Source organism: Enoplosus armatus, chromosome 9 (genome assembly GCF_043641665.1).
Source record: "Enoplosus armatus isolate fEnoArm2 chromosome 9, fEnoArm2.hap1, whole genome shotgun sequence".
In the NCBI taxonomy this organism is placed as follows: Eukaryota; Metazoa; Chordata; class Actinopteri; order Centrarchiformes; family Enoplosidae; genus Enoplosus; species Enoplosus armatus.
The window spans coordinates 25,615,435-25,870,028 of NC_092188.1; the positions used below are offsets into that span (position 1 = coordinate 25,615,435).

Consider the following 254,594-nt stretch of genomic DNA (forward strand, 5'->3'; position numbering starts at 1 on the left):
TTGTATCGTTCTATTGTGACATACTACAACAAACCACATATTTGGCCCGTAAACTTTTAAAAAATTTATGGCAAATTTATGTTCACATCAAAAAGAAACAAATACACAAATCATAGATGCATGACTTACACGTGTGTCCTATGTAATGTCTTAGCGTACGGCATAGGGTTGGGTGACTGAATACTGGCTATCTGCGATTGGCTGAGTCTGTTGGTTTCTTTGGCCGATTTTTGTCATTTTATTTAGCCAAAAGGTCTGCCTCCTTGTGAATTCAACTCAGTAAATAATTAGCACGAATAGGAACTGGCAGTTGGAGTTGGGCCATATTAAGCACATTCTAATATCCTAAATATTGAGGAAAAAAAACAAAAAACAAAACTCCATCTCCTTCTGTGTGAATATTTCGGCAGTCGCCGGTTGGACATTTTTAACATATCACCCAACATTAATGCGGGGGAGATATATATACACTATTACAAAGCTTATACTCTGATACAGGTACAGATCAGACTATTGAACACTAAATGTTGATGTTCACATCAAAAAGTATCAATGCATGTATCAAATACATGACTTACACGCTCTTATCTATATGCATTACATGCAAAAAAAAGCATCATTTTGATTACCTTAAGCTCATTACTCTTTATGCAGCACAGCTTACAAACAAAGTAAATCTGACCCACCTTGTTCCATGTTGTTCAAGTCCTTTCTTTCATGGAGAGGAAGTACCCATGTCGTTCCACTGCATTTGTTGCTGTGATGGTCATTTTGTTTGTCTGAGGCAGAACTCCATCGCTGCTAACTTCTCATACGAAATCACTGGAGTAAGAACAAGCTAACTCTCCCGGTTGCTTTCTTTACATGATGTTGTGAGGACTTCAGGGTTGTGAGGACTTCAGAGTTGTGAGGACTTCCGAGTTTCTTTTCTAGAGACTCACAGCCCATTCACAGATACACAGTGACATGACACCGCTTCGGACCGTTCCTTTACTATTCTATAATCAAAGGATGGCAACTGGTAAAATAAAAGTGCATTTTATCACTGCTTTTTAGGGGAGCCACAAGGGGGTCCATGCCTGTTGCTACGGGGGCACTACTTTTTTAAGTTTTTTTTTTTTTATCCCGGCTGTGGTCCCGGTTGCATTTTTTGATGAATAATTAATCTAAAACAAAGTGCATGAAATACAAAAAGCTACACTGCACGTGTCTCTTTTTTTTGCGTAATATGTGAGAATTAAGGGTTAGACAAAGCCTCTTAAAGCCTCCAGGTCCACGTAATTTCCCTCCTGACAGATGTGCAGTCTTTCAGCATTCCATCCTGTCACAGTCATTCACAGGCAAAGACGCGTGAGCGTGATGTCCAGCCATGTAATTACAGCGTCAGTATGTCTTCAAAGATATAATCCTCACACATTTCACAATAAATAGCCCAACTGTTAACATTGACAACACAAGTACATTTTTAGAAATAATTGTAGATATTGTAGTTTTTATACAACTGGGGAAAAAAACATGATATAAATAGGAAACGAGAGAGGTGAGTGGTACACTAACTATACTTAATCAGTTTAAGAAATGTGACATCCTTGACTTAGCCCCAGATCTTTTTATTTCATCTTTGAAGCATCTCTTTGTACAGTCTCTCCGATGGTTTCACACCACTGTTGGTGGCTGTAAAAGCTCCAACAAACATAGCCATGCGCAAGCAAAAAGGCACAGAAAAGAGGACTGTTAACTAGCAAACGAGGACGTCAATGCAGGTTTAAAGAAGTATTCCAAAATACTTTCTTGGCAAGAGTTTTATGGGGAAGGAAGGGAAGGTTTGTTAAGCCTCAGGATATACATGTTTTGGTGAGAAGCATTTAAACATGAGTTACACCTTTTTAAACAAGGAAATCTACACAGGGAGCTTTAACAGTTATAACCTTAAGGCCTAACGGCATTTCCTGCCTCATGAAACATTTCTAGAGCTCTTTTTTTTTATGTTTTACAACCTGCATTGTTTACCTGCACATGAAGTCCATGGTAGTCTATAGCACAGGCATGAACAGCAGTCCACTGAACCCTTCAGCTATGACAACGTGTCAGTTTGAGATTGTGCTTCCAATTTCATCTTTAGGTACAAATGCTCAATCTGTATTTTCAAGTGAACGGATGAGGACTACTTCAGGCCACTGAAGTCTTTTTTTCAATTGTGATGATTCATAGACGAGTTGAAACTTGAACCTAATTCTGCATGGCACTCAGCTGAAGGAAGCAACATCCCACTCGTGCAGCCACTTGGTATACAGGTGTTTTCAATCTCTTTCTTGAGCTTCTCACAGAGTTGGGGGTGTTTCATTTTGTTTCATACTGTAAAGGAATGAAGCTGTGGGCAGACATTTGCCGGCAGAGGTTACTGACTCACTCAGGTGGACGTACAATTTTGAGAAAATTGTCCCATAAAAAGGCCCATAACCCCCAACTTCTAAGGTTTCATCACATCACACTGCGTTTGTACTGTGCTAGGTGAAGTTGTTTACCTTGATGACGTATAGGAGGTGTGCTGGTCACAAACAGTTTACTGTGGCTGTTGCTGTTTGTACTACTCCTCCCTGCAATATTTCAAACTGATCTGCTGACCAAATAATGCAGAATGTCCCCATAGCTGGCTGATTAAACCTGTTTTTTATTGAAGAATAGTACCACTAATGAAGTTCGCCAGCAGAAAGCTTTTAATGTGAAGCAAGCAACAGCAGTAAAGGTTCAGTTTCCTTCCACAGTTACTTACTACATCTCTGATATGGCAAACACAGAGATCAAGTATGAGCTACAAAAGTACTGAAAGCTAAACACTTTTAGAGAAAGACTTTAGGCTGGTTTTGACCTGGCAACCCTGCCGTAGACAACCACCGATAGGTACAATGTCAAGTGTAATATGTTCAGTTAGAGGGTGCCACAATAATTGCAGCCATTGCCAATGTTTTTTCATATTTAATCGTCAATTCAATTCAATTCAATTCAATTTTATTTATATAGCGCCAAATCCAAAAGTCATCTCATGACACTTTACAAATAAAGCAGGTCTAGACTGACTCTTTATAATGTTATTACAGAGACCCAACAGTTCCCACCATGAGCAGGCATGGCAGGCCTGAGCCAGGCCTAACTATAAGTGTTATCAAAAAGCAAAGTTTTAAGCCTATTCTTAAAAGTAGAGAGTGTGTCTGCCTCCCGGACCCAAACTGGGAGCCGATTCCACAGGAGAGGAGCTTGATAGCTGAAGGCTCTGGCTCCTGTTCTGCTTTTGGAGACTCTAGGAACCACAAGCAACCCTGCATTCTGGGAGTGCAGTGCTCTAGTGGAGAACGTCAGTATTTCACATTTGTGTTCACTTTCTCCTATGCATATATATATATTATATATATATCTTTTATGCTTATTGAGTATCAGCATGTAGAATCAATGTATAGCCTCTATAGTTGCAACATACAGCTATGACAGTATAAAAAAATAAATTAAAAACAATAAAGATGATTAACAACTGACGCGTTTCACAGTGACTCCCAGAAGTTGGGAGCACTGTTTGACGCCCTGCATTCATGGATGTGATATTTCCCAGACAGACAAAGATGTCTTAAAAAAGCCATCAACTGTTCTGCTGTTAGTGTGAGCAGATAAAAATCGGGTGCAGTCATCACCTGGAGCCATAACCTTAGCATGGCTCAGACCAGCATTTCTTCTATTATTTAATTGCGATGGCATTCTCTACTTGAACTACTCTGTATTTCTCTCCAGACATAATAATAACTTCTGGGGAATTCCCAATCGGCTTTGGTGCCATCTGGTCCCATCACCTTCACCACCATTCCTGCAGAATTTCAATAACGATATTGATGTGATGTTTCCTCTCTGCGAACTGAGGCCTGAAACGGGTTCTCGTTTATTTTAGATAGGACATGCTCATACACTTCGGAAAGACGTTATATACCTGGTTAAAAATATTATGCAAAGGTTCTCCCTAGCCTTCAGTTCCTCTCTATGTCACTTGGGGGCGCTGTTGCTTTGTTTATGAATTGCTCTTGAATTCTTCAATAAAGTTGGTGGAGGGGAGAAAAAAAAATCCACGGCTTTCTTCCGTGCGCTTGCAGACCTAAAACATGGATGTCAGATGAGTGACACGGTCCCCGTCACACTGCAGTTGGTTATTCAGAAGTGAGAAACTGCCGGATAAAGCAGAAACACCTTGCTCCAGTTGCAGTGCCCACATGTATAGTGGCCTCATGTTCAAACAGTAGAAATGAAAATGCACATGGCTAGATAGCTATACTGGTGTCAGACCAAAAAGGCAGAATCACGATGTCATCGATCATCATTGGGCAAGTGGCACACGCAGCACACCAAGTGTGTTAGCTTGAACATAGCGGTGATGAGTTTTCTAACCTCCAGATAAACTGCAGCCACACGAAAATGACAGACTACGCCGAAGAGCAAAGGAATGAGCTCGAAGCTATAGAATCCATCTACCCGGACTCCTATACAGGTTTGAATTTCATCAGTGTTGACAGGAAAGTGAAGGACAGCTAGCTCGCAAGCTAGCATAAAAACGGCAGTTAGCTGTAGCTTGTCGCTTAAGGATAAATCCAACAAACGTAGCTAGCTAACCGTTTCCCTCTGGCTTCCAGACTTAGAGATATGTTGTCGTTGCATCGTTATTCGAGCTAAATGTCAGACATGCAGCTGTGCTGTTACAGTAGGCCCTCACTGACTCCTGTATGGACAGAAAAGTGACGTTACGCTAAACCCTGTCTATATGGAAGACCATACAATGTGCATAACGTAAATGTTGGGGCTGTAACGTTATGTACCTAACGACAATCTGTACGCCATTAACCGCAAATGCTTCGTGATGCCTGGTGTAACTTAGAGCAAGCCATCCGATCTGTTTATTGTCATACGGTAAATTAAAGTAAACCCTGTTTATCGATACGTTGTCGAATGCTGTTACTAATTCACGTGTGTTTTGTAGTGCTTTCAGACGATCCCACCAGTTTCACCATCACCGTGACATCAGATGCAGGGGAAAATGGTGAAAGTGAGTACACTGATGTGTGTGTGTGTGTGTGTGTGTGTGTGTGTGTGTCTTTGCAAACTGCCATCCATTGCATGAGTCAGTAAAACCTTGTTATGAAATATCACCTGGTTCATATTGGAATTAGTCAGTGATATTAAATGAGGCTTGTTTAGAATGGCAGTAATGGTGAGAGAAATAGCGAGCGTGAATGAAGTAGCACGACCGAGTTGATGTGTGTGGTTAAGCTGCACTGCACTGCTGAGAACACCCGGCAAAGACTAAGATTGCAAGTTGAAATGTAGCAGACGGTGATGGGATGTTCTGTTCTTGCAGCTGTGGAAGCAACATTCAAGTTCACATATGTAGAGAAATACCCAGATGAGCCTCCGCTGTGGGAGATCCACTCCCAGGAGAACCTGGAGGACGGGGACGTGGAGGACATCCTCACCTTACTTCAGCAACAGGTCTGTCCGTCTGAACTGAATGAGATCTGCTTAATTTTTATCGGCCCCTGGTCCGTATGCGCTGTCCATTGCCAGCCTGTGAGCCTGTGATCTGTCTAGGATTTATTCAGTGTCTAACTTAAAGTCCAACTGAAATTAAATATCATGTGTTTTTTGTTTAGTTTATTTTGTTTTAGTTTATATGTTTTTGGTTTCATCGTGGCGGCCCCTATCTTTACACTGGCCAGCAGATCAGCTTCCAGGTGTGAATGTGTCACTGTGTGAATGTGATCAGGGTGATCCTGAAAAAGAGAGCACCAGTGAAACTCCCCCTGAATAAATAGATAAAGGTAAAAAAAAAAAAAAAAAGTAGTAGTCTTGTTCCCCTACCTGGCCTCAGCCTGTCAATCAAACACAGACACGCCAATCCAGCTGCTGAGAAGAAAAAAAGCTTCTTTTTTTTTTTGACAGAAGGGTAATACTTGCTTTTGTTGAATCCAATCAAAATATCTCTCAAGGACCAATTGAGTTGTTACACTCCCCATAAACAGCCTTCACTCTACAATAAGTAAACCGTTACAGCAGGTGTATCAGAAGGTGAGAACCCTAAATAGCTATCTGATGATGATGATAATCATAAAAAGGTAATAATGCATATGTTACCATACAGTCAGTTACCAGTGTAATCAATATCAACTATATGTATGTGCAGGCACAGGAAAATCTGGGCATGGTGATGATTTTCACCCTGGTGACGGCCGTTCAGGAGAAACTCAACGAAATTGTGGACGTGATGAAAAACAGACGGGAAGAGGAGAGACAGCAGAAAGAGAGAGAGGCAGAGGAAGCAGAGAAGGTAGGAACAGAAAAAAAAAAATTATTTCCATATTGTGATAAATCAGTATCATATTTCTCAGCTCTCTCTGTCTCTCAGGACATAATGCTACTTGTATATTACAGGCAGATATTTACTAAACCAGGAACAGAGGTTTTCCTGTGAGCTCTGAGTTGAAGTTTGACTTAACAGATCTGGTTAACTTGCTCATCCTGCTATCCGTTAAGGAATGACCATGCTCACTGATAATAACGGTAATATAATGGTGTGTGTGTTTTGACAGGTAGCGTTCCAGGGCACAGTGGTGACCATTGAAAACTTTCTGGCGTGGAAAGCCAAGTTTGAGGTGGAGGTGGCCGAGCTGAGGAGGAAAAAACAGAAAGAGGAGGAGCAGGCGGGAAAACCCAAGCTCACTGGTAAACACTGACGCTGTTAACTTAAAGACACTTCTCTGTCAAGGCTCACAAAGTTGTTTACATAAATATACAACTTAAAATGTCAATCTTTTCCTCACCAGGTAAACAGCTGTTTGAGAGAGACCACAACCTGGACACCTCTGACATTCAGTTCCTTGAAGACGGTAATGAGTGTTTCTGATGCTGTTAATGTTATTAAGGCTTCTTTTTGGTACTAAGAGTGAAAACGTGTTTTTTTTTGTAATATTTGAATGGACAACAGCATTAGCACATTTAATTCAATAACTGAAATAGGAACATTTCTGTGGTCCATATATTGATCAAAACATGTGGTCGGGTCAGTTTCCCATCCATCCCAGAGGAAGTCTGTTTTTAAAATGAGTCAGATCGAAACTTTTTTGGTACAAACATGTTTGAGACAGCGGTGAACTGGGAAGAAATTTGGAGATTTGAGCATTTGTAAAAATATCACAAATAAAGGATCTATAGGAGAAAGATTTTATTCTGCTGACATGCACCTGCTTTCTTCCCCTGCAGCTGGAAACAATGTTGAAGTGGACGAGTCACTGTTCCAGGACATTGAGGATTTGGACTTGGATGAGGACGACCAAGACTTTGATCCTTTAGAGATGGGCAGTGATGAGGACTAAAGCAGTAGCAGGACAGAGGACTAACAGGACCGTACCTGCTCCTCTCTGGAATATGATCATATGACCAGACACAACAAGAAGATCCTACAGCTGCATTTATTTTTTTTTTAAAAGACTCTCACAGCAGTTGGAGAGGGAATCTTCATAAATACAACGTATACACCCACGAGTGTTCATTTCTATGCCTGAACAATTAAATTTACCAGATAAATGTCTGACTTGGCTCTGGTGTTGTTTGATAAGCAGGGCATCTCAGCGACAGACCCATTCTTTGGCCAGAAGATGGCAGTAAAATCTCAAGTATGGCCAGTATTCTGATGCTTGACCGAAGTACAAGTGGCAATACCCCAATATATACATATACTCCATTACCATTACATTACTGTAAAGAAGTATTGAAGCAAAATTTACTATCAACTATGACAAGAAAAGCACTCATTATGGAGTTTAGGAGGTTAGATTGTCATTCTGATTCTGTGGTTTTATTACTCGTGTTCAGGGGAAGTTTATACAGTGGTGCCCGAAAGTTAAGAAAAAATACTAAAATAAATGTATTATTAAAGTTTAATCTACACCCCAATTCATAATAGGCTACTGACATTCCAAATAATGGACTCAAACAAAAGAAAAATGATAAATTGTTATTGTTTATTTGAAAACCTCCTTTCGCAGCAATAACCTCAACTGAACGTTTTCTGTAGCGACTCATCAGTCTCTCCCATCTGTTTTTGGGAGATTTCTGCCCTCTCCTCCTTGTGGAACACGGCCTGTTGAGTGAGGTTGGATGGGTGTCTGGCGTGAACTGCGCGCTTCAGGTCCCGCCACAGCATCTCAATTGGATTCAGGTCCGGACTTTGACTGGGCCAATCCAGACCAAAAATCTGCTTCTTCCTCAGCCATTCCGTGGTTGTATTGCTGGAAGGCTTTGGATCATTATCGTGTTGCATGATCCATTTTTGGCCATTTCACAACTGATGGCTTGAGGTTATGTTCCAGGGTTTTACAGTATTACAGAGTTCTTGTTTCTCTGGACTATGTGGAGTTGTCCAGGTCCTGAGGACAAAAAAGCAGGCCTAGACCTTAACGTTTCTCACCACCAGAAGGTTCTTTTGGTGGTATGCAGTGTTGACTTTAACACTTTTTGGAGTTAATAATTAGCATAAAAATACTGGTTCTGATTAAATCAAGAAATAATGGTAAAATAATGGAAAATTCCAAAATGCTCAAGAGGTTCACATATTTTCAAGCAGCGCTGTATACTGTCGCGTTGTCTCATAATCGTACAATCACATTCTATAAATGTGATTTGTGTGTAAAATCTTCCTCTGAAGTGTAGGGGAGTAGAAGTAGCAAAACACTGAAATACTCAAAAACTACCTCAACACAGCCCTCAAAGCTGCATTCATATTTTCTTTGGGCCACTAAGAACAAGCCGAAAAACATTCACACTGCCCCATAAAGTTTTCACAGCAAACTAATAATTGATCCATTGTAACGAAAAATGTATAAAGTTACTATTAAGTATTAAGTTGTATATTACATGCCCACAGCAGCAATTCCCGATCCGGCCCAGGCCCAGTCCACATCACTTCGTCTGCCGCCCTCTCTACCGTATTGACACCATTTCGAGTGTCAGAGATCTCAATTCAAAACTGGAACAAAAAAATGTGGTGTCCATAGTATGTACACTATGCTTTGCTGAAAATCCCACAATCGAACAACTACACCAGTCAGCCACAGAACAAGATGATGAGGATTCGCAAGTGTCTGTTAACTGCTCACAACAGTGCAAACAGCGTAGAGGGTTTATTACAGGGAAAAAGCCAACACGCGTGAGATTGAGCAACATCTAAAAATGCACCGGCGTTTAATGTCTTAAGGCAAACAGTCATACACGAACTTTTCCTGAATCAAATACAGTATAATATTAAAAAAATATAGTGTACATCTGGCAATATACAATCGTAGAAGAACAGGACTAAGAATCTGACCCAGAATTTCAGTCCTTGACAGTTTCAGACTTATTTCAGTAGCAGTCCTTCCATCTTACTGCACTTGCGCATGGTAAGATCAGTTACTGGAGAAGAAAAAAAAAAAAAAAAAAAAGACATGATCATTCCAATATTACACTGTTACACCGAAAGCATTCCAGATAGATTTGTACAAACAGTTTAATGCACTGTACACGAATATATCAAAGCAATCATTACTATTGTTCAATATACAGGAATATACAGTGTTAATAAATGTTTCCCCAAGAGTTATAAAGTTAAAAAAAAACCACAACACTCAGTTGCAGAGGTGGAACAAAGTCACCAATCCTAAACAAGTCATTACGCACCCTTCACTACATTGCATATCGATGATGTCATGCTTTAAAACAACAATATAGTATGTTTACAGAAATAAATGAATGCTTTTGCAATCTGAATTCACAGTATTAGTTTGGGTAATGCTTTACATCACGGCCCCGCAACATACAGTGTAATTCTTACACTGGGTAACTACTGGGTACCCATTTTAATATTATGGGATACAGTATGACCATTTCTGAGCAGAAAAGTACAGTATAAGAGTAAATTACGGAGTAGGTTCTCACATCGTTACCTTGTTCCCTAACTTCACATCTTGTTCCCTTGTGCCTACATGTATGTATCAGCAAGAACTGTACTGGTATAAATGATTACACTGTAAATCGGGAAGAACTACACCGCAGGTTGTGGGCGGCAATCTAAAGCATTAAACCTTACTTTCATACAAACCTTCTAGCATTTAAAATCAAAGTGGTCAGGTGTGTGTTGGTATGTTACTCCTGTGGCACAGGTACAATCAACTGTCATTTCTGAGCTATGTGTTTTTCACGTTGCACTAAGGTTTTATCTGTTGTCTGTCTGCTGCTCCGCACCGGCAAACACTCCAGCCTAGCTGACTGATTCAAAGTATGTCATGTATATGAAGATATAAATGACGGCTGAAGTCCAAGTGAAGCCACGAGTCACTGGTGTTGAAGTCAAGTTGCTTTTTGACTTTCTTGGGTCCAAAGTCATCAGGTTCCTGATTCAGATCTGAGTCACGTGACCATGGAGTCCACTCCTTTGCAGACAGGTCACATTTGTATGGGATTTTACATAGTGTGTAGAGTGAGTGTGGTCCCCTGCACCGGATGAGGCAACATGCTTTCACAATGATTTCATGTTATGTGACCATCAATATAGACGGTTAGCAGTTTAGCAGCCATAGAAGTTCATAGAATATACCAATGTTTTTTTTTGCATGTTTTAAATCATTTACTACAATTCAGAAAAAGTATACTAAGCCTTTCTTTTCACTACAGTGTGAAACGAAACATGCATAGACTTTTAAACTGCTTGACGGAATGCACCACAGTGAACAGAAATCTTGCTTTTAGTATTGTCCAGGTCATTGCTCCATGGTAATATAGTTGTAAGTGAAGATCGATTTAAAGGGTGTGCATGGCATTACCAAACAACAGTAATGTCACTGTGGCAACAGTAAAACCAAGACATGATCCCTGTGGGGGGATTACTTGACTCAAGAGGCTGTAAATTCTCTGCAGACTGATGCTAACAGTGAGGCAATGGTTGAAGTTACGCTTTTACGTGACCACAAGAAAACAAGGCCAGCCACGTTGAGATTAAGTCTACTATGTCAAAAGTACTGCATATTTCATCCTCAATACAGCTTTGCATAGATTTTCAAAGCATACTAAAATGAATGGAAACCAATGGCTGTCAGGAAGGAAGGACATATGGGGGTATGCTTTGGAAAATAGCAGTAAAGTGTAGCCTCATAGGCTAAAATGTACAAAGGATATGGCAGAAGAAAAGAGAAGTTGACATGAATAATGTTTTTCTTTCTGTATAGCATAATGTTCATGAAGCTGTAACGTTGTCTACCTTCTTCTTTGTGTTGCCATGAGACCAACAACTGATCACTCAATGTCCCTGATGTCCCAGATAAAAGACAGAGGAAAGTCCCCCATCTCCCTGTGGAAGACCTTGTCAAAGCTCTCATTCTGGGCCACAGTGAAGTGATTCTTCCAGTCACCGATGGTGCCTAAGGTTCACAATTCATGAAAAGGAGAAGGAAAAGGTTGCAGTCATCCATCCTTACTCTGCCATGTATCATCTTTCTGGATATTCAATGCACTCCAGCAGTGTTCTGGAATTAAGCACTACCCTCTTCACTTCATCCTTCAACTAGGGGGGGCTTGAACCAAAGCTCCAGCTCATCACCGGCAGAGAAATATAAAAAATGGATGCTGAGATTTCTTCTCTTATGGATTCCCCTGCTTACCCACGTGCACCCAAATCATCTCTAACCTTACAGCAGATCAAGATCTGTATATTAACAATGGACCGCACTTCTACTCGCATGTGAAAAGGTGTCTCTCATAGAGATGAACCCACAGAGAATTATCACCAACTCAGCAGGGGCTTTCTAGCACCTTTCAGCTTATTGTTTTGGTTCGGTCTCATGGCTCTCATCAACCTGGTTTCCAGCAGCAGCAGCAGCAGCAGGCGCCTGGTCACAGTGACAAAGCTCTAAAAACCCACTGCGCATTAGACAGACGATATTGTGAAAGCTCTGTAACTGACAGTTGAATGCTTCTTGGTTATAATTATTATCAAGGAGAGATTGAGCAGAAGTGAGCCAGTCTTGCGTTACTCTATGCAACTGAAGCAGTGAACCCTCTTACCTTTCCTCATGAATCTTCCCTGGTGGTGGTTGAGCAGGTCACCTGGCACCTGCTCGTAGTTTGCCTGAGGGATCTTCTTCATGTTGTTGAAGGTGCTGTGTTTCACCACATCGCCCAGCTGCTCATCAGTCAGCTCTTTTCCCAGGAACAAGGAGATCCTCTCCACTGCTGACTGCAGGTCCTGAACAAAACACAGAAGCGTAAATGGAATGAATTAAAACCATTTTTACAGACGGATACTTCTTAACACAGACCTACAACGCGATATGACAGCTTATGGATGCAGAGACTTCAATGATTTGAACTCCTACTTGAATCATATCTTCATAAGTGATGAACAGCATGTTCATATCATTCTTGTGTGAGTACCAAGTCTTAACGTGCTCGAACCAGCTGCTCCCAAACACTGCAAAGAATAATGCACAATGTCACCGCCACACTGCAGACACTCATCACGAGCGGCACTGCCGAGAAAAGCAACGTCCTCTGTGCAAACATTGTGAACTCCTACCGTCTCCTCTCATGAATTTCTCAAAGAAGTCATCGAAATCCTTCGGAGTTTCCAACATGTTTGCAAGCTTGTGGAAGTAGAAGTAAGACACAAGGACATCTTTGGGATTTCTTGCCACGTATATCACCTAAAGACACATAATAGAGGTATGGGTATCGGCATCAATAATTTACGACTATCTTGTTAATTGGGGAGCTGACTGACTTTTAATTGCCTTGTTGGATTTGAAAGCAGTAACAGCATATTACCAAATACATAGGATAGATTCTACATTATCAGTGTGTAGCTGTACTGTATGGCCATGCCAAACCCCTTCTGGGGCCTGAAATTGGCCTCTCAGTGTCTCAGCATGAGTTGGGTATCATTTGAAATTTCTCAAGGCTGATAAAATACATTTTGGCACCAATATCAAAACTATTTCCCCCAGTTTTTTTACACCCTATTTTCATTGACATGTTGAATGACACAAGCAGTAGTACAAGAACTTTGACCAACAAAAAAAATAGATACAGTCTAAAACTAAAATATCAGGAACTATCTGGTCAAAGAAGAACAAGAGTTTGAATCTGACCAGACATTTCATGTCAGCTTTCAGTACTCTGTGCCCTGGACATCAAGTATTTTCAGTCTCTATATTCAGCCCTAAAATCTAATAGACAGATTGCTATGAAATTTACTGAGCAGTTTCGAGCAGTTTCAAGTATATAAAATCCTGTAGCACCACCCTTCACAAGTTGTCAGGCAACAGGCAAACTGCCATGCATTTTGCACAGAACATTAAAACACCCAAGAGGCTGAATCCCTAGTGACAAACCATTTTAGCATTTTTGCTCCGCTACTGGCAAGGCTGTAAGATTAACACCATCAGTGTAGCTGTGTTCCAATTCCATACATGTTCAAACTAAGCAGGTATTTAGGGTGTTTAAGTAAGAAAATGAAGGGTACTCAAACAGCGCTTCTCAAGGCTGCACAAACTTGCAGCAATTTCAATGTAAGTGAAATCATTGTTCTGTGCAAAAATGTATTCCAAAGTTCAGCTAACTAAACTAATTTGAGGCTTCAGCTGTTTGAAGCAGGTATCTTCCAAAGTTCCACAGCGTTTTTTTTTTACTGTCACTCCACCACAGCTCAGCAAGGAAACACAAAGCACAAAACAAGATGCAGATTTGATTTAACTAATTCAGACTGCCAAAGCCTCGTAGTAGCTTCAACTGAACTTAAGAATGCATTTTTACACAAGGACTGTGGATTCTGACCCCCATCACTTTCATTCAAATTGCTTTAGAAAGGGTGTCTTTGTGGCCAGTATGAACAACCAATGATGTTCTCACTGTACATATGAGCATGTGAGTATTTTACTACGCTTCGCTCATATTGACAAGACAGGAAGTGGACCAACTGGTGGAGGGGAGGTTGGGACTAACAATACACAGTCTGCCTCAAAGAGAAAAGTCTATTTCAACTTGAATTGACGAATGCCATAGTGATGCAGCTCAACGTGATCTTCTGGTAACACTTGGCTTAAGTCCCCCTATTTAGTATTCATAAGCAGTATTATAAACAGTTAATAAATGTTTATAACCGACTATAATGTAGTTGTAAGCAGATACAAGGGTTGATTCGCGTATTTGTTAACAACTATAAGGGCAGATAATAAATGACAATACAGTAAAAACACAATTTTAATAATAAAAATTGGGAGGAGTTAGAATTGTGGACAAAGCACTTAAAATGTCCTTATAGCTGTTTACAACTACATTGCAGTGTGCATTTAGTAAATGTTTGTATACTGCTTGTAAATGCTAAATAGGTGGACCTGGCACAGTACAGTCTTACCAATTTTCAAAGCGTAGGTGAAATACACCCGGTTAGAGAGCTGACCTTGCCCTTCTTCTGGCTCAGAGCAGGAGGCATGAACTGGTACTGCAGATGCGTGACCCTCAGCCTGGGTGATGGGGCCGTGATGAACGCCTGCCTGTTGCCATTCACCTCAATCCAGGGGATGAGATCAGCGTTGGAGTAGTTGGTAGTGATGGCCGTCACATCTCCCTTTGACTCAAGGAGCAGCAGGATCTGCTGCATCCAGATGGTCCCTGCCGAAAAGAGTAGACAGGCCTCATTTCCATCTCCTAGACTGTGTGTACAATATCAGCAATTAGGTCAGCCTTGTGTATGAGTACACCTCTCCTCTTCTCTCTGTGGACCTTTGTCCTGGTTTTTCTTTGAGTGTTTTCACAATACACACTTAGCTAGCGGATCATTTGATACCCTGCTCTCTGCTGAAATCAATTTGCGACAAACAAAAGAGCGGGACATTCATCTGGAAATGCTGTACATACTAATCAGCCTTGTTCCTTCCTCTATGCTGAGAGCTCCAAGAATCACACTGACCTTAAGTGCACTTCCACACTGGACACAACAGTGTATCTGATGGAGAAGCCTGTACTGGAGCCTGGTGCCTCCCGCTGTGTGTGTACAACAGGACTCTTCCATCTTTACTTTCCTCTCACCTGATTTTGGGTATGTGACGACAAACACATCAGAGTCTCTAATCTCCAGGTTGTAAATCTGGTCCACATCATCTGGATCATGAGTCCCGTTGATCAACTTGAAGCCTTTGTGTGGCACCAGTTCATGGTTTAAATCCATGATAGCTAAGGCAAAATAAAAAGGGAGGCGTGTTTTTTTAACCACTGTTGCTTGTAAAGCGATACAAAAACAGCAGTAGTTGGTTTTCTTTTACAGAAGAGGATTAGGACCACATGAGAAACATATATTTGAGTCAGAAGTCTGAGTTTATTCTCAGAATACTGACTTTATTCTCACAATTCTAACTTTAAACTCAGAATTCTGAGACATCCTCAGGCTGGATGTTTTGTTCCTGGGTGTCTTTTGGTTGTTGGTTTAGTGGTTTAGAGTTCACACAAATGTGGATGGTTTCGTGAAGCTTCCAGATCAAGATATTGTACACCTTGGGTAAGGTGGCACATGACAGGGCTGATCAGTGCCCTCAGGTGGTTGTAGTCCACATAGTCAGCATTCATTACCATGCCAACACAACTGATGTACACTATATTGCCAAAAGTATTCACTCACCCATCCAAATAATTGAAATCAGGTGTTCCAATCACTTCCATGACCACAGGTGTATAAAATCATGCACCAAGGCATGCAGACTGTTTCTACAAACATTTGTGAAAGAATGGGTCGCTCTCAGGAGCTCAGTGAATTCCAGCGTGGTACTGTGATAGGATGCCACCTGTGCAACAAGTCCAGTCGTGAAATTTCCTCGCTCCTAAATATTCCACAGTCAACTGTCAGTGGTATTATAACAAAGTGGAAGCGATTGGGCAACTCAGCCACGAAGTGGTAGGCCACGTAAAATGACGGAGCGGGGTCAGCGGATGCTGAGGCGCATAGTGCGCAGAGGTCGCCAATTTTCTGCAGAGTCAATCGCTACAGACCTCCAAACTTCATGTGGCCTTCAGATTAGCTCAAGAACAGTGCGTAGAGAGCTTCATGGAATGGGTTTCCATGGCCGAGCAGCTGCATCCAAGCCATATGCAGTGGTGTAAAGCACGCCGCCACTGGACTCTAGAGCAGTGGAGACGCGTTCTCTGGAGTGACGAATCGCGCTTCACCATCTGGCGATCTGATGGATGAGTCTGGGTTTGGCGGTTGCCAGGAGAACGGTACTTGTCTGACTGCATTGTGCCAAGTGTAAAGTTTGGTGGAGGGGGGATTATGGTGTGGGGTTGTTTTTCAGGAGCTGGGCTTGGCCCCTTAGTTCCAGTGAAAGGAATTCTGAATGCTTCAGCATACCAAGAGATTTTGGACAATTCCATGCTCCCAACTTTGTGGGGACAGTTTGGGGATGGCCCCTTCCTGTTCCAACATGACTGTGCACCAGTGCACAAAGCAAGGTCCATAAAGACATGGATGAGAGAGTTTGGTGTGGATGAACTTGACTGGCCTGCACAGAGTCCTGACCTCAACCCGATAGAACACCTTTGGGATGAATTAGAGCGGAGACTGAGAGCCAGGCCTTCTCGTCCAACATCAGTGTGTGACCTCACAAATGCGCTTCTGGAAGAATGGACAAAAATTCCCATAAACACACTCCTAAACCTTGTGGAAAGCCTTCCCAGAAGAGTTGAAGCTGTTATAGCTGCAAAGGGTGGACCGACGTCATATTAAACCCTATGGATTAAGAATGGGATGTCACTTAAGCAGTCCTTGGTTGCCAGGTCTTTGCAAAGCCTCACCAGGAAACTGGCACCCAGCCTACTAGGCGGTGAGTTGGAGCAGAGAGCAAAAATGGGGATTTCGGTGTTCTTCGGGTACAGATCCCCTAGCACCACTCTGACCAGTGCTGCAGCAGTCACTGGTGGACTGGAAAAGAGGGAAAAATCTGCTCTATGTGCAGCTTCTGGAGGTCATCTGTGGTCCAGTGAAGGAGTGGGGAGGTGTTTTGTCACAAGTAGCACTTGAATGAGGTGCGAGGCCAAGGAACCCTCTGTGGTTAGTGAGGCTTATGCCACTCACTGTTCTTGTTCCTAACCTTGCACTTGAAAGTCCAGTGGTGACAGATGGCAGCCATAGAACAGCTCCTCAAGCGCTAGTTCACACTGGAATGCCTTCCATGTGGCATCATATCGTGCCACTCCTTGACTGGACCTGTACATCTCTGTTAGGTCCACCAAGAAGCTTAGCATGCTGCAGAAGGTTGAGAGCAGACCCTCAACAGAAATAGTGTCCTTGAATGAAACAAAGACAGCTAAAACAGGAGGTGGTGTAGGGCCTCCAGATCAGAGTGGATTGAAGGGTCATACCAATGTGGGATTTTGTCATCAAGCTTCACGACCTGCTCAATGAGGCATCCCAACACCAGTCGGTCCTTGAGGTCCCTCATGTGCCTCAAATAGTTCACTGCCCTGGAAAGGAGGAGGGCAGGAACTTTGGATGTGACAACCCACATGTCACAATGGCACCAGTAATGGGATGCTTGAACAGCATTTGAAAGTAAGCATGCAGGAAGTCAAGATACAGCTGCAGGAAGGTCAGCTTGCTTTCCTTTTCAAGGACACCCAACAAGACTCTGCTGACATCCATTCCAGTGTTATGGAAATGTGCGGCCTCATGGATGTTCCCCTGACGCCCACCAGGTCTTCCAACCCACCCCTTAGAAAAGGATTCTGAGTTTACTGACTTATTCTCAGAATGCTGGCTGTAAACTCAGAATTCTGACTTTAAAGCAACATTTTGTAACTATTTTACCTTAAAAGAACAGCTTCAATACCATTTAGATGGTACACTGACGGAGAGTGGTGTCTCTCTCATTCCCACTCTGCGCCCTGAACGCCTGTTCGTGCCCTTTGTAACTTTGTTGAACAGGTATGATCTCCCACGAGAAATGCGTAACACTTTACGACATCATGTCACGCATGGGTCTAGCTTGGTATTCTCAGTACGGACATCATGGCAGAGGCGAAGAGACCGAAGAGGACGTTGACGAAGGAAACTAGGAAGAGAAAAACAGGGAGTGACCTAGCAAGAGGTCGGTCGTTGGCGAGAGTAGTAAAACGCTGCAAGACAGATGGTGGGCTGGCCTTCCTGCTGTAGGACTAGTAAGTAATATTATCTGGCTTGCTAGGTCTTGTGTTGTTCCACTTGCCTGATGTTTGGCTGTGTTAGCAAAGTTGTCGACGAGCTAGTTTCTGATCATAAGCCAACTCAGGCCAACAAATCCTAATCCTTCAGTTTGTCAACAAACAATCGTGTACAGACGTCCATGAGGGTGAACTGCACTCCGAAAACTGCGCCAAGTTGCATAAAATACCAATTCTTGCTTAATGTTGCTTTAAACTCAGAATTCTGATTTTAACGCAGAATTATGACTTTATTCTCAGAATTCTGACTTTAAACGTTGCATTCTGACTTATACTCAGAATTCAGATTTTAACTCTGAATTCTGATTTTAACGCAGAATTATGACTTTATTCTCAGAATTATTACTTTAAACTTTGAATTGCGACTTTGCTTAGAATTCTGACTTTAAACTCAGAATCCTGACTTATACTCAGAATTCAGATTTTAATATTATTACTTATTATTACTTTAAACTTTGAATTCTGACTTTAAACTCAGACCTCAAAAACATTTTTCACGCGTGGCCTCGATCCTCTTCCATAAAACCTTGACAGATAGCCTACATATGAAAACAATTGAACTCAACACATTTACATATCAATTCATCTACCCCTCATTTACCAGCGGAAACTGCGCAAACGTGGAAAAAATGGGCATCTGAATTGCAGGCTATAACCTAATGGCTAAATAGAATCAATTTAAAATACAAAAAGCAAAGTTATGCTTGTATCCGCGTCCTGTTACCAACATGTTGCATACCTGCTCTGTTCTCTCCTCGGTGCGACGCTGAAGAAACGACGTCCACAGTTCGTTCAATGTGATCCCCCTCACTCCAACGGCCAGGAAATACCTCACATGAACCCAGTTTATTGCTGTAAATACGACTCGGAGGTCCCACCTCTTTCACGTTTGCTGAGAACTGGAGATGCGCACCGACCGCGCGTTGTTAGGCGCTGAGAAAACGGCAGGGCTGTTGTCACCGCACCTCAGCTCACCTCAAGCAAGAAAGTGATGACAGAGGAGAGGAGGGGAGGGGAGGGAGGGGAGGGAGGAAGGCAGGCACTCCCAGGAGGTCACTCGGTCAGCGGCGCGGTGTGTCAACTGATAAGCGCCGTGAAATGCACTTAACTGCAGAGCTGTCCCCGCTGAAACCACCACAGGAGACTGATACAGCAAAAAAAAACAAAAAAAACCCCTCAAACTGCTTATGCAACATCAAAACCAAAACAAGGTTCTGATGTTGCATAAGAAGCCACTGTTAGTGCTCCAAGTGAGGCTGCATATTTTCCAAAGTATGCAGAACATACACAAACTCAGCAGAACAAACAGTATAGAGGCTAAACCTCTGACTACAAAGTTGGATGGATTGTGTCTCACCTTACACGAACCAGAGTTTCTCAAACTTCCTGCCAAGAAAAGCATTCACCCCCCCCCAAGACTCTTTCATGTTTAGATTTTTTGGCAACACTTAAAAGACAACTCCAGTGATTTAGTATCACAGTCAAGAAAGAATGTCAAAAGAATGATCACATTGATGCAGCAGAGGCCGAGATAGCCTGAGTTTTAGACCCTAATGTTCAAACTCAAGTAACACTGGATCCTACATTTCCCATCATGCCATATCTAGGCTCACCCCCCAGACTTTCTGTTCATAAACTTGCACTCTTCAGGTCCAAGCTGAAATAGCCTGATGACATCACAACGACATCATCAGGGGTGTTTTCTCCGACTTGACAAAGCTCCTCCGGAGCCACAGAAGACTTTATACAACTGTCTTCACGGGCTGAGAAGGACTGCGCTGGAAGGTTGTGTCCATGGTGTGATGGGTCTGCAGTTTCCTGACTCTGGACCTGTATAAGTCCTGAATGGAGGGCAGGTTGGCACCGGTGATTCTTTCTGCAGTCCTGACAGTCCGCTGTAGTCCGTTCCTCTCCTGTTTGGTGGCTGATCCAAACCAGACAAACGATGGATGTGCAGAGAACAGAGTTGGATTATTGCAGCGCAGAGCTGGATCAGCAGCAGGTTGAACTTCCTGAGTTGGCGCTGGAAGTACATCCTCTGCTGGGCCTTTTTGGAGATGGAGTCAATTGTGACAGTTTGGGTCTATGTTTTATGGTTGATGAAGACAATGAGCCACGCTAGTACTGGGGTTTCCACAATGCTCGCTGTTTATTACTACCATACACATCAACCTTAACAAGCCTGGTTGTACGGCTACTATTTTACCACACGTGAACAGGACAGAGGCTAACCCAAACTTTACACTTGTGTTGAGAGGCAAGTAGACAGGAGCTCATCAATATCCGCCTGTAGCAGGAGGGCCGCCCCAACTAAAAACGAAAAATATGAGGCGCTGTCCGATGACGTTGCTTCTCTCGTATCTAGGCAACACAGTATGTCTTACATTTCACAGTTTCAACTGTTACACTGCGTTGGGCACCCACACCAGTTGATTGTGGATCCTAGAAACCTGAAGGTTTCCACAGCAGACACAGCGCTGTTGAGTATAGCGGTGAGGGGGGGCTCAGTTTTGAGCAGTCGGTCAGGAAGTTTGTGATCTGCTGACAGGTGGGGGCTGGCACAGTGAGCTGGGTGAGCAGGGTTTTTTGGCCTCTGATCTCCGTCGTGAGTGTGTTTCTGGCCTAGTGCAGGATTCTGTACCCACTTCTGTGGGTGTCCTCCTTGGGCTGACGAAGCTGCCTGAGTTTTTCTGGAAAACCAGGGTTCATTGTTGGATGTGCGGAAGGTTTTGGTCGGCACGCACACATCCTCACAGAAAACTGATGTAAGATGTCACAGTGCCAGAGAGGTCATCCAGGTGTGTAGCTGTAGCCTCAAAAACACTCCCATCAGTGCAGTTGAAGCAGGCCTGTAATTCCAGCTTTGCTTCGTTGGTCCACCTCCTCACAGTTTTGACCGCAGGCCTTGACCTGTAAGTCAGAAGAAGAAGAAGAACCAGATGGTGATCAGAGCGTCCTTTAATATGGTGCTGCAATGGTCCAGTGTGTTTTTATCCCTGGTGGGACACTCAATGCCCTGTCTGTATTTAGGCAGTTCGTTGCTGAGGTTTGCTCAGCACCCAAGAGCAATGAGCAGGGAGTCTGGGTGTTTGTGCTCCATGTTAGCTATCTGGTCACTAACACAGGCCTGAGGTGGGATGTAAACAGCGACCAGAATAAAGGAGTAAACCCCCGTGGTGAATGCATGTCCACAAACCTCACACGGGTGTCCCTGTGAGCTGACAGTAGTGGTCCACTCAGACCCCTCGCTCTATTCGGGTTTACAGCTGTGACCTTTAGCCCATTTTCAACGACTGACCCTAACTCTGTGGGACATTTCCTGTATCGCTCTCTTGATTAGTAGTTTTCAGTAAACGTGTCATAGAATGTTCTTTGTCTTCAGTGCTGAAATCATGAAGTCAATCCACAGAAAAATAATTATCAGCTATTCTGATAATGGATTAATCATTTCAAGTAATTTATCAATTAAAAGCTCCAAACTTGTGTAAGGGTCTGCTGCTTTTCTATCTTTTATGACTGTGAACGGATTATTTTGGGGGGTTTTGGACAGTTGGTTGAACAAAACCAGACCTTTGAACAAGGTACCTTGGTGTGTTGTGATGGCTTTTTTTTTTTTAAAGACTACAAGATTGACCAACTAATCTGGAGAGTAATCAGATAATAATAATAATGATAATTACATGCAGTACATCTTCATGATGTAGGTTTTTGTCTCCCACAGGAAATTGTTCATCAGAGGCAGTCAGGGAATCTCAGTTTACTTGACCCTGAAGAATCGGCACACTCATCACACACGGGACATTTGCTCCTTTCCCCCCCCCCGATAGTTAAAGTTTTATTCTAGAAGATTTGTAAAAAAAAAAAGAAAAAAGAATGATGTTAGTGGGGGTGTTTTTTGTTTCAGACGAGGCGGCTGGCCTCCTCCTACAAGACACTGCAGGAGGATACCCTCACCAGCTGCTGGACCTAAGATCAGTCATCACACGCCGTCGACCCTCCGTTCGACTTCTCGTGTGACTTCTAAAAACAGATGGCTGCTAAGTGATGATTTGGATGTGTCACAGCAAATATTTGATGTTTTAATTGTACTTTTTTTTTTTTTTTAAGCTCAAACTGTAGAAATTTGGTTCCATGTGACATCATAGTGTATTTTCAGTCAAACAGCGTGATTCTCGGACAGCCAGATGGATGCATACTTTCTGGGTGTATACGTGTATAGGTATATATGTATATAAGTAACTGTATATAATGTTTTTCTCTATTCAAATGTAAATATTTGTATATATGTTGTGTGTGTGAAGCATTAAGGGGCAAGTTATATTTCTGTGTTGTAAAAAAAAAAAAAAATGAACCTTGACACCTGTCAGGTTCGTCTGCTCTATTTCCTCTCCCACACATTAACCATTAACTGCTAACTGTAAATAACTTGACAGCATGGAAAACAGAGTTTATTTTAAAAATGTGTGTAAACTTTATTAGCAAATGACCACATTACATAGCTTCTGAAAATCAATAAATATTCACAGTAAAAAGATAGAAGGGATGAAGACGTCGGTTGTTCTTCATGGGATCCTTTCAGCGTGTAAAGTCCTGGAGTTCAAGATGCTAATCTGTAAAAAAACAAATAACACAGTGCGCTGATATACAGACAAAGAGCAATTTATTGAACACTTAGACGTAGTCTGCACCTAAAGACCCTCAAAGTCTTTGGACAATAAGCAGCCCGGTCTTAGTTTGGTTAATGACTCGGGATGACGTCACAGTGAAGGAACTTCAGCTGGAGTACCTCACATTTCACTATAGACCTCAGCAGGGCACTCCGCTAATCTGTGTCCTATGTTCCGTGACAGCTCACCTGTTTCTCCTCAGCAGACAACACGCCCTGCGCTGCCAGCACCTGGTACTGCTTGTGCTTCAGGCTGCCGGGGAACTTCCTGACATGGCGGACGGCTGTGGAGACGGTGTCCCTGCTCAGCAGCTTCCTGGCGTCTGATGCTGAGGAGCCGGGATCCAGGAGCAGGAGGCACAAGCTCCCATTCTTCTTTTGCTCCAGGCCCACTATAGAGCGGCTGTGACCTGCCGAAGGACACAGGGTGAAGGAGGGAGACCTGGAAGTGGTGGACTATAATGCTCCAAAAGAAGGCAAAAGGGTTTATAGCTGTTCCAACATCCACACTTGAAGGTGGGGTGAACAGCACACATTTTCATCTTCAGTCTCTCCTGGAAGACATTCATAGTGTTGCACTTGGTTGTTCACACGAAAAGTGACAGAAGATTGTTGGGAAACAAATAGAAAAATGGAGTTCAAGCCCTCCTTTCTCACCTCCACACAGCTAGACCAATCACGGTGTGAAGTGAGTGCGAACGTCGGCTTGGAGACAAGGATAAGTCTGTTGATATTCTATACTTTTCTCATTGTCCACAAATCTCATGTTCAGACTCAGAGCAGCAGTGAATGGATCTACAAACAAGTACTGTCTTTTTCCTCTGTGCCATAAAAAAAAAAAGGCCAACCCGGAAGTTAGCATCGCCCTGGTTCCATCGACTAAAAGCCAATGGGAATTGTTCCATGGGATTTTGGATTATTGCAGAAAATAAGCTCTGTGGCAAAACAAAAGTTTATGATACTTACACGTTTTGTTCAGCAAGATAATCTTCACTAATGAACACCACTTTTATGAGTTTTGGAGCGCAAATGGAATCGCCAGAAGTAAAAAGCTAACATTAGGCTATAAAGGAACTACACCACTATATATATATATATATATATATATATATATATTCCTATAATTTAACTTCTGCACTATTTTGCACTTGCCTGGTTTTCTTTTCATACATATTGTCTCAGCATTGTTGGAGCGATCCTGAGAATTAAGAATTTCATTGCCAATGACTGCTTCACTGTAATTGTTGTGCATAGGAAAATACAGACCTCAAAACTAGACTTCAAGAAAAGTTGGACTGCTATTCCAAAGCCTCTCCAAATATGACAACAAAAACTACAACAACAGGACCAAGGTTGTAAAACAACTGTTCTTTCAAGCTGCAGATCTGTTCCACGTACTCAGAACATCAACCAGTTAAAGAAGTGCACAAAGGCCCCATTTATCCTGCACAACGCGTGATGAAGCAACGCGGCAGGTGGTGTTGCTGTGTACCTTGGTGCTGCAGGTAAAGTGGGGGCAGGGAGGTGTGGATGACTCTGGGGGACAGTCTGCTGCTCCTGCTGGACTGACAGAAGTACTGCTTCACCCAGTCAAACAACCTGGGGTGGGTGTCACCTGGGCCCGTCGGCTGGTGGAAGTCGAGGATGCGGGCACTGAAAAAACACATGTTTACAGGGTCCAGCTTCATGAAGACTTAAAGTCACAACAAAAATGCAACCTGAATGAGATTCTGAAGCGGTTATTGAATGTCCGTAAAGAAAAAAAAAACAATTTTAATTCCTCAAATTTTCTTAGTTTTGACCAACATTTCACTGCAGCAAAACTGGTAGCTGTTCAGAGTTCAGAAGGACAAGCCCCCATCAGATGAGCCGTTAGCAAACCTGTAGTTTAACCATATTATCCGTGCCTTTTATTTGGAACTTTCACCTTTTGGGTGCATTCGTTCATGCTTTTGCTCAGGAATAGTTCAGGGTACATAACAGATCAACCCGTCTTCTCATTTGATGCGGATATCATGCTGCTTGCACTCCTGGGGTGTAGAGGTTTGGAACGCTATAGCAGACTGGCACTGAAGCCTTGTTTATGCTCGCGCGAGCAGGCCCGCCGTGGATGTTGCATCACCTTTGAGACTGCACAGAGGCGTTCATGCTTAACGGCGACCATAAATCCAGCTTAATGCTACGTGTGCTGCTCCATTGGTCTTTCATTTACCTCTAGAGCCCAGATATCATCAGCGTCAGGGAGGGTTAACTTCATGATTTTGCTATGTTCTAATATGTATATTGAAATAGAATTTGTATACTTATTATGTTTTGTATTTTTCGCATTTACAAGTGAACCCTGCTAATATCTAGCTCTTAATATTGAAGTCTATCCCACAATATGCTTCTGTACATTAGATCCTGTGAGATCCTCTGTATGCCTACTAGTAGTAGTGGGGGAAGAATGTATATGAATTGTTTTATCTGACGTGTTTATTCTATATGAATTATTGTGCACATCTGATTGTCCCCAGAAGCAATAAATAAAATGTAATAAAATGCTTCTCCTTTAGGCTTTAGGATTAACCATTTAGTGTATGACCAATGTCAAAAAGAGCCCGAGGTGAAGTGTTCAAATGTTTTGCCTTGTGTGACCAACGGTCCAAAACCCAAAAGATATTCCGTTTGCTGTGATAGAAAACATAGAAATGCAGCAAATGCTCGCATTTGAGAGGATGTAAATACCAAATGTTTGGCTATTTTTTGCTTGAAAAATGACTGCAACAAATTGGGGTTTATTTGGCTGTAAAAAGCTCTAATTATGACTTATGGTGTACATTTGTCATAAATGACAAATCAATTCATTCAACCAAAACGTTTATAGGTAACCTGTGGAGTTTTTGACCACTATGGTGCAATACTTTCCCCTTTTTGTTTTGCATACCCGACGGCGGATGATGCGACGCATTCTCGCAGACGGTTTCACACAATTCCACTGGTCCACAATTGGTAGAGGCAGGGCAGCGAGAAATGTAGCGATGTGCCCGAGAAAAAGGTAGGCATGTCGGTGACTCTTATGATGACAAGATGCAGCCTGAGGTTGCGAATTAGAGAGTGTAGTGCTCACCTGATTCCCATAGAGGTGAGGAGGGCGAAGATCTCTGTGGCTCCGATCCAGGCTCGAGTTCCCTGCAGCCGCTGGTTGAAGTGGGACGCACCTTGTGGATCCAGTCCTTCTTTCCAAGCCTCCTCGATCATACTCTGCACCTGAGGGATACTAGGCACGGTCTTCTCTGGGGGAGAAGGTACATGGAGAGAACTGAAGTGTGCACAGGTGCAGACCTGGAGGCAATCATTCTCAGTTTTTTTTTTATCTGTCATCTTAGCTCTCAGAGTATCAAGCAATCAGTCTGTTCTAAAGGAGAAATCCACCCTAAATATTTTGACATTTTCTTAGACTTTGATGTGCCACGCTTTTCTGGTGGTGAATTTCTTCTATTTCTATTATCAGACGTGGCTAACTGAACCAACTGTGGGGGATGTGATGTCACATTGAAATAGTTCCAGTACAGCTACATGGGCGCTTGGCAGCAGGAAGTGCTTCCTTTTGCACCCACTCTCAACAACAGGAGGTAAACTATTGAAGAACAGGTCCTGATCTCCGCAACAACAGTGTCACCAGACCAGAACGCAGAACAAGGACAAGACACGATGTGCTTTGAGCAAACAACAGGGTTGTCATCATAGATACTACCTGACAGTTGACTCACAAGCTATATTTAGACTGTATAGTTTACCAAAACCAAAGTCACTGCTCTCTCTACTCGTTTTCTGTTGACAGAACTACACCTATTAACTAAGGTTCAGACACTGAGGCAAAAAATGATTTGTAGAAATAACATCAGCTGTTATTGAGCCAGCATCTGAAACGCATGATGGAAAGTGGAGGACAGCTCAGTGTGTAATATCATGCTTTTCACCATGGCCACCTACCAAAGGAAAAATAATAAGGAGTTTGTGTTTTTTAAACAGTGAGAACTGATGCTGCTCTGCTCTGTTCTCCGTGAACATGAAAACAAAAGTCAAACATTATGCTTAAACCCCCCCCCCCAAAAAAACTTGATGATTCACTTTTGGATGAATTCTGCAACTGCGGCGCAGTGTTTGGTTCCTGGCCGCAACGACAACAAAGCATTCTGAATTATCTACAGCTCTGATTCAAGTGCTGACTGCTTTCTTCTCCATAGCAACAGTGACCAAGGCTCATGGGTAACATAGTACTTAGAGCCATCCCCCAAACTGATGGAAAAAAAGGCATGCTTTCAAAGAAATTGAGCTGAATAATAATATATAATAATCCAATAATTCGTACATACAGTCATTAATATAAACCTATAGTATAGTTACATTACCCAGGACATTCCTGTACTTCATCATTAGATGATAAAATTGGAAATGTACAGTGGGTAAAAATAAACAGCTCCTTCTGTGTCCCAACTGTATATACTGCTCCTTGCACAGTGTAGTTTAACTATTTAAAATATCGTGGGGCAAAACCACAATCAATTCTCAGATATTTACCTCAACTGCACAGGAACCAGCCATTTAGACCTCCACTCCTAGTGCATTTCAGCATATCTTTAAAAGAAGCCTCCCTGTTCTTCGCTCCGCTCCGGTTTGAATTTGCGGTCGATGCAAACTCAACACTTCCTCCATGTTTGCCTGTTGTCCATTTCCACAGCGCTAATTCCATCAATGCAACGGTAGTCGTATCACACTCGCCACTCTTCTGAGAACGCACTGTATATCATTCTCATTCACTGATTCTTTCTTCCTCATCGGCAACCAGCCTTTATTAGTTTTGTGTTTGGACTAGTATCAGATTGCTGGCTTTTATTTGGAGAATCTTAAGTATGTTGAGACGTATTTGTGACCCATTGAGAGTGCCTTCCATGATCATGATATAAACAATGTGCAATCACAAATACTGATAGATAATAATAATATATAATTAAATACACATCAGTATATATCATAATATATAATAATGTATCATTCCCCCCCGGGGATCAATAAAGTATTTCTGATTCTGATTTCTGATTCTAATGTTGGCAAGAAAGAGAAAGCGAAAGTGCTGATCTCAGTTCATTTGCAGTGTGATTGTGCACCTTGTAGGAGGGGAGCATATGAGTCTATGCCATGCAGGGAGGAGAGGAGCATCTGGAAGTTTCTGTATCCACAGCCCCAGCCGTTATCCCCCGCTGAGGAGCAGTAGTGGTCGGTGTCAGCACTCAGCCACACGTGGACACAGTCTCTGCATTCATTCTGGTAGTATTCACGTAAGGCTCTGACCACACCTACATAAGAGAGGTGAACAGAGTGCATGTGAAACATTCCTTGCGGCAGCTCAGCAGTGTTACTGACACACAGCTGAACCAGAAGCCATTGGATCTGACTCCGATCAATATTCCTAAAAGGTGATGGCAGCTGAATGTTTAAATATCAATAAATCATTGTGGAGGATGCGACTATACTGTCCTATACCGCAGTGTCTCCAATAGTGCACTTGCTTATTTGATTTTATTGGAATATTTGATTATTTTATGAGATCCATGTCTCATAATCATAAGATGCTAAGCCATAATTACAAGATACAGGAGTCATAATTAGCGGGTTATGTGCTTCGGTACAGTACTGCGCACACAGAGAAGACATGGAGTTTCAAGAGCGCGGAGTAGAACACCACCAGCTCAACAGCATGGCTGATATTTTTGCAACATTGAAAGCCGTCATTGAAATCACTTTCACAAGCACTCATTCTGGATGACTTTTAATATGGATCTCCACTATAAAACTAAAGGAAATCTCCTACATTTTGACTAAATGTGTATTTATCTGCCAGTCAATATAAGCTACAGTTTAAGCTGTTTTTGACAGTTAATGAAAACACCAGATGTAGCTGTCAAAAAAGAAATCCTGTGCAGCGAGATGATAGAGATGATGGGGTTAAGGGAACGTGGTGTGACCGGATAACAAATTAGTGTGAGTGCTGAGGTCACAAATGGGCTAGTAAGTGGCCTCCTTTTCAAGTTTCGTGCACGTTTAGTCATCTATCCTGCCTTTACACAACTATTACCACAGCAGCACAACATAAATTGACACTGTGCCCACACTGACCTATATTTGTCTCTCTGCATGCTTTACTCATTGAGCTGTTACATCACCGTTCATTTGACTTGCACAGCTGACTTTAGTTTGTATAAGCAGCTGAATAAAGCACAAGTGATTAGGTGAATTAACACACACACACACACGCGGCTTGTATTTCAGCGGCCTATCCCCAGACAATGACAGAGATTAACTAAAAGAACATTTTGTGAAAGTTGAGGGAATGTTGAAGAACAGGTTCAGGATAAAGACGAAGACTGAAACAGGGAGTTGACAAATGCTGAGAATGTGAAAGATGGGCAGGAAAGTAATCTCAACAGGCTTGATTTATTGTAATATTGACGTATGTCATCCTTTTTCAGGGACCTAAGTGGCAGCCTGATCATTGGAAATATGTCAAGGATAATAATGACAAAAGAAGCCACAAACCACTGTAAGGTGATGTTAAAAAAATACTTTGAGCTACATAAATCAGATTATGACCTCATTATGAGCTCAATATTTGTGTAATCCCCCCTCCGGGGATCAATAAAGTATTTCTGATTAAGTGCTTCTAACGTGCCTTTTATGCTTTATTCATTTATTTTACATATAGTTCTGCTGGGGGACTTCAACTCTCACATGGGCAACGATGGAGAAACCTGGAGAGGGGTGATTGGGAGGAACGGCCTGCCTTATCTAAACCTGAGTGGTGCTTTGTTATTGGACTTATGTTCTAGTCGTGGATAACAAACACCATGTTTGAGAATAAGGTGATTCACAAGTACCAACACCCTAGGCCAAAGATCGATGATCGACTTTGTGATTGTATCATCATGTCTGCAGCCGTATGTCTTGGACACTCTGGTGAGGAGAGGAGCTGAGCTGTCAACTGATCACCACCTGGTGGTTGGCTGCCAGACAGACCTGGTAAACCCAAACATGTAGTGAGGGTTAACTGGGAACGTCTGGTTCAGGCCCCTGTCCGCGAGGTCTTCAATTCCCACCTTTGGAAGAATTGAATCTTTGAATCTCTTTCACCTTGGGAGAATCTTGTGCATACTGGGGGAGGTTAGGGATGTGGAATCCGAGTGGGCCATGTTCAGAGCCTCCGTTGTGGAGGCGGCTCCCAACTTGGCTGCTTAAAGAAGTTTAGTTTGACTCTAGTCAGCACTTCTTTACCAGATATGATCAATCTGTCTTTATTAACAGGCTACGTACCACAGTCCTTTAAAGTAGCTGCAAGTAAACCACTTCTTAAAAAGCCCACTCTTGATCCAGAGGTTTTAGCCAACTATAGACCTATATCTAACCTTCCCTTTCTCTCCAAGATTCTTGAGAAAGCAGTCGCCCATCAGCTGTGTGACTTTCTACATGACAATAAGTTGCTTGAGGACTTTCAGTCAGGTTTCAGAGCTCATCATAGCACAGAGACAGCACTGGTGAAAGTTACAAATGACCTTCTAACTGCATCAGACAAAGGACTTGTCTCTATACTTGTTTTGTTAGACCTTAGTGCTGCATTCGACACCATTGACCATCATATCCTCTTACAGAGACTGGAACATTTAATTGGCATTACTCTATTTGTAAAGTGTCATGAGATGACTTTTGTTGTGGTTTGGCGCTATATAAATAAAATTGAAAAAACTGCCCAAAAGGACACTTATACTTTTATTCAATTCTAATTTTAAATATTTGCATATATGTTCTGTGTGTGTAACTTTAATTTCATTGTGCAGCCCTATGTTGTAGAAACCTTGAAATGAACTGTAAACCCCTACATCCTGTTTCCATGCACATCCCGGATGCACTGCGCACCTGCAACCACGGAAAAAAAGTGCACCACCTCCAGCAATTTGGTATGGGAAATGTATAACATCAAACAAAAAATGTAAATGTGCTGTTTTCAATTGGCAGAGACTACTTTTCTTACTTCCACTGTCAGAGAGATTGATTGAAAATGGGAGAAGTAAAATATTACAGCAGCAGATTTATAGATTCATACTTCAAATATGTAGCCGCGGCAGTAAACTTTTACCACTGAATTAATTGCATTTCATTTTTTAAAGGCTAAGTAAGGAAATATATGCTATTTTTGTAACATTAGACTATAAACAAACAACAAACAACTCCTTTCATTCAATATGGAGTTAGGGCATAACACCAAACAGAGCACTCATTGTATTCCTTCAAACCAGCAGCGTTTATATGTGTTGTTTTTGCAGAGTTGTGGCTGCAGGACGTGCACAAACATACCCTGAGTTCTGGTTCTGCCATCGTCAACCCCTGAGGCCAGGGACTCCATCATCTCAGCCCTTTTACAGTGAAACTCTGCGGGGGCCATGAGACCCCTGGCCACAGCTCTCTCCATGGTCCTCTCCATCTGTCTGGAGTAGCCTCCCCTGCCATCCAGCCCAAACTGCCTCTGCAAAGACGACATACCACACAGGTCAGGACAGAGAGAGAAACCACAAGCGTCAGACAGTAAACACACGACAGTGGAAAAATCACGGGAATGTATGGTTCAATGACTACATCAACTTTTATTTTGAAATGTATAACTCTCCAGAATATCACACCCTGTGGTGTATATGGATTCATTTAACCATGTTTCATGTAGTTAATTTGGTGAGGTCCTTATAGTCCTTATATACATAGTGCCCAAAATGTTTGAACAGGGCAGCAGGATTATGATAGTGCTACAATATTACACTGATTACCCAATATCAATGTAAATCCTCAAATTAATGCTGGAAGTTGGCACCCTTATAGTCACTAACTGAATTGAAATCCGACAAAAAAATGTATCTCTATCTAAACACTTATGGTCTGCGCGGTAGGTGTTCTGCAGTGTCGAATCCAGACCTGCAGCTTCTTGAACTCCTCTCTCTCCTGCTGGGCCTCCTCCTGCCTCCTCTTGTGCTCCTCCTCCTCCTGAAGCTGTCTGGCCAGCTTAAGGTCTGATCCAGGGCTCCCTGCAGCAACAGCAGGTAAACCAAAGGCTTAGGAAGAAGAAAGAAAAAAAAACAACCCTAAAGGGAATTATGTAGCAGGGAGATATGAATATATGCCCACCTGCAGAGTTCACAGCTGCTCTGTGGTCTAAATGCAGTTCCACGTGTTCCTGCAGAGCGAAGCTGTCATTGCAGACCAGAGAGCACATAGGGCACTCAAATCTCTTCTCTCCTACAAAACAGATTGGAAACCTTGTGTAAATCCAGTTATTGCAAACTTATTTCATATGAGGGTTGATAACTGAGACAGATAGGGAACAGTCCTTTCTCTGGTCCAGTCTCCGTCACCCACTAATAATCTATTACTCTAATTATCTTAACCTACAATATTTTATCCTTGGAAACCTCCATGATACTGTGTCTGTGTTAAAACACATTACAAGAGACAAAAATACTTTAGTTTATTTCCTGTAATTCCATGAATGATAAAGGTGCTAAAACACTTTCTCAGAATCTGACTCCGACCTGAATTATCTGTTCACTCTATCATCAATTTCATTCATACCACTCATTTTCTTTTCTCTCTAATTCATGTTGTTTCTGGCTAGGCGGAGATGAATACAAAGTGTGAAAATGCGTGCAATAATGGAAGTGGTGTAGGTCCGCCAGAGAAATGTGACTGACACAAAGGCAGAGAGACTGTCTTGTTTAACTCACAGTAACTCACTCAGTAAACGATAGTGTTGCCTGCTGTTTGTTTGTGTCACTGAGTGTTTCTAATAGCACAGCCAACAAGTCCATGCAGGCCTCAAATGGGTTATAATTTGGATTAGTGGGTACCAAGTGGGTAAAGACTTACAAAGAGCAATGTACTATAAGTGGGACTCATTTGGGTTGAAGATGTAGGTCACATATACTGTGCGGGATTCAGATAGTTCAAAACAGGTATTTTACCCACTCCCCATTTGTGGAAGTGTGCATTCGGACTTCTGTGGGTAACTTTCTGCTAAAACTGCAAAAATTAGGCTTTTTTGGCCTAAATTGTGTACCGTTTGTGGCGTCAGTTGACTATAATCTAGTTTAGTCTCCTGCTCTGGCTTTTTTCTGTTATGTTGAATTTCAACCATTGGTAAAATTCAAAAACATTGTGTTGTGTCAGATAAATATAGTTTGTAAATTCTTAGAGTATATTATATATATATAGTGAGACCATTTAATTCTACACTGGTTTTAGATTAGTTCGCCACAACCCTAGGTGGATGTAACCCTAGCTTGCAGAAAACCCTAGACCAAAACGGTCTATATATGTATGTATATATATATATATATATCTAAAACCAGTGTAGAATTAAATGGTCTCACTCATATAGCGCTTTTTAACCTTCACGGTTCCCAAAGTGCTTTACAGCTAAGTCTCATTCACCCCTTCACTCACACATTCACACACCAATGGCGACTGAGCTGCCATGCAAGGTGCTGGTCAGGAGCAACTTAGGGTTCAGTGTCTTGCTCAAGGACACTCCGACATGACGGGGTGGAGCCGGGGATCGAACCCTGCCCCACCTCCCTTGTGACAGTGCTAACCCCTGCACCACCATGACACATTTGTATTTTCCTTTCCACTCTTCTAGACCACACACCCGCTCATGACATTAGCGTAACCTCTCTAATCTTATCAACCCCACCCTCTCTGGTGTGATTCAAGTCTCAGCTTCCCGCAAGACTGAGTTCATCTCTCACTTCTCCATATCTTACTCGCTCCTCATTTCTCCACCCACCGGCTGACACCACCTGTCATATATCCACCTCTTCATCCCTTATTCTAACTCCCTTTTCACCACTCTCCCAACAAAGTACTACTATTCCTCCTGACCTCCTTTCTTTCCTCACCCACCTCGTCAATACATCTTTGACAACTGGTTGTCTGTTTCCTAACACACTACAAGCAGCTAGAGTGAACCCTCTTTTAAAGAAACCCACACTCAAGCATTCTGATGTAAAGAATTGCAGACCTGTCTCTCTTCTTCCATTTTTTTTCTAAAAGACAATTTTAACTTGTGTCTGTTTGGGTTATCTATAGGGGGTCATGCATGAGTGTGTGTGCACATATGTGGTGGATGAGTAATATGAGCGCAACAGCTACCTAAAATGATGATAATGGCCAAGTTTGGCCACTGGAGTGCCTTGTTGGCAATTAATGCTGAGATCCCATGTCATCAAAAAACAAAAATGCTCCTGGGTTATGCAGCTTTGTTGGGACATGTAGAACCTCCAATTTGAAAGATATAGATATAGATATATAGAAGGTAACCTGACCTCTAAACGGTACAAAGTTAAACATGGTACATCTCTTCAAATTTTAAAGCAAGTTTAGTTTTTATTTATCAATTTTTTACAGTTTCAAAAAAAATAAAAAAAATGGAAAGGGCCCTGTGCAAAAGTTTGGGAAACCTGTCAGTTAGTACTTTGTAACTCCTCCTGTGGAAGCTATAACAGCTTGCAAACTCTTCCTGTAGACAGCTAAGAGTCTTTCAATTCTTGCCATTCTTCCTACTAGAACACGTCTAGCTCAGAAAGATTCTTCGGCCTCCTTGCATGCACGGCAAGTTTGAGATCTCTCCACAGATTTTCAATAATATTCATGTCTGGGAACTGCGGTGGCCATTCCAAAACCTTCATCCGTCTTTCCTGGAGGTACTTAATGGTTGGTTGAGGTAGGCTTTGGATCATTGTCTTGCTGATATACCCAACCTCTTTTCAACTTCAGCCTCTAGAATTTATTGATATTTGATGGAATCCATTCTTCCTTCCACCCGCACAATATTTCCTGTTCCACAACCCCAAAGCATAATGGATCCACCTCCATGCAGTTGGCAAGGTGTTCTTCTCTACAAATGCTTCGCCCCAAACATACCGTCTTTGTTTGTGACCAAAAAGTTCCATTTTGGTGAAGTCCAAAGCACATTGTTCCAAAAGGCTTCAGACTTCTGAAGGTTTTCTTTTGCATACTTTAGACACTTCATTTTGTGTTTTTCTTGCCACTCTGCCATGTAGGTCTTTGTTGTTTAAAGTGTGTTGTACTGTTGTCCTGTGAACAACTACACCTGCATCTGCTACTCTTTTTCGCCGCTCTTTTGCAGTGATGTGTGGGTTTTTCTGAGCATTTCTCACCAGGTCTCATGCCATTCTATCTGATACAACTGTTCCAGTAATCTTCCATTTTCTGATAATGTTCCTGACAGTGGAAATAGGGAGTTTGAAACGCTGAGGGAGTTTTCTGTAGCCTTCTCCTTGCTGGTGGAAGTGAACTATCTTGATTCTGACATCCTTGGACAACTGGTTAGAGGAACCCATGGTTGCCAACACCAGACAAGAACAGCCACTGCAGCCAGATACTTTAGAGGGCATGGCGTTGCTTCAGAATATATAGTTCAGCTCTGGAATTAAATTCACCTGGCTCATTAAAGGCCTAACAAGTAAATCACCAGGGTCTGGGCCTTGGTAAATATTGTTTTCAAAAGTAACAAAGAATTATCCAAAAGGTTTCCCAAACTTTTGCACAGGGCCTTTTTCTTTTTTCTATTATTTTTGTAAATGTAAAAAATTGAAATAAAAAGTAATCTTGTTTGAAAACTTGAAGAGATGTGTAATGTTTAACTTTGTACCGTTTAGAGGTCAGGTTAGCTTGTTCACTTAGATATTCATTGTAAAAGGCGTTTTGATTAGAGTTGCCCAAATTTTTGCACCCTCCTGTATGTTTTTATTCTCTGTGGTTAGGAGATGTGTCTTTTTCGACTGTAATGAGTCTACAGCCATGCTAGCGGCTCTGTGAGGCTGTAATTAGGCATATCAGCGCTACTAAATGCTGATATCAACATGCTAACATGCTAACATGCTAACGATGACAATCCTACCATGCTGATGTTTGGCAGGTATAATGTTTACCTTTGTCACCATCTTAATATAGCATGTTAATATTCACGCAAACACATGGCACAGCTGATGCTGATAAGAATGCCATTAGTTTTGCAAAAATGTGGTCATAAAACAAAGTATTGGACAAACTAAAATTCTTACTAAATGATGGCGCTAGATGAGAAGTAAGAGGATTACCAAGGTTATTACAATTCATCCTGAGGGGAACATGTCTGAACTATACAACAACTAGTTGCTGAGATATTTCACTAAAAAACACAAGTGGGAACCTCATGGTGGTGCTAGATGAAAAGTCAGGGGAGTCAGTAGGTTTCATCCTCTGGGGACCATGAATGTCTGTACAAAATGTGATGGAAATCCATCAAATAGTTGTTGCGATACCAAAAATGTGACCAACACACCAGCAGACAGACCAACATTGACATCCTTGGAGCCACACTGCTAGCATGGCTAAAAATGTGTCACTCTGTACAGAAAAACCACTGCATCATCAGCAGCTTGCTGATGAGTTAGTTATGTTGTGTTTTCTTAGATGAATACACCTTGGTTGGGTGTCATATTGTTGTTCTACATACTACCCAGCTGCCATAACAAAAATATTGTGCAATGTGAGCTAAAAAAAAACCCCTGCTAGCTGGTGCACACGCCTCGAGTGCTGACCCAGAACAAACAGTTGTGAATAGAGACGTACAGTACATCATGTACATACATGTGGCTTTGGGTGTCTTGATTTTAAGAAACAATGCACTATTTTATCTCCTCTAATCTCTGCTGACTGGGTTGGTACTTGAGGAACGTGTTTGTGCCAGCTGAGAAAGTTGACTAGATCCTACAGATTAACTGTGCGCTGAGTGATGCGTGAGTGATAGAACACAGTGGTCTGTACATGGCAGCAGAGACGCAAATCTCAAAGGCAGAAAAGTTACCTTCAGCCGAGTGCTGTTCCTGCATATGCAACTCAACATGCTCCTGCAGGATGAGACAGCTGCTGCAGACCACTGCACACATGGGGCAGGAGAACAGCTTCTCTGTAACAAATACAGGACGATTCAAGTCAACGGTGACTTTAAAGTTTGAAAACAGTTTGAAAAAGTTTAGAATTACCTTTTCTTGGTGAAGACAGCCGCTTCTGTTTGGCTTTGCTGTACTCAGATTGAATTCCATTATTGTCCTCATTATGATGCCTGACAGACTCCTGTCTTGTTTTAGGGCTCTGTGTTGTTGAAGTGATCGGTGCAGTCTCTCCAGGTGATGAACCCCTGCTTTCTGGTGTACCATTCTGTCTAGGTTGCACTGAGTCTGTGGTGACACTAGAGGCACCGGTGGGTGTTGCTGCACCGGCTGTATCGCGGCTGTCCCCAGCCGAGCAGGATTGAGAAAATAATAACTTTGGGGCTGTTTGGGGTGTCTCGCTCTCAGTTACACCAGTGTTTGTTCCAGCAGAGCAGCCTGAAGTGGGCGTGACGTGAGCTGGATCCTGCGCTCTGTGCTGCTTCTCTGGGTGTGCAGAGCTGATGTGGAAGCAGAGTTCATCGTAGGACACTCCAGACAGGGAACAGAGGGGGCAGTGCATGTCATTTTCCAGGTGGCTGAGAAGGAGATGTGTCTTCATGTCCTCTTCAAACATTATCTCCTCGCCACAGATTTCACAGGTCAGCATGGCAGCAGGCTACAAACACAGACAGAGTTACTTTCACTTGCCTATGTAATGGCTTGTCATCACAGTATCAGCAGAATTGTGTCAGATGCACTACGTATGGAAAAGTGCCAGGTACTGAAGGTTGGCACCAAATGCTTCTTCAGTCTTTGCCTAATTAAAATTTGCGACAAATTACCTGATTTAAATCATTAATAAGGTTTGTTGTGCAGTGAACTTCATTAGGGCAAAGTTTCTGTATTGTTTGTTAGGAAAGCATGAAGCACTAGTGCAGTAACTCCAGCTGCACAAGTGGAAATAATATTAGCATAGAAGAATAGGGGAAGCTGGCGAGGCTTCTTGTCCTTGTCAGTAGTGAAGCTTACTGGTTGGTCTTTGGGCCTGCACACTGTGGTTGGAACTGGTACCTGAACCTGCTGGTGAAGCTCCTGCTTGTGTCACACAGGTGGCATGTCTGTCTGCAGCTCTCCATGGCAACAATGAAGCAATGACGGGGAAACAAAAAAACCCACGATAACATAGCCATTTAAGGTGCTGAAAATCGTATGGTTTTTGGTGATATTTTCTGTACCAAAACTCAGACATCATAATCAGTCATACCTAATTACAGGATGTCTTGCACCCACACATACATAGCAGTACTAGACTTATAAGGCCAGGGTAGTATACAAAAACAGAACACATGAATTATCATCAAATATAAGAGTTGACAAAACATTTGCTTGATGATGTCTTCCAGAAGGGTGGCCGTTTTTAGTGTTTTATTCAATTACGGAGATTGTTAAGTCTGAAATTGGGAACATAGTTTCTTCTTCATGTATGTAAACATTTCCTTAGCAGGCAAAGATATGTTACAGTCATCAACCATTCTGTTATCGTTATGAATAGATACCACCATGTATTAGAAAATATTAATTGATTTGCTAAAGAAGATAAACATTAACGAAGACACATCTGACAAAATGTAGCCGTTTAAGAACATTCTATTCTATTTTTTTTACAAAATGAGCATGAAGGATAAAGATCTTTATACGTACTGATCAATTGGTTACATGGATAAAAGTAAGGCAATATTTTAAAGTGAAATATTAAAAGGTCCCATATCATGCTCATTTAAGCTCTATATTTTTATTCCAGGACTCCACTAGAGTAGCTTTGCATGATTCACAGTTGAAAGAAGTCCTTATGTATCTTGTCCTGGCCCTTCCTGCAGCCCCTCAGTTCCCCCCTCTGTCTGAAACAAGCCGTTTGAGACAAACTGAACAACCTCCAAAAACTTGAAGAGCAGTCCTGAGCAGAGCGCTCCAATAACTTAGACAGACTGAGCGGGTGGATGAGCGTCCCTGTACTTGGTGGGTGGCGCTGTGTCTGGAGCAGATGACCTGCTGGGGGGAGTGGCTGAGGGCAGTGACTGTATAGTTGTGACATCACAACCTCACGGAAGTCCTGACAGCTGGTTTAAAGGCACAGTGTCTGAATACGGGCTGTGTGCATTTCTCTGTTTTAATACTTTCACAGTATTTATACAGCACCTAGACCTAGACCCTAGACCTTATAATCAAACAAGACATGGAAACCTCACTTTTATAATATGGGACCTTTAAAGTTGAATGTGTCTTTGACTCTGCTGAATGGAATCACCACGTATGCGGTCTACAAGATTTTTTTTTGCTGTTTGGTGTTCTGTGTATATGACGAAATAACTTCAAGGTTTGTATCAAGAGCTAAAGAAATGTTTACATAGAGTGTAACGTTGCCACGGTCAAAACTATCTTAAATATGCAGATTTTTTTTTAACGGAACTTGGCATTTGAGGCACATTATTAGCGCTGCTGAACACCTACGGACGCTTTGAAATGTGTAATTGGAATAACGGTGTCACAACGACTCATATAACATTACATGACCACATGAATGTCGCACAGTGCAGACACTAACAGCTCCACACTCCCTGTCTTTGTCTTAACAAGCAGAACATCTACTCACGGGTAATGCAATGAACCCAGTGTTCAAATGGAGGATAGAGGTATGTTTCGCTTTCCTTTTTGCAGCTTCGAAACCTTACTTACTGGTTTTGATCAATTCAGGCTCATGGCGCCACCATAAAACTGTGACTTCCGGTTCAAACTTTCACAATAAAATAATTTCAATGCATAATTTATAGTGTAAATGGAAAATTTTGTTGGTTTATTTGTTTTGGTTTTTGGAGGGTCTTTTTTTGTTTCGAGGACCTATTTTTTATTTTATTTAAAACTATGTTAGATGGAATATGGCTGACATTACAAAACCATAATGTCAATTAAATATCAAAGGATTTGGTGCTATTTACACACCGAAAGATTCAAAGGTTTTAGCTTAAATCTTTTTGTTTGTTAAACATGTAGTAAAAATGCAAAATAAGAGCTGACCGAAATACGTAACATAAACATGCTGGGCAAGTGTATGTTGTGGAAATGTGGTAAACGTCTGCCCCACAGAGGATGAGACTGTCCCTCCTCAACGTGTAATTTTTTGAAGAATAAAAATGCACAATTTCCGGTTTAACTTTGGCTGACTGACCGGCCGACAGCTGACGGAAGTGGCGTGAGGTGCAGTAGTGTTGTTGACGCGAGGGGTTTGTTGGGAAAGTTTTAATAGGACGCCATTTTGCTCTTAGAAACAGATTGAGAGGAGCAAAGGTTGCAGCTATTAAACACTCGCACGCATTTTCAGGTACATTTTCTTCAGCGGGTAAGAACCTGTATTATGGCAGTGTGGCGTGGGAACTGATGTTGCTGTCATTCCAATAAAATACATCTGAAATATCTGACACAACGCAGCATTAGCTAAGGAGCTAGCCGTGAAGCTAGTTTTAGTTACTGACCAGGAATAGCCCATATACTTGTTGTGTTGTACGGCGGGATGTTAAGTTAACGTTATTAAAACCCAGTAAGGCAAAGTGTTACTGGATGGATTAACGGCAGCTGTGTGCATTGAGTTTTCATTTAAACAGGTTCAATTCAGGTCATGCTCGCATTCGATGTGTGCCTCGGCTGTTTGTACAGCTAGCTAGTTTTTGGATAGGAGTTTGGCATGACCTTCTTCCTGTACAGGAGAACGGCTGGTATCCAGCTGCTTAAATACAGCGTACACCTGAAAAATCTCCCTAGCTGTCTGTCATAATGCACAATGATATATCAACAGATGACTAACGTTAGAGAAGGCGATTACAGTGACTTTAATAAGTATTGTCCAAATGTCCAAAGTTGTGTTGCTTGTCAGAAACCCTGGATTTGTAGTAAATAATCATCACAAGGTCAGTCTGGATGTAGAGGCAAACATTGCACCACCTCAGCTCTTAGCTGTGTATTAAATTATGTTATTGCCGGTTTAGACAATGTAAAATGTCCATATCTCAGAGATTTATCAAAAACCAGTTAATCCTTCTTTGTTTCTATATTATACTCAATCAGCTTGAATTGGTTTCAGAGCTGTTTGTCAGACAGAAATGGGTGTGAGGTTCGGGTTTCCCAACCTCAACAACTGTCAGGTGCCGGTCCTGTTGACCATTTATAGGAACGATATATGCAGTATATTGTATCTCTGTCTAGAACCAAATGTTGTTGCTGAGTCATAGATCCCCAACATTTGATGATGTTTGTATTTGATAAGCAAACGCACCCCGATCTTCACTGCCCGTCCTTCAACCCTGACCTTTCAGACAGGATGGCGAGTCCGGGGAAAGACAACTACAGGATGAAGAGCTATAAGAACAAAGCGTTGAATCCTCAGGAGATGCGTCGAAGGAGAGAGGAGGAAGGAATCCAGCTACGCAAACAGAAGCGAGAGGAGCAGGTAAACACTCTCCCCTCAAACCACTTGATTAAAACCCTTTTTACATTCGATTGAATGAAATGAAACAGTGTTTAGCATTAAAGATGGACTTTGTCCAGCTCGCTGTAGGTGTTTTGAAACTCTAGGCTTGTCACAGTTATGTCTCAAAACAATAACAGAAGGAAATGTCAGATTTGGGGCATTTGGGTCCCTACAATACTGAGGAGTATATCTATTTGTGTGCTTGATAAGTATTAACGATAGTATATTAGATAGAGTACTGCTGTCCCCAGTTTTCAGAAGTGACATCAGTGGATTTGATTATTATGCCTGGTGTATTTATTTGAATGAAACCACTTGTAGTAAGTGTCTGGAAGTCTGTAATAAGTCTTAAAATGCTTGACAATGTGTTTTCATAATTACATGGTTACAGTGGAACCTCTTTGCATTTTTTACATACAGTGGCATGCAAAAGTAAACCTTATGTTACTGTGAATAGCTAAGTGAGTAAAAGATGACCTGATATCCAAAAGGCGTAAAGTTAAAGATGACACGTTTCTTTTAATATTGTAAGCAAGATTACTTTTTTGTTTCCATCTTTTATAGTGTCAAAATAACCAAAAAGGATAAGGGTCCGAAGCAAAAGTCTGGGCACCCTGCATGGTCAGGGCTTAGTAACACAACCTTTGGCAAGTATCACAGCTTGTAATCACTTTGTGCCCAGCTAAGAGTCTTTCAATTCTTGTTTGGTGGATTTTCGCCCATTCTTCCTTGCTAAAAGGCTTCTAGTTCTGTGAGATTCTTGGGCTGTCTCGCATGCTCTGCTCTTTTGAGGTGTATCCACAAATTTTCAATGATGTTTATGCAGAGCTTTTCCATAAGCGACAGCTGCCAGCCAAACAGGCGACTGCTCATTGAAGTCCAGCTACTTTATGATATTCATTTTTGATTGTCATAAAATAGTTTTACCCAGTTGCGAGTCGCTATGCATGTACATTTTTACAACCACTAGCCTCCGCTTCAAAACAATGGGATCATGATGATGGAGAAACGTGCCCATCTGTCTGCATCAGTCCCTCCCCCACATGCCCCGGGACCCCCATAGCCGGCTACCTTTTCCCCACTCGCTGGCTACTCCATATCCTTGTGGAAATCCCTGTTTTTAGGTCGGGGACTATGAGGGCCATGGCAAAACCTTCAGCTTGCACCTCTTGAGGTGGTCCATTGTGTGTGTTTAGGATCATTATCCTGCTATCCAGGAGCCATCCTCTTATTTAAGTTATTGTGTGTGTGTGTGTGTGTGTGTATATATATATATATATATATATATACACACACACCCTGTGCTCCAGATTGCCAGTTCGGCATGGTGGAGCAGTGGTTAGCACTGTCGCATGGGAGGTAGAGCGGGTTGGGGGTTCGATCCCCGGCTCCCACCCGCAATGTCGAAGTAGCATATAAGTGAGTCATATTTGTGCAGGTACAGGAATAGTGCACCTCCACTCCACAGTCTGCTAAATCTTCCTGAAGGTCTTTTAGCAGTTATGATTTGCCTTTCTAGCAATCCTACGAGCAGTTCTCTCGGAACTTTTTCTTTTCTCAACTTCCTGTTAACTGACGTTTCTTAATTACATTGTGAACGGGGGAAACGGCTACCTGAAAACACTCTGCTACCTTCTTATAGCCTTCTCCTGCTGTGTGAGCATCAATTATTGTAGTTTTCAGAGTGCAAGGCAGCTGCTTAAAGGAGCCCATGGCTGCTGATTGTTGTGACAAGGTTTGAGGGGAGTAAATTTGCGTCTGGCCTTTTCCTACGATGATTGTGAACAAGCCTTAGTCCTAACATCTGAGAAGGGGTGCCCCGGGAGCTCACCTGGTAGAGCATGTACCATCAAAGCTGAGTCCTTACTGCAGCAGCCCGGGCCCTTTGCTGCTTTTCATCCCCTCTGTCTCACTCGCCTTTCCTGTCTCCCTCTGCAGCTGTCACTATCCAGTGAAAAAAGAATCTAAAAAATGGCTTGTCTTTTTTCACTCTAAAATTGTACAATTGTACTGATGTTGCTTAGTTTTGTAAAGAATGTTTCATCTTTAACTTTATGCCTTTTTGGTGATCCATTCATCTTCTACTCACTGAACTATTCACAGTAACAGACGTTTTGACCAGGGGTGCCCAAACCTTTGTGTGGTGTGTTTGGTGTCACGATCCGTTTATCAAGCCAAGGTGGTCTGTACAGCAGATTAATCATGTGACTCCGTGCCCACAGCTGTTCAAGAGGAGAAATGTGTGTGTACCTTCAAGTGATGAATCAATGCTGGAATGTCCAATCCAGGATCCAGACATCAGCTCCACAGTGCCTGTTGCAGGTGTAAGTGTTGGTTTACTGTTGTGTTCTTTCTTTAAATGTACTTATCTGGCCCCAGTATCAAACTTATCTGTCTAAGCTCACATTTGTTTTCTATAACTGTGATTGGCTGCGATCTGAACATGATTTATGAATATTTGTCTAATGTTGACATTTGTGCAGGATGGAGTTATAACTCCAGATATGATTCAGATGATCTTCTCTGAAGACCCAGACCAGCAGCTTATTGCTACACAGAAATTTAGGAAATTACTCTCCAAAGGTTTGTGTTGCATCCAAGAATTCCAATATATGCATAATTTTATTGGATCTGAAGTTTATGTAATAATCGCTCACAGCTTTTTTTTTAGATATCTGTTGTACCACTCTCTCACTGATAAACATAATGAAGATTAAACTGAAAGAAAAGTGTGCGAACTTTTGAAACTCACACTATTCACACACACATTCAATGAGAGATGAGTTGTGCTCTGTTCTTCCGTGCAGAGCCCAACCCGCCCATAGATGAGGTCATTTCCACTCCTGGTGTTGTAAATCGTTTTGTGGAGTTCCTGAAGAGGAGTGAAAACTGCACACTGCAGGTGAGAGCTTCACAACACAGCCCAGGGCCTGAACGTGCAAAGCTATGATTAGCAACACAAGGCATTGTAGGATTCCAGGCAAGATGGGACTGACCAGTGATGCGAAAAAAACTTAATTTGCATAAAGTTGAAGCTATTTACTTGCAGTGGAGGGGAAGGTTTGTTGTACTTCCTGGGATCCCTCTTTTCTACATCCCTGGCCTCCAGTGTGCTGCGGCACAACGTCACGTCAGTTGGAGAAAGTGCAGGTTTCGTATCTATGCTATGTTTGCTAATGAGCGAGCTACTCGCTAGCATGGAAATGTGACAGGCACAGTGACAAGCCAGAGATTCCCACATGTTGAGCATTTACTTGTGGTGTGACGGCCGGGTTCAAACAAAGGCTTATGAATAACTCAGACCGACCTAACGTTTTTCTGTTATGTTGGCTAACTAACTTATCAATATCACTTTGCACTGTGTGCGTGGTCAGTTTGGTTTTTAGGCGTCCAACTAGGGCTGGTTTTGGGGTCAAGGTTCACTATGTCTTGAGAACAGCAGGGAAAACATTTTTGAAATTTATTTTGAAAAATGTCAACAGTGGCTCATTGGCCATAATTCTTACTGTAACACTTAATGCACTCAAATACTGACATATTGTCAAGTAAAACCTACATACTGTATGTCAATAATGCTCCACCCCAGACTCTGACCTGTTGATAATCCCTGATTAACTAACAAAGCAGGCACAGTGGAATGACTAACATGCACACCGAAGGCACATTGTGGTGGGGCTCAAGCACGTTGACCAGAAACTTAAATTGCTCCCATACAGTGGATAAAAATGTCTGAGCCGACTAGCATGTGACAGCTGATAGACAACAACTGGTGCGCTGCCAAAACGTTCCCGGTAAAACTTGCGCTCTAGAATTTCTCTGTGCCAGCAGTGGAGATAAATCCTTCAAGTATCGATAAAATGCCCCGGGTTACAAATGTAGGTTTCTTGGGAACACAAGAGTCATTCGCACCAATGCACCCAAAACAATTTTCACATTCGCTTCATTTTTTAGTAGTCGAGATAAATAAACTATTTTGACAGAAGTTCTGCTGGTCTGTGTGCATTATGAAATGACAGTTACGTGTCCTGATTGAAAAAAATAGTATTCAGATTTTATTTACCTGGGCGGGTCGGCGATGTTACGCAATTAGTTTGCTTCCAGTGGGTCTTAGTACGAACGACTCTCGAGTTCCCCCTAAATTTGTAACCCGGAGCATTTTATCTGTACTTGAAGGGACCAGAGAATGAGACTTGTGGATTGGAAAATATGGTTATTGTTGCAAATGCTATGAACAAGCTAAAAAAAAAAAGCTAAAGCTGACTCTGCGTAACTGAGGCACATACAGTATCTCTAGAATTGAGCAAATTCTTGTAGACCTACTGGCTGAGACAGCAAGTACATCTTATGTTTCAAAATTCCTTAGTAATCTCCAAGCGAAGTCAATTTGCCCCTGCGCCTTGAAAATGAAAAGTGTGCCCCTTAATAGTTGTCTGTGACCCTAAAGGTTTTCATTTAGGTGCACCAGTACCCCTAACAATAAATGTGAGCGTAGCGCCCTGGTTACTAAACAAATAGCTTATGTTCACCTTGTGATGAACATATGTGTCCAGAATTCAATTTCTGGCTCTCAAAGACGTGGTACATCTCAAAAGAATAACTTGCACCAGTCAAAGGAGTTCATCTCTGAAGTGTCACTTCAGCAGTAGAGAACATAATAAGTTGTAATTTGGGGCAGCATGGTGGATTGCACTGCTGGACTGGAGGTATGAGACCAAGCCATTAAGGTTGAAAAGTGCTATATAATTGAAGTCCATCCCCCATATTGCTTGATCCATTTGTAATTTATCATGAAGTAGAAAGAAGAAAGATGGTCACGTTTTTAACTTGGCAGGTTGACATTTTTGTGTGTATTATGTTTGTTTCCAAAAGTTTGAGGCAGCCTGGGCACTAACCAACATCGCCTCAGGTACCTTCCTGCACACCAAGGTGGTGATTGAAACAGGAGCCGTTCCCATTTTCATTGAGCTGCTGAATTCCGAGTACGAGGACGTCCAGGAACAGGTGAGAGCCTCCAAGATTATATTTTAAATATGGGCTCCAAGTGTCATCATAGACCATAAAACAGTTCTCATTTGAAAGTTACTTTCTGCTTGCAGTGTTGAAGTTCTGCAAGATTTCTGTTTTTTGTTTGTATTGTGTGATAGTAGTCTGGTAAGGCCCAAAAAGGAATAACAATATTAGCTGTTTTCCACGAAATCACACTTCCTCGCAGTGTTTATCTAAACACATGTCCTGCGTTATCAATTGCTGCAAACGAGCTGTTGCATTTCTTTCCCCTGAGTGCCCCTGAACTTGGATTTAGTATCGTCTCCTAAGCAGTGCTGAAATTCAGGTTTAAGAACTCGGCAGTACAGCGCAAAAACAGAATCTGTGACAATGGATACACTTTAAGTTATAGGTCCTTAAGTTCCTGTAGTGGAAAAGGCATATACATTGATTGATATCCCAATATAAAATTGCATATACCTTGATAGAGGCGTTTATCCATATCACTCACTCCTAGCACCACTCACTGGGCTGTTGTTTATCGTTTATTCAAATTCCGGAGTTGAAAACAGTGCTTCCTAAATTATTCACAAAAATCAGTTTCAGAGGTCATACAGCTGCAGAAATGCACACAATTTTATATCTACAGTGTCTAGTTTTAGTAGTCTTCATGTCAAGGTCAGGGGTTTTTGAGAGGCAGCGAGTCACATCACAACCTTTTAACAGTTCACCGATTGGTGCAGCACATTGTCAGTCAGACGCTGAGGCATGTTGACTGTGTTTTCAGGCGGTGTGGGCGTTGGGAAACATAGCAGGAGATAATGCTGAGTGCAGAGACTACGTGCTGAACTGTGGCATCCTGCCATCTCTTCAACAGTAAGTGTCCTTCCTCTCCTCTGTCTGAATGCGTCAAATATTATGTGAAAATATATATGAGATATATATATATATATATACACAATATATATGTGATTACATCTGGACCCTGTGTTGTCATTTGTAGGCTACTCGCTAAATCCAACCGTCTCACAACAACCCGCAATGCAGTGTGGGCTCTGTCCAACCTGTGCAGAGGGAAGAACCCCCCACCGGATTTTGCCAAGGTGAGTCCACGTGTCATAGCTTTGCATAGCAAATGGAATACTGGAGCCCATTTACCTAATTTCTGCTTGCAGCGTTAATAGAATGCTGCAGGAATGAGTCCTAAAACCCAGAAATGAGTTTGGGATTCCCTCGTCTCTAAGTCAGTGGGTTTTGAAGCTTTTTACGTGGCTTAAAAAAGGGGGCTGCTAACAAGTGGCTAAATGAGACTACAGAGGTTGTCGCGGACATTAAACGTCTTCATGCCGAACACGGAAAGTCATCTACTCACTAGTCCTGCCTTTACAGCCTCGTTGTGTTTATACTCTATATCTATCTGTCTATATATCTATATCTATCTATATTCTCTTTAAAGTGAAGCTTAGCGGTGGTGATGTTGAAGTAATGCGACCGTGGCGGAGTTCCTTTATAGCCTAACGTTAGCTTTTTACTTCTGGTGAGTCCATTTACGCGTCAAAAATCATAAAAGTGATGTTCATTAGTGAAGATTATCTTGCTGAACAAAACATTTAAGTATCATAAACTTTTGTTTTGCCACAGAGCTTATTTTCTGCAATAATCCCAAATCCCATGGAACAATCCCATTGGCTTGTAGTCGAGGGAACCAGGAGATGCTAACTTCAGGGTTGGCCTACAGAAATACGTCATACCTGCAACACTCAGTTATTGAATTGTTCATCCAGCTCTGTCTCGGTGTCTTTGTTGTCCCTGTCTCTGGTGTGTGTCAGGTGTCTCCTTGTCTCAGCGTGCTGTCCAGGCTTCTATTCAGCAGTGATCCAGATGTGCTGGCTGATGCTTGCTGGGCTCTGTCCTACCTGTCTGACGGCCCCAATGAAAAGATCCAGACGGTCATTGACTCCGGGGTCTGCCGCAGACTGGTGGAGCTGCTCATGTAAGTACTAACTAACAAGTCCACATAGGACAATAGTCATTTCCTGATTCACTAGAGGAAGAACAGGCAAAATATCAGGCTGACATGTGACAAAGCATGGCCAGGTGTCCCGTTACAGTAAAGAGTCTATTATTTTCTAATAGGACATTATCACAGCTGCATTATCATGTTCATACAGAAAAGTCAGTAGTCAGTGTAACACATGGTTGGATTCCTTTCAGTGGTGAGATATCTAGTATTGTAGTGTGAAGCTGTTGATGCTGTAGTTGCCTGCAGTTTATTGTACCTTGCACACTGATCGGACCAGAGGAACTTTTTCATAGTTCTAAGAACAGTTGGAGGTCCCCTTCCCTTTTTATTGTGTTCGCACTGCAAGAACTAGGAATGATTGTAGTTCTTAGAACACAGTTTTGAGGGACTTTTTTAGCTCCCACTTCAGAGTAGGTACTCTACCAGCACAAGATGAACCTTGTGTGGCGTAAGTGTACGGTGATTGGTTGAACACGAACCAATGCAGCACCGGCAACCGCCATGTTTAGGTGACTTAAGCGTTCCTGTTGGAGGTGCGAATGCAAACAGGAAAAAACGGTCAAGCTCCCCCAGAATGGTTTGGCCCTTAAACACCTATAGGCCGGTGATTTAACGATGTGATTGTGACTCTGTGGGTCATGCTGACTCTGCACTTGCCATCTCCAGTGTAGAGATGTAAGGGGGGGTGGGTTCGCAAAACAACACAACACGTAAACGCAAAATGTAGCCGCGTGGAAAAGCCACTAAGGCTAACTGCACAGGAATATGCATCATCTCTCAGCTAACTTTATGATTGTAATGTGGGCTCATAGTGGGTCAAGGAAAATGTCTAACCAGATGTTCGTGTTTATATGCAATCCCTCATAAAATAGTGTTGAACATGTTGTTTTGTATGAAGAGCAGGCCCTTTTGGTCCAGCCACCCTCACCACCTCCGTCTTTCTGCCTCTGCCTCCATTGTTTGCCATAATGGCCATTACAGGGATCTACTCTCTGTGTTTACGATGAGTCTGACTCATAGACAAGTGTTTTGAGCGATTCATGTAAAAATCATGATTATTTGGAAAGCTGTAGGAGGTTTGCATGTCCTGAAGTGATCTATGTTGCCTTGCACAAGTCCTCGTTTTCCCTGAATCTCTACAACGGAGCTGGCGAGCGCAAAGTTAGCACGACCCATAGAACCGCAATAGCCACAATTATGGGAAATGCACCTGGTAGACATGTACTGGAAATGTTCCTCTAATCAGAAACAAGTAATGTTTGTGATTACAGTGCAGTGGTCTTGAACTGAAATTGTTGGTGTCAATGGGTTTCTACTGTTCTTGTCAGTGGAAAGCTTCTAACCTGAATTAATTTAGGCGTGAACATCTTTTAATTGAATAGTTTCAATTTCTCAATGTTTTTGGCATGAAAACTCTTCAACCTCACCGTCAGTGCCTTTCGCTATAATCTCAGCACTGTACGCTGTGTGAATGTTTTCGTGTGTTTTTTCTAGGCACAGTGACTATAAGGTTGTTTCTCCTGCTTTACGTGCAGTGGGCAACATTGTAACAGGAGATGACATCCAGACTCAGGTAGAGGCCAAGCTACTCACTTTATTTCTTCATTGATTTATTTGGAAGGGATCATGTACAGTATGAAGTGTATTGCTATCTGATGTTTGTTTGTATGCTTGTCATCTCAGGTGATCTTGAACTGTTCAGCACTACCATGTTTACTCCACCTCCTCAGCAGTCCCAAGGAGTCCATCAAGAAGGAGGCGTGCTGGACTGTGTCCAACATCACAGCAGGAAACAGAGCTCAGATTCAGGTAAAGGCCGCTCCACCTGGGTTTAGTGCGTCGTCTGAAGAAGGGCTGCTGCTCTGTGTCTGTGTGGCTGACAGCATTCCTTCTCTTGTCAGAATGTGATTGATGCCAACATCTTCCCAGTACTGATTGAGATTCTTCAGAAGGCGGAGTTCCGCACGAGGAAGGAGGCAGCGTGGGCTATTACTAACGCCACCTCTGGGGGCACTCCTGCACAGATAAGGTAAAACCCATCAGTGTGTGTGGTGTTCAAAACTTTTTGGTAGAATTGGGATCACTTTGATTAATACAAAATGCAGGATTATTCTGATCCCAGCTGAAGGGTAGATTTCAAGGTGGTTTTCAGGATCAAAATGTCATAAAAACTTCAAAATGAATCAAAAATACACTTGAATCATGTAGTTTAAATACATTTATTTACATTTTGCACTTGATTTGTTTAACCATTACTGTGATAAAGTGAAAATTTAATTGAATGTAACGATCAATTATTACTGTAAATGATTTACAGTGAAACAATCGTCAGAGATGAAAAGCAGTCAAAAGTAGTTTTGAACACTTGCATCCCTCATCCCACAACTGGTCGGTGGACATTCAGTTTCGTCAATTTGTGTTAAAGATGTGTATTTGTGTTCAGTTCATACGTTTGTCCTCATTTACTTATTGTGGGTTCAGCTGAAAAGTCTTACAGTTTTAAAAGGTATTAAAGATGGAAGAGCATGGTGGTATTCTGTTGGTCTGTCTCTTCAATTAGAAACACTCAACGTGGCCCCCTGCTGGCTGTTACCTGTTGTTACCATTCAGAGCACTGCTAATGCGGATTTGGTCATCCTAAAAAGTTGGATTCTGGATCCGAGTGATCCCAATCTTTTTCTTTGAAAAACAGGTACACAAGCAGGATGGATTAGCTGATCCTGGCCTGGCCCCTGGTTCTAACCTGGGAACCAGACGAACCTGCAAGCTCATGTTTTATTTGCCCCCCCCCCCTTCCATTCAGACAGATTTCCATCCGACCTGATTCAGGTCGGGCCAATCACAACGGTTTATCTATTATGGGGAGGGTTTAAGTACCATTTAGTCATTTTTCCCCAACTCCCACACATCATAGCACTACATCATTTTCAGCTGCTGAAGCTGCAGCGGGAGCCAGACCAAAATCAACACTAACAGTCCAGACATAGTTTGATCTGCCCCTCGATAATGTTTTGAAATAAAACGGGCTTGTATTTACAGTGAGGGGAAAAAAAACTATCTATTAAAATCAATTTAAATATTTCATGTGATTGTCGTTTCTCTTTGTGTGAACAGATATCTGGTGTCTCTGAATGCCATCAAACCCATGTGTGACCTGCTGACAGTGATGGACTCAAAGATCGTGCAGGTGTCTCTGAATGGTCTGGAGAACATCCTCAGATTAGGAGAACAGGAGGCGAAACAGAACGGAACAGGCATCAACCCGTACTGTGCCCTCATTGAGGAGGCTTACGGTAAATCGCTCACTTTTTTGCTGTTTCCGCACCAGAACTGTATCTGTGAGCAGAGGTCTTAGAATCCGATTAATTTATAGTTTTCTTGTCACAATACATTTATCATCTAAATGAAGTCCAGTCCAGAAAAGGATAAAAAAGAGTAGTTTTTACTGTTTGACACATAACACATTCACATTCATCATCAACTGCTGAATGTCCACTAAATGTTGTGTTTTTTTCTAACTTCTTTTTATCATTAAGAAAAATGTTATCTTTTTTTAAGAAATATATCTAAAAGGACTACTGATCATTTATCATAATATAAAGTTTTCAATCAGAACCAAAAAGAAAATGTGAAAAAAAGCTCCCAGGACATAAATGTCTGAAGTTTGATGCCTTCAAATGAGTTCCACTCCCACTTTATATTGTGATTGAAGCATTAACTGCAAAAGACAGTCATATAGAATCATTTGTAATTGCTTTCACCTCTTCAGCATTAGTATCATTGAACCATTCTGACCCTCCAAAGTGCAAAAACAGTATTATTATTATTATTAATATTATTAAACATTATGATGGATCACCTGCTGAAACGTGATGCTGCAGTTGACTTCCTTGTTTACACTGTCAACTGCTGTTTGATTCGAAGCTGCCACAGGTGTTACTAATTCTTACCATACACTAGAAGACTTTGGAAAGACTTTGATTTTGCAGAGGATTTTGCAAAGTCTGGGGATCTTGCAGGGTCACTATTTACAAGACTACAACTAGATTCCTACAAATGCATATATATAGTACAATTACTGTGATCGGCCACCGTCAGTAATGAATACACACATTATTAAACCATTAATAAAACCAATAACGAACAGCAGTAAAAGTCAGACAACCTTATCATACTTGTCACTAGTGGTGACAAAACATTAAACAACTATACATATTAGCAGTTTGAATTAAACTAAAGCTCCCTGCGCTCTGGGGAAGATTTTACACCAAACTCACTTTTAAGAAACATAGCATATTAAAGATTCCTTAAGTTTTCTCTGAAAACATATCACTCTAGAAATACAAGATAAAGTGCTTTCCATTTCCACAGTCTTCTTGTCAATTCGGCGTCAATATAATTCATAAAGACGAACTGTATTTCCGTACAAACTTTGCGTCTTGAATTTTGTCACCTCGACTTGCTTCCGGGCCATTTTTGCGGGACAAGATCGTGGGAGTGAGAGGCGAACCATTTCAAAAAGTAAAGTTTAGTTAACATCACTTACATTTGACTGGTGAGCCCAATTTACTAACTCACTACACTACAAACAGCTGGTGCAGCTGGTCATTTACAAGTGCTCAGTTTAAAAACAATTGGCTAACAGTGCATGTTCTGCTCCACCAGCCTTTTAATGCTGTTGTTGTTTTTGTTGTGATTTGGCGCTATATAAATAAAACTGAATCGAAATACAGTTTTAGAAAGGTGGTGCTAAAAACACAGTTGTGGCATTACTCATGCTACAGCTTAGTTGCTCCTGTCCTGTCCTATACTATATGTATATATATTTGTGTGAAGTATGCTATAGAAATAGAATGAGCTGTGTATATGTGGATGCGCACTCCTTCAGGCCTGGACAAGATCGAGTTCCTGCAGAGCCACGAGAACCAGGAGATCTACCAGAAGGCCTTTGACCTGATCGAGCACTATTTTGGCGTGGAGGAGGAGGATGCCAGCCTAGCTCCTCAAGTGGACCAGAGTCAAGGCCAGTTCGTCTTCCAGCAACAGGAAGGACCCATGGAGGGTTTCCAGCTCTAACGCCGCCTCACCTCCACGGCCCCTTCGTTTTCTTCCTGTTCTCTAAACCTCTCCTCCACCGGAGACGGCGGCCTATACTGGCCTACAAACTTTCCTGGGACAACACCTTGTCTTTGCTGGGCCAGCTCCACCAGACCTTCACCTCTACTATGTACTCACAACGACACCTACTCTGGAGAGACAGAGAAAGATTTGTGAATATGGAGCTGTTTGTGACTGTGGGAGCCTGTTTGGAGGTCTCAGTTTTGCTGGTTTGTATCCCTCTGATGAGATGTCCATACTATGGAAAGCCAGCAGCTCATCTTAGAGAAAGAATTCTCTTCTTCTTTTTTTTTTTTCCTTCTGTAACGCTACACAGTATGATGTTCCTTTTGACTTCCTGTGATATTATTTTCATCATTCTAAATGATGTTGATGATATTTGTGTCACAATTAGTCTCCAAAAATCAGCATCCAGATCCCTTTTTTTCCAATGTGAAACTACCTCTTAAGTCTTCAGAAAGAAAGAAACCGAAAGGAAGGAAGGAAAGAAAAAGCCCCCAATGAACAGATAAAGCATTAGACTGATTTTTATTATGGCTGAAATCCAATCTTTAAATCCTTGGTGTTCAGATTCGGGGTCTAGTGGCTGACCTGTCAGAAGTCTGTAGGCAGGTAGTGGATGTAAACGCAGTGCTACTGTACGTCCTGGTGTTGCCATACTCTGAAGTCTGCACGTGCTTTCTGGGCTCTTTCTCCCCTCCTGTCGAAAATGGACTTGACGAGCACCTGGAGACTCTGGGTCTTTTTTATTTATTGGTCTTCTGAGAGCAGTGGAGGAGAGAGGAGCTTGCTGTTTCACTTCTCCACCCTCAACTCGGACTGAAAGCAACTGATTCCTGGATTATGTGTTGGCTGTCCACTAGTGTGTTTTTCTGCTTATTTGAAATGTTCTTTATTTCAGAAAGTATCAGGGCAAGACACGTGCTCTGTGTTACATGATGGACATGATGCAGTGCGTGCAGAGTTTGCCACTCGGAACTAGCAAGGTAATATATCTTAAATTATTTTTTTCTGCCTGCAGTCATCGTTTCCTTGATGTGATGGATTAGTCGACTGACTTGGAGGGTTTGTATATTATATATACATGTAAGGAAGTATTAAAGAGTCTATAGGAAGGTGTGATATGCAATTATGTTTTCTGGCTGATATGCAGTTGTAGTGTTTCCAGTCCATCACTGCTTTATGCACCCTTGACAGTTTTCGTTTTTATCTTGAGGAGGTTTGTCTCCTGCGCTTTGATTTTAATTTTTTTTTCAAGTTCTGATTTTCTGATCGAAGTGTTGAGATGGAAGCACAGTGCCCCCCCCCTCCCCCCCCTTGCTTTTGGCTCTGCCCCTGACCCATGATTTGACATTTTTTTCCAACATGTGTACATTTGAGTACAGCAACATTAATCGGTGGAGAACCAAACATGAAATCAATCTATATTTACATGAAATGGAAAATATTTGTAATGCAGAAATTACATCAAGCACATTCAATCGTGTATAGTTTTCTAATATTTCTGGTTTGTATGATTGTATATCATATTTTTTAGGTTTTGGTAGTGTTTTTTTTTTTTTTTTTTTTCCTGTTTAGGAATTAATTTGCTGTGTACTTGTGGCTCTCTGTAGAAGTTGCGTGTAAGAAGTCCAGCAGTGTGTGTACAGGAGTGAATTACTGTATGCAGCCATAGGTCCTAACACTGACTGGATCACGGAGGTCTGACAGTGAAACTGGGTCAGGATGTCTGTAATGATGCCTGGCTCTTCTGTGTTGGGATGCACACTTATATTGTGTAACAAGAATTAATAAATTGATCTGTTGGATACAAACCATACACAGAATTACTGCTTTTTTGTCTTTTCTTTAGGAAAGTTCTCATACTGATTGACTGTCACATTTACTAGTGAATTGAATTGAGTGAAAGTGCTCTGCTTTTGCCAGAGTAAAGTACATTAACTCAAAAATCCTACTTGAGTACAATTTGAGGTACTTGTATATCCATATCATACTACTTTCAGAGGGGAATATTGTACGTTTTACTCGCCTAGCTTTATTACAAGCACTGTCTGGTGATTGTAGATATGTGTTCAAAGGGGATGGAGTGTTTTCCTTGCAGACATGCTACTGCAGTTTCAGTAGCAAAGGCTGACCTGTCAGCCCGAGATGAGAGTCTTGCCACAATTATGTTTCTATTAGCATTAACAGAGTAGGGGTTTCTGGCACAACTTTACAAACTTCCAAGGTGCATGGAGAAGGGGAAAAGGTCTGAAGAGGGCAAAACTCCAGCGACACTTGTATTATATCTTGTGGTCCACCTCTGCCAGGACGGTGATCATGGCTGAACCCACTGTGCTGTGGGAGGAAGGTCAGAGGTCAGCCCTCGGGAGGAAGAGGGCGAAATACAGCAAACTGTCTGCCGCGTGCACAGAAACAGGATTGAAGGCATCCACCTACCGGGTGGAAGTTGGCTGCAGAGGCTTCATTGGAAAATCCACCCAACGATTCCTGAAGGCTCTCTCTCGGAATTACCGAGTCCAGTCAGGCAGAAGAAGGCACTTGGGGAACTGGCTGAGAAGGCAGAACAAGGGAGTTTCTGGCTTTGGCTCAGAGGGAGAGACGCAAACAGACTTGACAGTTTGGAAGATTGTGTCCAAAAAGATTTGCAAATAAATATGTTTAGCTGATGTCGAACTACTGTCTGTACTGTGTTCCCACTAATATTTCTGACGGGTATATATTCATCCCAATGCAGATGTTAAATCTGCTGCTTCTGCTCAGTATCGCAACAACTCGAGGCAACAGAGCGTCTGCTATGACTCCATTAAGGAGGCCTACAGATCTGTTGTTGACCCCAACATTGTGCATCTGCTCCCCACTTACAGAACTGTGCCATGAACAAACATGTTTTTCATATATTTTATGTAAATCAGTTTTCACAGCGCTTTAGATCTATTGATCTGCGTTGTATAAGATGAAACTCACAATTTCCATCAAGAATATGGTTTCATGAGGAGTTTCAAGGTAATTTCTTCTTGTCCATGGACATCTTATCTCTGCCCTGCAATTAAAGTAACCAATGACGTTTAGCCTCTCTTGCTGATATAAATTGTTACTGCTACAGGCACAAAGTTGGGAAACGATCTATATTCTCTATGGAGGTGTAATTTCTTTCCCCTTGAAGCTTCAATAAAGTAATAGTTTCATTGCAGTACACAGACATTAACTGAAAACTACAAGCGCTGCAGTATGGGTACTACATCATTGTCCACATCCATAAAATTCACCAAAGTTCTCATCTAATCATTTTATCCATTTTACGGCGTGCATTGAGTCCATGCAATAGCAACATAAAAACAAAGAAAACAAAGGTTAGGGCTCATGATGTGAGATGTGTGTATTAGAGAAGTCTGCGTGTAAAAGCTCAGTGTATAATTATACATATAAAAATGTAAATAAATATAAATATATTAATAGGGAGGGAAGGGGAACCAAGAGAGAGGAAAAGAAGAAAAAAAATGTTTTGTTCTGATTAGAGATGATCCTACTGACCCTACATCCAGGAAACGGTCAAACCATACACCCACTACGCTCTGCTACTCCAGTGTGTTATTTCCTCACTACGAGGGGGGGCCTAGCCACCGCTCAACAAACAGGTGGTGGAATGTGGACTGAAAACTCATCTGTTCAGACTGCATCTAGTTGTGCCTGTTTTACACTCTTTCTTCGCAGAGCAGAAGTTGCATCTCTTTCTCTTTTTGTCCCCTTGTGTTTGCTTCTTGTGGGACTTCCTGTTGGTCAGGACCAGGTTCAGATCGCTGCTCTGCCCTTACCAGTGCTGCTGCGGCTGCTGTGTGGGAAAGGCCGTGTCGCATGGGCCTTTCCAAGCTCCTCCAAAAAGAACCTCCTCCAGTTTGTCTTTCTTGCCCTCAGGGTAGGGTTCAGCTCAGTCCATATGACAAAGGCATTGTAGGTCAATGACGTTATGGAATATGACAAGACGCCAGCGGGCTGTTCTCCTCTTGCAGCTGTATGTGCTGACCCCTGCAGACTTATGTAATGTGCTCGAAAGGATGACATCTTGTCCTTCTACAAAACAAGTGTGGTGTCATGGGTGAAAGCGAACTTAGAAGACAAGATGTCTCTCTCCCTGGTTGCAATCAGTACATTATATACTTGCATAGTCCAAGCATAACTGGAATGTGCATCACAGGCTGCCCATAACTTTTATTCCACATTTTCCTGGCTTGCTAGGCATGTACTGGTGGCAAGGAAAGGATAGTGGTCCTTTTATGCTCTGTTCTTTTTAAACCCTGTAAATAGTTAATAAATATCCACCTGCGGGTTTGCATCATCTCCTGCCTCTGCATAACAGGGAAGTACCCGGTCTTGTGGGGTCCTGGAGTCATTCAAATGACATTTTCCATTGCCATCCTGCCATGGAAGTGAGGACGAACCAATTGTGTTTTTCTTGGACATGAATGTCTCCCTTGCTGTCTGCTCCTCTCCCTCAGACTCGCCATCATCTGAGGGGCTGTAATCAGAGACTTCCTCCATGTTGTCCACCTGCTCTGACACTTCCTCCTCCAAATTACTGTCTGCTCGTCATTGATATTGGAAGACCAGATCAATGACCTCTTGGACAGTAAGTCTTGCTGCCATAACCTCAGTCAGTCAGGTGCAGATCTCCCAACAGTGTCAAGGCTACCTATGACCTCTGTTCCTTATGCGCACAATATTTGACAATGCCTATGCTGGTTTTACTCTTTCACTGTTTCAAGAAGAATATGCCGACATGGCATGTACACATTCACAGTTTCAAGATTCCCGAAAACCACCATTTGATTTGACCCACTTTGGTGGATCTAAAATCCATTTCAGTAGATGCCGTCTCAAATTTGACCTGGAACAGCATGCAGTAGCGCAAGAAGAACTCAAGGAAACGTTGCAGAGTGCATTATAGTGGTTATGTACTGCTAATTAAACTACCCAAACTGACGCAGAACTTTAATAAATTACAATCATGAACATGGGCTGCCATCAGGGACATTGCTGAAAGTAAATACTATAGTTTCTTTTTTCCTAGAAGAAGGACTTTTGAAGGAAATTTGAGTGTAACACCATTTTACTTGTTTTCCAAATGTACTCCCCTTCTTTGGGTTTGTGCTCCAGTCTGCCCCCCCCCCATTAGAACATTTCTAGACCCGCCTCTGCCCACATACACATCACATGGTTAAAACGCACAACACAAGGCCCATGATAATCAAGGCAAAGACCTAGTATAGATGTCGGAAAATGGACAACTCGCTAACTGTAACCTGAGCTAGTAACTTGCAAATGGTAAGCTTGTAAGCGTGATTGTGTCACGGAGCCAATGGTCCAAATAAAATATACGAACATTACAGGTAGTAACACTTTTCTAAATATGGTTGTAAATCACAGTAAATCAGTCAAATCAGAGTGAGGGCACGAGCAACAGGACGCTGACTGCCGTTTACTTAACAGCCACCAGTGTCATTAAAAACAACAACTTTCTGAAAACTCCGTATTGAACCTTTAAGACAAAATCTGCCACTTCAATGTTTGGGAAATTTAAGTTCAAGCAGTAGGTGTACCACACACTGAATAAAAATACTTAATTACAAGTAAAAGTCCTGCATTGAAAATGTTGCTTCGTAAACATGTAAGTATAATCGGGAAAATGTCAGACAAAAGAACTCAAATTTGTACTTAAGTACGGTACTTGAGTAAATGTTTATTTATTTTAAGTACATTTTCATAACCCCATAGGTCATGAGAAAAACAGGAAAAGACAGGCAGATAAATACAAATGTGTATTATAACAAATTGAAATAAACTGAAGGGTAACTGCAGATATAAGGTGTGTTCGTCAATGACATCAGGAGTGTTTCTGTGGATGTGTGAGAATAATGTCGGATGTGGTGTTGTGGAGTAAAAATAAAATAATGCTAAACAATTCAATTCAATTCATTTCTATTCAATTTTATTTCTATGGCTCCAAATCACAACTAAAGTCATCTCATGACACTTTACTCATAGAGCAGGTCTAGACCGACTCTTTATAATGTTATTACAGAGACCCAACAGTTCCCACCATGAGCAAGCACTTTGGCAACAGTGGCAAGGAAAAACTTCCTTTTAAGAGGCAGAACCAGTCTGTAGGTGGGGGGGGGGGGTCATCTGCTTTGACCGGTTGGGTTGGAGAGAGAGAGAGAGAGAGAGAGAGAGAGAGAGAGAGAGAGAGAGAAACATAGAGAGGGAGGGAGAAAGAGGGAGGGGGAGAGACAGATAGACAGACAGAAAGAGACAGAGAGACAGGCAGAGATGTGTGGCAGCACTAGCAGTAGCAATAGCAGCTATAATTATAATAATAATGGAAATATGACTGATAATAGCAGTTACATTTGTAATAATAGCTGAGATTAATAATAGCAATGACAGCTTTAATAGTAACAGAACTATGACTTAACATAGTAACTGTAGTGATAAGAGTCAAGCAGGCCATGGTTGCAGCACCCATGGCGGCAGCAGCCAGGCGTACCAGGACCATGATCCACAGGAACCTGCGAGACGACAAAGCACAAAGAAACTCCGGGGAAGATATAAAGTTAGTAACATGCATTGGAGGGACATGAATGTGTAAAGATGGAGAGGGAGAGGAGGAAAGCTCAGTGCATCATGGGAAGTCCCCCAGCAGTCTAGGCCTATAGCAACATAACTAGGGGCTGGTCTAGGCAGGCCTAAGCCAGTCCTAACTATAAGCGTTATCAAAAAGCAAAGTTTTAAGCCTACTCTTAAAAGCAGAGAGTGTATCTGGACCCAAACTGGGAGCCGATTCCACAGGAGAGGAGCTTGATAGCTGAAGGCTCTGGCTCCTGTTCTGCTTTTGGAGACTCTAGGAACCACAAGCAACCCTGCATTCTGGGAGTGCAGTGCTCTAGTGGGGTAATAGGGTACTTTGAGCTCTTTAAGATATGATGGGGCTTGACCAGTAAGAGCTTTCTAAGTCAGGAGAAGGATTTTAAACTCTATTCTAGATTTTACAGGGAGCCAGTGCAGTGAAGCTAACACAGGAGAAATATGATCTCTTTTCCTGGTTCCTGACACTACACGTGCCGCAGCATTCTGGACCAGCTGGAGAGTCCTCAGGGACTTATTGGGACAGCCTGATAATAAGGAATTGCAATAATCCAGCCTAGACGTGACAAATGCATGGACTAATTTTTCTGCATCTGTTTGAGACAGGATCTTCCTGATTTTTGCAATGTTACGGAGGTGAAAGAAGGCAGTTCTTGAAGTTTGTTTTACGTGGGAGTTAAAGGACATCCTGATCATAGGTCCTGATCAAAGACAACTCCGAGATTCCTCACGGTGACGCTGGAGGCCAGGGCAATGCCTAGGGTAACAATATCCTTAGATACTGTGTTTCTGAGGTGTTCAGGGTCAAGAACAATAATTTCTGTCTTGTCCAAGTTCAACATCAGATGATTGCAGGTCATCCAGGTCTTTATGTCCTTAAGGCATGCTTGTAGCTTGGCTAACTGATGAGGTTCTTCTGGCTTGATCGATAAATGTAGCTGGGTATCATCCACATAGCAATGAACATGTATGGAGTGTTTTCTAATGGTATCTCCTAAAGGAAGCATATATAAGGTGAATAGTATTGGTCCAAGCACAGAACCTTGTGGAACTCCATGACTGACTTTGGCGTACATGGAGTATTCATCGTTAACGTACAAACTGAGATCGATCTGATAAATATGACTTAAACCAGCTTAGTGCAGTTCCTTTGATGCCAATTAAATGTTCCAGTCTCTGTAATAGGATATGATGGTCAATGGTGTGGAATGTAGCACTAAGGTCTAACAAAACAAGTACAGAGACAAGTCCTTTGTCTGATGCAGTTAGAAGGTCATTTGTAACTTTCACCAGTGCTGTCTCTGTGCTATGATGAGCTCTGAAACCTGACTGAAAGTCCTCAAGCAACTTATTGTCATGTAGAAAGTCACACAGCTGGTTGGCGACTGCTTTCTCAAGAATCTTGGAGAGAAAGGGAAGGTTAGATATACAGTTGTGTTCAAAATAATAGCAGTCCCACATCACTAGCAAGATAAATCACTGTTTTTGTTAAAATTTCAACTTCTACACTGCAAGTAAGTTTGTAGAAGGTTTAGTAAAGGTATAGAAAACCAACAGACCCAACAGGCATGGCGTGCATGCTGCTGATTCTGTGAAACTGAATCATTAACTGAAAGGGGCGTGTTCAAAAAAATAGCAGTGCTGAGTTCAATAAGTGAGGTCATTGATAATGTGAAAAAAACAGGTGTTAAACAGGTGGCCCTCATTTAAGGATCAAGGCAACTGACACTGCATATGCTGGCTGTGCATTTGTCCTTGAAAAACAGAGTAAAATGGGTCGTTCAAGACACTGTTCAGAAGAAGAGCGTTCTTTGATTAATCAATTAATCAAAAACCTATAAAGAAGTGCAGAAAATGATAGGCTGTTCAGCTAAAATGATATCAAATGCTTTAAAATGGCAGCCAAAACCAAAAAGGCGAGGAAGAAAAAGAAAAACGACTATTCAAATGGATCGGAGAATAACCAGAATGGCAAAGGCTCAGCCAATGATCAGCTCCAGGAGGATCAAAGAAGATCTAAGGTTGCCTGTGAGTACTGTAACAATCAGACGACGTCTATGTGAAGCCAAGCTACCAGCAAGAAGCCCCCGCAAAGTCCCATTGTTAAAAAAAAGACGTGCTGAAGCGGTTACAATTTGCCAAAGAACACATTGACTGGCCTAAAAAGAAATGGCGTAATATTTTGTGGACTGATGAGAGTAAGATTGTTCTTTTTGGGTCTAAGGGCCACAGACAGTTTGTCAGACGTCCTGCAAACACTGAATTCAAGCCACAGTACACAGTGAAGACGGTGAAGCATGGTGGTGCAAGCATCATGATATGGGGATGTTTCTCGTACTATGGTGTTGGTCCTATTTATCGCATACCAGGGATCATGGATCAGTTTGAGTACATCAGAATACTGGAAGAAGTCATGTTGCCGTATGCTGAAGAGGAAATGCCCTTGAAATGGGTGTTTCAACAAGACAATGACCCCAAACACACCAGCAAGCGAGCAAAATCATGGTTCTACACAAACCGCATTCAAGTAATGGAGTGGCCAGCACAATCCCCGGACCTTAATCCCATAGAAAACTTGTGGGCTGACATGAAAAATGCTGTTCATGAGGCAAAACCAAGAAATTCAGAGGAATTGTGGAACGTAGTACAATTGTCCTGGGCTGCAATACCTGTTGACCGGTGCCAGAAGTTGGTCGACTCCATGCACCACAGATGTGAAGCAGTTATCAGAAACCGTGGTTATGCAACTAAATATTAGTTTATGATTCTCAGGAAAGTTGAATCTTCAAGCATTTCTTAGTTTATACAGTACATTTGAGTTTGTAAAGACAGATGTCAACACTGCTATTTTTTTGAACATTATATTTCTTGACTTTCTGTAAAATATCAAATTCAATTACTTTTTCCAATTTTCTTGCTTTGAAATAGAAAGTGCTGTGTCCCCAATGCATTTGTGTTCATTAAAATACAATTTATTTGAGGGATTTTGACGTTTACTCACCTTTTTAATCACACTGCTATTATTTTGGACACAACTGTAGGTCTTTAGTTGGCTAAAACCTCTGGATCAAGAGTGGGCTTTTTAAGAAGAGGTTTAATTACAGCTACTTTAAAGGACTGTGGTACGTAGCCTGTTAATAAAGACAGTTTGATCATGTCTAGTAAAGAAGTGCTGACTAAAGGTAAAACCTCTTTAAGCAGCCTAGTTGGGATGGGGTCTAAGAGACAAGTTGATGGCTTAGATGAGGAGATGGTTTTAGTAATTTGGTGAAGGTCGATGGGAGAAAAGCAATCTAAATATACATCAGGTTTTTCAGCTGTTTCTGAGGTTCCTGTGTTTGGAGGTAAAGTACCACCTGAAGACAGGAGGTGGTCAATTCTGTCTCTAATAGTTAGAATTTTATCATTAAAGAAGCTCATGAAATCATTACTGCTGAGGGTTATAGGAATACATGGCTCAATAGAGTTGTGACTCTCTGTCAGCCTGGCTACAGTGCTGAAGAGAAACCTGGGGTTGTTCTTGTTCTCTTCTATTAATGATGAGTAATAGCCTGCTCTGGCTTTACAGAGGGCCTTCCTATAAGTTTTAAGACTATCTTGCCAAATTAAATGTGATTCCTCCAGTTTGGTGGAGCGCCATTTCCTTTCAAGTTTCTGCACTGTTTGCTTTAATTTGCAGGTTTGGGTGTTATACCATGGAGCTGACTTTCTTTGTTTTATTATCTTCTTTTTAAGAGGGGCAATAGAGTCAAGTGTCGATCGCATTGAGCCTGCTAGAAGCTGGAACTTTTATATCAGGTGGAGCACTGGGCCCAGTCTGGTAGGACACTGCAATCAACTCCTCCGGCACCTCAAAAGACAACAGACTGACACACAAACAGACTAAGAAGGGGCCATCACATAATGTAGTTACATTCCACCGCTGGTTGTTATTGTATGGTAAAAGCACAATACCAAGGCTGTTTAGCATCCAGTTATATTGGACAACTGTCGAGTGCCAGAACTGCTGAATATGTGGCATGAGTTGATCAATGTCAAACGGACCACTGTCAATTTTAAACTGAAACAAAAATAACACTTTGGAATGTTGTTTGTTGTTGATGAATTAGGCATTCTTACATTTGCATCAGACACAATCGATCCTATTCACACGGCGGCCATTTGCCTCTGACGTCTTGCTCAGGGTGGGAAGCTCAAACGCTGTCATCAGGTGGTACTGCTGTGTTCCAGGTTGCAAGTCATATAAACTGTAAATTTCCCCGCTGTGGTGTAAATTTCCCCCATGTGGGATTAATAAAAGTCTAAATCTAACTGGGGAATCCGACAAATCGTTATGTTTCACCGCTTTCCCATTGATCGGCGACTGAAAAGACAATAGATAGTGAAAATCTGGAGGGACGTCGGGCCAAGGTAAAACTACATTTGATAACCCATTAGCTACCGTTTGACAACAGCTAATGTTAGCATTCGACCACTTCCTAGTTGTCATTACCGTTTGATATGATGGGGGAGGCGTAAACCGTCCTGCCGTTAACTGTCCTGCTGTCTCTTCACCCGACCTCAGAAATGTTCTGGTTAAGTCAGTGACGTTATGTTACTGGAACACATATTTCTGTGCAATATTCATACAGATTACATCAAGACAGTTAACGTTACAAGCCTGATTACATCCAGCGCACGATTAAACGGTAATGTGAACGTTAGCTAGGAAGTGGTTGGATGCTAATGGTAGCTAATGGTTTATGTGACGTGTTATCATTTAGAGCCTCTGCTGTTGGCTTATGACAGGATATAAATCCTGTGACTCTTTATTAAAGACATTATTGCTCATTAGACTCATGAACCTTTATTAATATAACATGTTTAATTACATACATATTGGCTTATTAGAAAGTACTAAATTATTAATGCTTAACCAACATTTATAACGTTACTACCAAGCAGAAACCCAAAACCAAGTTATTAACAGAATATTAAATATATAAATACCACTAATAGTAAACAACATTAGTAACAATTTATAAATGGCTTTTATAGCTATTATGGAAAGTGATACCGAAGCAACTGAAACCTAATAGGAATACAGTGCATCCGGAAAGTATTCACGGCGCTTCACTTTTTCCACATTTTGTTATGTTACACCCTTATTCCAAAATGGATTAAATTAATTTTTTTCCTCAAAATTCTACACACAACACCCCATAATGACAATGTGAAAAAAGGTTTTTTGAAATTTTTGCAAATTTATTAAAAATAAAAAACTAAGAAATCACATGTACATAAGTATTCACAGCCTTTGCCATGAAGCTCAAAATTGAGCTCAGGTGCATCCTGTTTCCACTGATCATCCTTGAGATGTTTCTGCAGCTTAATTGGAGTCCACCTGTGGTAAATTCAGTTGATTGGACATGATTTGGAAAGGCACACACCTGTCTATATAAGGTCCCACAGTTGACAGTGCATGTCAGAGCACAAACCAAGCATGAAGTCAAAGGAATTGTCTGTAGACCTCCGAGACAGGATTGTCTCGAGGCACAAATCTGGGGATGGTTACAGAAAAATTTCTGCTGCTTTGAAGGTCCCAATGAGCACAGTGGCCTCCATCATCCGTAAGTGGAAGAAGTTCGGAACCACCAGGACTCTTCCTAGAGCTGGCCGGCCATCTAAACTGAGTAATCGGGGGAGAAGGGCCTTAGTCAGGGAGGTGACCAAGAACCCGATGGTCACTCTGTCAGAGCTCCAGAGTTCCTCTGTGGAGAGAGGAGAACCTTCCAGAAGGACAACCATCTCTGCAGCAATCCACCAATCAGGCCTGTATGGTAGAGTGGCCAGACGGAAGCCACTCCTTAGTAAAAGGCACATAGCAGCCCGCCTGGAGTTTGCCAAAAGGCACCTGAAGGACTCTCAGACCATGAGAAACAAAATTCTCTGGTCTGATGAGACAAAGATTGAACTCTTTGGTGTGAATGCCAGGCGTCACGTTTGGAGGAAACCAGGCACCGCTCATCACCGGGCCAATACCATCCCTACAGTGAAGCATGGTGGTGGCAGCATCATGCTGTGGGGATGTTTTTCAGCGGCAGGAACTGGGAGACTAGTCAGGATAGAGGGAAAGATGAATGCAGCAAAGTACAGAGACATCCTGGATGAAAACCTGCTCCAGAGCGCTCTTGACCTCAGACTGGGGCGACGGTTTATCTTTCAGCAGGACAACGACCCTAAGCACACAGCCAAGATATCAAAGGAGTGGCTTCAGGACAACTCTGTGAATGTCCTTGAGTGGCCCAGCCAGAGCCCAGACTTGAATCCGATCGAACATCTCTGGAGAGATCTGAAAATGGCTGTGCACCGACGCTTCCCATCCAACCTGATGGAGCTTGAGAGGTGCTGCAAAGAGGAATGGGTGAAACTGCCCAAAGATAGGTGTGCCAAGCTTGTGGCATCATATTCAAAAAGACTTGAGGCTGTAATTGCTGCCAAAGGTGCATCAACAAAGTATTGAGCAAAGGCTGTGAATACTTATGTACATGTGATTTCTCAGGTTTTTTATTTTTAATAAATTTGCAAAAATCTCAAAAAAACTTTTTTCACGTTGTCATTATGGGGTGTTGTGTGTAGAATTTTGAGGAAAAAAATGAATTTAATCCATTTTGGTATAAGGCTGCAACATAACAAAATGTGGAAAAAGTGAAGCGCTGTGAATACTTTCCGGATGCACTGTATATACAGTCATGGAAAAAATTATTAGACCACCCTTGTTTTCTTCAATTTCTTGTTCATTTTAATGCCTGGTACCACTAAAGGTACATTTGTTTGGACAAATATAATGATAACAACAAAAATAGCTCATAAGAGTTTAATTTAAGAGCTAATATCTAGCCATTTTCCATGGTTTTCTTGATAATAACCAAAATCACTTAAGTTCTTACATCAATAGCTATGGCATTGTACTGCCAAAAACAGTGCTTTTAGGCATTCCATGTTTTCTTTTCTGTCTGTTTTAGTCACATGATACACACAGGAGTTAGTACTTGATTGCATAACCATTGTTTTTGATGACTGCAGCCATGCGTCTTGGCATGCTCTCCACCAGCTTCTGACATTGTTCTGCTGTCACAGCAGCCCATTCCTGTTGCACAAATTCAAACAAATTTGCTTTGTTTTTGGGCTTGTGGTTCTCCATTTTGAGTTTGATGATTTTCCACAGGTTTTCCATTGGATTTAGATGTGGTGATTGAGCAGGCCAAGGCATGGTTCGAATGTTCTGGTTCTCCATCCAGGCTTTAACTGACCTTGCCGTGTGGCAAGGGGCATTGTCTTGTTGGAAAATCCAGTCATTCGAGGCAGGAAAGAGTTTTCCAGCTGATGGAAGAAGACTGTTTTCAAGAGTAGCCCTGTACATGGCCTGGTTCATTCGCCCTTCACACAATTGCATTTGCCCTGTTCCACCCATACTGAAACAACCCCAGATCATCACTGATCCACCCCCATGTTTTACTGTAGGGGCAAGACAGTCTGGTTTGTAGGCTTCTCCAGGCTTCCTCCTAACCAGTAAGTTGGCTGGAGTGGGCATAAACTCAAAATTGGATTCATCACTGAAGAGAACCTTAGCCCAATCATCAACAGTCCAATCCTTGTGATCCCTAGCAAAGAGTAACCGGGCCTTCCTCTGTCTTTCGTTGATGAAGGGCTTCTTCCGTGCCCTGTGTGACTTCAGACCAGCTTCAAGAAGTCGGTTTCGAACTGTCCTTGCCGAACAAGTCACATTTCTCGACAGTGCCCACTCATTTTTAAGCTCCTTGGAGGTCTGACGATGATTCCTGACACAGGAACGGATGAGTGCACGGTCATCTCGTGGGGTAGAAAGACGTTTCCTGCCTCGACCAGCTAGCAATTTGATGGTACCATGTTCGGCTTGTTTTTTCTTGGTGTAATGAACGGCTGTCTTGGAGATCTTCAGTTTTTTGGCTACCTGTCTCTCACTCATGCCAATTTCCAGCAGTGCCAAGATGGCTGCCTTTGTGGCTTCACATAATTCTTTTGTTTTAGGCATTATGTGAGAGCTGACAACTTCTGAGTTGTGCTACGGCTTGAATGTTAGCAGGAAACCACTCCAGGCCTTTGCATGTGCAGTGCTGCTTATGACATGAAATGGCCTCTTATATGCCCTGGGAATACAATTAAGCTTAAGCATGTCAAATAGGACATAAAGTATTATGTAATCAGCTGCATTTTTTGTCGTGTTCATTGTATTCTTCAGGTAATATACCTTTAGTGGTACCAGGCATTAAAATGAACAAGTAATTGAAGAAAACAAGGGTGGTCTAATAATTTTTTCCATGACTGTATATATATATATATATATGTATATATATATAAATATATGGGAAACCCTGTCAGGCTGTTTATTGTTGAACCTGGTTATATCCTTGAGGTGGAATCTCTGGTCACTTATATCCCATTACAGCGTGGCATTCATTCCTAGGAGTAGGCCGGAGTTTACATTCCTCACAGCTGTGGGAGAACTTCAGGTTTCTGTTGAAGCTCCAATTCTCCCTGCAGCCATTCAAAATAGTATTCCAATAATAGTGGGGGGCGTTTCTTTTGTCCAACAAATGGACACCCAGTGTCGTTTCTGCTGTCCACTTCCCATAATCCTGCTCTCTCTTTTTCATAAACACACACACCGGCTGAAAGAACAAGGACACTGACTCACTGGAAAGGATTTAAGGGAAGCTGGAGATGCCATCTAATGTTTATAGTTCTCTTGTCCCTTCTCATCTTCTTATTTTTTGTTGCACAACCAGACTGACAAGTTCAGAGCCGGGGATTTTCAGTGTGGGTGAAACTCGATGACAAGCAGCACCTGAGGCTGTTTACCCTCTCATCTTATCATGCCCGACCACAGTCATTTTCATGCAATGGATTCATGGTCTTGAATGTCATTTTAAGATGTGTAGTGTGTGAACCACCTTATTAAATATTGGCTTTGTTTGGTCTCTGCCAGCATGACATGACACGTGATGACCCGTATGTACAGAAATGTGGCAGCAGATTAAATAATCTTCACAAACAGATAGGCAGATAAAACAAATGTAGCAGAGAAAACAAATTTACAGCAGTCTGCAGAGCTGTCGAAACAGAGATATCAATGAATTCATGTTATTTAATAATTCATGTTTTTTTTTTAAGTCTTAAGTGACCTAAAGTTAAAGCCCTGTAGAGTTCACCTGCTCTCTGCCTCTGATAGCAGACCTTGCTGTTTTTAAAGATGAGACATGTACAAATCCAAAATTCTGAACTGTTTTGCAGAAGGTTGCTTTCCCAACAGGAGGAAGCCAACCTATATTCACCACTGACTGAACAGCACCTATTAGTATGTGGGGTGTCATTGCGTGAGCATGTATCATTCGCAATTCGGACATGAGATAAGGATATGTGTTATATCAACAGCCGATTTCCATAAAACATATTTGCATTGCATCTGCAGACTGTGAAACTTAGTATAGTCTATTCTTGGCTTGAACAGCTATCAAAACATCTTTACCTCCTCACCAGTTCGCACACATGCAGCTTTCTCATATTCACAACCTGGAGGAGGGTGTGGCCGCAGAAAGGCCTGCTGTCACCTTCTCCTGACTTGTTTTGCAGGGTTTTTTGTCTTCAGGCCGGTACAACACATGATCAGATGGATGGAGGTCAGGTTTTGGGGTTTACTCAATATGGATGTAAATATTCTCTGACACCCTTAAAGAAATTAAAGCATTTTAAAGCGAGTCTATGTAACCTTGACAGTGCAACAGCCTTAGTGGCATTAAGTTCATGCTAAGTCTAACAGTCGCACAAGTAGAGAGGGGTCATAAAACAGAATTTAAAGTTACATTTAAAATCCAATTTCCATGTTCATGTTTGAAAATCGATAATTACTACAATCTAAAGTCCATTGACAATTTATTTTCAGTGTTTTTCCCACGTGGCCATAATAATTATGACGTAAAATATAAAGTGGACTGGATTTTCAAATTAGCAGATAATGTACAACCTAGGATATGCTACAGCTGTGTTTTCGCATACTATTCTCCTTGTACACACATAAATTTATGATTTGAGAGACACTTTTCTGTTTCATTATGCAGATGACATGGCGTCAGTTGGCCTTCTTCAGAAAACAATCCCCACACCAAGTGTAGCTGCATGCTTGGAGTAAATGTAGCTCCTATAGATTAATGTTAAAAAAGACATTTTAAGAAGAATTTCATCTCAAGGCCACTTGTACTTGACTGCTAACCAGTCCCATCGCCAGAGGAAACTTTTTGGACGGGCATCTGATTTCCCTGGGTAGGCCCTTTGTGTGTGTGTGTGTGTGTGTGTGTGTGTGTGTGTGTGTGTGTGTGTTATTAAAAGCAATAATGGAAATATTAAAAATTGAACATTAGCAGAAAGTACTTCTGACTTCTTAATTCTGATATAGAGACTCAGATCTTCTCAGAAAATGTACAATTCAATATAAATCATTTCTGACAGCCCATTTTAAACAATGACAATTTATACGCTGGTGCTCCTTCTGAGGCAGTGTCGTGTGATTGAACTTCTGTGAAAACGTATGCAGCTAATCCCGTCTCTGCAGTTTGTCATCACAGCAGGTTTGAGAGGATTGGCTGCAGGTACAGAGAGGGATGAAGCACTGACCATGATGTGATGACCGCTGGACTGTTGCTCTGACACTGAACTCCCAGACGCAGACACAGAGCCTGTGGTTTTGCTGGAGTATTCATATAGATCCTTCCTGAAAGCACTCTTGGTGTTTTGTTCTTTCTTAAAAAGAATTATATAGCACTTTGGAAAGAAGTGGCAGCTGAGGATGCCGTAATTGGAAATGAGAATGACCACCATCTCCACAGCCGGCAGGTACTCCCCTGCAGTGGTGACGTAGACAGGAATGAAGAGCAGCCAGGAGATGAGGTAGAGCAGCATGCTGAAGGTGATGAACTTTCCCTCGTTGTACTGCTGTGGCAGTTTGCGTCCTTTGAAAGCACAGATGAAACACACAAAAGCAAGGACAGCTATGTAGCCCAACATCACCCCAAAGGCCAAATATGAGCCCTCATGACAGTACTCCAGCAGACTGGTTGAATACCTGAGGGTGTAATTAAATGGGCTTTTGAGGACCAGCCAGCAGATGCAGGTAGCTGCCTGTAAGGCCACACAGATGCTGATGATGATGTAAGGCTGGTAGAGCCTTTGCAGAACCTCCTGCAGCTCAGGGTTGAACTGGAAGGCTAGCAGGATCTGCAGGGTCTTGACCAGGATGCAGGAGACACACAGAGTGAAGCTGATGCCATAGAGCACCTGTCGCGCCTTACACTGAAAACTGTTGGGCCGGCCAACAAACAGCATGGCACTGATGTAACTGATGACCAGAGAGAACAGGATTGCCTGGCTCAGTGGCCCTCCGGCAGCCTTCACTACAGGAGTGTCACGCTGATGTAGAAACAGAGCTGATACCAGCAGAACCAGGAGGATGCCCAGGGCAGAAAAGGTCAGGAGCACCACAGCGAAGCTGTTGTTCCAGGAGAAGAAGACCAGGTCTTTGAGGTTGCAGCTGGAGCTGCCCTTAAGAGACCACTCTGTATCTGTGTCACAGCTCAAGCACTGGTCCATATCTGCAAGGAGCACAAACCCAGGTACAAAATAAAACAATCGAAGCGAAGGCTCACAAAGATTTAACTGTGCACAGAGAATTCTGGTTGTTCAAAACCTCATTTTGAGTCAACATGAGAATCATAACTAGACGAGAATAACCAGGGAAGCTAGAGGTGAAAGGCAACTCGAGTTACTGTTTTAGTTTTGAAGATGTTTCTTCTCTCAACAAGAGGCTTCATCAGTTCTACTGACTAGTGGGGGTTCTCAGGCTTTCAGACCTTCTTGGGTCACTCACATGTTAATGTCAGTTGAGGATTGTGAGGTCATATTTGAGTTGTTAGGGTCACTTGAAGTGTGAACTGCCAGGGTAGGGACATCAGTAGTAAAGGTAACCTGGATGGCTGACAGTCTTCACAACAAACTACAGTAAGACAGGCTGATACTGATTGACCTCCATATTAAATAGCTTAAATATCTGGGATATTTAGTATGGGGGAGGTAGAGACGAGTTGACATTTAGCACAGGAGCTTGCACATGTTCGGCATGAAGACATTAATGTCCCCGATAACGTCTGTAGTCTCATTTAGCCTTTTTTACGACACGTAAAAGCTTCAAAATTCACAAGTGGGGGTACCTACTGACGCATTTTATGTCGTTCAACAAAACGTTCCACAGACCTTATTTCAGGCATCTGACCAAAAACCCATTCAAAAAAACCCATTGACTTCCAGACGAGGGAACCGGAAGTGTAAAAATGCTGACTCATATCCGGGTTTCAGCACTTATATATAGTAGACTACATAGAACAGCACTGTGATCATCACAGTCCTTCCTGATGGCACCTCGAGTGTGATCACACCTGGGTTGGAGTTAGTTATATGATCACCTAAAACGCATCTTAATGTGAAAATGGGGTTCATATTAACAAATGAATCTCACTCAGACTCTTAACCAGAGCACGGCTGTTAGTCGTGTGGCAGTGACACCCAGTGTGTGTATGGAGTGGAGTGTCTTGCCTGTGTCATTAGAGTAGTAGTTCTCAGTACAGTTGATGCACTCATAACAACAAGTGTGTTGACCCTCAGCTGTTTTCTTGAACTCTCCAGGGTCGCAGCTATTGGAGCATTTTGAGATGATGTGCTGAGGAAAGCAAGGAGAGACCATGATTATAGACCATTCATTCAATTTGAGTGTTTTTGGCTTATTTTTCTTGTATTTCAGTTTTTACTGAATGTGTTGTATTTTTACTGTATTCTACACAACATATTCTTTTTTTAGAGGACTCTTACTTGAGACTTACTTATTCTGTATATTGAAACTGAGATCCTATTTTTTCATATTGCTTAAGTCAGCTTTAATGGTCTGAATGCTTTCAGTAAACACACTGCAGTATGTGTGTGTGGGTATCTGTGTGTGTCTATACAAAATGACATAAGGGCAGCAGAATGAGGGCCTACCTTTAGGTCCTGGAAATGTTTGGTGGTGCTGCAGTTGGTGTAGATGAAGTTGTTGTTGGGCAAGTGGTACTCTGCCACAACATCATGGATGTAGATGTTCCTTCCATCTGACTCCCACATTGTCACATCGTAGCCCAGGTTAAGGTCTCCGCTGCCGTCAAACCTATAGCTCTTTTCTCTGAGTTTAAACTCCTGCCCCCTCAGAGCTTTCAGCACCTACACGAGAGACATTCCATTTATCAAATGGTAAATGATCTCACTTATATAGCGCTTTTCAACCTTGATGATGAAAATTATGGCTCAATTCCATTTAGCTGCTTCAGTTTCAGGGTCTGCAACTGCAACACGTCATGGCTTTCTGGGACAGGTTGATAAAACAGAGCCATTGCTAATGTTATTAGTAACAGCTGTGCTTTTCCTATTATGACGTCAAATAAATCAAAATGTTTCCTGGGACAAAAAAGGACTTTCATCACAAGAGAAGAAGTTTGTTTCTTTGTTTGGGTCTGTTCAGGTCCACTGCCTTTTGGATCAGGTCTACTTAACCTTTTGATGGAAACATTTGGACCAGTGAAGATCTTTAGCTGAAACCAGTGTGGAAGTGCCTTAAGCTGCATTTCCTCAAAATGTATTATATCTGTTTTTTTATATTTGTTTTTTGGCAGTTGGAAGCACTGTAGAAGCAGAAAAGTGGAAATCAAATACACGTGAACATCACTGCAGCAAGCTGAGAAGTTTAACCAATGGAGGTCAGCAAAAAACAAAATTTCGAGGGGGATAAGTTTGTATAAGTACATGTTTTCCACAAAAAGTAAGGGTCTCAATAGCTATTTTGATTCATTCATTCGTTCATTTTGTTTGTGTCTTTGTGTAGATTTTGTGAATCCCTTCAGGAACCTCTGGGTGACTCTACAGCCATGTCTTTCTACAATATGCACACTTTGGACTTGTGGACTGAGCCCTCATAGACTTCATAGACGAGATGGGTCTTAAGACCGAACCCATTTCCATGGATATGAATTCAAGCTCCAGAGTTTTGAAAATAGGTAATGAATGCAAGATATGTGCATGGTAGTGGGACTGTATCATACTGGACGTCCACAATAAGCGGCTGTCCAAATCCACAGTTGCTCACATCCGGGAAGCCTGCAAGTCTGCAAGCCGAGGGAAGTCTGGATATTTGGATTCGAGCCTTCATCCTCTTTAGTCAAAGACACTAGGCATTGGAGATAGTTGTTTCAACAGTTCCACAGGTGTGAGAAAGAGGCTGCCAATTTTCTCAACCGTGTGTTTATGGTAAGTATACCAAGGTATCATATTTAATGTGACAGTGATCTGTCTCAACAGCCAAAACCTAACCCTCAGCTTTATCTGAACCGCTAATCTTAGCTGCGTGTAAACCTAAACCTTAATCCATGCCCTAAAATGACCCCATGTGGACCTCAATAAAATACAACACACAGAAACACACAATGATGTATGTGAGTACCTCCCAGGGTTGCACTGCGCCTGCTGTTTTGCAGACTCTGCTCCTGCAGACAGACGCCACGGCCTGAGCAATGGCGCTCACAGCCATCTCAACACTGAAAATAGTGTCGCCGTGACTGTGTTCTCTGAGGGCAGTCGCAGCTTTAGACACCAGCTCAGCGTCTCCAGAACCTTGACTAGCATTTAGCTGCATGTAGAACTCCTGCAGGAAAGAGTTATTCCCTGTGTAGTTGTGTCCAGCTGCCTTCAGCCTGCTCAGGTACTCCATGAATGATGACAGATTTCCACTTTTGAAATTGAGGCCCAACACCCATCCTATGTCCTGCAGAGTTAAGTTTCCTGTCACAGAGTTGGAGGAGGACCAGCTGTCACTGGCCACCCAGACTCTTTTCATTGACTCCATATCCTGTCCTGCTAACAGCGTCTGACTCTTAAGCTCCCGGTAAAGGTACTTCATGTGAGTTGGCTTGGCAAATGACACGATCACCCGTACCTTGGGATTCTTGTGGATGGTTTTGGCAGACTGCGTGATAGCAGAGACGGCATCCTGAGTGGTTACGGATTGAGGTAGGATTGATTTGAAGGCCACACAGATTCCCTTTTCAGAAGCCTGGGACACAAAGTGTTGAAGAGCTGATTGGCCATAATCTCCATCCGTGGTAACTATTCCCACCCAGTTCCAGCCGAAGGTGCTGAGCAGATTGACCATGGCAGCGGTTTGATGCTTGTCATTAGGGATGGTCCTCATAAAGGCAGGGAAGCGGCTCTTATCGCTCAGAATGACTGCGGTTGATGAATAACTGATCTGGAGAAAAGGGAAGCAATGGTGTTATTTTCGGAGTGTGTCATTTCCAGTTGAACGGAAAAACACATAAAAATCATGCGCACATGGGTAACTGACCGTGGATCTGCAATAAATGATCCAATCACATCTCTGCTGTGCTGAGTTGCATCTTACAACCTCTAATAAACTCTTTGTGACTGTGTACGTATGTGTACCTGTGTCACCAGGTTTGTTTGGTATTTTTATGGCACAAAGCTGCTCCAACTGCAACCTTCTGCACATGTTAGGAGGCATGGTGGGCCTTGTAGCCTGATTGGTGGTGTGCCCATTGCAGTCAACTAGACAAACCCATGGATGTACACTTAACGAGTCATGCTGGTACATTTTTCTCTTCAAATACAAAGCAGCAATATATATATAAATATATATAGCAACCCTAAGTTACTCCTGATGCACCTTGCATGGCAGATCGGTCGCCATGGAATGGGAATGAGACCTGATCTGTAAAGCGCTTTGGGAGCCGTTAAGGTTGAAAATCGCTATATAAGTGAAGGTTTATTAGAGAGTTTGTCTTATGGTCTTATTGTGGCTCTAATAAAGGGGAAGGACCAAGGAGAACATCTTTGAACAGAGACACATAAATGGCCACTTGTTATCACATGACCAAAGTTGCATGGTGACTCTTGAGACTCTTGAGACCCTCGCTGAATGTGTTTACAATCTGGCAGTGGACCTTTGAGCTTGGATGTTTTTGTTATGCATACTGCTCCTGAAGGTCAAGAATGAAGTTCCATGCTCAAATGGAGGTTCTCGCTCTATTGACCATGAACATGCACACTAATGTAAATTTGGCCTGTGGTTGTTGATGTTGCCCTTTCATTTATGATCATAAAAGGTCCAGCTGATGTGTATCAGCTGCCTATGTCATTTGCAATGCAAACCGCTTCTGCTGCTTCGTTTCCCTGTAACACGCTGTGTCTGTCAGTCACACCACGGATGCTGGACTCCACCTGCTTCCTCACTGAGTCTACAGCATTTTCCTGTTTCTCACTACTTACTTGAGGAATCATCTTGAGAGTCAGTTGCCTGGCGATGGAGATGGATGTTTCAGAGTAAGAGGCCCCTATAACAGCCATGACTGGCTGGCCACAGGTGAAGCTGTTGCTTCCCGTGTGGCAGTTGGCCTGCTGGGTGAAGTCTGCTGTGGCTCTCAGAGCTGTGCTGACATCAGAGCAGGAGTCCAGGATCCGGTAGCCCAGAGTGATGTTAACATCAGCCAGCCAAGGGGATTTATTCATGGTCTCGATGGCATTGATCATAGCCAGAGCCTTCACTAGGCCTGTGTTCTCAAACCTGCGTGAATTGTGTAATGTCATCATCAAATGATAAAAACAGTGCAGATTTGTAACACTTTAGATTACGTGCAGTGTAATCCTTCCCAGTTTTCCCCTTGTTCCCTAACCTCCCTTGTACCTACATGTTTATATCAGTAAGAACTCTACTGTACGTTGTGGGCTGTATGTATCATGTTATTTTGCCTCCTGGTTACTCTCGGGACTAATTGTTGATGCTTAAAGGAGAAGTTTTGGGAGTCTGGGTAATTGCACCAAAAGAGTCATGGTCAAAAAGGACAAATACAGACTTGAAGTGAAAAGGTCCCAAACTTGATCTCACCTGACACATGGCTGCGCATTGGGTTCAAAGGTTTTGTTGTCTTTGTCAACATCTTCATGAATGGGAAAGATTCCTCCGATGATGATGTCACCTGGAGCTGTAGCTTCCGACACTATGGTACCATTTTCAGTGGCATGTCCTTTTGCCAGAATGATATGGAAAAGTGCCATGATTACAGGAGCAACCCAGGCCATACTACTGTCTCGTCTGTTGCCCCTCTGTGTTTGCTTTGCAAGCTCTCTTTACCTCTGTGTCCCCTGTCTCGCTGGCCTCTCTGCGCCTCCTCACCTCCAGCAGAGTGATACTCTCCTTTTTAAGCATCTCCACTGGGCTAGAATAAAATTCCCTCTTGCTTCCTCCTTCACAGTTTACTGTTCTCATGTTCTCCCCTGCAGCCCTGCCCATTTCTTCATGAGTGACAGGAGGGTGAGTCACAGTTCTGCAGAAGCAGCTTTCATCCCATTTGTTGTTTTTGTGCTTATGGGACCACGCCAACACACACATACTGTCATCACTTTAGTACATGAACAGTATCTCTGTGTACTGGGTGACACGTTACTGTGTAGTATTTGTATTAAAGAGGTAATGATGAGGTTCATTTTTCTATATTAGATAATGGGTTAATGGGGATGCTTACTACCTCATATTTAGTAGATCATTATTATCATACAGTAGGTCACACATTAATGTTTGATACAACAGAACTAATGAGCAGTAGTACTAAAGAGTATTAACAAGCATTTAGTGAACATTCAGTAACTGTTTGTACAATAAAGTGATTTCAGAAAAGTGGGAGGAGGATATCCTCACACTGAAACTGAGCTCAGATTCAGTTTTAAAAACAACTTATTCATCCCATTGGTGGTTTGCCAACACAAAAACATAAACAAACAATTGTGTGTGTGTGTGTGTGTGTGTGTGTGTGTGTGTGTGTGTGTGGCCTGTATCTCTAGGCCACTGGTAGTACAGTAACTAACACAACTTTTTTTTTTCATGATGAATTAATATGTGGATTTATTTAGCCATTTAATGGATTAATCATTTAGTCCAAACTGTCGCTGTCACAGTTTCTCAGAGCCCACGTTGGTGTCTTCTTTGCCCAGACAACTAAAATACTCAGTTCATAATCAGTGATATAACACGTTAGAGAAGCTCCCACCAGACAATTGTCGGTGATTTTGATAAATAAACGACTTAAACGATGAGTCGATCATCAAAACGATTGGCAATTCATGTTCTGCTGATTGATTAAAGAGCTAATAATTCAGTGATAGGATGTAGACAGCGTTTCTGTTACTGTTCGGGACAGTATCACTGTCAGTGCCTTTCTACCCCGCCGACTGCCTGGTGGCAGGCAAGCTGAAACAGAAACGCATCGTTACAGAAGCAAGCGCAGTCTGCACATAACCAAAGCACTGGGTAGGTCCGACTTCACCTTCAGTGGACATGGAGACAACTGCTACAGGCGATGAAGCATATCCCATCTGAAGAGAATTTCTGTGTAAACTTGCAAGAATTATGCAAATACATCAGCGTCATCAAACATGCTGAACTGCTTCAGTGCTGCAGGACGACGACGGAGGAGAGGGAGGCTCAGGTGAGTGGCCGCCTGCCTTGAAACCAGACTGCTGTGGGTCAAGAAGGTAGTTCTAGTGGAGATATGTACAGTTAGTTTAAAAAAAATAACTTTTAGAAATGATAAATGAACCCTTTAGTGCCCCTGCACCTGCCAACAGCCGAAAGTTGAATTTGACAGTTCCGTCTTGACAGCAGTGTCCAACTAAACGCTAAAACAGAACTAAAAGTTGTACACAAATTATTATTTGTCTTATAGACATATATGATGCCCCCCACCCCAATCTGAATCACTATAGTTTAAGTTATACATATCTTTTGTCTTTATGAGACGTGTGATTTATTCTGTGCTCGCATCAGCTTTACTCCAGTCCGCTAGGTGGCAACACTGCGATACAATGACTGTCATTACACACGCGCGCGCGCACACACACAGACACACACACAGACACACACACACACACACACACACACACGCGCGCGCGCGCGCGCGATAGCGAACTGGCCGGAAATGAAGACAAATCACTGACGGAAGAAGAAAAATGGAGGCGGCAGTGTTCATCTTGTCTCTTGTAGACTGCTGTGCGCTGATTTTCCTCTCGGTCTACTTTGTATCCTTTCGGCTGTGTGTTTTCTGGTGGCTCTCTGGTTTATTCATCAACTCCGGCGTGCGGACCGGAAGCCCTGATGAATCCCCTTTCTTTATATTAGCGCACTAACGCCACGTAGCTAACCGGTTAGCCGCCTTGTTACATTAGTGTCAGTGACGGGCTTGCTAGCTATGTTCACTTTTGGTGGACTTGTTTGACAGCAGAGTGACCATGTTAACTGGCGACCTTCAGCCGAATTCGTCTGTTGTCGTAGTTACGACAGCTGTTGAACACGTAACGTTAGCTGTCCTCGTAAACGCCTCTTTGTTTAGTTTTTCATCAAAACACACCTGGTCTTGTTTGAGGAAACGTATCACACACTAACACTCTGTTGCATTTTGAACGTTGCTTGTTGTTACGGAATTTGTTGAAAACAGGTTGCTGTCGTAACTACGACAACAACAATAGCCGCTTTCGGCTGAAAGTCGCCAGTTAACAGGGTCGCTTGTTAAACCGAAACAGCGGGACGACAACATGGACCGTTTTAAATGAACATCTGCCTTTTACAACGCTACTGATGACCTTGTAAAGTTATTTGTACAATACTAACTCCAACTACTGTCTCTAACCAACATGCTGCTATCTGATAATAACCAGGTCAGCTCTTCTGGCAAAGTTTTGAGTGATGGTTCCCTTTGTGTGCTTGTGACTCTGTGTGCAGCAAGCCGTCTGATGTGTGTATAGTCGTCTACCTGTATCTTTTGATAGATTTTTGTGGACCTTGACTTGAAGTTCAGATTATCACGCTGTCCGATCTAGAATGTGACTACATTAACGCTCGAGCCTGCTGTTCCAAACTGAACAAAGTGAGTCGTGTCAGTGTGGATTGTTATTGTCGGAGGACATTACATACATACCTCACAGATTTTTTTTTACTCTTTATTTGTTTCTTGTTTTAATATATTAAATGATGATGGCTGACGCTGATTTTATGTCTGTTAAAGAGGTAATTAGTATTCTGATTTATGATATCTGACTTTGACGTTTTGTGTTTTTCCAGTGGGTCATCCCAGAGATGGTTGGCCAGTGTCTCTCCACTATGCTGATGCTGGTGTCCATGCACTGGTTCATCTTCCTCCTCAACCTGCCTGTAGCAGCCTGGAACATTTACAGGTACCTCATACTGCCGCTGGTTCCTGCAGTGCTCTTCTGTGTGGTTGGGTAATATGACAAAATATACTTTTTATAGTGCAATAGGTATTAGGCATTATATAGGTAACTCTGGGTGAATTAGTCCGTTGAAATCAATGCTGCAGGACTGCCTTATATTATGCCCGACGTTACATGTCTCAGGTATTTAATTCACCGGATTAGTCAAAAGACAGACATCCTCGTATGGTCTTGCACTTGAGATATCAGGAAATATATGGCCTCATATTATATATTGATACTACGATTTAAAATATCAGGTGGGAAGATGTTACCCATATCACACCCCAATACTGTAGTTAAGATGTCTTACTGTCCACGGTGCACTGAGCCTCCTGGGTTTACTCTCCTGTCGTCCCTGCAGGCATGTGAAGGTTCCGATGGGAAACATGGGGGTTTTTGACCCCACTGAGATCCACAACCGAGGGCAGCTCAAGTCCCACATGAAGGAGGCTATGATTAAACTGGGTTACCACCTGCTCTGCTTCTTCATTTATTTGTACAGGTGAGGGCAACGGCATCTACAGACTGACACTGACATTTAGTGACATGTTCAAGGCATTTCTGCTTGCAGTCTTGTATAATGCGGTGGTCACTTCTGCATTAACGTGTGTCTTTCCCCTGTTTTTTCAAGCATGATCCTGGCTCTGATCAACGACTGAAGAGGGTTACCTGCTCCCCCCCTCACACCCTGCGTCCTGCTTCCTGTCCTGTATGCATAAAACCTTTTAGAACAGCAGAGACGAGTCATGTTGTCAGAATCCCAGAGTAACAATACTAAGGTTAATATTTAACCATTTAACACTTCGGCACCACCAACTTCTCCTACAACGGCCGCTGTGTATTATTGTGAAGGGGACATAACTCTATCTGCAACAGGAGTAATTACATCATCAACAGCAGTTACACAGCTTCTAGTGAGTAAGAAGGCTTCCCAGAGCAGATAGAAAGAGATGGAGCCATGATATGACTGAGTATCATTATAAGTGGAACACTGGGGGTGGGGTTTTTCTTTACCGCCAAATCCAAATTGCGGGGGAAAAAATGCCATTATTGCCTCAAACCTCACAACACATTCGGATTTGTTGCCATTTGTCAAAGTCTTAAAGGCTTTTGGTTTCAGCACTCTGAAGTCTTTCTCACAGCAGCAGCCTCCACAGTGGAAGCCAGTAAAACAGTGAGGAGGACGCAGGCAGGAAGGTCTTGGACACACTGGAGTGAATCAACAAACTAGTTAAACCCTGCAGGTACACTCGGCGACCACTTTATGTGGTCCATGTTTCTAGTTCTGGTAAGGGCCCCTGTCGAATAGCCCGAGTTCTTCCTTCTGTTTCATGTTGTCACGATGCCTCATGCACTTTCTGCAGACTGTGTGGCTTCACATTCATATAATACTAAAGAGGGCGGTGTTTAAACAACGCACAGTTAGTATAACGAGACGTTTGGCCCACAGAGCTGCCGCTCACTGGATGTTTATTTTTTGTTTGTGGCACCAGTCTCCACACTCCAAACTCCACAGACTGCTGTGGAGATCAGATACTCGGACCACCCCCGTCTGGCACCCACAATCATTCCACGCTCACTTAGATCACATTTCCTCCCCACTCTGAAGGTTGGTCTGAACAGCAACTGAACCTCTTCACCATGTCTGTGCGCTTTTATGCATTGGCTTGCTGCCACGCGATTGACTGATTGGACATTTGAATTAAGGAGCAGGTGTACCTAATAAAGTGGCCACAGAGTGTTCATTCTGGTCTTTTTTTGTGTGCAGTGGCACAGTACAGAGCTTAGCTGCTGGCCCTTTGTCAGCTTGTTACCACCGATGCAGTGCTTCCCACTCTGGGCTGCAGAGCTCTGTAATCCACATGCGGCTCCACAATCGGCCTGTCGGTGTTTAGTGCTCTGCAGAGAGTCTGACACCATCGCCGACTTGGCACGTTGAGAGGCAGTCGGAGCTCTCCGATTGGCCGTTCAGTCATCAGTTGTCCTTTTTTCCCCCACTTGTGCCTTTTCTTGTTTCTTCCACAAGTAAAGTAACAGGTTATATGACATCTTTTCATTCAGAGTCCATACGATGAGGCCGTTGAATCAGATTGGCCGTGGTGTGAAAGTGGTTGGATTTAGTTTGTTTTGATTGTCACTCCTCAAGGACACATCTACTGACACACAGGCGGAGAGCGTGCAGATAGGAGACAAATGAGTAAAACTCAACATAGACATTATTTATATGGTGAGGTTTATATGATACGGTGCTATATAAATAAAGCACCTTTTTAAATAAAAATAAATAAATAAATAAAGGTAAATAAATGCTCCCTTGGTGGGTAAGGGCCTCACCTTCAGTCCAGACCAACGCTGCTGCTTTCGCTCCTGAACCCCTCCAGTTGTCATGTTCTCTCATTTTACATGTAACAAAATAAGATTTTAAGCTCACATCAATGTTGAAATCCCTTGGCCTGTGGTGGTGCCGAAGTGTAGCGAAGTACTCTGTCATTGTGACAACAGCAGTGATCATCACACGGCGGATCACTAATCCTGCTCTGAGACCTTTTCTGCATACAGGGACCTGCCAGACCTCCAGTCACACTCCCATCACTGATCCCCAACCACAGCTCAGCCGACACACACACACACAAGTTGATTGATATACAGTCATATTTGCCTCAGTATGTACAGTATGTGTGTGTGTTCATCACACACACATCACTACATGTGATAGTCTGATTGGTCAGTCGCAGTGATGCAGTGCTGCACAGAGTGAACGACAATCACATTAAACTACACACACACACAGACACACAGACACACAGACACACACACACACCAGCTGGATGCTGTATGTGTACTGTATGTAAGTAAAGGCTGTTGTATTATCACTGTGTGAGTGGCAGTTTGAACTCATGGACTTGGCCTCAGTCGTGCACTGATGTTGTTTACTGAATGACTTTTACACACCGTATGTTTTCTTGTTTCAGCTTCTCGCTGGGATGACGTGTGTGTGTGTGTGTGTGTGTGTGTGTGTGTGTGTGTGTGTGTGTGTGTGTGTGTGTGTGTGTGTGTGTGTGTGTGTGTGTGTGTGTGTGTGTGTGTGTGTGTGTGTGCGTGCGTGTGCGTGCTCCTCTTTATTTGGTAAATGTATAGACAAAGCAATCATCCACAGCTGCTCTGTGGGATGATATGATGGAGCCGTTTCTCTCTTCATGTCTGATTCACATTAAACTGTCTTACATTTTCTTTCATTTTCTTTTTTTCTTTTTTTTTTGAGGGAAATGTGCTGTTTCATAAATAAAAATGAAAGACAAGTTGTTTTGTCTTTAGTTTATTTGGCTTTGACCCCTGACTCCTTGCCAGTTTTTTATTCTTATTGTTCTCCAGTGCAGCATTGAGTTTAAATCATGTTAACTACTGGAGAACTTTGCATCCTCCTCAGCCCCCACATCTCTGCAAGCTCTGTATGAGAACAAAAAGCTCAAGAAATTAGCTAGCTTTATATTGTACAAGTGAAATACTACAAATGCAAACACGTTTTAGGTTTACTTTTGTGATAACTTCATACACCAGAATAATATTGTCATTGGGGTTAAAAGTCTTCAAATGAATATTTATACTGAAGAATTTGGCATTTTGTTATTGCACACCATTGAGGAAAGTGAGGTGAACATTTAAAAAGGGTTTCTGATAATAATTGTAGCAGTGGAAGTCAAGCAAGCCCATCGCTGCAGGCATGCAAACCGCAGCCATCAATTCATTTTAGTTGGATTTGAGCAATACATTATAAGAACTGAATTGGATGGAGTACTGTTGATTAGGACGCTGTGCTTTACAAGATTTTAATAGTATTATAGCTTACTCAACTGTAATTCAACTGCTGTAGAGTTGCAGTCACCTGTAGCCAAAGAGCCCCCGATCATGTGAACTGCTCTCAGTTATATTAGTGCTGCTGGTCATGGGTCAGACTTTCTGCTCTTTCTGTGAACTCAACTTTAACATATTACCAGCTTCAAGTTGACGTGTTGGAACTTTATGATCAAACAGCTGCTTATTTCCTCATCCAGCAGTTACAGAGCAACATGACCCTTCATGTGGAGTGGTGTTTGTGTCACCTGATGGATGGAAGTCCAACATGCCCTCTCTTTTAGCTCTGTTTTTGGTCTCTACCGACTCCTGAGGGAAACATCTGGCTCTTTAGCTGCTAAATGCTCCACTGTGTTCACCAGCTAGTCTCTAACTGAGTCTGCTGTCTGCTGAGCAGGTAGTCTACAGTGGCGTGTGGGCCAGTTAAGGGCCAATTGTGAAATACATATTTTAATGAAAAATCGTTTTTGGTTATTGTGTTTTTGTCAATATTGATATTATTTTTTGGCTAACAATCACGTTTTTGAACGAACTTGGCAACACTGCCCAAGTAGCTGGAAGAAGTACTGAAACAGACAGACAGAACATGTCACTTAATTTGGTTTCTTAGCCTGCTTGCTTTTCGTGGTTGTAAATAGTGTGTGTGTGTGTCTCAAACTCCGACACAGACAACAGCGCACTTGACAGTATGGCAAGATTTAGTAGCCCCACCTAGTGGAAAATTCACACGTCACTGTAGTGTACAATGGCTTTTTACAGCTTTGTCTAAGAGCACAACGCGGTGAGAGGGTCGAGCATGAACCAGAGCAGATAAACAATGAGCTGGAAGTCACTATAAAGCTTATATGAAATATTATATCGCTGTTTGTATTGAACGTTTTTGAGGTTTTGTCTGTCTAACATGCTCGTGTTACACAACTTACCTTAAATGGTCAGTTTGAGTCTGAAGTAAAAAAAACAAAAAAAAACCCAGCATGCAACGTTCATGGACGCAGGGTCTGAAGGGTTCTGGTCAAACTAGAAAGGTTTCTGCTCATGTGTCGGTCAGTGCATCAAGACACCAAGCAGACAGCAAAGAAACAGAGTGTACTAAGATCAAGCGAAGGACACTTCACGGTGAATTACATTTTAAAACCCTGAATGCTTTATTTAAAATATGCATACATAACACCTCCTACAGAACAATACAGAACAGTACAATCACCTTTTTGTAATAACACATTTAAAATGTAAAATGGTTTCTGGCAGAAACTGCCTGCAAGCAAAGTTCCTACTTTTGGCTTCTTAAGCGAAAAGAGAAAAGAAGAGAAGCCTGAAATACTCAAAATAAACAAACCAAACAAAGTCACAGAAGCAGAAACTAGAACACCACATCTGTGACTGAATCAAGTGTGTGTGTGTGTGTGTGTGACATCTATTGTTGTGTACCACTAGTGTGTGTGTGTGTGTGTGTGTGTGTGTTTGTGGTCTGTGATGGCAGAGTTGAAGCTGGTGATGGCTGTGATGGTGTCCGGGTAGATAAACAGGGTTCCCACTGTCCCGACAGTCCTGCAGTTATCGTCCAGGAATGGGAAGCTTTTGGAAAAATAATTCCAATTCGAATAAACTTGTAAATGTAAATCAGTTTGGAAAAATGTTCCAAAAGAAGCAGTTTGGCTGCACTGTAGCTGGCGAATCTCAAAAAGAATTTCGTGTGGTAGCAGTTGTCAAAGTAAACTTTATATTATGAAGCTCTGAGAGAGCAGCTGGAACCGTTTCGGATTGTGACAGTACAAAACAGGCGTGGGAACCCTGAACACACGTCATCCTGTCTGCCATTTGTGCACAGCCTCATAATACATGCCATAACATACAAATATACAGCACATATTACACAGAATATCATATCAGGCAAGATTGTTCTGTTGACTCTCTGAAAGGAAACACTTTGTTCATAATGACTTTATGTTACACTTGTATACAAATGTGTTACAGACGTTGTTAGAGATACACTCCATCATTTTGTTAGTGTGTGTCCTGTGTGATGGGTTGAATTTAAAGGATAAGGCTTTCTTTTTTCTTTTTTTTAATATATCATGAACAAATCTCAATTACGGACCAAAAAACAGTGAATGCATCTGCTAACAAGTAACAATATTTGTGTGTATCACCAGCCTGATATATCTTCTTCCTCTGTGCCATAAAAAAAAACTGTTAAAAACACATCAATGAGCCACACTGTTGCACTGGGTGACATGTTCCTTCATTACCATGATGTGAACATTACCATACAAAAGTAAATTAATCCGCCGCTGAAAATAGTCCCCAACAAATGTACTGTTTCCTCCTGTTTGATTAAAAACTACTGTGAGCAACTGTTTTAGGAAATGACTGAACCTTTTTAAAAAAATGAACCTTTTTTTTTTAAAGATGTACACCTTCAATAGTAGGAAGGAATGGGCTTGGAGCTGAGAGCCGCAGACAGGGTAGGGAGGTCGGAAAAGAAAGAAACTAGCACATTGTTGGTTCTGGTGTTTTTATGGGATTAGTCGACGATATCACCAACCTTATCTTTTAAAACAGTTCACAGTTGAGCTGGGATTTTTGGGGGCTCTACTGGGTGCAGTAAGAAATCAGGGAGTGCCTCTTCAAAATGTTACAGCTCCACTTAGTAGTAAATAAAAAACAAACAAGGATAAATGAAACTTAGAACATGTAACAACTAAACCAAACCAAAAAGAAATTCATATGAAGACTGCTGTTTGTATGCAGGGAGAGATGGCAACAGGCTGCCATGGAAACAGAAATTAAGAGCAAAGATGTAACAGCAAAATAAAGAGGAAATCCACATGCAGAGGTTCCACACATCAGGTGCTGTATACTCTCAGAAGGCAGCCAACCCACTCAGCGTGCTTTAACAGATGTAGCTGGACGTACTTCGAGTGCAAAGCACGAGTTAGCCATCAAATACATCGTTCTGTGCAATCCTATGCAACATGCTCATCAAATACTATTCTTTCTCTGGCTATAAGCAGGAAAGATGAAGAAGAAAACTCAAATGTATTCTGCATTAAAAAAAAAAGAGACAAGATAACATATCATTTTGCATTTAAAGATACTCTTCAAGTGGGTGTTACATCCATCAAATGTTCCTGTAGGTAAAATCTCTTAAAGGTTCAGAAGGTGAAAGAGGAACAAAGTTGAAGCTTCCTCATGTGAGCAGCTCAGACACACGACTGAAGAAAACTAAGAACACACACCCTCCACAGGTGCTGCTACGTCACAGCCTAGCACAAGTCAGTGAACTACCCATGAATAAATAATGTAGTTGATAATAAATAAGAGGAGATGAGTGGTCCTGGATGACGCTGAGGGAACGGGTCCGGACAGGAGGAGGAGGTGGCTCGGACACTAAAGGTCGTGGAGCTTCACCTGGCCAGAGTCTGACATCTCTGTGTTGTGAAACCCTGACACGCATCACTGCTGGCCCCGCCTCCAGGAAGCAGCTGTCCAATCACCAAAGCTTTCCTCGCTTCATCCATTCAAGTGTCTACAGAGTCCTAAAGCTCCTCAGGTTCACAGCAGCAGCAGATCATCAGCTGTCCATGCTGCAACATTCTGACAGGACAAAGACAGAGGTCACGTCGTCATCATCATCATCATCATCATCATCATCATCATCATCTGCTGATATCAGCTGTCCATGCTGCAACATTCTGACAGGACAAAGACAGGGGTCCCGTCATCATCATCATCATCATCATCATCATCATCCTTATCATCATCATCATCTGCTGATATCAGCTGTCCATGCTGCAACATACTGACAGAGCAAAGATAGAGGTCACGTCATCAGCATCATCATCATCATCATCACCACCTGTTGATATCATCTTCTTCATCATCATCATCATCATCACTCCACCTGCCGATATCATCACCATCATCATCACTACATGCTGATATCATCATCATCATCATCATCATCATCAGCTGCTGATATCATCATCACCATCAGCTGCTGATATCATCATCACCACCTGCCGATATCATCATCATCCTCACCTGCTGATATCATCATCACCCCCTGAGATCATCATCATCATCATCGTCATCATTTGCTGATATCATCAGCACCATCATCACCTGCTCAAGCACAAGGCAATTGGAAGACTAAAACTTTTCACTCAACTGAGTGAGGACTGTCTGGACCATGCCCCATCCACTAAGATGGAGGGGACGGGGTTTAAGACCTATACTGCACCAGGGGGCGATCAAGATGTTTTGGCTTCACTTTTGGGGCGCTGTCATGTCGTCCATCTTTATATATATATAGTCTATGGACTGTACTTACAAACTATAGCTGGCTAGATCCACTGGACAAACTATGTGATGACACAATATATAAGTTACCCCAAACATCTTTCTCAGCATTAAATTCTGTAATTAGTAAAGTTTTCATATCGGCACATATTGGACAACACATCCGCCGATACCGATATATCTGTGATAGGCCAATATCAGCCGATAAATCAGTCTCTACTGCAAAGTATTCAGATCACAACTCTAGATGTCTCTGTGACATTATTAGCACACCACAAACCCTCCTCCACATATCACTGAGCTCTCGGTTGATCTTCTTTCTCTTATCAGGTCCAGGTTGTTAGGAACTCCACCCTCCCAGACTCTCCCTGACTAAAATGAAATTATCTTCCTGTTCCCTGGATATTTCAGTAAACCTGTCCATTTATTCTAGCCATCAATTCTTCGCTTACTTCTGGTCAATTGCCTTAATATTTTAAATGAGCCATGGGTCAACCACAAAAATCCACCTCTTGACCCATCCATTTTAAATAACTTCTGTCTAATATCCAACCTTCCCTTCTTGGCTAAGGTCTTGAAAAAATAGCTGAACTTGGCAGCACTTGGTGTGCAATTGGCCATCTTTCTGAAAGGATTTTCTGTGTGGCCATTGGCAACTGTAAATCCTCCACTACCCAGTTCACTGATGGAGTGCCTCAGGGTTCAGTCCTTGGTACGTCAGTTATTCTCCATTTATATACTACCTCTAGGTCAAATCTTTCAAAAGCACCATATGAGTTTCCATTTCTATGCAGATGACTCCCAGATCTATTTGTCTTTTGATTCCAATAACACAACAGAATTGTAACAATCCTGCCTCACAGACCGGAAAAAAAACTGGTAACGAAACTTTCTTCAGCTAAACGCAAGTAAATCAGAAGACACTATCATAGGTCCAGACTCTTCCATTGATCACATGTCCCCGCACTTCGGTTCTCTGTCTCTCTAGGTGTTGACAACAAGCTTAGTTTTGACCACCATGTCTGTTGCTGGCTATATTCCTGCCTGAGTCAATAAATGGTAAATGCAAAAACCTTTTTGCGCAACTGAGGTTTTATCAAATTTTGCCATTTCCATAGAGCTTTTCTAATGCGATACTTAGAAATAGACATTAAAAATACCTCTAGGAAACATGGCTAGTGTATGTATGTGAATGAGAAGCAAACTCTAAAGCGCTTTGTCCATTAAGGTAGAAAAGTAGGAAGAAACTGGATTCTCACCCTACTTATATGTATATAAACTGTTGAGGGGCCTCATGAAAGCAGTGGCTGAAAGATAATCCACCAAAAATAGTGACAGGCTGATGACCTGTACGGCCTTTCAAATTTGTCCCCAACAACTACACATGCTAGTTTTCATGTTCATACCATTGAGCCCTTCTGCATCCTGGACATCCAGAAAGGGGGCCGGTCCCCAGATTCGGACGGTCCCATCGTCGGAGGCGCTGGCCAGCAGTCCAGGCAGGACGGGGTTCCAGCTCACACAGTTGACTGTGCGGGTGTGACCAGTCAGCTCTGCGATGGGCAGCTCACTGCGCCGGTGCCAGATGTAAACTTTGTGGTCTGACAGGAGACAGGACACTCCATCAGCTGGTACCAGTTTATTGGATTAGACTTAAATGGCAGCTTCACCAATTTTACAAAGGAAAATCTGTTTACTTTTCATGTGGAGTACTACTGCACATAGGCACATGTGCACATGATGATTGCATGGCCATTTATTTTATACTTGTGTCGTACATACCATTTGTATGGCGCATATTTTTTCAACTTTTACTTTTAACTTGCTTGACATGCATATCTGCAGGACATTTTGTTGAGATTTAGGAGATGTGCACATTGGATCCTCTGCGAGCCTCTGCTACCTAAAGTTACCCATAACACCCACACAACAGAAAGCAGCTGAACTGAGCTGAGCTTTTTACTAAAAATGATGTCGTCTTACCTTCACTGCCACTTGCGATGAAGTCTTCATTGTGCCCTCCGAAGCAGGAGTGGATGGTGTAGAAGCCCTGCGTCACCCCTTGGTACTTCCTCACCAGCACCCGGTCATGCAGGTCCCATAGGTGCACTCCCTACAAATGCACAGCATTTACTGAGATGTACATTTCAAAATCAGCATTGAACTGAACTGCCACTGTAGCAACTCGCTGAAGTTCAAATGAAACTAAAGTATATTGTGGTGTTAAATTATGGGAAGCAACAAGCTGCTCACCTGAGTAGCAACATTGAGCAGAGCTAACCTTCCACTTTTGGAAACAGTGAAAGACATGATGGGGTGGTCCTCCTGCACTCTGGAATGATACAACACACAACATCATCCACAGGCAGAGCAAAAAAAAAATGTCACAAAACAATGTTTTGATGTTGCTTGTGTAAGCAGCATGTTAAACATACACCCACATGTGTATTGCGACCCATTCAATTAAACAGGCATAATACAAAGAATACCGTATCTACCTCCTTGGAAAGCTCAGTGTCTCATATTTATTGTTTTTTTAAAATACTTTGGGAGGAGGTTTGTTGGGTTGCCATAGCAGCTCTAAACGGCATGGTGGTTAGCAGCAGGGTAGAGCGGGTTGGGAGTTCGATCCCCCCTGTCATGCTGACGCATCCTTGAGCAAGACACTGAACCCTTAGTTGCTCCCGATGGAGACCAGCACCTTGCATGGCAGCTCGGTCGCCAATGGTGTGTGAATGTGTGAGTGAATGGGTGAATGAGACTCAACTGTAAAGTGCTTTAGGAACCGTGAAGGTTGAAAAGCGCTATATATAGAAAGATAGGTTGGATAAACACCTCATGGAGCCCTGTATACATCTGTACGTGGTGCCTGCCCCTATTCAGAAGCTGCTGCAACACAGAATCCCCCAACTCAAGTATGTTCCTGATCACACGGACCAGTGTTTCCCAAACTTTTCACAGTCCTGTACCCCTTCAGTTATTCAACCTCCAGCTATGGCAAACTTTTTTATGCCTTTACTACTACGTAAACAGCAGAGAAACGACAGGAAGAGAGAGAGAGAGAGAGAGAGAGAGAGAGAGAGAGAGAGAGAGAGAGAGATGGGGAATGACATTCAACAAAGGTCATAGTCGTCACCTTAATCCCTAGACTGGCAGGGCTTCTTCTGTACTGGGTGTCTTTTGTTGAATTATAAATACGACGGAGGTCTATGAGAATGAATGCAGTGGAGAGTTTAAATATTCACCATGATGTTTTGCCATACATTTGGCTCAGTTAGGACCTGTTTGTACAGTACATATTATGGCCAAGACATGTACTGTCACAGTGTCCTAAATATTTAAAAAAATGGGGATAAATGGGGAAACTGACCCGACACATGACACATGACCAACCAGTGTCACTCACTGATTTGATTTCTGTGATGAAATCACAGAAAAGAGGTTGGAAACCACTGTTTTATAACTTCATCCCTGAGGCTGGAGTGGGTACAGGCAAAGTAAAATTCAGAATCTCTGTCTGGTTATATTTTGTGCTAACAAGAGGGTCTTACATGTTTCTGTCCGTCAGGTCTTCAAAGTTGTATCCGCGGATGCGTTGGTGGGTGTCCGATGCGAGGACGGTCCGGCCGTCACTGAGACACCACAGGCACTGCACCCGAACTCCTTCCCATGAGTCCAGCAGGTTTCCATCCAAGTCCTGGGAGTCAGGAGGAGACAAAATGCATTGAGGAACACCATCAACGCCAGACTGCAGCAGGGAAATCCCAGAGCATCCCACATTTGATTTGGGGTCAATATCTTCTTTTTTTTTTATATACTGAACAACAAACATAACAATGTGGCAGAGAGCCACGCACACTGCTATCCCTCCCCCTCACTGATCCGACCTGGGGACACAATGGAATGTCTCATTTTTCTAAAACAAAAACTTGAGCCATTAAATTAATTTTAAAGATCCTAAAATGACATTACAACTCTACTCCCAGGGGCTTTAAGAGAAAGCTTTCATGTTTAGGTCGTAGCCCTGTGTTCTCGGTTCTGGAAATACCTAACTTTGGCAGGACCATCACCTACAATTATCTATCCCTGGTCACTTGATGAGAATTTTTAATTAATTCATATCTCATATCTCAGCAAAGGATAATCTCTCGAGGGCTGCAACAATTATTTTCATTATTATCCAATTCTTTTCTCAATCATTGGGTCTATAAAAAGTCAGAAAGTAGCAACAAATTTCTTACATGACGTCTTGTTTTGTCTGACCCGCAGTCCGGAACTCAAAGATATATTGATAGACGTCTAAGATAACCAATGAATATTCTTATTAGACAGCTTGAAGAAGGGGATGTTTGGCAGTTTGAATAATTATAAGAATTACTTAAATTATAGTATATTGAAGTGTAATGTTGAAACAATGAGACGCAGGGTTATATTTGGGCAGAACATAAAGAAGCCCGTTTTTTCAAAAGACTCAGATAGAGAAGATATGTAGACCTGCTTAACATGGAGCAGAACAGGAGCTGAGACTTTCACAGGACTGACGATCAACACTGGGACATAATTAATAAGCTCCTCTCTGCGTGCTGAATATTAAATATCAGGGGTGATTAATTAGGCGCCCCAAGGTGTTTGTGACTGTAGACAGGGTAACGATGGCAAGAGAATAAAGATAATGACTACTGTTTGTGGTGAACTGGGACAATACACTGTACAAACATATTGTGCTCAGTGGACTCATAGGTGCACTTTAACCCTGGCATTGTTTGTTGGAGTTGTGTGATTCTAGAAATTTGTAATGTCCTTTATGTTTTGTTCTATACTGGGGGAAAAAAAAAGAACAAAAACTCTGAACACAGTGAGTGATGATGAGGCTTTCAGAGGGATTCATCATGGTGAGGGGTGCATGAAACCATGATAATTCCTGCTACTCCACACTTACTTTCATCACACTTACTTTCATTTTCTCCATACAAAGGTCCTCCTTTCCTTAGAATTATTTGAACTCATGAGTGAAAGCTTGGACAGTTTTTCTACATTCCAGCCCAGATGAAACTGGTCTACCAGAGCTTCTATTAAATGTGTTTGATGTAAGTGAGTGTGATGTAAATGCACTGTATGACAGAGTGTGTGCTGTGAAAGATACTCACACACTGGTAGAACTGGCCTCTCTGGCCGCCGGTGACGAAGCGTTTGCCATCTGGATTCCAGGCCACGCTGGTCAGGCTATCCTCATGAGACTGACTCATCTTTGTACGTAACTCCCCCGTCTGTAGACAGAGGAGAGGAGAGAGAAACGTGACACCACACACTCTACAACACACCGATTTGGAGCTTTCCGTCATGTGAACCTCTAATTACCTGAAAACACAATCTGTTATTGGCTAATACTGTTGTCCCTTCAGGTTTGAATGTGTTTGGAAAAGACTAAATGAGAACGAGAATACAGTATGTCTGCTTTCACAAGGTCCAGGTGACTGAGTGGAGCAGCAGCAACATGGCTGCTTTGGTGAGATTAAAGCTGCACTAATCACTATTCTTACTGAGTGGAGCAGCTTTAAGGTTGAAGAATAATGTGAAAGGAGTCATACGTATTTACAAACCACAGAGAATTATCACAGACTCTGTTTGATCCAGCTCTACAGAGCTTATTAGCCTCTATATTTGGGCTCATTACAACTTTTTTCAAGTCTGTAGTAATACAATACTCACATATCTTTATGTACACTGAGGGAGTTACGGCTCTGCAGCTCGACAAGGAAACGCTGTCTGTGGAAATACACTTTTGTACTAAAAAATGATATCCACTTGATTTATGTAACTCAAAACCTCAAATTAACTTCAGCTGAAGTTTAGGATGCATTTTTAAACAGAAAGAGGACTGTGGATTTTGTCCTCCGTCTCTTATATTGGAGTCACACTCAGTAGGGATCTTTTCACAGCCAGTATGAAGAGGAGGGTGACCAAAAACTGAATGTGCGTAAGACTTTGAACCTATCCTTTTACAATGGTCTAAAGAAGCTGAGAAAGGTTCAACTTGTCAGTAGAATGAGGATGACTTGTGTGGGGGTCAACCAATTAACAACGGAAACACATAGACGGTCAGCAATTCTACAAAGACTGGTAGGACATGTTCCTTTGAACACGAAGAATCAGTTTTGAATACAGTTTGTGGGACAGATGGACAGGCTGTGACAGCTGGTTGTCATGGAGAAGTCGGTTGGCTGATTGTTGCACAACCCACTGCTTCTAATTATGAGCAAAAACACATTTGCGCTAGAGCTGCATAGTTAATTGCAGATAATCAAATAATCATTTGCATAAGCATTTGGCAATACTAACGTATTTGTAATATTAAGGTCAACACAAACCTACAATCTTCACTCGGTTCTTTTTTTTTGTTAATCTGCTGCAGGGGATGAATGACATACAATGACAGAGCTCAGAGGATGGAGCGGTGCTATACACTGCAGGCTGAAAAGATCTGATCTCCAACATTATCTTATAGTCAAAAACCTTTAAAGGGGTACTATATGTAACAAAGTGCAACAATTTACTTGTATTAATCGCTTTTTATTTATCACTTAAAAACCAACTTTCTCGGTTATAGGCATCTTTCTCGGTTATAGGCAACCTTCTCGGTTGCCTATAACAGCCTGTGGACTGGTTTCTATGTAAAAGGACTCGGGGCGAATTTTCCGTGAAAATCCAAAGGATGTGACGCTACGTGTGCCTACCCTCTCTTCCGCTCCATGTTCAGCTCCCCGACAGCCAACGTTAGCTTAGAAATGGAGTCCGCTAACATCAACAAACGACCGGCACCCACCAAAACACAGAGTCCAACGTAGCTTGCTTGCTAACGTGGACGAATTACTAGTTAGCTAACGTAACAAAACACTCAGCTAATTCATCCAGACTCCCGGGCTAATCTGTGAGTTTGCAAATCACTTCATCAGCTAACAACATGAAGCAACCAACGCCAGATCTGCTGCTCAGCAATGGGCTCTCGTTCACAAGCTAACCCAGGGAGGCCAGCGGTGACAGCGAGAGGCAGCGGCGAGAGGCAGCGTGTAACGTTGCATCCAGAATATTTTCACATCTAACTCGGTGGATTAAGGGTTTATTTTGACTAAAATGGAGTTGGTGATGGTTGGAACAGTGGAAATACAACCGTAGTGTAATACGAGCTGTTGCTTTCTACTAGCCAAAAGCGATGCAAGACAGGGGTGGACAACTCGCTAACTGTAACCTGAGCTAAGGTAACTTTATGTTTAGCCAGCTAGCTGTAACGTAGCAGTTACCGAACGGTAAGCTAGTGTGTATCACAGAGCCAATGGGCCAAATAAAATATAGGAACGTTATTCTAAATATGATTGTAAATCACAGTAAATCAGTCTGGTGTATGTCACCGGTGTCATTAATAACAAGGACTTTCTGAAAACTCCATATAGAACCTTTAAATCAATTCAATTTAAAGTAAACAATTAAATAGTGAAAAACAAACAACGTCACAGGCAATAAAATCTGTACACTGATGTACACTTTTTCCCTATTATTACATAACTGATGTCTATGATAACATGCTGCCTTTTCTCTTGCAGGGGCCCTGTAAGCCTGCACTCAGAAAGTCAGAGTCTGGGAGAAAAAAAAAATACATAAAGAAAATCATGCAGAATGATCCGAGCTGCTGATTTATGTTCACCACACAGCTGATAGCAGATGTCATTCATGTCATTTTTGTTGTTTTACTTTTTTTGGGGGATTTTTCTGAGTGTGGATCACAATTTAGTCAGACAGAAAAGAAGCCAATGACCGGCTGACCTGCTGTGTGAGAGATGTACCTGCACATTCCACAGCCACAGCTCAGAGCAGTCATCAGGACCACAGGCTATCAGATAGGCATCATCGGGGCTCCATGCCAGGTATGAAACACCATAAGCATGACCCTCCAGAGTCTTCATCAACTTCAACTGCTGGGTTTCCTGTCGACCAACAGACAATATAGTCAATAACCCAGTTATTTCAACTCTCACGCGTTTCCCTGCTCCTACGTGAAATTGATGATAAATAAATGAGATTGCTTACTGTGTCGACGTGCCACACAATGACTGTGGTGTCTTTGGATCCAGTTGCCAGTTTTGTGCCGTCGTTGGAGAACTTGCAGAACCAGACTTCATTGCAGTGTTCAGTGAGAATCTGCTGAGTGTAGCAGGGGAACTGTTTCCTAAAAAAAAGTGGACACGCACACATAAGGCAGATATCAAGCTTCATGATGCAAATAAAACAGCTTTTATGGTTAGATATTATGACTGGCTATGATGTCGTTTGAAGGATTACATATTTATTGGAGACTTGATCAATACAACACTTCTTGGCAACGGGTAAACCCTAATCTGAACTGATTCTAGTTCTACATATGTAAACATCTTCATGGAGATAAATATAGACCCTACCCCCCAGATATGAATGCAATTCTATGGGCCACATTGCATATAGTAGTAGTGTCCCACAGTGACAATCAAACAACACAACTTGATTTTCCCATCAGCCTGGGTGGAGCCCTGGTGCGGTACAGTATGTGTGGGTTCTTACCGGCTGCAGGCATGGTCTAGCAGCAGGGACACAGAGTCCAGTCCGCTGTCCAGCTTGGTGTTGTGGTAGAGGCAGCGTTCCCTCTGCAGCTCCACCGCCTGCTTCAGCAGTGTCTGCAGGCGGCGAGGAGGAAGCATCACCGACGGAGGCAGGTACGCTGCGCACACAAAGAACGATTCAAAGTTCAGAACATATGGTGACCAACTACAGTAACAAACATCGTAGTATGGAATAAAACAGAGAGCCACTTTGACAGATGTTGAGCAGCTTTGATAATTACTTGCTGGAATCCTGCCTCTCTGGGCTGAACATAGGCAAACATGCAGTGGGGTGCTCAGAGATGTCTGCGTGGCTGATTCTTTTACACTTGTTTGTAGTATGTTTACATTTGTTCTGGTCTCCTTTTTGAACCTGCCTCCCAACAGGAGCTGACTCAAACTGTTAGGGACACGGTGTATGTGCTGCAGCTAGATATGCCTGTCCTCTGTTAGAAGGCGTGGGTGGCCGACTATGATGAATAAATTACTTTATTCCTCTTTAATCAGAACACTTGGAGTGGTATCTGGAAATATACAACCAAAATAGAAAAAGGATTACTAAACCAGTAAGGTTCTGGCCTCTCCACGTCTCCATGAGTGGGTAGAGTGGTGAATAAATGTACCGCTAGCTGGCTTACCGTATGCTGTCCTCTATTGGCTAAACATTGATGCAGGATAAACATGGAAAAAATGCTGATGTAATAATCACAATTTGGTGCTAAAGGCGACCTTGAACAAATAATAACCTCGATGTGATCTACAAAAAACACTGAATATGTACATCACAAATTGGTCCATTACTTAAAAGTACATTACGCGACTACACCCAGAGTGCCTTGTGCTGCCTCGTTATCTCCAGTGCTAGCATGAAATATTGCTTACTGTTAGCCTCATGTTTTCGCAATATATTGGGACATAACCATACAACCTTTTAACCACAACAGTTCAGTGTGGATTCCGACCGGACCGATCCTGCCCATACAGACCACCTGCAGGATGGTTCAGTCCATTACTGTCACTGCTAGGGGTGATGTGGTGTAGTCCAAGTCGCAGCAGAAACAGGGAGTTTATACATAACCAATCAACTTGCTCAACGCACAGATGCTCACAACGCCTTGTTGTGATTTGGGAGGTGTGTCTGCGCTACCCATAAAACTCTGACCTATAGTTACCCATAACACCCTGACCTACAATGACCCATAACACCCTGTACTACAGTTCCCCATAACACCCTGACCTACAATGACCCATAACACCCTGACCTACAGTTACCCATAATAACATAAAAAAAAGCGTGCATGTAATCCAAATGATTCATATCTACATATAATCTAGACAGGAAACAAATGCTAATGTCATGTAGGAAGCAGCTGCAGGACTTTAGAGTGGACAAACAGATACTATACATGAGAACTGCCCACTGCTGTCGGTGCTGCTGCTGCAGCGCTAATGTACGGACATCATATATGAAAGGAAAGGAAGTGTTAACTGTACAGTAGAATAACTATGGGGTGTGAGCCAGACTGCACTCACTCTGGAGCTTGTCCAGCAGCTTTGTTCGGGATGCCGTGCCTTTGCCTTCCCACTCTGCTTTGGCTCGCAGGTCCTCTGCATGACTGCACATCAGGTACCTTCAAAAACACATGATGACACTTTCTCAGCTACTGTCACACATGCTGTCACACCTGCTTTTAAAAGTGAGCTTACACAAATGTATCTCTTTGATCTGGGCCTGTCCTGTCATGCATCTCATTAAAAAAAAACAAAAAAGGCTCCTCCTGCACAATTTCTATATTAACTACAAGCAGGAAAATGACATTGAGTTTTCAACAGTAGACCAACATCAGTGTCACTTTGTTTTCCTACTTATTGTTACCATTACTGCGCATGAAAAGCATAAAGCCAAGTATATATCTGGCCAACTTTGAAAATTAGGACATTTTCAGTTGTGTCATCTTTACAGCGTTAAGAGTGAGGAAAATATAAGAAAAGGTACACACACAATATTACACATGAAGCCCTACTGGCTTTTGGAGATGTCGGTCAATTTGGTCCAGAGCTCGATATCTCAGCCCCTGCAGGCCAGATTCAGAGTACCGTCTAGACCTGCTCTATATGCAAAGTGCCCTGAGATAAGGTCTGTTAAGATTTGGCACTATATAAATAAATCTGAATTGAATTTCAATTGAATCTGCAAGATGCTAAATTTGCTGTGGATGTTCATGGTCCCCAGAAGAAGACATCTTGTGTCTTCATTGTTTATGGTGACTGAGACATTTCCTCTCGCTTCACCCTCGGGCCAAACACAAGAAACTGATCCTCAATCCGGAAATTTTGTGCTTGCTCAAACACCTTCACATTGTGGAGGGTGTGATGTGATGAACATTGCAGCCCCTAATGTTACCCTGTGCTGCAGCAAAAGTTGAGTCAGGATCAATCTTTTTACAGACTACTGCTACTGTGGGAGCCTTCTGTGGATGCACCGCCACTGCACCAACACAGCGTACCACTGAAATGCATGAGGAGCCTACGGTTTTCAGGGTTGTCGGTCTTGCTGGGAATTCAATCACCAAAAAGCAAGACATTGGCAATGTGAAACGTTAATTCGTTCAATCCACACTGACTCAGACCTCCCTTCAGCCATCTCTGTCCTCAGAAGCAACTCTCCTGTCAGCAGTAGAGCTCCCGAGGGCCAGAGAGGACAGCAGGAGGACAAACTGTCTTCACCCGACTGAGGAACATCAGAAATGTACTGGATGAAAGTAGTTTTACAGTGAGAAAACTGCATAGTTCTCATTTATTGAGTCATAGAATTTACCTCCCACCTTAGTAGGCAGGGAATCCAGAGTGTTAATTGATCATTATGATAACATTAATAAGTGAATTTGAAAGGCTTCCTGTGCAGATTATGCTTCAACAAACATGCCCAAAAAAAACAAAGCATCCTGCAGCTTGAAAAAAATGTAGGGAGTCCCGTAGTGTCTCGGAGTCGGTGTTGACAGATCCATGAGATGGAAAAGTGGTGGACATCAGAAACGCTGTCTGTGTGTATTGCCTTTCAGTGGTCTCTGATGTTTCAGAGGGTTCTCCATCCTGACAAGCATGGAATTCTTGAGGGACAATTGTATCATGGTAATTCTTTCACAAAAGGTTATTGACAGCTTCAGTACTGTACCTTCAAAAGGCCCTGTCAATCAAAATGCACATTATAAATCACTGCGTTTAACTCAGACACAGCAAAGCCAATAGAGGCTGGCAAAATCATTTCCTACCATACCCCAGGGGGGATTTGACTCATTCTACTGCAATATGGGAAAAGCTAAACAACAAACATTGTAAGTGTAAATGACAACTCTGCTTCTATCGACATTCCAGAGTATGTCTCAGCTTCCCTGTCCGCTAATGAACTGACCCACTCAGGATGTGGATACGCTCCGTGTTGTACTTCAGAGGAGTGAGTTCGGCCCTGAGGACCTGCAGGGCCTCCAGAACCTTCCCATCCTCCAGATACTCCAGATACTTCTGCTGCAGTAGCAGGAACTTCATCCGCTGCACGAGGAAGACGAGGACAAACATGGACAAAGAAGAACAAAGAGGGACATTAGTCATCAAAGGCTGTTCGTTCTGCCACAGTTACCCACATGACATCAAGGCAGAACATCCACTACTTCATTACCAACACACATGATTGAACTGAGGCTTTATTTCTTGATTTATTTGAAACATTCAGGGGAATCAGTCAATACAAACCTGCTCAGTCCATCAATGTCTACAGTACATCTTAATTCTTTCGATGTGGCTGTTGAAATGATTGGCCGATCACATCAGATTCAGAATCAGAATCAGAAATACTGTATTGATTGAAATTCCATGGTTACATGTGCTCCCATTCAAGAAAAGAGTAGAAAAGTAGCATAAATAGATATAAAAAAATAATAAAATAAAAGATATACACATCAACTTGGTTTGCCCTGTTGGTCTCGACTGTTTGGAATAAAAACTGGCGTTATGAAACAAAAAACTTTCCTTGGGGGAAATGGTGTGAAATAAAAAAGACTTTGGAAAAAAGGACAGTTTGAAATAAAAAATAACCTGCTGCAAACATTTCAGAATATTGAGCTGAGCTAGAAATGTATTTGATTACTACACAAATTCCGTGCTTATATTTTATTTTCATTTATGTTATTATTCATTTTACAATGTCTTATTTCTCACAGTACAGTACATTCTTCTTGACAATCTGCACAACACCTGGACTCTGACCATGTTAACCTAACACCGAGGCTGGATTACCAACCAGGCAATGCAGACTACTACCCTGGGCCGGGTATTCCAGCATAGAAAATCTGTGAATACTGCACAGAGACAGTGAAGAATGGAGGTTTAATGGGGACCAGCGGCTCGTTTTCCCCTGTAATATGCTGACACGCTGGGTGAAGCCTCTCTATCCTGGTGGAGGCTCTTACTTTGGGTTTTACTGTGGAGACAGAACTGTGTGTCAGTGGTCTGAGGATTGCTGGGGTTGCCACTTACCACTATAGCACTTGGAGAATGCATCAGTGCCTTCAGCTCATTCAGGTCACTCTCAGCCTGAATAAAGAGGAGGAAAAAGCATAAATAACACAAACTAATGTAGGTTTCACTATTGATGAACCCATTACTAGACAAACACTGAATAACAGAGATTTCAAGCACAGAAACATTTTTTTTGGCAAATGAAATCTTCCTAAATACAGTGCACAGGCCACTGTTCTAAAGGACTCCAAAGAGTATGGATTTGCATTTCAGATAACGTGGTTCCACCTTGTCCCACTCTCCTTCCATGACATGATTGCGGAACTTAGTGGCAGAGGGGTGCTCCAGTCTGCAGCCAGACTCCTGCATCAGGAGGTCCACCGTCTGACTGTAAACAATGTACACAGCAGAGCCAAAATCAATTCACATCATAATCAATGACCTGGGAATGCCTCAGCACATGATCAATGTTATAATACAATGAACTAGAACATGTATAGTCTTGCCATGTAAACAACTTTTTAAACACAGAGCCACAGAGAAGACTTTGAGGAAAACAGGTGGGCTGGGCAAAAACCATAATGCTTTTTATGAATTAATGTTCGGCCATTTAACAAAACAAAAGCGCCAATCATGCTGTGGTTGCAGCTTCTTCAATGTGAGGATTAGCTGCTTTTATATCTTTGTATTTTTAGGTTTTGGACTGTTGGTTTGACAAAACAAGACTTTTTGAAGAAGTCACTGGTGATGTGCATATATACTAAACAATGAATAGCTTAATCTGAAAAAAGAAAATAACAAATCAAGAGAATAACCAATAATTAAAATAGTCTGCGTTTTGTTCTGTTTTCAGATTTCCTCTTGGACATCTCACTCCTGTGGTGGTTTATTCTGTCACATTTAAACTACATCAGTATATAATAACATGCATTTGGGTCCTGACGTCAGTTTAGTTGGGGTTACCCTTCACTTAATCCATACCTTTAAAAAACGTGACCCAGAACTAACCAAAGACAAGTGATCTGAACCGTGGCAGAGAACCCATGCCAAATCCGTTCAAAAATCTAGCAATTTTGAGCCGAATGACTTTTTGTCTAAACTTGAGAATCGCTTATTGTTACCGTCCTCCAGAAACCTCTGTTGAATAAAGAGCGACAGGAGGAAGAAGGAAAAAAAATTCAACTCCGTCCGGGACCTCATCCACTGCGGACCAGGGTCCCAAACAGAGCTAGGAAAACTTCTTACACCAGTGAGGCCTACATGTATTCAGTGATGTTGCTGATATAATAGAAGACGGCATCAAACTGCTTGGGTTTTCCTCCCTACACTCGAGAGAAGACAACATGTCCACACACGGGTCCTGACAGATGGCAGATGACACAGTAGCTCAACTGTCTCACTTACTTGAGACCCAAGTCGTGTAAGTGTTGTCCTATCAGCCTGATGACATCCTCCTCAGACTGAGACAGACGCTTCTTCTTCTTGACGCCATCCGACGCGCTGTTGCTGTTGTTGGACGCAGGTTGGGCTGACACTCCGTTGTTGTTGTTGCTGACAGTGTTTCCATTGTTGACTGTCAGAACTCCGTTGGAGTGAGCTTCCCCGGTGGAGGACGACTCGCCGTTCTGCTCGCCGTTTCGGCAGGACAGTTCTGAATCTGGGTCCTGTCCTGTCCCGTTAGCCTGCATGTTCCCAGTTTCTGCAGGCGACACGACGCGTATAGAAACGAATGACAGGCGCAACGGGACACTGCGGGGATAACAAAACCACCGTTACAGCCGCCGACAGGCCCACTGACCCAGATGCAGCCCCGAACTGCCCTGTTCCCCCTGCGGCCGAGGCTCGGTGCTTGTTACGCGGCGGCGGCCGCGACGATAACCCGGTTTTCGACTCGGGCGACGAAGAAACGTTATTTCGACAGCCGCATTTTGTGGAATCCGGCGGTGTTTGGAGCTGTCAGGAGCCGTTACGGCCGCGGTGAAGTTGCTGGTAGAGGTTGTTATTGTTGCTCTCAGACAGCTGCAGCCCTGATACGGACATACGCAGTGACGTCAGCGGAAATTCCTTCACGTCGCTTTGCGTGGGCTGCGTCGCCGTTAGGGGGCGCTGCCGCTTCTCTTTTTTTCACCTTCACAACATACATTCAGGTCCTCAATAGCAAGTTTTGAATTCCACAGCATCTTTTTCACATTACATATATTTCAGTCTCACTCCTGAAACCACTGCACATTTATTATCATCCACTAGCAACTGCTGTTTGTTTATGTTGTCCTGAGCAGTTGTCTCAAAGGTCCAGTCCATTGTGTCCTTTTGTTTTTGCTGGTGTCTCACCGTACCTGCCAGTGTTGAGGGCCACAGGTATGTGATCATGTGAATATTTCATACAATAAAAGTTCAAAACTAGTGAGGATGAGGTCTGTGCAGTGACATTCAGATACTTTTATACTTTTGCGTTATATAATTATTTTTGTTCATGGTAGCTTTTTAACTCCTGGGTTATCAGGATGCCCCTTTACTGCAGTATTTTTTTTGCAGAAAATGTTAGCTTTAACTATAAATAGATCAATACTTTGAAAATACACGCAACGAGGACAAACACTTCATTACATGTCTTGCACCACCTATCTTCAGTTCATCTAGTTACTTTTACTGCACTTTCAGATTTATACCTACAACTGTAAATGTTTATTTATTTATTTATTTACTTCTATCTGATGGTAGTATTAGGGTACCTCATATTCCTGTAGTGTTACATTGTGTTGTGTGTGTAGCTTCATTATATAGTGAGGTATATAGTAATTTTAAGCATAGTATAAGGTACTGTCGCCACAGTTTTAGATTTTAGTTGAGTTGTTTTGCTATTTTTTTAATATTTGTGTGCTTGTGTTGTTTACTATGTGATTTATGTGACTTGTGACCTGTGATGATACAATTTACCACTGACCTCAATAAAGTATTCTCTCTCTTGAAGGGGGCCCCCTGTTTTTCTTCAAGGCACCAAGCTAAATGCATTCCACATATAAGCATGTGCAAACGCATGACAGAGCTGTGGTGTCACAGCTTCGGCATTAACACTTTATTATAGCGGCAACATTTGACCAATTCATCAGCCAAACTCGGTCAACCTGCAGAGATGTTGAGATGTTGTAGAGCTGATGAGCTCTTCCAGAGTCACCGCGCTTGTGTCTCCACTGACTGTGCGGTAATGATGACACCGAGACTTGTCTTTATTACATTTTTTTTTTTTTTTTATCAACTCACGTTATGATGACAAACAACTGAAATGAAAGAGGGTACACTGACTGAGACGTTCTTCAACTTAAAAACCAGGATAAGGATCAAGTGCTCAGAACAGGCTAGGTAGACCTACAGTGTGTCTAATTAAATCCACAAAAACCGAGAAGATCAAATTCTGACAAAAGCTGAACGGTAACAACAACCAGAACCACAGGACTGAATCATTTTGTTGCCTTTTGATGCCATCAGCTGGCCCTGCTGGCGTGGGCTCTCCAGATGGCATTTCAGTGTTGTGTTGGTGCTTAGCTCAAAAGAATTCAGTTGTGACCAAAACCTGGAATCATGACACATTATTCAAAGTGCTATTTTGTTCCCAAGCCTGAGATCATTTGAAAATACAAATCAGGAAACAGCCATGGTCCACGTTTTGGCTTTTACATCTAAAGCCATTCCTTTATCATTGGCACTTTCACATCATTGTAAGAAAAAAAACACATGTCCCTGTCATTTTCAATAAATAAATCTGACCAAAAAACACTGTCTAAACTCTATGTACAACGAGGACACCTTCAGTCCTCTTTCCCTCTCTTTAAATAGAACAAAACGTGTACATTACATTATAAAAATATGAATTAAAGGGGAATGATTGAACCTTTCCTTAAGAGAGGAGAGCATCAGGTTTGTAGAAGAAGAAACTATTGCACTTTCATCCCATTCTACAGAGACACTGTGGGCTTTACAATCAGCAGAACAAATAGCAATGGCTCCCCAAATACTTTGCCCCAAAACACACATACAGTACAGCTGCTTCCTGCATGTCATGGCTGTCCTGTCAAAGCCTCGTACATCCCAAATACAAACTTTAGGGGGAATAATGTCAGAGGTTCCCCAAATGCAATCAAATTTGGCGTTGTCACAAGCATTTAGTTTGTGACTAAAAACAGGCACAGTGATGGGCTTCAGTCCCTGCATGTGAGCAGGCTGGCAGTCAGACCTGTTGATAGATTTTGCGCGGCCTTATTCACCATCTCCCAATACACTGTTTGCCAGCAATGGTTCCAAAATGTCACGTAACTAAGTCTACTTTTTATTTTAGTTTTCTAAGCTTCAAATGATACACTTTTCCAGTGTACCTGTTGATTTAGGCATCAAGCCTTTCCACTTTACTTCCACCTTGGGTAAAGGGACCAAGATAACTCAGTTGGAAGTCAGACCTGCTGAAGCTGAGAGGACACGTCCTCTTAAGAGTAAGTTAGCCTGTCCGTGTCCACATAGCCACACAGGCTCTAGTTTTTCCACCTGCCCCTGCACCCAAAATCACACAGACCATGTCCCCCAAATGTGCAAACACATTAGCACATGCAGAAACCTGTGTGTAAACATCTGTGTCCATTTTGGAATATGCAGCCCTTTACACGACCAAGCAAGCAGAGAACTAGAAAGACACACATATGATAGCCTACTTCAGGCCAGAAAATACCAGAAAAGTGAGGCCCCCATTTCCACCTGGTATTAACACCAGATCTGTATTTGGATTCCTTATCTATATCAGGGAAAACATGTTAATGCAGGCGTAAAGAGGTGGTCATGCTCACATTGTGATCTGTATAGTCTGACCACATTCTGAAGAAAAAAGTCGAAAGGTCACCTAACTCTGCCTCCTCCTCCTTTCCCAAGCCACCCATCATAAAGCTACAGTTAGTTATCTAGCACATCTTCCATTGCAAGACGTTAATGGATGACACTTGTCCATGAGGCAAGGAGGAAAGCATTGCTTAACAGCACTGTGGCTGGACAGCACGGTCATAGCAAAAACTGGAAACTTGCTACAGAAAGTCAGCTGGCTCACCCACCTACATTATGGGTTGAGATCCGACCACTGTACAGGCAGAGTTGAGGTAATGGGAAAGTTTATTAATTCCAGGTGTAAATGCCTCATAATCAGATATCATTAGCCAGATACAGATCGGATGTTAATACCAGGTGGAAATGGGGTTGATCCAAATCTTGTGCAAACAACACGGAAAAGGCTGCAACAAGTTCATCTTCATGTATTTATACTTTCTGTTGCTGTTGTCATACATCATTAAATATACCACTTATTCAGTGTAATAAATTATTTTGTTACAGCCTTCTTTTTCCCTCGACCACCATGCAGTTAAAGGAAAATTCCACTTTATTACAGCTTGCGTCGAACATTGTACTCACCAAGTAAACAGCTGACACTGTATGTCTAAAATAAAACTAAAAACTAAAACATAGGTCTAATGGGTCAAGATACACAAGCAGTCAGACAGGTTGGATACTAACAAACACTTTAAATCAGATCATATAAACAAAAATACAACCCAAGCTGTAATGAACTGGTATTATCCTCTCAGCATAGGGGAAGGACTTGTAGAGTTGTCCCTGCCTGTAGGGGGGGGCTGGGAATCCTTCATCTTAATTAACACACGGTGATCACAGCTGCGATAGGCACTTTCATCAATCCAAAAATCAGTGTGAAAAATATCTCGGCCATGTGTGCTAACCTGTGGACCCCGTCACCTGTCACCTCACACACAGGAGACGTCTGTTATCCTTCATGTTCAACACAGCTCCCAGGCACAGAAACGTCCAGAGGCCAGCGGTGTAGTGCGCTGCACGAGCTCCAGGAGCAGAGAGGGGGAGAGAGCACAGTACTGACAGGCCTGACCTGTTCCCAGATCAGAATTCAAGGAGAAAGAATACTTTGACTGTGGAAGAATACACTATGGAGCAATGCACACACTCTTATACACACCCACGACCACACATGGGAGCAGCAGCAGCAGGCGGCAGATCAGTCTGTATTGTCACACTATGGCCTCTCATTGGTCCACTTCCAAATCCTCTTCCTCAACAGAGGCAGGAAATCTGAATTCAGATCAGTCAATCAGGTTCCCGTACACGGAAGTATTTTGTAAATGGAGAGCGATGTCCAGAATTAATGCCACATAGTGTTCGTGTGCTGAGGAAATGGCATCAAAAGGCTAATGTGTGTGTGTGTGTGTGTGTGTGTGTGACTGATCAATATTCTGCTTTTATCTGAGTTCATGGAAAGAATTAAAGCCCATCATTGTATTTAAATGACATCAGTTTGAATTAGTCATCCTCATGCTGAAATGTTGTTGTTTTTTGTTTTTTTTCCATTTGAATAAGTCAATCCAAAAATTCTATCTGTTTTGCACCAGAACGAAACTGAGTGTGATTGAAACTGAATGGAACATTGTGATAGCTGAATGGGTTACAGCACAACACATAACAGCCACGGCCCTGGCATGTCACACATTGACCTTTCGCGAAACGCAGTTGCCATGGTGAGGCAGACAATTTGCATGTCTTGCCATGAAACAGGAAACCCTTTTTTGAACGTTTTTATTTGATGTGGGTTGACCAGATCCACCTCAAATTTGGTTAGCAGAACTTTATGACCTTCATGATGCTAAATTTGCAAAGCAATGTGGTCTACACTTGATATGCAGCAACATCTGTTGATGCGTCAATGCTGTTGCCATGGCAGACGAGTGATGCTATGCCAAACAGGGAGTGGAAATAACTCAGTAATGTTTCAACCAATCAGCCTCAAATTTCATATAGTTATTGATGGGCCAGTCCTGATCACACCCATGTGAAATGTGTTAGTCATAGTAATGACGCCACCTGTATTTAAAAAGGGGTCTACTGTCGAATGGGGTCGTCGTGACAGACATTATTGTGATTGAGGGACCACTCCTGATCAAACCTATGTGAACTTCATGAGTCATATTCATAGCGCCACCTACAGGCAACAAGAAGCAAGCCTTGTGTGACAAACATCATTTGATTTACATGGAATTTACATGGTGTGGTCTACACTTGTTATACAGCAATGTGATGGATAATTAGTACGTATTCTCTAGCGCCACATAGTGGACACATGAAGTGATGTTTAAGTGATGTTTAACTCCTTCATGCAATGAATCTATTATTAATCCGTGTCAGGTGATCTCTGGTAAATGTATTGCGAATGTATTATACATAATTTCCAATATATGCCACGTACTCCACACAGGAAATAATGCTGTGCTGGTGTGAGGGCCTGCTCATTACTGCCTGCAGCTTTCATTTTTGTTTTGTTTTTTTAGGGGGGAGTTCGGTGAACTGGATGTTTAATGACATTCAATTACAAGTCAGTGATAGTGACTATAAGTGATAGTGACCAATAGGTGGATTATGCTTTTGATCCAATTAGTCTGTTTGTTTGTCAATTAGCAGGACATCTCTGACTTTAATTCCATTTAACAAATGTTTTGGGCCAAGAAACAAGAGATTCATTTTGGTGCAAATCCAGGACTTCTTTCAAAGTATTTCTTTACATTGCAAGAATGTGCTTTTTCTTACATTTTCAAGTTTTTTGTTTTTTTTAAACAGCCGCACATAAACGAAAATCACTCGACTAGGTGACATGATGACACTTGAGCTCTTCTAATCTTTTCAGTTATTTCATTAAAACCATTCATGCTTTGAGTTCTGGGGTTCAACTTGAACATGACATTCAAATTTAAATACAATCTCTACTGGCACATATATCTTTCCATAGATAGTGACCGTGTGCGTGTGCGTTCAGTAAATGAGTGGTGTGTGTCAGTAGTATTCTAAGTTGACTTGTAAACATTCTGTTAAGTCCAGGTATCGGAGCGTTTTTTAGGCAAATTACTTCTCATTCCAAAAACTCTCTCCTCTGCCCCTCTCTGCATTCATCACACACTGGATGTGATTGCTTGGTAGTGTGTGTGTGTGTGTGTGTGTGTGTGTGTGTGTGTGTGTGTGTGTGTATGTGTATGTGTGTGTGTGTGTGTGTCCTTAGCTGTCCACCACCTGGTGTGGCAGAGTGACAGAGGAGCCGTTGATAAATGAGCCTTGTTTGTCTCTTCCCTTCAGAAAATAAGTGAGCAGTTCCCCTTTCCCCTTCACAAAGATGGGCCCCCTCCGCACAAATCGGAAGCCGTACTCCTTCAGGATGTTGTAGCAGTCCTCCACCACCTGGGGGCAACACACACACACACACACACACACACACAATACATTACAAGGCTTTCAGACCATTTCTCACAAAAAATTTGACACATTTACTTAAAACTGGATATGCAACATTGGATTTGTGTTGCATGCAGCACTGAAGAGACTATGAACATTCTAACTGCTTCCTTTAGAACTACAGCACTGAATGTATCCTGCAACACAGCAAAAACACAGTATTTGATAATAAAATACATGTAGCAGCTGGCCTACTGTTACTATACCTGTACTCTGCTCATGCAAAACAAAGGAATACTTAATAAATTAATATTGTGGTGGAATTTTTAACTTTGATCTTAAACTCCCTGAGTGAAAGCAGCTGTGGTTCCTGCAGTCTGATGACATGTCAGCTTGTTACAAAAGGAACTAAGAGTTATGTCTTGCAGAAGACCTACAAGCTGACAGACAAACATCCCTGAAACAGTACTGTCTTACAGAGTTGTTATGAGAAATGTTTTGTTTGTTGGTTTTAACCAACAATTACCTATTTCTAAATCCAGCAGTTACAGAGCAACATGATCCTTCTTATTTGTGCTTTTCCAAAAACGAAACATGTTCATTTCGTCTTACCGAGGATGATTTCTGAAAATGTGGTTACTTTTGCGAAGTTCATTTGTATCTATGTAATTGAAAGGCACACTTTCTTTTGTAGTTTTACACTGACACATACATTTCTTGAACTTCGTTTTCGATTTTGTTTCACACAGCTTTAAGAGCACAAATCGAAATGCATTTTCAAACAGCTGTAGCACAGGAACACGCGCAGAATGTAGGTGAGGTGAACACGTCTTCTAGTCATTATATGTAAACATACGCGGATAGTAACTCGCACCCAAAATGAAAAAGCAGCCAACTTGGTGCGCAACAACGTTGGAGGCTATGTTGAAGCATGGAGGCTGACCACTCCCATATTTTCTGGAATTATGAAAAGATAAGGCTATATTGGGACAAAAGTAAATGCAGTTGTATTTTGGGATATGAAATCCCAAGTACCTGTCCTGTGATGTATTTTGGGAACATTGAAAATGTTACGAAAGCCGTTACTAGAAATTGGCTTAATGTAAAACACCCCAGAGTCCCAAGTGGTCTCGAGGTTAGGATTCATGGTTTGCACCCAGGTGGTCTGGGTTCAATTCCTGGTTTGGGAGACTGTATTCAGGATTATTGTCCTGTACAGATTCAGCTGTAACTCTGATCCATGACTGTTTGACAGCCTTTCGTGTAATTTCCCCCCTGGGGATCAATACGTATTTCTGAAAACAGGGACAGTGGCTTGACATTGTAAAAGACATTTTTGTTATGGAAAAGCTGACATACCTTCTGAGAGTCCAAGAAAACACAAAAATGGAATACAAAAATGTACCAAGACAACGACTAAACTAAACGAATACCTAATTAAAATGTACCTGTATGAATATTGTAATAATTTCGAGAAACTACTCATTGTTACTTTCTACTTTTTTTTTTTTTTTTGTACCATATTGTATTATTTTTTGTGTTGAGCTGTTCTGTATATATTTTTGTGAAAGTGTAATAAAACTCAAGTGAAAAAGGATAGAAACACACTGGATTAAATTGACCTAGGATGAACCTGGACTAAAACATGGTTTATTTACACATTGTGTTGCACCAAAGCTTTGAGCCTACTCTCAACAGTGCTGAGTGATCCAGAGACCTCAGTAAAGCCCCAGTGCCGTATGCTGTACCTGAATGTTTCCCATAACCCCGGTGGACTCCATGCGACTGGCCACGTTCACAGTGTTGCCCCAGATATCGTAGTGGGGTTTTCGGGCACCAATCACTCCTGCTAACACTCCGCCCTTATTCAGACCTGTAGGAGAGTGTTGACACATGTGACACGTAAGATCAAGACTGTCATGTTATGTTGAGATCACCTATTACCAGTCTGTGGAGGCCAGCGGGCCATGTTTTATGCTGCCGTGTGCCGGGGACAGAGCGTGAGGATGAGAGACGCTCAACACGCTCAACAAGCGTGATGGGAGGAGGAGTTGAGCTGGACCCTCTGGAGGAGGTGACAGAGAAGAGGACGCTGTCCAAGTAGGTTAGCATCCCACATCTCCCACCCCCTCCACAACATGCTGGCTGAGAAGAGGAGCGTCTTCAGCTGAAGACTTGTTCCACCGAGCGATGCAGGAGATCACTCCTGCCGTTGGCCATGAAACTGTTCAACTCATCCTGCTGTGTCTCCGCTGGAACATTTTCTATGTGTCATTATTTGACAACATTTACTTGGATGATGCATGCATGCAAATGTGCATACGACCGGTGTCTAACCATACTGACACCAGAGGGTGGAACCATGGAGTCTAAGCGAGTCACACAGGGAAACTCTGATCTATTAGAGACAGACTGTTTTAGTAGGAAGCCTCGATGTTTTCTCATCTGCTCCTGTTTTAGTTTGAACTCAGCTGTTAGGAAGTTTGAGCCTGTTACCAAGTGCTGTTTGATGTGCAGCGTTCCTTGTGTGCCCCCCCCCCCCCCCCCAAATACTTCCATAACTGTTAGGATTTTTCATTCTTACAAGGGCAGAAGTAATACAGCACACACACACAGAAAGAGGTGAGGGGTTAGCACATACCAATGCGTAGCATGAAGTTGTTGAATGACTGGTAGTTGATGTTCATGAGTGTGACCTTCATAGCCAGAGCGAAGTCTGCCAGGTCTGCCAGGTGCTGCCAGCGCTCTCTGTCAGACTGCTCCTCCTTCTGTCACACAAAAAACCGTAACTGCTCAAACTGCACCTCCACACCACCATTATGACCACCACAAACACAGACACACACACAGACACACACACAGACACACACACAGACACACACACACACACACACACACACACAGATGATCATTTGTGAATCCAGGAAAGACAAAGACTCTACACTGTCATCATGATGTCCACATCATTCCGTATCGTCACATTCCATTCTAATCAAAAAAATCAGCAAAAGTGATTATTTCTATCAATCAGTCAGAGACACGCTGAAGTGTCATGGAGAAGTCACGTGACCATGCTGACCTTCATGCAGGTGTAGCCATTGCTGACGTCTGGGGTGACGCCTGACGCTGCCATGTAGGTGCTGCCGATGGTCTTGATCTTTGTGATGCAGCGGAACTGAGGCTCATCCAGCAGCTGACATGGACACAGGCGAAAGGTTATGTTTACACGGATCTGAGGGACTCAAACTCAGACCACTTCAAACACAGCTCCGGTACTTTTGGAAGGAAATCACATTGCCTACATGTAAAATGTTGCCAGCTTTAGTGCCTGTCATATGTCAGGTCCTGCTACTGCTAATAAAACACAGAGAAGCAGGATGAGGAAAGCAGCTTACACTGTCAAAGTCTGAGATGATCTCATTGAGGAACCGCAAGCATTCGATCCCTCCATTATTGATGCTCTCCTCTGTGTAGAAGTCCGAGAAGTTGGGGATTGAGGCAAACATGACTCCGATCTCATCGTAGGACTGGCTGTACAACTCCTGGAACAGATTAGATCGACAAGACGTCAGAAGGTACGCGGGACCAAACCTGAATGATGGCAAAATACTCCTTGAAAGTAGACAGAGTCTGCAGATGAACACGTCGGGCTTCCTAATAATTCACAGGACAGAAAAGAGATGTCCTGACTATTTTAGCAGTGTAACAGAAAAGTGTTCAAACTGACAAACAGACGAATTAACAAGTGATGTGTGACCCAGAGCGAGCTGGTGTCTGCGGATGCGAGGATCTTACCTCATCCCTTTTCTTGGAGCCCAGGAAATGTCGAGCGACATGTTCAGGCAGCATGTTGGTCACCAGCGCTTCGTTCCAGCGCCTCATCTCATACACCTTCTCCTTCTGCTCGTGGACCTCGATCTTCCACAGGAACAGGGTGCGGGCGAGCTTCTCCACCTTCAGGCAGCAACAGAGGCCCATGTTAGCATCTGACCAGTATTTGGATTTGAAAGCAGAAATGACTGGGAATGCTGCAGAGAATGATGGCTACAAACAACACATGTACACCGTACACCTGCCCCCCTCTCTTGCATCCTCCCTGCTCATGGTAGCATCCATGGGGTCACCCAGTACAGGTAGAATGTACTCATTATTTGCAAAAATGATCAATAACGTCAATCCAACTGTATCATAGCTGTTATCTAAAGTGAAGAAGCACTGGTAAAACACATTTACGCGGCACGTACATGTCATTTAAGAGAATTTGTGGCATTCACCAATGTTCTTCGCGAGGGGGCCAGACCTGTTGTCCGAGTCATGAACTCATTTCTCCTCCAAAGGGGAAAAACAAGTCATGATGCCGTTGTCTGAAGTTAAGTTTTAAGTATCAGTGTTAAGTAGCAGTGGGTGAGTTTGCCTTCAAATGAACAGTGAGATGGCAGCAGTACGTATATTAGTTATCTATGCGTGTTTTACTGTTACAGCTGTTGGAGCACACACGTAGCGTACAACAGCTCAGTGTATGGTAACTAGTCCCTCTTTCTGTCCGAGTGCGATGAGGAGCTGCTTTTGTCATTTTTGATACTCTATCAGTTGGTCTGGACTTTAATATACAGTTATATATACCCTAATATATAGTTTATGGCTGTGAGATTCTCTATTACCTATTATTAGGGATGGCTCGATACTGGTACGCCTGGCTGCTACTGCCATGGACCTGCTTGACTCTCATCACTACAATTACTAAATATTATAAAGAGTACGGTCTACACCTGCCATAGCAACCTACAAGAAGCTTTTTTTAAATTTGATTTTATTTGCATCGAACCGAAACCACCTAAGAAAAGTGTAAAGTAAAAATAATTTCCCATCCATTCCTCACGGTCATTTGATGTTTCCTGTAACTTTAAAAGCTTTGCACAGAACATCACATGTATTCCCACACAGACGCAAGATGACATATCGTTGGCAGCTGTACTGCTGTTAAAGAACAGCAAACACAGGAGATATTCACTTACATGTCGGGAGAAATAATAGAAGCTGACCATCATGATGAAGATCATAATTGTCATGGTGAACTTGGAGGGCACCAGGTATGACCTGCAAAGAAGAACTTTGACAATTTCTGCTGCAATACCAGTGTTTCCAATGTTTGCAGTATTGGTGACTCCCAAATACTTGAGCATCACTTGATTGTTAGCTTTATCTAGTTACACAGTGCTATGAGGGGTGCGATAACTTCACTGGCTCTTTTGTTCCTCACCTGTAGTCCTGGAAGCGGGCCATGTCATAGTGGTCAAAGATGTCCCTCCAGCTGTAGATGTTAACAATGCCGGTGGCCACTGTGATGAGCAGCATCAGTGTGAGCTTGACCATGTGACTGACCTGAACCAGCATGGTCGTGGCCATCAGTGCCAGCACAGCGATGTAGCTGTAATATTTGGGGTTGTCCAGGCAACCATCAGGGCCAGACCAGGAGGAGGAGGAGGAGGAGGGAGCCACTGTGGGGCTGCCTGAGTCTGAGACTCGAGGCAGACAACTCAGCTAGACAGGGAAGAGACACCAATCTTGAGCTCAGAACTACTAAAACTGCACTCATCTGTCCTTCAGTAGCAACATCCAGGGTTGGGTGCACCTGGCGTACATTTTATAACCCACACTAAATTCACTCATAGAATAAATACAAATCCCCAGACTGGTTTGGCCTTTTGGGGTTGTAAGAAACAGCAGCGTGCAGCTCACCATATCCATGATGTCGGCCATGGTGAGGATGAAGATGGCTGCCATGGCCCAGGTGTTACGGGCCCAGCGGGTGTGGTCGATCCAGGTGGAGAAAGATACCAGCTTCTTGGGAAAGACCTGACACACACACACAAATCCATTAGGAGTGTAACAGCAGATAATTTCTATCAAACGGTTGCAGTTCAGTAAGTTATGCTATAGGGATGAGGTTTGACTGCATTTTATCAAATTCAGATCCACTTATTGAATCCGAATCCTTAGCAAGTCTTATTAGGTTTACCTTTCAACACTTTGCTAAAACAACTCAAAGATGTCTACTCTCCTTTTGTTAGCTGATAAGCAGAAACTCTGTTGATGATGATGTACGGGACTGCTATGAAGTTAACAGCTTAAAGTCGCAGACAAGACCAGAAGCGGGGAAAGGGGACGAGAACAAGAGTGGATGGGAAAAAAAACAAGTCATCAACCAACAGGAAAGGCTTCCTGAGAGTGGATGAAAACTCTCAGACATTTGAACATGACACCCCGGGGGACCTAACAACATGAATGATGCCCCCATTCCATTTGGGTGTCCCAGTAGCCTTACACCATACCAGAGGCCTGGACCAGGGGCACCTAAATGGAATGCTGCCATTATTACTGTTATAGGCCCTTTTAGTGCAGACGTCATGATTGTGCCACAGTGTTAGCTGAAGGCAATCACCTCAGAGTAGTCGGCTACATATCCTCCCTAAAAAAAAAAGAAGAAAAGAGTAATGGCTCCAAATTAAAATGTTATCACATACGAGCTGCCACTGCCAGTCAAAAGAATCAAAGACAACTATAATTAAAGACGATAAGACGAAAGGATTGAACCGAGGCGATCGTCAACAATGTTCGTTTTTGTAGCTCACACTTCATATCACGTAAAGGTTAAATAAAGTGTTGTCTGTTGTAGGTATGGATAACGTTATGTGTCTAAAGGCTTGTCATGCCCACCTCATCAGAAATTGGGGAACTCTGAGGAATAGGTGATGTCTCTCGTTACGCTAACTCTTTTAACGCATTAGCTAACTTTGTTAGCTAGTTGTACGGCCAGAGACAATCTGTTAAATCTTTGCATTTCAAGTCTTGTACATGACCATTCAGGACATAGGCATGTAAAGCCCTCCGTTTCTTTTTACTACACACGCTTGGTTTCTCTATCAGGTAGGTGTAATGCTAAATGTCTGGCCATTCCACCGGAGGTAGTCCTGTCAGATTGTCCATCCACAGTGAGTGAGCGTGTACGGATTGGCCAGTCTGGCCCCATTGGTTCACTTACATGCCACGTGCCAGCCTGCTTCAAGGCCTCCACCATCATCCCCGTCCCCAAAAAACCAGGGCCCACTGGATTAAATGACTACAGACCCGTCGCCCTGACCTCTGTGGTCATGAAATCATTTGAACGCCTGGTTTTGTCCCACCTCAAATCCATCACAGACTCTCTGCTGGACCCCCTGCAGTTCGCCTACAGAGCCAACAGGTCTGTAGACGACGCCGTCAACCTGGCTCTACACTTCATCCTCCAGCACCTGGACTCCGCAGGATCCTATGCCAGGATCCTGTTTGTGGACTTCAGCTCTGCCTTCAACACGATCGTCCCGGCTCTTCTTCAGGACAAGCTCTCCCAGCTCAACGTGCCTGACCCCACCTGCAGGTGGATCACAGATTTCCTGTCTGACAGGAAGCAGCACGTGAAGCTGGGGAAACACGTCTCTGACTCGCGGACGATCAGCACCGGCTCCCCTCAAGGCTGCGTTCTTTCTCCTCTACTCTTCTCCCTCTACACCAACAGCTGCACCTCCAGTCACCAGTCTGTCAAGCTCCTGAAGTTCGCGGACGACACCACCCTCATCGGACTCATCTCTGGAGAGGATGAGTCTGCCTACAGGTGGGAGATTGACCATCTGGTGACCTGGTGCAACAGCAACAACCTGGAGCTTAACGCTTCAAAGACAGTGGAGATGGTTGTTGACTTCAGGAAGAGCGCAGCCCCACCCGCCCCCATCACCCTGTGTGACTCTGCAGTGGACACTGTGGAGTCCTTCCGTTTCCTGGGCTCCATCATCAGCCAGGACCTCCGGTGGGAGCTGAACATCAGCTCCCTCATCAAGAAAGCCCAACAGAGGATGTACTTCCTGAGGCAGCTGAGGAAGTTTAACCTGCCACAAAAAATGCTGGTTCACTTCTACACTGCCATCATAGAGTCCATCCTCACCTCCTCCATCACCGTCTGGTACGCTGCTGCCTCCACCAAGGACAGACGCAGACTGCAGCGTATCATCCGCTCTGCAGAGAGGGTGATCGGCTGCAACCTTCCATCTCTTCAGGACCTGTACTCCTCCAGGACCCTGAGGAGAGCAGGGAAGATCGCTGCCGACCCCTCCCACCCCGGACACCATCTGTTCGACCCCCTCCCCTCTGGCAGGAGGCTGCGGTCCATCAGGACCAAAACCTCCCGCCACAAAAACAGTTTCTTCCCCTCTGCAGTCAACCTGACAAACTCTCACTGACCCCCCCCCAGAACACAAACACAAGCTATACGTTATATTAACGTACATCACCCCTGTCCCCACTGCGTTACATTAACGCACTCACCCCCCCACTGGACACTTTATCTGGACACTTTACTTTATTCTGGTCACTGCACTGTTGTTATTTATCTTATCTTATTTTTTTTTATTTTCTTTATTTTTATTTTTATTCTTATTCTTATTTTAGCTTTTATATTCTACTTATTTGTTATCAAAACAATAGCACCTTCAGACCACAGCAAATTCCTTGTAATGTATGTTACTTGGCAATAAACAGTTTCTGATTCTGATTCTGATTCTGATACTGTTATAAGCTCTGTGTACGGTGAGGATGATCACATTTAGACACATGTGCCTCAGCCAATAGACTGTGTTGTGTTCATGGAAATGGTTCTTCTTATGACACTGTAAACACACACGTGAACTGAAGAGCCCTGAGCACTTTGTCAGTGCATGTGATTGACTTCCTGACTGTGTGCATGTTGCTGAGTGCTGCCTGTGACATCAGCAGTCAATACTGGCCTGCCTGCTGGGCATCAATACATCTGAATTTCCATGATGAGGTGGAATCAAAAGTACTGCTGCATGCCAAACATGAACACACACACACACACACACACACACACACACACACACACACCACAATGCTATCCTTTATCACAATAAACTGCACTGTCATTGAATGTTAACAGTATATACACCCATTTCAAATACATGTGTTTAACATAAGACACATAAGACCAAAGAAGACTCTCATTGGAGCTTCAAGTAGAAAGAATGTGCAATACTATTAGTGTGTGTGTGAGATGAGGAGATTGATATCAATCTAACATGGGTTTCCAGATCCGCTCTGTGAGTAGAAGTTTTGGTTTGGGGTTTCTGTACAGGCACAATGGCACCAAACCTGACAGCCTCACTGTGATGACAAGACTTGAGGAAGCTGCACACAGTCAGTGCACCGACTGGGAGCCAGGTGCACGACGACCCTGTGGAGTTAGATGCTACATGTGAACCAGTGAGCTTCAGAGCTGTTGGTAAGTGTACTTTTGAACTTTGGATAGAGCCAGGCTGGCTGACTCCAGCTTCACCCTTGACACACAGACATGAGATTAAAACTGATCCTCTCTCACTTTTGAAAGGAAGGGAATACATCATTCCCAAAACTCTGAGGATATTTCCTAAAAACATAACTCAAGGTACATTTGTGTGACTCTATCTTAAGGAAACAAGAGCTCATAGACTGGTTTGTCTGCGTTTGGGCATAGGAGAACGCAGTCTCGCTGGTAACCCAACCGGTCAAAGCAGACGACCGCCTACCTAGAGTTTGGTTCTGTTCAAGGTTTCTGCCTCTTAAAAGGAAGGTTTTCCTTGCCACTGATTTTGGGCTTTGGTCGGTCTGACCAGACAGAGTTCAAGTGTAACAGCATAAAAATGTGTTGTAACTCACTCTAGGGAAGATGGCGGCCAGAGAGCAGATTGTCAGGATGAGCAGCAGGACCTCGCCCACCGCAAAGGTGATGTAGTTTGCAATCAGCCTGTTCAACAACACATAAACACAAACAAACCCTGAGAGAAATACACAGAACTGGTAGCAGTCAACATCCCGACTCTCTAACATCTGTGTTAAGTCATGAACAACTGCATGCAGATGGGGCAGAAAGCAATACTCAAGAGATGGTGATGGATACACATGTTCGAGGTCCCAAGATTTGAGTTGTACAGAGAGTAAAGAAATATATGAATAGCATTATCTTTGTGTGGCATAAATCAAACATTGCCACACTGTGAATAAAAGTAAGAGTGAGGAGATTACTGCTGGCCTTGTGAACTGACCAGGGGTCTATGAGAGCCTCCATAGCCGCAGTGAAGAGCAGGACCACACAGGAGCAGCAGAAGGCAGCTCCGCTCTGTTTCTCCTTCTCCACCGAGTAACGGGTCTCCAGGTCTGGATCCACAAACCTCAGGGACAGCCTGTTGGTGTGTTTCCCCTTCAGACTGACGAGACAGATGTAAAATATTGCTCTTATGTTATCTACAGCTTACCTGACATCACAACACTACACATATTGATGCAGGCTACTCGCCCCTAAACACTGTATTTTGCATTGTGTGTCCAATTTGGGAGGAAACTGTGATGTTGATTTGTGGGGCTGGGAATCAAACTTTACTGTCCTATCATCACAGAATGTGACCTCAGCACCAAGTATCCCAAACTGTCAAATACTGAAACTAGAATTGGATGGCTGGTCAGATTCACAATCTTTCAAGTCAAAGTTCATGTTTGGGGCAAGTCAGGGGCGGAGGTAGAGCGACGGTTTGGTCCCGCCTGAACTCCAAGTTGCCAGGTCCCTTGACGACCACCAACACGACAAAAGCTAAAAACGAGGGGAGCGGTATCATGAAGGTGTTCTGCATGTATGTCAGTGTAGCAGTGTTCACTTACGCTTGGACAGTCTCTCTCTCCAGCAGGGCCTCGTTGAGCAGTTTGTTGAGCTCCTGTTCGTTCTCCTGAGCATCGATCACCCTCTCAGCCAGGTCCCGCAACCGCAGCCTTCTCCGAGGGTTAGGGAAAGATGGATTCACCACCTGGAGTCCCACACATAATGAAATCTGACCTTTACTCTAGCACTTCCCTCAGGGCACATTTTAGCTCCACTACTAGTACGACTAGCGTGCCTTGAGAAAACCAGACGGTGGCACAAAAAATGACATGGGGGTGGAAGCTTAGCGATGTAGCAACTACTGACCTACTGTAGTTGGCAGCATGCTAGCTTTATGGGACAATGCTAGCTCTAGCCAAGACGGTTTCCAACTGGCCAACAGAGCAAATGAATATATAAAGTAACCAAAGCAGAAGATTGATTTTGCAAATGAATCCGAGGGATTCCACTGAAAAGAACTGACTCTGGTATGAAACGCCCTTCTTAGAAACGCTGCTGTGACCAGGCTTAACATTACCTAAATTATCAGTATTTATATATATATCTATATATATATAGATATATATATTGACGGTTCAACACTTTTGAATTGTGAGTGGTAAAAAAAAATCCTGCTGCCTTTTGGGGGCCACCAGTGGGACTCTGGCTACATTACATCTCAAACTCAGTGACGATTTCTCGGGTTACCCTTGTGTCCAGTTCTTCTGGTTCCTCCGGCGTGGTGCAGGCCGTGTTCACACTGCCATTACATTCTGTGGTGTTGATCAGCAGCGGGGAGTTTCCATTGGAGGAGGTTACAGACAGCTTCTAATGTGAAACAAGAAAACAGGAATGATTACTATGAAAAGCTGACAGACTTTCCAGGACAGATTCATGTATTTGTGAGTGCTGAACACACAGTTTCTTACATTTAGTTTCTAATATTTAGTTTTGAGAAACAAGAAGTATTCAAATGTGACTTTACGTGCACCATTTAATCACTTTCCCTGTCTGAATATTTGCAGTGTTCGACTCACTACACCGTTGATGCCATTCTTTCCCACCGGTCCTTTAGGAACCACCACCAGGTAGGTCTCGATGCCCCGCTCCCTCAGGTAGTCACAGCGGTCACCTCCGTTCCCGGGCTCCACATCAAACTCCCCATGAAGACACTCCATGGTGCTCTGCGAGATGTGGACGCGACTGGTCCACACATACAGAGGGGGTCAGACATTAGACAGATCGCTGATCTGTGAACTACATGAATTTCCCTTGACAAATGTACAATGATGCTCTTATACAGAGAGATGAATTGCATCAGGGGACTAAATTTTACTTCATGAACACATCAGTGCTAGCGTTTGATGAAGAATGAACATCCATGCTCAATTCCATTATTTTGTTTTGGATTAGTTTATAACATTGCATTAATCAGTTTTTGATACACCTGTATGGACAACTGTTATGATGAAGTCTTTGACTTTTGTAGATTGGAGGTTTTAGAGCTGTGTACAGGTCGGGAGACACCAAGAGAGCGATGGTGGAGGTGCTCCACAAAAAGACGTTCACGCCAAATGGTGAATTGTTCGATTTTTTTGTTGGACTGTGTCACAGCTTTGGAACTTTGCCGTCCACCTTTCACCTCTAAAATAACACCTGAGCCTCCCTACATCAAGAGAAGAGTGGGCTGGACGCGGACAGAAGAGGCGTACCAGCCAGACAGCTACTGTATTATCAGCACCACCCTTGTGGAATGACAATGCATTGTGTAGGTGACTCAAACCTGATCCCTCCAGGCCAGGGAAACAGAACACATTCACCAGAGACAAACAGGGACATCCTCATGTCAAACACAGGCCAGAAGCCTAATGTTCCGTACCTGGGGATTAATAGTTAACCATGTATTTCTCTAAGGTCACTTAGTTCAAGGAAATCCACTGAAGCAACAAACAAAAGAGAGGTAGTGCATGGAGTTCATGTTTGTTCTTACCCTGGTATCCCTCCAGCCTCCATTTTGTTGGCCACAGTGACATCTGTGGACCAGACGTCGTACTGCCAGCGTTTCTGCCCCAGCACTCCCCCCAGGACCGTGCCACTGTGCACTCCAACCCGCATGTCAACATCTGTCTGGGTCTTCTCTCGGACGTACCTGTGGTTGGTTTACAAAGCATCCACGTTATAACAAAACTACCTTCTGTTTACGTTACAATCAATCAATCCAGCTCTCTTTCCCATTTCAAACCTCTGGCTACCATGACAAGACAAACACATCTCAACCTATACACTTGTCTGGAGTCTGACCACAGTGTTGCATCACAATCAATTAGAGCTTGGTGACCTCTCATTGTCAACCAGTGTTCAATTCACTGTATTTCACAGCTGTAGTCCACAGAAAGTCAATAACAGTCCATCGAAGTGATCAATCCCACACTGTGGACCAAGTGACTGACACACTGCATCACATCAAAAATGTACACTGACAGGCCAGCATCATCCAGAGTTATCTTGGGCTGCTCTCCCCAGGCTCCTGACCCCCTCGGCCCCTGTACTCACGAGATGGCCTCCACCATGGCCAGGCCCATCATGATGGAGCAGGCAGCATGGTCCTCCCTGTAGTCTGGCAGCCCACAGATACAGTAGTAGCAGTCTCCCAGGATCTTGATCCTCAGCTGGTGATATTTCTGACAGGGTAGATGAGGTTTAGTCAGAATATTTGATAATTTCTTGTAATCTTACATAACATGCATATAACTGAAATAAGCAAATGTCATGAGATCGGTCGGTAACTCACTGCAGCCAGTTTGTCAAAGCGAGCGAAAAGCTCGTTGAGCAGTTTGACCAGCTCCTGAGCGCTGCAGGACGACGACAGCTGGGTGAAGCCCACGATGTCCGCAAACAAAATACTGCAACGACAACAAGAGACAGACACAAGACAGCACATCAGCACTGACATCATAACATGCACATCCTCAGTGTTTCAACATGTCATACTGTTCCATATCTCAGTTAGAATCTGGGACCAGCACTATCATTTCAGGGCACTGATTACTTCCTGGAAAATTGTGAATATTAAATGATGACTGGCCGCCCTCCATTTGGCTGTTCCAGCATACTGCTTGTTACTTAGCGGCAAGGTTGGGGAGCCCCCCCACAGAAATGGAGAGCAGGCGGTGCAGGAGACAGCTGATAATCAAACGGCAGCAGGTGGTGGAGATGCTGTGGTGGTGTTGGCAGAGACACTACAGAACCTTTGCATTCAGCTACAACAAGCCTCTATTGCCTTATGATGCTGGTGCCGTTTTGTGTGCCAAATTGAAATGGAATGGAAACCACGCCCCGCCTGCCACAAACTGGCACCGTGCGAGTTGGGTTTCAGAGTGCACCCATTAATCCTGCACCAGTAGGTGTGAATCGAAGCTCATAAAGCCATCACAACGCTTGAAGTTATCCGCCCTTTTATCACAACATTTTTTCCACACATCGGTCAATATTCATATATACGTATGTCATGTTAGAAATTACGTCATCATTTCTGTTGACCTTAAAGAACTGCTTAAGCTTAAGAGCAGAATCGATTTAAATCTGCAGTGTGAAGATCGTGTCTTGGGTCAGTTACATTCATCAGTTAAAACCAGTTAAAAGCAGCACCATGTCTGACATCTGTAATGTGTTATTAGGGGATGGGTCTAATTGCTGGTGTTTGGGACTGTAAGCACTTGCATGCATGCTTTGTAGGATGGTGATGCTTCAGGTAATATAAAAGAATAGTTTGTGGCTTTTTCCTGCCTTTGTCAGCACAGGTGAGCAATATACATGTTTGGAACGGATCTGACCACTTTCTCAAAATGGGGCTTTAAAGAATAGGTTCACAATTTGTCAAGTCTGTCTTGAAACAAAAGTCAGGTGATTCACACACTGAAGCTGGTTTATCTTGCTGTAATCGTTCCTCCTGGTCATACTCGACATCAACAGCTCCTTTCCTAAAGCCATTTTCAATGGAAGTGAAGGGAGACAAAATCTGAAGTTGACGTGAGCATTCCCGAGTAAGACAAGCACAGTGGATATCTTCCAGTCTGTTTAGTAAAGAATTTCCTGTTTTTGTTATTATTCTTGCACTGCGGCTAAACAGGGAAACACTAAGGGTATTTTATACAAAAAAAAACTGTTACGTTGGAATATATCCACTTCATTTATCTCAGACAGACGGCTGAAGCCTCATATTAACTTCAGCTGAACTTGAATGTATTCTTGCACACAATGAGGCCACCCCCCCCGTTTCTCACATTGGAAACACACAAAGAAGAAATCTTTGAACGGGCAATGTGAACAGGAGAAATGATGACAGCAAGCAAACAACTGTTTCAGTGTTCATATGGGTGGCTGACTGTTTTAAGACAGACCTGAACAATTGTGAACCTCATTCATCCATAACAGCTCTTTCTGTTTGAGATTGTTGTGACTGTTGAGCTGTCATTTTCCACCACCAGTAGGTTTCCTCAGATGGAGCGCTCCTCTCTCCCAACTAACCATCTGACTTCTGACACCACAACAATAGCATGTGGCTGGCGGTTCGCTAACTCAAACGGCCCTGCTGTGTCTATTTTTGGGAAGTGGTCTGTCTGTTTGCAAAAGACTGCCATATGACTGGTGAGAAATAGCTTTGCTTTAGTGTTGGGATTGGGTTATTAGTACGTTGTTAAGCAATGTAGCTTATTGATAGTACATACTTTTGTGCTCTCTGGAATGCAAGACCCCGGTTTGAGAAGCACCTCGCTGCATACACGAGATCAACGAGACAAGATTCAGACAGCACCCCTCACAGCACCCTGAATGTTGACAGAGGTGAGCCTAGCTACCTGACGTTTTCATGTCTGTACATGTACATGGTGTTGAACTGCTGCATCTCCTTCTGACTGGGCTCCTTCTTCATGTCCTGAAGCATCTCGTCAGCTATGTGCTTTGGAAGGATGGAGAGCAGCAGACGTTCCTGTGGGGGACAAAGACAAGACACAGAGGACATCACACACAGCTACTCATAATAAAACAGGGAGCAGACTTTGCCCTGTCAGTATCGCTAATGTGATGAGTTTGATTTATTAGGACTATCAGAGCCGATCAAACTCATTGACTACAGTAAGCTAAAAGAAGTAGATCAACATTTTAGGAAATATACATCATTCTGAAAGACATAAGATTGATATCCATCTGAACAGCTCTCTGTGTGTTCAGTACAGAGCTGGAGTCAGGGTGTGGTTAGCCTAGCTTAGCATAAAGACTGGAAGCTGACGGAGACTGTTTGATACTTATTTGAAACATCTAGTGGCGGCTAAGAAAGCTGTATATGGTAAACCACTTGGAAATACTACCTTTCAGTCATGGCTGACACTGTGCTAATATTATTATCCCCTTCAGTGATTTGTTTGTCATCTTGTATCATCAATATGGAGTCAGGGGTAGTCTGCGCCCACTACAGCATTGAGCTTCCATGGATTTCACTTTGGTCTGCTTTTTGTGGTTGCATCATTTCAAAAACTGGCGGACTGAAAAAGATCTTCCAGTTAAAGTTGACAACTCCTGGACACATTCAAGAACACTGAGCACATCCTTTTTATTCATATTTTGTAGAGCAGTCTTCTTATTATTACATTTGTTGGCCTGTTACTGCCACCAACTGTCAATCAGTGGAACAGCATAAAACCATTGGCTGCAAGTTGTATTGTATTACGCCTACGTGCCCGTGAGCTTGCATGTGCAGCCCTGTGTCTACAAAACAAGGGACTTGCTGAACATCATTTCAGAACTGATTGCTGCATAAAACTGCATAGGGTGTGTTTAAGCTGAGAGTCAAAAGGTCTCAGCCTGTCAACATCATCATCAGCTGTTGTCTATCTGTATGTAGACCGTATCAGTCTGGGCCTCTCCTGGGATCAGAGTTTTGGATGGATGACTACATTGACTCACATCTACAGTGCATCCGGAAAGTATTCACAGCGCTTCACTTTTTCCACATTTTGTTATGTTGCAGCCTTATACCAAAATGGATTAAATTCATTTTTTTCCTCAAAATTCTACACACAACACCCCATAATGACAACGTGAAAAAAGTTTATTTGAGATTTTTGCAAATTTATTAAAAATAAAAAACCTGAGAAATCACATGTACATAAGTATTCACAGCCTTTGCTCAATACTTTGTTGATGCACCTTTGGCAGCAATTACAGCCTCAAGTCTTTTTGAATATGATGCCACAAGCTTGGCACACCTATCTTTGGGCAGTTTCACCCATTCCTCTTTGCAGCACCTCTCAAGCTCCATCAGGTTGGATGGGAAGCGTCGGTGCACAGCCATTTTCAGATCTCTCCAGAGATGTTCAATCGGATTCAAGTCTGGGCTCTGGCTGGGCCACTCAAGGACATTCACAGAGTTGTCCTGAAGCCACTCCTTTGATATCTTGGCTGTGTGCTTAGGGTCGTTGTCCTGCTGAAAGATAAACCGTCGCCCCAGTCTGAGGTCAAGAGCGCTCTGGAGCAGGTTTTCATCCAGGATGTCTCTGTACTTTGCTGCATTCATCTTTCCCTCTATCCTGACTAGTCTCCCAGTTCCTGCCGCTGAAAAACATCCCCACAGCATGATGCTGCCACCACCATGCTTCACTGTAGGGATGGTATTGGCCTGGTGATGAGCGGTGCCTGGTTTCCTCCAAACGTGACGCCTGGCATTCACACCAAAGAGTTCAATCTTTGTCTCATCAGACCAGAGAATTTTGTTTCTCATGGTCTGAGAGTCCTTCAGGTGCCTTTTGGCAAACTCCAGGCGGGCTGCTATGTGCCTTTTACTAAGGAGTGGCTTCCGTCTGGCCACTCTACCATACAGGCCTGATTGGTGGATTGCTGCAGAGATGGTTGTCCTTCTGGAAGGTTCTCCTCTCTCCACAGAGGAACTCTGGAGCTCTGACAGAGTGACCATCGGGTTCTTGGTCACCTCCCTGACTAAGGCCCTTCTCCCCCGATTACTCAGTTTAGATGGCCGGCCAGCTCTAGGAAGAGTCCTGGTGGTTCCGAACTTCTTCCACTTACGGATGATGGAGGCCACTGTGCTCATTGGGACCTTCAAAGCAGCAGAAATTTTTCTGTAACCTTCCCCAGATTTGTGCCTCGAGACAATCCTGTCTCGGAGGTCTACAGACAATTCCTTTGACTTCATGCTTGGTTTGTGCTCTGACATGCACTGTCAACTGTGGGACCTTATATAGACAGGTGTGTGCCTTTCCAAATCATGTCCAATCAACTGAATTTACCACAGGTGGACTCCAATTAAGCTGCAGAAACATCTCAAGGATGATCAGTGGAAACAGGATGCACCTGAGCTCAATTTTGAGCTTCATGGCAAAGGCTGTGAATACTTATGTACATGTGATTTCTTAGTTTTTTATTTTTAATAAATTAGCAAAAATTTCAAAAAAAGTTTTTTCACATTGTCATTATGGGGTGTTGTGTGTAGAATTTTGAGGAAAAAAATTAATTTAATCCATTTTGGAATAAGGGTGTAACATAACAAAATGTGGAAAAAGTGAAGCGCCGTGAATACTTTCCGGATGCACTGTATAAGCCACTTGTCTTGGTCAAAAACAAAAGCAACATTTTCCAGGCACAAACTAGAGTTACGTCAGGATTGGAATATAGGGGAGATGTATAAAAAAAAAAGTCTACATGGTGTGCACAGCTGTCTTTGTAGAGCGAGCACTGCTTGCAGCTGAATGGCCTCAAAGTGTCAGTCAGAGATCCTGCACACAGTGACCCAGACCCACAACACTGATGTGTCAAACAAAACAAAAAGCCTCCATTACACACACACACACACACAATCTGTGAATCCCTTTTTAAAACAGGCCTTCACACATATACACACACAGTGTACATAGGGAGGAGGAGGGAGACGGAGGGAGACGGAGGGAGACGGGGGGGGGGGGGGGGGGGGGGGGGGGGCTAGCGTGGCAGCTTTCAATATTCTTATCAAAACCTGACAGAGAGGCAGAGAAGCAACAAACGGCTGAGCGGGTTGGCTCTGTGATTACAGCTGACACCATCTCAGGAGGCTGGTTGCCGTGGTAACCAGCAGCGACCGGATGCTCCTTGATTGGTTGGCGGCCCTTGTCTCCCAGCACCCTGTGCTTCTCCATTAGTATTCTGGGAGTTTCTTCCACTCGTGGTTTTATCAGCCCTCTTGTTGTCTTTTTCCTCTCTCTTCACTTCTCACAACACCTTCTCTCTCTTCTATATTCTCCTCCATAATCACCCCTACCTGCTCTCTTTCTCTCTGCCTTCCTTCTCGGCCTTGTTCCTTGCTCCCTCGCTCTCTGTGGTGCAAACCATCTGTTCCATAAATAGTAGTGAGAATGGAGAATGCCCAGTGGCCACAGATGTGGGGAGAGGAGGGGAGCTGACTGCTGACACAGTACAAGCTCAAACAGACATAAGCCAAACAAACCAATACACACACACACACACACACACACACAAACACACACACACACTCGAAAGAACACATATCACACAGTGCATGTTGCTGGCTGGGCCGATTACATTACAAAGAGGACCAGATGAAATAGACAACATTTGACCTCTTTGAGGGGTGTTTCGTAAAGCAAGATGACCAGTTAAACCATGCTAACTTCACTTCATCATCAGGCTTACTTTCAGAAAATTCTATCTGGAAATTGAAATTGAAAAATTTGACCAAAGTCACCACGGGAAACATATCCCTTCAGACTAGCCTGGTCCTAGTCAGGCTAGATTTCTGGTTTAGCTTCACCTCAGGGTTAGCCAGTGTCAATCAATGTGCCAGACTAAACCTAAACACGCAGCAGATATAATGTTTGCCATGCTTACCTCTCATACTAGCATGCTAATGTTTGCTAAGTACTGCTGAGGCTGCTGGGGATGTAGTGCTGCAGGTCATAAACCAAAGTATTGGACAAATTAAAGGTTTGGCCTCATGATGGCGCAAGATGAACAGTCAGGGGATAACCAAAGTTATTACAATTTCCATTCGGACCATGAATGTTCAAAATGTGCAAAACCGAATCATAATCCACCTAATAGTTAGAATAGATAGAATAGATTCACTCAGAATCAAACACTGTCAACCTATGGTGGTGCTTGAGGAAAGTCATCCTCTGGAAACCATGAATGTACCAGCTTCTGTGCCAATTCTTCTACATTAGCAGGTGTTAAGTGAAGACGTCCTCAATTACAAACTAAAAAAGGTTAAAAAAATAAAATAAAATGGTCCTTTTCATGTTTGAAAATGCACCATTAACGTCAGAATTACGTTTGAAATGAAAGCCCTTATCAGGCAGACAATATGCTACTTAAACCTGAAAATAAAAAAAATATTTAGAATAAATCTGGGATCAGGCTAACCCTGTCGTGGACACATTGAGATGATACTGAAATCGATCTTCTGTTCTGACTCTGGGCACAAGTATATTACAAGGAAAAGTGAAAATGTTCCCTTAAATTCACACATATAAAAAACACCAGAATGTTGTACTGTTTGTCCTCTGACCTGTTGCTGGCTCTGCTCCTCCAGGTTGAGTTTGACCTCCAGTGACTGTCTTGCCTCCAGAAAGGCCTTCCGATGCTTCCGGTCAGCCATGTAGTATGACATGACGCCCACAGTGATGGCACAAACATATATTACAATGTTGGCCAGAAGCTTGAAAACAAAAAAAAAATTCAACAGTTAGGGATCCATGTTTAATGAACGCATGGCACTACAGTAAGTTTTGAGAATTCTACATTCACAAAGTGAACAGCAATCAAGTTTCCATCCAAATCTGGCGCAAATTTTAATTGAATTTCCATGAAGTCATCAACAGAAAATTCGAATGAATGCGTATATTAGGAGTTGAATTCATGGAGATAAACAGCTGGTGGCCCTAATTCTTCAATCGGTGCCATTAAACAATCGCAGTAGAAGAGGACACAATGAGATGATGTCATTAACAAGAGCTCCAGTCAAAGCTTGAATGCTGGAAAACCATGTGGAGAGCATGATGGAAACGTGACATTTCTGTTAAGTTTCATGTATTAATGTCAGGAAGGTTCCAGTCTCCTCATCGCTCCACACAGGTCCGATGTTTTGGCCTGCTCCCATTCTTTGCCTCGTCAATGGAGTGGAACATTGAGTGACGTTTGCATCAATTTCAATTCAATTCATTTTTATTTATATAGCACCAAATCACAACAAAAGTAATCTCATGACCCTTTAGGTCTAGACTGTACTCTTTTTACGCTTTAGGAGCCATGTATATATCTATGTTTGTTTATTGCCATTTCACCTATTGTGTATGGCATGACATCACGGGGGTTGTACCGGCAATAACCATCGTCTATTTATTCAGCTGTTCACCTGCATGGCGACATCTGAGAGGGGGCGAGTAGGGTTCCCACATTGTCTGTTGACCACAAATCTCACAGTATCATGTTCATTTTCGCACATCCAACTGCATATACTGGATTTTATTTTTTGTTGTTTTACTTTGAAATGGAAAATAAATCTTTAAAAGATGCACAACCTGAGGTGGACCTGGATTATTCACACATCATACAGGTGTTGATTGTTCCCAGTCTCGGCCTCTCAGCGGCTTACGGTGGTTCAAAGAAATCGCTACGTCAAGTCACATGCTTCACGTACGTTGTGATTTATCTGCAGTCTGTTTCCACTGCACTTTGCCACATGTCATTTTTATTGATACACCAACTTCCCCACCTCAGCCAAGCATAAAAAAAAATGATACAAATTTTTTATTCAGTTCATTGTCACATCATGTTTCTTACAGTGCCTTTAAAACTCAAGATCCTCTTCTTAGCCACCGATGAGAATTCAAGCCATGGTTGGGACTATTCTTTTTTTTTTTTCTCAGCTCTTTTCCAGTTCATTGCCAGCATGTGTTTCTACTTTGATATGCATTGCCTGCAAAGAAATGTTGTTGCACGTTTCTGATCCGTCGTTAGCATAGTTAGCATGCATGAGCTTGAGGAGGGCTAACTTGTTTACTACATTATTGAACATTGCTGTCACCCTGAACGTCCCGCTGTACCCTGTTCAAAAATCTGGCAGTTCAATAAAGCGTTGCTTGATAGTCCATACGAAAAAAAGGAATGAATAATCGAAAACATTTGAATTGAACAGCCAAATTTGGGTACAGCCCTACGATATATCCAGAAAACGAATTGACAACAAAACAGACTAACAAAACAGTGTTAATGTATTATGTATGCATTCATGTGAATGCCCACACGACTATGGATATTGCCTGGCAGCGTGCGTGGCAACAATACATTGTTAATAATCTCCCGCTGTCTTACTAACTAATCATATCTAATTTGCAGCAACATTATGGAGGATCAAAGAAAAAGAAAAGGCGATTTAACGGACTTTGAGATTTTGGAAATTATATAGAGCTGCTCAACCAGCACAATATACTGACTGCCAAGATGTCCAACGTTGTCACAAATAAGAAGAAGCAGGCGACTTGGAAAGGAATAACGGAGGCCATAAATGATTGTTCAGATTCGGGCAGCCTTTGTTCAGAAAACGATGTACGGAAGAAGTGAAGAGACCTGACCTCACTCTAAGTATCGCTTCATCAGCGGTAAAGGAGGCTGTAGAAGTAAAACAGGGGTGTTGCAAAAAAAAAAAGAAAAAAAAGACTTGCCCTGGATGTTATCCCATTACCTACCTTCAACACCTTAAGCTGATTTCTAAAAGTGATCTGGTTTCTTGTGTGCACGTAAACATTTTGATCCTCTGGACCGTAGAACGTTCAGTTGGACTGTCTGACCTTGTTACCGAAAGTCTCTCAAGGAGAAAAGTTGTCCAGTGATGAGGCAAACTGAAGCTTATTGACAACCAAACACTGAGTGAGAGAACTGTAAACAATCCTGAAATTGTCAATATCCAAAGAGTACATGGCCCTGAACACAGTGACCACTCCACATATGTTGTATAACAGCATGTTAGGCTTCAGTGTGATGCCACTTTGATTTTCCTACAGCCGTTGTTTCTCCTTCTGCTCGGCGTAAAACACTTCCTTCTACACTACAGTAGTGCTATCTATCTACATGTATACAGGTTTATAGATCACTATTCGACTCAGTATTAATCATTAAGGTGTTTTCAGACAGCGGGCAGTTGCCAACACCGCCTCCATTGTTTTCAATGTTCTCATTGAAAACCTCTTTAGACTCAGGCATTATTCTACATTTTTGTTGTCCCACGTAAGGCCCAAATGTGTTAGTGCTGAAGTGAAACCGGACTGTACGGGTTCTGATCCAGAAATAAGAGAACCTTGACATTTGTAATAAAAAGGCAAATAACTAAAAGTCCAGCCCAACCCGATATTTCTGGTTTTAGCAGCATTTAACAAACACCAGTTCCCATGAGCCCTAACCACCATGGGTTAAACGTCACAGCTCGACAGAATAGACAGACAGGAGCAAATAGTGCACTTGTTAGGGACTATTTTCAGCGGCGGATGAATCCACATTTGGTGAGTCAAAATAAACTACAGTGTGTGTGTTCAACATGTCACCCAGCGCAACAGTGTGGCTCACTGATGTGTTTTTGATAGTTTTCTATGGCACAGAGGAAGAAGATATATCAGGCTGCGATACACACACAATACTTGTTAGTAGAATAAGACGATGATATGGATTCAAACCAACAATTAATGCATCCTACTACATATGCTCTTGCAAGTGAAAAAAAAAAAAATGCAGCGACTCAAGGACTTTACACTCACTGAGATGCTACATTTGACATCCAGCTGTCTCTTTCTTCATGTGAGCACAGCACTGGCCATCCTTCAGGACTGTCATTTATGCCAATCCACACACATCGCAGGTCTGTGTCACGTCATTGCACTGTACAAGTATGCGTGTCACTGTCTAAACATTGTTTTTAAAAAAAATAAAAGGTTAGGGTTAGATGCTAAATGAATGAAGCTATTATGATATTATCATAAATGTAAAAGGCTCCATCTCTGTCTGAAGTATGCAAGCAGAACACACTTAAATTAAGGTTATTAAAAACATAATAATAATAAAATGATCTTAAATTATGCTTTGGCTCTGTATTGTCTCGTGCGGCTCTGGCAGGAGCTTTGTTAAGGGCGCAACAGATATACTTCCATTTTACCAAATGTATCGATTCACACTGACTCTGAGGCGAGTTTTTTTGTTTTTGTTTTTGTTTAGTTAAGCATAGTCTCACCCGGCAGCCATTCAAATCACACAAATCTGCTTCTCCGTTCGGAGTCTGCGAGGATTCAAGAGACGCTTCAGTAGCGCTCACTTCTTTTATGCGATTCCCAGTTAAGTCTGTCATAACAGACCTAATGATGTCACAGCGATTGTCGTCTGGGCTATCTCAGTTCAATTGTATTACATCATACAGAAGAGGTGGTTCTAGTATTCGGTGCGCCACATTTATCAATGAGGGGAGGCTTAATAATAGAAACACCTCTCTGTAAAGTGCAATACAGTTCAACAGCAGCACAAACTGCATCCTCAGCATTGATCAGAAAGTTGAAGCAGCACAGTTTCAACACAAACTGAAACATCAGAACATTCATGAAGGGGGCATTTATTGCTTGTTGGATCCGACTGCACTTGTTTCAGCTCGGTGGACCTAATAAACTGGCAACTGCAAGGTGCATTTTCATGAACACAAAGTCTTCCTCTAAACCTTCCAAATACTGACGTTTGGGAATTTGATTCCGTTTGAGAGCAATATTTGATAATGACCCTTTTTTTTTTCTTTCAAACTGCAACAACGATTGACGAATTTGATGCATGCTGCATTATTGTACCTAATGAAGTCTAACTCTTTTCAATCGCATGCCATGTAAGAGTTTGAGCCCAAACTTTTCTCACACTGAAAATCTGCTGTGAAACTTGAGCCAAACAATATTATAACACTGGAATACTAATAGCTCTGTGGAAATGTTCAAGCAGCTCAGAACTAGTACAATACAGCATTCTGCATGTTTAGTCCATGCATCAGAATGTATATTAATTAATTAATTAATTTATAATTAATTTGCTTATGCACACATGGAGTTTGTGCAGCCAGGCAAAAGGTTATAAGGAGCGACTTCTAGGTAAAAAAAAATGTAATAATAAATACTGATGAGTTGTTTTTGAATCAATTCAATTCTACCTGCTGTCTCTACAATGATAATACCAAGTGAAGACAAAATGCCAAAAGAACAATTCTGATAATAGGAGATGAGAGTTGGGTATCGAACCCTAATACTCTTGGTACCGAATGTGTCCAAAAGTACGTATCGAACACTGTCAAGCACAGATAGTTAGTTAGTCAGATAGTTCCAGATTTAAATCATTACTTTGCTCATTTCATCCTGTCTTTTACAAATCCGGCCCTGCTGCTTGTAGTTAGATAAAATGTAACATTTGAGATTTTATGTTAAAAAACATCTTTATATTTATTTAAGTAAGGAAAAAATATTGATGAAGAATGTGTGAGTTGACGTGGTCCTTTCAGCTGCTGTTTCCAAGGTCAAGGATGAACTGTCCGACTAAATTTGAGGTCAACATGGAACTAAACAAGATGATCAAAAGCTCCAGAACAAGCGAGTAAGTGGACTGTGAGTCAAAGTCGTTTCGTCAGTAGTGTCATTTTAGTATCAATACCAAAACTCGGGTATCATATATGCAATAATGATTCCCTACATGTGACCTTTAGAACTCCAGAGGCAGCCGTTTCATTGGTTCTGAGTTTGAAAACGTCGGCCTCTGGAAACAGCAGCGGTGGTCGGCTTTCGGGCTTCTGCATCTATGAGCTTTGTATTTTGTGTTCTAAAGACTTCTGTAGGGTGATGAGTGGAGGTCTGGCTACATGAGATTACACACGGGTAAATAAATGCATTTCAGGACAACCGTCCACATGTCCCTCCACCCCACCTCCTTTCCCACTCTTACCTGTCTTCCAAGTGCTGCCCCCTGGATGTCCTCCTGCTGCTGCTGGGCGATGGTGACGCCCAGAACCAGGGTGTGGACCCCGCAGGATACAGTAGAAATGAGCACGATGGGTGTCAGCCTCAAAGGCAGAGTCAGGAAAAAGGAGAAGCTGAAGAAAGCCTGCCAGCCCACCGTGTCGCTGGCCTGGTGGAAGCGAGCATAGTTCAGACCCAGATAGCAGAATATCTGAGCTGCTATGAGCACCCACAGGGCGTAGGGCACCACCCGTCTCGAGATGCGGTCTGGCAGCAGTCCGAAGCGGCACAGCAGGTAGAGGATGATATCTGCTGCCAGTCCCACTGATGCCACTAAAACAGAGGCCAGCTTGTCAGTGGTGTAGACCACCGCACACATGACAATGATGTAGCTGTCGAAGAGGGCGGCAAATACCACAAGCACCAGCAGGGTCTCGTGTCTTTGCCGTCTGAAGTAGGTCTGGTAGAGGTTCTCCAGAGACTCGGGCGCAAAGGTGAGGCGCATGAAGCGCGGCAGGCAGAGGCAGCATCCTGAGCTCCGAACCGTGACCTCGTGTGTTCGCCCCACCGCCTGCCCGGGGTCAGAGGGCAGCGTGACAGAGCAGTCCGCCGAATACTCCGCCGAGTACTCTGGCTCAGAAAAGGCTCGGTTCCGAGGCATGGCGAACGCTCAGAGCTTCTGCTTCCTTGCCTTCCTCCTTTCTATCAAAAAAAAAAATTAAAAGCTGTTTGCCGTCCCACAGGAGTAGACCAAACGCTGAGAGGACTCTCAGGTATACATCATCTGCTGAGTAACCACCTTCTTCCCCTGAGAGCCCACATATGTGGCATGAATCACAGCAGTGTGTTGATTGTCAGGACCTGTGCATTGGAGAGATGTCTTCTTACATAGCTGCGTCCGTGGTCACTCATCCAATGCTGTCATTTGACTCAGTTGGCCCTGTGTCATGAGCACAGATCGAGCACGCCTACTCTTCTTTAGCAACGTGATCCACAGAACGTGCACCTCTCGTTTCCTCATTCGGCAGTTCCTCTCCACATTTGTACTCCACAGTTGCGTACCATGTCAGAGTTGTTGAATTCATTAACATCGGATCAACTAAGTTTATGTCTGTATGTGCTTCCTCTGTCTCCATCATTCCCCTGGGTTGGACAGCTTTTTCCATTTTGGCCTTCCATAGTCCCACTCTTCACATGGCCTGAGTAAAGAGGGACACACGAGGAAGAAATTCACCATGGCTTAATCTCCCAACACACAGAGGCATTTGTTTTGCATTCAACATAAAACCCGACGATCAGAGTAGGTGCAGTACAGTCCCTCAGTCCTGCACTGAGGACTGCTCTCTCCTGTCCCCCAACATCCATGTCAAAATCTAGCTGTTTCTAACAGGCTTTCCAATCCTGCAACCCACCAACCAATAACATTTTCATGATGAACAGGTTTCCCTAGCATCCTCTTCCAAACATCCCCGCACTGAGGTGACTGGCAAGTCGGTTGGGTTGACTGAAATAAATGTGAGCTGAACATTTGAAGTTGGTGGAACTGGAAAAACAAAATGACTCCTAAGCTTTGGTGAATGCATGAGTAATATTTTTACGGGGTTTTTGCCGATCAAGCGGCATCGGGGTCTCTTCCGTGCAGGGGACCGGGCTCCCTTGCTCTAGGCCTTACCTAGCTACATGTTGCGCTCTGTCAGATACACAGGTGGCGAACAACACATTGAGAACTGCGCTCAGCTGTCCGCAGACATTTACACTGTCAAAATAAGCACACTGTCACAGCTGCCAATTGTCTTATTGTCTGGGGTGATACAGAGGACCAATGTCACCCCGCTCGGCCCCTAGTAAACTGTTTAAACGTCTGCTTTAGCCTCTCTAAGCTGAACTGTGTATATATATCTGACTGATAGCCTACTGATCTGAATGTGATGGCCACATCCGGCTCTTCGCCGTCTGGCGTCTCATGTCCACCACCTGTAATGTTGGAAGCTGATATTTTGTCCCCCATTCTTCCAGATGCTGTGAAAATCATGTGCATAATCTTTACGGGTGCATCCGCTTACCGTGTCCACAGCCTGCTTCGCCTCCTTTTGGGTGCTAACGTTACTCCCTCTCAGACAGATGTGGGTGCCCCCAGCCCGCCTGAAACACAGCAGCCTTACATGTATTCACCCTCAGTCTGGATAAAAGATTTAAAAAAAACCCCCCAAAACTGCTAATGGAAAGTCGCCTCGACGGGTACACAAACCCCCGCTGCTGTCTTCTTTGGTCTTGGGTGTTTTCCGCAGGAGACACGGAGCCGCTCCGCCGTCAAGTTCCAGCATTACACACGACGTTTCCGGTCACTTTTAAAATAAAAGCTGGATTTTCAAACCTTCCTGAGCAACAGGGAGAATAAAGGGGGCATATGAAGATGAATGTGGACGTATTGTTTTCATTCATTCAACCTTTACTTAAGTCTCGAAGAATCATTGAGGGCATGCCCTTATTTTCCAATGATGTCAAGAGTACAACAGAATAAAAATAAATACATAAATAAATAAATAATAATAATAATGATAATGAATGAGAAAACAAACAGACAGCAGAACACAGTTAAAAACGGTTACATTCAAGAGCAGAGCAGCTTGTAATCATGGTTTTAAATTGACCTATAGGTACCATTGTGTTAAGTTTTAGTTGTAGAGTGTTGTAAAAAGTTCCAGGTGTATACAACACAAAAACTAAAAGCAGTTTTCCCAAATTTTGTGTTTGCACGCGAGAATTAGCCAATCACTTGAACGAGTCAAATAATGATTATGGGACCAATTTAATACAGAAGTTATATATGATGGTAAGTTGCCCTTTAGGGCTTTATAGATAAATAGGAACCTGTGTTTGCATAAAATTATACTGTTACATACCGTTAAGTAAATTACATCACATTTGCCACATTTATGTCAATAGATATAAAATCTATATAAATCTATATATATATATATATAATATGTTCTGGAAATTGAATCTATGAGTTTAGATGGTTTACCCTCTATTACATCTCAGCATAGCTGAGCATTTGGAAGTCCAAAGTCGCAAAACGCCATTCGAGCTTCAGCAGACAGCTTGGAAGAACTTCATATCTTATAAAGTCTTTACACATATATTTCGATTTAGATTTGATTCATTGGTGGGCTAACTATCATACTTTTATTTTGAAGGTAAACATCTCAGCATCCGTATTTATTCTAGAGTTTTCTGTCTAACTTGATTTGGCCACCTCTGCATGTCCACATTTTCTCCCGTGGTGTCCCCGCCCCCTTAAACCATCACCGCCTCCTTCCCTCCATCCTCCGGGAGGTTAGGATCGGAACGTGAAGCGTTTGGTGAGTCCAGTAGCTTACTGGTCTGAGTGGGACAGTTCATCATAATAGGCGAATCTGTCCACGAGTAGCCAGATATGGAGAATCAAAGCCTCTCTCTCTCCGGCTGGTTGCTATGGCCACTGCTGGCTGCCCCTGAACAGCTCTACAGGTAGGTGAGGGTTTGGTGCCTTGATCAAGTGAACACATCAATGTTCATTCTCACAACCTGCAGTAAAGAAAGACAACGATCTTCATGAAGCTGTTTGATCCTTATGATATTCATTATTATTATTAGTCCTGGGTACACACATTTAAACAAACAATTAACAATAAGAACTTTACAAGTTGACTTGATTCCCCCGTCGTTGCTCCACCTCGAGCCTCCAGAACAGCTTCAGTGCTCCTTGTCATAGATTCTAGAGAGAGAGAGAGAGAGAGAGAGAGAGTGTAGAAAATAAAACCTGATATAATCACTCGTAAGCAGCGGTGAAATTGATTTGGCTGTCACTGGTCTTTGCTTGAGATTGTCAAACTAGAAAAACATGGAAGTTCTGGTGATGCTCAGTATGTTTCTGAGCTCCAGTAGCTGATTGCAGACCTAGTTGTGAAACCTGAGCTTTAAGCATAGTGTGGCTGCACAGTGTTGTAAAACACTTACAGTGCATTTATGTGTCTACATGGAACCTGTCTGGCACCAGCTCCTTCCAATGGCACCACACTGCTGGTAGGCCCATATTGATTGTTCCACTGAAACCCTGCTGTGAACCCCTGATAATTACACAGATTGTTGGCCATCGACCAGAAACATTTCATCAGCATCATCTCCCAGCTTCAGTGTCCCAAACTGACTCTCAATGTCACATTGCAAAAACACAGAGGCACACGCTTGCCTCATTATGTGCTTGTGGATTTGGATATTAGACAACATGATTATGAACATGTCACCTTCAGTCTGGGGACACATGTTGAATTAACCTTTGTCTCAGATGTGCTGTGGTCCACTGAGAATTGCCAGGCTTGTGGATGCATCATCAGTAATTCATTTACCTGTGGATTTCCCTAATGATGTTACTGTGGTAGATGGATTACCACAGAGAACAGTCCGCGCGACAGTATAATTAATAAACTGTATGCTTCAACATGAGGAGCCAGGACTACTGATGGCGGAGACAGATTATGTGTTGGATTAAAGTACGCTGCATCATTTGACATCTGACAGACTGGACAGGTTCGTGTTTGAGGAGAGAAATGCTGGAATAGTTTAACAATTTCCTCAGGTTTTCTCTCATTTATTTATTGATGAGTCATATTTCACTGACACGTAAATCAAATCAGATTGCAGCACCAGGAAATGAATTAAATTAAGGAAATATGGAAACATGCATTCTAATCCCTACCTGACTCTGGTTGAAGCATAAACAGTTTTCTAAAAGCAACTTCAATGTTTGCACTGCCAAAAAAACATACATTAAGCAATGGGTCTCACTTTTACATGAGGGAAAAATTGGGGAACTATCTCATCGACATTTTATGCATAAGTGAAGAGACATTTATGAATGGATGAATTCAAATACCGCTAGCTAAGTACATTTGAAAATTAATGTACTTGTGAACATAGGTATAGACTTGAGTCATGAATCTGGTGACTTCAGACCTCATTGACAAGAACACTTGGAATGACTTGTTGTTGTCCACAAGCACAAAGATTCAAAATGATGTTATGGAAAGAATGACAGTGAGTCAACTCTTGTATGTACTCTGCATCAATCCAATAGCAGCTAATCTGGATAAAGAGCAGGAGGAGTGTTCTTGTCAGTGCAGAGCAGCAGACAGACAACAGATGACACCTTCAGTTGTAAAGACTGCTGTGATGGACAAAACCTCATCAGTTCGATTTTTAATGCAGTAAAGTTTATTTGAATGTAATAAATACATTAAAAACTCTATTCTGTCAATGACATTATATAGAGATTATATCTCACATCACTTGTCATCACTTTGCCCTTTCGTTCTGTTGTTGTGATGCTAGCACTCTTAATCGGAAAAACACTTTCTGTCTTTCAAAAAACTTTCTGTATGTGTATTATAAATACACATAAATATATTATAAATAAATGTAATTATAATGTGGCTGTCTTGTGGTCTCTTTGGTCTTTGACAGTTGTAAATGGAAATTAGGGGAACTCATATTCAGAAGAAGTTGGTATTGTTGTAAAGGTTCAAAGGTTGAATATTGTTGGAAACATGAGAGTAAGTGTAACTTGACCTCACAGGATTTTTTTTAATGTCATCTCTGTACTGATAGTTAAACGAGCAAGATGCGGTAAACATTATTTGTAAGACGTTTCCTTTGTGATTTACACCAAATATATCCAGTGGAACATAATTTGGTTGTTTGGGCAATAAATATTCTTGTGAGTTCTGTAGATTTAGAAAAGAAAACAATTTTTTTTCCAGAATGCCTTGATTAATGTTGAACGTTTTAGTGAACAACACAACAACAATAATACAATGACAGCCTACACAGTGAGGTAGATATTTTCCTTAGTTTGACCTAAACTGAGATATTGTTTTGGCAAAAGTGTTAATTGTGGAAAATTCCACATGCATACATTTTTGCAAAATGTTTCCAAGGAAGAATCATTTTCATCATCATGTGATTTAAAAAAAAAAAAAAAAAGGAAAAAAAAGCGTGGTGACGTCAGAACGCAGTGCACGCTACCCTACGCTGCTGACGTGTAGGTAGGGAAGTGGCTGTCGAGCTGCCTTTAGTCGCTAGCTCTTAGCTCTTCCTCTTCATCATTAGCCTTTGTCATTGACAGCCCACTATGAAATCATCTGATTTAGTACTAACCTATCTGATGAAATAACAACGGAAGAGAAACCGGGACAATTGCACAGGTAGGAGACCTCTAATTGAACCACCGACAAGAGCTAGCAGGCTAGCATGCTGTAGTGCTAACTGTAGCTGTTACAGCTGAACAATATTGACATCGTCGTTGACACATTAGCGATACTTAGCTAGCAGTATAAATGGTAACATTGACGTTTTCTTACGTTGCTGTTGGAAACAGAAATGTTTTCTTTATTCATAGCTGTCACCACTCATATTTACCCCATGGTGGTAGTGACAGAGCTCCCTCTGACAGCTGCTGAGCCCCACAGTTAGCCCAGGTAAATGCAGACACACCGGCTTATTATATATATGTATATATATGTGTGTATGTATATATGTATAACACTACAGTCAAAGCACTGCAAAAGAAAGAGGACATTCACAACACTGTGTGAGGCAGTTTGTTGTGGTCAGATTGAAGCCATTGTTAAAACCGAAGCAGTTCATAAAATCAGTTCAGACTTATCATTTAAGCCGACGTGACAGGCTGATTGGCTTCATCACCTCATGCTGTCACAGAGGCCTGTACAGTGTTTACTGCTGATACGCTTCACATACTTTACAGAGAGGGTGGCAAAATGTCACAGGTGCTGGAAATATACAATCACTTGCCAATTTATTAGACACACCAAGCAAAAACGGATACAGTGCAACCCACATTTAAGGGATCCTTATCAAACTGGTTCTTTGTCATATCAGCCTCAAACATCCAGTATGGATCTGTTCTGGATCTACTTTGACTTCTCATTGTAGGCCACTGGGACAGCCCTCAACTACTGACATTTTCAGTTTCTAAACCGGGTATTGAGATACACGGTGGCTTGCAAAAGTACTCAACACCAGCTTGGCTCACTGTCTTCCTGGCAGACTTGCTCCAGGTTGTTCAGGTTGGTTGGATGGCGCTTGTGAACCGCAACAGTGCCGCAGATTCTCGTTTGGATTGAGATCTGGACTTTGACTTGGCCATTGTAAAATGTTTCGTCTTTTTGTTGTTTAACCTCTCCTGTGTTTCTTTGGCCTTGTTCTTGGGGTCATTGTGTTGCTGAGAGGTGAGCATTCTCCCTGTTTTTGCTCCATCCATTCTTCCTTCAATTCTAGATGCCCAACCCCTGCTTAGGCGAAGCACAGAACAGTAAACCACTGTGGGATGGTGTTTGTTGAGGCATGGACAGTGTTAGGCCAAGCTCTGTCTTGGTCTCATCTGACCACAAAACCATGTCGCACATCTTAGCGGTGGCACTCATGATTTCCACCAAACTCCAGACCTGCTGTGATCTGGTTTCTCTTGAGTAACGGCGCATTTCGGACTACCCTATGCATACAGGCCAGTATTATGCAAAGCTCTTGATATGGTTGACCGGTGCAACCTCACTCCACTGAACTCTGCAGCTCCTTTGAAGTGACCGTTGGATAGTTGTTGGCTTTCCTCATAGCTCTCCATCTTGCTTGGACGCTAAGTTTTGAGGGACAGCAGAGTCAAGGTAGTGCCTGGGTGGTATGACACTCACTGGGATATCCAAACGCTTGGATATTATTTTGTAGCCTTTTCTTAATTTGTCTAGTACTTTCTCTCTAACCTCCTTATGCCCTTTGGTCTTCATTTTCACACCTTTCCTTCAGATTCACAATTGTGTCCCCATTAGGGCAATGTTTCTCATCTGTGGAAACGTTGCCATGCCACTTTAAAATAGTTAATTTTGAGTGTGTTGAGAAGTGTTTTAATATTTATATGTAATTCGGACAAACTTTTAAGGGGGTTGAATATTTTTGCAAGCCAGTGTATATTATTATTCCATAATCTCCAAGCCCTACCCAGGGGTAAAAGTGCATTCTAGCTTCACAATAAACACTGCTCAGGTACAACTCATATGTGTGTAATATTTGTATTAGACCTCACACTAGGGCTGTAAGTAATGATTATTTATTTTCATGGTCGAGTAAATAGTCTTTATTTCAATGATTCTGTTGGTCCATGAAACGTCGCAGCAAATCCTCACTTTGGAGAAGCTGGAACCGGAGAATATTTAAAATATTTTGACAATAGCAGATTAATTTGCTGTCGATCGAGTAGTAGCTTAATCTTCTCATTTTTTTCAGCTCCACTACACAGCTCTGTTGTTTTAGTTCAGAACAGATGTCCATTGCTCTTATTTTACTGTTGATATTACACAAACTCTGCGTCATTGATTCCTACTGTACTATCATCATGTTTCCTCCAGCTGACATTGGCTGGATTAATAATGATTGTACACTGGATCTATTCCTTTGCACTATTTGTTTACAATTTACAGAAATACTTGACTTGTATATAGACATTGTATGTTGCTGGCCATTGTTGCTTTTTATATGTATTTATATCACCTACTTGTATGTACATAATATTTCTCGGCCTATTTTTTACCTGTCTTTGTTCTGCCTTGTTGGCCTTGTTTTTAGCTGTATGTCCAATCTTTCTATCTGTGAAAGATTATTTCTGTGTAAGTACACTGAGAGCAATTCAAATTCCTTGTATGTGTTCACATACTTGGCCAAAAAGTTGATTCTGATATGAAACATTATAAAAACAGTTGCAGGACTGGCCAAACCTCTTATCTTATCTCATGTTCAGTTTGGCATTCATGTTATTGGTGTGTTGAGTACTTTAAGGTGCCAGGATAGGGTTGACAGCAAGTCCCTGTCTGCTGAAAGCATCTGGTATGAATCCACCTTTATGTGGTGTTGTCAACCCAACTGGAGGCCGTGTGTTTGAACTTTCTCACGTGCCCTCAAGCGACACGCTTAAACATAGCTGTTTAGCAACCTCACTGCCCCCCAGCAGATGGAGGACAGATGATGTCACAGATAAACTAACCCTCTGTTTTTCCACAGGTGGGGTTGAATGCAGCGGTTTTATGACGAGGCATAAGTGACTTGCACAACAACAATGGGGAAGAGGAAGGTGCCAGATCTGTACAGAGCTCCCTTTCCCTTATACTCCATTAAAGTGGACCCTAAAACAGGGCTAGTGATCACAGCAGGAGGAGGAGGGGCTTCCAAGACAGGCATAAAGAATGCGTTGGTAAATACTGAGGATGGATTGCTTTTGTGATTAAACTGCTATTTTAATAGAATACTATGGTGGCCCAGAGAGCTCAATGCACTGCAACTTAAGAAAAAACACATGCACATAGACAAACCACGAGAAAATGAAGAAAACAACATCACCAGTGTTGTGTGTATCTGGATGTCTTCTCTGTCTTCGTAGCATTTCTTCTAAATGCTGTTCATGTGTTGTCAAATGGGTGTGTGTTGAGCTTACAGAGCCACCGTAGAATACAGCCAAAGAGGTTACAATGCGATTATTTATGTATATTGCAAAAGTAGTATTTAAATATCTTGCATAGATTGTGAGGGTATGAATGGAAACCTGGATTGATATGACTGTGTGTTTCAGCACTTCCTGGATCTACAGCTGGTCGGAGAACAGCAGTACAGTGCCAGTCTCCTCCACTCCCATGATACTGACACACGTGCCACCATGAACATGGCTGTCGGTAATGGTGTGATCGCTGCAGGACAAGATGGGACCTGCTGCCTGATGAGGTTTAAACACTGCACACAGAAAGAAGGAGGCAAAGCTGCTGCTAAAGACGGTGAGGCTAACTGCTACAATACCCAAACGTACCTGCTGTCTTTGAAAGGACATCAGAAAACATGTTGCATATTTTGCACTTACTTGTTGTGTGGCTGATTCATTTGCTGATTGCAAGTATGTGTGCACCTTTAACATCTGTGCTGTCACTAACCAGTTTTGAGTTCATATCTAACTGGTTGAAGGGAGGAGTTCCTTCCATCTCCCTCTTTTGATATTTACACACAAGTGTGTTTTTACAGTTAGCATCTCACACAGAAGCTTTCAGAGATCCACCAGCTGAAGAAAAAAAAATCACCAACAAAGACTGTCTTTGTGTGGCTCTCTTTGGGTAACCTGGCTTCACTGAGCCTAAGATCAGTGATCCTGGATAACTGGTAGTATAAAGCTGGTCATCAACTGGCTCCGGTTTTACCGACTATGAGTAGAGCATCTTCAGTGTCACCCCAGTCATGTGCAACATCATCAGAACCATTAGTATCTAATATGACATTCAATGAAATGGTCTGTGGGCAAATTAGGTTACTGCAAAGTGATAAAAGGGTAAAATATACGCAACTAGAATAGAACAAGAAGCTGTGGAAGCTGTAGGAGTATTGTCCAAATATTAAAAGTAAGGCTAAGACTGTAGACTGTAAGAAAAGACAGATATTTGCCTTATTTATATACAATGCTTTTAAAAAACAATTGAAATAGTCACTCTTTTTTTCTTATAGCCTGAAATCAAAACCCATTAAATATATCTTTTCCAGCTTTTTTTTTTAAAACCCATTTTGCCATACAACATTCAGCTAACGAAAAAAAGACTAGAATAAACTTCGTAGAGCCACCTTTTGTTTTAATTACAGCCATCAGTCTGTTTGGATATGTCTCTACCAGCTTTGTGCACCTAAATTGGGGAATATTTGTCCATTCCTCTTGCAGAATTGTTCGAGTTCAGTCAAATCTCGCGGTGAGCGGCGGTTGGACTGCCCTCTTCAAGTCCATCCACAGATTTTTCAGATTTAGGTCAGGGCTCAGACTTAGCCTCTCAGGGACATTCACCTTCCTATCCTTAAGTCACAGTGTGTTTTTTGTTTTGGTGGTATGTTAGTCATCGTCGTGCTGGAAGGTGAACCTGCTGCCCATCTTCAGCTGTCTAGCATAGGACAGCAGGTTTTCATCAAAAATTTGGGTGTTCTTGGCGGCATCCATTTTCCCTTCAATCCTGACCAATTGCCCAGTCCCTGCTGAAGAAAAACACCCCCCACAACATAATGTACTTCACAGCAGCTATGGTGTGTTTTGGGTGGTGTGCTATGTCTGGTCAATCCTGGTCTCATCTGACCATTAAACCTTTTGTTACAATATTATTTTCACTTTGACGTTGAAGATTATAATACATCTGTAAAAAAAAGTTTGATTTCATTTCCAGGGTGTAATGTGACAAAAGGTGAGGATTTTGGAGGGTCTTTATTATCCAGTAGAAACTTGTGTCATCTGTGCAGTAGGGAACAGCGCGCAGCAGGGTAACGCCCGGCGACGAGCTGGGAAAGGAGACAAAGGTGGACAGGATGGTGCTACAGCGTCTGGAGATATGTCAGATATGAAGGATGAGACGGCTCAGGTTTCTGTGACTGGTTTGGCTGAAGTGCAGTCAGACCTGAACCCTCAGGACCCGCTCCAGAAGGTAGTCAGGTTCAGTCCTGACCTGAGCCTTCTGCTGACAGGAGGCACGGACGGACACATCCGAGTCTGGGAGGTAAACACTGTCTACTTGTTCTTTTCACTTTGACCAGCCGTGTTTGAAGGGTGTACTCAGACTCTGGAGAGTGGCTGCTTCAGTTTGAGGCTTTTGAATGTCAGTATGGATATAAGATGGATGTCGATATGTGATAGCCAGCTGGTGGAAATGTTCCTTACACCAAAGCCTACCTAGAGCTGAAATGATAAATCCATGTCTACAGAAGATGAATGGCACTTTTTGTAATAAGCAATAAGTGGTATTTATAGTTGAAGTCATTTAGTAAGATAAATACTAATATTAACTGGTTCTAGCTTGTCAGAAAAAAAATAGTGACATTTTTCTCCTTTTCTGTGAAAACATCTTTGTTGCTGTAGCTCATCCACAGGTTAGAGGTGAAGTGGATGAGTTACCTGCTTGGCTGTCCACCGATGCCCTTTTGCACACCATTCAGCTATTCATTGTGTATATTTTTTGGCCTGTTTTGGATTGCAGAAACCTGGATCTTTTCCTCTTATCTCCCCGCAGAGTGTTTTATTTTGCATTATTAGATCATTTATTTTATTTGGAGATGAAGATGTAGATGAAAATCCTGGGGAAGCATGGTGTCTGTCACCAACAATCATCCAGTGTTTAAAGAAAAGAAAATAATTCAGTTTCCTTATTTTCATAGTTTTGGCCCTCTGCCCTATTTATTAAATAGCATAGAGTTCTGGGGGTATGGTGACCGTGTCAGACAGTTTTTACAACTTAGTGCACAGGGTGACCACATAAGCCCAAAGACACTTTTAAGCAATTTGGTTAATGATTGAGATAAAGTGGGATCTGTTAAGGTTTGTTGGACTGAGCTGTAAAGCTGTTGCTTCATTCCAGATATCAGCAGATATCACGACTAAAAGGAACTCCTGGGGAAACTACAGAAATACATAGATGCATATCTTGATTATTCTGTTTACCTTGATAAGTAGGTGTATATAATAAACTGGTCACTCAACGTATGCATTGATGTCTTGACCTTGATTGTTTGTTCTTGACTCTTCTACAGTTTCCATCCCTGAAGAAGAAGTTTGACTTCAAAGCACATGAAGGGGAGATTGAAGACTTGGATATGAGTCCAGGGAACAAGGTGAAACGAGATCTAAATCTAAATGTAGCGCAGATTTGAATTTAACTTTTTACCTCAGCCAAGTGTTAAAAAACATTTTGTGATAGTTTATAGAGGTTTTATTTGAATTTCTTTGCCGTTGAAATGCCGCAAATTGAAAATGCACATAAAAACGTGGCAATGGAAACCCATCTATTGACTCCTCTTGGTGTGGATATTAACATAGGCTGTAAATAATGGCTGATATATTGAATCATTAGTAATGGTCAATATACTGTGTTGTGTTTTGATGCAGCATCTGGTGACTGTTGGCCGGGACTTTGCCTGCAGTGTATGGAGTGGCAGCCAGTTGGCTATGGGTCTTAAATGGCTTGAAACCATGCCTCAAATAGCTGAGAAGACTTATCGATACATGGCTTGCAGGTGAAAACAAACAGTTTCTTCTTCTATGAAAAAGCAGCCCAGCTGTTCACCTCACCATATCCGTCGGAATGAGGTGGCATACATGATTGTGTTTTCATGTATTTCAGGTTTGGAAAGGTAGAAGACCAAAAAGACGCCCTGAGACTTTACACAGTCCAGATCCCACATAAACGAGATAGAAAACCTCCTCCTTGCTACCTCACCAAGTGGGACGGCAAGAGCTTCCTGCCTATGCTTACGGCTTCCTGTGGCACTGAGGTCATCTCCAGTCTGGCTGTCAGGTAACTGACTGGTTGATATTATAAGATGTTAACCATGGATGCTGAGAGACTCGCCTAAGGTAGGGTGTGGTCAGCGCTGCCTGATGGCCCAGACTCAGTCAGGGTACTTGTTCTCAGAGTCTCACTACATCTCATGTGGCCTGTTTGCCTTGCCTCTTTGCTTAACAGCTAGTCCACTGTTCTCTCTTTTTTTTGTTAGTATTTTGCAATTTCTGACCAGTCATATTGGAAAAAGAAAGGCTGTTTGTGTCTTTGACAAAACTACACTTTGTAGCTTCAGTAGCTGCTATCTTCTAGCACACATTGGAAAAGTGTCTAGTTGATCATCATCAGGTCAAGAGGGAGTAATGGAGGAATACGATTCTTACTGTATTTAAGGTTTTACTGCTGGTTTGACTTCAACAATAAACTTCTAGTTGTACTTGGCATGGCCTGACTTTGGGGTTCAGTGTCTTGCCCTCCTTGACAAGCAGACAGGAGGAGCTGGGGATCGAATTGCCAACCTTGTGATCAGTGGGCGACCCGCTTTACCTCCTGGGCCCAGATGCAAAGTCAAACCAACAGCCAGAATCAGATGTAGCATTAATACCACTTAATAAAGGCAGACCCAAAAATATGTAACAATAATTAATAAGCCTCAAAGAGGCGCCAAGATTATGTAGCTGATGATGGTGTCCAGGAAGCTTAAGGACACCACAGTGTTGACTGGGGAGTCACAACGGGTGGTGGGGGGCGAGTGGGGCTCCTTCTTGAAATCCACAACCATCTCCACTGTCTTCAGAGCGTTGAGCTCTAACCAGATGGTTAGTCTGACTCACCGGATGTAGGCTGCTGGGAAACGTCTGGCCACTGTTTCAGTCACCATTCTCCTCCCCTTCTGCTACCTGCGCTTTACTGTTTTCAATGTCCGTCGCTACGTGAAACAACAACATCAACAACCTCCGAGCTAGCAGCCTACATGCTGAAATGCAAATGTTCCACCAAGTTCCCCACTGACACTCTTTTGGGGCACCGTCACTGCATCCTGGGCTTAGTGCCACCCAAGACAATTGTGATTGGTTTAAAGAAAAACAAGCCAGAGCGTTTTTTTTTACCCTATCCTAGAATGATGATCGGTTGAGCCAGACCTGTCTCCAAAGTGTGGAGACTATGCTATGCGAGACTATCAGATGGTTAATCTCCCACCTGTAGGCGGACTCATCCCCACCAGAGACGAGCCCAATGAGGGTGGTGTCATCCACGAACTTCAGGAGTTTGATGAACTGGTCACTGGAGGAGCAGCTGTGTACAGGTGGAAGAGCAGAGGGGAACTGGTGCTGTGATCCACTTGCAGGTGGAGTCGGGCACCTTCAGCTGGGAGAACTTGTCCTGCAGCAGAGCCGGGATGATGGTGTTAAAAGCGGAGCTAAAATCCCCACAAGATCCCGGTATAGGTTCAGCACGTGAATGCACCACCAGGATTTTAACACTATCAAAACTCTGAAATGGAAACCATTGCAGGCGTGTGTTTCATTAGTCATTAGCTACGGTGAGCATGTTTCTGTGTGGAGGACTGCTCCTAACGCTTAGGATGGGGGATCAATAAAGGATAACTTTGCATATCTCATTTGGTTTGGAAAGGTTAATCAGACTGTTTCGTTATTTCTTGCAGCATTATGGTGTTAATTTGAACCTTGTCTTTGACAGTGACTCTGGAACATTTCTTGGCCTTGGAACTGTGACAGGATCAGTGGCTATCTACATCGCTTTCTCCCTACAGGTAAAGCAGTGTGGACACATCTCAAACTAATAGGTAGACCAATCAAACCTTCTGTATTTTATATATATATGTATAACTGGTGTTGTTGGTGTTTCTTTTTGTGTCTGTAGAGGCTGTATTATGTACAGGAGTCCCATGGCATTGTTGTAACAGACCTAGCCTTCCTACCTGACTCTCTGAAAGGCAAAAATATCAAAGGGAATAATGAAACTGCCATGTTGAGTGTAGCTGTGGACAGCCGCTGTCAAGTCCATGCTGTCCCCAACCGAAGTAAGTCCTCCATCATCATCCAGTGAACACACTAAGGACATGTATCATGACCTCAGACCTTCTCACCTTATGTTTTGCATTTGCTCCAGGATCCTTTCCTATCTGGCTGGTGCTGTTCTTCTGTGGCCTCATGGTGGTGGGAGTTGTCCTCCTCCTACAGTACCTCTTCCCAGGATTTCTTTAGATCATGCAAGTGTTGCCACAGGTCAGGGTGGATGGAGCTCGGACACATTTTCACGTGACTTACTTTGCCACTATCAACATCAGCAGTCGTCAGTCCAACATCCAAGCCTCCTCCTGAGGCTGCACCACAGCTCCCAGCTGAGCCCATGAAGGCTCGTCCAGCTGCAGCGCTGATGCTGAACAGCTTTTAATGGCGCCCTGACGTTGTCCCCCTCAGCTCTTACTCAGGGTTGTTCCTCTCAGACCTGTAAATCCAGTTGAATCAAACCAGGAGAGACTGTGGGATTTTATTTGCTTTGATCTCTATCAATTATTCTCTATCTGCTTTTGGATTCATGTTGGAGAGTTGAAGGGCTCAGGTTCATGAATGTTTCAAGGGTGGGATCTTTTTATTGACATATTTAAGGAACAATGTAAAAATATATAAATGATTGGCACATAATGTGTCTGGTTCTGTTTTTTGTTTACACATAAACACTTTGAATTGGCCATTGTCTTTAAGTAACTGTTTCAAGGGCTTTTGTTTTTACATTTTATCCACCAGTGGGCAGCAGAGACCAAAAATCTTACAGTCCTTTGGTAAAGGGCTGCCATTGAAGAGAAAAGGTGAAGCATGTCCAAACACTTATTAGTCTCAGTACATTGTTGCCCAATATTTGAGCACAAAGCTACAATATCTACAAATGGAGAATCCTTTGATATCATTACAAGAAAACAGAGGTGGGAAATATGAGTGGAGTTGCTATAAGGCAGGGAGTTTGTTATTTTACTGGAGTGAAAGCTGGATATTTCCTTCTTTTATGAAGACATTGTCGCCTTTCATTTTATTTAAACATTCTGACTGCAAATATGTTGCCCAGCAGATGTGACTGAATTTATTTTTAAAATGATGCCCATATTATTGTGACTAACTTGGTGAAATTATAGAAGAAATTAAATATTAATAGAAAGAGAAAGAGAAAACACTTTGGTCTCTTCTTGCTTCAGGATCCTGATAGTGTCTTGTGTGTAAACTTTACTCTAAGAAAAAACTGCAATAACTGATTTTGTTTTGGGCCATTTGGGGGCAGCGGAGACAAGTTGTGAACATAACTGACATGTCATCATCTTTAAGTTGCCATGGGGAAACTGATAGCGAACAGTTACACATCCAGCAGTTATGCAGCTTTGCTGTATACACACAACAACAATTTATGGTGGAAAAAGGTGTATTTGTTGTATATACACACACATGCATACATACATACATACATACATACATGTATATGTATATACGTTCTTCCTACATTTCTCAATATAACCTAAACAATTGATATTTCTTTAAAAAGCATAGTCAACAACATTGTTGATACAACAATCCAGTGGGTATATGTGAAATAAGGTTAGGTTCTAAAGGAATAACACATTTTTGAGATACTACTTGAAATACTCTTCTTCCAAAACATTCACAAACCATAAATAAGAGTACCTTGAGACCTCAAGCTTGGAAATCCACAACCACCTCCACTGTATTTCGTTGTTCTGACAGAATCACCAGCTGGAGGTAGTGGATGTGGTCGGGACTGTGCCACTGTCTTTCCAATCAACAGTAGAACTCATTCAGTTCGTTGGTCAGGCGCAAGCCGTTAGTAGAGTGGGGGAATTTAGGTTTGTAGTCGGCGCCGTGTCTTAGCCCCCTCCATACTGAAGCCGAGTTGTTTGCTGAGAACTGCTGTTGGAGTCCCTCAGAGTACAGTTGTTCAGCATCTCTCACCATCTTGCTATATCTGTATTTTGACCCTTTGAACCTGTCCCCACTCCTGAACACTTCTTCCTTTTCCAACCTTAGCTGTCTGAGCTTAGCTGTGAACCATGGTTTGTCGTTGTTGCAACTCACCCTGGTGGGTGATGGTACACAGCAGTCCTCACAGAAGCCGATGTAAGAGGCCACAGCCTCTGTGAACTCATCCAGACTGTTCCTCACAGTCCTGAAAACATCCCAGTCACTACAGTCCAAGGGCAAGTACATGAGTACAGTAATGTAATTATAGATTGTAATGATGACCAAAACTATGATAATGTAACCCAAGTTGTAATAAACTGGAATTATTCTAAAGGATGTACAGTTGGCCCCCAAAGCCACATCTCACCCAGGTCCTCCATAAGGCGAAGTCAGGCAAGGGCAGTTGCACAAGTTGAAGATGACATTTTCTTGACCAGCTTTAGACTGCATCTCAGCAATTAAACTGTATTTGCTGATGACAATTGAAAGTGGGAGCCTTAAACTTGGTTAAACTACATAGATGGATGTACAGGAGGACATACCCTCCTAAAGTCTTTCCTCTTCTTTCTCGGGCAGGACAGCATTGACGCATCTACAGTACTGAGGCTCATAAATGTTTAGGACACAAAGTTCCAGTCTCCTGCAGAGTAAGAAGCATGAAGCTGATGGGCCTTTTTGGGCAGTTTACAGAGACCTGTTGGTTTTGTTTATTGTACCAAGTGAATCAGCCCCTTAAAAGATGAGTGGAATGAGGACCAGCAGGGCTAAAGGACTGGGACAGCAGGCACTGACTCTGATGATGCTTTGTCTCTGCATTAGAATTATCTATGATCAGGACCAACTGGACTGTGATCCCTGTGTGCTGGTTTAACCTACTTTTGGTTCAGTTGCAGCACATCCAGCACCCTATGGACTTCTTCTTAGCTATTGGATGGTCTTCAGCTCAAACACTAGGATCTATAGATTAAGTTAGAGCCAGAGGCCAGGACATAATTAAAGTCATTCAAAATCCTGGTTGGTTTTTAACATCATTTTATGTGTGAGAATACTCAAGATACAGACCCAGAATGACATCACAGATGGTCAGCTTCTCGGTATGTACAGATGCACTTCCACCTTCCAAATTCTGAAGCAGTATTCAGACATTCAACAAATACACCTCCACCCCATTGAGTGAGACAGGACCACGCCCCCAAGCAGCAGCTCTGGGTTGTACAGTGACTTTGGCATAGTGGCCACACTCTGCATTGCAGGATAACGTGACATACACTGGGCCAAAACAAAGGGATGACTGTAAAACAATGAGTTTTCCCCCGAAGTTTCCCGCATCCCCCGAAACAACTCCTCAGAATTTGAATTTGGATTTGAAATAATTTTTCACCATCCATGTGTGCAGTGAGCCAGCAGAAAGGTAACTTTCATAGAACTGAATGGGTTGCCATCTTGGAACCTGGTATCCAGTTGTCTTAATACATCCATGGGTAGCACTGCATGCCATCTTTGATCTTTTACATGGTTGGTATTGACAGTAATGGAGGAGACCTTTCTTATGGGTCACTAAGGGCGGCATGGTGGTGCAGTGGTTGGTACTGGCACACGGGAGGTATAGCAGGGTAGCGCGGGTTGGGAGTTCAATCCCCTGCTCCCCCCCTGTCCACATGCCAAGTGTCCTTGAGCAAGACATTGAACCCTATGGAGGCAAGCACCTTGGCTGCTCGGTCGCCATTGGTGTATGTGAATGGGTGAATGAAACCAATGTGTGAAGCTTTGGGAACCTTTGAGGTTAAAAAGCTATGTAAGTGAAATCCATTTATTAAGGGTGATTTCACACCTAATCTGTCTGGTCTGAACATTGAACTCTGGTGTCTTTTCCCATTTAGTATGGTTTATTTGGGCTGGTGTGAAAGCTGTCCAAACAACCTGACCAAGACAGATTGAAAAGAAGGGACTCTGTCTGCTTCCAAATGGACTCTGGTGTGGTTTGTGGTCTGAAAGCAAATGGATCAACCACAGGATTTTATGACAGTAGTAATTTTAGAATTAATTCAAAAGCTAAACTACTGTTAAAATCTATCCGCTGAAGTCACAACTGTGACAGTGATTATGGTCAAAATCAGCAGAGGCCGCACTCACCTCACTGACGGTAAAAGTTCTTCAGTGAATGTAGAAAGATGGGGGATCTTCCATGAGCATGTTAGCATTTAGCCAGAACCAGCAGCACCTGTTGGTCACACAAAGTTGTGAACGTGGTCAACGTTGTGGGGATGTCAGTTCAGTTTCAGATCTTAGTTTCAGACCTTTTTTGTTTCAGATCTTATTTGTTTCAGTTTCAGATTTTATTTGTTTTAGATTTCAATTTTAATTTTTTGAGTTCCATTTGTCATTTTTCTGTCTCAGATTTCATTTGTTTCAATTTCAAATGTTTTTCAGTTTCAAATTTTCTTTTCTTTTTTAGTTTCAGATCTGAGTTTTTCAGTTTCAGATCTTATTTTCTTTTTTAGTTTCAGATCTTATTTCCTTTTATACTTTCTGATTGCATTTGTTTCAGTTTCAGATTTGGTCTGTTTCAGTTTTAGATTGCATTTGTTTCAGTTTCAGACGTTTAACAGTTTCAAATCTTATTCAGTACAGTACCAGATCTTATTTTCTACAGTTTCCATTATTCCTGTGTAAAATGGATATTGTGTAACACCTTTTATGCTGTTTAGTTACATCATTGCATCAACTCGGTATAGTGCAAATGGCAATTATTGCGTTATAAGTGTCAACTTTCTTCGTCCAGCTTTGACAGTACAGACATTGATCACATTCACATCTGTTTTCTAGTACACAGAACAGCCAAAAAGGATCCGCTAATTTTTCATGTACGCACTTGGACAATTAAATAGGAAACATAAGTCAACTTAGCAAAGGTAAGTTAGCAATTTATCTGTTAGCATCCTCCTGCCTATTTAGCAAAGATTAGTAACTGGAACTCAATGATACCTTGTTATCATGACTTTTGTCAACACTTGGTGAGCATTTGAAAGTTATGCATTTATTAGGTATGCCCATACACCTAGACAGACAAAGTAAATCTGTATACATACATTGCTGCTGTATATATTTTTAACTTTATTTTTCACTTAAATATTGTAAATGTGTGTAAAAATGTTATTTTCTATTTCTTATTTTCATATTTTGTACATACTTTTATTTCTAAATGTATGCTGCTTTCTACTCTTGAATGGGAGCACCGGTACTGTACAATTCCCCCCCGGGGATCAATAAAGTATTTCTGATTCTGATTCTGATTCTGATAAAGCCATGGTGTAGTGGCTGGACATTCAAGTGTTTATTATTGTGTTAGTTTATATTCTATTGTACCACCATCAGTATTTATATATGTATTTGTTTCTGTTAATTATTTAAAATGATTTATGTCATTAAGTCAATGAAAAAGTCACCTGCCCTCAACTTTAGTAGCTCTTTTTGCCAGTAGATGGCAGTAGCGGCTTTGCAATGTCACTGACTGGCTGTTAACCTTGCATGGGAGCATATTACCCCAGTCTGAGCGTGGAATAGTCAATATGGCAGAGTGCATTCATGTGTTCATCAAAAACTGTTCCATTGCTGTCTTTGCAGTAATTAAAAATACTAGGCACTTGAATCAACATAGTCAGGGCAGCATTATATTGAAATATGTTTCTACTGTTCTACTGTACCTGACCAAAACATTTATTATTGTACTTTTGTATTGCATATTTTGCTATTTGGCTTATTCTTGCCTCCAGTCATGCATCCTAGTGCCTGTTGTGTCAATAATAAGACATCACTTGAGTGATAGAGCATGAGGAAGAGGTACAAAAACATACACTGCGTTAGCAAGTTGACAACACTACCATGACGTAGCAGTCTCTAAGTTTATTATGACCCCTGGTTTCCCACAAGTGCATGACATCACCTGAAATCCTAGTGAGGCATAGCTCCTTCAAAATATAAACACAATAACATCCAGGAGGCATGTATGGTGAGAGAGAACACCTAGAGAGGAAACAGAAGTTACTTAAGAAGGTGTCCTTCCTGGATCTGTTGGCTAAAAATAGAAGAAAAATAAGATCTGCAACTGTCAGTTTGTGGCACTGCATTTATGGCTGGATACCTGGGGGTAAGTGGAAAAATGTCATTTTGTAATTTGGGTGAACTGACTATTTAAATGATTGTAAGTATGAGAGTTGGTAATCTAATAATGGCAATCTAATACATGGAATCTGATCTATCTGTGAATCTGTCCCTATCTCTTATCAGTTGTACCTCTTGCTACACCATCATGCAAACTGAGGGACCTGCAACATCTACAAATGGAGAATCCTTTGATATCATCACAAGAAAACATGGCCTCCACTGAATGTCTTTGTAGAAAAAAGACATCTGTCTTCCATACCCATGCTCACCTCAAATGTGAAAACGCAGCTGCCCGGTTGGATACAGTGTTGCTATTAGAGTTTTGAATGCTTTTCAAAAAGGTGTGAGATAGAAATCCTAAAGCATGCATGTTTCCACTATGAATGCAGCCCTCTCCTGTTGATACTTCCCATGTGCTGAAGATCAAGCATTCATTTCAAATTAGAGAGAAAAAAAACAGCTTTCTCTCAGATGAAAAACGTGTCCTGGGGTCAAAAACATATAAAATACCAAATGCCTATTAGAGGCAGTTTGGTTAAATGAGCATCAAGGGTGATATGAAACAGACAAGAAAGGCAGACATTACCTACCAGCATTACGCTGACAGCAACTCCAACCAGTCCATAATACAGGGAAACAAGCATTGGAGTAATGTGATATATATATATTTTTTTATCACAACGGACACTGTAAATAAATCTGACAGTTTAAGGTATTTCTTCATGTATAACAAGACAATTATTTTGTAAACTGATTCCTGAAATGTGTTATCCTGTTGTAATGTTTCTCTGCCATAGCAGATACTTTTCTACTTTTTTATCTTTCTCTTTTAATGGGTTACAGTTTTTAAATAAAGTGAGTTGACTGATTAACTAAAGCTTGACAACTGACTCAGAATCAAAATTGTATGAACAAATTAAAGCCTCTAGTCCTCTAGAATTTGAAAGTGTATTACCCAGTGATAGTGTCAGAGAATGCTGTGGCAGACACAGCGGGCCACAGTGGGCCTTTCTCAATCTGCTGTGGGTGCCCTAAGCATAATTGCCTTACACTTATACTATACTTATATATAAGTACTTGTACTCTTTTTTCATTTTTGACATTTTCACATTTATTGGATAGTTGTCAGTGAAGAGGCAGACAGGAAATGAGGGGGAGAGTGAGGAGTATGACCATGACAAGATTATGAGACAATGGACCCATGGGTATAGACATGTAAAAGATCCCCCATCCCTCCTACATAAAAAAAGGATACCAAGACTGAGACACAAAAACGACACAGTGGCTGCATCGTTGATAGCTTTGAGTCTCTTTGTGGCCCCTTTGCATCTCTTTGTAGTCATGTCATGTCTCTTTGTAGTCATTTTGTTTGCGTCTTTCGTTTTGCATCTCTTTGTGGTCCTTCTGCATCTCTTTGTGGTTGCTTTGTGTCTCTTTGTGGTTGTTTGCACCTTGGTGTGGTCTTTTGCATCCCTTTGTGGTCGTTTTGTGCCTCTTTGGGTCCTTTTGCATCTCTTTGTAGTCATTTCCTGTCTCATTGTAGTTGGTTTGAATTTCTTTTTCCACATCGCCCTGTGGTCCCCCTGCCTCTTTGTGTTAGCTTTGCGTCTCATTGTGTTCATTTTGTGTCTCATTTTCATCTCTTTGTGGTCTTTTTGCCTCCCTTTGCAGTAGCTTTGCATCTTGTTGGTATCCTTTTGCATCACTTTGTGTTTTTTTTGTAACTCTGTCATTGCTTTGCGCCTCTTTGTGCTTGTTTTGTGTGTCTTTGTGGTCCTTTTGTATCTCTTTGTGGTGGTTTTGCGTCTCTGTGTGGTTGTTTTGTGTTTGAGGCTTTCAAATCCTTCATGCATATATCTGGTGTAGACGTTCCACTCGATCCTTTTGCAGCCCTAATGGTGCTTCACCCAGGGCTAATACTCCCCTATATCTTAATGACATATGACTTTTACCTCTCTTCTATGAGCTAGATGCCTAATACTTCTGGAGGGAAGGGCTCCATGCCCAGCCATGCGTAATAGCCCATAGAACCTCATTTAGGCCTATGATCTCCACAGCTACAAAGAAAATGTGTTTTAGTCTTTGTTTGAATCATTAAGATCGAGAAAAGTGTAAAAATATATACATTGTCGAAGATGTGCAAATTTAAACATCCCCTGATGACATAGAAGAGCGTAGGTCCCCCGGACAACCCCGGCCCAATGAAAAGACATCACATTGGGCCCCACTACCACAAGCGACACCAACCCTGCGCAATTGCTGTAACCATACCTCCAGAACCCAATCGACCCATGCAAAGCTACTTTCACCTCTTCCTCCACTTCCACACTACTCCCTGACAAACTGTATCAATTCAAACTGTCCAGTATCCAACACAGACTATAGGCTGTTTTTGTTTCATGTAATGATCATTATGTGGGAAAATAATTTGTGTTTGAATTCTTATCATTGAAAAGGATGTAATCCTTTTTCTTTTTTTCATAATAATGAAAAAGAAACAGACCCTCTGCAATTATGCCAACTGACATGTCATTCAACACAATGCTGCTCACCTCCTCCTTCAGTTGGGAGTAGGGCTGGTTCATTGGTAGAGGTATGAGGAGGGGGAGACAGGGCTGAGCCTGAAGCTGCATCTGTTGGGCCAGGTACCAGGCAGGGGCAGGGATAATTGATTTAGCATGAATAGCTTGCTAAAAGTTTGCCTGCATTCATTAAATGTTGGCTAAAAGAGGAGCAAAATGTAAACACTCTGTGAAGATATTAAGCAACTAATGTTAGAGCAGCAAAAGTATCCCATTACACTATGAACTAACAGGTTAATTTCACAGACTACACCCACCTTTCTTTGTGAAACATTGGCTGTCCCTTCTTTTCTCTCTCCTGTCTTTCTTTTTGCTTTTAGAAGCTAGATTTTTCTTTAGAAACAAGAGACATGAAGCTCCTCACTTGCAATTCACTGCTAGCGAGTATCATCAGCAGAAGGACCACCCTGTGTGTTTCTGTATCTGTATATCTGTGTGTGTGCCAAACTGGCTAGCAGGCGGTGCACCACCCTGAGCTTGGCAAGATGGGTCAGCAGTGTTTAGACAATGGCCGGTTGATAAGAAACAGAGCATGACAACAGGGCAGCGGCACGAGGAGAGCTGAAGACTAGTCCATGTTTGAGGACTGACTCACTGTGTGTCGCAGATTAGGAGGCCCTGCAATTACAGCCCCCTAAAAGCATCTGGGTCAATTTCAAGCAGTCCATTCCAACAAGGCTGATGGTAAAAAAACCAAAAACAAAAACCCCCCACAAATCTATCATGCTTGCACTGATCGTGTCTTTCTACAAGTGATGAGTGAGTGATATAGTGGGATACAAATTAACTTAAATACGGTTTGACAAAATAATCTTAACTCAAGGTCCACTTACTACACTTGCTTTCAACCACATCTCAAGCCTCATCCCAAATTTGAAATAGTTTACCAGATGATCAGTTTCCATTGCAGTTTTTAAAAACAGGTATAAAAACGTTTTATTTAAACAAATGGAAAGAGGAGAGATGGGTGAATGTATTTAGCATTTTAGTAAATAAGTACAATTTGTATAATGAGTAATATTGTATTTACTGTAATTAAATGTGCAAGTCACAATTTTAAGGCACACTGTGTTCTTGTCATGATATGGGGCAGCCAGGACCACTATGTTGACCACCATGACCATTGAGTTATTTTAACCTTTAGTATTTTTGTCCTGTGTCGTGCTTCAGTAGTAGTTACATTTAGTTTCTTTGTGTTTCTACATGTCCATGTTTTATGTTGGATTGAATATGTGTGGGTTTTTGTGTTTGTTTATTTGTTTCGAGTAAGTATGTGGACATGTGTGTTATGTGTAGGCTGTTTTATGACCAAACAACTAAAATCTATAAACACCTGACAGGCATAATCTGTGATTGGAGTCTGCTCACTTGTCATGGAATTGGTTCAGCTGTCAACACATGACAAAGCAAAGGTGTTGGTAAGTGTATTTGTGAACTATTATATGGACACTATTACTCAGCAGCCTGGTTGCCAACTCCTTTTGACAGCAATCTGGGCTCTTTGTTAGTGTTCTTCATGATAAGTCTTATGTCATTTCTAACTGCCTAAGCTCCAAAATACCTAGAGACCAGTCCACGAATATCACAAATAGGAATGTGAGAAGGGACAACGCTGGCAGAGGCCAACGTCCACCGAAAATGTATTCGACTTCGTGCTGAGAATACGGACACAGCTCTCACTTTGGTTATAAGGACTGGATGGTTCGTAGCAATGGTCCCGGGACCCCATACCCAGTGGGAGACAGGGTCGTACGCCTTCTCCAAGTCCACAAAACACATGTAGACTGGATGGGCAAACTCCCATGACATCCCCAGTAACTCTGCAAGCGTAAAGAGCAGGTCCACTGTTCCACTGCCAGGATGGAATTTGCATTGTTCCTCCTGTATCTGAGGCTCCACAATTGGTTGGAGCCTCCTTTCCAGTGCCCTGGAATATACTTTACCGGGGAGGCTTAGCAGTGTGATACCCTGATAATTGCATCCCTTTGTGGTCTGGTCTCCCTTTTTAAAAATGGGAACCACCACCCCGGTCTGCAACTCCACAGCCACTGTCCTTGCCTCACTCGCAAACAGCAGTGGGGACAGAGGGCCACCTAGTGACAAGTTATGCTACAGGGGCTGAAAATAAAAGTTTAATTCATTAAACAAAATCTTTTTCCTGGAGGAAAAACTTAAACTTAAACTTCAGTTTAACACTGAGACACTCAAATGCTTGCTTAGAAATTTTTTTTACTTGTGCGCGAAGGAAAAAGAAACTTAAAGAAAAATGTCTGAAATATGACAAACTAAAAAGATGTTACTTGAGCTCAAGGTGAGGGCCAGCTTGCAGATTGGAGATTGATCAGGCTCTTTTACCACTGTGCCAAAACAGGCGGAGTTTGGAATGGAGGAAGGCGTTTCGAGCTGAAACCATTCCTTTGTCTGAATCTTTAATATTGCTGTTCATGTTTCCTGACTATAGTGGATTTAATTTAAGTTGTAAGCGCAAAATTAACATGCTGTCAAACCTCACTATGGCCATGCACTCGTGATTCAGGACATATTATAAAATAGTGGTTACAAAATCATTCCGGGAACACATGGTTTTGCAGCAATCATATTTCAGAACGTCATTCAAGCAGTTATCTAATATTCCTAACTACTATCAAAACATAACTTCCAATATTGCTAATAGGTGGATAGAAAGTTACTACTTAATTTGATTACACAATACAGTATAATAAACTACCATTTTACACACTTATAATTGCATCCTTAGTAAGTAGAGACCCATTCTCTACGGTCAGTAGATGGCACTGTGACCACATGGTACACAATATTAAAACTATGAATCAATAATTCAGTTGTCTTACAACGTACAGAGATTTTAATTTACCACTTATTTGACCTTGATTCAGGCTTAGGATGAAAGAATAATATAACAGTGTTACTTCCTTAGGAATGCACTTAAATTTTATGATGGGCCTGGTGGTCATCTTACCTCAGGCCAGATCAGAGGTGAGAGAGGCAGAGAGAAGAGGTGTGTGTGTGGGTGAGAGAAAGAAATAAAGGGGGAGATTGTGGTGTTTTCAGTCTCTCCTCTTTGCCTTGAATCTTCAACTAAAACAATCAGAAGAGTCATGTTGTGTCTTCACATCTGGTTGTTACTTTGTTATCTTGACAAGACATGTATTTCTCAGGGGTAGAAAGTCCTGGTACTTTCTCTGGGAAGTGTACCAATGACATCTTTACCATTCAAGCTGTGAGAAGTCAGTTAACAGATCTGGAGAGGTCTCCCCAAAGAGGGTTCTTCATCCCCTTTTGGAATTCCTGAAAGTGAAGAATCATGGGGGAGACACTCTCCTCTATTGTGGTAACTACAGTCTCTTTTCACAGATTGGATGTCATCATTTATCTAGGGGGATTCACTGGTTTTAAGAGGGGCGGCAGCTTCTGGAGCAGACGCACATACATCATTAAAATGGTTAACCATGTCATCAGTATGTGCAGAAGATGACCCACCTTGATCCAGTACAGAAAAGTAGAAGAAAATGTAGCTATAGACTGATTGTTAATGAGCAATCAGTTGATAATGTTGAAATGGTTGGATGTAAAAAATTATCAAACATAATACATTTATGGTCAGAGATAAAGTCATCCAATTTCAGAGAGGTAAGTGTCAAAACTAGGTCAAGGGTATGTAAAAAATTAAAAGTATCAGTTACACTAATAAAGTCACTTGCTGGGGCATTTTTTGTGTCATCGACATGGCAATTAAAATCACCAACCATAATCACTTGTCATATTTGACAACCACAGCAGCAATAAAATCAGAGAACTCCGATAAAAAGTTACTGTTTGGTTTTGGTGGACGGTAAATGACAATGCAACATACAGGATTGGTGCAGATGATAATGATAGGTACAAATTTTAGCAGTAAGAAGAGAGCATTTAAAAAGATTTTTAAAAACAACAGCAAGGCCACCACCATGGCCATTGAGCATAGGAATTTGCCGAAATTTGGTGGGCATAGTTCCAAAAGTTGGCTACATTCTCCTTCCCTCAGCCAGGTTTCAGTTAAGAAAAATAAATCTGTAGTTGTTAAAAATGTAGTTGTTAAATGCAAGTGTCTTATTAGAGAGGGACCTCACGTTTAGCAGAGCAAATTTGATAGGGGTGGTTTTAACGTCTGGAGCGTTCAGGAGCGGAGTTGGAAATGTGAGCCTCACCAGATTAAAATAGGAATTGCGTACTGCAGTATAGCGTTGGTGTGGGCCATTATTGATTATAACTGGGATGATAGTAATGGCAAGAAGGAGATCATTTACCACATTAGTCAGTCAGTTTCAATGGAATGACAGGCCCTAAAGACAGATGAAAATGTTCAAAAAGATTGCTGTTACTTATGTGAGCCAAAAGTTACTGAGACACAACTGTTTGTTGTAGAATGGAGGGTTAGAGACTGGTCTACAGTTATTGAGAGATCCTGGAGGAAGTAGAGGTTTAACCACATCAGTCTTAAATCTAGTCTTAAATCTAGGGACAGTGCCAGATGGAAGTGACAAATCAATATTCAGCAGGTAGGTCCCAAAAATGGGGGAATTAGCTGGTAGGGTGTCAAGGATGTGGACGCTTGGTTTAGAAGCTAAAAACAGCATAGACAATGTTTTCGAGAGAGATAGTCTCAAAATTTAAATTAAGGCAGAAAACCTCTAGTTTTGATTTATGCCATTTACATTACAATTTCCAACAGGCCTGCATAAGAGTACTTATTTCATCAGTAACCCTAACCCTAAGACCACTTTGACCATCTACCTTTGGTAGAAAGAATCCAGGATGATAGGAAGGTCTGTGTTTAAGCAAAGATACTCTATAACAGAAGATGACGCATTACAAGCTGCACCAATGGTATGAAATGGTATACACTTCCTGTCTCCTAAGTGGGCGTGGTCACCTCCCCGCCGCCTTATTTTGCCGCTTGTTTTATTCGTCTAATAATATTCTCCTTTTCCCCCTCCGAAAGTTAAATAATAATGATAATGGTGTTATTAAGCAAAGAAACACACGTTTAATTTCAAGTTTTAACTTTAAATTTGCCGTTGGTTCAGCACCAGCAGTGAGAAGTGATATCTGCGTTGTCAGGTCTCGCGAGAGTGTGTCGCTAAGACAGAGACAGGTCTTGAACAAAGTAAATTTTCTCCGGATCTGTCCGTCTGAAAAATGCCATTTTAGTGTCAGAATGTTTGGAGGATTTGTAGCTTGTGAAAAATGGGTCCAATATTTACTTCGGTGCCGATGGGGTGAAAGAATCGAATCACGTTCACTTCTCCCATTGGCGTGAATAGATTCAGGACCTGCCACTAGTCTCCTAAATAAGCGGGGCAGTGGTGAAACCCACGTGACACTGATACAGAAACTGACTCTAAGTTGTGCCGTCTCCTTTCTAAACTGTCTCTGGTTTAAGTCACTAGTACAATTTTCAAAAGGCTCTGTTGCTGTCATGAAAGGAACCAGGCCTGCAGGCAAATGCACATACTGCAGTGCCAACATTACAAGGACAGGCTAGTGTCACTTCAAATTTAATTAGAAAGCTTCATTTAATGGTAGGAAAACATTTTTAGCCATGTTTCACATACAGAGCAGAACATTCATCACAAACCATCAAAATACAGTTGGCGAGGTTGTGTTAGCTGTGGGTAATAGGCCAAGCTAGCTAAGCAAACAGGCAGCAGCAAAGCCTACGCCCTAACGCTAAAATCGATTATAAAAACAAGTCTAGGATGATACAGATTCAGTTTGAGAGAGTAACAGTGGATATGAAAAGTGAAGATTGGGAAAGTGAAGAGATTAACCAGGAAGGAGAAAGAGTAAACTGCTGTTTTCGAACTCACAGGTAGCAGCGTCACAGAAAGTAGCGTTGATCATGGAGATGATGAAGAAGAAGAGCTACTTTATTAATCCGTTAGGGTAACTTCAATATTTTTCACTTCACTGTTATCTTTTCCATTTTCGTTTGCACACACATAATTGTTGTGGAGAGACATGATGGGGCTCCCCCGGGCAGTTAGGGGTTCGATGCTCCAGGTCACCTCGGCAGTGCCCAGGAGGTGGACTGGCACCTCTTCAGCTACCAGTCCCCACGGACTGAGCTCCTGCAACATTCCTGTTACATTTCAAGGGGCCTTTACAACGGGACAACGTAGGTCAGCAACTGTGACGTATTAAAATGCTCAGCTCCAGAATTGGGACCCAGTCATAACCTGGTTTTGTGATCATGGTCTAGTGGGTTGGCAGTGTGAGACATGTAAAAGTCCAGGCAGCTCTGTGTGTTACCGCACTGATGTCCAGGTGGTTTGTGGGCTGTGCTGCTCTTATCCTCTGTACGAACTCAGTAGTGACTGAGCTACAAGGAGCCAGGCTTTGAGTAAGACGGGAGAAAACCCTGCAGTCTCTCATCCCACGCATGCACATACACACACACACACACACACACACACACCACAAGCGTCTGTGGGGCCTCAGCACACTGACGTCAGTCATGGAGCCTGTTGGCTCATGGCTTGAGTGAGTGGGAAAGATGTCACACTGCTAAGAATGGACGACGACTACACATGCAAGTATGCCAGATACCAAGACCACACAAACAAGAGGGGAAAAAATGGCCACACTTTACTTAAAGTGCTGTTCAAAAGGCAGCTTAGATGATTTATAAGGTCATAGAGGCACATTGTAAGTATAATTAGTAAAACAATCATAGCAGTTTGGTATGATAAACTGTGTGTATAATTTGCAGGTCAAACACTACAGAGACAATGGTGATATTTAGATCAATGTACACTTTTAGTCTTCCCTCATTAAAATAAATGAGGTGGACAAAATATTAGGAACACCTCTCAGTATAAAACAATACTTTTCAACAGCAGCACAAACTGCAGCCTCCAAAATGATCACACAGTTGATCTAATACCTCTCTAAAACATTTCCAACAAAAACTGAACATTTGGAACCTTCACTGCAGTGGTTAGCACTATCGCACAGGAGGTAGAGCAGGGTAGAGCGGGCTGGGGGTTCCAACACTGAACCCCAAGTTGCTCCCGATGGAGACCAGCACCTTGCATGGCAGCTCGGTCGCCATCGGTGTGTGAATGTGTGTGTGAAGTGGTGAATGTGACCTGATCTGCAAAGCGCTTGGGGAACCGCTAAGGTTGAAAAGTGCAATATAAGTGAGATCGTTTACCATTTACTTCATGAAGGGAGTACTCCCAGTTTGCTCACGCGTTCCAACAGCAACTGTAAAAGAAATTAGGCATTTGAAATGATAAGGAAACTGGCAAAAATCCTGCAAAATGTCATCAGAGAAATGTCATCTCAAGTAATAACACAGGTTCAACTTGCTAGCCAGACAGAGGATAAAGGATGATTCTAAACAGATTTTCTAATTCTAATCCACTAGTGTCTCTCTGTATCTGGTCATGATGTCCTGTCCTTCCTATCTCACGTCCTTTCTGTGTCTGTTGTGGTAGACCGGGCCATTTTAATAAGGGCTAGTTAGGGGTGTTTGTTTGAATGAAAACCCTTCAATTTGATTTCTATTTTGGCGAACAAGAGAGAATGAAGACTGATGACTCTCACTGCCCCCTCTATGATCTACGTGTCATTGTGACAAGCTCAGTGTGCATCATGGGACTAAATTACACAGATGATGGGGATCTTACTGTGCACACACCATGCTTCCATTTCAGGGTAATATAAGCAATTCTTAAGACAAACATGGAAAAGAAAACAAGGTCCTATTAGGAGGAGGCTTTTGGTTTCTGACAAAAGGGGTAATGAGACAAAGAAAATTACAGGGTGAGTGGAACAACCATGTTCCTCTGTCTGTCTGGGGCTGACTCCCTCTCTCTGTGGGTGACTTGAACTCTCCCTCACCACAGAGCGGTGACTGAGCCCCTCTAAGGCCAGACAGTGGGGAAAATGATGCTTTGACAGAGTAACAGGATCATCATGTACCACATGTGCCACTGGCAAACATGTCTGAGGCCTTTTAAAAGTCCTTGTATCTTCATTTGTCAACATTTAGAGAGGGATGTGTGAATGCAGCAGTGGCTATTTCTGGTGTCTCCCACAGACCCTGAAAGACACAGTCTCCCACTGATGACGGAGATGTGGTTTTACTACTGTATGTCAGACACACATGCATACAGTTGGTACACTTGTGAGGACCTAACTTTAACCTTCACAATTTTCAATCTCAAAACAGTAGTCAGGTGCCCATATGAACACTGAAACAGTTTTTGTTTGCTGTAATCATTCCTCCTGCTCCAGCCGATCTCATTGTTATCAGGCTATTGAATGGGCATTTTCTTCACACATGTCGTCCCAAATATAGCTAGTAGGGACCTACTAAACCTACTAGTAGGTTCAGGAGGCTGTTGTCACCCATTTATTTCATTGAGCCAATGAAGGGTGTTCAGATGATGTAGTTTAAAGAGCGACCAAGTCTGCATAAGGAGGTGACTGGGGTGGATGGATTGAACACAGGACTGTCACCCAGGAGGGTGGGGTTTGTGCCCCGTGTAAAACCAAAAGTCAGTGTTGACTTATTTACAGTTTTAAGTGACTTACGTAAGTCAGCGTTGACTTATTTAAAGTTTTAAGTTAAATAACGTAATGTACATGACTTCATGTGTCACGTGATCTTTTCCAAGATGCCAAAACCTAGGCCTTCTGAAGCTACTAGTAGTAGACCCTGATCATCGCTGATAACGGCCATCAACCACGTGAATAGATGATAGGTGTAGCAGGCCCCCTCTAGCCCATATCTATGAGGCTGATAACTGCTGATAACTGATAACTGCTGATAACTAATTGAATAAATAACATTCCAATCGGGTGCCTGTTCATACTGGGCATTAAAAGATCCTTTCCTCAAACGATTCCTAAAGTGATGGAGGACAAAATCAGCCCTCTCTCTCTCTGTGTGTGAAAATACATTTTAAGTATTTATTTATGAGGCTTCATTAGCCTATGTAAATTAGTCTGAAACTTTCATTCATTATTTCTAAGGTGTGTTAATTTAAGAATCAATCGTACCAGAAGAAAGCAACGGATCCACAGGACACTGGCACTTAGCAATAGATCAAACAGCGTTAAATCCAATGCAGTTGTAGTCAACAGTTGCAATATAGACTGTGGCTAACAAACAACTGTGACATTTTTATTTTCATTTTAGAATACTTTATGTGGTCATTCACAGCAGCTTAGCTAATTTCAACCTTTCTAACTTCTCAGTTATTCATCTGTTTTTCCACATAAACTAGTCACATCAAAGACAAAACTTCCTGTACACCATAGGCTTTTTCCAGAGAATCACTGGCTAGTGTTTTGAACACCAAATGTAAATGCTGTCATGCAATAACTACAGGGTGAATCACTTTTATGTTGTATGAATCAGTGATTGCAGAATATGCCTATTATCTATACATATGAAAATGTACTTTAGCTTCAAAATTTCCAGCCTGTGACCTAAAGTCTAATACGTATTTTATTCCTAAACTAGTGATGACCGGCTGAAATGGTCTCTCTACACAATTTTGTCACTCTGAAGGTCTAAAACACACACACACACACACACACACACACACACACACACTGTGGGCTTGTGGTGGGGGGCTGCCTGCTTACTGATGGCATCACTCTCTCCACCACACTCTCTTGAAGACTCTACCGGCACAGTGAAATTATACGTCTAGGCCTCAGGGCAAACAGTGTGATTCAGAGCTGTGTAGTTTGAATCCGTCAGTTTGTTTGTGGTGGTTCTGTGAGGGAGGCAGAACTGTGTATGCAGGGTTTGGCAGGCCTCATATGCTGCACATTAAACATTTAAGATGAGTGGGTATGGGAACCAGGCACATTCAAGGGTCGTGAAACAAAGTTAAACACGGCTATAATTTAAACAATGTATAACAAACTCATTCTAGCTTGGTAATCTGACTGAATTGGTATTTTATTGGCAGACGCTATCAGGGACTGCCACATGGACCACCATTAACTAGTATGCTCTGCACACTCAGCGTCCACGCGACGTTGGTTACCAACTCGGTAAGTCAACCCAGTGTTTCCCAATCTAGCCATGAGCGCGTTCACATAAAAGGATTGGTGTTCGCAGCATCTGACCAATCGCAGACATGGACACGTCTACTGGCAGCAGAGTGGCATATTTTACAAATTAAGCGCAAAATATTAGACAGATATAAAGAGAAGACACATCATCCAGGCTAAAAGCAACACAGCTGCAGCTGCCAAATGCAGGAAGGACAGTGCCCCATCATTAGGGCACAAGGAGATCTGACTATAATTAAATTTATGTATTCCATTAAATGAATGTGTTGCTTAGATGTGTTCTTGTCCGATTTCCAACATGGTCTCAAGATATTAGAAGACGAAGAAAGCATCAGGATTACCGGTCTGTGAGCAGTTCAAATCCTTACAAAGATCTGACAGGGCAGCTTCAGTATTTTCCTGTGGTGGAATGTAGACCGCTGTGATAATGACTGATGTAAATTTCCTTGGTAGAAAGTGCGGTCTGCATATTCCCACTGTCACACCAATCTTTGTTCAACACAAAGCACATACCTCCTCCTTTTATCTTTCTCTGTCAGATCGGTAGAAAAAGAGTCCCCTAGTTGAACGACTATGTCTGGTATTCCCAGATTTAGCTTTAGTTTTGGTGAAACAAAGGACATTACAGTTCCAAATATCCTGGTCCAAGGTCTGTGTGACCCGGATTGCAGCTGGTGTTTAATCCCACCACATTTTCCTGTTTTCCTGTGTTTCCTCCGATGTTTAGATGGATGAATGGATGGACGCAGAGATGCACTTGCTTGTCTATGTGGTCGGGATTGTAGCTGGTGTGTATCATCTCCACCTTTTCCTTGATGTTTACTCCAATGTTAACATTTGAAAACAGATTTATTTGTAAAAATTACTACTAATTAAAACTAGAGGAGAGGCACCTGGATAGGTCTGTGCCTCCTTTTTGGCACTCGTAGTGCTTAAATATATAAGAAAAACCATCTTGCCTAAAATCTGGGGTAAAGAAGTTGGTTAAAACTACAGATATGACAAATTTACTTTCGTAATTTCTATCTAGGGCCACCATGTAGGACTGATGTCAGTGCCTACCTAACAGGGTTGGTTGGTTTCATTCGTGTGGTTGAACACACACTTGTTTGGAAATGAAGGAAGACGAACTTGAAAGGCCTGTTGAGCCCAATTGCTTATGCATTCGAGTCAATACAGCGTGGGAACCGAGCAATGGTTTAATTCACATTCAGCATACTATGCCCCAATAGCCCACTGGTCTGAAGGCCCATTTCTCACAAACAAAGCATTATTTATTAACCTTTATTATTCAGAGCATTCACAATAATCACTGCTTCTGATGCACCTAGGTGTAGACAGTTGTTTCAGACATTCAGCCAGGTTCATCCTCAATAACTTTTGAATAAGATCATCAACACGCAGTAGGCCTATTCTGTAATCTGACAGAAATGATCAACCCAGTAATTTATCATAGATACAGAATAATACATATATAATACATTAAACTTGTATTGTACTAGATTACATTACCAACATTGTCCTACAGTACTAATGCCCCTGGGGGCAAATATAACAATCCGCAGACCTCCCCTGGTAATAGTAGCCTACTGATGTCCAGAGATAGGGGGAAAGTCAGGGACATTTCTGAGGACAGCACCAGTTCTTCCTCCAAAGAATGTCCACATTAAACCCTGGCGTCCCATAGGAGGGATCTTTCTCTTCAGTGCTGCTAGCCAGCACAGCAGTACTGTTTATGAAAAAAAGACTGTTTTGTCCTCAGCTTTCACCCTGTAAAACGTATTTTTTTTTCTTTCACTGTCTCTACCATGTATGTTGAGCTCAGCCAGGCCAACCAACCCCGTGACGTCACAGGTTATAGTACTGCAAGATAGCGGTGCTCTTGCTACGAAAGATACAACAGGGCTTCTTTTTTTACATTTATCATGTTTGTTATATAATTGTTGATTACAGTGGAAATCCATTAAGTAAATCATCTTAACTTGGTCGACTGCTTCATGTCCACTTTAAGGACTTGCTGCTATGACAACGGCTCCAGATAAACTTTCAACTAGCTTTGTTGAAAGTGAAAAATCCAGACTTGTGTCAAATCATCAACTACCCAATCGAGATAACTCAAAGAACAGGGCCCTGGTAAGGCTGTGCGAATAGCTAAATCACAAGTATGCTGTTTTTTCTCTGGGGATGTAAAGAACATTGCAGCCTCTAGGGGCCACTGCAGCGCTTTAGGCTCCAAGTCTGGTCTTTTCCTGGTCAATACTTATGCTTCTAAAACTGACCCTGTACCATGAGTAGATCTATAAAATAAAGTGTCTTTGTAGCTTTCTAACTCCACAGGTTCATGTTAGGGAAAGCCAAAGGATGCCTTCAGACCAGCATTGCTAGAGAACTCACATTGGGGACACAGGGCAGTGTTTTGCTAGTCATAAAGAGTCAGCTCCTTACAGATCATCTGGCTCAAAAGTAAAGTAGTGCTGAGTGTAAATGGGGAGGGCCATCTATGGACTCTCAAATCACAGAGGAGCCACTGTCTTATGGCAATAAGAAAGTTAGAATAGTATATATGTTGGATGAGGGCCCACCCTTTAAGATGGAGTCTACTCAGGGCAGTTGTATAAACTTCAGAGGACTTGCAGTGTCTCTTTGTGATGTCAAAGGCCCTCCAAAAAGTCTAAATTGAATCACTGTAATAGACGAGAGGGGAGATTGGGAACAATAAGCTACATGAAATTAGATTTCCTCCAGTGATCAGGTTCCATGCTTTCACGTTCAAACAGCAGCCATTTGTGACTTGGAAAAGAGGAGGAGGGGAAAAAGTGCTTGCAGTACTTCATGATTTGATCATGCTTTGAAATGTTAATAGGACAAAATTTGAATGTGATCCCTCTTCAAAATAAGCAGGGCTGGGGAGGGGCATATTGTGATTGGAGGGGTTAGTGTTTATCCTGCGTTGGGGCTCTGCTCTCCGCTTCAGAAAGGTTTTCTCTGGCACAGATGATCCAAACCAGCTCAAATAAAGGGCTGCACGGTTCAAGAAATGGAGTGAGTTTCTGTCACCCTGAGTACTTCAGCAGCCAAGCCCCCAAAACAGCATAGGAAAACATGGCAGCCCCCGCAGGGCCCTGAGTCAACAGGCCTCCTTCCTCTGCTGGATGCCAGCACTGCTTTTCCAATCACAGGAAAACCTATCAGCAGCTGCTTGTGGACACACTGCAGCACTCTGCTTCACTCTCTGTCTCTGACACAAACACACACTCACAATTACAATATCAGCAATAAGGACAATATCAGTCTTCAATGGTGGAAGAAGTACTCAGATCCTTTACTTGAGAACCACAATGTTAAAAAAGTCCTAAATTCAAAATACTACTTAGATTGTTATTACTAATTCATCAATGTGTGAAGAGCATTTTACTGAGGCGGCTAGTTTTAACCACTTTAGATACCGTCAGGTAGTTTAGTCCAGAGGTTCTCAGCCTAGGTGTCAGGTGTTTATTTTGTCGTACTTTTCAATAATCTTTGTGTTTTTCAAACATTTACACATTTTCCCTTAAACAGTTATTTAAATGAAGCAGTGTGAGATGTTTAGAGGGGAAACGTATCTTTGGTAGAACTGCTAACAACTCATAAACATCTGAAACATGACAAGAGTTTTTGTAAGGGGTCACAATCCCAAAAGGTTGGGAGCCGTTTTAAATGTAAAATAACTAGTAGCTTGTAAGTATAGCTGTCAAAGGAGAGGAGAGGAGTAAATAGACAATATTTTCCACGGATATGTAGTAAAAGTACAGTACTTGAGTAAATGTAAGTAGTTACTTTCCACTCTTTAATTTTTGGTAATTATATGGAGAATGAAGTTGACACAACTCTCTCTCCACATGGTTCTGGATTATGGAAAAACCTGTAGACATATTCCAGAGGGGGCAGACAAAAGTTCTGCACTCCAGCTTTAATGCTGTTTGATTGATTAAAAATTTTACACTATAATACCAGGGTTCGTGTCCACTCTCTGTGTCTCCAGCTGGCTGTGCAGCTATATGAACATAATGAAAGTCTAATAGATGCATTGTTTAAAAACAGCATGCATTTTAAACGAAGTATCTTGTACTAGATCAGACAAGAAAGGATGTGGAGAACATTATAATGAATCGAGTAGGTCATAATGAAACGCGATTGGAACCACCTGAGTGTGACCGCAAGTAGTGTGACTACATGTAAAGAATACAGTTAGCAGGCGCTCACACTGAAAAGACCAGTGTGGTGTCAGATGAGGTTACGTTACGGTCAAAGATTAGCCAGGCTAAACTTTTTCGCAGGACAAAATTGCATGATTTTCTCAATGAAATGAATGTGCCCAACAGAGGGCCCAGGGCCCCCTAACTGACAATGTGATCAAGCATTTATGTAAATGACCAAAATAGAAACCAGCACACAAACCTTTGTATATTGTTTTTGCTGTCATGTGAGTTATTGTTGACAAGCTGTAACAGTAGCTCATTTATTTGGGGGAGTTGTAACATAATAAACAGAGAGGGATTTTAAGACCTTGTTAATATTGTGTTAATCTCCATAAAGCCATGTCTTCTGGCAACAGGAAAAGCCAAATTGAATTACATCGGTTCTGATGAGCTAAGCTAAAACTGAGCTTTAATGATTTCTGGTTGGCAGAGTGCCCCGGAAATGGCGAGGCGAGGGGGTGGACAGGGTGTAATTTTAGGAAAGGGGTGTAGTGCTGGAACAGAGCCAGCATGGAGGCTCCTGATGGTGTTTGTGTGCCGCCCCCGGGGGTTAAGCAGCTAAAATGTTTTCATGTCTTCATGTTAGAGCCCTGCATTTGAAGCTTTTTGGAAGGCATTACGGAGAAAAACTGAAAAATAAGAAGGGCCCTCTTTGAACATCAGGGTGGTCCAGCAGTCTTAGTTATTACTGTTGACTGCCTGCCTTCAGCTGCCATCTGATTAAGAGTGATTCCTCCAGAGGCTGCTGCTTTCAGCAGGACATGACAGGAAGGCAAGAGAGGAGGTAAAAACATAATCAGAGGGCATGTACTGTGTCCAATGTTAAAAATAACTTTTGTCTCCAATACAGTGCTGCAGGTATGAGTCCTAAAACCTGAAGTGAGACAGCCTTTTTACACTTCCAGTTCCCTCGTCTTGAAGTCAGTGGGTTTGTTGAATGAGTTTTTGGTCAGATGCCTGAAATAAGGTCTGTGGTTAACACAAGCTTAAGAGATTTCCACGTTTTGTTCTACGACATAAAATACATCAGTAGATACCCTCACTTGTGAATTTTGAAGCTTTTACGTGTCTTAAAAAAGGTGGCTGCTAACAAGCGGCTAAATGAGACTACAGAGGTTGTCGCGGACATTAAAGGTCTTCGTGCCGAACACGGAAAGTCATCTACTCACTAGTCCGCCTTTACAGCCTTGTTGTGTTTATACTCTGCGTTTATAGCCTAATGTTAGCTTTGTACTTCTGGCGATTCCATTTACGCTTCAAAAATCATAAAAGTGGTGTTCATTGGTGAAGATTATCTTGCTGAACAAAACGTGTAAGCATCATAAACTTTTGTTTTGCCACAGAGCTTATTTTCTGCAATAATCCAAAATCCCATGGAACAGTCCCATGGGTTTTTAGTGGAGGGAACCAAGGCGATGCTAACTTCAGGGTTTGCCTACAAAAATACGTCATCCCTGCAGCGCTCTATAACAATATAAAATGACCTGCTAGCATTATATTAAAATGAATTCACAATTTTCATAGAAATATAATTTTACACAAGGTGTGAAATATAGAGACAAAGCAAATGTAGAGAGAATGTATAACTTGGTCACTCTCTCATGCAGTGCATATTTGTTTTCAATTTAAGATTTTTTGGTGGCCCTAAAATATTAGTCTGTAGATATTACAAATCAAAAGTTTATTCAGATTATCTAAAAGACTTTATGTGGAGGCCAAACTGAAAGTGAGCACACCTGGAATATTGGTTATAATTCCTCCTTGTACAGGAAAACGATATGTTAGGTCAAAGCTGAAGCAGGAGGTGGGTCTGTAATCAGTGATGTTTACAAATGACAGTTTGAGTTCATTTTACCGTTCACCTTGGTTTTCTCTTTCGAAATAACCTGGAGGTTTGTTTCCAACCCGACTGATCGTCTGACTACTCATGTTTCTGACAGTGTTGTTGTGATCTCACCGTGTTCCTATAGCTCAGCTATTACTTTAATAAGTTCATTGTTGTCATAATTGATAGCACCAATAAAAATAAAACCCCAGATGTAAGACGCTATGGCTTCAGTTGGTTTTACAGAATTAGAAAGTGGCCAATCAGGAGGCTGTTTGATACAAAGCCACTGATTTAAATCATAGGCCCCCCACCTCAGGCTCATGGTCAGAACAGGTGGCCGGTGACTGAAAGGGACAAAGCTTGAGAAGAGCTGAAGAACAAAGACTGTATACAAATGTAGAATTTGAATGTTGTTATTAACCGAGGTTCAAGACAACATGTAGTAGAATGTGTCGTGTCTTCTCAGTGTAAAATTCTCCCTAGATGGAAGTTTACTACGAATTTGTAAGCCTTTTTAGGGCAAAAAAAAAATCAAATTGCGTTCGTCTCTCATTTACTGGGGAGGTTCTGATCCAGCAAAAAAAAGGAGAAAAGTGGCACAGCTGAAATGCATGGTCTCATGCAATATGTAGTTTAAGGCGTTTCTGTTCAGAGGTGCAAAATGTGGGAAGAGGGAAGGGAAATTCATTCAGGGAAATCTGCAGTACTGTTTTATCAGACACACACAGAAGGGAGAGAGACTAAAGCCAGGTCAAAACAGCGAGTGAGAGAAACACAAATTAAAAGATACATAATAGAGTAACTCTATTGGAGCTCCCTGCTCACACCACAACACAAGACAAAACAGCAGTGATATAACAACCTGTTAGTTTTTACACAATATTACCTTCCTGTTTCCTGCAGTTGCCTCCTGGTTGGGGGTTCGATCCCCAGCAACCCCAGTCCACATGTTGAAGTGTCCTTCAAGAGCAAGACTGAACCCTAAGTTGTTCCCGATGGAGGCCAGCACCTTGCATGGCAGCTCGGTCGCCATCGGTGTGTGAATGTGTGAATGAGACCTGAACTGTGAAGCGCTTTGGGAACCGTTAAGGTTTAAGAGCGTTATGTAAGTGAAGTCCATTTACCATATTATTATTTTTTTTATTATCTGTTTATGTAAAGGATCTAGTCAAAGCTGACGTTTAACATAGATCGCCCACATTGATTTTTCAAATATCATTCAATCATTGATCGTTTTATTAAGCTGATATCATCAAGCTATTTATTTCCTCACACGCACACATACTCCCTCTGAATTCACACTCGCAGTTCCAAAAGCCTACTCTCTTCAACCAGTGTTCAGCAGCGGAAACCACTTTTGTTTGTGCTCCACTGCTCACCAGACAGCGACATCAGATTTTACCTAGCAGCATGCAAATCAGATGAACTGCGCCTGGGCTCATATAATCTTTAGGCTTAGTAAATGTTGTGCCCCTGGCGGTAATTACAAAATATCTCCCAATGTCTGTGGATATGGAAGCAAATGAAGTTTTGCAGCTGTAGAAAAATTTTGTGCATGTGTGATGAAGAAAACTGTGTTTATGTCAATATACAGCATATAGCTTGAGAGCCATATATAGTGATTTTTCCACATTGTCCAGGATGAAAAAGCGCAATATGCTAGCCTCTGTAGCTAACGTTAGCCTTGTTATGCAGTGTGTCCATGCTTCATAAACAAAGTCAGATTGTAGAAGTTAAGACTATCACTGTAGAGTTGATTAGCTGAGAAGCCCCCTCCCCAGCCCAGGTGAGCGCATACTATTAGTCTGGAGGGATTGGTGCTATAATGTTACATGTCTAAATGTTTGTGTGCAGATGCTCCAGCAGCTTCGTGATGCATGATCTGAGCTGTTGAATTAAAATCCCCCTTGTCCCTCACAAGTCTCCTGCGGTGATGCTGTGGTCATCCTGCTCCCTGGGACGACACAACACTCAGCATTCACACCTGCCTTTATAAAAATGTTTCACTACAAAGTTACTTAGCCACTAACCAATATATTGTAGTTACACATAGCTGTAAAGGAGACCCATCCTTTGTCCTTTATACTTCTTTTAATGAGGCAGTTACTGACAGTTGCTACAGCGGTGAAACTAGATTGGGCAAACTAGTTTTTGCCCAATAAAAAAAATGAATGGAATGATGCTTCCAGTCCCATGCCTTTCCTTTCCTCCTGTTCTGAGCCCAGTTCAAAAATAGCTTTAAAAAATAAAAATCTATGTTGACGGGATGTAAATCCTTCAACGCAGGTCTGACAATAGGCGAGACATGATAGACTCAGAAGGTCAAAGGCATCTGTACACTACTTGCTAGCTAGGCCAACATTACTTAGTGTAGGAAGGAAACCAAAAACAGGGCAGAAGCTTGCTATCAGTAGTGCTATCTCGTTTAGCACTTTTTCTTTGGGCCCGTCTGTAGCTTTTTGACTAGACGAGCCCTTCCTCAACAAAAGGAAGGGCATTGAGAAAGCAGGAAGAGGCATACATAATGTCATTATTATGATATGTGACAAATTAACTTGAACTTGATGAACTTGAAGTTGAACTTTCAACTTGTTGGGTGGATGTTTTTTTTGTCAGAATGTGGTCAAAGGTGAATTAACGTGTTTTTATTTCTAACATCAGTTATAGAGATACAGGCCGCATGTTAATAAACTTTCTGCCTCTAATATTACTTGCCATCACAAAACTCTAGAAGAGTGAGATACCACAAAATCCCGAGAAGAACACTGTGAACACAAATGAATGACGGGCAAGATATCTTTTTCAGTGTGAAAAATGATCACACTGACTGTATCGCATGAGAGGGAACTAAACTCTCCTGTGACAATTTTGATCTAGAATTGTATTTATAATGTTTAACTTTTTTCATTGTAATATCACATGGGGATCAATGTGATCTCACTATGGTTAAAAAACATTTAAGGTATGGCATGGGTCACTTCTTGCCATAGCCAAGGACTGGTCCTGCACTGGAGGTGTTATAAGACATGACTTCAGCTGCACTACTGACTTCAAGGTTTGCACAGTCTTGACCTATCATTCCTTATCATCCATACAGATGTATAAGGCCCTGATACCGTGATCATCCCATCAGCCTGAGATCTTTATTGAGGAGGTGTGGTCAGATGAGCAATCTGGAGTCTGTCAACACCTCGGCTCCCTCGGCCGGGAATTCCTTCTGTAGCCCGGCCACTCTGGAGCCACTCCACATGGAAAGTACTGCGCAGTGGAAACTGGCAGCCAAAAAAAACTCAGACTTTGCAGTCCGCAACTCGTCCAGATTAGCATTCCTTCCCCCTGACACATGGCTGAGGAGCGCATCATCCTCTGACCAACAGGGGACGCACTTCAGGCCGGCGGGGGTGGGGTGGGGGGGTGGGGATAGGGGATGGAAATGAGCTTACACTGAAGAAGAGGGCGATTTAAGGAAAGATGTGGAGTCAGGCTGCATTGTGTGGCCAGTGTGCACTTTACACACAATGTATTCAAACTGTGTTACACAGAAAACCTAACCGTAAATGGACAGAAGTGCTGAGACGTTTGAACTAAAATCAAGAGGAACCTCATCAAAGCTGAAATTCTTAACGAAAAACAAGGAAAGATGTTTTCCTATCAGTCAACGAAAGCTTGTTTTTCGTTCACCTGATTTCACCGAGGAAGGAGTAGACCACGAGGAGGCCTTCTTCATTAGCTCCGTCCATTCCCATCATTAAATCATAAAACACCTAGACGGCTATGCAGCCCAGGGTCCACTCAGCCAGTGAGCGGGGTGGACAGGAGTGAGGAAAGGGAGAGGAGTGAAACGTAGGCCGAGGGATGAAGAGGAGGTTGCCAGTTCATCAGAGGGGGTGTCGGGTGGGAGGGTTGCTGCTGGCTGCTCAACAGTAGCATTCTTTCACACATAGCTGGAAGTAATCAGCGACTGAGGCTAGAACGAAACTCTGTGCTCCTTCTGTTTGCTTTGGCTGCACCTCCTCATACAAAGGCCCCGTTTGAGCCCACCCCCTTATCCAGCCTCTGTATAACCCCCCCCCCATCCATCCGTCCACACCAATCCTCTCCAAATGATCTCAACACTGTTGCCTAATCAGAGTGCAACTGATCCTCACGTTTCCATCCTCCCTGCAGTCAGACAGAGAGAACAAAAGAAGGTGAGAAGAAAAAAGAGAATGTACGGTGGAGTAGAGGACGGGGTGAGAAGACTTTGCAGATGATTTGTCAGGTGATTATCCTTTCTCAAATGACTGCATCCACCGTTTGAAGGAAGAAAGACATTTCTCCCCCGCACTGGAACACACCATATTTCTCAGCATAGACAGAAGTCATCCGTTTGGAGCCAGGCACACACTGCAGGAATAAAACAGATGCTGTAGGTTAATGCCTCCTTGCTGATGTTGAGAACAGGATGTTGCATAAGTCTCAAATCCCAATTGAATTCAAATGGCCTCATTGGCACTATAAAAGCAGCTGCAGAGCTGCCAGAGCTTTTTGGACCTTCAGTTTATATGTTGGAATGGGGACAGCCGTGGATGTAGTAATAACTGTTTCATTGCAGCGAGATACATTGTTTGTGTCCTTGTGCACTGCCTCAGCCATGTTAACTTTGTCTTGATGCTTTGTATGAGTTAGAAAATATAAGATATGAGTCCCACTCCAGATCTCAGCGGAGTCCGTCATTCCCACACTGGATTGAGAATGCCTACCTAAGTGCCAGGGATTCATGGACCTCAGCGACTTTACCACAGGCTCTTTTCCTGCTTGTTTTTGTGAATGGGTGACTTTTGCAGCCTAAGTTACACCATTTTAAGTGACGCTGTGGATGTCAAGTGATCAACAGCTGGAATGAAATCAGTAAATAAAAGTGAACAAATCAAGTGAAGCACTGGGTCTCTCAGCAGATGCTGTTAGTAACACATGCAGGTTGGAGCAAGTTCTCCAAAAAGCTATATGCTGACTGAACCTCCTGCAATGCCACGGATTGAGACTGAGACTGAGACTGAGTTTCTTTGTTGAATTGGTTGGTTGAGGTGCAACGGATTACACTGCCTTTTTGCCTGTTGTCTGAAGTAGTCTTTTAAAGGCTGCCTCTGGCTGATCCCTGCCTGTTAAGTGTCAGCCAGTTGCGATTAAATGGAAAAAAAACAATAAAACAACAAAAAACTAATCTCAAACTCTGCAGTGATAATATCCCAAGCTCTGTGGTTCTTGTCAGTATCATAATTTCAATCTGTAAAATCTCAGAGATGATAGAAACACAATCTGATCCCCTATTACTATAACATCCCACATGAAATGATCTTGTAATATCGCTACTCTGCATGTATTGTTATCAGTGTGATTTATCAAAGTAGGCTAAAAATATTTTAATCCAATTGAATATATGCTGAAATTAACACATTCCTTACAGATTACTGTGATATATATGCAGTATGACTATTATCAGTTTTATCAAAACAGTTGAGGGAGTATAACCCAAGAAAAAAACACAGTCTCTGCCTAAAGTCCTTCAGTGTCACTGCTGGATGTCCTTGGCTACAGCCCTGGAATAACCATGTAATCCAGCGCAATTTGATCGCATTGATCAGGCTCACTGTTTACTATTTGCTCTTGTTACACCAAGTTGCATTAAGTCATAGCTGATGCAAAAGGAACACCCTGCTGCTTCACATTAAAGGCAATCAATTGGTGGGATGGCTTTTATTGTGAAGCAGCCACAGGAAACTCACTGTGTTTGTCACTGCGGTAAGTGCCGACTGTTGTTCATCTAAAATGCAACTACAAAACAAGAGGACAGTCATTTTCAGCGAGGTAGTAATGGCAGAATGAGGAGCAGCCACAGTGAGCCGCTAGATGAAACGCTGCAGGCTAGACACCCCCAGCTCCTTACAGTACGTGGGGTTTAAGCATTTTCCTTTTGAAATGAATATTGTATTTATTATATATGGGCAGGATCCGGGACCTCCCGAGATTAGGACCAACACCAGGGCCAGTGCTTAATGTGCACATTGGACACACCTCGGCGATAGCTGTTAAAACTAAACTGTCATCACAAACACGTTTTACTTATTTCCATTTATTAATCAGAGCATTCACAATAATCACTGAAGATCAGAGGAGAAAGAGGAGAAATGTTCTCTCTCTGTCTCTTAGGGCTGAAAGTTTTATTAACATGCATGAAAAGCAGCAGGCTGAACTACGTGACTGGTTCTCTTTGTCTGTCTATGTGTCTCCTCCGCTCTGATTTTGACAGTGGCAAAGGAGGTGCCGGATCCAATCACATAGGTGCCGGTCCCAGTCTGAGGAGATCCTGAATCCTGTTCCGGCAGGACATGGCACAAACGAAGCCCTGGGTCAGGCTGATTAGCAGCAGCCCCTGTACTCCACGCAGGATTTTGTGGTATCTCATTAATTCAGAAAAACAGCGCCTTAATGGATTAAAAAGGAGATTAAAAAACGAAAATAAAACAACACGAATGACAATATAGCTGAAACAAAAAAAGATGAATAATAGACTAATATTATTAGCCTAGAATTATTAATGGGCCTATTATTGTCCTAGTGTCATTGATTGATTACCTGAAAAAAAAAATAGACACGACTAAAAACAAATGAGTTATATTCTGCTGTTTTAGTTCATAATGTCATAGAAGCATTTAATGGACAGATCATACAGCTGCATTATGATTTATAGTTAGTTAATAGATCAATGAATTCAATTCGATAAACAGCTGGTTTCTGCTGCCTTTGTTATAACAGAGTTATCCTGCAGCTGAAGCCTGGGTTAAGAGTCACAGGTGCATGTGCATGGCCGAGTTACTAATCCTACACGCACGCACGTACACACACACAGTAGATAGTCGCACGTCTCGTCCTCCCTGACCCTTTTCACCTCCCATACACACCCACACACCCTCAAACTCCCTATCATCTTTGAAAATGCTAATTCTACAGTCTAAAATGAGCTCATTTATAGTCATTAGTCGTTACATAAATATTATTTTGGATTTATTATTTAGGCAACACTTTATGTCCCATCCTACATGACTGTACATTCATAGAAATGTTCCTAGAAAGGATAATTGGTCATTTGGTCAATTTGGTCAACCTCATGGTGTGAAACAGCTTAAATACGTCCTGCAGCAGAAAACGTGTATAGCTCATGTTCAGTATTCGGGTTTGCGATGCCAACAGTAACTTAGAGAACATTTTGTCAGTGTCAACTACTTATCACCTGTTTATCAGTAATAAGTAAAGTCATTTATTAAATCATATTATTATATACTCCAAAGTACACAGTGAAGTTAAATGTTTAGAAGGTTAGTCATTTTTTAAATTGAGGGGAGGGTCTACTCTCCAGTCACATCTGTTCAATCGAATTCAGTTAAATGGAGCAGTCTGAAAAGAACATGCTCAATATACTCACTACTATACTACATACGCCCACATATAACCCCACCACACGTTGACTGAGCTCTTTCTCAGTTGATGGACCAACCACAAAGACACCCTACATGCAGTAAATAAACATGTTTAAACATGGCTCCTTGGTGTAAAGGGTCTACAGGAGTTATACATGAAATGACACAGTACAAACACAGCAAACATTTTTATTGACTAAATCACAAGTTCTGTGAGAAAAAAGGAGGTAGAGTGAGTCAGGAGGAGGCAGTGGGAGGAAGCTTGTTAGAGATCCAGCTTCTCAGCAGCTCCATCTCAGGCTTGGAGACCTGGTGGTGCAGACCTGGGAAGGAGTGGAAGGTAGTGGTCATGCCAGCCTTCCTCAGCAGCATTGATGTGTCCTCTCCCCACTGATGTAGCACCAGGTCATCACTGGTCCCATGGCACTGGAACAACTCAGAGAGGGTGAGACCTGCTCCGTGCCGCTCCTCTACGGCCTTCAGCACCCACAGGCAAAAGATAGCATCAAAACATCAAAAGTGGAAATGTTGCTTCATCAGTACTTCATCAGCCCATGGTGCATGAGCAATGTTAATATACTATATGTATTATTATCATTAATACATAATTCATTATTGTATAGACGTCATGATTATGTCACGGTGTTAGCTGGAGGCAAAACAAGAATCACATCAGAGTAGTCGGCTACATAACCTCCCTAAAATAAGAGTAACGGCTCCAAAATAACATTTTATCACGTACGAGCTGCCAGTGCCAGTCAAAAAAAGACAAGACAACTACGGTTAAACGCGATAAGACGAAAGGATTGGACTGAGGCGATCGTCAACAATGTTCGTGTTTGTAGCTCACACTTCGTATCACTTAAGGTTAAATAAATTGATGTAGGTATGGATAACGTTATGTGTCTAAAGGTATCTAAAGGTCATTCCCACCTCCTCAGAAATCGGGGAACTCTGAGGAATAGGTGATTTCTCTCGTTACGCTAACTCTTTTAGCTCATTAGCTAACTTAATTAGCTAGTTGTAGGGCCAGAGACAAAGCTCATCTGTTAAATCTTTGCATTTCAAGTCTTGTAGGCCTACATGGCCATTCAGGACATAGTTATAGGCATGTAAATATTTATACACCCTCAGTTTATTTTTACTATACACGCTTGGTTTCTCTATCAGGTAGATGTAACGCTAAAGGTCTGGCTATTCCACTGGAGGTAGTCCTGTAGGTAGGTAATCGTCCATCCACTGAGTGAGCGTGTACGGGTTGGCCAATCTGGCCCCACAGGTTCATGTTAACTTTAACCGAATGAGAAACTCGTATTTTCTTCAGCCATTGTTAAAAAAACTAGCAACAAAACTTGCTAGCTAGCGTTTTTTAGCTAGCGGAATTATTCTGCTCTGCCCACAAAAAAAATAAATCACACTGGTTCACTTCAACAACAAAATCATTCAATGAAGATACCAGTACAGACCTTTACACTGGCTTGTGTACAGCTGAGTCAGATTTGAAAGGCAACTGTCTCCACAGAACCAAACTTGTGTTCAACACAATGAATTTGCTTTTGTAACACTTCAAAAGCAAATTCATTTGAGTTATTATTCAATTATTAATTCATTATTATTGGGACAGTAGGAGTGTTTATTGGAAATGTGTTTATAAAAAAGGAATATTACTAGAGATGTCCCAAGTCGATGCTAAGAATTGGTATCTGGGCCGCTCTTCAAAAGACATTCCAGGAGAGTGGGAACAAGTAGCTGCACTGTTTTGCAACAGGAAGTAACAGGGTTTAAGGGAAATGTGGTCTATAGGAACTGTATTGTACAGTACTTCAAAACCATATGAGAGTTATTTAGATTAAATGTCCAGGGTGCTTTTCCTGCCCTCCAGACAGTCACTGTTTTCAATTACTTTAATTACAGTATGAAAATCAGCATGCAGAAACTCGCATGTCAGCTTTTATTGTTTAAAATTATGGTCTTGTTGTGTGCACCTGTTAGTGCAGACTGATTTGATGATGATCATGCAATAACTTTACTACTCTGGCTCCTAGAAAAACAGACGTAATCTTCACTGTGATGGATTACTTCGAGTTGCATTAACTGACTTTTTTGGCCACTTTGGGGGCAGAAGAACAAATAAGCTGTAAACACAATATTTGATGTCTTAGCACCTTATAAGGTTATGGTGAATGTTTTAGAAAACACTTGACTATTTACACATCCAAAAGACACAGAGCAACATTCACCTGGTGGTGTTTGTGTCACCCTATATTCACTCTGTTAGCTCTGTTTTTGGTCTCTACCAACTCCTGAGAAAAAGATCTGTCTCTTCAGCTGTGTTCCACTATGATCACCAGCTAGTGTCTAACTGTGTCTGTCTGCAGCTGAGCAGGTGGTGTCCATGAACGTTATCTTGCACCTTTTATCTCAATTAAGACTATGACGCATTTTAAATATTCAGAGGAGACACGAGACGATGCTGACATTGTGCAGCAAGCCTCCTGCATGTGAGGGTGGAAACACGAGCAATTTTTGGAAACATCTAGTGAAAGTGCGTCACATACAGGCGGAGAAAGTTTTTGACCGCCTAGCTCGTACTTCATCTCTGCCATCCAAGTAAGCGGTAAGCTGCACCGTTCTTAATCTTAACATCACCCATCCCCAACTACGAGTGACATTTGATCTATAGTCTATATAAAGTATTGATTAATGCAGCTTTAAAAAACCATTACAGTGTTTTTGCATTTACTTTAGCACAATCGATGGCTGCAGATGTACCTGATGGCTGCAGATGTACCTGAAAAGCGAGAGAGTCCTTGTTGAGAAAGCTGGACAGTGCAAAAACTCCTGCTACATCAGGGTGGTACCGACACACCAGGTGGAGAGCCATGGCTCCGCCCATCGAGAACCCCCCTTTGATTAGGGACGAAAAGAGAAAAGATCAACTGCTGCATCGGTCGGACGCATCAACTGAAAATCGAGTAAAACTGAAAAACTGAAAAAAGTATTAGTACAATAAGTATAAAAAGGCACATCATTAACATTTTCATCTCCATATGAGCAACTGGAGCTTCCTGAGGGCACGTTATGCAGTCAGAGGTGGAAAATACTTTGCTAAGAAAACATTAAGATGGATAGGACTCCTCAGTTCCACATCATCAGCTTTTTTTTTTTTTTTTGCCTTGGAATAAGCAGCAGTTCATGAGTCTGTCCTTAATCTCACACATCTGGGTACATCTGGGCACACTGTGTACATCTGGGAAAGTGTGCAAGTACCCATCATCCTGTCAGAGTTGAGGAACGAGGGAGAGTGAAAAAAAGAAGAAGAGGGGGTTGAAGAGATGAAGCGAGGAGAGGTGGAATTCACATGTCTGGCCCCGACGAGCCCAAAATGAAACTGACATGCAGTGATCTGAATGTGAGCATTTACACTCAAACTGTGCGGGTTCAGTGAAGTCGCCAGTGTATGTGTGAGAGCGTGTGCATGTACTTTTTAATGCTACTCACGTAAAGGGAGATAAAGTCTTAATGAAATCATGATTACAGACACAACGAAGACAATGAAATAAACACAAAAGGAGAACAATGGAAGTGTGTGCCATTAAACATGATGACATACGTTAATAATAACAACTGACCATGTGAAACATGAATAGTATGATTAATCAGCCAAAGTTCTCTCTCTTTAATATTAATTTGGTGCACTTGACTAGTTCCACATTTTACAACATCGAAAATTCATTCACACATCAAAATATTCAGCTCAATTAGGTCATATTACTTTTCTTATTGATATCGTTCATACTTTGAGAAGTGTTCAATGTTTTCTGGGAAATCTTCTCCATTCAAATGAATGTGGAATGTTCAAAGTTGCCCTAAAGTTAGCCACTGATCCAAAGATCAGCTTTTTCCTACAACACGACTTTGGTCCCCAGAGCGCTGCAGGGATGACGTATTTTAGCGTATGTCAGCATCGCCCTGGTGCCCTCCACAAAAGGCCAATGGGAATTGTTCCATGGGATTTTGGATTACTGCAGAAAATAAGCTCTGTGGCAAACAAAAGTTTATGATACTTACATGTTTTGTTCAGCAAGATAATCTTCACTAATGAACACCACTTTTATGATTTTTGAAGCGTAAATGGAATCGCCAGAAGTATAAAGCTAACGTTAGGCTATAAAGGAACTCCACCACGGTCGCATGACTTCAACGTCACCACCGCAAAGCTTCACTTTTAAGAGAATATAGATAGATATAGATATATAAATATGTGAGTATAAACACAACGAGGCTGTAAAGGTAGACTAGTGAGTAGATGACTTTCCGTGTTTGGCATGAAGACGTTTAATGTCCGTGACAACCTCTGTAGTCTTATTTAGCTGCTTGTTAGCAACCGCCTTTTTTAAGACACGTAAAAGCTTCAAAATTCACGAGTGGGGGTATCTACTGACGTATTTTATGTCGTAGAACAAAACGTTGAAATCTCTCAAGCTTGTGTTAACCACAGACCTTATTTCAGGCACCTAACCAAAAACCCACTGACTTCCAGACGAGGGAACCGGTAGTGTAAAAATGCTAACTCATTTCCGGGCTCATTCCTGCAGCACTCTATTGGACAAGCCGTCCCCACTTAACTGGTCTTTTGGCATTTTCTCTGCTTATTCATTTTTTCAACTACAAACTCCATTCCACTCTTAAAATGCTCCACATATATCATACATTAAAGTGGCAATAGACGACTCCCCCTAGTGTTTCCAAGTGGTATGAATGTTGGCCATACTGATAGTAATAACTACACAAGGAAACAAGGCTGATGAGAGCAGTGAGACTGAACCATAACAGTCAATCTAGAGGCATCCATCCAAGAGTTGTGGAGATATTTCAGTCTGTCCCACAGTGGTGGACTGATCGACATTGTCATCCCCACAGCCATGCTGCATACTAACAAATGAAGCTTCACTTGATGTATATACTGTATATAAATACATATTTATGGATTGCTTTTCCATCTCTGCCATTTACAATAGGAAGAACAGATTAGCCAAGAACATGTGAAAAGATAATTCTGGTTTATCGTCTGACTTGTCTGTCTTCCAAGATCTCAACAATTATCCGGGTGATTACAATGTTATCATAATTAAAAGGAGTAATAATAAATCAGTAGAAATAAACAGCATGAGTGAAAAGTCTGACAATGCAACATTACAAAACAAACAGAAGAATCTGAAAAAAATATGTACATGTATGTTTGTTTCTCAACTGTAAAATGTCCCGTTCAGGACATATCTTGATAACAATTCCTTAACAACAAAAATGTTTCTTTACATTATGTGTTAAAAAAATCAATATCAGCAGATATATCGTTCTTATCTGACTTTTTAAGCTCTCAAATATCTGTCTGGCTCTAATGTACAATCTAAAAAATAGAATGTACAATTTGCAATGTGAAGTAGAATTAAACTATAAATCTAAACAGAAAGGAATGTCCATGTTATCAACATGAAGTACAGCATTTGTCATATTGACCTGAACAGGTCTGCAGTGTGTGTAAGAGGTCCCCCCTCCTCCTCTGCACACTGAAACACATCAACACATCAGCCTTCGGGCGGCCTCCTCAAAAACCTTTTCCATGGAAACTTCTGGCGCTTGTCAGTCCGTCAGCCGGGGAAGTGGACTCTGGGTACACGGCGCTGCATTCTTGCAGCACTGCCGAGTGACTCCACTGAGTATTTATAGTTAATGACAAAATGTTATGATTTAGTAAGGTAATATTTCAGCAGTTTCCCAGGAGCATGTGTTTTTTCATTCACTTTCTCTGGAGTCGAGTTTTTCACACAACCCCCCCCCCCAAACTGTTCCTATATAGTTATACAAGGGTTAACCCTTTTCCCACTGCTCTCAGTGGTTTCCCCTTTCATGTGCAGCCATCGCTCACTGACATTAAAACACTCGATGTCCTCCCATATGTTTCCTGTGGGAACTCTTACCTTGCCTCAGTCATAATGTTTATGGTACTTGATCCGAGTGGTTTCATTTCATTGTTATTTATATGTGAACTTGATAAGCAGAATATTTGAGGAAAAAAGCTTTTCAGGACCTGAGAATCCCCTCTGAAAACCCTTTTTTATTCTCTGTTGGCAGCATATAAAAGGACACGGTAACCTGATGAGATGCATTCTTCATTTTATATCACGACAGAGGGAATTAGGAACAGCCAGGCTAAGATGGACTGAGGTGTGTGTGTGTGTGTGTGTGTGTGTGTGTGTGTGTGTGTGTGTGTGTGTGTGTATGGAGGGGAGGAGGAGAATACAAAGGAAAAAGGATCCAGTGAGAGAGAAAGAGAGAGAGAGTGCAGTCTGTTAGTGTTGTCCACTCATGATAAAATGGAGATTTAGCATTTATTGTATTATTGTATGAAAGAATAGTTCAACATTTACACTCAATACACTCATTCACTTTCTTTTCCAGAGTGAGATGCTCAGATGGTTATCAATCTCATGTCTGTGTGTTCAGTATAGAGCTGAAGTCAGGATATGGGCTAGCTTAGCATAAAGACTGGCAGCAGGTGGAAACAGCAAGCCTGGCTCTGTCAAAAGTTAAAAACTACACCTATAAACACCTCTAAAGCTCACTGATTAACACGTTGTATCCTGCGTCGCGTCAATTGAAACCCGTATACAAACAGGAGAATTTAGGGCACAGAAGCCAGGGTGTGCTGATCATGACAGTGAATAAGCTTTTCTTAAAAGTTTACATGAATTGATGCTTGGAAATAGGACAATTATGCATATCAAGATGCCGCCAGTGTGCCTGCTTACATAGAAAACAATGGATGTGGGTTTTTTGACCCACACCATATGCCACTGTTGTGTGTTTCCTTAGGGCTTGTGTCCATACAGAGCAGAGCTCGATTTTCATTCTATAACAACAATATCTTAACGCTACGTTATCAGAGGGTTGATTACACAGCTAACAGCTTTACAGATCTGCTCTCATTCACCCATGCACACACCAACGGCGACCGAGCTGCTATGCAAGGTGCTGGCCTCCATCGGGGGCAACTTAGGGTTCAGCTCAAGGACACTTCGACATTGGGAACAATTGAAAAAAGACACAAGCCTGTAAAGAGTCTACAGAAAAGTTAGTGGCTCTGGACGTATTGGACACAGCATACTTTGAGCTAAATGCTAATGTCAGCAGGCCAACATGCTCAAAATGCTAATATGCCATGTTCACCATCTTAGTTTAGTCTGGATCAAAGTGATAGACTGACCTACAGACATTCCTGTCCTAAAAAGGACCTCTGTTTGGAGGAACAACAGTTTATCCATTTGGCCAGCACTATTCTGGCTAGTCCAGCAGTAGTGCCAGATGCGGTCAGAGAGCACAGGTTTTGGTTTTGGTCTCTGTACAGGCACAATGGTAACAAACCTGACAACCTCACTGTGACGACTTCAGTAGGCTGCACACGGTCACTGCACAGACTGTTGGTTCCAGCATATGACTTCCCCTAAAACAAACTTGTTTACTCTAAAACTAATGACTATGAATTAGTAAGCTTTCGAGGAGATGGTAGGTGTAGTTTTGAAGAGAGCAGCAGAGAATCAAGGATCTATAGTAAATGCAGAATAATAAAGTCAAAACCAGATCCGTACCGATTACCATCCTGTATTTGGGGATCCCGGCGCTGACCTCGTCCTGAATAATGGACCCTAAGGTGCTGCACATGGCGTCTATGGACTCTAGGTGCTCTGGACAGTCCCGTGAGATCTTGTAACGGTCAAACCAGACAGTAGACAGAGCCCCTCGCATGGGTGTGTATGGCCTGATGGCATCAAGATGAGAGTCAGAGGTCAGCTACATGGATGCAGCTTCATTACAGGCAAACCTGTTTAGTTAATCCATTAATTCACGACAAGATTCATGGGGTGTGCATCTGTGGTGTTCATCCTGCCGTGAATGTCAGTTAGTCAACCTATCCTAACCCGATCAGATTGCCATGGACCTTCGAGCCATTAGACCTGAGTGCATGATGATATTGCTTTGTGTTCGTCATTGTTGATTATGCAACCTGCTATCTAGGTTTCCCCTGGCCTAAGTTCGGCGGTGTGCAGTGCTTCCCACAGGATTAAGTTCATGCCCACCTGCTGTGTGGGCCTCACCTCTGCTAGTGGAATAAGGCCGAAGCAGGATATAGTCTATATATATATATACTCTTACTGGGTCTGTCCAGTAGCACAAACACAACACACCCACTTCACGAGATGAAACAATGAGTGTCCCATGCCCAGCCACTGCACCTACCCAGAGCTCCATAAGCATGTTTTAGTCATTGTTTGAATTATTAAGGCAGAGACAAGTCTAAGTATTATTGAAGATGTGCGAAGTTGAACATCCCCTGTGACGTAGAAGAGCGTAGGGCTGAGCCCCGGACAGCTCTGGCCCAATTGAACCACTGACTATAACTGCATTTCAACCGGATTATGCAAACTGCACATGCACTAACATTATCTGTATATTCTAGCTGAATAAATGAAGATGTAACTCAACCTGTTCAGTCAACTCATCCACATTACTGGTGATTGTTTAAAAAATATATTGTCACATTATCATTATGGAAGTATTTGGTAAAGTAAAACAAAACGAAACATACAGATATTTGATTTAGTCAAATGGGACCCAGTCGTAGACCTACCTAACTGGAGCTGTGGGGTAGATAACTCTGATGTGGCTGAACGCCAGATCCGGCACCATAACATCTCGAACCCAGGCTCTCAGTGCGTGCCCAGTATCACCTAGACATGGAAATTAAAAAAAATCAGACTCAGATTACAGACAGCAGTAATGATGGGTAGTTGACCATATGGCTTTCATGATGACAATGTAGATGAAAGCTGTGTAATGACATAATGTGTCCGCTTCAGTTCTTCTCTAGACTCTAAATGATGGCAGCATGTACTTAAAGGCAGAATGAGGAGGATTTGTCGGTTGCAGTTTGCAACGTTCAAAGTTGGCCCCTCCTCCTGGCTCATAGCTTCCTCTTGGATGCTGTTTATAATCTGGCACCTGGTCACTGTGTTTTTATAGAGTCCCACCCTCACACCCTGTGCTGTTATTGGCTGGGGGCTACACACCCACTGCCCAAAGGTTGACACCCAGAAACGTCCCAAACACAGAGAAATAAGAAAAAAACACAGGCAGAGGGCAGGGTCTCTGCACATGCAGACACACACTTCTAGTGGTTTACAATTGATGATTGAGAGGGATTCTTTTTGAGTCTATACATGTTTGTTTTTTTAAATCTCATTCTGCCTTTAAACAAGCATGTTTGACACTGATGACTCTGAAACGTGTTCATATGTAAAGACCAGTATCAACATTAGAGAAGAGGCTATTTGATATACAAATATACAACACATATGGCTGCAGCTCTGATTGGAGCAATAATTCATGTTATTAGTATTAATAATAATAATAATAATAATAACAATAATATATATACCTGCTATGGCAACTTAAATGTCTGCTGTGAAAAAACTCCATTCTCTCCTCAGACAGCCTGGTCATGTGCAACATTTTCAGGCAAGACTTCCTAGTCTGTTATAAATAAATAATAAACAATACATTTTGAGTGTAGGACTTATTCCTGGTTAAATGTTCAACCTGTGGAATGGTTGTATTTCTTGTACGTACTGTAACTCTCAAATGCGAATCAGTGTAGGACCTTACTTTGATCATACGCTTTTTATCACCTTCACTTGAACACAATGTGAGTCAGAGGTGTAGTAATGAGTTACATTTACTCCGTTACATCTACTTAAGTAGCTTTTTTGAGTCCTTTTGTCCTTGCCGCAGTAGTTTTAATGCAACATACTTTTTACTCTTGAGTATATTCTTAGAGAAAAGCGATTACTTTTACTCCGTTACATTTGGATACATTCATCACGCTACTTTTATTTATTTACTATTTTATGCATTCATTCACATTCTGTCCAAGAGACAGGTGGTCAGCTGGTCCCAGGTCTGCTGGTGCTCTGTTATCCTACCACAGTCACACCTCCACATGACCACATGACAGCGCTAGCAGCTAATGTTTACACACAAATGAACAGTGCACAGTGCAGCGGGCTCCAGTTGTGAATGCTGGTCTGAGGTCAGTACATCAGAGAACACTGTGCTGACATAGAGCAGTCAGTGTGTCTGTGAGGTTAATGCTAATAAGGTTAATAATATATACAAAAAGTACGCTCACTTGTGTAGCCTGATGAAGAGACATAAAGTAGAGACCAAATCATGCACACGAAAAACAGAAGAGACATTATTTCATGTGGACATGACTGATAATTAATGATGGAAGGTCACATAATTTTCTCCTAATGAGCCCCATCTGCCATGAGACATGTTCAGAGAGAAAAGAGACTGATTTGGCCACTTCTCTAATCTTAATGTCTTCATGTGATTGGAGAGACCTGGATTGGGGGGAGGGGGGCTGTGAACTGGGACATCTACTGAAATGAGTTTACGGACAGTGTAACATGTTGTTTTTTTGACAAAACAGACTGCTTTATTTGCCAAATCATAATATAATATAGAAGACAACAAGCAAAGAACGCAATTAAAATGACTAATTGGTGTACAATATTTATGTAATATTTTATGATCACACTTCAGAAATGCAGACCAGGATTATTGTCCTGGTGTATCTGTGGCAGGTCAGGAGACTATTATTATTATTATTATCATTATTATTACTATTATTACGAAGCTTACTCTCCTTTTCACCCTAAACTGGCCATCATAGTTGACACAGGAGTTAAAATATCTTGTAGTCTAGCAAAGTATTTGGCTCAGATGGCCGTGGGTGTTAATACAGCACATCCAAAAGGTGCTTCATGAGGAATGCAGCTGTTTTAAGGCAATGCTGTGGTTTCGGTCACATCTGGTCAGGTTTTACTTTAATTCTACACAATTACACTTGACAGCTGAGCATTTCGTGATAGAATCAGGGTTTCCACTGAAACTGAAGCACACTAAGGATGGAGGCATACACAGTGACTGATTGATGTACAGGTGTGCTGGAGTGAGGGTTTTCCATTCATTTCCACAGAAATCACATCCTGTGCAGATTTTCTAAGAAGACAGAATTAACCATCAACATCTCAAGGAAAAACGTGGCGGGGGGGGGGGGGGGGTGATCGGAGGGATGATTGTTAGTGTTTCAAATCACATTAAAATTGGTTTCGTAGACATCAAACAGCTTATTTATTCAAACTAGAGGTCATTATCACTACTTTATCTGACCTACAATAACAGCGCAGGAGAATACACGCCAGACGAACTGCAGTAAACAGCGTTAATGTAAGTGAACAAAACCACAGTGAAACCACCAGAGAGCCGCTTAAGTGTAAAAGAGACTACTGAGCACCTGAGCCGTGCAGGAAGATAACCGAGGCGGAGTGTTTCCCTGTCGGAGACACGGCACACATTTGAAGCTTCCTCACAGCCGCCATGACAGCGTGAAGGAAATCACGCGAGAGCGTCGGCAAGCCCGGCGAAACCTCGCGAGACACACTACACGTAACCCAATAAAGTATCGCGTCCATAAAGTTTAAGCTTGGGTTGGAGTAGGCAGTTACTGTATACATGCCACCTGTATCAAATCATACAATACATATAAAATTAATACAAAACAATCCGTAAGTACACATGATTAAAAAAAGAAATATTTCCCAAATACCAGGATGATTGGTGACTCTAAATTGTCCGTGTATTCTGTCTCTATGTGTCAGCCCTGGCCTGACTGGAAATGGAAATATAGAATGTCGTGGATTTGCACTAAGTATCTGACAAAATGAATTATAAAACACATTCATAACACATTCTAGTTAGTTATTTTTTTCAACTTGTGTAGAGTCAGTAAAGAAAGTAAAATGCTGCATTCAACTGAATCAGATAAGGTTACATGCTTTCCCCACAGACAGTGTAAAACAGTAACCTCATATCTGTCATATCCAGTATGGACAACACTGCTACATATATCTGATACACCACCATTGAAGTTCATAGTAGTTTGTGTTTAGACAGATGCAACAGATAGAAATTGTATTAGTGTTGGCCTAATCAGTAAAACAGATGAAGGAATACAACATATACAAATGTGCAAAGGTATCATTGGTACGTTTTTACATGATCTGAAACTGACATAATGTGACAACACAGTAGATGAATAAGTGACTGATGGACAGTATCAGGTCATAACATCTAAACTAAATATTATTTTGTGCATTTGTGCGATTTTCTAAGGCACCATGTAACTCACTTCTGGTATTATCTTGATAAATAAAGTCTGTTTTCCAGCACTGTGTCATACACCATGCGGTGACCTAATGGAATGTCTGGATCTACATATCAGTTTAAACACATTTGAGGGTCTTATCTTGTATAAACCTCGGCCTCTTTAACTTGGATTCTGGTCATTTTCCTCAGCCTTGCACTCAGAGGACCACACAAACAGTGTCCCTACCCTGAACCCCCCCACTAACGATGCTGAGAGTGGACAGAGGAGTATTGCTTTATAAAGCCTGAACCAAATCTAGTTACTTTTTGCAGTCATATATACTGTACATCTGAGGATATTGATCAGCAGACATTATATTTTATAAATTACGTTTTTTGTATTGTCATGGGACATTGTAGAGAGGTCCTGTCTTCCAGTATTGTTGTTTTTTTTACTTTAAGAAATGAAGTGGATGTGAGCTGCAACAGGGAGCAAGTACAGTGAATGGAGAAACAGAGAGTTGTGGGAAAACCTGTTGAACACTATACAGACGGCAGCCAGAGCTTTAGCCAGGATTTTATAAATACTGGGGTCATCAGTCACAATTCTCTGAGCAGAACCCCAGCCACCTAGATAACTTCGTCTAAATTTCAGATCTTTCTCTGCACTGCCAGGTATGTCGTTTTGGAAGAGAACACTAAATGCACAAAAAGTCGCATTGTAAGGTATTCACTGTAGTCTCAGTGAATCGGGCTACTTCTTGATATAATGCCAATTTCACTACTTTAATATGTTTGTCAACCAAACACATGGCCAGTCCATAAGCTGGTACTGGTGTTTAGCATCGACAGTTGAGAACCTCATGTGCAACACATCCTGGTGTGTAGAAGTGGTGTTGCAGGCTTTCTGAGCCTGAGAACATCCAGTAGCAGGAGGAGCAGTAAGAACTTCACCTTTGTGTGCCCTTCAAGTTGAGACAGGAAATGGTGTTTACACAGAAAACAGCTCCTAGTCAACTAATGGATGAATCTGAGAGGTCATGGAGATAGTCACCCAAGCAAAAAAAGTGTTACAGGCCTGCTGGGAAAGGGAGAGACCATTAAGATCAAGTTTTGGCTGGACATGGAGTTTTGTCCAACCTACAACCCCATTGGGGGTGCTAGTAACACTGGTGGTAGAATTTGAGTTATTACAAGTTAAGGCAAGAAATAAAAGTGGGATTGAAGGGTCTAATAACAGACAATACTGGTTCTTCATCTGCAGTTACCAGCCACAGAGTTGCAACATGCAAAAATGTTGTTGTATACACAGTTGAGTTGTACTCCATTTTGATGGGTTGACAAGCCAAACCAAACAAAGTTCTGGTCTTTAGTGAGTCAGGTGCATCCAGTAATCACTAGGACTTATTTGAAATAATGGCAATACACTCACAAGTAATAAAATAAGGCACTGAGGTCACATTTATCCTGACAAGTTGTTAAAAAAAAGAAAATATAGACACCAGAGTAAAACTTTCAAAATTGGAGGGAAAGAGCATTGTATGAAACGAAGTCAAAGAGTGGCAGCAGCACTGGGATCAGGAGATAAGGGAAAAAGACATCTACATTCATTTCAAAACTGAGTGGGTATTGTGAGAAATCGGAGAAGAACCAGAAAAGAGGAGGTAATAATTACCAGATTAAGAATAAGACACAGTCAATTAGTGTGGGGTTGTGTGGTGGGGTGGGAGCTCTGGAGCTCTGACGTTGAGTTGTATTTCTCCAAAAGTTGAATCTGTTTCAAATTTTCATAATCCAATCTAATTTCTTGGGAGTTGTTACTTTCACATAAATCATGTATTATAACAGAAATGTGCGATGATTAATAAAAAAGCGCTGCCTACAGTCTTTGTCTGTGTGCCAAAGGGCGCACTTACCTACTGGAAAAGTCATGCCACGCCACTGCCATGTATCATCATGCGCAAAAAAGTAATTCCAGTCACATTGTTCATAAAACTAATGCAAAGTTCACCATAGGCTTGGACGCATGTGTGTCCCAAACAGCAATACCCCTGCATAACCTGCAGGAAAATCCCTTACGTCAAGTCTAGAGTTTGCTTAGAGATAAGACCATTTCCACATCAAAGTAAGGTTTTATAAATAACTACTTGTGGTTCACATGGTTTTCTGCTTAAGTCATACTTAAGATCAAAATTGATCGTAAGTCCGGTTTATAAATGAGGCCCCTGGTCAGTTTCCTAAAGAGAACAGGGCTGATGGGGAAAATCTGGGTTGAGGATGGGATATCGAAGCCAGGACCACGTGAGGCTGATAGTATGGTATGGTGTTTAACTCATATTAGTTAACAAAAACTGAGCTTTGTAAGCTTCCTAAAAGTAGATTTTATGGCAGGACTGTCGGTAGTTACGTTCAGGTTGGCTGTTGTTAGAACAATATTTTCAATATTTTGTTTCTGTTTGAGTGTGAGGACCTGAAGCTGTGGAGGGCAGCCGTTATTAACCACCTGTACTGGACTGCAGCTTCCACTCTTAATCTCTTAACTTAGATCCAGATGTGATGGAGCACTAGTTATATTTTGCTCTGTGTTGTTTGTGTGTGTGTATAGCATAAAGTTTACTACAATCGTAAACTTGTTATACAACCTTGTGTTGTAAAATGACCATTAAACGAACCCCTTATAATATTGTGAACAATTCACAATTTATCTACATATAAATGCTTCTTAGCTCTAATATTAGCAAGTACAAATTGGTAAAGTCAACTTTACATATAAAAAGTATATGATATAAAAGCAATGACTTCTGGGTTTAGATACCTGAAAATGTAGCCTTGTCCAGTTCCTACTTCTGCTTTTATCATGCTGGAAGATTCAGCGTAGGAATTATACTGTTCCTGACTACAACAATGGTTCACCCTCAGTGTTCCTCCTCTGCTTTGTGTGGGATGAGCGGTACCTGTCTTCACCCTCTGTGTCAGTGCTGACCTCAGTATTCTGCTTCAACCTACACTGCAGTAGGCAGCCTCGATCGCTCTCTTCTAGCTTTTATGGCTTCACATCAAAGCGCCCCTCCTGCAGCCTTGCAAGAGAGATCCACATAACTCAACCAACATGAAAGTGCGGCAGAGTGTAAAGTTTTTTATAGACAAAAAACCCAAAGTAAACATGCTGAACCTTTCACACGCTACATAAGAGGGACAATACCAATGTCATACCAGTTTGGCGCTGTGCACTCAGCTGCTCATTGCTTTACTTTTGGCCTCTCTCATAGTACTTCTCCTCTGTTCTGTATGTAATCTGTGATTCCTTCTACCTACAGCATAGGGGCAGAAGTTTTAGATTTGCAGGAATGCTCACAGGAGGCCAAGGAATTTTCTGGCAATACCGTTTTATTCTCAGGCTTGACTTTGATGTGGATGGATGTATTCACCATTCTTTCTCTTACTGAGAAAATTAGAAGCATACATGTCAGCACAAAGGTCAACAGGGACAGCATATGATACAGTGCAGTTTCACCTTACACAATTGGCCCAATGAAACTGCTCGATCTGTCCCAAAAGCATGATTAAGAAACAAATTCTCCTGTTTATGGCCTTGTTTTAGCCATGAGTAGTCCCTCTCCTGCTCTCAAAAAATCTCACTCAGTAACCCCCATGGCTCCGTTCCCTCCACATGCCTCCTCCCATGAACACTGCTGTGTCTGTGGAAGTTATGCTGCTGCTGCTGCTGCATGAAGACATGGGGGTGGGTTTCACCTCATAGCACTGGTCCAGGGAAGGTTTGGCCCATTAGCTCATAGCGGATGAGGTCAGAGGGAGACAAAGCTGATCGTAGAGCAGTACTCAGGGGCGAATGTATTTCCCAAGGGAATTGGGGAAACACTAGTCTGACTCACCCGATGTAGGCTGCTGGGACTATTTCAGTCGCCATCCCTCTTCTATCTGCGCGTTACTGTTTTCAAAGACCCGTCTCTATGTGAAACGACAACATCAACAACCTCTGAGCTAGCAGCCTACACTTTGAAAATGGCAAGTTTTGACAAAGATTTGGATCGTCAGTGGTTTTAACAGGTCCAGTGAGCCCCTCCAGAGCTAAAGTATAGGTAGGCTTCACCTCCAGGACACCGATGATCAAGTTATGTTCGTCTTTTTTAACAGTAAAAGTTGTATCACATACTCACTATAGTTACTTTTTTATGTGGCGTTTTTTTTTTTAGCGGGAATTTAGCCATTTTAATGCCAGGGCTCGCCTCCCCACGTGCAAATGTTCCACCAAGTTCCTCCCCGACACTCTTTTGCAAGGGTACCATCACTGCATCCTGGGCTTAGTGCCACCCAAGAAAATTGTGATTGGTTTGAAGAAAAACAAACAAGCCAGAGCGTTTTTTGTTCCCCAGAACATTGATGAGTTGAGCCAGACCTTTCTCCAAAGACTGGCTATGCGAGACTAGGGAAACACCTGCTCTCCCCAGGCCTCTGATTTAAGACAGTGCTTCTGCAGTGGGCCTAAATTCACATCAGTTGTCATTACACAGGAGAAAAAAAAGGGTGAAGGGAGCTGGTCATCCCGTCGCTTTGCACGACACAAGCTTTGCTCAGGTTGATTTTGGACAGTGGGATGTCCTCTGGAATGGATCTTTGCCCTTTGTTTAGATGGATCTGGCGCAGACAGTAGGGGGAGAACAGGAATTCAGAGAAGCAGAGAAGAGAGAACTTAAAGGAAAAGTTCAACATTTTTGAGAAATAATCTTTTTTGCTTTCTTTCTGAGGTGTGAAGATGGATATGAATCTCAAGTCTCTGTGTTAAGTACATAGCTGGTTAGCCTAGCTTAGCATAAAGCAGGTGAAAACAGCTAGTGTGACTCTGTCCAAAGTTCAACAAGACTAGGTGGAAACCTAGTATATGGCTGGACCATGTATGGTCAATGTGTTATATCACTGCCAAATTGTTACACAGTCAGTGGTAATGTCTATAATGTGAATTCCTAAATATTATATGTTCATCTGCAATTTTCTGTAGTGGTCCCAGTAATATTTGTTCTTCAAGTGCACTGAAGTAGAATATCACATGACACGGTTAAACTACGTTTGAATCAAAATATTAAATGAAATTATGAATGCAGTTACAAGAACCAAACTTTCCAGTCATATCTGAAGATGTTTGATTTGAAAGATAACTTATTCTAATTCTAACTATTATAACGATCTATGAACTCCCCCCTGCTCTTTCATTGACTCACTCTGTATTGAGTGTTTTGTCAGGCTGATTGTTATTTAAGTGTGTGCTCTCCCTCATGCCTCTTGGCGCATGGAGAGCTGTTTTCTCTCCTACTCTGCTCTCTGCTGGACTGGTACAGTGTGTAACCATCGTCTCTACTTCCACCAGCAGTAAGTTATGTTGTCAATATCAGGTATTGTACCGTCACTGTGCCATTTGTGTGCATATGATATACTGTGATGTGCGCCATGACGCATTGGCAAGGTTACTTCTCTGAAGTGGGTGTGTGTTTGTGCTTGTGGGTACCGGACTTACCCAGTGGGACATGGACCACGGAGGACTTTGCCCTCATCCCACTAGCCTTAGAGGGTGAAGCCTCTCTCTCTCTCTCTCTCTCTCTCTCTCTCTCCCCCCTATGCTCGCAGCTGCCTGTACAACTCTTGATTGTTGAATTTGAGTGCAAGGACTTATATTGTGGGAGTGGCAGTTAATATCTGCGTGTGTGAAATAATATAATTCGTGAGCATGTTTTATTGCGGAACATATGACATGAATCTGATGCCATACTCCACGTTCTACGAGTAGCCTGTAGGCTAGTGGGTTCATCCCTCGCTCGTGCAGCACTTAAGACTTTTAGTCTAACTTTGTGTATAAGTTTAGCTGAGACTGGACAATCGGCTCCCAAAAACACATTTTTCTTAAGCTTGTTAATGGAACCAGTGAGGCCCAGAGCTCAGAGGGCTGCACCTATACTCCTAGTATCTGGAGTTACACTATGTAACTAACGTTCTGTTCCGTATAGACTGTGTCCTCGTTTTTGTAGACTGATCTGATCTGATCTACAAGACACAGGGAGCTTATTCAGACATGAGACCGACATGTTAAATTGATGTCAGGTCAATGTAAATGGGTGAATGTCTGAAAGGGGCTTTAGTGAGCTTTAGAGGCAATGGTTGGTGTATTCTTGAACTTTGGACAGAGCCAGGCTTGCTGTTTCCCTTTGCTTCTAGACTTTATGCTAGGCTAACCACGTCCTGACTCCAGGTTCGTAACACAGAGGCACTGACAGAGACTGATATCAATTTCCAAAAATGGTGAACTATAACATTAAGGGCTGAGAGCAAGGCGAACCGACACAACACATGGTGTCTATCATCAAGTGAAACATAGGTTAGGAAACGTCATACCGTGCAGATTCATCGGACCTTTTTGCTAGTTTTTGCACGAGATATAAGAAATGATACAAGGCGTGCAGGGATACATGCCAATCTGCAACTATGCTGTAACTGTGCACCTGTTACCACAACCAACATTGATGTCACAGTGTACTGCACACCTAGAACATACAGCTAGAGTTTTCCTGCCCAACCTGATGGGTTCTGAATCAGCTTTGGACCATTATGTTGCATATAGCTTTGGGCTCCGGTCAAGTTCGGGTGATATAAATATATATATATATATATATATATATATATATATTTAAAATGTTACTTTCTCTAACTGCACCAATCGTCAGCATTCATGTGTGTTTTGTGGTGCAGGTAGTGTAGATACGCACGTCAGGTTCAGTCGGGTTTGGTTGAGTCAGGTCTTAAAGACCAGGTTTAGGCCATAGTTTTACACTCACAGAGAATTCTAAACACAGTTAAAATAATATGAAACATGCATACCATTTTTGTTTTAGATCACAGTATCTTAAAATTTGGATGACCTTTGCTCAAAAATATGATTTGCAGTCAGATTACGAGTTTGTATGAGTTTGTATGCCTCCCACTTTGATCTGTCAGCACAGCAGCTGCTCTCCAGGCTTCAATAGCATCCACCTCGGGATTTCTATTCCAGTCCCTGATGGGCAGCAGGCGATGCTAACTGAAGCAGGGGAATCCTCCAGCCTGGATATAAAAGGACCAGACTCGGCAGGAGGGACTGGATTTCAAAAACAGAGGGGAGATGGCTGGCTGGGGGGGGAGGGGATGAAACAGACAAAAAGAGAGAGAAAGAAAAGAAAGGCATCAAGGACAGCGAGTTTCATGTTACGGGATTATATGCAAAGCTGAATAGCTGTTGCTGACAGGTGATACAATTAAAAAGATTTAATTCAGATAAGAGTTTTCTTTACATACATATGATACATCCAAAGTCTACAAGTCAGTATGGAGACCCAAACTGTTCAATACTGAATAAATATTTACCAGTAAGACTTTATAATATGTATTTGTCAAAATCTGTTATAATCCTATTTATTTTACGTTTTTTCCTCTGCTTCTTGTCACTGATTGTGATTGTAAGTAATATTTCTAGTATTTATTTTTATCCACATTATATAGAAACAGTAGTTAGCTTAAGGTATCATTAAAGCTGTATGGGATTACTTGTTTTGGTTAAAACAAGCTTTTGACTTACCAATATTGTAGTTGTGAACTTGAATTGCTTAAACTGTTTGGGGTTAACTGGAGCGTCACGCAGATATGGTGTGGTGTGGTTCCAGAGCAGATGAATATTAATTGATTGATTGATTTTTATTTATGGATTTTCAGACACAGAACCACAACAAGTCAAAAGGATAAAATGTGAAAGTGAAAACACTTATTTACATGGTCCCAAGATGTTAGAAGACAAAGAAAACACAAAGAAACACAAGGCATTAAACATAAAACACTAAACCACAGAATCCTGAATCCAAAAGCACATCACCATTTAAGAAATAAAAGATAAACTCCCACTTCAAAACAAAAACAGCTAAAGTAACAATATCATCGCAAACCTAACCTGACTTCTATAAGCCCCTCTCATATTTAAAAACTTGATATGAAGCGGAAGGCTGTTCCACAACATGGTGTAAAAAAAAAAGGAACTTCTGGTTATGTTATTTACTCGTGGCTCTTTAAATGAACACACACTATTCTGAGTGTGGACCATTGTTATCTGAGAGCACAAGTATTGAGGAGCACACCCATTGAGAATGTTGTACATATGATGCAGCTTCTGTTGTTCTACTCTGGGCTGTACACCACATATTGCTGCTGTTAATGTCCCAGTTTGAGGTGATAACTGCAGAGGACAGGTTGTAACTGCTAGGAACGTCTGGGAGATCACTATCTTATTGAGGGAATGAGAGCAGTCCTGTAGGAATAATGGTGAATAATGTGCACTAGGACTGCCAGAAGCATTACCCACGCTCATACGCTCAACTCTATAGTGGTAATGAATAATCTGATCACGGAGTCAAGTTGAATTTCTACTCCTCCTGCATTATTTTCCATCTGAAAATGTGTTGACGACATTCCAGTGCTGTGGAAAATGTGCGTGATGAACAAAGTGAACAAACAGACATTGATTAATTTCCAGAGCCATATAAACTAGCACATAATCCTAGGAGGGGCTGAGGAACGGGGATGTGGGGTTGAAGAGGTATGAGTGGGCTCGAGTATATTTTTCAGCCCCCTCAATGTATACTGTATGTTTGGGTCACTTTTACATATTCATAGAAGTTCAAATCTGTAGCTCCAATGAGACAGATACCTATCTGGGCGGCATGGTGGCGCAGAGGTTAGCACTGTCGATGGGAGGTGAAGCTGGTTAGAGTGGGATGGGGGTTCGATCCCCGCCTGTCCCCTCATGTCAAAGTGTTGAGCAATTTCCCGATGGAGACCAGCACCTTGTGTGGCAGCTCGTTCGCCATTGGTGTGTGAATGAGTGAGTGAATGGGTGAATGAGACTTAGCTGTAAAGCGCTTTGGGAACTGTGAAGGTTGAAAAGTGCTATATAAGTGAGACCATTTACCTTGCTGTAATAATAATTATAATAACTTTATTTGTAATCAAAGATACAATAGCCCATAGTGCTTTACAAAACAGGATTAAAACGGTGTAAGGCAATATACAATAACATTAAATAAAACATTTGATAACAATACCAATAAAACCAACAGGAAAATACAGAGGGATCCAAGGGTAGAGTAGTCAACAATTTAGGGCCATAACAACAGATTTCCTGTGGAAAATAGCTTCTTAAGGAAACAGTGGAGGATCTGAGAGTTCTTGTTGGGACATAAAATGAAAGGCAGCCGTTGATATAATAATCTAATTTTATATTTTTTTATATTTTATATTTTTTATATTTTTTATATATTTATATTATATTTTTTTAATATCTAATTTTGGTGAAGAAATTGGGTTTTCATCACCTTATTAAAATGGTAAACATAATCTAGAGTCTACAACCACTCCCAGATGTGTAACTTGTGTCTTAATCTGTTTGAACAGACAACTAAACATTGAGTGCAGTGTCTGTCTTTCTTCCTTTTCTCTCTCATCCAAACATTTATGTCAGTGAGACAGGTAATAAGAGTCTGCACTGACAGAACACAAGACTCCAGGAAGACGAGGGGAGGCGGACTCTGTGTTTACATCAATGATGCTTGTTGCTCAAACGCAGTCAAAGTTGATGATGACAGATGTTTTTAATGTTAAGATGTCGACACTACTATCTGCCCCGCGAGTTCACTAGTGTTTTTGTTGCTGCTGTTTACATTCCCCTAGACGCAAATTCAAAAAAATTATTACAGGAACTGTAATCAGCAGTCACTGGTGATTTTAATCAGACAGACCTCAGATCTGTTTTACCTAAATTCCATCAGCATGTCCACACCCCCACCAGGGGTAACAATACTCTGAACCATGTTTATACACATCTTATTCACATCTCCACCCTGGTAAAGAAATTCTTATGTTGAGTTCTTGTTAACTTTCACAGAGGAGCAATAGAAAGCATCCTGACTGGAATTATTACAAACTGGCATGGTATGTGCACGGCCCAGGATAGGAGGGCTCTGCAGCGAGTGATTAAACCATCCAGAACATCATTGGTACCCATCTACTGAGCATCAATGATATTGGTAAGGTCAGGTGAGGTACCCAAAGGATACTAAAAGACAATAACCACCCCAGTCACAGCCTGTTCACCCTGCTGCCATCTGGCAAGTGATACAGAAGTATCTGCTTCCGTACCACCAGACTACAGAGTAGCATGAAGGGACAGCTTACATTTCATTCATGTGAATTTTGTCTGTGCAGTACCTCAATCAAGTTTGTGCTGTGGTAAACATGCAAATTCCGCTATTTTGTTGCAACAGCTTATAATAACAGGGATGAGGAAAGTGTTACTACTCACAGTGGAACAGTTGAAGTGGGATAGGAACTGACAGTTAAGTCTGTGGATAGACTAGGCAGGATAACTGTGGTTTCAGTGTGACTTAAGCATCACTTAAGTTCCTTGTTGCAGGGTAGAGGTTGTTTACCTTCTCTATTTGGATGTAGTCCATCACCAGCGAAGAGATGGGGATGGTTCCAGGAAACAGCATAATTGAAGAAAAAGAAGGAATTCTGATTTTGCTGCAATATCCTCTGAGCCAAATGTGCAGCTTGCGGTTCAGACTTAATGTTACATCCCCAAACCAGAGGAAAAGGAGCTTGGGGGGTGTTGAATTAATGTGGAGTACCTGAGCCTGGGGATAAAAAAACGTTTCTGTCCTCGGAATGTAAATGTGCGGGACCATGGGGGAGCAAACCACAAGACCCTTTGGATGGGACAAAGTCACAAATATCATTCCAGGTAGAAAATATAAACATAGATAAGGAAGGTAGATACGTCGTGGTGATTCACTCTAATAAATGTATACAGTCCACCACAGGAAGACCCTAACATGTTGAGTAAAGTCATTAAAACAATAGCTTCCGAAAGTAAAGGCACAGTAATATTAGGTGGTGATCTAAATTTCATTATGTGCCCACAACTGGACACATACACAAGTAAGAGACAACATAGTGCAATCCAAGCAGCTATGTTATGAAAAGAGCATCAACAGAAATAGTCTTAATAGACAGCTGGAGAGCACTACACCCTGATGAGAGTGATTATACATTTTACTCCAATCCTCATGACTGCTACTCCAGGCTTAATTACTTCTTTATGTTAAAAAATGACCTGTTTAGGTAAAAAGTTGCACAATAGATAACATTTCATTTTCTGACCTGCATCACCCTAGTTATTGATGTTGGCCTAGAGAAGGGAAGATCAATCTGGAGAATGAACACCACTTTATTGCAACAATTTGAAAAATAAATTACAACAAGTGATTAAGAATTATTTAGAAATCAATTAAATAGAGGAGAATGATCCTACCCTCTGGGAAGGGACTAAAGAAGTTATCAGGGGTGAAATTATGTCTTATGCCTCCTTGGTGGCACAGTGGTTAGCACTGTCGCACGGGAGGTAAAGCTGGTTAGAGCGGGTTGGGGGTTGGATCCACGGCTGCCCCCGTCATGTCGAAGTGTCCTTCAGCAAGACACTGAACCCTAAGTTGCTCCCGATGGAGACCAGCACCTTGCATGTCAGCTCGGTCGCCATCGGTGTGTGAATGTGTGTGTGAATGGGTGAATGAGACTTAGCTGTAAAGCACTTTGGGAACCGTGAAGGTTGAAAAGCGCTATATAAGTGAGATAATTTACCATTGACTTCAAAAAGAAGGCACAGGAAAAAGAGGTTCTACAATTGGGAAGCAAAATTAAATCTTTGGAAAGAGAACACAAAGCAAGAAAGGATTTGGCTAGTCTTAATGAACTAAAGCAAACATGCAGGGCGTTAGATAATTTACATACAGAAATGGTTGAAAGGTCTCTGATATTTACCAAACAGAAATATTATGATAGTGGTCCGAAAGCTCTTAAACTCCTTGCATATAAACTTAAAAAACAAGAAACAAATCTTATTCACATATTCAATTATTCAATAATCAGACGAATAAAACAATTACAAGTAAGAAAGACATAGCAGAGGAATTTGCTAGATATTACAAACAGCTGTATAGCCCAGACCAGATCAGTCCCTCTGCCCACGATATTGCAGAACACATAGCAAATCTCAAGCTGCCACAAGTTACTGATGAGCAAAATACAGAACTGACCTTTATTAGAGGAAGATGTAAGGGGAGCAGTGAATAAACTTTTATAAGGAGTTTTATGAGGAATTCAGAGACCAGCTCATCCCACTCTTGACTAAGACATTTAACTGGGCACTACAGCAAGGAATTTGGACAGAAACATGGAACAAATCAATAATTTCAGTTATATATAAAGAAGGGAAACCGCCTTATATAGACCTATATCACTTTCAAATACAGATCAGAAAATACTTAGTGGAATCTTAGCGGACAGACTTAAGAAGATAGTTCCAAGTATTATCAATACAGATCAAACAGGGTTATTATGGATAGGCAAATAGCAGATAAAGTCAGGCGCACTTTAAACATCATGGAATATTCTAAAAATACACAAAGACAAACAGTGCTTCTCACCCTCGATGCAGAAAAGGCTTTTGAGCGGGTCCTATGGCCTTAACTCTTTGAATCGTGTAAAGGCTTTGGCTTTCATAATACATTTCTTAATTGGCTGAAAGCTATCTATCAAAAGCCAAAGGCATCAGTTAGAGTCAATGGAACAATATCACAAGCCTTTGGCCTGCGCAGAGAAACCAGGCAGGGGGACCCTCTGTCCCCTTTAATTTTCACTATTAGCATTGAACCGCTAGCAGAGAGTATACGACAACAGAAAGAGACAGAGGGGGTAACAATAGCAGATCAGGAACATGAATTGGCGCTATATGTGGATGACATTATTCTGTATATTACATAATTATAAATTATAAATAATTACACGCAATTGGTATCAAATAAATTAACCTCAAATACAGACATCGAGAAATTTGATCAATCAAATACACACTATGGAAAGAATAACATTCATATTAAGAAACCAAAGACACATAGCAGATAATAGATGGAGTAAATGGACTGAAAACAGCAATCAGATGAACTAAAATTGAACTTTTTAGTAAGGTTTAGGTGAAGACTATGTAACTGTAGTTGTGATGCTTTTCTACATTGCTGTTCATACTGCTACTTTTACTTATTTATTGATTTTTGTCTTTCTCTCTTCTCTTGGGAGTAGATCTGACTATAAGCCTAAGTAAGAGGAAAATTATGAGTCCCTCCTTTCGATGACTGTTTGACAATCAGCTTGTACATATTTTCTAATTAGTATGAGATAATCTTTATAACATTTATCTTTGTTATGATCATCATTATTTTAGTGAATCAGTGAATTCATTGTTATTATTATTATTAATACTGTTGTTGGGATTAGTGTTGTAATTATTGTTATTGTTGGTGACGGTGATGATAATAATAATTATTGCTATTATGTAATTTTATTTTATTTTATTTCTTTTTGTATTATTATTATTTTGTGTTTGTTTGTTTTTTGCACAAATATCAATACTGGATCTATATAGGATGTCTATGTTCTTTGATGATATTGCACAGTGATGTGAGTTTGTAGCACAGTGAACAAAGAATGTACAAGGATGAAATAAGTCAATGAATAAAAAGCATATAGAAAAACAACCCTGTAGTATATCCTGAAATATACAAAAGAACAAAAGTTCCAATCTGTAAAGCGCTTTGGGAACTGTTAAGGTTAAAAAACGCTATATAAGTGATGTCCATTAACCATTTACCATACTTATGTATTGTGTATTATAATACATATTCTAAAAAACATTATTATTGTAAGTTTAACTGTGACAAAAAAAATTAAAAGCAAGTTTCAAATTGCAAACCACGGTTCTATTTTCTGATCAGCAATTTGGATGTGTTGGGAGGGTGTCTTATTGTCAGACACTTCGCTGACACAAGAAAGAAAGTTCATTCTTGGAAACAGCAGTTGAGAAAAAAAAATCTTACCACAAGGTTCAGTGTCTGTTTTGGAGCTTTTGATCACATGATCTTCATCACCAGGAGGAGTTTGCCTTAAAGTGCTCAGAAAAAAAGGACAATTGAATATCTGCAGTTCCATGACAACTTGGTGTCATGTCATATGAACAACTTAATCAAAAGCTCCAGAAGAATTACTTAATGGGCCTTGTGGTTAGTGAATATTTCCTCAACCGTATGTTTTTCAGATGGCAGTAATGTGAAGTATATACAATTTATAGTCATTGGACTAAAAGATGAAAAACCACACGTATGTTCCACTAACTGTAATAACCCAGACGAGAACAATAACCCATAGTCCATGTGTGAGATGGTGATATTGAGATGGTCCTCTCTGAGCTTTGAACTTGGGATGCTCTCATTCCCCATCTCTGACTCCCGCTCTGGAATGGGCTAATGTCAGGTTCCACTGAGATCTGACAGCTCTTTCTTCTCTTTCTTATTTCTGTCAGAATTACCTCATCCAACACCATGACATCACCTCCTCCAGTATGTTGTTGCTAAAGAGCATCCAGTCTCCTGTGTAGGTGCTGATGAATCTAGGGACATGCACACATCGTTGCTATATAGTGGCTCAACCTGCTGCCCCTTGTATAAATTGATAATTAATTGTGAATAACATCATAACAGCAGATAACATATTGAAGAATATAATAATATAATATAGTAATAAAAATTACTTTGTAAAATGCCTATACTATAATAAAAATATTAAGCACATAATAAGTTTTTGCAAATAATGTAATAAGTTGTTACATTTTTGAATGGTTATAACTTTATGATTACCTAAATAAAACATTTAAGTGTTGATGGTTAGTCTTGAAGAGTTTTTAAACAACCTAAAAATGTGGTTGTATCTATGTGGCAGAAACCCGGTCTCATTTCCCAGCAGCAGAACCTTGTCGGCATCTTGTCCACGCATTGTAACCAACATGACTGGCTCTACCGGTGTGTGGGAAGCCAGTGAAGGATGATGTCCTGGTTTTGGTTTAAGTTTTGTTTGTTGTGCTTTGAAAAATATTACATAAAAAAAATTCAACAGCACCCTTTTTTCCCCAGAAATAATATCCCCCGAATAATCAACAGGACACAATATCAACAAGTGATTCCTGTGCGACATCAACTTCTGGGTTGCCATGTTGGGGAAAATCTCTCTGGCTAGTGGTTCATTCTACTCAAGCGGGACTCTTATCTTTTTAGCTTTTAAATAAATCAGAAGACTCTTCATATGGACCACTTGACCTCTGATCTTCTGGATAACAGCTGCAGAGCATCTGGACCACAATCCATTTATATTGACATTTACAACTGCAGATTGGATGGATTGTTGTAACAACCCTTTAACGGTAGACTCATTACAGGTTAATGAATGAATGAATTACTTACCAACATTTATGACAGCTTTATTAACCGAAACACACATTCATGTTTTTATTAACACATTACATTGAAACAGAGCACACTGATTGAGTCAACATAATGGGAACTTCGTAAGTTAAAAAATTAACAATACCCTCCTGTCCTGCTCTCTCCACAAGTGTTCAGTGTTCAGTGTTCAGAGTCAGCCCAACTCCATGCTGAGTCAGCCATGCTTTTTTATTGAATTAATACACCAGGCAGATAAATCACATTGAATTTGTGTAAGATAATCAGGAAATGTGGATTGTTGGGCTAATCATCACATTTATGTCACCCAATGCCTGTATAGTATTTCTGTTTTTTCCATTGTTTTCTCTGTGCATTTGTGTGCCATATTATATATAATGAGTATCACCAAGAGTTAGAGGTAGAGGGGGCAAGAGGGTAGAATAATGTCAATGGTTGTAAGGAATACAGTCACCCTTCACCTTCATTCATGCATTTTCATTTCTCTGCATGGTTATTATACCTCTGCGTAGCAGAAGTCTGTCCCAGCAGTGGAAGGCAGGTTTCTAGTTTATTATGAGCAATTTACAACGATTAATATATAGACTGTAGGAAAGAACCCAGAAGAACATGGAGAGAAGAACATCAACAGTAAGGCAACAGTCCCCCACTGTCCTCAACTGTTTCCCCATGTCATGATGTCATCCTCTAACCTCCAGTGCTGCTCCACAGAGGACTGGCTCCTGCCAGCAAGGCCAGGAATGTTGGACTGTTTGTTTTGAGGTTGTGAAAAACACTCCGAAGCATTTTGGGGAAATTCACAACACTTGCAAGTCAAACTCTGCTTAAAGGCAAACACTGTTATGCAAGCTGGGAAGGGGGAAAAATCTGGAAGGCCCATCACTACATGTTTTTACTGTGGAGTGTGCTCACCTTAATCACTGAAATGTATCATGTCAACCATCCACAGCTAGTGTGTGTGTGTGTGTGTGTGTGTGTGTGTTTTATCCATCAGTTAAGCAGAGAGGAGCCTCATGGCAATGGTACGCTCAGGTGAGCCATCTGATTTAACTGTGACCCTGCAGAGAACCATTTATTTTTCTCTTGTATAAGGTAAACAGATGATGCTCTTAGCTGAAATCAAAATCAAAATCTGATGAGGGCAGTATCATCTGCCATAGCAGAACCATGATACTGGTTGTTGCAACAACAGGTTTCAGAACTCAGTTCTGTATTTTTTTTTTTTTTTCAGAATCAGGAACTGTTTATTGCCAAGTAACATACATTACAAGGAATTTGCTGTGGTCTGAAGGTGCTATTGTTTTGATAACAAATAAGTAGAATATAAAAGCTAAAATAAGAATAGGAAAAAAAAAAAAAAAAAAAAAAGAAATAAGATAAGATAAATAACAACAGTGCAGTGACCAGAATAAAGTAAAGTGTCCAGATAAAGTGTCCAGTAGGGGGTGGGTGCGTTAATGTAACGCAGTGGGGACAGGGGTGATGTACGTTAATATAACGTATAGCTTGTGTTTGGGGGGGGGGGGGGGGGGGGGTCAGTGAGAGTGAGTGAGAGAGATTTGCTGTATGTACTGAATGTGCAGGTAGGCCACTTGCTTTGTAGAGGTAAACCATAACTGACCTAACCCATCTGTTGACTATGTGATTAAATTAAATTTGAATTTTGAGGCTCAGCTGGTCGGTGACGCTTTAATCTACGCATGTACCATATGAGTGAAAAATGTCTACTACTTGATTCAACATAAATAGGTTATGAAATAGTACGTTCTGGTAACTTAGCAGCAGGTTGTTTCACTGTTCGTCACTGTAGGGTGTGCTGTGTTGCACCTGTAACCACACCCAACAGTGATGTCATGGTGTCCTAGAGTACGCCTGTACATCACTGCAGCAACGTGAGAAGTTAAACCACTGGAGGTCAGCAATAACAGATTTTCAGGGGGTGTTAACGGTACCCTGAGGGATTTGTGACTATTAGTAACGCTATGAAGCAATGTTTTACAAATGGGTTCCTGTTCTGTTTGGAATGTGCACACAGCAATGATGTGTAATTCCCATCCTGCCATTGGTTTCACACTGTTCCACTGATTAACAGTTGGTGGTGCTGGCGAACCAACAAATGTAGCAAGATGTCAACAAAGGCACTGAAGAAAAAGACTGCAAGCAAGCAAACGCAAATGGAAACGATGCAGGATTTACAATATTGGTGAGAAACACAATGTAAACATAACTTCTGTTTGTTAACACAGTTTGAAGGACAACCTCAATACATTTCTAAATATCTCTCTCTCTCTCTCTCTCTCTCTCTCTCTCTCAGTTCACCTGAAATTCCAACTGAAATGTCATGTTTTTTTTGTCTGCTACAGCATAAATATCTGCTCTATAAACAACATGCCCTGTGTTCTCCTTTGAGAAAAAACTCCAAAACCAAAACTGAGAAATTTATAGTTAATATGTTGTAGTTTCATAATAGCGCCCCCTACTTTTGCACTAATTCAACAGAACACCATAGAACATCTACGTAGATGGAGACCTTAGTTTGATACAGCCAGTCAAATCTTGAATAAAGCAGTAACGTAACGACGTGTATCATAGGCAGATGGTCACGCTAACTAACAGCCAGACGGCAGCCTGCTACACAACGCAAGAGCCACAGACTATGAACAACAACCCACCTAGCTTTTACTGCTAAAGTCTCCGTCTTATCTAGCTTTCAGTGCACCGTTAACGTCAGTTTCCTCTTTGAAATAGCTAATTAACCACACAGCTGCAGCACATTAAACAGCATTGAAGCATACCTGCAAATTTCTGTCCATTCAAATGCTCTTCAATACCAATAACAACATGCTGTCTGCCCTTGACATGTAGGCTACAGCGCAACTTGTTGTGAATTTCTCTCTGAATGGTTTTGAGTCCAGACATACTGCGGATGTAATGGGTGCTGATGTATTGTGGAAGTCTGTATGCCATTTTTATTGTCTTGTTTTGTATGATTTGAAGTCTGTTGAATTGGTGTTGTGAGGCTGTGGTCCAGGCTGATGCTGCATATTCAAAGACTGATCTGATATATGTCTGGTAAACCTTAAGAATGATTTCAGATTATGCTGCAGGCCCAGATGGCATATCTGGGCGAGTACTGAAGTCCTGTGCTAATCAGCTAGCTCCAGTGCACCACAATATTCAACTGCTCCCTGGCCAAGTCTGTGGTCCCCACCTGCTTCAAGAGATCCACTGCAGTCCCAGTGCAAAAGAATGCCTCTCCAGCCTGCATGAATGACTACCGATCAGTGGCCCTCACCTCAGTAGTCATGAAATGCATCGAGAGGCTGATCAAGGACTATATCTGTGCGGTCGTCCCTCGTACGATGGACCCGCTGGAGTTTTCAAACCGGCCAAACAGATCCACGGATGATGCGGTCTCCCAGGTTCTGCACACCATTCTCTCTCATCTAGAAAAGGGTGCTGTGTGAGACTGTTGTTAACGATTACAGGTCAGCTTTCAAATCAATTCAGTTCAGCGCCAAACAGAAGTTATCTCAGGGCACTTGTTCCCACCATGAGCAAGCAGTATGGTGACAGTGGTAAGGAAAAACTTCCTTTTAAGAGGCAGGAACCTCGAGCAGAACCAGACTCTTGGTGGGCGGTCATCTGAGAGAGAAAGCAAGACAGAGAGAGAGAGAGCAGGAGGAAAGAGAATATTCAATAACACAATGCAAGTTCCATATAGAGATGTAAAGTAATAGTCATGGTAATGATAGTACGACTGTTAATAATAATGGTAGCAGCGGGTGTTGAGCAGGAACCTGGGGGCAGTAGGTGGCTTGCAATCATAGATCCAGACTCTACAGCTCCGGAGGCAGAAATACCTGCAGAAAGCAACAGAAGATGAGAGAAGAGAAACGAGAAAGCACGCAGCAACGGGTGAGAGAGAGCTGGTTCCACAGGAGAGATCTTGATAGCCGAAGGTTCTAGCTCCCGCTCTACTTTTGGAGACTCTTGGAAACACAAATAACCCTGCATTCTGGGAGCGCAGTGCTCTAGTGGGGTAATAGGGTACTATAAGCTCTTTAGGATATGATAGTGCCTGACCAGTAAGAGCTTTGTAGGTGAGGAGAAGGGTTTTAATTGGTTGTGTTGGTGGATGGTCATCTGCTAATGAGTCTGAGTAATGAGGAGCAATCTGTTGTGCCTTTGCTGACAGTTTCCTCCCATTCCTGTACAAACAGTAAAATATGTAATCTAATTACAGATTGCACGAGAGGTGGTGCATTTGCTCACAGCCTTCGCCGTGTGTGTGTGTGTATTTGTGCACAAACTGGCGAAACAGTGATCCTCTCTCTGTTGATGTAACTTCAATGAACAGACCTCCTCTGTGTGGAATTTCTTGTATACTGCAGCATTCAGCCCAGGTTTTTGGGGTGGGGGGTGGTCACTGAGTAGAGACCCCCTGTGAGACCCCCCCCCCCATAACCACCACCACCACCACCACACTGAGCCTGCTCTCCCCTGTGAGTGAGGGAGTGCATGCCTGGGTGTGCAGGGGAACAGGGTTGTTCTGTGTCACTGTGGTGATGTAATCTCTGTATATGTTTGGGAGATATAAGGCCTTGATTCTGCACACGGGGCACATTGTGTAGAAATGAATGGAACCTAAAGATGCCAGTGATTGGACCCCCTTTGGCCTCCCACACCACTGATGAAAACTGTGAATGCATTAAAAACTCACCAGAAAGTCTTTTGTCAAAACTAAGAACATTTGGAAGAGACAAGAGATTTTAAGCAAGCCAGCTTTCTGAACAAAATCTTCACCGCTTGTACTGTACACATGGCTACATTTACATGACATTACACAGATTAAGTTATCTGTGCAACAAGTTCTCTAAACTAAATGACAAAGCAGACTTTTTGTTGTTGCATTTCAAAATGATTTGAGTGTTCAGTAATCTGACGTCCCTATCAGTGCATTTGTGATTTTGGGCTGTATAAAAACAATCAACCCAAGGAAATGAAAAAGGCGCCATTCTATTGTTGGTGACTGTGATATCCACGTTTGTTGCCCCTCTTGCTCCTAGTTTACTTCTGACTTTTACATTTTTTAATTTTATCCGATATGTCAAGCATCCCAGCCACTTGACCTTGTGCTCTCCTGTGGTTTCTGTGTGGAAGAAGTGAATTTGGTTTGGATTTTGCTGTCTCTGGTCATAAGGCAGCATGCTTCCATGTTCCATTCATCTCTCCTCTCTCCAGACCTCATTTTTCATTTCTTTTATTGCCTCAAACAGATTTTTTAGTACCCATTTTTACCAGCCTAATTGTTAGTGGGCACGCTCTGATTGCATCTTTGTTTCTATGTTTATTTCTGTACTCATAACTCTCATAACTATCAATTATTTGGAACTACAAAGCTTTGATTGTGATCATCAATGCTAAGCCTTGATCAATATGCATGAATCTGATCAAAAAAGTTTGATTTCATTATGGATATTCTGCAGTCTCAAGTGGGTTTAGCTTACTGTCAAGCAGATGCAGAGCAGCTCATGTGATCACACTCCAGCATCAGATAGAACAGGATCAAGTCCCAGCATGAGGTCTGCATATCTCCTTTCATTCAGCACCCACCCTCCCAAATCAAACCACCATCTTCTTTAAACATGCGTGTCCTCTTACAAATGACACTCACACACATTGCTGATCTCATTGGTTGATACAAATTTTGTTTTTTCACTGACAACCACAAGATTCCTTCAGAGGTCTTTGCAAGTGTTGGACTCAGTGCACCCTATTCCTCATCCTACAGCACATCTCTGCTCTTCTCTCCATCAGCCACCTTTCTTTCCACATCCTCTTTTCCCTTCCTCCTCCTCCTCTTCTTCCTCTTCTCACTCTATTGCCTCCTCTCCTTTTATCTCTGCATTTCTTTGTCCTCTTTCACCTTTTCAACTTTTCCTGTCATTTTTTTTTCTCATCCTCATCTTCCACTGCCACACCCTCATCTTAGTACCTCCTGGCACACTATCATGTGTCACATCACATCATGCATTTAAATAAAACACACAGCTTTCAAGCTCTGACACACACCCACAGCTCCCCCTGAGGGTAACCTAATCATTTTCTGTGTAATGAAGGTTTTTACATTAATCGTCTCTGAAAGGAGCTGAGCAGACAATCACACAGACATCATGCCCTGTGGCTCTCTTCTGTCCAGTCAGCTCAGAATTGCATTCACACAGGGTGTGACACCAGGAGAGGATTTATGAGGGGAGACAAGGACACCCACGGGTGCCTGCTGGTGGGTGTCAAGTGGAACACCCTGTGGCAGTTGGATTGGCAAGTGAGTGGGGACATATCTGTTGAGGGAAGCTGTGTGAGCAGCTGAATGGTAATGAGGAGATCATGCAGAGACGAGCTGCAGGATTTATACTGGAACAGAATAAGCTTCAGTCTGAAAAGGAACACACGCTGGTGATCCCATACTGAAAAAATGCTAATTAACAGAACCCACCTAATAGAGGCGGACAGTGAGAAGCCAGGATATGGTTGAGGAGGCTCTAGGTTTGACTGATGAACAGGTTTGCTGAAAGTGAAAATTTGTTAAAGCCATAAGGCTTCCTCCCTGACCATAGGTAGTCCAATGTATTATTATTACTAACTGGGATAATATGGGTGGAATTTGCTCAACTAAGGTTATGGCTGAATCCAAATGTCCAGACTCCCCTGAACTGGCAGACTCATGGACTTTATGCGCACATACCCGTGCAGTGCGAAGGGCTGTCCAAATCAACATTCAGTCAAGTCCACAAAGGGCCAGGCTTCATTCAGAAGATTACCCTTAATTCATAGCAATATGTAAAGAAGCAATAATTCAATTCAATTCAATTTTATTTATATAGCGCCAAATCACAACAAAAGTCATCTCATGACACTTTACAAATAGAGCAAATAAGCAATAAGAAGAAGAAGGATGAATGATTATACAGTGTGGTGAACAAGTAACTTAACATAATTTAGATATAGTACAGAGCACAACTGTACCATAACATTGTAATGTAAATGCTTATTTATTTAGTGGGGCTTGATATTGTGCCCAAATTGCTAATGTGAATTCCTCTCATCACTGTTCAGAACAATACTCTGAAGTGATTACAACATAATTCTTTACACAGTAAACATATTGGCACTGGTCATAGTCCATAGCACATTTTATCCGTTGCCAGCCTGTGCCTTTGTATACCTTAATGAGCAAGTTTGAACATCTACACAAGAAACAGAAACCAGTCAGAGCATTGATTGGAAAGGGGTCAAAGGTCATGGACAAGGAGCCAGTAGACAACCAGAGAAAGATCAAGGAGGACATTCACACCAGAGACCATCTTTGAACAGAGACACCATCTCCCCCTATATGGCACAACCACCTGTTATTCTGTGATAGAAATTCCACACATTACATGATAATACCGTCTTCATGACAACTGAGCAAACACTGGCTGCCAATGAAGGTCACAAGATGCTGAAGATGCTAAAGTGGCTGAAAGAAAAAAAAAGAATTTACTCCTATTTCCAATAATAAGCATCAACATTGCATTTGTGGACTGAGATCACACAGTCAAAATGTCAAATTTAAAGCTATTGCTATCTGTAAGTGTTGGCCTGCATCAGTCCTAGAATATGAATATCAGCCTTCAAAACTCCATTTTGGTCAGGCAGCAGCAGGCTGATAGAAAATAGAAAAGGACAGAGCATTGAAATGGAACATATTAGTGATGACAAACTGAGCCAACATCCAGAGAGCCATGCACACTTGACAAACTCACGTGTTGTGTGAAAGTGGTGTCTTGATTAACTATAACTGACAATGAATGGTTATAATCATCTCGGTGTGGGAAAGTGCCTCACCAGTCCAGGCTGGAAGTTTTCTTTTCATTATTGGTGGGAAAGTAGGCCGACTTTGACAGGAAATGGAAACTGCAGAAGTGTGGCGGTGCAGCCTCGGTCATCTGATTGCAGAAGGAAGTGCAACTGCACTTATCGCACATGGCTGCATTTCAAACGCTTTGGGAAAGTTACTCAACTGAGTTAACAAACCTGGAAAGTATGGCTGTTGTGGGCAGGCTTTTCATGTTCGATTGGATTTCATGATCTTCAACATGTTAAATTCATCGCAGCTCAGATGAAAGAAAGAATGAGAGAGAAACAGACAAGTCAGTTTTTCCATTCTCTCATTACATTGACCTCAGCTTTGGTGAACTAGGCGCCCATATTGTAATGTAGAACAAGAGTGGAATGGAGCTGCTGGGGCTCAGGAGGGGAGGGGGTGGAGGATGCCCACTGTTTGTCTTTGAATTCAGAGTCCGTGTTCATTTTCATGAACAAAAACTATATATACAGTGGGGTCAGTTCTATTTTGCATTTGTTTAAAATGTAATAATATTTTTTTCATTACAAATTTCAGAAAATCTAATTCGGTATTTGGTATGTCCCCCTTTTACTTAAATATTAATTATAAATTTAACTACTCGTCCTCTGAGACCACAACAAGACAGCCTTCTTTTGACAGGACTTTTGCTGATTGGAGTCTTGCATTCTTTATTCAGCAGATTCTGTATCTGTGATGAAGTTGCTTTTCTATCTCTCAGGGAACTAAGCTTGATGTATTGTTCTTCTGATGGTGTGGTCACTTTTGGTCTGCGATCCCGTTTCTGCAGAGTGTTTTAGAGTTCCATGCACTGCCCCCTTAGAAACCTTTAGTCTAGCCATGATTTAACTCTGAGAAAGCCCCTCTTTGCTCAAAATAACAATTTGTCTTCTGACACTTTTACTTAGTTCATATGCCATGTTTCCCACTGTCACAATGCTACTTAGTAAGCAATGAACTGCTGGAAACTTGAGGAGCAGCCATATTTATAACAGGTGAACACTGGCTTTAAACTGAGTTAATTGTATACAACTAATTGATACAACTCAAAGAAATCCTTTTTGTGAAAGACCTTTTGTATGAAGGTGTTAAGTTGGTCAATGCCACAAATTTGCTTAAATTTGATTGCTGACCTAAAAATAGTGCAGAATCCTCAAACTTTGTGATTATTTCCAGGTTTACGTGAAAATATTTCTCGGACTTTTGGAACCCACTGTATATATACATAAATATGTTTATCCTTGACAACTCTTTTCTCACAACAAAAACAAGACTATAACTAAATAAAAAGTAATCTACAAAACAAAAACTATGACGAAAAGTATTTTGTTGTTTGCTGTTTCAACGAAAGTGAAAGACAAATGGACATTAGATTAATTACTGTTTTATTGCAATCTTGTTCAATGACTTGCCCCATTTGTAACCTCAGCACTCTGTACATTAGTGACAAAAGTTGTAGGCCAGAGTAAACATGACTTGCTATGGAGGGCTGTAATGCTTGTGTGGGTGTAGATAAAGAGGTTGTGGTTCTGTTGAGCCTTCTTGGTGTTGTGGGTCCAACTAAACACCAGTAACTAAGAGGGTCCCCGCCTGATGACCCTGTAGAACTGCCTGAACTCACACACAAATTCATTTTGAAACCATTTTATTTACTTGGTACAACCAGTCAAGGGACACGAATCAGGAAATGTTTCTCATACCAGACGGGTCGCTAACGAGTGCCTATTGGTAAAACTAGTAGAACTAAATAAACAGTAGTATGACTCACAGGAAGTCCACCATTGGCCGACTTTTTCGTTCAGCATTCTCCTCCCCTTCTGTTGTCTGTGTATTGCCGGTTTGCAAAGGCACCATCACTGCACCCTGGGCTTAGCACCGCCCAAGACGATGGTTTAAAGAAAAACAAACAAGCCAGAGCGTTTTTTCCCCTATTCCAGAATAATAGTGGGTTGAGCCAGACCTTTCTCCACTGCATTCAGCCTCTCTGTCCCACTGTAACCAGTCCACTCAGCCTCTGCCTGTTGTTCACAAAACATCGTGGGTGTGTTTGATTTGGGTCAATTAGTGGGCCCGCTGGGTGGTGCATTAAATCAGTGATTGGATGGATGCAACCTATTTTAACTATGCTGAGGTACAATAATGCTAACCATCATCATACCCCATAATGGTGTGATCTTTAATCATATTGCATTGTTGTGTATTTTCTACTGTTCACTAACTGTTGAGCCTGCGACTGCTCCTCTGCCTCTCCCTGACACCAGACCAGTGAACGTTTACATTTAAAACATGTCTCTGGACATGGAGCTCTTCAATTCTGCGGCCTTCGGCTGTCTTCTGCTCCATTCTCACATGGTTTATCAGGACTTTTTCTTGTGACTTTGTTTTTTTACAGTGGCCCTTGGAGCTCAATGCACTGTAATCTTAAAAAAAAACACATGCAAATAGACAAAAAAATAGAAAATTAAGAGAACATCTTTATCAATTTGACAACACATGCGCAGCATTTAGAAAATATACAAACGCACAGCACAACCTAATACACAAAACGACAACAGAAGTGTTTCCAGAGGACATTTAAAAGGGATGAACACAGCTTCGACATGCATGTGGTTGCCACGGTTTGTGGCTCATGAAGTTATTGAAGTGAGTCTGTGTATCATCCGTTTATGTTTATGCTGGGGATTTCTGATTCTGCTCTACTCTGCACATGTGCTGAAGTGACGGCTGCAGAGTGAAAATATAAGTTTAATGGTTTCTGCGGAGATTTAGTGTTCACGACAGATATTAATTTCACTATACCACCACCAGTGTTGACAGACGGCCTCCTTCACCAAGTCATGCAGTAATTATCTTATCGCCAGGTATTAAATTACCAATTAAGCTGCTGACGACCATGGCCACTAGATGCTGCTGTACAGCCTGATCGTGTCAAATCAATGAGCGTTATTGTCTCCTCTTATGCTGTTCACAGTGCATCACAGGGTAACACTCCCATACTTAAAAACATATCGGAGAGGGTTAAACATTTCAGCGGTGGGTTTATGCGGGAAACCTCGCACACTGTAGGAAACACTATTTATGTGCACTTGGTCACTCCTACATTCACAACACACTCCAGTCTGTCTGTCACCACTGATAAACCTGGTTACTATCTCTGATTAACAGTATTTTTAAAAATACTTTAAAAACACTTTTTTAATCTGCACTGTCCCATGAGATAAGCGCACGTGAACAATGGAGAAACAGTTCAAAAACAAATTAAGTTAACTAGTTTACTGAGGTTTGGGAGCAGGGCCAAGCCTCAACCACACCTCCAATGACCAGTCCAGCCTACTTATACCTGGTCAACCATCCAGCGCTGTTTGTTTCAGATTTCTCCAGGACAGACAGCCCATGCTTCACGCTTAAACGCATGATCACATCCAACGATTCCTGAAAGGGAAGGGCATTCCCCTTGACCGCAGTGACAATAAAGCAAGGTTTTTTCATCAACAGTAACCACCGGGCCTTCACTGCTTCTGGCTTCATTCATTTCCAACTGGTCTATTGAGAGATGTGCTGTGGGCCCAGACCAGCAAGTGCATTGTAAACCAAAAGGAAGCCAATACATCTATGATATTCCATATATTCCTCATTATGTCGTCCAAGTCAACATGTATGTGACATCTGGGATTTCTCAATTAATTCTTAAATTATGGCTAAAAACCTATTTTGAGGTCACAATGACCTTGGACCTTTAAATCAAAAGTGTTGCCTATTCAGTGCCCGACCAACTGTGAAATATGGTCACAATCTCCCCTTCTGTTACAGAGTTATGGTGTTGAATAATGGCCAAAAAATAATTTTTATTATTATTGTTGTTGTTATTATTATTATTATTATTATTATGTCAGTGAAGTTGATCTTTGACTTTTTGGGCATAAATTTCATCACTTCATCGTTGTATCCCATTAAACATCTGTGTGAAATTTTCATGAGTTCCTGAGATATTGGGTTCACAAGATAGATGTGAGGTCACAGTGGCCTTGACCTTTGACCACCAAATTCTAATCAGTTCATCCTTGAGTCCAAGTGGACATTTCGAGGAAATTCCCTCAAGGTGTTCCTGAGATACCGCATTCACGACAATGGGACAGATGGACAACACAAAAACATGCCTCTGGTGGCGGCTATTGCATTGTCTTAAATTTAATGGCTATTATAGCAACATAATCCTTCATAAAAGTCGCCTAGTGCTTGCTCATAAAAAGTGGAACTCTGTGAATAATGTTATAAAGAGTATGTGTAGACCTGCTCTATATGTAAGTGTCCTGAGATAACTTCTGTTATGATTTGGCACTATATAAATAAAATTTAGAATTTAATTTAAAATGTTCCATGTTAGCTAAAGGGGAAGTGGGTGACCCTATGACTGTTTGTTTATAATGCTTGTAAAGTTTCCCTTTGTACATACATGGTGTCATGGCACAACTCTAGTAGTTGAATGATCTGATCCCAGTTGAAGACACAAAACTGTGTCATTGTTAGAAGACGGTCCTCTGTTAGCTGCTGTCTAATAACATTTACTGCTTCCTCAGTGATGTGGTAAACAGTGTTTCATTCCATGGTCAAACACCAGTACACTGAAAAGACATTGGATGAAAGAAAAGCCTGGGAGGGACCTTTGGAGATCTGAGGTATTTACATTGTAAAATTGAAAACAGAAAGTACAGCTGTTGACTGTTACAGTGGCACAAAAGTAAAAGTGAGGGCTTAGACATGTTTCTCACTTCATTACTAACACTCAGGCTTTGAATCCTACTCCGATTATCCATACTTCATACAAACAGTAGCAATGTTAGCTTAAAGGTGGATTTTGATGAAAGCAACAGATGGCCTTGCTATATGTTTGTGTGTTTCATGGAAAGTAGAGCTGGATCAGCACAACCCAGATCCCAGAACTCTGGGAGGTGCTAGACAGGAGTTTGTAATGAGTTTCCATTTAAAGATACTTTGGACAAATACGATGTTGTAATTCCTCAGTGATGATTCTGATCCTCAGCAACAGTTAATATAATGGAAAATGTTCTTTTCTGGCTTCAAATCTGCTCAGAAAACAATTTTTGCAAACTTGGAAAGCAGCTATCATCTGCATGCCAAAAATAGAAGCAAAGACTTTGGATTCTCATCCACCTCTGTTTTGAATGGAACATTTTCAAAATAATTTATTAGTAAAAGCTACTCATATGTTATTGAAGAGTTGTATTTGTATTATATCTAACTCTTCAAGTATATTTTATTATGTAAATATACCTATAATTTATGTACATGATTTTTATATGCCTAAGAAAATTAAGTTTACACTACAACCTGCCGAAAATGAATTATATCCTTTTCATTTGAGATGAAAACAAAACTAACAAACCTCCTTTTTGTTCTCCATCAGCACAGGCTTTTCCTGGCTCCCCATGAAAAGAACAGACCCCCCCCCCCCCCCCGTTCCCAGACAGGGAGACAATGTGCCGGGGAAGTTATGGTATCCAACGCCTACTTTAAAGAGCACACAGAGTTACTGCGGATTCCTCCTCCACGAATGGTCTTCATTGCTTCATTTTCCACTCGTCTCCCGGCCCTCCTCATACCTGCTAGATTATCGTGTTCAGTATGACAGAGTCTGTAATATGGGACTGGGAACTAAACATTTGATATGGGAACTCTTTTCTCCCATATATGTTGTGTTGTATGCTTTTTTTTTTTATCATTTGTGGAATTAAAAAGAGCATGGAAGCTTCATATAGTATGGCCAGAAAGGAAAAAACAAGAGAGAATCCAGAGAAACGTAAGCCTGAGAAACAGGGCAATGACAAGGGCCAATATGTGTCTGTGTGCACTGTGTTTGAAACTGCTCGGAATATACATTGGCTAATTCCATCTCTGGCCTCAGATGCACAGGGGGAGGTTTATCAAGCTATGCCACTTAAAAAATAACCCAACAAACAGCAGAGGGAAGTGCTCTAACAAGCCTGAGGCATACAGAGGGACTGTGGAGCCAGGTCACCATCATCCCAGGGGCTTCAGCCCAACAACACTGCACAGCTCAGGGATCCTCTGGTCACATGTACCCTGATCTGTGGAGGGGTGGGAGCTCCAGAATGAATCAGCATGTATATGAGTTTGAATGTTTGGTCAATATCAGGAGCCGATACTTCTTTTGATTACAAATTACTTCTGTTCTAGTCACTGTCCATATCTGACATGAATGAATAAGGTGCAGTTTGATTGATTATACTTCATAAGAATGAGGCTGGTGTAACACAATATGTTAGTCCATTTCTCAGTACTTCCCTACTCTGTCTGTGGCTCTCCAATATAACAATATATATTGGATATGTAACACATATATTGGATATATAACACAAATGTAAAGTTTGAAAAAGGTTCAGTCATTTCCTAAAAGAGCTGGCCACTGCAGTTTTTATCAAACGTCACTCAAACAGGAGGAGTGCATTTGTCTGACTAACCCTAACGTTTACGTAAATGTATGTGTGTGCTATTAGTGTTGTGTTAGTGTAGTGTGGCCTTAGTCTGTGTTTGTGGGAACTGTGCATCATCTGCTTTAATGCACAAGGGTAAACTCTGACCCCCCTCAAACAGACTCTGATCGTAATGCTGGCTCTGGTCTGGACTCTGTGTGTGTGTGTGTGTGTGTGTGAGAGAGAGAGAAAGAGAGGTTGGAATGTGTCTGAAAAGTCTGGAGTCAGTATTCAGAAGACCTTTTAAGAAATGGGATTTTCTCACCTAATTTTGGCTCAAACTGACATTACTGATTTACATTGTGGTGGAAGAAGATCCATTACTTACTGTACAAGTAAAAGTACAGACGCATAATCAGCAAAATATACTTTAAGTATCAAAGTAAAAGTACTTACATAAAAATGTCCCCTGTGAGTCAAATATTATCATAACATTATTAGACTGCTGAATCCATGCAGCCTTTTACTGCAGACCTAGTTTTAAGTAATTTATATATAGTTAGCTAGTTTAGTCCATCTAAGGGGTTGGACCGATGTCAGAACGTACTGGACATGTAGCGCTCACTGACGACATGTATTCATGACTAGATATTGCTGTTAGAGGGTGACAGAGGAGTGAAATTTTCTTCCTGTCACTCCCAACCCATCCCACACTTTCATTGCATTGCTCACTCTAATTTCAGCCCTGAGGAGTTATTTTAAACATTAGTGACTATTCCAAAGATGAATCCTACTGACAGAACCTGGGTAAATATAAATACAGTTTGAAATGTTAAAATTATACTTTTGAAAGAAGAAAAAACACAATCTTCCTCTTGCAAATTAGAAGTTAGATTCATCAATAATAAAAGTGGGTCCAAATGTATATTAAAACAGGTGGCCACTGTAGGTTTTAGCAAAATTGATTCAAACTAGAGAAAATAGTGCTTTTATTGCAGACTATTTTCAGCCACGGATGTGGTGCGCTAGTGAGTTGCTGCTACAGCCTTACTTGGTCTAGTACGGCCAGTAACGTATGGTGGCTAATGTTAGCTAATGTTAGCTAACTTTAGATAGACAGAGTGTGACATTACTGAGTCAGTCGAGTGGGTCTATACTTTACAGGTACGCTGGAGTAGAAAACAAACCATTCTCAAGTGCACAGCTGTGGAAGGCTTGCATTATCATCCAAGGACGAAAAACAAATATAATACAGCATATAATTCAGCATGTACAAACCAAAGCGCACACATGATCGCTCACAGGATTGATATCTGTGCAGCTCATGCTAGAGAGGCGAACATATATTATTAGAAATCTAGTTACACAATTCAATTTGTCACCAGTCCACAACTCCCCCCGACCCCACCCCCTCTGTCACCCCCCACCCCCCTCTCCTTAACAGCGGACCAGGTGAGAAGGGAGCTGAGATCCATCAAGGTGAGAAAGGCCTTGGGCCGGACGGAATCAGCCCCAGACTGCTCAAGGATTGTGCAGACCAGCTCTGTGGGGTGGTCATGCACATGTTGACATGAGCCTCAGTCTGGAAAAAGTCCCGGCCCTGTGGAGGACTTCCTGCGTGGTCCCAGTACCAAAAACGGCGCACCCCAGGGAACTCAACCACTACAGGCCTGTCGCCCTGATCTCTCACCTTATGAAGACCATGGAGAGGATCATCCTCAAACACCTGCGACCCCTGGTGAGCACAACGTTGGACCCCCTCCAGTTTGCTTACCGTCCTGGAATCTGGGGAGATGACGCTGTCATCTACCGACTACACAGATTCCTTTCCCACCTGGAAAACACTGGAAGCACTGTGAGGATCATGTTCTTTGACTTCTCCAGTGCCTTCAACACCATCCAGCCAGCACTGCTGAGGGTGAAGTTGGAGGGAGCGGGAGTTGACCGTCACCTGGCTTCATGGACAACCTCACCAACAGACCACAGTATGTGAGGCTCCGGGACTGTGTGTCTGATGTGGTGGTCTGCCGCACGGGGGGCCCCCAGGGTACGGTTCTCTCTCCATTCCTCTTCACCCTCTACACCTCAGACTTCAGACACAACACTGTCAATTGTCACATCCAGAAGTTCTCTGATGACACTGTCATCGTTGGATGTGTGTCTGAGCGGAACGACCTGGAATACAGGGAGGTCATCAGTGACTTTGTCAGCTGGTGTGAGCTCAACCAGCTTCACATCAACGCCAGCAAGATGAAGGAGATGATGATTGATTTCAGGAGGAAGTCATCTGTAATGTCATCTGGACATTGAGCTGGTGGAGAACTACAAATTCCTGGGTGTTCTCCTGAACAATAAACTGGACTGGTCTGACCACACTCAGGCCCTGTACAAGAAGGGCCAAAGCCGCCTCCACCTGCTGAGGGGGCTGAGGTCCTTCGGTGTGTGCAGGAAACTGCTCTGGACTTTTTATGACACTGTGGTAGCTTCGGCTATCTTCTATGCTGTGGTTTGCTGGGGGGGGGGGGGGGGGGGGGGGGGTAGGAGGATGCTCAACAGACTGATTAGGCGAGCCGGCTCTGTTCTGGACTCCATTGAGGAGGTGGGGGATAGGAGGATGTTAGCCAAGCTGGCATCCATCATGCACAACACCTCTCACTCCCTGCACGAGACTGTGGGGGCCCTGAGCAGCTCCTTCAGCAGCAGACTGTTACACCCACGGTGTAAGAAGGAGCGCTACCGCAGGTCGTTCATTCCTACTGCTATAAGACTGTTTAACAGCACTGCATAATTCTGTAAATAAATCTGCACATCTGTACATATTTATATTCCCCATGTTTTTGTTCCCAATTTTTTTTATATCTGTATTTATTATATGTATATTGTTTTTTTTTGTTTTTTTTTTAAATACTTCTGGTTTTTTATTGACACAGTGCTTGTCTGCTGTGTGTTTCTGCACCTTTCTGTCTTTGCTGCTGTGACTTGTAAATTTTCCCGCTGTGGGATAAATAAAGTCCAAGTCAAAGTCAAGTTAAGTCAGAAAAAGCACGTAAAGCTGAAATGTTCTCACTAAGGAATTAGGCTAATTAGCCAAGGCTGCATTAGCACAATTATGACAAATAATATGTTTGCAAAGAAAGGGTTAATACTGTCTTCTGATCGACACAGAAGTGAGTGGGATTTGTTGAAGAGCAGAGTAACCAATCAGCAGTCTTCGCTAGCTAACCGAGGGCTTCTTACTCAGCTATCTTATTGCTCTTTCTACAGCAGTATTAGCTGCTCTGTTTCACACAAAGATTTGCTAAAATGAGGGGATTATTATTATCATTATTACGAATGGATACTGTTACAATTACATAGCGACGATTATGATCAGCTACCGCATTTATGCAATGGGACAGACCGATGAATTAGAATGGCTACGCCCCGTACTTGGCTATTAAAGTAGATTGATATGATTGAGACACCCAGCTCATGTGCAGCTTTAAATAGTGTGATTCTTCTAAATGTGTCTCCTGAATAAAATCAATGTTAATATCCAGATCTTTGAGCTTTGAGGGTTTGCCCAGACCTCTTACATTCCAACTGCCAAATTTAATCACTGAGCCTGCTGATATCAGTGAAAGACATAAAGCAGCCCTGGTCTATTTCCTATTATGCCTACAACAAATATATGATGGAAACTAAAAAAAATGCCATTCTTTTGTGTGCAGGTTTTGAGACTAATTAAACGCCATACAAAAGGATTTTTTTTTATTGCACTTCGTCCATTAGTACGTTACGTTTTTGGTAACACATCACAATTTAGAAAAACATTACCCAAGGTACTAAGTATGTCATTGTTTATTGTCAACCGTTCAGTACTGTTTACGAGCACTGTAGCCAGTAGGTACCCAGGATTTACAAAAATACTTACAGTATAATTTATTTGTCTTTTCCTCTAAATTCCCAATTGTTACTCCCTTGTTCCCCATAATCTGGTTTTCTTCTATTGTACCTACATTTAAGTACCGATTCATACGACGAAAACACGCTCTATATTGCGGAAAGTTATTCAGTAGATTGCAGGCTGTATTATTAAGTATTATTATTAAGTCTTAGCGAGTTATGAGGTTATTCTGTAGCAGCCTGGCATGTTAACACGTGATTCAATCAAGGTAAACACAGAGGACGGCTGTGTATAATGGCACTGTGCCTGTTTTAGTTAAATGTTATTTTTCTGGCCAACAAATATAATTTTTTGTAGTTAATCAAACTGCTTCTGTGATGCATAAATGGAGGAATACTTAACATATTGTATAGTGCATAGTGCATACTTTTATATAAAGTCTGGTGATATTTTATATTACAGTCATGTTCAGACTCCAACCAACAGTAAATGTATCTACTAACAAGTATTATGTGTGTATCTCAGCCTGGTATATCTTTTTTTAAAACACATCAATGAGCCACACTGTTGCACTCGGTGACATATTCCTTCATCACCATGAACACACTCACTGTAGTTTATTTTACACACTCACTGTAGTTTACTCAATCTGACATGCACTGTCCTGCTGCCCCAAATACTCACTAGAGCACCAAATGTGGATTGATCCACCGCTGAAAATAGTCCCCAACAAATGCGCTATTTCCTCCTGTTTGAGTAACATTTGATGAAAACTGCAGTGAAAGAATTGTGAAAGGGACTGTGTATGTCGACAGTACCACAACCCTACGTACCTTCTGCCGAGTCCCTAACTACGCCAGCCTTAATCCAGCACTCCTGTGCCTCCCTCTGCCAGGTCGTTGGGTTTATCGCCGGCTCTGCTCGTCATACTGATGGACAGGGACAGTTGGGTTTCCTGGCTTCAAATCAAGGCCAGCATTCGGCCTGAGAGACAACGCTCCATTCAATAAGGGGGTCCATTCCACAGGGGAGAGCTGGGAGTTATTCAATCCACTGCTGCCTCTCACATGGCCCTGCCTGAACAACACACACACACACACACACACACACAGAAAAGAAAGGGGGAGAGAGTCACATACACTTTCATACGGGGGCATACAGTCCCGATGCACGCACATTACACCCAGATCCAGATCAAGTAAAATAGAAGTTGGCTGAGCTACAAAGATATCATATGTGAGAGTGATCTGAGTTTTCATCTGTCTCATTTAGATGAATATCAGGATCCTAAAACAATAAACAGCAGCTACGCCGGGTTACTGAGGAAGATACACATCCCCTTGGTTCCACAAATATTCCATCTGCTCTGGCAGCAGCCATTTATCTGCATAATGATGCAATCATCCCATTGAAGGCAAATTTCACGCAGAAATACTTTCTGCATTACTGCCATTTGGCTTGTGCCAAACCTATGCAATAATCAAGAGGAGGCCAACAATGTCATGTTTTTTTGATAATACTCAGTGAGTCAGATGTCAAAATCAAACTACAGCATACTGAGGCTGTTCTGTGTCCACTTTACTGCTGAGCCCTGGCAAACTGATATCAGCCTCATTGTAGACTACACATATACGAGACAATCAGCCTGGATTGAAAAAGCTTCATAATAATATCACTATTGTGAAATTTACTTTGAAATAGTCCCAGTGGAGTCATTGTAATTTTCATTAACAACGTAACAACATACAGATGGGTGACAAACCAACATAAAGTGTCTCCAGAAAAGCGTCCGTGCTACTTGTCATATAGAGTATTTACACTGCAGCAAACCTTTTGAGGGACTCAGAAACCTATCTTGAGTTTTCACTGGAGGAACCAGGAACCATTTTTTTCCCCTGTTGGATAGTTCCAGGTTTTAAAGCAGTCCCTGCTGTAGGGGAAGTGGTGTACAGGCCATCTTGTGTATGGGGATGTATTAAGTAGTATAGGATACCCACCGAAGGATGCTAAAGATCTGGACGTGATGAGGAGAGACTTCTGTTGAGCTCAACCAGGACACTGAATGTGATGACTGGAGGTGAATGGGGTGGAGGAGGGTCGCAATAAATGAGCAAAAGATAGTCTTCTGATTGTACTTAAGTTGAGCTTCATTAGTGAAGCACGTAACCCAAAGAGACAACAATATTGTTATGTGAGTGTTCTGAGTAATGTAGTGTCTTGGTGCTCACCTCGAACACGCATGTTATGAGTCCACCTTCTGTCTGCCTCTTTTGTCTCTTTTTACCGAAAGGTGTGCACACACATATACACATCTACATGTGCACGCATGGCAATTGCGCAGGGTTAGCAGGGCCTGTGATGGGGCCCAAGACTAATTCCATGTGTATTTACCTACACCTTAGGCAGAGGTCTTAGGCAGCAACTTCATGTAGGATCTTCTCAGTGCTGGCTTGGTGTATCCAGTATCTTCTTCCCGACTGCAGCAGAGAGAAAAGGCCGTTATCCGGGTAGTTGAGATCACTAATGATTCTCCAAACCTTATTCTCTCAGCGCCTGGTGTAAATATACTTTAGGCAGGGTGGAGCCTGAATGAACCACTCCTTGTGGCCTTGAGGTCCTGTTCGGTACTGCTTCCATACCAGGCAGTGATGTTCCACAGTGATAGGGTTAGGGTTAGGGTAAAAATTCCTCAGTATTTGAGGGGATACCCGGAATTTCCTCAAGCATCTGAGGTGAACCATCTCTGCATTGCTTTTCTCACCACTGAGTCAGTGGACAGCATCCTCGGTGGACACCAAGGTACTTGTAGCTGTCCTGTACTTTCTCCAGGTAGGCTTTTGCATTGTCATCTGTCCACCACAGCTTGATGATAGCGTGTACAAGGGAGTACAGGAGGGGGCTCAAAACGGAGCCCTGGGGTGTTAAGAATGAGGGTGGAAGTGAAGAGGTTCTTAGATGTTATAAACAATACCCCCCCCCCCCTCCCCCAACGTGGATATTACATTGAGTGACGGCTGTTCTACGACCTAACACTTAGGTTTTCGAACGGACTCCCAAAATCTACACGCAAGACCGCCTCAGTCTGCTTACAGAGTCGTGTTACGTTCCCGGAATATCACGTCTTTAGGGCCTTCATAGTCGACTCTGTGCCGACAACCGGATATTTGCAGGAATATCTGTGTGCAGTAGGTGTTTGGAGATTGGTGGTACTTCAGTAAGGAAGGAAGGAACAGATCAATTCTGGAGGAGATCCAAACATAACACAACAGCAGCAAAACATCAGACAACTGAGCTGAACCTATTCAACATGTCCTTCCATGTTGTACATTGCAAACACAGCAGCTTTTATTAAAATTCACCAAAGTCAAATTATTATCTACTGCCGGCATATCTCAGGGAGAGTAGTCTTCTTACCTGAGGGTTGCTACTTAGATGATTTCAGAGAGGAGCAGCAACACAGGATTTTGGTTGGAATGTACAAAATACAATCCCAGTTTTATTGGAGTTTTATCAAAAGAGTAAATTAATACAAAATGTATAAAAAGAAGAAAATATAGAACTTAGAGAAACAAAAGCAAATAAGCAAAAACCGAGTAACAAAGTCTTTTGAACAACCAAAAACCCCAAAGGACCAAAAAAGGCGGCAAAAGAGCCTCAAAAGCCCAAAAAGGCTGCAAAAGAGCCCAAGCCTTTGTTCTGCTCTTCCTTTTATAACCCTTGCCCCCCTGTTCTCGGGGGTCGGAGATCCATAAAAGGTCAACCTCTGAAAAACATCTTAGCTATTGGGTGACAACATGTGAGGTCACAAAGTACATTTTCCATGCTTAACCTTAACAAAACATACTTCAACTTCCGTGTTTAGCAAGGCGCCTACAGGCACCGAAGCAGCAGAGCATATGTGGTTTTTCACTGTAAGCGTAGGGTGTCCGGCAGGTGCAGAAACCACAAGCGTGCTGTTGTACCATTAGTTGCAATTTCATGAAGGCGTAAAATCTGGCCCCGTATTGGGGAGCACAGGTCATTTAAAGTGCATTTTGTTGACAAGATACTTGAACTTAATTTGAACTGTTACTTTGAAGGGGGGGGGGTATGATTGGACACAACACAGGTGGATTGCTCAACAGAAGAAGTGTGCCCTCACCACCAGGTCAGGAAGTTAAGGAACCACATGCACAGTGAGGCATTTAATCCCAGGTCCTTGAGCTTTGTAACAAGTCTGGAGAGAACTGTGGTGTTAAATGCTGAACTGTAGTCAGTGAAGAGCAATTTCACATAGCACCCTTTCTTTGCTAGGTGAGATAGAGTGGTGTGGAGGATGTGTGTCATGGCGTCTTCCATTGATTGGTTGGGACGTAGGCAAATTGTAGTTGGTCCAGTGTGTTTTGAGGAGCAGATGTAATCCTTGACCAGCTGTTCAAAGCTTTTCATCACTTCAGAGGTGAGTGCCACTGGGCGGTAGTCATTCAAGCAGGCTGGTCTAGTTTTCTTGGGCACAGGAATGATGGTGGACTTCTTGAAGCATGTGGGCATGACAGACTGAGCCAGGGACAGGTTGAATATCATTGTGAACATTGCGCTAGTTGGTTAGCACATAGTTTGAGGACCCATCCACTGATACCATCTGGTCCTGCTGCTTTGTTGGTGTTCACGTTTGAAGGCCCTCCTGACATCATGCTCAGAAGGGGTGATTGTTGTGAAATAATCAACTGCTTCAGCAATTTTTGCTTTTTGGCTGCTCATGGCCTCAAAGCAAGTACAAAAGTTGCTAGAGATGCATCAGCACTTGACAAGAAGGGGGAGTGAGCTTATAATCATAGTTCTTAGACCTTGCCACATGCTTCTGGCATTGCCCTCGCGGAATTGCAGTTCCACTTTCCTCCAGTTCTCCCTTTTTGCCTCCTTGGTGCTGTTCATACCTTAACATACATCCTGGGTGATCCGATCACAAGTGGACAGCTCCAAGTATGTCTGTCCACAACTGGCATTAACATACATATCCACATGCATCTATTTCCAAAAGACCAAATGTGTTGTTCTTTTTAACCTGAATTTGATGAATTTACTGTCTATCAGACCACAAATGAGACAAGAAATAGGTTGGAAAACAATAGATGTCGCCGGAGCGGAGTGTTTCTGGGGGCCGTGCCTCACTGATTACTGTTCACAACTCTATAACTCTTGGTGATTTTGGTGAAACTTAATCATGTTTTATGGTGAATATATTTTTTGTTTTCCCTCTGATGTCCTCCGCCTCAACTTGATGGACAGATAGCTTTACCTGTTGCTAAAGTAACCGCCAACTGTAGCTGCCATTAGCTAATTTGCTTGTTAGCTGTAAAGCTTAAATATGGCTTTAGCTCCTGTGTTAGCGGTGTAAACACCAACACTCACCGGTGATCTGAGCTCCCAGTCTGGGCATAGGACCACTTGCTGCATGGTTGAGTAGCTAACAGCAACTACAGTCAGCAGCAGTTAGCGGTTACTTTAACAACAAGTAAAGCTATCTGTCGATCAGGAAACTCTGAGTGAGGCAGAACAGCCGGAGGACATCAGACAGCGTGTTTTGTGTGTACTCCATGATAATCTGTTTTGCACTTTAATGAGCGAGTGAGTGCATACGTCTGCATACACAGAGGACGTCAGTTGAGCAGGCGGTCATTCAATGTGGCCCAGGATTCATTCGCAACAATAAACAGCAGCTACGCCGGGTTACTGAGGAAGATACACATCCCCTTGGTTCCACAAATATTCCTTCCGCTCTGGCAGCAGCCATTTATCTGCAAAATGATGCAATCATCTTAGATCACTCACAGATACGATATCTTTGTAGCTCAGCCAACTTCTATTTTACTTGATCTGGATCTGGGTGTAATGTGCGTGCATCGGGACTGTATGCCCCCGTATGAAAGAAGAGCGAACAAATTTCAATTTGTCCTCAATGCATCTTAGGTGTATTCACATCTGGAATTAGAGCTGTCCACTTGTGATCGGATCACTCAGGACTGATGTTAATACCAGGTATGAACAGGGCCTTTTCCTGCTCTTCTTACAACTTACAAATTAAATTCACCACAGACTCATTGAATCCATTGATGTCATCAGTGTCATCAGTCCTGGAATGTGCTCCAGACTGCGTCATGTAGCGCTACACAGACTGTAGGGCGGCCTCTGATGGGCCTGACCATTTCCTGACCTCTCACGTCACAGGAGATATGCGAGAGGGGTAACTTTTATTGAAGAGGTAAAGTGAAATCATAATTGAGTAATAACATAGTTTGAGTATTGCTTTGCTCAAACAAGAAACTAGTAAAACAGCCGGTAGTATTAATAAGTAGGCAGGAAAGATCGCCAACTAAATGTCGATTTGGAACCTTCTCAAGCCCCAAAGCGCTCTCCATCAGTGAAAGCCCGTCCGAGGTTCACTCTTGTTTTACCTGTTTTTATCTCTCTACCTCTTCGTCTTTTTTGCCTCCTCTGTCAACGGGGCTCTTTTTCTTTTGCTGGGTAGAGTTTCTACTGTTACTCCATCTGCAATTTCAGCTACATGGGGATAGCTACCGCGGAAAATATAAGCACTATTGTTTTTTTATTGGAACAATTATACAACAAGTTTACAACACCTTATGTAAAAGCCATGGATGTATAAAGAAAACAGTAAAAGCGCTATCTTCTTTCTGTTTTGGTTGCAATTGAGCCTTCATTTTCCCGGGAGATCTATCCCCGGTGGCAGACAGAATTGCACAGTGAAATCAAAGCTTATGGGGAACCAGTCTTAATGCAGGTGGTGTCATTATTCTATAACCATTAGATTGTGCAATCGACATTTACTTCATAATGATAAGTTAAAGCAAAAAACGACCTGAATGGTCAGTGCCATGGCATGGCATAGTCCCATGGCATAAATAGGATATACCACACGGAGATGTGCATCTCCCAGAGCATGCAGTGGTTCTTTCAGAGAAAATGAATGCTAATAGGCAATAGTCAATAAAAAATATTGAACTGTTCTTAATTACCTTTGTTTTTTGTTAACCCTAGCAACAGCTATTCAATGTATTTACAACAAGATAAGATAATAAAATAAGATAATCCTTTATTAATCCCACAGCGGGGAAATTTGCATTATTACAGCAGCATACAGGATAGTGCAATAGTAGAGACATAAGTAAGAAAAATCAAGATATCATAAATAAAAAACTACTAAAATTAAAAAACAACTATAATTTACAAATGTATAAATTCACAGAAGGAAAGAAGTAACCGTAAAGGAATTATACTGTATTTCACATAGAGAGATGTAGATATTGCACCATTTGTTATACATTCAGAAATATTGCATGAGAGTGGATTGTCCATTTCGGTGTGCGTGGTCTACTGGGAGCAGGTCTGATTGTAGAGCCTGACTGCAGCTGGGAGGAAAGACCTGCGTTATCTCTCCTTTACACACCGCGGGAGAAGGTGGGGGTGGGGCAGTATGCAGGGGGTGCAGACGATGGGAGTTGCAGCAGAGTGGACTGGGCCGGGGGGTGGGCAGATGCCTGATCAAATCTATTTAAGAAGTTCAGATCATTCACCCACTTCCAGTCCCCCACAGGCTGGGAGTTGGGTTCCCTATAACCACTGATGTTGTTCTGCTGCAGCTGATCCTCCATCTTCCTCCTGTAGCTGTTTTTACCGTCCCTGATCCTCCACTTCAGCTCCTTCTGCACGTTCTTCAGCTCCTCCTTGTTTCCTGTTTAGTGCACTTGAAACCACCGTAAGCGGTCTAAATAATCTGGTTAAATTGATGTTGCAATATACAACCTGCCTGATAATATGACTATTCTTGTTAACTGCCCCAGTGGACCTATTTTTATGTCACCACATTCTGAGATCTCAGCAATTCCTGTGGTGAGTACAATGTAATATTATAATTTGAAATCAGATCAGAAAATGATGGTCAGTCATTCTGATCTGATTCGGATCAGGTCAAATTTCACCAAATGTTCAGGTTTAGGGCTTTCCATATTGTCAGTGTTATATACCTACTGTCAATAGATGAATGACACTCAGTGTAAGTTCAATCAGGAAGACTATATTTACACCTCATTCATTCACAACCTGTCTCTCTCTCTCTCTCTCTCTCTTCCTGTGTCTCTAGTCAGCTAATCATGGGTGTCCAACCTCTTATCCAACCAGATTTTGCCACGATCTCCATCAGCGAATCATATAGCTACTGTCAAAACTTAAATCTCTTAAATCTCCTCTCAGTGTCCTGGTTGAGCTCATCAGAAGTCCGCTTCTCATCACATCCAGATCTTCAGCATCCTTTCACCACCACCAGTGTCTAGATTTTCACCACCACACAGTGTCTAGACTAGACAGTGTCTAGAGCCTTCGTACAGAGTGGTGTGTTGGAGGTGGTTGTTCAACAAAGTAACAACATATAAGGAGTGATGCAGGAAGCTGCTATTTCCAAGCAGGCTAAAGGGGGCTGAATAGGACATACTGTTCTCTGAGACCCCTTGCTGTGCTGGTCAGCAGATCACACATCTGAAACACAGAGCATTCATCAACAGCTGCAACACTGGTTCTTTGGTGGGTAATTGTTTCCTTACGCAGTATAGATGTCAAATGGGTTAATCATTGCCTTCAAATGGAACTCATTGAAGTATAAGTATACTTCAATGTATAAGTATATTTGAAGTCAACTACACAATGTGCTTGGTGTTCAAGATTTTGTATCTGTGAATTTCAAAAACTCGCACCAAACAAGAAAATGGTAGACAACAAAGGTAACCACATAAATAAACACATTTTAAAAAGTCACTTCCATGGGCTTTGGCATTTTTAAAAACATCTGCTTATGTCTCAACCCTGAGCTTCCAGAAAATTTGTGGACCCTGTCCTCACCCAAGAACAGCTGTTTTTTCAAACACACGTTTTTCAAGCAACCTTTTGCCATCACAAGAATAATCTCCTCTATCAGAGGCAACGATGGAAGTGGCATGACATTGTTATAGTGCTTAAAAACATCTTTTGACTCATGGTGAATGAGGCCTTTAAAACAGTTACATTTCATAGTGAAATCAACCAATTTCAGTGGAAATTTAGCAATCAACGAATTGACCTGCAGGGGCGAAGTAAATTCGCACATCATCTTCTGCATCGGGTTCAACTTTATGGAACTTTGACATGCAAAGATCAACACCAAGCCGCCTTGGCGATGCTGACCTTTGATGGGACAAGGTGCTGGAGATACAAAAAAAGGAAGCTATAAGTGCAATTCCATCCACCTGTTTTTTCAAATTTTATGTTTAGCCCATCTGTTTCTCAAGACTTAACCTAAAGCTTAATCAAAAATATTTAACTTGAACCACACTTCTCACCATATAAACCTAACCATAACCTGAACTTTTTGACAAACCTCACTGTCCGTACAGCCATTTCATACGATGAGCTACAGATTGTCCATTTCATGCTACTGTCTCGTAATCAAAGTTGTAAAATACTTAACTCAAATGATCACTTTAGTTGGTAAATCTGAATCAGCCTTTAAAACCTAGCATGTGTATTGCTTTTGAATCCTCCTCAGGTCATCAACACTGCTAATTACCCCAAAACAATACAAAAAACCCTCAGTGTCCTTAAAGGCACAGCCCTCTACACCACTTACTTTCACTTATTTTTGGTAGGCTACTCGTTTTAGTGGTTGAACAATCCAACAAAATCAAGGCAAGCACACAACATCCTGGAAAATCCTTGTAGCACTGCATGCCCAGCTCTTAATTAACTCTAATGTACTCATTTTCTTTTGCTGTCTTCCCTAATATCCCATTCATGGATGCACAAAACTGGTCAATGGGCTGATTTAACACAAGGGTGGGGTGGAAGCATCATGCGTTATGCAGACCAATGGGAGGACCAAAAAGGGTCATGGCAGCTCACCTGGGCAAGGTCTGGACCCTGCTGCTCCATCCTTCACCGCTGCAGAGCCGAAAGAGCACAGCGTCTCTCCACATCCTGCCTCCATCTCCCCCACCAAAAAAAGAAAAAGAAACTCTGGGAAATTCCCAGCCCTGTAATGTGACTGTGTAAAACATAATACTATGTGCAGGACTCTGACTACATCCTGAGTCCTGAGCTACTACAGCCCCAGATGTTTGAGCAGGCATCCAGAAATCCTGGTGAAGTAATTTGCTTGGAAAAGAGGGAAGAAGTGAAGTGTGTGTGTGTGTGTGTGTGTGTGTGTATGTGTGTGTGAGAGAGAGAGAGAAAAATAACTGATATTGTTTCCAAAAGGACAATACCCACACCTAGTATACTTGACAAATTATTTAGTAGTTTTACGTTCAACCTTTTCCAAAAGCCTTCAACAACGTCACAAATTCAGTAATACCTTTTGAATTTTCCGTCTTGATGGATTGCAAATTGTGTGGTTATATCGGCACACACACACACACAATCACACACTCATCAGTCTAAAGGGAGCTGAGCAGAGTGTAGCAGAGCAGTGCTGCAGTTTATGTTGGTGAAGTAGAAGCACGTGAGCAGGGGAGAGACAGCAGCCTCGTGAAATTTCCATTCAGCCCTGTCATATTCCCCAACACACTGTCTTTCCACAACTCTCGTGTCTCGTACACTTACTGCTGTTCCTCACACTGCACTCTCTGTCCTCCGCTAAGAACTACACTCCTAACTTTACTTTGTCTCTTTTTGTCCAAACAACTTGCACCAAAACTGCAAAATACTGTGGAAAAATGTATCTGTCATGATCCTTCAGGGTTAACCTTATTTCCTATCAATTTTGTTCATACATGACTGGTCTGCATTATCAGAATGGGGATTCTGGGACAAAATAACCACCTGGACAACAGTTTTCGTAAGGTAGATGTTCACAACCAGTGTTTTATGATTGTTCATTCCCTCAGTATCTCCATCTGGTAACTACAGAAATGCTTCAGCATGGTTTAGGTTCGGGAAATAAAGCCAACTGAGTTGCAAAGAGGAGTTACTTTTGGTGTAAAGGCTTCCGGAAATTTATTTTCTACATAGACGATGTTAAATTACAGTTGGAGCACTTTATAGCTGGGTTCATAGCAGTTCATTTCCAATTTCCAAGGGGCGTCATCAACGGGCGCAGACCTAAAGGCCTCTGGATGCTACAAGGCTGCTGGGCTAGGTAGCTAGTTCCCACATCCAATTTATATTGCTTCTAGTTCCACACAATACACAAATGTTTGGCATGACATAATTTAGAAACACACTTTTGTACGTAATGTGAACTATCGTCCAGTTTGTTTAATACTAACACGATAAATTCAGAATGATCCACATCAATGGCAGCCATCTTGGTTGTTTACGAAAATGACTCAACAGCACTTAAACCCACCCCATATTAGATAAACGGTTGTGATTGCCCCGACCTGAATCAGGCCGGATGGAAGGGTCTGAACGGGAGGGGGGCCAGACGCATCTGCCAGAGCCAATAAAACATAAGCTTGCAGATTCGTCTGGTTCCCAGGCTAGATGAATTCAGCAACTAATTAAACTAAGTCCACAAAGCTTTTAGAATTTTTTATAGCTCTGATTCGCTCCTCCTACTGACTTCTTCTCCATAGCCCAGGCTTTTGAGGATCGAAGTATTAAAGGTCCCATATTATGCTCATTTCAGCTCTATATTTTCATTTTGGGACTCCAGTAGAGTAGCTTTGCTTGATTCACAGTTCAAACTGAACAACGTCCAAAAACCTGAAGAGTCGTCCTGAGCAGAATGGTTGAATAACTTACACAGACTGAGCGGGTGGATGAGCGTCCCTGTGCTTGGTGGGTGTGCTGTGCCTGGAACAGATGACCTGCTGGGGGCGTGGCTGAGTGCGACTGTATAGTTGTGACATCATAACCTTAGAGAAGTCCTTACGTTTCTCGTTTAAAGGCACAGTTTCTATTGATACTTTCACAGTATTTATATAGCACCTAGACCTGCTTTATAATCAAAAAAGACATGGAAATCTCACTTTCTACAGTATAGGACCTTTAAGAGCCACAACATGCCAGACTAATTAAATTATCACATTTCTCATCAATTAATTGAAATAATTAAAACTGATGGCTACAACATAAAAGCACCACCTCCTCATCCTCCCTTTCTTTCTAAGATCTATGAGAAAGCAATTGCCAACCAGCTGTGTGACTTTCTACATAACAATAAGTTACTTGAGGACTTTCAGTCAGATTTCAGAGTTCATGATAGCACAGAGACAGCACTGGTGAAAGTTACAAATGACCTTCTAATTGCATCAAACAAAGGACTTGTCTCTGTACTTGTTTTGTTAGATCTTAGTGCTGCATTCGACACCATTGACCATCATATCCTATTACAGAGACTGGAACATTTAATTGGCATTAAAGGAACCACACTAAGCTGGTTTAAGTCCTATTTCTCAGATCAATCAGCTTGTACACGTTAACAAGGAATCCACCAGGCATGCCAAAGTTAGTCACAGAGTTCCACAAGGTTCTGTGCTTGGACCAATGCTTTTCACCTTATATATGCTTCCTTTAGGCAATATTATTAGGAAACACTCCATAGACTTTAATTGTTATGCAGATGGTATCCAATTATATCTATGAATCAAGCCAGATGAAACCAATCAGTTAGCTAAACTTCAAGCATGACTTATGGACATAAAAACCTGGATGACCTGCAATTATCTGATTTTAAACTCAGACAAAACTGAAGTTGATGCACTTAACCCAAACACATTATCTAAATGCCTCTACCTCTCAGTTATGTTTGATCAGGACACGTCCTTTAACTCCCACATAACACAAACTTCAAGGACTGCCTTTTTTCACATATGTAACATCAGCAGAATTCAGACAAATCCTGTCTCAAACAGATGCAGATTCTTTTTTTATTTCTAGGCTGGATTATTGTAATTCCTTATTATCAGGCTGCCCCAATAACTCCCTCAAGACTCTCCAATTGATCCAGAGTGCTGCCGAACGTGTACTGACAGGAACCAGGAAATGAGATCATATTTATCCCATATTACTTTGCACTGGCTCCCAGTAAAATCCAGAATAGAGTTTAAAATCCTTCTTCTCACCTACAAAGCTCTTACTGGTCAGGCACCATCATATCTTAAAGAGCTCATAGTACCCTATTAGCCCACTAGAGCACTGCATTCCCAGAGTGCAGGGTTGCTTGTGGTTCCTAGAGTCTCCAAAAGTCGAACAGGAGCCAGAGCCTTCAGCTATCAAGCTCCTCTCCTGTGGAACCAGCTCCCAGTTTGGGTCCGGGAGGCAGACACACTCTCTACTTTTAAGAGTAGGCTTAAAACTTTCCTTTTTGATAACGCTTATAGTTAGTGCTGGTTCAAGCATACCTTGAACCAACCCCTAGTTATGCTGCTTTAGGCCTAGACTGCCAGGGGACTTCCCATGATGCACTGAGCTCCTCTCCCCCTCCATCTGTACCTATTCATGTCCCATTAATGCATGTTACTAACTTTATATCTTCCCCGGAGTTTGTTTGTGCTTTCTCATCTCGCAGGTTCCTGTGGACTGTGGTCGCGGTACGCCTAGCTGGGGTTCGCAGGCTTTCATGGATCATCGTTGCGGACCGCCTGCAACAGTGGGCCAGCTTGACTACAACTGCTACAATTATTATTATTATTCATATTCTATTATTATTATTTCTATTATTAGTCATACTTATATTATTATTATAGTTGTTATTGTTATATTGCTGTTGTTGCTGCGCATCTCTGTCTGTCTGTCCGTCAGTCTTTCTCTCTAAGCCCGCTAGCCTCCAGCCTTCACCTTGGTCTGCTGGCGTCCGACCTCCAACCCTTCCTACGCCTTGGTCTGCTAGTAACCAGTCTGCAACCCGGCTTGTTAACAACCAGCCTGCACCTCAGCCTGCTAACAGCCAGCCTGCACTCCAGTCAACTGGCTGATCCTGCCAGCCTTCCGCCTGCCTGTCCTGATCCTACCTCCCCAGAACCCTTCGAGCCATCTATGGACAAATTTAAGAGCCGCCCTGATGCTTGGCGGTCAGCTTGTGAAGGGACTCACCTGGTTATTTTCATGGAGTACCATGGAGTCCCCATAAGAAGGCGTGGTCTCCATGGCTCCTGACGCCATTGGCTGTCTCAGCTGCCCAGCACCACAAAGACTCTGCTGTCCCTGCCGACGGACAACCTGATTCCCACTCTGCTGCCCCTGCCGACATCCTGCCTGATCCCCAGAGTGCCGACCACATGAGAAACTATGTAAGAATGTTTATTTAGTATAGCACCTTTCACAGAACAAGGTCATAGTGCTTCGAAAGAGTAAAATTGTTAAAAATAAGAAAAAACATTAACAAGAATCAATCAATAAAACACAAGTAACAACAGACCTAAAAACCCCCACAAAATTACAAACACTTGACAGGCAAGACAAAGGCCAGCGGCTTTTTAAAGATGTCAACAGAGTCTGCATATCGTATGTCTATAGGAAGGGTGTTCCACATTGTCGGAGCCACCACTGCAAAGGCACGATCACCTTTTGCAAGGGACAACCTGGTCGGTAGTGACCTACTGGTGATGTAAGGATAGACTCTATATGGCAGTCCCTGTCTACGCCTCTGCCCTGCACCCAGGCCATCTGGGCAAAGGTCCTCGGCTTCGTTTTTCCATCCTCCTTTTGTCACAATCTATCTCTCTGTCCCTCCTCCCCAGCAACATTTTTGGTGAGCTGGAGAGTTGTATTTATTGAACTTACACAATCTGGATGTTGCCATTCTATAAATGCTCACAGGTTTCTGCACCTCATTGTAAGAGGTTACCTCCTCAGTGTAGAATCAACTGCTATAATGCTTTGTTTCTAGGAATGTGAATATGTGTGTGTGCTCCACGTACAGACACCCTGACCGGCTCAGCTGAACCTATGCACTGATGTGGTCAGACCGCAGAATGAAAATGTGTTTCTCATTTGAGCAGAGCTGTGTGTTAAGTGCAGCTCAGTGCAAACTAAGAGTTAAAAGCATACAGTGGATGTGTTGGCCGGCTCCCCGTAATGACAGTACCAGATTGCTATTATCAGAGGTAATAGTATGAGTGCCCAGTGCCCCCTTCACCCCTATAACATTATATTCATATCTCCCTGTACACCTCAGTGTACCAGTGGGAATCTTTAGCTCTATTTCAGCCCAGATTTCCTTTTAATTATTATTGGTTATTATCTTAAGTGGTATTTTACACGCACAGCTCTAATGTTGCACAGGGTCACTGAACCAACATGGAATAGTGGTTACTCAATCTGTTCAGTGAGATTAGAACATCCCTGACCTCACACACACACACTCCACACAAACATACTGTACTGTATATCATAAGCCTGGGGCTAAACCTCTCTGACATAGCCCACCCACACCACATCCACATGGATCTCCCTGTTACACACTGACTCACTGTTGGAAAAAAGAAATCTACACTCTATAGCAGACCCCACCATACATACAACATAGCTGCCATTTATTGTGTGTGAGTTACGCTTGTGAGAAATTGAAGCGATCATTGATGACTGTGGCTCTGTCAGTGATTGAGGGGGTCTGTGGATAAAGTGTGAGTCAATGTACTCACTGAGACTGCCCTCCCAAGAAAAATAACAGAATCAGTTGTTTCACCAAGTGCCCCCCCAAAAAAACTGCAACAAAATCAGCCATAGTAATTACTCTTGTCCATCAGTAGCAAAGGAGGAAGTCAGGTGACTTTATTATAGAGCCACAGAGTTTGTGTAGGCAGGAGGTTAGGGTGGATGGAGGGGTCAACAAAACATCAGACTTTCCAACTGACAGTCAACGTTGGTTTCTTTCCCCGACCACGATCCTTCCATAACCTTTATTATCGGAAGAATGACAACTAAGGTCAGCTAACCTCTTAACTTATCATTCTAACCCAAACATGGTCTTTCCCTAAGCCTAACCAAGTAATTTTCTGTGGCTAAACCTTTGCAAACCAACAATATATGTCAACAGTGATGTGTAACAGTTTTGGGAGGAACAGACACATGATGTTGCCTTGCTGATAGGGCCTTCAGATCAGAAAACCCTTGATGTTAGATGTTTTAGCACAAATGTTTAGCTCAGGTTGAAATATTTCATAATTTTATCACTTTTCTCAAACATTTGCAACATACTTCATTTGGCGTAATTTTCAAACTTTCATTGGAATCTGAGCCAGGTTCATTACCACCATTCACTGTGGTCCGGCCTCTCCTCTCCCCTCCCACCTTCCTCTTCACCTCATTCATCCAATTACTGCATGTAATCAAACCTTCTATTACTCTCTTTTTCTGTGTTGTTGTCTCGATGGCACCCACCGTCACCCCAACTCCACCTTCCACCAGTAGGCTCAGGACTCTGTACCAGGGCAGGCTCAGATGCCTAGTTGAACCTAAATAATTTCAAAAATAGCTGGCCACTGTAGTTTTTGTTTTAACATTACTCAAACAGGGGGAGTGCATTTGTTGGGGACTAATTTTAGCAGGGGATTAATCCACATTTGGTGCTCTATACAGTCTATACATTTGTACATATACATTCAAAATACATTTTTTCTATAAAACATTAGGATGACAGTAGGTGATTTCCCTCTAAAGTGTGTCTTGGTGATGATCCTGACATTGATCATGATCATTGTTCCTTTAAGAAGACATTAAAGTTGCCCTGTGGAGTTATGTTGTAAACAACCAAAGTTGTGTTTACATTCAGTATGTTAACAATGAATCCATTTATTAAACCTTTCCAAACCGGATCTTATTATTATCTTTTTTTTTAACCTCAGCTGGCAGTCTTCTTCCTTATCTTTGTTGGTGCACACCCAAACTCTCTGCTGTCACGTTGCATTGTGGATAATGTAGGCCGGGTTTTGACAAAAACAAAGATGATATCTCTGGTTCTGTTGCATCAATTTTTGATACTGAATCGTAAAGTAAATCAAGTACTCTTTTAATGAGAAATATGCCTTGGGACATGTTGTCTTAGCGTATCACAGATTCCACCCTCTTGACCAAATTAGAATTTTCTGGCTACAGTAACTGTCAAGATGGTGTGGTGGTAAACCCATAGCTAGGTGATGTATTGGTGACTTTGCAGACTCTACATCTACTGGCTGTTACTGGCCATTTGATAGATTTGTTTCCAGTGTCAACAAAAACCAGACATGTACACCGATATATTTAGTTTTGTTGCTCTATGTTCTTATTCTCCTGTTTTCTTCTCCACTCTTTTAACATTTCACAGGACTTATCTCAAAGTGTTTTGTGTTTAAGGCTCAATATAATAAAGTGAACTTGACTTAAACATCAGGCAGGCAGACTGGCAGACTGGTGCTTGAGGGATTGAATGTCCAGGGCTCCAGGGCTGCCTTCCTGCCTCTTTCTCTATCTTGATATCTCCGAGACGCCTGTCAAACTTTAGAGGAAGGCAGCAGAGAGGAAAGAAAGAAGAGGGAAAAAAACTCACTTTGTACTGAGCTTGTGAGCGATACTTCAGGTTGCCTTTGTGCCCCTCTTTCTGAGTGAAACACAAAGAGAGTCGCTAATCCAGAGCTCAAAGAGGGCTGGCCTCCCTGTGTAATTACAGACGCAATACAATACCCTATCTTCTGGGCTATTACTGCTGCCACATGAGACGAGGGCAAGGGGAGTCAGAGGTGGGGTGGGCAGGCCCAGATGGTATCAAGTTCGGTCAAATTGCTGTCAAAGGAATGCCTTGGCTGCATGCATCAAAACAGACTAACAAACTGGCTCACACTCACATTATGCGGTTAGAAATGTATTTTCTGTCAATAGTCTAGCCTCTGAGACATTTCTCTTTTCTGATGGGAGCCAGTGCATTGCTGGCTCCTGATGTCACAGATTGAGTACCTCTCTCTGATTTTGTGTTATTGTGTGCTGCAGCTGCAGCTGAGTAACCAAAATCTCCAAAATCACTTTTCTCCCCAGAGACAGCGAGCCCTTTCACCCTGAAAATCTGCGCTGTCCTCAGCTGCAGACTTGCAAGCCTTTCACAGGAGCTGCTTGCTGCATGGCTGAGGATAGAGGACCTTTCACCGGCTCTGTGCAACATCCAACAGGACTTCACCTTGCACTCTCAGTTCACACTTGTGATGGTTATGTGCAAGACAGATAGTGAAGAAATGTTCCACCAGCCTCAGGTATCTGATTGGTTCAAGATTCAAGCCAAAGACCGGTTAGACTCACATGATCAGTTCCAGTTCTCTTGTGGCAGCTTGTCTCTGCAAGAAAACTTCACTTCTTCACACTGGACATGGAGATTTCTGTTTCAAACAGGCAAGTTTTAAAACATCAACAGTGAGCTGAGAGGAAATTTAGGGATTTGGAGGTGATTGAGTTTGTTTTTGTCATTTCACGCATTCAGAGATTCAGCTGTGTTAGTAGCAGCTCATGTAGCATCCAGCTTTTGGCCTTAAGCAGATGCTACTGAGGTCTAGTAAGCTCACTTCTTTCTAACTCCACACTCCCAGATTTAAAGCTGTCTCAAGCGACATCACTTGAGGACATTTCTTAGACTTCACACAGCTCCCTCTGGAGACACTAAAGGCTTTACAAAACTTGTCTCACATATGCAGTAGTGCTCCCCAGTTCTCCCTCAACAAAATGGATGCAGAGAGTCGTAACAGTTATTCCTATAGCGCTTCTCATTTTGATGCCCTCTGTGGTTGAGCTCAATGGTTCTGGTTAGGCATCTTCGAGATGACTGGTTGGGGTTTGGGTTAAGGTCGGGTACAGGTAGGTTAAACAGACTTCAACACAACACTGTCACTGTACCAGGTCCCACCCAGCTGACCAGCTCTCCCATCCCAGGTGTCTCTTCTCAGGACAAGTCGACTGCTCGTCCCACCCTCTCTCTGCTCCATAATCGTTGTTAATTAACGTACCTTTGCAAGTCGCAAAAATGTTGATACTGAAGGTTCACTGACAGCGTATTCAATTTGTTTTCCGCCAAAATAGGCAATCTTGCAATACACCATCCACTCATGACAACAGCATTATTCAAATTGTTTATGGTTATATTTAGGCCCTGGCAGCACTTGGTCAAGGTTAGGGAAAGATCATGGTCTGGTTCAATACAGAAAAAGTCAGCAGCAACTTGAGACATACATTTTTTATTAACATTTTACTGAAATCAGGATCTTTCCCTAAGCTTAACCAAAGTGTTTTGCTGCCTAAACCTACAGACAGGATTCTGGACACGGACCCCGGATTCAGGTGTCACAGTCCTGCACTTCCACCACAACCACCTCCTCGCGATTACAGTGTGGTACATAAATGTAGTGTTTCATTCACTCAAATAAATGTTGTGTCTGAACATAATCCAGGCAGTGATCACATTGTTTAGTAATATACGAACGTATTTTCTAGGAGACAGGGTTGTGCTTTAAATACAATTGTTATTAATATTATATTACTTTCGAATCTATATATATTACTTTTCAATTTAATTGAACTGAATTGAAATCTAACATACACCCAAGTCATGTATCTCACAGGAAAAGAGTTTAAACATCTTGTCATGTATTCTTGTCTAACCCAGATCAGCAGTTGTGTGTGATTGTGAAGCTCTGTTCTGCTCAACAATATCACCCAGATGATGACACACTTCAATAGTTTCCATCTGAGATGCTGCGTTATAATTCATGGAGGTCCAGATTATGACTGGGACCCATTGCCAGGCTCTCCTCTGGTCTTCTCCCCTGGATAGGAACCACACGGAGCTGGGACCACACGGTCTTTATTTATCACTGGTCCACCACGCAGATCTAATCCCTCATACTAAGCCTGGTGGAAACCCTCATTCCAGAGCTGACAAAAAACCTCCCACACTCAGTTAATGCTGCTCTCACTCCCATTACTCTTCATTCCACCCGTCCCTCTTTCATACTGTCAGCGTCATGGTTTAGTCAGGGGTAAACGCACCTCATATTCTTAGGATTGTTTAGGTTTCATGCAGTTACAGTAAATGTATAAACAGAAGTAATGTGACTTTCACACAGGACATCTTAACGGGGTGTAGGTTAAGTTTCTGAAGTGGTGGGGACAGAAAGTAGTGAGACGATTTTGTGGTTCTTCAAGCTATATAGTGTACAAACTGTTTTCTTGAAACCAGTCAGTCATGTTTGTAGCCACTTGAGCCTTGATCCATACATTCAGACAAATGTATGAAAGAAAAAGAAAGCGCACAACATTTTGAAATAAAATACTATCTGTGGATGTAAACATTGACAGTTATTGCACTTATTGCTTTTGATATTATAAAGAGTCGGTCTAGACTTGCTCTACATGAGATAACTTTTGTTGTGATTTGGCGCTACATAAATAAAATTGAATTTAAATTAAAAATGTGCAGCAGCAGTTAGGTTTTGCATTTGGGGCGGGGAGGTGGTCGTTTTGAGGTGGTGCGTTATGTGTTCAGCTACCTGTCCACAGCTCTGGGGAAGAAGCTGTTTCTCAGCCTGTTGGTCCATGTACCTAATGTTCTGAGCCTACCTGAGGGGAGAGTGACAGGCGTTGTCTGATTGTGAGGGGTCTCTTATGTTAGAGGACCATTTATGGAGACTGCTTAAGTGGATATCTCTCAGGTTTGGGAGTTGGGAGTTGATAATCCACTATCTGCTGCAGGTCCTTCCTGTCTGCAGCAGTGCAACTAGAGTACCAGACTGTACAGCAGTCAGGTTGCTCTCAATAGTGCAGCCGTAGAGGTTGATCAGTAGTTTTTGGGGGGGTCTGTTGCGCCTCAGGGTTCTCAGAAAAAACAGGCACTGCTGGGCCTTCTTGACCAGGCGGGAGGTGTTCAGGCTCCAGGTCATGTCCTCAGTGATGTGGACTCCCAGGAACTTGAAAATGGCAACCCACTCCAACTCCTCCCCCCTTTAGTTCTATTCAGGTTGTTGTCCTTACGCCATGCAGACAGTGTCTGGACTCCCTCCCAGTTGGCTGTTTCATTATTAATCGATATCAGACCCACTGTGGTTGGAACTGGAGTGCAGTCATAAGTGAAAAGGGAGTAGAGTAGTGGGCTGAGGACGCAGGTGGGATGATGGTGGAGGAGGTGTGATGGTGGAGGAGGTGTGATGGCCCAGCCTGACGTCCTGGGTCTGTTAGTTAGAAAGTCCTTGATCCACAGATAGAGAAGGGTTTCTGTACCTAATGTCTGCAGTTTATTGATCAGTTAGTTCGGGTTGACAGAGTTGAATGCTGAGCTGTAGTCGACAAACAGCATCATGATGTAGGTGTTGGGGGTTTCTAGATGGGTGAGGACTGTATGCTGGACTAATGGGATGTCGTTTGTGGATCTGTTGGCCTTGTAGGCAAAATGGTGTTGGTCGAGACCGGATAGGATGCAGGCCTTGATTTAGGCTAGCACCAGTCTCTCAAAGCATTTCATGATCACTGCCGTGTGAACAACGGCCTGTAATCATTCAGGCTTGTGACTGCTGAGGTCTTCGGTGCAGGGATGATGGTAGTGGTTTTCAGGCAGGCAGGGACTGTGGCTTGTTGTAGTGACAGGTTGAAGATCTTTGCGAAAACTGCAGCAAGCTGGTCTTCACATGCCTCCAGGTAGGGTTAGGCTTCAGGTAAGGTGGTGATTATGGCTGGTCCTTTGTTGGAGCTGTCCTCAAAGTGGGCAAAGAATGTGTTGAGCTGGTCTGGGAGGCTTTGTTTATAGTCAGTGATCAGTGATATGTTATACTATACTACTATACTATACTATATAAAAGTCTATAACTTTGGAAGATATCCACTTGATTTGACTAATTCAGACTGCCTCAGATGAGCTTCAGAGAAACATCTGAATACACTTTTGCACAGTATGAGGACCATGGATTCTGCCCCCCATGACTTCCCCCCATTGTATATTTATTTATTGTAAATTGTATTTGGAAGGATCACTAGGAAGTTGGATGGGAAATACACATCAGTGGCATATGACTTGTGTCAAACACACAAGGCCTGTATGGCATGCTTGATGTGTGCTATCAGCATAATTTGTAAACTAAAACCATGTCCTTTCTTTTTCTGTATTGCATTGCCAGCCAATCGTGGCCCATCCTAAAACAAACCAGGGCGTTGGATGCTTGTACTTGACTTGGCTGAAAAAAAGCAACCGCATTAGTGTGCAAGAACATAGATATCGGATAGTTCTGCAAAACTCTGGAATATGTCCATTTTTTTTGTGTTCAGTGCCGAAGCTTTTAAAATTCTCACTTTTACAACATCACAGCAGCTGCTTCATTGTAAGGGTTAGGAAAAGACCATGGTTGCGGCAAATAAACTACAGATAAGGTATGGTTAGGGTAAGTCATCTGAAACACTTGGTTAGGGCTAGGAAAATGTCATGGTTACAGGTAATAAAAAGGCTGGCGTAATTTGCGTATCTGTAATGGGACACGAACGGCCATCAACCTCCTGGACCTCCACACCCATATTTTCCACCTTGCTAAATAAAGAGCACACTACTTCCTCCGCTGGCACTATGTTGGCTTTGGACATAAATCGTGAGGTGCAGGATCATCCAATGTGGACGTATTTCTTGGGGATACTAGCTTTACTTCAGTCTAAAGCCAGAAGAAAGTACACACATTCTTTCTGATGAGGACACATAAAGATTTGTGCTTTTCATATCATATTTCCTTTTGTTTATGCTGAGGGTTGTTCACATTATGTGTACCCACTGGAGTCCATAGCCACATTACAACAAAACAGTTGGCATTAGGACCAGCATCCCCTCCCTCTGCCTTGAGTCTTACAAGAGTATCCTCGTTTGATCATATATCATATTATGAGGCACGATTGCATAACAAACATGATGGAAACATTATCCCCTTATTTGTCTTTGTGGTTTCCACAGTCAGAAATCAACAAATGTAAGAGGAATCCACAGAAGACAGGAGGACACGCTGCAGCAGTCAGATTAAGTATCACTCCAGACAAACAAATCAGCATCAGAAAGAACACACATAACTTGGAGTTCCCTTGAAACTTAAATAATTTATTTACCACTACAGCACCACAACAATACTGTGCTACAATACAGCATGGTGGGTCACAATAACATCATCATCATCAAAACAACAACAAATACACATAAAAAATAACAGCTCTGTCGTGACAAATGTGGCGCCTAGCTCTCTGTTTTTCTGCCATTCAATAAGTCCACTGGCACTAAATGCCCAAAGAGGCTGGGGTCAGGTCACCTACATCAACACTCCTCATTTGATAGGAGGGGGAGGGTGGGGTGGGGGAGGGAGATGGGGGGTGTTGGGTGTTCTGGCTAATAACTAAGAAAACTAGGTCTTTTAAAATAGTAAAATTAAAACAGCATCAGTGCAATTTGTTTTTTATTAAAGAAACAAAAAGATGACAGACAGCTTTTGCAAGTTTGTGGGTGAAATAAAAGTTTCATGTTGGCAGACACACTGATGACACTACACTTCTACAGAGCAACAGAGGTGGCTGTTATGGATACATTTTGTAATATTTTTGGCTCCAAGAGCATTTTTTGAAGGTCATGTCTACTCTTCATTAACACCTTCTATAAATATTTTATCACACTAATTGCCAAAAGTGTTTCTCCAAACATAGCTCCATCATCACTTACCAAAAGACGGCATCTCCTTTCTCTGAACCCAGACTGTTCACAGCCAGTGGACTGAATCTGTGGCTGTGCTGAGTGCATGGGATGACACTGCAGTAATTCTCTCATGAAATGTGTGGAAAGCCTATAATTGGCCAACATCAATCACTGCTAAGCACAGCCAGTACACTAAATTGGAAACCTCTGTTTACTGACTTTATATAAATTATTCTAGATACAACAACAAGAACCTGTATGTTCACAACATTAAAGGGATAATTCCTGTTTATTACAAATTGGGTCTTATCTTTGTAGTTGTGTTTTGGTTACAACAGTGTTGTACTTGTGCAGTGGTTAGTACTGTCCCCTCACAGCAAGAAGGTTCTGGGTTCGAACCTGCTGGCTGATTGGGGCCTTTCTAAGTTTCTAGAGTTTGCATGTTCTCCCTGTGCCTGCGTGAGTTTCCTCCGACAGTCCAAAGACATGTAGGTTAATAGGTGTGAGTGTGAATAGCTGTCTGTCTCTATGTGTCAGCCCTGTGATTGACAGGCGACTTGTCCAGGGTGTACCTCACCTCGGGATCGGCTCCAGCCCCCCACTACCCTTTAAAGGATAAATGGGTATAGCTGATGAATGGATTGTACATTGTACTTACTAGGGCTGTCACCTTTTACTCGAAATCCAAACTACACTCTCTTCTACTGTCATCTCTCCAATATTTTCGGTGTAATCTCTGCATGTCTATGCAGTTTGGCCCTGTCTGAACGCGACTGGCCTCTTTTGTTGAGCTGCTGATGTGTAACCCACAGGCTTATGGTAAATAGAGTTTGTTAAAGGCTAAATAAACAACAATTTTAGTTTTATTTATGTAGACATACATATAAAAATGAGACCATTGTTATAATAGACTGGAATTATCCTTTAAGGTGCTCCCATGGTGGCTTTTTCATGCATTTATCAAAATGAATACGTTTTCAACATCCGTAAACTACAAAATGGAGTAGATATTATATATCATCAGTGCGAGGTTGATACTATCCACTTCTGTACCTGGGTCAAAATTTGCAGGGTGCTAAACCATAACTATTAACATCTTAAATATCAAAACAATGGAAAGATTTAGAAAATTACAAAGGATATCAAACAAAGACAAACACAGAAATGAGGACGTATGGCTGTGAAAGCTGTGGAGGGAGGAGGTGGGGGAGAAGGGAGTGAAGTGATGGTAGGTGTCAGGGGTGGGGCTGTGTTATATTCAGAACTTATTTCACAT

At 42.1% G+C, this 254,594-nt stretch overlaps 10 protein-coding genes across 21 annotated transcripts; 4 read left to right on the top strand and 6 right to left on the bottom strand.

Annotated features, from left to right (window-relative positions):
* Nucleotides 1-4,369: 4,369 nt before the first annotated feature.
* rwdd1 (RWD domain containing 1) lies at nucleotides 4,370-7,605 on the top strand. Of its 2 annotated transcripts, none has more exons than XM_070912224.1 (7): nucleotides 4,370-4,531; nucleotides 4,991-5,077; nucleotides 5,390-5,520; nucleotides 6,212-6,355; nucleotides 6,618-6,750; nucleotides 6,852-6,914; nucleotides 7,288-7,605. In XM_070912224.1, the coding sequence occupies exons 1-7, from the start codon at nucleotides 4,453-4,455 to the stop codon at nucleotides 7,398-7,400; spliced, it is 750 nt and encodes a 249-aa protein (XP_070768325.1). In that variant the 5' UTR covers nucleotides 4,370-4,452; the 3' UTR covers nucleotides 7,401-7,605. The 2 variants fall into 2 exon arrangements, with proteins under 2 accessions (XP_070768325.1, XP_070768326.1); XM_070912225.1 differs by having other exon boundaries at nucleotides 4,370-4,525; nucleotides 5,012-5,077.
* A 1,633-nt stretch (nucleotides 7,606-9,238) lies between these two features.
* LOC139290425 (amine sulfotransferase-like) lies at nucleotides 9,239-19,242 on the bottom strand. 3 transcript variants are annotated; one of them, XM_070912202.1, is made up of 8 exons: nucleotides 19,040-19,242; nucleotides 15,142-15,285; nucleotides 14,513-14,724; nucleotides 12,632-12,758; nucleotides 12,432-12,526; nucleotides 12,121-12,301; nucleotides 11,318-11,477; nucleotides 9,239-9,477 (listed from the first exon to the last, which is right to left on the bottom strand). In XM_070912202.1, the coding sequence occupies exons 2-7, from the start codon at nucleotides 15,278-15,280 to the stop codon at nucleotides 11,353-11,355; spliced, it is 879 nt and encodes a 292-aa protein (XP_070768303.1). In that variant the 5' UTR covers nucleotides 15,281-15,285; nucleotides 19,040-19,242; the 3' UTR covers nucleotides 9,239-9,477; nucleotides 11,318-11,352. The 3 variants fall into 3 exon arrangements, with proteins under 3 accessions (XP_070768303.1, XP_070768304.1, XP_070768306.1); XM_070912203.1 differs by lacking the exon at nucleotides 11,318-11,477; XM_070912205.1 differs by lacking the exons at nucleotides 9,239-9,477; nucleotides 11,318-11,477 and adding an exon at nucleotides 11,561-11,976.
* Nucleotides 19,243-22,747: 3,505 nt separating this feature from the next.
* zufsp (zinc finger containing ubiquitin peptidase 1) lies at nucleotides 22,748-39,682 on the bottom strand. Of its 6 annotated transcripts, none has more exons than XM_070911355.1 (12): nucleotides 39,632-39,682; nucleotides 38,053-38,103; nucleotides 37,093-37,657; nucleotides 36,915-37,016; nucleotides 32,174-32,284; nucleotides 31,964-32,073; nucleotides 31,355-31,523; nucleotides 28,117-28,305; nucleotides 26,076-26,241; nucleotides 24,459-24,619; nucleotides 23,156-23,376; nucleotides 22,748-22,910 (listed from the first exon to the last, which is right to left on the bottom strand). In XM_070911355.1, exons 3-12 carry the CDS (start codon nucleotides 37,646-37,648, stop codon nucleotides 22,863-22,865), a joined length of 1,833 nt encoding a protein of 610 aa, XP_070767456.1. In that variant the 5' UTR covers nucleotides 37,649-37,657; nucleotides 38,053-38,103; nucleotides 39,632-39,682; the 3' UTR covers nucleotides 22,748-22,862. The 6 variants fall into 6 exon arrangements, with proteins under 6 accessions (XP_070767456.1, XP_070767457.1, XP_070767458.1 ...); XM_070911356.1 differs by having other exon boundaries at nucleotides 38,011-38,103; nucleotides 39,632-39,662; XM_070911357.1 differs by lacking the exon at nucleotides 38,053-38,103 and having other exon boundaries at nucleotides 39,632-39,646.
* kpna5 (karyopherin alpha 5 (importin alpha 6)) lies at nucleotides 36,688-53,915 on the top strand. 2 transcript variants are annotated; one of them, XM_070911360.1, is made up of 14 exons: nucleotides 36,688-36,709; nucleotides 41,346-41,479; nucleotides 43,723-43,824; nucleotides 43,984-44,083; nucleotides 44,308-44,402; nucleotides 46,370-46,501; nucleotides 47,274-47,362; nucleotides 47,490-47,589; nucleotides 48,316-48,479; nucleotides 50,004-50,082; nucleotides 50,193-50,318; nucleotides 50,411-50,538; nucleotides 51,624-51,802; nucleotides 53,398-53,915. In XM_070911360.1, exons 1-14 carry the CDS (start codon nucleotides 36,688-36,690, stop codon nucleotides 53,583-53,585), a joined length of 1,638 nt encoding a protein of 545 aa, XP_070767461.1. In that variant the 3' UTR covers nucleotides 53,586-53,915. The 2 variants fall into 2 exon arrangements, with proteins under 2 accessions (XP_070767461.1, XP_070767462.1); XM_070911361.1 differs by lacking the exon at nucleotides 36,688-36,709 and having other exon boundaries at nucleotides 41,345-41,479; nucleotides 43,723-43,815.
* Nucleotides 53,916-70,814: 16,899 nt separating this feature from the next.
* gprc6a (G protein-coupled receptor, class C, group 6, member A) lies at nucleotides 70,815-77,510 on the bottom strand. The gene is made up of 6 exons (XM_070912653.1): nucleotides 77,317-77,510; nucleotides 76,701-76,995; nucleotides 74,860-75,663; nucleotides 73,371-73,586; nucleotides 72,930-73,053; nucleotides 70,815-71,932 (listed from the first exon to the last, which is right to left on the bottom strand). The coding sequence occupies exons 1-6, from the start codon at nucleotides 77,508-77,510 to the stop codon at nucleotides 70,815-70,817; spliced, it is 2,751 nt and encodes a 916-aa protein (XP_070768754.1).
* Nucleotides 77,511-79,433: 1,923 nt separating this feature from the next.
* On the top strand, nucleotides 79,434-81,722 carry cnih4 (cornichon family member 4). Of its 2 annotated transcripts, XM_070912515.1 has the most exons (5): nucleotides 79,434-79,502; nucleotides 80,279-80,347; nucleotides 80,542-80,654; nucleotides 81,055-81,195; nucleotides 81,325-81,722. In XM_070912515.1, the coding sequence occupies exons 1-5, from the start codon at nucleotides 79,434-79,436 to the stop codon at nucleotides 81,350-81,352; spliced, it is 420 nt and encodes a 139-aa protein (XP_070768616.1). In that variant the 3' UTR covers nucleotides 81,353-81,722. The 2 variants fall into 2 exon arrangements, with proteins under 2 accessions (XP_070768616.1, XP_070768618.1); XM_070912517.1 differs by lacking the exon at nucleotides 81,055-81,195 and having other exon boundaries at nucleotides 81,325-81,352.
* Nucleotides 81,723-87,815: 6,093 nt separating this feature from the next.
* On the bottom strand, nucleotides 87,816-103,677 carry wdr26a (WD repeat domain 26a). The gene is made up of 14 exons (XM_070911605.1): nucleotides 103,394-103,677; nucleotides 102,278-102,377; nucleotides 102,008-102,064; nucleotides 100,887-101,023; nucleotides 99,008-99,105; nucleotides 97,437-97,593; nucleotides 96,930-97,068; nucleotides 96,686-96,826; nucleotides 93,995-94,114; nucleotides 92,399-92,544; nucleotides 91,101-91,179; nucleotides 90,831-90,960; nucleotides 90,254-90,448; nucleotides 87,816-88,142 (listed from the first exon to the last, which is right to left on the bottom strand). Exons 1-14 carry the CDS (start codon nucleotides 103,675-103,677, stop codon nucleotides 88,120-88,122), a joined length of 1,806 nt encoding a protein of 601 aa, XP_070767706.1. The 3' UTR covers nucleotides 87,816-88,119.
* Nucleotides 103,678-110,089: 6,412 nt separating this feature from the next.
* adcy3a (adenylate cyclase 3a) lies at nucleotides 110,090-136,661 on the bottom strand. 2 transcript variants are annotated; one of them, XM_070911421.1, is made up of 20 exons: nucleotides 135,987-136,661; nucleotides 130,546-130,695; nucleotides 125,834-125,964; nucleotides 123,769-123,880; nucleotides 123,531-123,658; nucleotides 122,968-123,126; nucleotides 122,015-122,180; nucleotides 121,686-121,805; nucleotides 121,001-121,143; nucleotides 120,391-120,552; nucleotides 120,005-120,092; nucleotides 116,003-116,119; nucleotides 115,527-115,804; nucleotides 115,279-115,378; nucleotides 114,059-114,217; nucleotides 113,659-113,805; nucleotides 113,343-113,456; nucleotides 112,905-113,031; nucleotides 112,012-112,136; nucleotides 110,090-110,269 (listed from the first exon to the last, which is right to left on the bottom strand). In XM_070911421.1, the coding sequence occupies exons 1-20, from the start codon at nucleotides 136,659-136,661 to the stop codon at nucleotides 110,090-110,092; spliced, it is 3,381 nt and encodes a 1,126-aa protein (XP_070767522.1). The 2 variants fall into 2 exon arrangements, with proteins under 2 accessions (XP_070767522.1, XP_070767521.1); XM_070911420.1 differs by having other exon boundaries at nucleotides 115,279-115,360; nucleotides 115,524-115,804.
* A 5,445-nt stretch (nucleotides 136,662-142,106) lies between these two features.
* Nucleotides 142,107-152,559, top strand: preb (prolactin regulatory element binding). The gene is made up of 10 exons (XM_070912002.1): nucleotides 142,107-142,242; nucleotides 145,106-145,295; nucleotides 145,671-145,869; nucleotides 147,356-147,609; nucleotides 148,637-148,717; nucleotides 148,992-149,119; nucleotides 149,227-149,400; nucleotides 151,087-151,159; nucleotides 151,270-151,429; nucleotides 151,519-152,559. The coding sequence occupies exons 2-10, from the start codon at nucleotides 145,161-145,163 to the stop codon at nucleotides 151,611-151,613; spliced, it is 1,299 nt and encodes a 432-aa protein (XP_070768103.1). The 5' UTR covers nucleotides 142,107-142,242; nucleotides 145,106-145,160; the 3' UTR covers nucleotides 151,614-152,559.
* Nucleotides 152,560-183,976: 31,417 nt separating this feature from the next.
* lyplal1 (lysophospholipase like 1) lies at nucleotides 183,977-195,275 on the bottom strand. The gene is made up of 5 exons (XM_070912565.1): nucleotides 195,164-195,275; nucleotides 192,434-192,533; nucleotides 191,394-191,563; nucleotides 186,536-186,651; nucleotides 183,977-184,221 (listed from the first exon to the last, which is right to left on the bottom strand). The coding sequence occupies exons 1-5, from the start codon at nucleotides 195,246-195,248 to the stop codon at nucleotides 183,982-183,984; spliced, it is 711 nt and encodes a 236-aa protein (XP_070768666.1). The 5' UTR covers nucleotides 195,249-195,275; the 3' UTR covers nucleotides 183,977-183,981.
* Nucleotides 195,276-254,594: the final 59,319 nt, after the last annotated feature.

What these genes read in the sequence shown, in the direction of transcription:
- LOC139290425 (XM_070912202.1), bottom strand. Translation starts at nt 15,280, where the DNA reads ATGGATTTAAACCATGAACTGGTGCCACACAAAGGCTTCAAGTTGATC. An exon ending in CGTCACATACCCAAAATCAG is followed by an intron (nt 14,725 to 15,141) that starts GTGAGAGGAAAG and finishes TCTTTTCGGCAG; the next exon opens with GGACCATCTGGATGCAGCAG. An exon ending in CTTATGAAGATATGATTCAA is followed by an intron (nt 12,302 to 12,431) that starts GTAGGAGTTCAA and finishes TGTTTTGTTCAG; the next exon opens with GACCTGCAGTCAGCAGTGGA.
- lyplal1 (XM_070912565.1), bottom strand. Translation starts at nt 195,248, where the DNA reads ATGGCGGCTGTGAGGAAGCTTCAAATGTGTGCCGTGTCTCCGACAGGG. An exon ending in TATCTTCCTGCACGGCTCAG is followed by an intron (nt 192,534 to 195,163) that starts GTGCTCAGTAGT and finishes TTCCATGTCTAG; the next exon opens with GTGATACTGGGCACGCACTG. An exon ending in CAAATACAGGATGGTAATCG is followed by an intron (nt 186,652 to 191,393) that starts GTACGGATCTGG and finishes CCCTAATCAAAG; the next exon opens with GGGGGTTCTCGATGGGCGGA.
- gprc6a (XM_070912653.1), bottom strand. Translation starts at nt 77,510, where the DNA reads ATGGCCTGGGTTGCTCCTGTAATCATGGCACTTTTCCATATCATTCTG. An exon ending in AATGCGCAGCCATGTGTCAG is followed by an intron (nt 76,996 to 77,316) that starts GTGAGATCAAGT and finishes CAATTCACGCAG; the next exon opens with GTTTGAGAACACAGGCCTAG. An exon ending in CTACTACTCTAATGACACAG is followed by an intron (nt 71,933 to 72,929) that starts GCAAGACACTCC and finishes TGCTCCTTGCAG; the next exon opens with ATATGGACCAGTGCTTGAGC.
- kpna5 (XM_070911360.1), top strand. Translation starts at nt 36,688, where the DNA reads ATGTACATACATGTGGCTTTGG. An exon ending in GTACATACATGTGGCTTTGG is followed by an intron (nt 36,710 to 41,345) that starts GTGTCTTGATTT and finishes CTGACCTTTCAG; the next exon opens with ACAGGATGGCGAGTCCGGGG. An exon ending in CCACAGTGCCTGTTGCAGGT is followed by an intron (nt 43,825 to 43,983) that starts GTAAGTGTTGGT and finishes ACATTTGTGCAG; the next exon opens with GATGGAGTTATAACTCCAGA.
- cnih4 (XM_070912515.1), top strand. Translation starts at nt 79,434, where the DNA reads ATGGAGGCGGCAGTGTTCATCTTGTCTCTTGTAGACTGCTGTGCGCTG. An exon ending in GCTGTTCCAAACTGAACAAA is followed by an intron (nt 80,348 to 80,541) that starts GTGAGTCGTGTC and finishes GTGTTTTTCCAG; the next exon opens with TGGGTCATCCCAGAGATGGT. An exon ending in TTCTTCATTTATTTGTACAG is followed by an intron (nt 81,196 to 81,324) that starts GTGAGGGCAACG and finishes TGTTTTTTCAAG; the next exon opens with CATGATCCTGGCTCTGATCA.
- preb (XM_070912002.1), top strand. Translation starts at nt 145,161, where the DNA reads ATGGGGAAGAGGAAGGTGCCAGATCTGTACAGAGCTCCCTTTCCCTTA. An exon ending in ATATGAGTCCAGGGAACAAG is followed by an intron (nt 148,718 to 148,991) that starts GTGAAACGAGAT and finishes GTTTTGATGCAG; the next exon opens with CATCTGGTGACTGTTGGCCG. An exon ending in ATCTCCAGTCTGGCTGTCAG is followed by an intron (nt 149,401 to 151,086) that starts GTAACTGACTGG and finishes TGTCTTTGACAG; the next exon opens with TGACTCTGGAACATTTCTTG.
- zufsp (XM_070911355.1), bottom strand. Translation starts at nt 37,648, where the DNA reads ATGCTGACCTGTGAAATCTGTGGCGAGGAGATAATGTTTGAAGAGGAC. An exon ending in ATATGCTCCCCTCCTACAAG is followed by an intron (nt 26,242 to 28,116) that starts GTGCACAATCAC and finishes CTTCTCCCCCAG; the next exon opens with AGAAGACCGTGCCTAGTATC. An exon ending in TGTCTGCTGAGGAGAAACAG is followed by an intron (nt 22,911 to 23,155) that starts GTGAGCTGTCAC and finishes GTTTTTTTACAG; the next exon opens with ATTAGCATCTTGAACTCCAG.
- wdr26a (XM_070911605.1), bottom strand. Translation starts at nt 103,677, where the DNA reads ATGCAGGCTAACGGGACAGGACAGGACCCAGATTCAGAACTGTCCTGC. An exon ending in TTGTGTGGCACGTCGACACA is followed by an intron (nt 96,827 to 96,929) that starts GTAAGCAATCTC and finishes GTTGGTCGACAG; the next exon opens with GAAACCCAGCAGTTGAAGTT. An exon ending in GGATGCAGAAGGGCTCAATG is followed by an intron (nt 88,143 to 90,253) that starts GTATGAACATGA and finishes TTGTCCTGTCAG; the next exon opens with AATGTTGCAGCATGGACAGC.
- rwdd1 (XM_070912224.1), top strand. Translation starts at nt 4,453, where the DNA reads ATGACAGACTACGCCGAAGAGCAAAGGAATGAGCTCGAAGCTATAGAA. An exon ending in GGGAAAACCCAAGCTCACTG is followed by an intron (nt 6,751 to 6,851) that starts GTAAACACTGAC and finishes TTTCCTCACCAG; the next exon opens with GTAAACAGCTGTTTGAGAGA. An exon ending in CATTCAGTTCCTTGAAGACG is followed by an intron (nt 6,915 to 7,287) that starts GTAATGAGTGTT and finishes CTTCCCCTGCAG; the next exon opens with CTGGAAACAATGTTGAAGTG.
- adcy3a (XM_070911421.1), bottom strand. Translation starts at nt 136,661, where the DNA reads ATGCCTCGGAACCGAGCCTTTTCTGAGCCAGAGTACTCGGCGGAGTAT. An exon ending in GAGGCTGGAGGGATACCAGG is followed by an intron (nt 122,181 to 122,967) that starts GTAAGAACAAAC and finishes TGTGTGGACCAG; the next exon opens with TCGCGTCCACATCTCGCAGA. An exon ending in TGGCCGCCATCTTCCCTAGA is followed by an intron (nt 116,120 to 120,004) that starts GTGAGTTACAAC and finishes TGTGTGTGTCAG; the next exon opens with GTCTTTCCCAAGAAGCTGGT.